Source organism: Rhipicephalus microplus, chromosome 2, assembly GCF_043290135.1.
Source record: "Rhipicephalus microplus isolate Deutch F79 chromosome 2, USDA_Rmic, whole genome shotgun sequence".
Classification (NCBI taxonomy): domain Eukaryota; kingdom Metazoa; phylum Arthropoda; class Arachnida; order Ixodida; family Ixodidae; genus Rhipicephalus; species Rhipicephalus microplus.
The window spans coordinates 24509597-24778966 of NC_134701.1; the positions used below are offsets into that span (position 1 = coordinate 24509597).

General features: G+C 46.8%; 2 protein-coding genes, 2 long non-coding RNA genes and 1 pseudogene across 8 annotated transcripts; 3 read left to right on the forward strand and 2 right to left on the reverse strand.

Moving 5' to 3' along the window:
* Positions 1–13147: 13147 nt before the first annotated feature.
* LOC119169928 (signal peptide peptidase pseudogene) lies at positions 13148–14291 on the forward strand (annotated as a pseudogene).
* Positions 14292–20964: 6673 nt separating this feature from the next.
* Positions 20965–36205, forward strand: LOC142761739 (uncharacterized). Its single transcript, XR_012893600.1, has 3 exons — positions 20965–21471; positions 29845–30014; positions 36063–36205. It is a non-coding gene; the product is annotated as an uncharacterized LOC142761739 (long non-coding RNA).
* RASSF8 (ras association domain-containing protein 8) lies at positions 30901–170310 on the reverse strand. 5 transcript variants are annotated; one of them, XM_037420280.2, is made up of 6 exons: positions 170007–170310; positions 149410–149683; positions 128476–128753; positions 99222–99400; positions 42253–42427; positions 30901–33279 (listed from the first exon to the last, which is right to left on the reverse strand). In XM_037420280.2, exons 1-6 carry the CDS (start codon positions 170026–170028, stop codon positions 33173–33175), a joined length of 1035 nt encoding a protein of 344 aa, XP_037276177.1. In that variant the 5' UTR covers positions 170029–170310; the 3' UTR covers positions 30901–33172. The 5 variants fall into 5 exon arrangements, with proteins under 5 accessions (XP_037276177.1, XP_075742425.1, XP_075742426.1 ...); XM_075886310.1 differs by lacking the exon at positions 170007–170310 and adding an exon at positions 150979–151125; XM_075886311.1 differs by lacking the exon at positions 170007–170310 and adding an exon at positions 150979–151118 and having other exon boundaries at positions 99222–99385.
* On the forward strand, positions 140971–143544 carry LOC142796186 (uncharacterized). Its single transcript, XM_075886309.1, is given in 1 exon segment — positions 140971–143544. A coding segment is annotated over 1 exon segment (948 nt). The 5' UTR covers positions 140971–142596.
* A 74022-nt stretch (positions 170311–244332) lies between the features above and the next one.
* On the reverse strand, positions 244333–245896 carry LOC119162246 (uncharacterized). The gene is made up of 4 exons (XR_012888732.1): positions 245682–245896; positions 244909–245021; positions 244713–244778; positions 244333–244395 (listed from the first exon to the last, which is right to left on the reverse strand). It is a non-coding gene; the product is annotated as an uncharacterized LOC119162246 (long non-coding RNA).
* Positions 245897–269370: the final 23474 nt, after the last annotated feature.

The following is a 269370-nucleotide window of genomic DNA, read 5'->3' on the forward strand; positions in this document are numbered from 1 at the left end:
AGCAAAGTATGCCATCAAACTCGCCCAAAGTGACCTGAAGACATCACAAACTGACGTGCCTGCGTTGGCATGCATTGCAGGCTATTGTGCGCATGTTGCAATTAAACGTGAGCCATGTGAGGATTGTCAGTCACAGCTCATGATCACTGACCGATAACTGCAGCAAAGTGAGCACGTACTCATTGACAGCATGAGCAGAGGCGGCTTGAAGTTTCCGCAGCCTTTTGTTGTTAATGTTGTTCTTGGCACTAAGATAGTATTAGAGCACCTTGTCAGAAAGGAACAGGAGCAGCGGTTTCATGCAGAAGCCAACCAAAGGATGGTCCTCTTGAGCATCATGCAGTTCCTACTAAGCGACGGCGAGGAGTTGGACATGTGTGCAAGTGGCCACCATCCAGATACCGTACTCAAGAACATTCTAAAACCAGCTGTCAACACGCTTCTAAAAAACTATGTCGCTTGCAGGAATGACAGTGTCATGAAAGAAAAAGCCTGTACAAAGCAAAGAAAGTTGCTAACGCTACAGTAAACTTTGCTGGTGGCCCCTTCGCTAAAATATGAAACAAGCTTTACTAATGGCTAGTTTTTTTTAAGCTGGCCGGTTCGTATTTTCTTTTTGTCATACAATGTGAATATGGCTTTGAATATGACTGTTCCAAATGCTAAATGTTTGTTCCTTGTGATACACTTTATACATTGTAATAAATACTCCAGTAGCTAGTTTCTTTCGTTCTAAAAGCAGTTGTGTTTTTCTGTTTGCCCCATAATGTGATTATGGCTGTGAATATGGCTGTACCAGATGCTAAAAGTTTTTTCACTGTGATAAATTTTGAAACATTATAACGAATAATCTAGCGCCTTGTTTTTTTTTTTGCTTAATCTTGTCAGTTTCGGTTTTTTGTGTTGCACAATGTAGTCATAGATGTCAATATGACTGCTAAAAGCTGGAAGTTCGTATGTTCCTTGTGATACATGGTACTTACATTGTAATAAATATTTTGCCAGGTGCCCGGGACTTGGGTACATTTCTTTTAAGTGCAATCTGAAGCAGTTACGTCCGCCAAGATGGAGCGGAACAGCACTATTTCATCTTGATGTGAAATAACGTTCGTTCAGAAATTTTATATTCTATGCCTATATCGCGGCAATGCAGAAATTAATGTTTTACTCATCTGTAGTGGCCGCCGCGCGAAAAGCGTCCGCGCCGCAGCGGCTTGCGCGCGCGCGCGTCGACGGTACAGTGCCTACCACTGTATCGACGGGCCAGGTGCGTGACGTCACGGCGGCAGTGAAGAGGCCTGCCTGAACTTATCTAGGTGGTGTTGGTTCATGTTGCCCGTCGCGATAATTTTCACAAAATGAACCAAGCCGCTCGCTGTCCACATCACGTTCCGCAGCAGAATCGCAACTGTTCAACTGCGCCTGCTCTACAAGTGAAGCGGACTTAATCGTTTGTGGCTTCCTTGCTCAGCCGTCCTGTTTCTCCACTGTGCGCTCCATGGCGTTAGTGCTAAGGCTAAAACCTCGAGGCACATGCTCTGGCTCCCTCATCGGTGAATACTGCTTCGGTGTAATGCCCTGTCTTGAACAGCTGATTTCTCCCTTATTACCCTCATTTAGGCCGCGCACTGCTTTTGCCGGTGATGATGAAGGCACTCATAATCAGCAGGACTGAGCAATACCAACACACTCGTATTCAACTGATCGGTCACTGCGCATCGCAATTTTACAGGCTGAGCAGCGCTTCCCGACGAGGTTGGGAGAGCTAGAGGTACGTACAGCAGACGTGCAGTAACATCATCACCAAAAACGCATGTTAGCCTTATTGTGTCCCTACTCTGGTCCAAAACTTCAGCGGACGCTTCATTCTCTCGTACCACTGTAACATCCGCACCTGTGTCAACGCGTGCAAAACAGGACTTGCTTCCTACGAGAATGTCAAGACGCGAGTTTCTCATGAGTGAGTTTTTCATGACGGCAGAGTGTCGCAACGATGTAGCTGGGCTCTCAAATGACCGCTCATTCTGGGCAGCTACGCAAGAAACTTCTGCTTTATTAGCAGCTGTGTCACATGAGAGCTCACAATTTCTTTGGAAGTGACCCTGCCTTCCGCATCGAAAACATACTCCTGAACTAGGGCTGAAATTAGCACTAGACGATGGTTTGGCTGGCGACCTATAATTAGAATTTCCTGGCCCATCATTGCGGTAGCTGCCCTGCCTGCCCCTGTCGAGGCTTTCTTCCAAATTGGCGGCTACTTCCGCAATATCCCTGGGGCTCAACCAACCCTTTACTTCCTGCTGAGTTACCAGAGAGCGGAGATCATCAGGCATTATCTGTTTTACCCTGTCAGCTATCAGCAGCTCCTGAAGACCTTCAGATGTCTCCACTTCTCTACTTCTAACGTAATAAGTGAACATGGTCTCCAGGCACGCACTCACTTGGTTCCAAGACTCGCCTTCCTCTCTTTTGATTTCCACAAACAGACGGCGGTACTCGCTGGGAGTCATACGCAGCTCCTTTAACACTCTAGACTTCAAATCCGTGTACGGCATCACCCCAGCCTCTGCCTGATTGGCGACGAACGTGCGCATGTTGTCACATAAAATTGGCTGTATAATCGTACCCTGTATTCACTCGGGTATGCTCAATGCCGCAAAGAGAGCGTCCACATGTTTGAACCAAGCAGGAATCATAGGCTCATTAGTGGGCATAGATGCTAAGACTGCTTTCAGCTCTTTCGCGTACCGTATGATACTAGAATGCTGGTTCTGGTTTTCCGGCTCCTCTGACAAGGTACGGGATGATCTCATCTTTTCTAGCTGAAGTTTGAGCTTCAGCGCTTCAATTTCAAGCTTCACTTTTCGGGTGCGATCCGATTCACTAACGGCATACCCTTCTATCACACCTCTATTTGAGTCCGCCATCTCCCAGAGAGTGCCTGAACGCAAGTGCATTCAGTAAAAACAAATTTCGGGGGCCCTGAGAGTACACAAAGCAGGCCTCACCTTGCAGCGATGCGTCGCCCGATGAACTTGACAGTAGGAACTGCGTCGATCTCGTCACCAACGCTATGTGCGACGACCACTTCCAAAGCAGAAAGTCTCCGCCCGGTCTCCCCTGCCGCTGCTCTGCTCTCTGCTCCTGAAGCAGCGCCCTGCAGCGCCTCTCCGGTAAGTCCGTCGCTCAACGACGACCTTTGGCTCTGCTCTCGTTCAGTGATGCGCAGTGCTCTTGAACTGCCCAATTCCAGGCTCCAATGTTGACCGGCAGGCTCGTACCGGGTGACAATGCTGCTTTTCGCAGCGCACCAGCAGGTCCCGAAACAGCGTGCGTCTTGTCAGCTTCCCTGACTTTAGCACCTTCCTCGCTGCGGGCTCTCCACTCCACGTCGACTGCGCCAGTTAATTTCCTCCTTCTTGGCTAGCTTCTACACTAGCCAAGGAGGAAAGATGTTTGTGGTTCGGGATGGGTGCCCTCGATGATACGAGTGCACGGTGGCAGCGCGAAGGAAAAGCCGTAGTCCGGTGAAGAGACGCTTTATTGCAGCCTCAGGCTACTGCCCGAGCCCTTCCGCTCTCTTATTTCAGATTCAAACATCCTTTTTTAACGCTCGGTTGAACAAAGAGTCTTCACAGAAGCCAATCACACGTGTGGGCTCACATTGCCACAACCAATTGCAGAAACACTTCCATAATGAACACTGCATTGGTAAAAACCACGTTACCAAATAATACACACAAAGGGATAGGTTCCCCGCGTGTGTCACTCTCACCTATTCCAGGCCGTGCTGCCTCCGTCGGCCGACGGAGGTCGGCCGACTTTCGTCGGCAGCGGTTCTCACGCTCGAGCCCCGTCAGCTCTCTCATTAAATGTTGCTTCGTAGAAGCCTCCTTCAGAGCGGTGAGTACACCGTTGGGCTCCGTGCGCTTACCAGGTGTGCATGCGACAGCGAGGCGCCCCGACAGCCTAACAGCACTCGGCAATGACGTACAGCGGGGTGGTTATGCTCATCTCCCTGCCCCCTCTATGTCTCGGTCAGCCAAGTGGTCGCGTCCCTGCGTCATTCTCAATGGCACGCGTGCATGCCAACAATGGCTTAAACTGAGACGGTGGCGCCGGACCTGCCTCTTGCCACACGCTATTCCGAGTAAGCCTTCCCCTTCTAGTCCCGAACGGGGGTGACCTTAACTGCTCAGCTCGTGAAACGTGCGAACGAAGGAGTCTCCTTTATTTCTCGTGCGCAGTTCTCCGGCGTTTGCCGTCGCGGAACCGATAGGCTTTGCTAGTTGACGGGTCGGGAATTGGTTCTGCGCTCTGCATCAGCCGGAATTAGTTGTGCTACACACAACACGCCCAGAATTGTTGACTCAAACTCACTAGGCATTACCAGCATTAATGTGCGCAGATGATATAGTGCTAATGGCCGACAACAAAGAAGATTTGCATAGATTGATGGACATCTGTGGTAATGAGGGAGATAGGTTAGATTTTAGATTCAGTAAGGAAAAATCAGCAGTCATAATTTTTAATGATAACGAAGGTAGTGAGCTTAGAATACAGGAGGTCACGCTAGAGATAACAGATAAATACAAATATCTGGGCATATGGATAAGCAATGGGACCGAGTACCTAAGGGAACACGAAATATACGCGACGGCTAAAGGTAACAGGAATGCAGCAGTGATGAAAAATAGGGCACTGTGGAATTACAATAGGTATGATGTTGTGAGAGGAATATGGAAAGGGGTCATGGTTCCTGGGCTGATGTTCGGCAATGCAGTCTCGTGCATCAGATCAGAAGTTCAAGCAAAATTGGAAATTAAGCAACGTGAAATAGGTAGGCTTGCTTTAGGAGCTCACGGGAATACACCAAATCAGGGAGTACAAGGCTTGAGGGCAGGGAAGCTAGAAGCAAGATAAAATTTGAGAAACGATTGAGAGAAATTAGGGAGGAGCGTTGGGCTAGGAAGGTTTTTAGCTACTTGTACATGAAGAATGTTGATACAAAATAGAGGAAGCAAACCAAGAAATTGACTGGTAAATACTGAGAAAACAGCAGGTGGCAAAACCAAGAAGAACTATCGGTTAAGAAGAAAGTGAAGGAAACGGAGACTGACATGGGGAGAATTGGCATGATTGAGAAGTCCGCACTAGAGATCTATCGAACTTTTAAGCAAGAAATTGCCAAAGAAAGAATCTATGATAATACTCGGGGTAGTTCTCTACTGTTTGATACCAGAACGGAAGTATTGCGAACCAAAACATATCGTGTCAAATACGAAGGGATAGACACAGTATGCAGTGCGTGTGGAGAGGAAGAATAAACTGCCAAACACTTGATAATGTTCTGTAAAGGGCTTCACCCTATAGTTCAGGATGATGGCGTAGAGTTTTTCAAAGCACTGGGGTTCAGGGACAGGGAGGGCAAAATGGACTTTAAGCGGGTAGAATTAACTAGGAGGAGGTTATCTGATTCGTGGCTAAAGTCAAGGCACGAGTGAAAATTAAACCCTTCACTGCAAAGTACCCGTCCAACGTTACAATTTAAAGGAAAAAAAAGATAAATCTAGTAGTTAGTTCACTAAGTATTACGGCTAGGCAGCGTTAGCCGCCGCCCGATCTAAAGGGTACACCCACATCCATTCATCCATTATCACGGCGGCGGGCGGTACCAGCTAGGCGTTTTCAATCTGCGGCCCATAGGGGCGCGTCAGTCGAGAGTTGTACGAGACCTGCAACTGTGCACCACTGTTTCGGAGGCTATGCAAAGTGTTGCGTTGTTGCACCGTCCGCCACAGGTGACGCTAGCGACCGGAAACATGAATGCGCACATAGAAGATATAGATGGGTATACTAACTCAACAGGCAAAATGATCATGGATATGTGTGAAAAGCATGATTTGATCATTTGCAGCAGGACCGAGAAGTGTGAAGGGCAAATAACATGGGAGGTAGGAAGGCTGCAGTCAACGATAGATTATGCACTGATGTCACATAAGATGTATGATAAGCTCAGGGGAATGCACATAGATGAAGGTGGCTCCAGAAGTCTGGGTTGTGATCACAAACTTATCAAGCTAAGTTTTGGAAGAGCAGCGAACGTGGGAAGGATACAAGATGAGGAACTACAGAAAAATTTTCATTCAGAAAGAAATAGAAATTCCTACTAAAGAAATTGAGAAAGTAATCACTCTGGATAATAAAACTGTGTGGACATACACAAATCTAGTTAGACTGTTTGGGCTAGAGCTTGCTAAGGCACGTGACAAGTCACCTTGGACAAGAAGACACAAGCCCAAGAGTTGGTGAGATGAGAAGTTAAGAGAGCCATAGAAAAACGTCAGGAAGCCTCTAGGGAACACAGACATGCTAAGCAGCGGGGTGAACCGACAGATGAAGTTGAAAGAAAATGGGACATCTTTCTAAGCTCTAGAAGGGAAGCATCCCTCTTAATCAATGAAAAGATTTGAAGAAAGGGTGCTCAGTGGCTGGCAGAAGAACATAAAAAGGACAGAAAGGCAGCTGCAAAATTTTGGAGCCATCTAAACTCCCTAAGATATGAAACAAACCTAGAGCAGATGTTTATAACTACTGCTAGAGGTGCTAGGCTAGAAGGGGATGAAGCTATTAATTATATAAGAACAAAGTTGACAGAAAAATTTCCACAAAGAAGTGCCTTATGCACCACAATAGACAAGGATGGATGAAGTGGCGCAATGGCTCCATTTTCACAACGAGAGTGGGAAAGGGCTGAGAAGAGGGTTCAGTAGTACATCAACAGGCCCAGATGACATTCCAATTAGGCTGATAAAGACATTAGGTCCGAAGTCTAAGTAGGCTTTGAGAGAGGCAGTGTGCAAAATAATAATCGATGGTGAAGTTCCCGATAGATGGAAACTTAGCAGGATGAGCATGATCTATAAAGGAAAGGGGACAAAGATGACATAAACAACTACCGTACTATAACAGTGACATCAGTGGTCTACAGGCTGGCGATTCAGATTATAAAGGAAAGATTGCAGGCATGGATAGATGATGAGGGGTTGCTGGGGGAACTGCAGAATGGGTTTCGGAAACACAGGAGGTTGGAAGACAATCTGTTGTCACTGACGCAATGCATCGAAATAGCAGAAAAGGAACTCAGGCCCCTGTGGCTAGCATTTTTGGATATCAAGGGAGCGTACATTGCGCGGTTCAAGAGGACTTGTGGGGAATACTAGACACACTGGATGTGGAAGATGGAGTCACTAATCTCTTAAAGGAAATCTATAAAAGTAACAAGGTAGTTATAAAGTGGGAAAACCAGTTATCCAAGCCCACAGAGGTTAAACGGGGACTTAGGCAGGGGTGTCCTCTATCACCCTTGTTATTCATGATGTACCTACAATGGTTAGAGGCCAAATTAGAGGGAAGTGGACTGGGCTTCAACCTCTTTTTCGTCAAACAAGGAAAATTCATTGAACAGGCACTACCAGCATTGATGTACGCAGATGATATTGTCACGTGCGTCGTCGTCACTGGAATCCACAGAAGACGAGGGTGCGGCAGACAAGGTTAATTAGTAAGGAGACGTACTTGTGCCTCTCGCTTAGGAAACAAAAGAAACACTAACAGGATCGGAGCGGCGTGCCCATGCACAGCTGCCGTTCCACCAAAGAACAACCCACAGCTTTCGCGCTGCCAGTTATTTAAGCGCTGAGAAGAAAACACAGAACATGCGCACACCTATCATCAGATACTGCACTGTCTGATACGATGGGCCCATCGGAAGTTAATCGCAGTCCGCTCTAGCCTATCTAAATGACGCGACGGCTGTCGCTCTATAGTGGCAGCTGCACAGAACGGCATGGCACGTGGCATTGCTCCCCCCTTCAAAAACATCGCCTCGCACTGAAGTCATAAGGCACTGAAGTTTTCACAAAAAAAAAAGATAGAGGAACAAGCGCACATAATGTCTGCTAGCGCGCATAATAGCGTTTCAAACGCACGACGTGAACAATTTCAGACCGCACACGTCGACGCTGGGAGTCTGTCACACCATCCGGGACGATTTCATAGATCAGTGGCTCTACGCGACGAACAATTTTGTAGGAGCTAAAATAACGCCGCAGAAGCTTTTCCCTGAGGCCTCGTCGGCGAACTGGTGCCCATAGCCAAACTTGTTCGCCGGGTGTGTATACCTGATGGCGGTGTCACAGGTTGTAGTGTCGGGCATCCGTCGCTTGCTTGGTTGCCGTTCGCAGTCGAGCCAGCTGCCTGGCCTCTTCAGCGCATTGTTGAAATATCGCTACGTCCGGGTCGCCTTGGTTTACATGCGGCAACATTGCGTCCAGAGTCGTTGTCGCTTCCTGTCCGTAAACAAGAGCGAATGGTGTCAGCCCGGTTGTCTTCTGGGCGGCCGTATTATATGCGAAGGTGACATATGGGAGCACTTCATCCCATGTTTTATGTTTAACATCGACATCATGTCCGCCAGGGTCTTTCTGAGCCGTTCTGTGAGACCGTTAGTTTGCGGGTGGTATGCGGTAGTTTGGCGATGGGTGGTGTGGCTGTACCGCAAAATGGCTTGCATCAGTTCGCAACAGAAGGCTGTCCCTCTGTCAGTGATAACGACCTGAGGTGCACCGTGGCGCAGGACAATTCGGTGAACGAAGAATCTGGCGGCTTCTTCAGCAGTGGCTCGAGCAAGGGCGTGGGCTTCCGTGTAGCGAGTCAGGTAATCTTTCGCCACAATGATCCACTTATTTCCTGCGGTAGACGTCGAGAAGGGTCCCAGAAAGTCCATTCCGATTTGTTCGAAGGGCCTTGTTGAGGGTTGAAGTGGCTGGAGTAATCCAGCGGGTTTTGTTGGCGGTCTCTTGCGGCGTTGACACTCTCGGCACGTTCGTACGTAATGCTTGACGTCTTCTAGAATGTGCGGCCAGTAGTAATGCTCACGGATCCGCGAAAGCGTTCGTGTACACCCAAGATGCCCGGAGGTTGGTTCGTCATGTGACGCCTACAAGATTTCCTGACGCAATGACGACGGCACGACGAGAAGGTAGGTGCTCTTCCTAGAGTCGAAGTTCTTTTTCACAAGGTCTTTTAAGCAGAATGTGTGAAGAGCACGCCTGAAAGTTTTGGGTATCTCCGTACGTTTTTCTTCAAGATGTTCAATGAGACAGTTCAGAGTCGGCCCGTTGTTGGGCGGCTAAGTCGGAAGCACAGAAACTGGCTTCGTCGTCTGCACATGGTGGTGGTTGCTCAACCGGGGCTCGAGACAGACAATCTGCGTAGGAATGCTTTCTTCCGTTCTTGTGCACTACCGATATCTCGAACTCCTGGAGCCGCAAGCTCCACCTTGCGAGACATCCGGATGGATCCTTTAGGTTCGCAAGCCAGCATAAAGCATGGTGGTCGGTAATGACGGTAAAAGGCCTGCCGTACAAATATGGGCATAATTTGGAAGTTGCCCACACAATTGCCAAGCATTCCTTTTCAGTCGCGGAATAATTGTACTCTGCCTTAGACAAAGATCGACTAGCGTAGGCGATGACATGTTCTCGTCCGTCCCGCCTTTGAACAAGAACGGCACCGAGGCTGACACTGCTGGCGTCGGTGTGGATTTCTGTTGTCGCGTTCTCGTCAAAGTGAGCCAAAATAGGGGGCTCTTGAAGACGTCTTTTGAGCTCCCGAAATGCTTCTTCTTGGGGTGCTTCCCACACAAACGAGCTGTCTTCTTTCATTAGACGTGTCAGGGGCTCGGAGACCTGCGAGAAGTCCTTGACAAAGCGCCTATAGTACGTGAAAAGTCCGAGGAAGCTTCGGAGGCTCTTCTTTTTGCGGGGCTGCGGGAAGTCTCGAACTGCAGCTGTCTTCTCTGGGTCTGGTAGAACGCCGACAGAACTGACGACATAACCAAGGAACTTCAGCTGCTCGTAGGCAAAACGGCATTTTTCGGGCTTTAGCGTAAGTCCTGAAGCCTTAAGTGCATCAAGTACCACTTTTAAAATGCTGATGTGTTCCTCGAAAGATGGAGCGAAGACTATGACGTCGTCCAAATACACCAAACAAGTTTGCCATTTCAGGCCAGCCAATACAGTGTCCATTACCCTTTGGAAAATTGCAGGGGCAGTGCAAAGTCCAAATGGCATGACTTGAAACTGCTATAGTCCATCTGGTGTAATAAACGCCGTCTTTTCGCGATCCCTTTCGTCAACTTCCACCTGCCAGTAGCCAGTCCTTAGATCCATAGATGAAAAGTATCTGGCATTGCAGAGACGATCGAGGGCGTCATCAATTTGAGGGAGCGGATAAACGTCCTTTCTCGTTACCTTATTGAGTCAGCGATAGTCGACGCAAAATCTTGGAGTGCCGTCTCGTTTTTTCACGATCACTACAGTGGAAGCCCACGGGCTTCGGGAGGGCTCAATGATGTTGTCATGAAGCATTTTTTGTACCTGTTTCCGGACTGCCTCGCGCTCTTTCATGGACAAATGGTACGGCGATTGGTGACTTGGTTGCACATTTTCATCAGTTATGATGCGATGTTTCACAAGCGTTGTCTGGCGGATCTTGGGTGACGTGGCGAAACAATCCTGGTAGCTATAGAGCAGTTTCCCCAGCCTTTCGTGTCTTTCCGGGGGCAACGCTGGATTCACGTTAAAGAACACGTCATGTGTACGAGGATGAAGTGCGTCGTCGATCGTGATTACATCGCTTATGTCCGGGATGGTTTCGAATAGTGCCACAGTGGTGCCCTTTGCAAGGTGACGATATTCCGAGCAGGAATTAGTTATTAGTACACTGACGGTTCCTTCAACGATGTGAACGATTCCTCTGGCGATAGCCAAACCTTTTTCAAAGAGCAAACTCTCGTTGGTCTCGACCAAGCCTTCCGCGCAGATGCAGCTGTCAGAGCCCACGGGGATGACAGCACTCGAGCGTGGTGGCAATGTGACATGCTCGTCGAGAATCATTAGCGCCGCTGATAATGCAGGACTTGGATTTCGCGTGACGCCCGTATCTGGTGACAGGGTGATTGTTTGCACTCGAAGATCTACGATTGCTTTGCTTGCCAAAAGGAAGTCCGCAGCAAGAATGACGTTCCTAGAGCACTGGCCCAGGACGACGAAAACAGTAGGGTACGTATGCCCTTCCACAACCACACGAGCTGTGCATCTTCTCTTTGGTGTTATGACGTGACCGCCTGCTGTTCGTACCTGCGGGCCTTCCCACGAAGTCAGCACCTTCTTCAACTGATCGGCGAACACCGCACTCATGACGGAGAAGTCAGCACCGGTATCAACCAATGCAATTACGTCCCGGTTGTCGCTTTTCACTCCCAGATCGGTCGATTTTATTTTGGCGTTGCAGGTCTGTCGTGGTGTACTGTTGCGGCTTGGACGGAACTTAGTGCGGATATGTCGCTCGTGTCTCTCACACGCTGCAGGTAGTGTTGCTCCACTGGGACTTTCGGGCTGGGGAGGGTCTTCAGGGGTGCGCCAGGCAGCAACCACACCTCCATTGGTTGCCGTCTTTAGTTTCCCAAATGAGGGCTAGGGGACCTTCCCCGTGATGCTCCTGTGTTGGCAGGGTGTGGCGATGGGTAACGGCGAGACGAAGGTGATGGTGACCTGCAGCGGCCCGCTGGCAAACTTTGTCGCTGCAAATAGTCTTCAATCTCAGCTGGTCTTTGAACAGGTTGCGGACGTGAAACGCCGACGTGAAATCCACGTATTCCGAGGTTACTATATAAACAGTTACGGTACAAGTGGCCAGGTTCACTGCAGTGGAAGCACAGCGGGCGATGGTCGTCAGTCCTCCACACGTCGGACTTTCTAGGGACGGCTCTTTCGGCAGGAGGTCGGTAGACATTTGGTTGTGGGCGTGGCGGTGGAAAGTACGTCGGTTGGGCAGGGCGCACCGGGTTGCGCAAGGCCGCGGCGTACGACATGATTTGCGGTCCTCGTGGAGCCCACTCAGGCTCCTGGCTGGGTGGAAGTAATGGTCCGGTCCCCAGCGCCTGCTGAACTTCTTGTCTGACGACATCGCTCAATGTCGCGACTTGAGGACAAGAACTCGGGAACATCTTCCGTAGTTCTTCTTGCACAACAGCCTTTATGGTGTCTTGAAGGTTGCTGACGGTTAGGCATTAAGCTCGGCCGGCGACGTACCGCCTACCAGAGCAGGGCGTCTATACTGTCTCCGCCGCACATCGAGAATCTTTTCCATGGCGGCTGCTTCCGTTACAAATCGGGAGACAGTTTGCGGTGGATTGCGCATTAATCCAGCAGAAAGTTCTTCTTTCACTCCTCTGATAAGGAATCCGAGTTTTTTTTCCTCCGGCATTTCCTGATCTGCTCGACCAAATAGATGCTTCATTTCTTCGACCAAGACAGCGACGCTCTCGTAAGGGAGCTGGAAGCGTGAATGTAGCTGCCTCTCCGCCCGTTCCTTGCGAGCGACGCTTGAAAACGTCCGAAGAACGCTACCTTTGAAATCCTCCCACGCCCTAAGCACGAATTCGTGGTTAAGAAACCAGGTACGCGCAGACTCTTCCAGTGTAAAGTAGACACACAGCAACTTCGCTTCGTCATTCCACTTCTTGATGGCCGCCACGCGCTCGAACTGTTCCAGTCAGTCCTCGGGGTCGTCGCACGGCGTTCCGCGGAATTTAGGGGGTTCACGGGGTTTCTGCAATACGACGGCTGTTGGCAACTGGGCTTCACTCATCTTGACAGGCCTGGCTTCTTTCGTGGCGGGTGGTTTTTCTGGAAGGAGGCCGTGCTCCGGGGGAAGTCCTAGCTGTCGGCGGCTTCTTCTCTGGTCGTCTTCTTTTGCTTGGTGAGGACTGGTGTCACGGCTGTACAAGGGGTTACTGAACATACCCAGCACCTCCACCAGATGTCACGTGCGTCGTCGTCACTGGAATCCACAGAAGACGAGGGTGCGGCAGACAAAGTTTATTAGTAAGGAGGCGTACTTGTGCCTCTCGCTTAGGACACAAAAAGAACACTAACAGGATCAAAGCGGCGCGCCCATGCACAGCTGCCGTTCTACAAAAGAACAACCCACAGCTTACGCACTGCCAGTTATTTAAGCGCTGAGAAGAAAACACAGAACATGCGCACACCTATCATCAGATACTGCACTGTCTGATATGATGGGCCCATCGGAAGTTAATTGCAGTTCGCTCTAGCCTATCTAAATGATGCGACGGCTGTCGCTCTATAGTGGCAGCTGCGCAGAACGGCATGGCACGTGGCATTGACCCCCGCTGGTCAGGCAGTTGCCTACACCAGCATCATGCTTATGGCTTTCTTCCCCATCGTTCTGGGCACCTTCAAATCTGTAACACACGAACAGAAACAAGAGGAGTCGTGCAAAAAGCCCGAAACCATGACGAGGAAAGATGCCGCCATGTTTCAAGTCATAGCCAGTGGAGCGCTGTTTGGGTTGTACATTTTCTTCAAGCTCTTCTCAAAAGAGTACATCAACCTCCTCCTCACGGGGTACCTCTTTTTACTCGGAGTATTAGCCATGGCTCACATACTGAGCCCCGCGTTCAGCTGTGTCTTGCGAAAATTGCTGCCCAGCCACTTTTATCGGTGGGAGTATAGGATCTCCTTCCAGCGATGGTCTACCACGCAGACCGATGAGTGCGGAGAGCACTTCGATTACCGCTTCAGCTATGATGACATAGCCTGCTGGATCTTCTGCTGTCTCATCGGAGTCTGGTATCTTTGAAAAAAGCACTGGGTGGCCAACAACTTGTTTGGGCTTGCCTTTGCTGTTAATGGCGTCAAGCTGCTGCACATAAACACCGTGGCAACGGGTTGCATCCTCCTCGGTGGCCTCTTTGTCTACGACATCTTTTGGGTCTTTGGCACAAACGTCATGTTCATCGTCGCCAAGTCTTTCGAAGCACCATCAAATTGGTTTTCCCCCAAGATTTCCTTGAGAGCGGCTTTGCGGGCGAGCACTTTGCCATGCTCGGCCTGGGAGACATCGTCATTCCTGGCATCTTCATCGCCCTCCTGCTGCGGTTCGACTCCAGCCTAAACAAGCAAAGGAATCTCTACTTCGTGAGCAGCTTTGTTGCCTACGTGCTCGGTCTGGCGCTAACCATCTTCATCATGGTCTATTTCAACCATGCGCAGAACGGCATGGCACGTGGCAATATAGTGCTAATGGCCAACAACAAGGAAGATTTGCAGAGATTGGTGGACATCTGTGGCAATGAGGGAGATAGGTTAGACTTCAGATTCAGTAGGAAAAATCAGCAGTCATGATTTTTAGTGACAATGAAGGTAGTGGGCTTAGAATACAGGACGTCACGCTAGAGATAACAGCTAAATACAAATATCTATCTGGGCGTATAGATAAACAATAGGGCAGAGTATCTAAGGGAACACGAAATGTACGTGTCGACTAAAGGTAACAGGAATGCAGCAGTAATGAAAAACAGGGCACTGTGGAATTTGTGGGAATCGAGGCTGGCCCGCTGCCTTTGCGCGGGCTTTGCCGCCTTTTCTGCCATTCTCATGTCCCGACATGTCTGCCCTCCTTTGCTGTCTGCCGCGCTGGGAAGGGCGGAGTGACGTTTAACTCCCTCACCCGGTAGCGGATGTTGACTGTGGCGCCGCGCGGGGAGCCTCCCGAGAGGTTTTCGCGCGCTGCGTCGGGAGCAGTGAGATACTCTCTGGGACAGCAAACGGTGAGCCGCGCTATGTTTTCCGTCTGTCGACTCCCGTCAGTCGGGGGCTCGTCGGACTTCGCCGACGGCGCCTCGCGCCCGAGGCGAACGCTCACCTTTTGTTGCCCCGCTGCGTACTCACGGCCGAAGGGCGGTACGGTGTCCTAGTGCGTGGCCTCGCTACGCCGACCCGTCTCCCTCCGAAGTCAACGCGAGCGCCTTTGCCCTCGCTCGAGCAACCGGGCCCTTTGTTCCGGTGTCTCCGTGGATCACTTTTACCGCGGAGACGTGCTCGTGGCACCCTGTGTAGTACTTTGTGCCCGTGGCGTGGATAAGCCTACTTTCTCTCCCGCCGCGCCTTTTTGCAACGGGCTGTACTGCGTTTGGTGTTGCCACAATAAAGTGTTGCGACTTGAGCAGTATCGTGTTTCCCGCCAAGGCGACGGTTAACGCGTGCCCTGCGGCTCGCTAAGACCGGACCCACGCTGGTGGCCGTACTCCTTCGGGATACGTGTACACCACACTGGCGCCCAACGCGGTATCAAAAGCTCTAGCTTTTGACTGCTCTTAGCGAGTCAGTTCGCCTGCGCGATTCGGGCTCGTCGCAACATGTCTGCTCCGTGGCATGCCGCGTTGCACAAAGAGGCCACCGCCTCTATCGACGGGCGCCCTTCGGCGCTCGCCTGTGTCGTCACCCCTTTTTGTGGTGAATACACTCCTACGTGGTAGCTGACGCGCTATCTCGTGCCCCCTGTTGTCCGCCGAGAACCTGGATTTTGGTGCGACGGCCGCTCGCTGTGTCTTAGCACATGCAAGTGTCGGGGGCGCAACAGCAGCTTCGCCGCCATTCGGCGAGAAGGGTGAGTCCCCATGCGGACAAACCTTGGCTGCTAACCAGGTAAGCGGCGCACCGCGAAGCGGCTGAGCGGGGGAGCTTTCCGAAGGCCACGAGGCCGAGAGTGAACCCGTAACGCCGACTCACGCGGCGGTTGCTGCGGTCCTGAGTGGGCGCGATACCAGACTCCCCCATTTGGGAGAATGGGAATTGCTTTCGGCAGCGAAGAGCTACTGAAGGCTCAGCAGAGTGATCCGTTTCGAGTCTCGGAGGGACGGAGTGCCGTATACGCTGCTTGCTTTGCGGCGGGCGCCGTTAAGCCGTCTTGACGAGGCGCGGAGCGCCGTTACGCTGCTTGTTCTGCGGCGGCCGCGATTAGGGGGCTGAAACAGCGTGTGTCGCTGAGTCCCCGGCGGATTAATTTTGCTGGACCATGACGGGCTTCTGCTGAACTATATAGCCACTGACGACGAGTCCAGCGACCCGTTTAAGGTGGTTATGCCCAAAAGTCTGAGAGCCGCACTGTTGCGATCCTCTCACGACGAATCCATGGCCGGTCACCTGAGTGGCTCGAAAGTTTTTGCAAACTGAGCAATGTTGTGACCTGGCCCGGCACGAAGCGTGGCTTTTATCGCTATTCCGTGCCTGCCACGTCTGACAAACGGTTGAGCCAAGGGTTGGAAAGCCGCCCGGTCTTATAAACCGATTGTCAGTGAGCGTCCGTGGCGCGTACTAGCTGAAATATCCCCTTTGGGAAAACTCAGCCGTGCCCACATCGCAGACCTGAAGCCCTTTGTCACGGCCTGACGAGCTCGCGCCAGTGCCCTGCGGCACTTCACGCCAGCAACGGGGCGCACCCGGAGCGGCGGACCACATTCGGACCCCACGCCGGTATAATCTGAGAAAGCGGTCACCTTTGTGATTTCGCGCCGGACGGCGGACTTCTCCGCAAACGAAGGCCCTCAGTTTACTGTCTAGCCTCAGTATAGGTTAGCTTCTTTGCGGCCTTTTCCCGTAAAGAAGTTGACCCCCCCGTGTCTGTTGCCAGTTTTTTTTAAGTGTTCATGTGTATTTTATTTTTTTGTCTAATATTAGGTGTTATTTGTGTTTTATGTTTTTGCCAGATGTTGAGTGTCGTTTTTGCTCTGTTTTTACTTTTTTTTTCGTGTTCGTTTCGTCTACCGCGAAGGGAGCTGTGTGTGACCTTGCGTGTCGGTGCTAGCCGGGAGAGAGAGAGACGAAGGACGCTTTGCGCCTACGCTCGCGCAGCCGTCGGCGGTGTGTGTGCGTGCGTGTGTAAGTACTTGACGCTTCAGTGCGAGCCCGAAGAGTGCGTCATGGCTTCCCCCCATCGATGCGGACGCTGGAGGTGCTGGGGGTCATTGACCCACTGACGTCAGACCGTCTGGCTGTGCTCTGCTCTCGGCCGTCGCCGAAGAAGCCACGCTGCCTTTCCCACCATGGCTCCTGCGCGAGGCCAGCTGAAAGCAGCTATATGCTGCCGGCCAACGCCAGGGCGCCTCGCAGTCAATTCGGGTTCGGCCTCCCTGACCAGTGGAGAGGCCCGGCTTCCCGCAACGACCAGCTCCGTCATCGAGCCAGAAATGCGGGGCGGCCCCGAACAACCGAAGCGGCTTTCGTCGGACTCGCGGCTTATCAAGAGCAGGAACAAGCCATCAGTCAGCCCCCTATAAACAATAGGGCAGAGTATCTAAGGGAACACGAAATGTACGTGTCGACTAAAGGTAACAGGAATGCAGCGGTAATGAAAAACAGGGCACTGTGGAATTTGTGGGAATCGAGGCTGGCCCGCTGCCTTTGCGCGGGCTTTGCCACCTTTTCTGCCATTCTCATGTCCCGACATGTCTGCCCTCCTTTGCTGTCTGCCGCGCTGGGAAGGGCGGAGTGACGTTTAACTCCCTCACCCGGTAGCGGATGTTGACTGTGGCGCCGCGCGGGGAGCCTCCCGAGAGGTTTTCGCGCGCTGCGTCGGGAGCAGTGAGATACTCTCTGGGACAGCAAACGGTGAGCCGCGCTATCTTTTCCGTCCGTCGACTCCCGTCAGTCGGGGGCTCGTCGGACTTCGCCGACGGCGCCTCGCGCCCGAGGCGAACGCTCACCTTTTGTTGCCCCGCGGCGTACTCACGGCCGAAGGGCGGTACGGTGTCCTAGTGCGTGGCCTCGCTACGCCGACCCGTCTCCCTCCGAAGCCAACGCGAGCGCCTTTGCCCTCGCTCGAGCAACCGGGCCCTTTGTTCCGGTGTCTCCGTGGATCACTTTTACCGCGGAGACGTGCTCGTGGCACCCTGTGTAGTACTTTGTGCCCGTGGCGTGGATAAGCCTACTTGCTTTCCCGCCGCGCCTTTTTGCAACGGGCTGTACTGCGTTTGGTGTTGCCACAATAAAGTGTTGCGTCTTGAGCAGTATCGTGTTTCCCGCCACGGCGACGGTTAACGCGTGCCCTGCGGCTCGCTAAGACCGGACCCACGCTGGTGGCCGTACTCCTTCGGGATACGTGTACACCACAAATTACAATAGGTATGATGTTGTAAGAGGAATATGGAACGGGGTCATGGTTCCTGGGCTGATGTTTAGCAATGCGGTCTTGTGCATGAGATCGGAAGTTCAAGCAAGATTAGAAATTAAGCAACGTGGAATAGATAGGTTTGCTTTAGGAGCTCACAGGAATACACCAAATGAGGGAGTACAAGGTGATATGGGATGAACATCATTTGAGGGCAGGGAAGCTAGTAGCAAGATAAAATTTGAGAAGCGATTGAGAGAAATGGGGGAAGAGCGTCGGGCTAGGAAGGTTTTCAGCTACTTGTACACGAAGAATGTCGATACAAAATAGAGGAAGTGAACCAGGAAATTGACTGGTAAATACTTAGAAAACAGCAGCTGGCCAAACCAAAAAGAATTATAGGTTAAGAAGAAAGTGAAGGAAACGGAGACCGATATGCAGAGAATTGACATGCTTAAAAAGTCCGCACTAGAGATCTATCGAACTTTTAAGCAGGAAATTGCCAAGAAAAGGATCTATGATAATACTCGGGGTAGTTCTCTACTGTTCGAGGCCAGGACGGGAGTATTGCGAACCAAGACATATCGGGCCGAATTCGGAGGGGTAGACACGGTATGCAGTACATGTGGAGAGGAGGAGGAAACTGCCGAACACTTGATAATGTTCTGTAAAGTAGAATGCCTCTATGCGCTCGCCCCCGCTTAGAGTGGTGTCAGCCTTTGTAAGGGCAGGTGCCGCCTCCTCGGCCTTAGCGGCGGCATGGCCGCCATTTTGACTCCACTCAGTCACTTCTGCGTGTTCGCTGCGCCCGAATATTTGTGCTGGCGCTCACTTTTCTCCGGTTTAATGCGCTCGCTACCGTCACCGTAGCGGGTATTGCGTGCCGCAGGGCACTAATCATTGCAGAAACTCTGGAAGCTGTATCGTTTCTTAAGAGACCCGAAATGAAGGCCTTTTCAACAGTGAAAATCAAACATGACAAGTGGCATCCGACAAACAGATCATCCATTCACAGCGTAAGTTTCCAGCCGGTATTCCGCATGCATAATTTGTACCGGCACCAATTTCGTGTAAGCAACAGACACGCTGATGGCTGTATGCTTGATTCTCGTGTGCATGAATCGCGCATTTCACTTCTTAAACATTGCTTGCTGCTCTTGGTTGGTACTGTATCTGCCCTTCATTCTTGGTTTCACTATGTGCGATGAGAACTTTATCATTAAATATATATTACACGTGTTTTTTTGCAGATGATATCCTTGTTTTTTTTCGTAATATTCATTTGTGGGAATAAAGCTTTGCGCAGCAGTGTTGTCGTACCAAATGAAGTTTGAAGAGTGTGTGTACGTTCCGGAATCACCATATGATCACGAGAGACGCGGTATACATTGGAGGACTTCGGAAATTTTGAACAGGTGTTTTTATGTAATTTGCACCTAAGTTTAAGAACTCCGACATTTCATTTCAATCGAAGTGGGGCCACTGCGGCCGGAATTCGATTACCGACCGTTCGAGTGCCCGATCTATTACAAAGCCACGCAGGTTCTTTCTTTCTACGATCTTTTCCTCGGTTTAGGTACGCCTTCTATGCTGGTGTGATGACCCTTGTAAGAATGTGTGCTGTTCAATTTTTTTTCATTGTTCCTGTACTTTAGGTTTTCTTTTCGTCCTGTCTAGAATCATTACGCAATTGATATTGTTTTTTAATCATTTACGACCACTGCGAAGCAACTAGTGACAGGACTCAGTGAATTCTGCCATGGGGCGTATAATTTGAATTGCTTCTGGCAGCGCTGCATTAATGCGCAAAAATAAATTATTTCTACACTGGATGATAATAGGGGAAACGGCAAGCGTGTACACACGCACACACACACACCGCCAGTATTTAAACTCTTTCAGCATGCATTATTATTTAGGTAAATACTTTATTTATTAATACTGTGATCCATCAGAATCATACAGAAGTGCTTATGCAAATTGTACTCGCGAAGCGTCCATACAAAGACAATGCATGAAGACAAGACCGGGCACCGCTGTGTAGAATGAACACGCTATGTCGCAAAAAAAACAAGTCAAGTTGTGCGATGAGAAGATCGTGGAGAAATAGTTAATGCAATAAGAAAGGCGTCCGCCTCAGTGGTACCACGGTCACGGTGCTCGGTTTCTGACGCGAGGCTCGCGGTTTCGATCCAGGCCACGGTGGTCTCATTTTGAAGAACGTAAAACACCAGAAGCCCATGTACTGTGTCAGTGCAGGCAAAAAAAAAAAGATTGTCGAAATTGCCGCAGTACTGCAATGAGGCGTGGTTTTAGAATGTAAAAACCTCAGATAATAATTAACACTAACATGAATGGATGGATGGATAGATATGGCTGTACCCTTTAGATCAGGCGGTGGCTAGCGCCACCAAGACGTAATACTTAATGAATCAAAAACTAGATTTATTATTTTCCCTTAAATAGTGAGGTTGAGGATTTGTACTTTGCAGTGAAGGGTATAACTTTCACTAGTGTCTTGACTTTAGTCACCATTCAGATAACCTCCTTCTAGTTAATTCTACCCGCTTAAAGTCTATTTTGTCCTCACTGTCTCTGTTCCTCATTGCCCTCACTGTTCCTAACAAAGAAGGCATATATACGACACCACCGATATAGAATTAGGATCCCCACTGTGGTGTCCGGCGTAGGGATTTGTTTTCAACATAAAGAGTCAGCATCTGCCACTAACGCGTAACTCATGCGCAAGCCGTCAGCTTACATGAAATATGTGCTCCCTGCATGCATTCAGGCAAAACTAACTCTAAAAGATGTCCATGCTTCAATAAGAAGAAAAGCTCGCTAGCTTTCACTTGTTTCCGGGCGTATCAGGGCACCACACGCGCGTTGCGGAGCGCGCTTCGCATACCATCGAGTTGTGGTGGGGAGGCGCAATGGCGGAGGTCGTAGCAGACGACGCGGCTGTCCTCACTCTCAGCGGAGCGCGCGGGCATTAAGGCACCCTACTGTAAAGGGCTTCACCCTATAGTTCAGCATGATGGCACAGAGTTTTTCAAAGCACTGGGGTTTAGGGACAGGAAGGGCAAAATCGACTTTAAGCGCGTAGAATTAACTAGAAGAAGGTTATCTGATTGGTGGCTAAAGTCAAGGCACGAGTGAAAATTAAACCCTTCGCTGCAAAGTACCAGTCGTCAACTTCACTATTTAAAGGGGAAAAAAAAGATAAATATAGTGGTTAGTTCACCAAGTATTGCGGCTAGATGGCGTTAGCCGCCACCCGATCTAAAGGGTACAGCCACATCCATCCATCCATCTTTAGTGCCGACCACTAGAAGCGCTTTCATCTTGCACACCGACCATGGATACATGTCACTCGTCATGAAGCTACACAAGGCTCAACAGCCAACATTAAAGGTGCCCTTCTTGAGCAAGGTCGGAAAACGCTGCCGATCGGTAGCAGAGGCTCCCGACAACACGCGAGCCAAATATTATAGCACAGCACGCAGCCTGGAACTCACAATGAATTACCAAAGTCAGCTAAAGATTGCTTTCTCTTTTCTAGACAAATGGCAGAATTTGCACGAAAATCCCATGTGAATTACCCATCTATCAGCCATTGGCTGATTTGAACATGGCATGCTCGCTTGTTACAGAGATCGCCACGGCCCAATCACACCGAAAAAGCGGCACATTCGAAGAAAAAAAATTCGGCAGAACCCACATACGAGGGAATCGACGTTATGCGAAGCATGCGGAGGGAAGGTGACCTAGCTGCAGTTTTCTTATTGAGCGACGCATCATGAAATGACGCTGAGTATATGTACAAATGCTAAACGCACAGACATATGTTGAAGAGTTGCAAATGTTTATATAACCGGTTGTTTGCACTTGTGCAACGATGTCAACTGGAACATGCGTATTAGCAACACTAGAAGCTGATACGAAGCACTGATGCTCGCGAAGATGCTGGCCCTGAACACTGCTATGTGAAGAAGAAGATGTGCCTGCAGCGAGCACCATCGCCAACGCCCGGCTCTCTCGGCTCGTGCTTTGGTTCGTTGCTGTGCCGATCGCTGGACGGTTCTTCACGCTGTCTCGTCGCTGTCTTTAACGGCTAATAAACCTCCTCACATTTGGTGGAGGTGCTGTTAATCCCCGTCGCTACACCCTGGAGCTGCGAAGCCGCACGCTACCACCTGTCATGACTGCCAACGCCACTACATCGACGCCTTCGCTCCAGTTCAACTGCCCTGGCCATCCTACGCTACGGGAGCCGAAGGTCTTCAGCGGTGCAGATGGGACCGACGTCGAAGACTGGCTCGAGCACTATGAACTGGTGAGTTCATAGTGAGAATAAATGGGATGAAGCCGACAAGCTAGGCCACGTGATATTTTATCTCACTGGCGTCGCCGAATTGTGGTTTAATAACCACAAACACAACATACCCACATGGAGCGTCTTCAAGACGTCATGTGCTGAAGTGTTCGGTCGGCCGGCTGTCCGCAAGCAGAGGGCAGAACAGCGCCTGCGCGTCAGCTCTCAGCAGACTGGCGAGACCTTTACAAGCTATATTGAGGACGTCGTCGACCTGTGTCGACGTGTGAATGACACCATGCCCGAATCTGACAAGGTCAAAAACATCCTGAAGGGCATCGATGACGGCGCATTTCAAATGCTCTTGGCAAGGAATCCAAGCACAGTTTCTGAAGTCGTCAGCTTGTGTCAGAGCTACGACGAGTTGAAAAAGCAACGCACTCTGACTAGGCAGCTTCAGCCTGGTGGTGAGTCGCTGTCCAGTTTCGACTCCATGCCGGACAATTCACCATTACTTCAGCAAGTCCGAGCCTTCGTCCGTGAGGAAGTCGCCCGCCAACTTTCCCTAGTGCCCTTTACTCACGAGACCACCACCCGTCTACCTGCCCCGCTTCGCACTGCTATATCTGAAGAGGTTGCACAAGTTGTTCCTCTTGCGCACTACGAGCCACCTCTACCTAGCCGTGGTCACTTCCCGGGTGGCGCACAGCCGGTAGGCGCTCCTGTCGCCTATCCGCCAGCCGTTCAGCCTGTGGCTCCTGTCGCCTTTATGCAAGAGATGCAGCCCGTAGCCGCGCCGCTCACATATGCAGACGCTGTACGTAGGCTCCCGCAACCACCCTACACCACGCGCTCACAGCCCGCACACCCGGCTGCTTATACTGAACCTTGGGCGGCAGCACCAGTCGCCAATCTCTGGAGGACGCCCGATAACCGACCGATTTGCTACGCTTGCTTCACTCCCGGACACGTTGCTCGCTACTGCCGCCGTCGACCTCAGACGTTCGGCAACTATGCCCGGTCGTCGCATCCCGGCAGCCAACCCTCCGTCCAATACGGGACCGTCTCGCCACCTCGCTATGCGCCTACTGACCACCTTGACTTCCAGCCGCAACGCGCACCCTCTCCTCGTCGGCGATCGCCCTCCCCCATGCGTCGCCGGCCCGGACCCTCCGACCAGGAAAACTAAGTAACGCAGTTCAAGAGGCAAGAACTGCGCCGTTTTCGAACTGTCTAAGCCCTCGCTCCTCTCCTGCTAACGTGGTCGCAGTAACTGTTGAAGGTTATTGTACTTTCGCCCTTGTGGACACTGGCGCCGCTGTTTCTGTTATTGCCGCTAATCTCTGCCGTTTATTACGCAAAGTAACGACGCCGCTTTCCGGACTGTCGCTTCACACCGCAAGCGCACAGCAAGTAACGCCTCTCACAGCCTGCACTGCAAGAATCTCCATCGAAGGCATTCTTTACATCGTGGAGTTTATTGTTCTTCCTGTCTGTTCGCATGACGTCATCCTCGGGTGGGACTTCCTATCCCGCCACAATGCCGTCATAGACTGCGCACGCGCCGAAGTTGAGTTTTCACCCTTGTGTGATGTCCCATTACTGGACGCTCCTCATCAGCCGCCGAAGTTGCTCGTTCATGAAGATACCGATATTCCGCCTGGAAATTTCGCCCTTGTTCCCGTTTCATGCAACGCCTACACTGACGCTACAGTTCTTTTTATGCCTTCCGATATCTTCAAATGTCGTCGAGCTTTGCCGCTGCCTTTCGCAACAATTGACCTTGCCGCCGGAAGAAGCAACATGTTCGTAAGCAATCCGCTTTCCACACCTGTCACATTGCTTGCGGGCGAATGTCTCGGCCGCGTGCAGGATCTCGACCTTTCGTTTTTGTTTGATGTCCCGGACGACTACTGCGACCACCCAAAAGCACTGTCGGCACTCGGGGAGTCGTCCAATGATACGTTTTCCAGCGCCATCGCCGACACTCTCACTCCCACCGAACATGCCGACCTGCTGGATCTTCTGCATGAGTTCAGGAGTTCGTTCGATGTGTCGCAACCTCAACTGGGCCGCACATCACAAGTCAAACATCATGTTGTCACCGGCCTACACCAGCCACTGCTTCAAAGACCATACCGTGTCTCCGCTGAAGAGCGCCGCGTCATCAACGATCAAGTCGAAGATATGCTTCGTAGAGACGTCATTCGACCATCCCACAGTCCCTGGGCGTCTCCCGTCGTCCTGGTGCGTAAGAAAGACGGATCTATCCGATTTTGCGTGGACTATCGTCGTTTGAATAAGATAACCCGCAAGGACGTCTATCCTTTGCCGCGCATTGATGACGCCATTGACACCCTTCACGGAGCGGAATTTTTCTCGTCGCTAGATTTGCGGTCTGGCTACTGGCAGGTCCCAATGGCAGAAGCCGATCGCCAAAAAACGGCATTTATTACACCAGACGGACTATATGAATTTAACGTCATGCCCTTTGGGCTTTGTAACGCGCCTGCCACGTTTGAACGTCTTATGGATAATACGCTACGTGGCCTCAAATGGAATATGTGCCTCTGTTACCTCGACGATGTCGTGGTTTTCTCCCATGACTTTCCTACGCACCTCCTTCGCCTTAGGCACGTTTTGAGTTGTCTGACCAACGCTGGCCTGCAGCTTAATCTGAAAAAATGCCGCTTCGCTGCACGCGAGCTCGTCATCCTAGGCCACATCGTGTCCAAGCACGGCGTATTACCAGACCCAGCAAAACTTCGAGCAGTCGCAGAATTTCCCAGGCCGACGACCATGAAAGAACTTCGCAGTTTTGTAGGCCTATGCTCCTATTTCCGGCGCTTTGTTCGCAATTTTGCATCTATCATGTCACCGTTAACCCAGCTTCTTCGCGGTGATGTGAACCGCACCTCCTGGTCCCCTGCATGTGACGTTGCCTTCACTACTCTGCGCCGTCTGCTCACTTCCCCACCTATTCTTCGCCACTTCGACCCGATGGCTCCTACCGAAGTGCACACCGACGCCAGCGGCGTCGGGCTAGGCGCGGTCCTCGCTCAACGAAAGCCCGGCTATCCAGAATACGTTGTAGCCTACGCTAGCCGCACTCTGACGAAAGCCGAAACTAATTACAGCCTGACAGAAAAAGAGTGTTTGGCTCTGGTGTGGGCGCTTGGAAAGTTCCGGCCGTACTTATACGGCCGCCCGTTCGATCTAGTAACTGATCACCACGCGCTTTGCGGGCTCTCCACGTTGAAAGACCCTTCTGGCCGCCTTGCGCGATGGGCACTCCGCATCCAGGAGTACGACATTCGCGTCGTATACCGCTGCGGACGCAAACACTCTGACGCTGATGCTCTGTCCCGCTCACCTTTACCACCAGATCAGACGTGCGGAAACACTTGCCTCCAGACCTTGTCATCACTAAATCTCGACTCGATTGCCACCGAACAACGTCGTGACCCGTGGATCACCTCTCTTATCGAATATTTATCTGGCACGCCCAACCTTCCAGTATCTCGATCCCTCCGACGTCAAGCTTTCCATTTCGCCATCCGCGATCAACTTCTTCATCGACGCAACTACGCTCCCGATGGCCGCCGGTGGTTGCTGGTCATTCCACGCACTTTACGATCGCAAGTATGTGCCTCCCTTCACGACGATCCGCAATGTGGCCACGCCGGAGGGTTCAAAACATATGAACGCCTCCGCCATCGCTACTACTGGCGCGGCATGTACAATTTTGTACGTAAATTCGTGCAGTGCTGTCCTGACTGCCAGCGACGTAAATCAACACTGCCACGTGCGACTGGCGCATTGCAACCACTTCCATGCCCTGCCAAGCCATTTGATCGCGTCTGCGTTGACCTCTACGGTCCCCTTCCACTGACACCAGATGGTAATCGGTGGATTATAGTTGCGGTTGACCACCTGACAAGCCGAGCGCTACAGCTCAGGATGTCGCCTCTTTCATTTTGCAACACTTTATCCTTCGACATGGTGCACCTCGAGAGCTCCTTAGTGACAGAGGCCGCGCTTTCCTTTCCGAGGTCGTCGAAACTCTGCTTTCGGAATGCCACGTCATTCATCGGAAAACAACAGCATACCACCGGCAGACTAACGGACTAACGGAACGGTTCAACCGCACGCTAGGTGATATGCTCTCAATGTACGTGGCATCTGATCATAGCAACTGGGACCGTGTTCTCCCATACGTCACGTTCGCGTATAACACCGCAATACAAACCACCACGGGATTCTTACCTTTCTTTCTTCTTTACGGACGCGAGCCTTCCCATACAATTGATACCCTACTTCCTTACCGTCCTGATGCTTCCGAGTGTCCACCTATCTCCGATGCTGCTAGACAAGCCGAAGAGTGCCGCCAGCTCGCCCGTGCGTTCACCTCGGAAGAGCAACAACGCCAGAAAGAAACCCGTAGCACCTCTCTTCCGGATCCCAGCTATGGCCCAGGGTCTCTTGTGTGGCTTGCCATCCCACACCAAACACCGGGACTCTCCTCGAAACTTGTCCCCCGGTACGAGGGGCCTTACACCGTTTTGGAGAAAACATCTCCGGTTAATTTTCTAATTGAACCAGTTTCCCGATCAGACGACATGCGCCGGCGTGCACGTGACATCGTCCATGTTTCCCGACTGAAACCGTACCATGAGCCTTTGCCTGAAACTTGTTAAGTCGCCAGGATGGCTCCTTTTTCAGCGGGGGCGATTGTGAAGAAGAAGATGTGCCTGCAGCGAGCAGCATCGCCAACGCCCGGCTCTCTCGGCTCGTGCTTCGGTTCGTTGCTGTGCCGATCGCTGGACGGTTCTTCACGCTGTCTTTAACGGCTAATAAACCTCCTCACAGCTACATAAATAAACTTCAGCGCATGGCACCTAACCACAACTGACGTTAACACGACATGAAGTCTGTATCAAATTAGTGCACATGTCATTTTTATAAAATTAGATGGCAGCACTGCAACCACTAGTGACGTTTCACAAAGATTAGCGTCTATTTGAAAAGTAGTTCCAAGACCTGGCGTAGCTCTGTGGTAAACTGCCAAGCGAAATGCTTGGGTTGGATGCCAGCTGGGACCCTGAAATTCATTATTTGCATTCATTGGGGGGGTCAACGCTGCCTATGTCAGGTTTTTCTTAACACTGATATTTATTCTATGCCAACGTTGGGTCGATGCTACTGATGTCAGGTATTTCTTAACGCTTATGCGTTGAAATTGCCCACGTGTGTTCTCACGTTCCCAGGCAGATACTCAGTGCCAATCACCTGTGGCACATACCCGCATACCAGTGGCACATACCAGCGCGTGAGTGTGTGCGGCTGTCTGACGGGAAGTGTTTGAGGACGTGCGGGACTGGATTGTCAGATTTTTCATGTCTTGACCAGCCCATCATGTTCGTCAAACCATTTTACCCTCCCATGCTAATTTTGGTTCACGTCACGTTAAGGGGGTGACCACGAGGGCACCCAAACGTAAGCGGCTAGATATAGATAGATAGGTGAGTAGGTGGGTAGGTAGGTAGGTAGGTAGATAGAGGTAGGTAGGTAGGTAGGTCGCTGAAGTTCGCTGAGAAATGCTTCGCATTTAAAATTTAAAAAAAGTGTTCGAGGCAACGAGGTGCGCGACGTTCTTGTGCTTCTAGCTTCTAGTGCTTTCGTCGAGACGAGAGAATGCAATTGCAGTACGAGACAAACTTTTGTAACTCCACTCGCACTGAACGGATTCTTAAACATTTTGCGGCGTTGAATTCGTGAGGCAATAAGCTTTTCCAGTGAATTCATTTTGGTTTACTTGAAAAAGCGTTTCAGAGCCTCTTTAAGGGCTCCATAAGCGCTCACTTGCGCACACTCCCTCTCGCACTCTGACCATGGATACACGTCACTTGCCATAAACGTCACTTGCCATAAACGAACACGAGGCTCGACAACAAGCATTGAGGGCTCGCAATTGGAAAGCAGAGCAAAGGCGTCTGCCAGCTGACCCAGAGGGGTGAGCTCGCGAAGCTGTGGCGCAACAGCAACGAAGGCAAGTGGAACCAGAGGTGGTGAGAAAGCAGCAAGCAGCGGTGAAACGACAACAAAAATGCAAGCGTATCCAGAGTTGAGAGCTCGAGAAGCTAAGCTGAAACACTAGAATCGCTGACACCTGCTTCAGGCGCAAATTCCTAAACCAAAGCTTTGGACACAATTTCAGGGTGTGTGATCGTTTGTTGTATGTTAATATCACCAAGACCACAAACATTCTGACTCATTATATGATGTAGAGTGGGCAATGTATGGGCACTCACGGTTATTCGATGATCCCCAGTGCCCACTCGTCATCAATCACTCCGAGGATATGGAGTGATTTTTTTTGTACACACTACCGCAATATGAGTGATGAAATTATTCATAAAGGGTGATTGTTTGCCAATTGCAGATTCTGTCTGCAGTGCTGAAGGCGCAATATTTTGCTTTGAGATGGGGTTTCGTGTAAGCCCTAGTTAATTTGCATCGACATTCAAGGTGCCGCTGAGTGGGTCAAATGACCTACACTGGAGTAGCAAGTGATTCTATTGCTACTATTTCTAATTATTAAATTGACCTATGCTCTAGTTTAATGCGAGCACTGTTAAAAATATATAAATTTTAATTTTGAGCAAGGATATTTTATGGCTGCTGTGGTTAGTCATCACAAAAATAAAGACTTCAATTGTAGCAGTATTTCCATAAAAGCCATCCGAATAACTCACTGCAGAGTAAAATAAGAAGCACGAGAAGATTATCCATGGCTTGAAAATAAGCAGGTTCACTTACAAACATCCATGTGAGTACAGCCAACTAAATAATGCGACTGCAATGCACATTGTATCATATGCTGCAAAAGACACTGCACAAATCGGCAAGAAGTTTCCATATTTATTTCCCCAACTCAATACTCCTCCTGCCACTGCAAGTTGTCAGGGTCGCATATGGAACAATTCTGGAATCATTCTAATTCCAGAGTGGCAACTCCGCTACACTGATCTAGACGCATGGCAAACACCTGCACCTCTTCCATGTATCCTGCTTCTGCGGCTTTGCAGGAGGATTCTCGAAACAGCGTTTCAATGAAAAGCAGTGCTACTTCCAATAAAGGGAAGAAAAAGCAACCCTTTTAATCGAGTGTAAGCTGTGAGCGTAGAACGTGGCACTTTTCTGACTTTGCTTGTTGATCAGGCTGTCATTTTTTTTCTTTGCGAGAGCCCTCCATACCATACAGCCTGCCAACTTCTACGTATAATAAGTTTCCAGCACATGCAGATCTCTAGCAGAGGAATCGCAATTGTAAGTGCTCTAATATAAAGCACAAATCTACAGCAAAAAAAAGTCCGTTTGAGAGTATATACGCCCAAGATTGACTTAGCATCTTGTACACCTTGGCCCGACATTCCCAAATGAGTGCGAAGTAATATAAAAGCGCAAAACCATTTTTTTTTTCTCCCCAGATGCAAGCTTCGCCAACAGTGCGGCAGCCTTTTTGACCATACGAAGCAGCGCCGTGGTGCAGATAAAAAGGGCGGGCCCCGCCCACCTCTGGAAACGTGCTCTTTAGGGCGATTGGGATGGCCGGAGAGAAACACACCACGCACGCGCCATCTCGGAGGCCATGGTTGTGGTGAGTGAATTTGAGTGAGTCAGTCCCTTAAAGTGCTGACATATGTAAAAAAAAAAAACAATGGTTTCATTTGGAAGATATGCAGAGTTTACACACTGTAGCTTTGGCTGCATAGCCCAAGACTTGTACTGATGCACTATGCTCGGAACAACTAGTGGATATATCTTGCAGTGCCCAATCACTGCACATTACTTAAGACATCAACAATCCTCTTCATAGCCCAGCAGTTAATGAACTTCAGCGTGCTGGCATGGATCAAGATAGCCAGGCCTGTGTGGTAAAGGAGCACTGACACAAAATTTTGAAGGAGAGGTAATGAGAGAGAAAGATTTAACACACACATCAACGAAATATCAAGGGCAAACATAGTCTCGAACATATTGAAAATCAAATGCTTCCTGTGCAACTGAGGGAGGTGTGAAGCTGACATCAATGCGACCAGAGAGTAGACAAACTACATCACGGGTTTGTGTTGGCCGTTTGCTTGCACGTGCCTTTCAGTTGAGCTACCTGCGATTTGTTCCTCCATGCATGCGGCTTTGCATAAGCTGGTGTGCTGGCTATCAGAACAGCGTTCTCTTGAGGATGCCACCACGTCACAGTTTTTTCTGGTCCCATTGCCAGCAGTGTTTACACTGGAACTGCTCTGCCAGTCCTTCTTGAAATCGAATCAGCTACTGGGTGCTCAAAAAAAGTATCTAAATTTGAAGTAACCATTGCCAGCACTCGTGCAAACAAGGTTTCCAGCCATGGTAAGTTGGAAAAAAAACACAAAGTGCGAACCTTTTGGGTCAATGTTCCTTTAATGTGAAAGCTACCGTGGGGGATGCATAGCGATTGCAAGAGATATATTACCAGCCAGGCAAAAATACCGATGGCTTCGAAATAAGTGCTTCCAACATCACGGGTCTTTATTGATTCGCTTGCATGCCAGCACAACTACAATACACCTCTAAACATATGAGCCAAAATGTGCGGCAAACTGAGCTGCCAAGCGAGAAGCCAACATAATGTCTTGACTTGCATATTGATCGCACTTTTCTTCTAAAAAAACAGTCTCGAGGTTCCTGGGTGCAAGCATTATGCCGTGTAAAAGTTTATGAGAAAAATATGGTAGCAAGTTGGAATTCTCGGCATGGCTATGGAATGGCAAATTTTTAGGATTTGTAACCAAAACAATCAGGCAAAAACATTAGCATAAAAGCACACCTTCACTACGCTTTGTATAAATTGCTTCAAGGCCAAATTGCACAAGTGGCCAACTGTAAAAAACAGAAAAGAAAAGGAGGAAGGGTGAGGGGCTGACAAACTGCTCTCTTGATCTGTCTTTTATCTGCACTACAACAAGGTGATATTAGCTAAAATCCACAATGTCAAAAAAAGGTAATTTCATTAGCGGGGAGGATGTAAAGGCAGCTCAGCATCGCATTAATATCATAATTCACAAAGGCATCATGTCTTTCCGACACCCGTTTTCCAACACATACTCGGAGAGTTTTCAACAGAAGACCAATGCAATGTTGGTACCAGCGCACTTTATGGTGCAGCGCCTGCCTCATGAAACAATGATCAGTAATGTTGCAAAGACAATAAGGTCAGGGTACAATCATTCAGTGAATGAAAAAAAAAAGAAAATTTCTGCTGACAGAATCTATGAGTGCGATCATTATTCAAGAAGAAAGACAAATTTTCACGACAGAATTCAGGTGTAAAATCATTAACGAAAAAAAAATTCTGCAGACAGGATCTAGAGGTGTCAATATGTGGGAAGAAAAACAAACAAAATTATTCTGGAGTGTGATAATTACACAGAAGGAAACCAAAAAAATCACATTTTGTTGATAGAATTACCACATTTACTTACGTAATAAACTCACTTTCTTTCCAAAAAATTGCAGCAAAGTTAGGGGGTGCGTTTATTACGCGGGGAAATTTTTTTTTTTAACATCTAGTAATTTTGTTGACGAAATTTGAGGGTGAAGTTACTATGTGGGAAGGAAAAAAAAATTGCTGATGGAATTGAGGGGTGCGAACATTATGTGAATGCAATCAATATATGAGTAAATACGGTACTAACAACAGACGTCACTGTAGTAACGAAGTGCCTGCACTGTTTCAGCAAAGCAACAAGTACTGAGATTTGTTAGTGAGCGTCACTGTCATGAGAAACTACTCAAAGATGTTGCCTTAATGTAAACGCCTCCTCTGGGATTTCAAACACCGATTAGCAAATGGTAAATAATAATATCTGATACCAACTCTTTCCAAAAAACAAACACAGTTTTGCTCACTCTGCCCGAATTGCCGTGGAATTGCAGGTAGCTGCGATAAGTGCATTAGAAAGCAAGACTGAGCAAGATGAAGCCGTTGAGATTGGAAACGAACTTTTAAGTACAATTGGGCTTAAGTGTGGACTTCCTTGCTTGGCTTTGCTACCCTTATTTCTGTGGTTAAAAATAGTGACTGGCTAATCGAGCACTTTTGGCTGCAATACACCACATGGCCAAAAATGATAAAAGCATACGGAACATACAGGGGACAGCAACAACAACAAAAAAAGGCAAATGAAAACACTAGATTTTTGAGCATTAGTCTGCAATGACATCTTGGCTGTATAACCTACTGCCTTGCACTATGTGTTTATTCTGGTTGTGATCAACATCAGCAAAACCTGGAAGACCTTAGGAATCCACATGTGTGTGGATATGACCAGATTTGCACTGCCACTGCATTCAGGACTGTCATTCCGAGGAACTGAGTACAATGGCTGAATGCAGCAGCGACGGGTTGAAATCTGTTACCCAGTCCCATCCACCACTCACTGTTTCAGCACCATGCAAAGTTTGGCAGCTCCCACTACACTTTTTGCAAACAATATGGACAAGGCCACCCATGTGAGCTGGGCATGTCAACCCGAGGTGAACTCAGTGTAATCAGAATTACAAAACTTGGTCCCGCCATGCATAATTAGTCCACAGCACACCACGTGATCACAGCAGCCTCCACAAAACGAAGCCTAAAAGGCACAGTTAGAACCATTTTCACTGGAACAGAGCCTTCAAGGTTGGCCTGCAGCACACCCGAAAGCAATCACACAATTTGTCCTAGCAGAGTGCAGCAGTGCTCTTGGTTGCAGCGGGCACTGCTGCAGGCTTCAGTCATACCCAGACACCATTTGGATTCTTGCTAGTAGGCACTGCACTTTCTAGCTGTCGTGGAGATCCAATGATCTTCCGTGTGCTTCCTGGACGATTGAAAAACCCTCCTGGGGGGGAAAAACAAGATACGCGTTAAGGCATTAAAATGGGATGTCGCCAGAGCAAACTTGTGTCAATGCACGCAGTCAACCTTTTCCGAAAGTCGCCACCAGTCACAGTGCCAGCGGGCGATTTTGCTTGTTTGTTATCCCACGCTCCCGCTGTGTACTTCAATGACCATCATGCCCTTTTCTTGCTTTTCTATCCTATTTGCTCAAGTGTAGCGAGCACGCCATCCTTGCGGGCTTAAAATAAAAGTGCACCTCAGTATACTGGTACAAGATTTTAACAATAAAACAGTGACATGCCCCCATGTTACATAACAAGAAAACGTAGAAGTGGCATCCATAAAATGAAAGATTTCTTGTATCTCCTTCATATATGTGATTCAGTTTTGCTCGTTCTAAGATCACTTCTCAGGAAGTCTCCATCGCAGGCCAATTGGTGGGCCGTTAGCCTAACAGGCTTGGTCTATGTGGAGCTGAGAGCTTGAAACAGCTGAACATCTTTGGAAGAATTTGGGACAAACAAAGAGCTGTTTCTTTCCATCTCAATCCTTCGTTTGGCATGCACCGACCAACCCAAGTTTGCATTTAGGATACTCGGAGCTTAGGTCTGCAAACTCACTTATGAGCCAACTCACTCTAATTCAGATTGAGTTGTGAGTGAGTCCGAGAAAGTTGAGCCAGTTCAGTTGAAAAAGAACTGGCCTGAGTTGGAGTGATCCACATCAGGCAAATTCAGTTGACTGTGAGTCTGACTGAGTTGCACGACTAGTGATGCACAGTTCCCACAGGAGGCTTCATTCAGGACAAATTGAATAAAGAATGAATTAGCAGCGATGCCTGAGGTGAAGCCACATCCCAGTTCTTACAGTACTTTCGATTTCACAACTCGACATGGACACTCATCCAGGCACTTTTCGAACTCCTGGTTTTCGTCGCTCTCATAAAAAACAGCAGATGCTGTCGGGTTTCCGTGACGAACGACACCGGGTTGAACACGAATGGGAAAACGCCCCCGTACTCTTTATTTACTCTGAATATATACATGTGCCTGTACGGTACACATGCGCAGGGCATTGCCCCGGTAGGGGCGGCATGACACAACGTAAACATGATATCAGCCGAACGATTACGCCACATCTCCCCTTTTAAACAGAAGAACATTAAAAACACCGTAAAAAGCATTTCTTATTGCATTCAGACTAACCGAACAGAACGAAAAGAGCCACACACCAGTCAAAACTTACCTACACACACAAGTCCAAAAGTTACCTACAGCACTACATTCAGAAATACCGTAACGGTCTGTTTTTTTTACAATTCTACCGAATTGGGTGACATATTCGCCTGGAATTCGTGGAAGTCGAACATTACTGCAATTGTCTGTGCGATCGCAGGGGGGGAGCTTGGGAGTTGGGCTGGCTGCTAGCAATTGAACTTGGCCAGGGGGAAAGTCGTACGACGTGTAGTAGGATTCTGGAACTCTGCTTGGCGCTTGCTTGAGTAGCAATTTCCTGTTGCGTTCGATCTAGAGGCCGCTTTCCAAACCAACAACATACGACCGTGGCCGTTTATCGCGCCGACAGATGACGCCTTCCCGTCTGCAGTCCTTGACCCAGTGTCCCCGGGTGCCAATGGGACAAGGTGGCGGACAGCGTGGCGGCGATCGTAATATTGTGCCTGCTTGTCCCTGACAGCCGCATCCTTTTCCCCGCACCTCTTTCAGGTTGGGCGTCTTTGGAATCAACTTGTCTGGATGGAGAGGTAGGGTGGTACGAAGCCGCCGTCCCATGAGCAGCTCCGCTGGTGTTCTGCCTAGTAGTCCCAAGGTGTCCCTGTAGGCTAAGAGAGCCAAATAGGGATCATGATACTTAGTAGCCCTTTTACTGTTTTCACCATTCGTTCTACCTCCCCATTTGCCTGAGGGTACCTCGGGCTACACGTCAGACCCTGGAATCCATAAGCCCTCGCGAATGCCTTAAATGCCTCACTAACAAATTGAGCACTGCTGTCTGTTACCAGCACTTCCGGAATACCGTACCTTGCAAATACATCTTTGATGTGAGTAACAACGCTGGTGCTGGTAAGAGACGTCAGCAAACACAACTCAGGAAAGCGCGATAGATAGTCCACTAAAAGCAAGTAGTTCCGGCCATGGAGGTGGAAGATATCTGCTGCGACCCTTTGCCATGGGCGATTAGGTGTCTGGGTTGGGATCATAGGTTCACTCAGCTGGTCTCGAAACTGTGAACGAATGCGGCAATCGCCAACCACGGCAGCAAGCCGAGAGCTTAAACCAGGCCATCAAATGGATTCTCTTGCTCTCGCCCTGCACCTCACGAAACCCTGATGGCCTTCGTGAAGCAGACTTAACATTCTATTCTGGAGGGAGTGCGGCACAACAAGGCGCGTGCCACGCATGAACCCTCCTTTGCAGACACTCAGAGCTGCACGATCCTGCCAATGGCCTCAATACGCTTGGCATCGAAGCTGGTCTCGGCCATCCTTCACGAAGATAACGGCACAACATACGGCAGGTCTCGTCCTTTGCCTGTTCTTCAGCTACCAGTCGAAAGCTGAATGCGCAGCGGCAACAAATCAAACGGGGTCCTTCCTAGCGATGTGACTAGCGGTTTGTGATCTGTTTCCAGCGTTATGTAAAGCCCACGCACGTAACTTTCAAGACGTTCGGCCTCCCAGGTTAGAGCTTCAATTTGCGCATAGCGCATGAGCTCGGTGGCTGTGCCACAACACACACCAGTAACCCACTTCTGCTCATCATGCAGGTTTTCCTTTCTGCTGTCACACGCGTGCTACTGCCTGCAGTAGTAATGTCAGCGATTGCCGTGAAGGAACCGCCAGACCTGCGCACCGGGATTGACGTGACAAGTTGGCGCATCCGCGTTGACAGTCATTCCGCCTGTCCAACTGTGCCACCTCCTGGAAACTGGATGCTTGACCAAGTACCGGGAGCTCTGCTGTCATCGACAACCATCGCAGAGCCAGCTATAAAGGAACCACGATCACCGCCCGCGCTCTGTGGGCTCGGTGGCTGTGCCACAAAACACACCAGTAACCCACTTTTGCTCATCATGCAGCTTTGTGAACCAGATTGCCTTTACACTAAGAGAACTAGCAATTACTTTTTGGTGCAGCTCCCGAGCCCGCAGTGCTGCTTTGATATTGCCTGTGAGTGTCTTAATGTGATTACGTCTATTTTGCTACAGCCAGAAGATATTAAAACGAACCTTGGTCCTGATACCGCTGCTGTACTTGCTGAACTGAAAAAACTGTTTGCTGGCCAAAGCACAATAATAGCCGACATGCAGGACCTTAAAAGCCAATGCGCGGCTACAAGTGCTGCACTTGTCAACTTAAGCAAAAGGTTAGCGGATCTAGAGGGTCATTATCAGAAACTACTACCACTTCAAACAGAGATACAGACTATACAGGCGGATACTGAGCAAACAGCAAGGCTCGTTCACGCCCTCAATGCGCGAGTTGACGATGCAGAGAATCGCTCAAGACGAATCAATCTTGTGTTTTACGGCCTTCCTGACACAGCAGCATCAGAAACATCGGCCACGTCTGAAGAAAAATTATACGTCTGTGCTCAGACTACCTGGACGTGCCACTTGAACCTCAAGATATAGAGCGAGCACATTGTGTTGGTCGCTATTTGGCTAATCGTCGGCGCCCATTAATTGTTAGGCTTAATCATTATAAGAAAAAGAAATGATACCCTCAAATGGGCGCAAACTTAAGGGCACCGACCTCAGCATCGGTGAAAATTTTTTCCCAGCAGTTAGAAACGCCCGCAGGCAACTTGTTTCTTTTGCGAAAGCTAAATCTGTGCCATTTTCCTTGCGCTTTAAAAAACTCTCTTTATTGGTTCTAAGCGGTACCTGTTCGATAACGCATCGCAAACAGTGAAAGAAATATAGCAGTCATCACGTCATCAAAAAAACAAGCCACTCCCCTCGAACGAAACCTATACCTCATGTTTCCCTTTCAATAAATTACACTAACATACGAAGCTTCCTTCCCAAACGAGAGCACGTGTCTAACCTCGTGCTGTCGTCGAACAGCAATGTTCTTGTAATCACGGAAACGTGGCTTTGTAGCGACGTCTATGACTCTGAAGTATTGGCTGATCTGCCAAACTTCAGCGTTTTTCGAAAAGATTGTGACGGAACTAGAGGAGGAGGTGTGCTCATTGCAGTTAGTAAACTGCTGTCGTGTTCCGCTATCAACATCACATCAGAATTAGAAATAATGCTTATTCTATGCCATGCCACCCCGCAGTCTGTCATTTTATGTGTTTGTTACAGGCCTCCGTGCAATAGCACCGACTTCGCTCGTAAATCGTAAACTAAACAATGCACTAAATGTCGTTTGCTATCGGAACCCAAATGCCAACGTTCTTCTTTTCGGAGACTTTAACCTTCCAGACATTGATTGGCGGAGCACCGTACCCTCTTTAGTAAGCCAAACCGAAGCGAGTGATTTTCTGTACGTTTGCCTCAACTTTAATCTAACACAACTTGTATCAGAGCCGACCCGTGTTACCCAAGACACTGCAAACACTTTAGACCTAGTACTGGTCAACTGTCCAGACAGTTTGTCGTCCATTACCTTTCTTAGAGAAATAAGCGACCACAAGGTCATCCATGCTTCTTTTCGCTTTGCTTCAGCTTTGCGGAATAAGCGCGAAAAAACTATACACTTATACAGCCGGCGTGGATAACATTAATTCTAAACTGTTAAAGAATACTAAACATGTCACCGCGGTTTTCCTGTGTTAGCGGTTCTCGCAGTCACTTTCAACTGGTGAAATGCCATATGACTGGAAGGTGGGAATGGTTGTTCCAATTCACAAAGAAGGTGACAGGAATTGCCCGCTTAATTATTGCCCCATTTCATTAAGGAGTGTGCCCTGTAAGCTCATGGAACACGTCATGTACACAGAAATTATGAAATTTCTCGACTCGAACAAATACCTTCATTCTTCACAGCATGGGTTCCGCAAAGGCTTTTCCTGCGAAACCCAACTGGCCATTTTCCTGCATGTTATTCATACCAACTTAGATTCTAACCTCCAGACAGATGCGATATTTCTTGATTTCGCAAAAGCATTCGACAAGGTGCCACACTAACGTCTATTATTAAAACTTTCTCTTGCGAACATTAACCGGGACATTTTGCGATGGATTGAAGCGTTCTTGACAAACCGATCTCAGTTCGTTACAGTTAACAACCGTGCATCTAGCCCCCTACCAGTGACCTCCGGCGTACTGCAAGGATCTGTTCTTGGACCTTTACTCTTCCTATTATACGTCAATGACCTGCCTTTGCACGTGTCTTGCAAAGTTAGTTTGTTTGCAGACGACTGCATCACTTATCGAACAATTACTAACACATCGAATCAAGACTTACTTCAGGAGGACATCAATCGTCTACACCAATGGTGCGACCGTTGGTTAATGGAACTTAATCCTAAGAAATGCAAACTGATGGTATTTTATCGTCGGCACGACCCATTTCCTTACACATACACAGTCAGGAACATTCCCATGTGTTCTGCGCAGTCTTATAAGTACCTAGGTGTTACTATATCAAACGACTTGTCCTTGCGCACACACGTCACTAACATCATTTCTTCTGCTAACAAATCACTTGGTTTTCTCAAGCGTTATCTGAAATGCACCCCCAAACCGGTTAAACTACTGGCCTACCAGTCAATAGTCCGTCCGAAACTGGAATATGCATCTGCCATATGGTATCCTCACCAAAAATATCTCTTCAACGCACTCGAAGCCGTTCAAAATCGTGCCGCAAGGTTCATTCATTCTAATTATTCATATGACACGAGCATATCTTACTTAACGAAAGAATTGAATTTGCTTCCCCTTAGTACGCGCCGGCGCACTGCAGCCCTCTCACTTTTCGACAAGTTTTATCACACCTCGCTTCATCAGCCACCCTATATCCTCCCCGCAGGCCGAGCGTCTCATCGTACATGGCACACTTTTCAAGTAGGCCGCCCTCGCATGCGCACTGTTACCTTTTCCGCCACATTCTTTTGCCATGCCGCTACAGATTGGAACAACCTTCTCCACCAGATCGCCGCCATCACTTGTCCATGTTCATTTGCAGAGAGTAGCACTGCGCACTTTTCGCAATAAAAAGTGAAATTATAGTTTGTATTATTTACTGTACTAGTCCTAACCTATTATTTATTGTACTTGTGCTGACGTATGTAACACCTTAGCCCATGTATGCTTCTGTATTTTTCTCGTGATCAGTTACATGTTATGCAAATTATGTACATTAGCGCATGTATTTTTCTTTTTGTGTTTAGTTATGCATTAAGCAAGTTATGTACTAATGTATTCCCACCCCCTATGTAATACTCCTTTTAAGGGGTCTTTAAGGTAATAAAATGAAATGAAATGAAATTTCTGTTGGTGTCAATGATCTGGAAACAATCACAACTGGCCGTCTTTCTTTGTTTGGTTGTACCTGAAGCAGAACTGCCCCTAAACTGTACGAAGATGCGTCTGCAGAAAGAATAGTTGAATTATGCAGATCAAACTTTACCATACATCTATCGGAACAGATGGCCTGCTTTACGCTGTCAAAGGCCATCTGCTGAGGAGCAGCCCAACTCCACTCCTTGTTCCTTTGCAGCAACTGACCTAACGGTCTTATCTGCTAAGTCTGGGATAACCGCAAACAATGATTTGCGAGACCAAGAAATCGGTGCATGTCGCTTACATTTCCCGGTGGCTTCATATCACTGATCGTCCTAACTTTAGCTGGATTCGGTTGTATGCCATGTTTGCTCGCTCGGCATCCCAAAAAAACAAAGCTCTTTTACACTGAACTGACTCCTGATTCAGGGTTACGCCGGCTTCTGCCAATCGGTTTAAAATCTGGAACAGTCGCTCATCATGCTCTTTCTGAGACGAACCAAAGACCAGTACCTCGTCCGTTAGGTTTACAAGCCCCGGCACTCCGTCAAGGATTTCACACATCTGCCTTTGAGAATACTCAGGAGCAGATGTTATTTCGAACGGCCGACGCTCAAAGCAATAACGTCCAAAAGGAGTAATAAACCTTGTCAATTGCTGACAGCCCTTGCTTAGCTTTACTTGATGGAATCCAGAGTTCGCGTAAAGTTTAGAAAACACCATTGCTCCACTAAGCAGCCCAAGTGTCCCATCAACAGCAAGGAGCACAAACTGCTCATGTTTCACACTCTTATTCAACTGCATAAGCTCAACACAGATCCGAACTTGCCCAGAAGGCTTCAAGACGGGCACTATGCCAGCACGCGATTCGGTCGGCCCTTCAACTTTACGAATGACTCCGTCTCTTTCCATTTCCTGTAGCTCGCATTTCACACCATCCCTCAGCGGGATGGGTATACGACAAGCGGTGTGAATAGCATAGGGCACTGTGTTTGCACAGTTTGATGAACTGAGGCTTTGTCTACAAATTTCACAATTCCTAAAGCTTCTATTGCTGGCAAGCCTAGAATGACCTTACTCGCCGAGTTGACGACAAAAACGTCCTGCCTAACCTGACATCGTCTTCACAGAATATTGGCAGTAATTTTTCCTTTTAGGTCTAACACTTCACTGCCTGGCCCCTTCAAACTTACGTTAGACTGCTGTAGATCTTCCGGTACACCAGGGAAGGATGCTGGAACAACGTTTACCTCTGCTCCTGTGTTGACTTTAGAGATACGGTCACTCCGTGAATAGCGATTTGAACAAAGCAAGCTCTTGCAAACGTATCAGCTAAAATCCCAACAAAGTACGTTACCCCTTTTCGATCTAATAGCTCACTCGAAGCATGACTCCGGCGAATACTGTACAGGCCTACCTCGGATACACTTGCTTCGGCATTCGTGAAGTCCTGCCTTTGTGGGCACACCGCAGCGAAGTGTCCCTGTCATTGGCACCCGTAGCAGACTGTTCTTTTTGCATGACACGATGACTTCCAATGACGGGCTCTGCCACACGCCGCACACTTTCGGACGTCTTTGTTGACCGGTTGGTGCTCTGCCTACCCGCAAGCTTCTCGATAAACTGCGTCGACCTCAAGGCCAGTTGCTTGGTGGTACGCACTGCTGTGAAGCTTATGTTGTTGTACCGCTTCTTTTGTTCTTGCCCTGGACAGTGCAGTTTTTAGATTCAGTGTTTCGTCCATTTGGAGGGCCTCGGACAGCTTGGAGTATCGTAGTCCAACGACGAAACGGTCGAGGATCATCCTCTCTTTCATCACGCCATAGTCACACCTATCTGCCAGCGTATGTAACGCCGTCACATAATGGTCCACCGATTCACCTGCAGCTTGGTGGTGACGATGAAAGCACGCACTTTCGTAGACTGAATTCCGTGTGGCAACGAAGTATGCATCGAAGCGTTTCTTCACCACTTCATAGTCCTTTGACTGTTCTTCCGATAATTCAAAGGTCCGGAATATGTTGCGAGCATGTCACCCCATCGTATACATGAGCGTACATACCTGGGCCTCCCCAGTTCGCTCGCCGGAAGCAAATCGATAATCATCGAAGTCTTGCACCCACACCGGCCACTTTAACACCTTGTCAAAGTTGAAGTTCGTTGGCGGTTGTACCGGGAAGGGCTGGCAGAAACCTGTATTTTCTGCACTCGCCATAGCTCAAAAAGCAGCGCGCTACACTTCTGACACCATGTCCAGTTTCCGTGACGAACGACACCGTGTTGAACACGAACGAAAAAACGCCCCCGTACTCTTTATTTACTCTGAATATATACATGTGCCTATATGGAACGCATTCACAGGGCATTGCCCCAGTACGGGCGGCACGACACAACGTAAACACGATAATAGCCGAACGATTACGCCACAGATACCTGAACGAATGGCTCAATTAGTTGCACTGTCACCTGCTGGGCAGACAAACACAAGCATGAATGAACTGACCAGAGGCCTCCAGCCAATGCTTGTGGTCAGCATCAGCCAAAGCCAGGGCCTCCAGGTTGGCCTCGCGCAACTCTTCACTCAGTTGAGCCACCACGCGCCGACGCTCGGACAGCTGCTTGGACAGGTCTTCTTCGTCACACGCCCCTGCTGGACACCGCTTCTTCTCTGATGAAAGCTGCGCAAATCAGGATTTAGTGACTTGTAAAGCACTCCATGGTCTCCACAGTACAGAACATTAGAATGGAGACTTTTTGGCAACAATTATAGATGGTGTACAAGATGAAAGTGGCTGTACAAAATAAAAACCATTGCAAATTTATTCATTGGATTTAATATTTTCAAGTTTAGAATAAGTTTAATAAATCAAGCTTATTCACCTTTTACATCAGCTAGTAGGGTGCAACCAGTGAGCAAAATGGTATGGGCTTCTGGGCATGCTCATGTTCCTTACAATCATATTGCACGGTAGTCACCCTAATGACTGATCCTAATACATAAATATGAGCCACTCAATGTGCAATGTTTCTTGCCTGCTGTATGCCAGACGAGTAGCGGGGAACAAAAGCGGTTTATTCAGTAATGCAGCCGAGTATATAAGGAGCCTTGAGATAAGCAGATCGAGTGTTGCACGTGCACGTTGGTTGCCGTGCAAGCGTGACTTGCTGGCACTCTACTACATCTTTTCTTCTTTGGGGCAAAAAAAAAGGAGACATAACACACACACATAAAAAAAAACAAGCGTTGAGGAAATTTTTCGTTTGCAAACATGGATAGCCTTGCTATTTGTGACGTTTTGGCCATGGATAACGTTGCGTCTCTCGGCGAATGCGCTCACTTCTTCGAAGGACCTGAGTTGAGTCTGATGGTGCTGCTTGGTTTTCTGCCGGGAACTCGCGGGCAGGCGACGAGACTTCTGTGGCCCTAAGATGTTCTCTTGTGCGGCGTAGCTGCTGCCCATTGTTTGTAGTCACCACGTAGGATCGCGTGGGCCCTGCAGGACCGACCACTATGGCTGGAGCCCACGTTCTGCTGCGTGTGTCACATACGGACACTCGGTTTCCGCTATGAAGGTCTGGCTGACTCTTTGTAGTTCTGTTGTAGTAGAAGCGCTGTTTATGTCGTATTTCTTGCAGTCGCTGATGAACAGTTTCTGTGGGAACCGTCTTCGGTTCCAAGTGACAGTTGAGGACCAGGAGTTGGCTTCGGGTGTGACGTCCCATGAGCCTTTGAACTGGCGATTGCAGCCATTCGTCCCTCGGAGTGTTCTGCCATTCCAGCAACACACTGTAATATTCAAGGGTGGAAAACGGGCACTTGTTTAACAGATGCTTAGCTTTCTGAACAGCGCGTTCTGCTAAGCCGTTGCCGCGCGGATAGTACGGGCTAGACGTGATGTGGTTGATATTAAATTTGCTCGTTAAAGCGTGGAAGTTCGTGCTGTTGAAAGGCGGGCCGTTGTCACTGCACAGCTTCGCTGGAATGCCATGCGTCGCAAAGATTTCTGCACTTGCTTTGATTACTGCAGCCGCGGTGGCATGACTAAGCTTGCGAATCTCAAAGAAAAATGAGTAAGGGTCAACGATTATGAAGTATTCATTGCCTTCGTGGTGAAAAAGATCCACCCCGACAACTTGCCTTGGCAGAGTTGGTAACTCGTGGCTGATCATGGGAAGCCTTGCATTTCTTTTTTTGTATTTGTCGCAAATAGCACATGTCTTCGCTACATCTGAAATATTAGCATTCATGCTTGGCCAGTACATTATCTGTCGTGCCCTTGCCTTCATTTTATTTTTGCCACAATGTGCAGCGTGGAGCAGGCCGAACTCTGCGCTTTGCTGGCGGAATGACAAGCTTGTTACTTCTGAAAAGCAGCCCGTCCTTCACGTGGAGCTCATCCCGGAAACTCCAATATGACTTTCAAGTCATCCGGCAGCTGCTGCTTGCTTTGGGGCCACTCTGTACTTGCGTAGCGGCAGAGCTCGGTCATGAGTGTGTCCTCGGTCTCTGCTTTCACGCTGAGTAGCTGCTGATCTCAAACAGGTAACGAAGAAACAGCGTTGAGTTCCGTTTCATCCACCAGCTCTGTTTTGCGAGAAAAACGCGAAAGTGCGTCGGCCAAAGACAGTTCTTTTCCCGGTTTGTATGTCATGGCGACAGGAAATCTTTGCAGCACGAGGCGCATACGCTGAAGACAAAGAGGGCAATCGCAGAGTGGTTTCTTGAAAATTGATTCAAGTGGGCGATGGTTGGATTCAACTGTGAATAATTGTTGTCTGAGTATGTAGTCCTTGAACTTCATACAGCCATAAACTATGGCTAGGGTTTCTTTTTCAATCTGTGCATATTTCTGCTGCGTGGCCGTTAAAGAGCGGGAAGAATAGGCTATGGGGTGGTCATCTTGTAGGATGACTCCGCTGACGCCGTACTGACTCGCGTCAACGGACAATTTCACTGCTTTGGACTGGTCAAAGTAGGCTAGTACTGGCGCTGTAGCAAGACTAGCTCGTAACTTTTGGAAACTGTTTTCCTTCGCTTCTGTCCACATCCATGCCACATCCTTCTTAAGCAGCTTTCGCATATGCTCGGATGCAACAGACAGGTTTGGGATGAAACGCGATACAAAGTTGACCATTCCAAGGAATATTTGAAGCTCCTTACGGTTTTTCGGTGCAGGTACTTGAATGATGTCTTGTACTCTTTCTGGATCCAACGAGAGTCCTTCTGCAGTGAGGAGGTGGCCCATGTAAAGTACACTGGACTGCAAAAATTGGCACTTCTTTCTGTTGAGCCTTAAATTGCATTCTCTGCAGCGTTCAAGCAAAGCGGTGAGGTTTCTGTCATGCTCCTGCCTCGTCTTTTCCCAGACTAATATATCATCCATCACGACCGCTACACCAGCCAAATTTCCAACCACTTCATGCATGGCATGTTGAAAAACCTCTGGTGCCGATGCGATGCCGAATGGCATGCGTAGAAACCTGTACCTTCCAAACGGTGTGCTCATAGTCCACACACGCGAACTTTGTTCGTCAAGGATTATTTGCCAAAAGCCTGAAGCAGCATCGAGTGTGGAAAAATATTTGGCTCCTTGAAGCCGCAGCAGTACGTCGTCCCAAGTCGGCGTATGGCAATGCTCTCGCAAAAACGCCTTGTTTCAATCTCAAGGATCCAAACATATGCGTACCTTCTCATTCTTTATTACTACGACCATGTGGCTGGACCACACACACGGCTTTTTCACCTTTGTGATGACGCCGTCGCGTTCCATCTCGTCTAGCTTTGCTTTCACTGGTTCTTCAAGGGCGACGGTAATTCTCCTTGCGGGTTCGATGGTTGGTGGTACATCGGGTTTAAGCTGCAGGTGATAGGTGAAGCCTTCAAGTTGTCCTAGGCCCTGGAAAATATTGCCACGTTTTACTTCTCAAGTTTTGTTATCGCCCTAAAACACTACACAATTCTCAGCGCAAAACGCGCGTGAAGTTTTCGAGAAGCTTCCGGACTTTAGTAGATAATTTCGATAAGATCACGCCCACTCTGCGAACTGTACAGATTATTCTGGAACCTACACCACTGCCAGTGATAACGCTAGAACATTCGATGGCAAGAGTATAAATGCCGACGCACTTCGCCGCTTGTCAGTGGTTGATCGACGGCCGACGCTCCGTTCGCCGCTATCAGTCCAAGACTGCTACTGTAATCGGACTTTCCGTTTACCGGGCACAGGTTCACCCAAATCAACAATTAAATTCCAACACAAAGTCTCCTGTCTTCGGCCACATCACGACCTCGTGACTTCTGGTGGAGGTGCTGTTTCTTCCATGTACCGGACGCCTCCTTCAAGCCGCGACCCCAACCCTAGCGTCAAAGAAGACACGGACGCTAACCCTGAACAGCGACCAAGCCGCAGGCAGAGGGGACTACAACCAGAGTACGGGCCTTTTCCTGAAGCAGCCAGGCAGTCTCGGATCCCGACATCCACTACTGCAACCATGACCGCCCCCGTGCAGCCTGCACCACTCCTGCTCCGGCAACCCAAAGAGCCGCCACCTTTCCGCGGTTCGCCATGGGAAGACCCGGAAAGCTGCATCAAAAGGTTCGACCGCGTCGCCGCCTTCAATGACTGGACAGACAATGACAAGCTCCGGCATGTGTATTTCGCTTTAGAAGATGCTGCTCGGACCTGGTTCGAGAATCAAGAGCGAAGCCTTACAACGTGGGACGTCTGTCGCGCCAGGTTCCTCATCACTTTCGCAAGTGTGTTGCGCAAGGAGAAGGCTGCAGCTCTTCTTGAAACCCGCATGCAGACGCCAAACGAAAACGTGGCGCTATTCACTGAAGATATGATTAAACTTTTCCTCCACGCTGACTCCGACATGTCAGAAGAGAAGAAGGTCTGTCTGCTCATGCGAGGAGCAAAGCAGGAACTCTTTGCCGGGCTGATCAGAAACCTGCCAAAGACGATTGCCGAATTCATTTCAGAAGCATCTACGATAGAGAAGACGCTCGAGATGCGCACGCGGCAATATAACCGTAGCTACTCGTCTACCAGCTACGCCGGCATTCAAGCGCTTGGAACCACTGACTTGCGTGAGACTATCCGAGCGATCGTGCAAGAAGAGCAGCGAAAATTACTTGCTTCAGCACAGCCTCACGTGGAATCCATCGCGGACGTCATACGCCAGAAGATCCAGCAATCACTGGGCGTTCCTCAGCCTCAAGAGCCTCAGCTGCAAGCCATGAGCTATGCTGCTGCAGCCCGCCGCCACGCCCCCTCCTCCACGCGCTCGCCAAAACGCTGCCCCATCGCTCTTCAGTTGCCAGACGCCACCGCCGCCACCACCCCCACCGACGTCCTACCGTTCGTCAGCGGCCCAGCGCGGTGCGCCGAGGAAGACTGATGTCTGGCGCACCCTTGACCACCCCCCGCTCTGCTACCATTGCGGCGAGGCCGGAAACAAATACCGCCGTTGCCAGTACCGACAGATGGGCCTGCGTGGCTTCGCCGTCAATGCACCGCGTCCGCAGCCATAAGAACGGCCACGTGACATCGCAGACTACCTGACAGGAACTCAGTGTACACCACGAAGTCCTTCCCGTTCGCTGTCGCCCAGCCGCCGCATGTCACCGCACTACCGGCAGTACTCTGGCCCAACGCGGGGCCGGTCTCCTAGCCCGTATCCGGGAAACTAAGGGCAGCAACCGATGGATGTGCGGTAGCTATGCGAGGAACTACCGAAGATCCTCCGACGAAGACGCCGCCGCGACGGAGCTTTCCGAACACAACGCCAACCAGGCAAAACCCTGACGGCGAAACCTCACTTGCCGAAAGTGACCCGACGACACAACATGGAAGCAGCAAACGCCACACCACGCCCTAACTGTAATGTGAGACGGCTAACTAGCGACCTGGACGTTCTTATCGACGGCCACAGTGTGACCGCTCTCGTCGATACTGGAGCCGACTACTCCGTTATCAGTGGGTCGTTCGCCGTGAAGTTAAAGAAAGTTAGGAGAGCTTGGGAAGGCCCTGAAATCCGCACAGCCGGAGGTCACCTCGTAACGCCTGCAGGAATCTGCACAGCGAGAGTCACTATTAACGGCCGTATTTATCCTACAGACTTTGTAGTCCTACAGCGTTGCTCGAGAGACGTCATCCTCGGCATGAACTTCTTATGCCTCCATGGTGCTGTCATCAACCTAAAAACAAAGTCGATAACGTTATCCACAGAAGAAGCTCTACTGCCGCGCACCCCGTCAAGAAACCATGCCTTGAATGTGCTGGACGAACAAGTCACCATTCCGCCTCGCTCAAGCGTCATTATTTTAGTCGGCGCTCCTAAATCACCTGACTTGGAAGGCGTCGTTGAAGGCAGTCAGCATCTGTTGGTCACCCGAAATATTTGCGTCGCAAGAGGAATTGCAGAGCTGCGGGGAGGCAAAGCAACGGTTATGCTGACGAATTTCAGCAATGAGTACAAACATGTGAACAAAGGAACAATGGTCGCATTCATCGAAGAAATTGTCGAAGCCACCAGTGCTTGCGCCCTCATCGATTCTGCGGAACCTGCTCAGAGGAACCAAGCCCTTCCCATAGCTTTCGATGTCAATCCCAGACTTCCAAACCATAAGCAAGAACAGCTTAAGGCGCTGCTCCTGCAATACGAAGATTGCTTTTCGTCGTCATCAAAAATTCGGCAGACCCCAATCACGAAACATCGCAGCATAACCGAAGAAAATGCCAGACCACTCCGTCAGAGTCCGTACTGGGTTTCGACGCGAGAACGTGAGGCCATGAAGAGACAAGTTGATGAAATACTGCGGGATGACATTATCCAGCCGTCCAAGAGTCCATGGGCATCCCCCGTGGTGTTAGTGAACAAAAAGGATGGGACCCTACGTTTCTGCGTCGATTATCGCCGCCTGAACAAAATCACAAGAAAGGACGTGTTTCCTCTCCCAAGAATAGACGACGCACTTGATCGGCTTCATAACACCAAGTACTTTTCGTCAATGAACCTCAAGACTGGCTATTGGCAAATCGAAGTCGACGAAAGAGACCGAGAGAATACAACGTTTATAACACCGGACGGCCTCTTCGAGTTTAAAGTGATGCCCTTTTGTCTTTGCTCAGCGCCTGCAACTTTTCAACGCATTATGGATACAGTACTAGCAGGATTGAAGTGGCAGACTTGCCTTGTGTACTTGGACGACGTCGTCGTGTTTTCCTGGAGTTTCGATGAGCATCTTCGGCGCCTTGAAGCTGTACTTCAAGCCATCAAGACGTCCAGACTCACACCGAAGCCAGAAAAGTGCAGATTTGCGTACGAGGAGCTCTTGTTTCTGGGGCACGTTATTAGCAAGTCTGTAGTTCGTCCCGATTCACGGAAAACAGCCGCCATCGCGGACTTCCCGCCGCTCACTGACAAAAAGGCGGTGCACCGATTTCCGGGCCTGTGCGCCTATTATAGGCGGTTCGTGAAAAACTTTGCCCGCATCGCCAATCCTCTCACTAACCTTACCAAAGCCGACATGGAGTTCAAGTGGGAAACGCCGCAGGAACACGCTTTCCAGGAGCTTAAACATAGCCTCCAGACGCCTCCGTTACTTGCCCATTTCGACGAATTCGCCAAGACAGAAATACACACTGACGCAAGCAGCGTAGGCCTTGGCGCCGTTTTTGTGCAGAGGGCTCACGGACTTGAAAGGGTTATTAGTTACGCCAGCCGATCGCTATCAAAGCGGAAGCCAATTATTCCACAACAGAAAAGGAGTGCCTCGCCATCATCTGGGCTACGTCGAAATTTCGCCCCCACCTCTACGGCAGGCCCTTCAAAGTTGTGAGCGACCACCACGCCTTGTGTTGGATAGCCACCTTCAAGGACCCTTCAGGTCGCCTCGCACGATGGAGCCTGAGACTTCAAGAATATCACATTACTGTCATTTACAAGTCCGGTAAGAAACACTCCGACGCCGATTGTCTCTCTCGTGCGCCTGTCGACCAACCACCACCCGACGACCCGGATGACGACTACTTCTTGGGAACGATAACTACCGACGACTTCCCTGAACGACAGCGGGCCGACCCGGAACTTAAGGCCCTAATAGAATACCTCGAAGGCAGAACCACGGAAGTCTCGAGGGTATTCAAGCACGCACTTGCGTCGTTCTTCCTGCGAAACGGTCTTCTACAAAAGAAAAACTTTTCACCGCTGCGAGCTAAGTACCTTATTGTGGTGCCTTCACCTTTGCGACCAGAGCTCCTGCAGACCCTGCACAACGATCCGACGGCAGGGCACCTCGGTGTTTTTCGCACGCTCGCGAGGATACAAGAAAGGTACTACTGGCGACGTCTTACCACCGACGTCACTCGTTATGTGAGGACATGCCGGGACTGTCAGCGACGCAAGGCACCGCCGACAAGGCCAGCGGGACTTCTGCAGCCAATGGAACCACCTTGCCGACCTTTCCAGCAGATTGGTATGGACCTACTGGGGCCGTTACCGACGTCGGCTTTCGTAAACAAGTGGATCGTGGTAGCTACCGACTACCTCACTCGCTACGCCAAGACAAAAAGCCCTTCCCAAAGGGAGTGCATCCGAGGTAGCGAAGTTCTTCGTCGAAAATATCGTTCTATGTCACGGCGCCTCGAAGGTCCTTATCACCGACAGAGGAACGGCATTTTTACTGCCGACTTAACTCAAGCGATCTTGGCATACAGCCAGACAAACCACCGCCGGACGACAGCGTACCACCCACAGACCAACAGCTTCAACGAGCGGCTTAATAAGACGATTGCCGACATGCTGGCAATGTACGTCGATGTCGAACACAAGACGTGGGACGCCATTCTTCCATCTGTGACCTTCGCATACAAGACGGTGGTGCAGGAGACGACGCAGATATCTCCATACAAATTGGTCTACGGAAGGAGCCCGGCAACGACGCTCGATGCCATGTTACACAACGTCACCGACGAAGAAAACCTCGATGTGAGTGAGTACCTTCAACGCGCCGAAGAAACCCGACAACTCGCTCGTCTCCGTATCAAGAATCAACAGACGACTGACAGCCGCCATTACAATCTTCGACGACGCTTCGTGGAATACCAGCCCGGTGAACATGTTTGAGTGTGGACGCCGATACGCCGACGTGGACTAAGTGAAAAGCTTCTGCGACGGTACTTCGGATCGTACAGAGTGGTTCGACGTCTCGGCCCACTTGATTACGAGATTGTCCCCGACGGCATCACGAACTCTCAACGACGCCGATTGCGACCTGAAGTCGTCCATGTCGCGCGCCTCAAGCCGTTTCATGCGCGTTGACAAATTGAAACAGTGTTTTTTTTTATTATTATTGTATCGTAATTTATTCATTGTACTTTCTTGCATTATTGTTGTACCTTTATCTTTAGTTAAAGCATCGGGACGATGCCTTTTTCAGAGGGGGCAATACCACGTTCCATTTCCCAAGTTTTGTTATCGTCTCAAAACACAACACAATTCTCAGCGCAAACCGTGCCTGCAGTTTTCGAGAAACTTCCGGACTGTAGTAGATCATTTCGATAAGATCCCGCCTACTCTGCGAACTGTACAGATTATTCTGGAACCTACGCCAGCGCCAGCGATAACGCTAGAACATTCGACGGCAAGAGTATAAAGGCCGACACACTTCGCCGCTTGTCAGTAGTTGATCGACGGCTGACGCTCCGTTCACTGCTGTCTATGCAAGACTGCTACTGTAAGCGACCTTTCTGTTTACCGGCCACAGGCTCGCCTAAATAAACAGTTAAATTCCAACATAAAGTCTCCTGTCTTCGGCCACGTCACGACCCCGTGACAATATTTACCAATTTTTACCCCGTGACACGACCCCGTGACAATATTTACCAATGCGAGCATGTGTCAATTGTGACAAAGAAGAACACTGGTTGTTTTGCTCGAAGAGAAGAAGGTGCGCCTACTGATGCGGGGAGTTAAAAAGCAGTTGTTCACTGGACTAGTGCGCAACCCTCCCAGCACTGTAGCGGATTTCCTCCATGAAGCCACAACGATGGAGAGAATGCTTAGGCAGCATTCGTCTCAGTATGAGCGTCCTGGCAGTCATCAGTGCCATCGGCCCTGCCAACACCTGACGTCACCACTATATAAGACACTTGACGGCGCTTGTGCGCAGTATTGTGCATGAGGAGCTGCAAAAGCAGCAGGCGGTTTCTTCTCAGCCCCATGTTGCTGCACTAATGAATGTCGTCCGCGAAGACGTTCGGCAGCTGGTGCAACCCATTATGACTCTGCGTCCAACCGAGGTCCAACCCATGATGGCCCCGCATCTAGCCGAAGCTCCACTATTAACGTACGCGGAAGCATTACGTACTCCTGCACCAACTATTGGCTATCCGTCCCATCCGTCCATTCTGCAGACGGTGCCATCATTCTACTTGGGACCACTGCAGTATGGCAACCCACCATTTAGACGGAAATCCAGTGTGTGGCGTGCTCCTGACAACCGGCATCTCTGTTATCACTGTGGTGAACCAGGTCACATCTATCGTGAGTGCTCATACAGGCATATGGGTCTTCCTGGCTCTCGTCCAGACGCTCATCGACCCAGAGATGGTGAGTGGCCCCGTGCTATCGCCGAATACTTGGCAAGCCAGCAGTCCCCAACCCTTCTGCGTCGCCAATCCTACTCACAATCTCCACGGAGACCTTTGCAAACGTCCTTGCAGGACAATTGATTGCCTAGATCCGTGAGCCCGTGCCAGGGAAACTAAGAACAGCGACCTCTCAGGGTGCGGCTGCTCTTGATCGACCGTTACAAGACCCTCCCCTGAACTGCCTTCTCACATCCGATGACCTTCTTTCACCGACGTGTGCCATCGACAACGAACATGTTTCTGCTCGCATCTCCGTTCTTGTCGTCGACCACCCGCTAACCGCTCTGGTAGATACGGGTTTCAATTATTCCGTGATAAGCACTGACCTCGTTGCACAGCTGCGAAAGATAACGACACCTTGGGGACATGGACCCAACCTCCGGACTGCAGGAGGTCAACTATTGACACCGCTGGAAATATGCACTGCCAGGCTCCAAATTCGTGAGTCGACATACATTGCTTCCTTCGTCGTGTTGCGCGAATGCTCCCAAAACCTAATTCTCGGAATTGTTATGCCAGCGAGTCCGCCTGACGCGAACATCTCAACGACGTGAACACGCGCGGCGCCTCTCTCGCCCACGTGCATTGAGTCAGCGGCGCACGTGACAGCGAGCCGGCGTCCTCGTGTCTGGTGGTCTGACGCATGGCGCGGCAACCCCATTGGAGGAATCTGCCCTGACGACCAGCGGCGCTTCTGATTGGACATTTTGGTTGGACCCGGTGTAAATAAAAGAAGCCTTGCGGCGCGTCCCGATCGGCAGTCCTACGAGAGAGGAGTCCCCATGTCGGAGAGCCGACATGTGTGTAAGTCAGCGGTCTTAGGCGAAAAGTTGACCTATGTATTAGAGAGGAGAGCTCGGCTCTTCGAGTCTCTGTCGGCCCCAGTGCCGAAATTGTAACGCCTCTGTATATATGCTGTACATAAACCTTGTTTAACTCACCGTCGTCTCGTCCGCTCGTCTTATCAGCTCTGCGCAGAAGCAGTCGCGAGCTGATAAACATACGCTACCAAACGGCTGGTGACCTTCCCGGCGGAGTTGAAAGCAGTGGCGCCTTCGGTGCCGTGTCGGCGTCGCCGTCTTTCGCAACAGTGGTGGCTTCGGCGGGATCGGTCCGTCGTTCGCAACAGTGGTTGGCAGCTGCGGGATCGACCGGCGTCAGCGACATCGATGCGGTGAGTGCCTGATGTTTTCCCCTCAGTTCACCAGACTACTCTAGCTCAGGTTGTAGTAGTTTAGAGAAGGGCTGTGTGAAGCATTGAAGGGAGCTTTGATCGTTTCAAGCCAAGTCGAAGCGCTTTGAAACCAAAGTTAATGCGGAGGGGGTAAACAAGGGAGAGTGAAAAATTGCTTGCGCGTCTTGCTAGTTGACTTATAGGGGGTACGGCAAGTAGATTCTTAACAGGGGCAAACAGCAAGAGGCTAGTGTGAACGATGGAGAACCTTAAAGTGAAGGAACTCATCGAAATTTGTGAAGAACTCGGCATTACTTTGGGCCGTGCGAAACGAAAGCAAGCGATCCTTGAGATCATGAAGGATGAGGGAGTGTCGGCTGAGGAAGTCGATGAGGCCTGGGTGGATATCAAAGCACGCCGCGAGGAGGCTGAAAAGCGAGAAGCTCGCGAACGTGAAGAAGCTGAAAAGTGAGAAGCTCGCGAACGTGAAGAAGCTGAAAGGCGAGAAGCTCGCGAACGTGAAGAAAGGCGAGAAGCTCGCGAACGTGAAGAGGCTGAAAGGCGAGAAGCTCGCGAATGTGAAGAGGCTGAAAGGCGAAAAGCTCGCGAACGTGAAGAAGCTGAAAAGCGAGAACGTCGCGAGCGCGAGGAGGCCGAGAGACAGGAGCGCCTCGAGATGAAACGAATAGAATTGGCAATCCTACAGTGTTCGCAGGCGCCTAGCGCAGCTTCTCCGACGATTCAGGTCAGCGGTATTAGAATTTGGGATCAACTGCCACCGTTCGTAGTAGGCGAGGACATGGCGAAGTATCTCGTCAAGTTTGAACACGTCTGTGAGCGAAATGCTTTGGAGCAGTCTCTTTGGGCGCGGAACCTGCTAGCTCTTCTTCCCGGCGAAGTGTCCGACGCGATAACTTGCTTGTCGAGGGAAGCGTTTGAGAGCTATGACGACGTTAAGGAAGTGCTCTTGAGACGTTATAAGTTGTCACCCGAGGCTTTCAGGCAAAGGTTCCGGTATGCTAAAAGGGGGAATGAGTCCCACGTTGACTTCGCGTTTCGTCTTAAAGCCGATTTGATTGAATGGCTCAAGGGCGAAGGTGTTTATGACGACCGCGATAAAGTGGTGGAATGCGTTGCATTGGAGCAATTCTACCGCTGCATCGAGGAGGATGTCAAACTTTGGCTGCAGGACAAACTTGGTGAAGTACAGCTAAACAAGGCAGCAGAGTTAGCTGAGGAGTATTATACTCGCCGAAAGTTGCACAGCAGGGCAGTGCGCGTTGAAAAGGATGAGAGAAAAGAGGGCTTTTCAAGGAAACCTGATCAACGGAAACCCGTTCCGCACCGTAATTTCAAAAAGGACCTGTCTCTTACGAAGGACAGTGTAGGCGAAGGGCAAACAGAAGCGGAGAAATCGAGTGAGGTTTCTACCACACAGGCATTTGAATCGGAAAACAAACGGAAGCCGCTAATCTGCTACAACTGTAAAAAGGAAGGGCACATCGCTAGAAACTGTCAGGAAAAGTTTGCCTTCGCAACGATCCGAGAATCAGAAAAAAACATTCGGTTGTTGGAGCCGTATCTCCAAGAAATTAGAGTCAATGAGAAAACGTGCCGAGCACTTAGAGACTCAGCGGCAACCATGGACGTTGTCCATCCTTCATTGGTGTCTCCGGATGACTTTACAGGAGAATGCGCGTGGATCAGGCAAGTCGCCGAGGTGCAGAGTGTTCGCTTACCAATCGCCACGGTTGTCATTGAAGGCCCGTTCGGTATGCTTCGCACCGAAGCAGCTGTGTCTGCCGCGCTAAATGATCGTTTTCCTTATCTTTTCTCCAACAACTCGGAGCAGCTTCTCAAAGAGCAGGGCAAATCGTTCTTCCCCAACTTAGCGTGCATGGCTCTCACGCGATCGCAAGCGCGGAAGCTATCGCGGCAGCTTGACCTGGTTCCATGCGGTGAACTCTCAAGTGACCTTGTCGGCGGGTCGACGGAACCCCAGAAAGGAAAGTTTCCGCATGAGTCATGTGAGCAGTCACGCGAGCGGCCCGTCGCCGACCCGACCGGCGCGGTTTCCGGGGAAAGGGGAGACGACATGGCGCCATTGAGTCAGAGCGAGAGGGCTGCAACGCTCTCGCCTGTAGCGGAAAGTTGGAGCGAGCTGCCGAGAGTTGATCGAGAGAGGCTCATTCGAGAGCAGCGTGAGGATCTCTCGATTGAAGCGCTAGTGGAAAGCCAAATTGAAGCGCTAGTGGAAAGCCAAATTGAAGCGCTAGTGGAAAGCCAGGTTGAAACGCTAGTGGAAAGCAAGATTGAAGCGCTAGTGGAAAGCCAAATTGAAGCGCTAGTGGAAAGCCAGAAAAACGCGGCAAAAGTGCTGTCGAAGGAGCACTACGAGGAATCGGTGAAGAAGCGTGCTTTTGAAGTTGGTAGTCAAGTAATGCTGCTGCAGCCGTTCAAAAGGAACAAGCTTGAGGTTGATTGGGAAGGGCCCGCCAAAGTATTATCGAAGCCTTGCGATACAAATTATGAAGTGAAATTAGGAAGGCGGCCGGACAAAATTTACAACTTGAGGAAACCATACGTTCAACATCAAGCGGTCGTAAATCTGTTGTTGAATGCTTCAGAGAAAGAGGAAGCAGAGATTTTGAGTTCTAGTGAGGTAATTGAAGGGGGATCGAAAGTAATCCGGGAGCAGATAAACCTAGAGCCTAGCTTCAATGAAGGAGGACCTGAGAAAGAGGACCTGAGAAAGATTGGTTCCGAGTTTGAAGACGTGTTTTCGGACCGCCCCGGAAACACGAGGGTGATCGAACACGATATCGAGCTAAGCGGTGAGGAGTCAATCCGTAGCAAGCCGTATCGTTGTTCCCCTGTGCAACGTCGAAAGTGTGAGCCGCTCTTGGTGCCGCATAGGTATCGTCGCCTAAAAGTGGCCGGTTACTGAGGTGGAGCATGTTGCTCCACAGCGCAACTTTGACGTTCGCTAAAGAAAAAAAAAGGGAAAGGTAAACGTTAATGCAGGTGCATTGAGCAGTGCGCTCTAGCTAGTACCTTCTCAACCTTTCGGTGTCTGGCTGGCGATTCGGGGCAAAATTTTGACCTCATCACGACCTGGGCTGAGCGCTCTCGTTCAGAGTGATCTCAAGGGGCCAACTTTATGTGGTATTCTAATCCGTTACGTTGTTGTACGTGGGAAAAAAATTGAGTTGTCATTTTAAGGGTCTTTTGTCCCACATGTGCCTCTTGATGTAGAGGGAACAAAATTCCGATAGACACGTAGATAGGTATATGTTGTACTATACTTTGTCTGGTGTTCTGTCGGGTGACCGAAGGCACTTGCGTGTGTCGTGTGTTGTCTGTTGTCGAACCGTTCTTAGCAAGTTGCAGAACCATCGACAAGTGCTGAAACCGAAGATGGTCAGAAGAGACGAGGGAAGCTGGTCGACAAGTTGTGGCGACAAGCCAGTGGAGCTGGGATCTGTCGTCAAAAATGGGACGTGTTCCCGGAACAGTCTGGAGCTGTATTCTCCCCATGGCCCTGGAGGCGAACCTGGAGGGACCTGGCGAACGAGCGCACCTGACATCCGAGCCCCGTGGAAGCAGCTCGTCTTTCCGGTGCATTGTCTGGCGGCGGGGGTGCTGTTATGCCAGCGAGTCCTCGTCAAACGTCCGTGCCTCGGAAAAAGGCAATCTGGGTCAAGGCCAGCCCGCAGTCCGCCTGACGCGAACATCTCAACGGCGTGAACACGCGCGGCGCCTCTCTCGCCCACGTGCATTGAGTCAGCGGCGCACGTGACAGCGAGCTGGCGTCCTCGTGTCTGGTGGTCTGACGCATGGCGCGGCAACCCCATTGGAGGAATCTGCCCTGACGACCAGCGGCGCTTCTGATTGGACATTTTGGTTGGACCCGGTGTAAATAAAAGAAGCCCTGCGGCGCGTCGCGATCGGCAGTCCTACGAGAGAGGAGTCCCCATGTCGGAGAGCCGACATGTGTGTGAGTCAGCGGTCTTAGGCGAAAAGTTGACCTATGTATTAGAGAGGAGAGCTCGGCTCTACGAGTCTCTGTCGGCCCCAGTGCGGAAATTGTAACGCCTCTGTATATATGCTGTACATAAACCTTGTTTAACTCACCGTCGTCTCGTCCGCTCGTCTTATCAGCTCTGCGCAGAAGCAGTCGCGAGCTGATAAACATACGCTACCAAACGGCTGGTGACCTTCCCGGCGGAGTTGAAAGCAGTGGCGCCTTCGGGGCCGTGTCGACGTCGCTGTCTTTCGCAACAGTGGTGGCTTCGGCGGGATCGGTCCGTCGTTCGCAACAGAATGGATTTCCTCTGAGGGCATGAAGCCGTTATTAATCTTCGCGACCCGCTCATAATGTTCTCTGACGACCATACAGCCAGACAAAAGAATGCAGCTGCGCAGACCAGAACACTTCGAATTGCTGACTGCACTATTGCACTTCTGCCACGAGCCAGTATATTGGTAACTGTGGAGAGCGACTGTGACAACAAGAGTAGTGGTATTGCCAAAACTAACCTCTCGGTGCTCTTGGCTCCGCAGATTTGTGTCGCCCGCGCTATCGTTCAACTGAATCATCGAAGGACTCAGCTTCTGATCACGAATTTCAGCGGCGAGTACCAACACTTGGCAAAGCGAACAGCGATTGCGAACTTTTAAGCCATTGATGACGAAGAATGTTCCACTATTACCCTGCTCGCCACTGCTGCCGAATGTGACACTGCATTAACCAGTACAGTTGACGTGAATTGCCAGCTATCCTCTGCGCAGCAGCAGCAGATACGCATGATTTCACATACGTATGGTGACTGCTTTGCGTCCACCTCTAAAATCAAGCAGGCCCCAACCGTGAAGCACCCCGTTATAACGAACCCTACCGAACGGTCGGTACGACAGCACACCTACCGCATGTCGTAAAAACAACAAGAGGCAATACGTTTTCAGGTGAAACGGATGCTCGACGACGACTTCATCCAACCCTCGAACAATCCATGGGCGTCGCCCGTCGTACTTGTTAATAAGAAAGACGGCACTCTTCGATTTTGCGTGGATTACTGGAAGCTCAGCAGAGTGACGAAGAAAGACATCTACCCTCTCTCACGCATAGATGACTCGCTGGATCGACTTGGACATGCCCGACATTTTTCATCAATGGATTTGTGCAGCGGCTACTGGTAGATCGAGGTCGATGAACGCGACAGGCAAAAAACAGCGTTCACAATTCCCGATGGCCTCTTTGAATTCAAAGTGCTACGTTTGAATTGTGCTTTGCACCTGCAACGTTGCAAAGAATGATGGCCACTGTGCTGTCCAGTCCGAAGTGAAAATCCTGCCTTGTCTATTTAGACGACGTTGTTGTCTTTTCCAAAACATTCAAGCAACATTTACATCGACTTCAGTCCGTCTTCGTCGCTATTTGATCCGCAGGCCTATCACTAAAACCGGAGAAAAATCGTTTCGGCTCTGAGGAACTAAACTTCCTCGGCAACCTTGATAGTCACGATGGCATTCGACCAGATGCAGAAAAGACCATGGCCGTTGCTGCATTTCCTCCATTTTCGAACAAACGGAATCGCCAATTTTTGGGTCTCTGCGCATACTACAGGCGCTTTGTGCAGAACTTTGCTAACATCGCTGAACCCCTTACCCGCTTAACGAAAAAGGATACTCCTTTTGTATGGGGCCCAGAACAAAGAGCCGCTTTTTCCAAGCTTCAACAGCGCCTTCAGAATGAGCCCTTACTAGGGCACTTTGATGAAGATGCCGCCACCGAACTGCGAACTGACGCAACCAACATCAGTCTTCGTGCAGTGCTCGTCTAGTGGCAAGACGGCGCCGAGCGTCCATCGCTTATGCTAGTCGCATTATGTCATCTGCGTAAACTAACTACTCGACCACGGAGAAGGAATGCCTTGCTGTTATTTGAAAAATATCCAAGTTTCGACCATATCTGTATGGCCGTCCATTCAGAGTAGTTACGGACTATCATGCGCCTCTGTTGGCTGGCCAATCTCAAGGACCCTTCAAGGCGCCTCGCGAGGTGGAGCTTGCGCCTTCAAGAATTTGAGGTTACAGTCGTCTACAAGTCTGGCCGCAGGCACATTGACGCTGATTGCCTTTCGCACGCTCTCCTCGCTTGGCCATCGAGCGATGATGATACCAATGGCAATTTCCTTGCGCAGTCAGTGAATATGACTTGGCCCAACAACAGCGGAATGATTAAGAGCTTCGACAACTAATCAAATATCTTGAATGCCACAGCTCGAGTCCACCATAGGCATTCGCACGTTCAGGGCTATTTTGTCTCCGCAACGACATCCTCTACAAAAACAACTTCGAACCTTATGTAACTGCTTGGGATGTAAAAACAGCACAAAAATTATAGACACGGATGATTGAAGAGGCGACACCGCGCTGAACTCGCAATTAAACTTTATTGGACGACACACGCACATATAACATGCAGTCGACCCGGTCACGTCGCCAACCAAAGGGGTCTGCGCAGAATAGCTAACGACGTACGGAACATACCTAATCTTCATAGTGAACATACCTAATCATAGTGAACAGCAACACGTGTGTAACAACCGCAAAAAAGCAAAAAAACACACCTTCATACTTGCCAAAAACATATGCAGCAGTCCCTAACAAACTAATAATCACTTTAACATGGCAGCGCTGAACTCAGGTACCGAACCTCCTTTTCACCAAGGGCCACAGACGGCTTACTTACACACCTTTCCCCCTCCTTTTCAATTAAAAAAGCCTCCATCACTTCCCTAGTGCACTTGTCTCAATGTCCAAACAAAGAAGTGGCTTTATCTGCCAAAGGTTGACAGCCACACTCCCTACAATGAGCTGGTAAGTGCAACTCACCAGCAGCCGTTAAAGAGGTTAAGTGTTCCCTTAGTCTCACGTTAATGCACCGCCCGGTTTGTCCTATATAACCCCCCCTTCCCCCCCCCCCCCCCCCCCGCATGACAATGGCAACATATATACAACACAAGATTTACACTGAACATATCTATTTTTTCTTTTTTCCGGACAGAACGAGCAGGTCTTTCGTAAACCCAAACTTCTTTTATGCACCCGGGAGCAAATAGAGGACAACTTCTTGGGAGCCGACATCACTACGCATAGCACATACCTACTGGCCACATTTTTCAAGCGATGTGAAAACTTGTGCACGTAGGGTACTACAACCGGTTCCTTTTCATTGGGCACGTGCTCTGTTCTCTTGTGGGTATCACTTACGCCTTTGACCCACTTGATTAGCTTTTGACAACTGCTCAAGATTTCCATATCAGGGTAGCCCGCCAACTTCAGCCTCTCAACCTGGCTCATGAAACTTTCTTTCAACGCATGCATGTTTTCAGGAGCGCAGTCCACAGCGCAGCATAAATAATGCCAGACTTAACTATCTTAGAATGGCCTGAGGTGAACGGCAAGATACCCTTTACGGATCAGGGCTTGTACCGCCAACACAAATGTTCCTCATGAAACCGCAGTCTAATATCTAAAAACTGAAGCTCTCCTTTTTCAGGCAGCTCGTATGTGAACTTTAGCCCATGGCCAGAATCCTTAAAACTGTTTAATATGTCAGCTCTCATGCTAAGCTGACTGTCGGTTTTAATTACAATAAAGAAATCATCAGCATAGCGAAAAATGTGGCAGGACATATTGATCAATTTATTGGCAACGAACCTATCGACTTGTTTCAGAAAAATATTACTCAAAACTGGTGCCACCCTAGATCCGATGCAAACACCAGATTTTTGGACATAAAAGCCCCCTTTCCACTCCACCCATATAGACGGCAAGTAAAACGTCAGCAACGTCAGAAAACTTTCCAAGAAAATGCCACAACAGTTAACGAACTTAACTTCGTTATTGTCCTCAACCACACATGATTTAACACTCTGAAGAAGTTCTACATGCGGTAAGAAGTAAAACGTGTCCTCAATGTCGATGCTGAAAGCCGAACAAGAACCCGGGTTATTAATTTTGAGAAAATCTACTACACCTCTAGAGTTCTTTACTACAAAAGGGTCGACTACGGAAGTTGTCCTCTATTTGCTCCCGCATGCATAAAAGAAGTTCGGGTTTACAAAATACCTGCTCGTTCTGTCTGGAGAAGAGAAAAAATAGATACATTCAGAGTGAATCTTGTGTTGTATATATGTTGCCATTGTCATGCGGGGGGTTTATATAAGACAAACTGGGCAGTGAATTAACGTGAGACTAAGGGAACACTTGACCTCTTTAACGGCTGCTGGCGGGCTTAACTTAACAGCTCATTGTAGGGAGTGTGGCTGTCAACCTTTGGCAGATAAAGCCATTTCTTTGTTTGGACATTGAGACAAGTGCACTAGGAAAGTGATGGAGGCTTTTTTCATTGAAAAGGAGGGGAAAAGGTGTGTAAGTAAGCCATCTGTGGCCCTGGGTGAAAAGGAGGTTCGGTACCTGGGTTCAGCGTTGCCATGTTAAAGTGATTACTAGTTTGTTATGAACTGTTACATATGTTTTTGGCAAGTATAAAGGTGTGTGTTTTTGCTTTTTCACGGTTGTTGCACACGTATAGCTATTCACTATGATTAAGCATGTTCCGTACCTCGTTTGCTATGCTGCGCAGACGCATTTGGTTGGTCACGTGACCGGGTCGACTGCATGATATATATGCGTGTGTCTTCCAATAAAGTTTAGTTGCTAGTTCAGGGCGATGTCGTCTCTTCTATCGTCCTTGTCTATGATTTTTGAGCAGTTTTTACATCCCAAGCAACTAGCCCAACTTTCGCTCTTATGCAACTGAATACCTCCTCGTCGTTCCACCAGAGCTACGAGCTGACATTTTATCTACCTGCCACGACGAGCCTTCCTCTGGCCACCCAGGATTCACACGTACCCATGGCCGGATTCAAACTCACTACTACTCGCCAAAGCTCACCCAGGATGTCAAGCATTACATTAAAACGTTTAATCATTGGCAGCGCCGTAAAGCCGCATCTGTGTGCCCTGCTGGTTTATTGCAGCCCGTGGCACCACCGTAACAACTGTTTGAACGAATCGGCATGGACTTGCTTGGGCCCTTCCCGAAGTCACATGATGGCAACCACTGGATCGTAGTCGCTACCAAAAATTTCGTGCCCCACTAACCCCCAATTTGAGTGAGCGGTGAGAGTCAGCATAAAGCCTCTTTTCGGGGTGCGCCCTACATGATCAGCGTCAACCCGAAACAAGGTACTGCGACACCAAAGCCCTACAACGAGGCAACGCCAATGAGATTGTGTATTTTTTCACGAACATCGTCCTCTGTCATGGAGCGCCAACAGTTCTTATCACTGGCCGTGGAATAGCCTTTACAGCCGAACTGATGCAAGATGTCATGAGACTTGGTGGAACAGCTCATCGCAAAATGACCCATCCACAAACCAATGGTCTCATGGAGAGATTAAACAAGACGCTCGCTGACATGCTATCCATGTACGTCGACCGCGATCACAAAAACTGGGATGAAATTTTGCCATATGTAACGATCACTTACAACACTGCTGTTTAAGAGACTACAGGTATCACTCCTTTCCAGTTGCTTTAAGGCCGATAAGCAATTACTATGCTGGATGCTATTCTTGCCTGACATGACCGATATTCTTACTGATGCGAACAACTTCATCCGGCTCGCCGATGCGGCCCGCCAGCTTGCACTAGAGCGGATCTGAAAACAACAACGCATAGACTCGCAGAAGTACAACTCCCATCATTGCCATGCTATTTATCAACCCGGTGATCTGGTGTTGCTGTGGATTCCTATTCGCCAAAGAAGCCGCTCGGAAAAGTTACTTCACCCCTACTTCGGTCCTTTAGAATACTACGATGCCTCACAGATGTCAACTTCGAAGTCCTGCTTGAAGACACAGCTCGTTGATATTGAGGTTCCCAGCAGGCGGACATTGTTCATGTGTCACAGATGAAGCCACACTACCCCCGAGCCCCCTGACTATGTTTCATCATGCGTCTTTGTTCGTGTACCCGATTACTTTAACTTCTAATCGGCAATGAGCATCAGGGCGGTACTTTTTTTTTTGAAGGGGGTAATGCCACAGGCATGGAATGAGATTGAGCCATGCCAATGCGAGTATGTGCCATTTGTGACAGAGAAGAAGACTGGTTGTTGTGCTCGTGGTCTAATGCTCGGTTTGGCTCGACATCCAGTGCTGCTGCTCCTGTGAACAGACGTTGTGATCTATCGGTAATCATGTGACTATATATATATATATATATATATATATATATATTATGAGGGGGTTTATTGAATAAAACAAACAGCCTGGTTCAAGAGGCGCCAGTCACTGTCGCAAGCTCAGCTCTTCGTCGTAGTCGTCTTTCAGGTGCTCCAACTAGATACTGTCTCTCTCCCTCTTCCCCACTACATTTGCCCCGGTGGTGAAGAGGAGCCATCCTGGCGACCCACGGCGAAGCAAGCACAAGGGGATCATAGTAAAGTTTTAGGCGGCTGATGTGGACTGTCTCACGACCACGGCATCGTCTGTCCTCGGCAGGTGTCACTGGTTCGACGACGTAGTTGACCGGTGACGTGCAATGAACGATGCGGTACGGACCATTGTACTTGGGTGCAAACTTTCGGGAGAGGCCGGGGGACTAGAATAAAACCGTAAGCCATACAGATGAGCCTACGGGGAAGCTGTGAGCAGGCTTATCTTGGTCAAGTCGTTCTTTTTGAAGACCTTGTGTGACGGACGTAAATGAACGCGCCAATTGGCGGCACTCTTCGTCACACTGAACAAGTTCGGAGGCTGGGCAGTATTCTGAAGCATCTGGGCGGTAAGTAAGTATCGTGTCAAGCGTAGAAGAGGGCTCACGTCCGTACAGTAGAAAAAAATGTGAAAACCCAGTAGTTGCTAGCGTGGCCGTATTATACGCACACGTCACGAAAGGGAGCACCAAGTCCCAATTAGAATGGTCGGAAAATATGTACATAGAAAGCATATCACCGAGCGTGCGGTTAAAGCGCTCTGTCAAACCGTTTGTCTGTGGGTGATAGCTTGTAGTGGTGCGATGAATAATATTGCACTCACTGAGAAGCTCCTGGACGACTTGCGATAGAAATGCACGCCCACGGTCACTAAGCAGCTCACATGGCGCGTCATGGCGAAGGACAAAGCTACGCAAGATGAACAAGGCGACATCACGATCAGCAGCGGCTGGCAAAGCGGCGGTTTCAGCGTAACAGGTTAGGTGGTCGACGGCCACAATAATCCAGCGATTTCCCGCAGGAGTACAGGGTAGTGGGCCGTAGAGGTCGATGCCGATTCTATCAAACGGCCGAGCTGGACACGGCAATGGTTGTAATTCGCCAGAGGCATGACAAGTTGTTTTCCGTCGCTGACACTCAGTGCAGGAGCGTATGTACTTGCAGACGTACGAATACATTCCACGCCAGAAAAATCGCTGACGAAGCTGGTCGTATGTTTTCAAAACGCCAGCGTGCGCGTTTTGAGGGTCTGCGTGGAAGTACGCGCACATGTTGGAGCGCAAATGGCGAGGTATAACAAGAAGCCATTTCCTACCGTCCGGCTGATAGTTGCGACGGTACAACATGGCATCCCGTATTTGGCATCCAACATGGCATCCCGTATCATTGGGCACGGCGGACCCGGCAATGCCATGACGCTAAGCAGGAAACTGTTTTTCGTACTGCAGGGTTTGCTGGGAATCGCCGCCGGTTTACCAACGACTTGTCAGGTGTGCCACGAGGTGCGCCAAGCCAACGATGCATACCAGCTTTTCAATTCGGTCTCGTCATCAAATCAACTAGCGCCATCGCATGATAGCGCGGAACTTCTGGCTACACCTATCGACCAACGAGGCGTGACGTCATCAACAGCCGGGGATATAAAACAGATGCCTCACGACTACCACTTCATTGGGCACGGCGGACCCGGCAATGCCATGACGCTAAGCAGGAAACTGTTTTTCGTGCTGCAGGTTAGTTCTCATTACTGTACATTTCGAAGTGACTGTCCTGGCCTAGTGGTCCTGCCGTGCCCCATACGGTGCTATAGCATTGCTTATGAATGTGTGTTTATGCTAAAGTTGCTATTGTGCGGTGACGTGGAAGTGAACCCTGGACCTAGAAAAAAAGAAATTTTTGAAGAGCTGCTTCAGGACCAGGCCTTGCAATGTGGCTTAAATGAATTAAAAACAGAAATAGCAGACATAAAAAAGACGATAGAAAGACTTACCGATAAAGTGTTCGAAAGTAGCCCTGAACCCTTCCTTCCTTCAGGACAAGCTGATAAAGTACAGGCACTGCTACAGTCAGTGGAGCATGTCATAAACTTTCAAGCCAAAAAACTTACAGATCTGGAGGACCGAAGCAGACGATCTAATTTGATAGTTCATGGAATACCCGAATCATCCGATGAAACCGAAACGTCGCTTAAGGATAAGGTTGTGAAAGACGTGTTCGAAGTTAAACTTGGCGTGAAATGTAGATCTATTGGTCGCATTCATCGACTTGGACATCACAAAGGCAAGCGCCCAGTGATCATATACCTCCAAGATTTCAACGAAAAACAGGAAATCTTCGCTAATGTAAAGAAGCTAAAAGGCAGCTCAATATTTGTCCAGAATGACTACTCCGCATTAACATTAAGAAAACGAAGACTACTGTGGGAAAGTGCTAAAAGTGAAAAGCAACTCGGGAAGAAGGTCTCGCTTATCCACGACAGACTAAGAATAGATAAAGAATACCTTTATTGGGACGAAACACTGAACAAACGTATTAAAGCAACAAAAACCGCACAGTCCACGCACGAAAAAGGTCAGCGCGATAATACATCGACATTATCTTGCGACTGACATGATGCCTTTAAAAGCCCTAAACAAGTCCGAATATTGAATGTAAACGCCCGCAGTGTGAAAAACAAAACTGAATCCTTAGACATTTTGTTGCTACAGTATGATCCTCATGTAGCTGTCTTAACAGAAACTTGGCTGAATGAGGAGATATGTGACAATGACATATTCCCCTCTTCTTACACAGTATTACGTAAAGATCGGCAGGCTAGGGGCGGAGGCGTGGCTATCTTAGTTAAATATAGTGTTCAGGCGGTTTTATTAGATGACGTAGTAGGTATCGAAAGCCTGCGGGTTAAAATCTCTATCTGGGGTCAGAGTTTCATGTTGTACGCACATTATAGACCTCCAAATGCCACAACGGATGTATTAGAGACGATGTATAATGAAATGTCAATGCACGAAAATAAGAAAATTGTTCTTCTCGGTGATTTTAACCTGCCGGGAATAGATTGCCAAGGCATTGCTGCCAGTAGCTCATATAATAAACATGTTAGCATTATGTTCGATATTATGTTAAGGTATAATTTATTGCAGGTAGTCCATGAACCAACTCGTGTACAGATTTCATCTAGCTGTGTGTTAGACCTTTTTCTGATTGCACTGTAGAAGTGGAGCCAGGGCTCTCCGATCACCATCTCGTAAACATATTATTACCGCTTCAACCACTTAAAAAGTATAAACACGTCCCTGCACATTCTTTTAAAGACTTTTCTCATGCCAATGACCCAAGCATTATCGATTACTTGCAAAACTGTTTGATTTCGAGGGCAACAACGCTCAATTACTTTGGAACAAGTTCAAAGACATGTGTCACTATTGCCTGGATAATTTCGTCCCTAATAAACTGAAGAAAGTTAAAAAGCAAACGCTTTGGATGAATAGGAAAATCCTTCAACTAAAACGCAGGATAAAGATATATAAAAAGAAACATGTACAGAATGACAAAATAAAGCAGATGCAAGATGACCTCGGTAGTGCACTTCGCACAGCAAAATATTATTATTTCGAAATATTGCTTCCTAACTTCATAAAAAATGAGCCTGATAAGTTTTGGCACTACATAAAAGATAGCAAGAAACCAGTTACTCAAATATCAGTTGACGGGAAGCCGGTGACAGATAAGTGTGAGATTGCTCAACACTTCAACAACTATTTTCAAAGTGTATTCCCTAGCGCAACTGTATGGGCGTGTGACGGCACATTCTCCAAACAATTAGATACGAGTTTTGTATCGTATGCTGGGGTATTTAATACGCTTCTTGACTTGAAAACAGAGTTCTTCTGGTCCCAACGAAATCTCTAACATATTTCTCAAGCGATATGCCGATCTTCTTGCAAACTTTCTTGTAATTTTGTCTCGTGTCTCAGTCATCACTGCGCAACTGCCTATTGACTGGAAAACAGCCCGGGTTGTTCCTGGGTTCAAGAAAGGTGACAGGACACTTATACAAAATTATCGTCCTATTTCACTAACATCCCAATGCTACAAACTTGTGGAACACATTGTAGCCAACTGTGTTCGTGAATTTCTAGAAAATAATGCAGCACTAACAGAACATCAGCCTGGCTTTCGAAAAGGGTATTCAACGATAACCCAACTAATAACAGTAGTTCACTCGTTCGCTTCATCTCTTGATTCTAATGGCCAAGTAGATGTAATATTTCTTGATTTTAGCAAAGCTTTTGACAAGGTTCCACACGATAAACTAATCATAAAGCTTAGAATTCTTGGCCTCCCTGAACATTTCATCAGATGGATTTCTGCTTACCTGACTAACAGGAAGCAATATATTGACATTGGAGGTGAACGTTCTGAAAGTTTGGCAGTCACTTCAGGGGTGCCACAAGGCAGTGTCCTAGGCCTTCTGCTCTTCTTGGTTTATATTAATGATATTGTTAGCGTAGTAAGCCTTGGTGTTCAAATTCGATTATTTGCAGAGGACTGCGTATTATTCAAAAAAATTTTTCATCTTGATGATCAGGCTGAGTCAAATAGCGATTTAAATAACGTATTGCAGTGGTGCGAAAAATGGGGCATGGTTCTGAACGCCGATAAAACTGTACTGCTCCCTATAACGCGTAAAAAAGCACCCGTCTTTTACTTACCAGCTTGATTCTTCGCCACTTAGGCAAGTCGATAGCTATAAATACTTAGGTGTTACAATAACAACTACCTTATCGTGGAATAAACATATAAATATTATTTCCTCCTCTGCATTCAGAAAACTTTGCTTTGTAAAACATAAGCTTCATAATGCCCCAAGCAATGTTAAATTACTGGCCTATTATTCTTTAATAAGACCTAAATTAGAATATGCGAGTGCAGTATGGGACCCATACACTCAAACTAACATCAATTGCCTGGAAAGAATACAAAGGAAAGCCGTCCGGTTCATTTTTAACAAGTTCTCACGAGTCGACTCTCCTTCTGAAATAATGAAGGCCAATGGCATTTCCCTTCTTGGCACACGTCGAAAACACATAAGAATTGACCTTCTTTCTCTTCTTCTGAACCACAAACTTGCGATTGACCCATCGCCGTACCTGAGATCGTTATCAACCAGACCCACAAGGCATCATCACGCCTAATCTCTAACACCCTATTTCTGCAGGACAGACGCTTATATGTTCTCATATTTTTACGCACGGTTTCAGATTGGAACGGAACAACTTGGGCATCCTCAGAGAATCTATTTCACCTTCCCTCTAAATAGCATTGTCCTGAAAATTCAGGTTTTTGATCTTTTATTACAGCAATTTTCTTTTCTTTTCGTTTTCTTTTTCATCTTGTATGTGCTGTACTTATTGTATACTTATGTATTCATTAGTTTCTTGGCTTGAACGGTGAAAAAATTTGTGTTTTGTATTTATTTTTACTTTAATCGCACGGCATATGAAGTATGAATTTGTGGTGTTTTTTTTTCTCTTTTGTCTGGTACATGCGTTATTAGAAAGTAATTTGCTATGTCGCTCCTTGTGTTCACTATGAGTGTATGAAACACTCACCCCAAACAATCTTTATGCCACTTTTTGTTTCGATTATGCCCCCATGTAACTGCCCACTTGCTTGGACCTAAAGGTCAGCAGTATGTAATAAATAAATAAATAAATAAATAAATAAATAAATAAATAAAATTGCATAATGGAGAATTTGCCGACGTAGTGCACGAGGTAGACGCTGGCATGGTGTCACCGAAGACAAGGAGAGAACGTCGATGAGCGAGACTATCCAAGGGTCCTTGCGTTGTTCCGAAGGTATGTCAGCGGTATCGATGCTGCCGATGGTAGCTTCGGCGAAGGAAACAGGTGCAACGGCTGAAGGAAGGGGCGAACGAGAAAGAGCATCTGCGTCGGTGTGCTTGCGGCCTGAGTGGTAAATAACGTGAATATCAAATTCCTGTAAACGTAGCGCCCAACGTTCAAGCCGCCATGAAGGATCCTTCAATGAAGCGAGCCAACAGAGTGAATGGTGATCTGTAACTACATCGAATGGGCGTCCATATAAGTAAGGACGAAATTTTTGTAATGCCCAAACAATGGCTAAACATTCTTTTTCGGAAACCGAGTATTTGTGCTCTGCCTTGGTTAGGGTGCGACTGGCATACGCAACTACATACTCCAAGAAGCCAGGTTTGCGTTGAGCAAGGACAGTGCCAAGTCCTATGCCACTGGCATCCGTGTGCACCTCGGTTGGAGCAGTAGGGTCGAAGTGGCGTAAGATAGGTGGTGAAGTAAGGAGATGGCGTAATGTTGCAAAAGCATCATCGCATGCTGGCGACCAATCAGAGAGGTGTCCATCGCCAGAGATCAGCTGTGTCAGTGGTGCGATTATCGAAGCAAAGTTCTTCACAAAGCGGCGAAAGTAAGAGCATAGTCCGACAAAGCTGCGAAGCGCTTTCACAGATGTAGGCTTCGGGAACTCAGCGACAGCACGAAGCTTCTCCGGGTCTGGAAGGACGCCCTGTTTTGAGATGTGACCAAGTATTGTGAGCTTCCGAGCTCCAAAGTGGCACTTCTTGATGTTTAGTTGAAGGCCTGTGCTCGTGAGGCAGCTCAAGACTTCGCTGAGACGTTGGAGATGGCTGTCGAAATCAAAGGAGAAAACAACGACATCATCCAAGTAGCATAGGCATGTCTTCCATTTTAGCCCACGCAAGACGCTATCCATCATCCTTTCGAATGTGGCTGGCGCATTACAAAGGCTGAAGGGCATTACATTAAATTCGTACAGCCCATCGGGCGTCACAAAAGCAGTTTTTGGACGATCTGATGGTGCTATGAGGACCTGCCAATAACCGGACTGTAGGTCTAGTGATGAGAAGAATTCAGCGCCCTGCAAGCAGTCCAGGGCATCATCGATGCGCGGCAAAGGGTATACGTCTTTAATCGTGACTTTGTTTAAAGGGCGGTAATCGACGCAAAAGCGAATCGAGCCGTCTTTTTTCCTCACAAGTACCACAGGTGAAGACCAGGGATTGCTGGACAGCCGAATGACGCCACGTTAAAGCATGTCGGCCACCTGCTCGGTGATTACACGACGCTCCACGGGAGATACACGGTAGGGACGCTGTCGCAGAGGCGCTTGGGAGCCGGTGTTAATGTGATGCACAATGGTGTGCTTTCGGCCTAAGAACGTCTGCTGGCAATTGAACGAGCCGCGAAACTGGTGAAGAAGTTCTAGAAGCTTTTCGTGGTGTGGTTCTTCAAGTTTGCCGTCAATCGAGGGGCCAAACAAATTATTATTTTCGTGGACAATTGAATGGGCAGATGGCGTCAATGCATTAAGCTGCAAATCACTTTCACTGTCAAGGTCGAAAATGGAGGAAACGTCTAAGTCTTGGAATGTTCCAATACATTCTCCACGACGCAAGGTATGGGAGACGGCAAGGGATTTGTGACAAACAAATTGGTAGCGCCCGGCGAAATTTCTAGAACTGCAAACGGCAACGTGAGGCTCTTGCGACTTTGGAATGTTTGGGAAGGCATAAACAACACTGCAGGCTTAGACACATCGGCACAAGATACGGGAACAAAGGCTGCGCTAGTCGGTGGTATGTCGATGTCGTCAGCAACAAACGCCTTGTTCAACAGAAATTCCAGAGACGAGGCCCACAACACAGAGAAGGCCACTTCAGCTCGAGCACAGTCAATAACCGCATGATTACAAGACAGAAAATCTCAGCCGAGGATCACATCATGAGAACATGCCTGTAGCACAAGAAATTCAACGGTATACAAAACATCTTGGATGAGAACGCGGGCGGTACAGGCAGCTGATGGTCGAATATGGTGAGCACTGGCAGTACGGAGAGACAACCCCTTTGGCGTCGTGGTAACCTTCCGAAGCAGGCGGCAAAATTTGAAATCAATTACTGAAACGGCAGCACCAGTGTCCACAAGCGCAAGGGTACGGTAACCATCCACAAAAACGTCGATGAGGTTTGTCGGAGAAATGCGAGAACTTGATTCTTTCGGACGCAGTTCGTGCCTCCGCAACTGCGGCATCTAGTTTTCCGCGTCTGAAGGGCAGGGTCGACGGCGCATAGGCGGCAGGGAGCGACGTCGGGGAGATGGAGATTGGTGACTGACTGAGGGAGGGCGGTCGGGTGAAGAGGATCCTTGTTGACGTGCCGTCTTGTTAAAGCGCCGAGAGTGGTGCGACGATCTTTGCATGGTGTCGCTCTGAACGAGAGGGCGGCGGTGGCACAAGCGAGCCACATGTCCTGCGTAACTGCAAGAACAGCAAATTGGGCGGTTGTCTGCAGTGCGCCACGGAATCGGAAACGCTGCAATCGGCCGGCTGAACGGAACTGGTGATGGCCGAACAGGGATCGGTGAGGTAGCATAAGTGGGCTGTCGAGGTGCTCTGGCTGCAACGACTTGCGCATACGTCAAGGATGCGGCCTCCAGAGGTGGTGAACGAGCGAAAGGCAAAGCGTCCGCTTCCTCATCTTGTATGACGTGCCTTATGGCCGGGGCCAGATGATCTGGGGCCAAAGGACGCGTTTGTGCTGGCTCGGGCGCGCTCGATAAAATGGAGAGCTGCCGAGCGAACTCCTCACGCACGAACTGCTTTATGCGAGCCAACATGTCGTTCTGGTCTCCGAGAGTCAAGGCCGCGATCGAATCACGTTGTTCGAGAGAGCGCCATGTTTGGGCGCGTTGCTTGCGCAATTCGTCAAAGCTCTGGCACAAGCTGACGGCAATGGTTTGTGGGTCCTTGGATAACAACATTTGAAATGCGTGATCGCATATGCCCTTGAGGATTTGTTTGATTTTGTCGGCTTCGAGCATCGCTGGGTTTACCCGCTTGCACAAGTCAACAACGTCTTCAATGTAGCTGGTAAAGGTCTCTCCTGGCTGTTGAGCGCGTTCACGAAGTCGTTGTTCTGCGCGGAGTTTTCACACAGCAGGGCGGTCGAAGACTTGCGAAAAGGAGGCCTTGAATGAATCCCAGCTGACAATGTCGGCTTCGTGATTGCACAACCAGAGATTAGCGACGCCGGACAAGTAAAAGCTTACATAGGTAAGCTAAGCCGCATTGTCCCACTTGTTCGCTGCGCTCACCTTGTGGTAAGTAGCCAGCCCCTCCTCAACGTCTTGGCCGTCAGGGCCGCTGAAGATCGGTGGGTGACGCAGTGGCCACACGCCGGGACATGTAGAGGCGGGAACTTGCGAGGTACCTTGGGTGGAGGGTTCTTCCGGCATTGCTGGCACTGCAGGTAAGGTGCGACTTCGTAGTTCCAGCTTTGAAGACTACCCAGCACCTCCACCAGATTATAAGGGGGTTTATTGAATAAAACCAACTGCCTGGTTCAAGTGCTCTTTGTCGTAGTCGTCTTTCAGGTGCTCCAACTAGATACTCTCTCTCCCTCTTCCTCACTACAATATGTGTGTGTGTGTGTGTGTGTGTGTGTATATATATATATATATATATATATATATATATATATATATATATATATATATATATATATATATATATATACATAGTCACATGATTACCGATAGATCACAACGTCTAATATATATATATATATATATATATATATATATATATATATATATATATATATATATATATATATATATATATATATTGTTACGCACAAGGAGGACCAGGACGTATACGGCCGAGGGGGGCCGTTTATTTTGGTCGGTTTAGTTCGATTCCTGCTCACGGCTGGTTATTTTTTCACCCCCTTTTCTTTCTTCTTATTTACATTCCATTGGTTCTAATAACTTCCCCTGTACATTCCTTGGCATTACTGTCTGTTAGATCTCATATATATATATATATTGAAAGACGCAGGCAGACTAGGTACGGCGAGCAGGCAGGGCGAGCAGAAGCGTTTATTCTGCGATGTCTGGCTCGGCTCAGAACCACACCAAGAGAGAGGACGATGATGATGGGTATGAGCAAGTGAGAACGATGATGATGGGTATGTGCAAGTGAGAACGATCAAATGCTTGGAATGTGCTTACAATTTCCCCCCCCCTCTGCGAAGCGGCCAACCTGGCCGCCAGTCAGAGATCGGCCGAACGAGTAACAAAAGGCTTCATGCGTGAGACGTGAACTATTTCCGTGCTGCGCAGACGGCGGTCAGTGACAGACTGAAGCGGGGTGACGAGGTAGTTAACTGGAGAAGTCTGTCGTACAACGGTGTATGGGCCAACATACCGGTGAAGAAATTTCTCGCAAAGGCCCGACGCTCGAACCGGGGTCCATAGTAAAACCTTATCGCCAGCATTAAAGGCCACGTCGCGTCGTTTTTTATCACAGCGATGTTTTCTCTCCTTTTGGGTTGCTTCCGTGTTTTTGCGAGCAATTTCACGGCATTGTGTGACTCGGGCTGCGAACTCTTCTGGGAGCGAGGTACTGCTTGGAGCCGGTGCAAAGAAAAATGCCGTGTCGAAGACCGAGGAGGCAGATCGGCCGTACACGAGAAAAAACGGGCTGTAGCCAGTTGATCGTTGTACCGCAGTATTGTATGCGAAGGTGACAAACGGTAAAATGTTATCCCAATTTTTGTGGTCAGGATGCAAGTACATCGATATCATGTCAGAGAGTGTTCGGTGGAAGCGCTCGGTAAGGCCATTCGTTTGCGGATGGTATGTAGAAGTGGTTTTATGCACTGTATTGCACGCCTGCAGGACTTCATCCAGGACCTTGGAAAGGAAGGCTTTGCCACGGTCACTCAAAAGGACGCGAGGGGCTCCGTGGCGCAAGACGATGGAGTTCAAGAAAAAATTGGCGATTTCTGTGGCGGTAGCAGAATGAAGAGGGGAAGTCTCGGCGTATCTTGTTTGATGGTCGACTGCAGTGACGATCCAACGGTGACCGGAAGGTGTCAACGGCAAAGGACCATACAAGTCTATTCCGACAAATTCGAATGGTGTGGTGGGACAGGGAAGAGGCTGAAGGAAACCAGCAGGCGGGGATGTGGATCGCTTGCGGTGCTGACACAACGCGCACGAGCCCACGTATTTGGCCACCGTTGTGGACAAGCCAGGCCAGAAGCAGCGCGTCTTGATGCGATCGTAGGTCTTGTGGAAGCCTAGATGACCGGCAGCAATATCATCGTGGAATGCTTCCAAAACTCGAAGACGAAGGCAGCGGGGAAGAACTGGCACCCACTTGTTACCGGTGGGATGGTAAATGTAGCGCTTAAGCACACCGTCCTGAAGGCGAAATTGTCGAAGCTGGCGTCGCAAGCGGCTGTTGGGTGGTTTAGTGACACCGCGAAGGCGATCAATGAAAGACCGACAGTAGGAATCTGCCAGCTGAAGTGAACGTAAATCGGAGTTCGAAGATAGCTGCATTGGATCCAGCGATGCGAGCGATACGTGTTGTGAGGCAAGCTGGGTGTCAGAGTCATTCGAACGCGATGCGGTGGACGTATTGTCACGAGAGAGCGAAAGTGGGCACCGGGACAGCGCGTCGGCATCATGATGACATTTGCCAGACTTGTACGTAACTGTAAAGTCGTACTCTTGTAAGCGCAGTATCCAGCGCGCAAGACGTCCTGACATATTCTTCATTGATGAAAGCCAACAGAGTGCGTGGTGGTCGGTGATGATGGTGAAGTGCCGACCGTAGAGATACGGGCGGAATTTCTGTATCGACCATACGATAGCCAAGCACTCCTGCTCCGTGATGGTGTAATTCCGCTCAGCTGTTGACAGAGTCCGGCTAGCGTAGGCCACAACCTGCTCTTTAGAGGTGGAATCACGCTGCAGAAGGACTGCTCCAATGCCTTGTGCGCTTGCGTCAGTATGGAGTATGGTAGGCGCTCTCTCATCGAAGTGGCGCAGCACTGGTCCGGAAGTCAGGCGTTCTTTCAAAATTTCAAATGCAGATTCGCAGTCGTTGGACCATGAGAAAGGAGCACCAGTGGCCAATAACTTATTTAGCGGAGCCGCTAAGGTAGCAAAGTTGCGTATAAAGCGACGAAAATAGGACGCGAGACCAAGAAAGCTGCGCAACGTCTTTTGGTTGGACGGTCGAGGGAACTGTAGCACAGCTGCGATCTTCTCGGGATCTGGTTGGATTCCGTCTTTGGAAACGACGTGACCGAGGACTTTGATGCTTTTGCTGGCAAATGTACACTTCTTTGTATTTATCTGAAGGCCAGCCTTGGAGAGACATTGTAGCACCTCGTCTAATCGTTGAAGATGTTGGGCAAAGGTACTTGAAAAAACAACGATATCATCTAAGTAACAGAGGCAGGTCTTCCATTTTAGGCCACGAAGAACAGTATCAATCATTCGCTCAAACGTGGCTGGAGCGTTGCACAAGCCGAATGGCATTACATTAAATTCATAAAGGCCGTCCGGTGTGGCAAATGCAGTTTTTTCTTTGTCAGCCTCGTTCATGGGGATTTGCCAGTAACCTGATCGTAAGTCAAGGCTCGAAAAATAGTTCGCCCCTTGCAGTGTGTCTAAAGCGTCATCAATTCTAGGCATAGGATATACGTCCTTGCGTGTGATCTTATTTAACGCGCGGTAGTCAATGCAAAAACGAACAGAGCCATCCTTCTTTTTAACTAAAACGACTGGAGATGCCCAGGAACTCGAAGAAGGTCGTATTATATTTCGCGATAGCATCTCGTTCACTTCTTTTTCAATTATTTCTCTCTCTGATTGCGAAACCCGATATGGGCGACGGCGTATCACACGAGAACCGTCGGTTTCAATGCGATGTACAGCCGCGGAAGTCTGACTCAGTGTTGTGGTACAGCTATCAAAGCAGGCTTTGTGCTTAGCCAAAAGGGCCAATAGTGCTTCAGACTGTTTTGGTGTGAGGTCTGAACCAATGACAGGTCGAAAAGGGAAAGAACGTGAACCTGGAGCTGGTACTGGTGACGAAGACGGGCAGAGTGTCGCGATGGAGGTCAATGGAGAGAAGTCAATCTTTGCCACTGTCATTCCCTTGGGCAGCAGCACAGATTCTGCAGTTGTGTTAGAAACGGGCAGAAAAGCGCAGCCAGAGGAAAACCGGAGGAGGCAAGAGGCGACGAGAATTCCACGGGAGGTGCAGCGAAACGAAGGAGCCACAAGTGCATCACCGTCGGTTACTTGGGTAGATGCGACAGCTATCACGTGTTCGTGACCAGGGTGCAGGACGCAGTCTTCAACAATGACCAAGTTGGAGATCGAGGGTGATGAAACTGGAATGGGCGCATCCGTTGTATCCGTTATGTGAATGACGTTCTCTTTAAAGGATATAACAGCGGAAGCGGAATGCAGAAAGTCCCAACCAAGGATAAGTTCATGAATGCACGTGGGCAACACAATCATCTCGATGTGGTGACGTATACCATCAATAGAAACACGAGCCGTACACTGTCCGTCAGGTTGAATCAGCACGTTATTTGCCCCACGCAACACAGGTCCCACATAGGGCGTTCTGACTTTACGGAGGCGCGAGCACAAGTCACTACGCAAAACAGAAGTGGTTGCACCGGTGTCAACGAGAGCTTGCACAGGAATACCTTCAATAGTCACTGACAACATATTAGCTGGGCGAACAGGAGGTATTTTTGTTGGTCGACGGGACGCAGTTTTCCCTCCAAAAACTGCAATCCTTAGTTTTCCGAAGATTGGTCAACAGGACGGGAGATGATTGGACGAAGTGGCGATGCGGAGCGGCGATAGGGCGATGGAGAGCGTCGTCTGGAGGAGCGGTATTCCTGATGTTGACGAGGGGACACTGGAGGAGACGGAGACCGGTACTGCGCGGACGGGTAGGTGTCTGGAGCATAAAGATCTGGTCTTCGGAACCGGTCTCGTTCGAACTCAGCATAGCCTCGTCGTTCCTCTTGCTGGCGGCGACGGCAGTAACGAGAAATGTGGCCTCGTATACCGCAGTAAAAGCAAACAGGACGGGATTGACGCCACTGAGGATACAAGGGTGCAGCAGTCATTCCACCTCGCATAGCAGCCAAATGGCTACTAGCAGTATCCGTAGAGCTAGATGCCCCGGGAGCAGGCGGAATCGCAGCGATCTCCGCATATGTGGGCATTACCGTTTGAACAACCGGTGCTGCCGGTGTCGACCTGGGCGTCACATCGGCGTATGTGGGCATCGGGCGTGCTGGCGGAGCGACCGGGGATGTCGGTGTCGCCATTGCCGCTAACTCCTGCTTAACAAGATTCCGCAGGTCGAATGGTGGAGACGGAGCGGAGGCGACAGTGGACCGCTGCTGTTCAAGGTCTCGAAGTTCTTCCCGGATAATTGTGCGGATAAGGGTTTTTAATTCAGAGGGAGGCATCAGGCGTGGATCACTGTCTTGTTGAAGCCGAAGGGACTGCAACTGGTCAAGGCGTTGGCATGTCGAAATGACGTCGTTAACCGTAGCGGGATTGCCAACAGCCAAGGCGTTGAATGCGATTGGGCCGATTCCTTTAAGGATGTGGCGAACGCGCTCATCTTCCGTCATGTCTTTATTCGCACGGCGACAGAGGGCCAAAACATCCTCGATATACGAAGTGTACGACTCATGTGCCAGTTGTAGACGCACAGCCAGCTTCTGTTTCGCGGCTTCGGAACGACCCGATGAGCATCCGAATATTTGTCGCAGTTTGTTGGCAAAGGTCGACCAATCAACGAAGTCAGTTTCGTGATTAAAATACCAGGTTTTGGCTACGCTGGTCAAATAGAAAGGAAGGTAGCTCAGTTTCTCTGCTTCGGTCCATCGATTGGCTGAACCCACACGGTTGTAAAGGTCAAGCCATTCCTCGACGTCGTCACCGCGAAGACCCGCGAACACGGGCGGTTCGCGCTGAGGGCTGGTGACAGTAGATGAAGAGCGGGCAGCCGCCGGCGTAGGGGCTGTAGCGTTAGGGCTAGGCGTTAGGTCCGATGTCTGCATACCTGTGTGGGTGGCTGGGTGCAATCGGCGACCAGATCGGAGCTCCAGGTGGGAAATGAACGTAGGAGGACGTCGGGATCTTACCCCGGCACTTCCACCACTCTGAAAGACGCAGGCAGACTAGGTACGGCGAGCAGGCAGGGCGAGCAGAAGCGTTTATTCTGCGATGTCTGGCTCGGCTCAGAACCACACCAAGAGAGAGGACGATGATGATGGGTATGAGCAAGTGAGAACGATGATGATGGGTATGTGCAAGTGAGAACGATCAAATGCTTGGAATGTGCTTACAATATATATATATATATATATACATATACATACACCAAAAACAAAAGTGATGCTGGATCCGGGAAAGATTATTCGTATAGGGAAGAAGACGCACGTACGAAGTGATTTTACTGACGTTTCGGCCGTGGGTCCGGCCTTCATGAGAATGATGAAGGCCGGACCCACGGCCGAAACGTGAATAAAATCACTTCGTACGTGCGTCTTCTACCCTATACGAATATATATATATATATATAAAGTGAGTGAGATAAGTGAGCTCTGCACATATCTACCTCTAACTTTAGCAATTTTGGTTCTAGGAGGGTCAGAGTGGTGTCTATTTGTTCGTGAAGATACAAGGAGTTCAACCGCTACAAATACTGCTATTACAAACGAAAATTTTAAATTTTAGGAGCGGAAAACAGTGTCAATCTGTGAAAAAAACAACAGTCGGACCACGTGTTTTTTACGATCGCTTGTAGCTTCGTTAATATTCTACCGGGAAACTTTTTTACTTAAAAAGTTGAAAGTCCTTAGGGTAGACCTGAGGCTACTGAAGTTCGATCAGGCTAGGTTTAATAGTTCCAGAGTTATTCCGCAATCAAAATTAAGCCTAATCACTAAAAAGATTAAATTGGTAATATCACCTCGCAAACGCATTTAAACTTTGTCCGCTTAATATAATAATAAACCGCACCCCATAGGCTATCAGGAGGCTCGATTACGTACACTCTAGGCCCTTAATTAAGGTGGTAATCAGCAAAAAGCTCATTTCATTAAAGCAATTTTTAAAAGGAGCTACAAACGCCACCGAAATATAGCTAATATCTTCTTTTAGAACACAACAGTCCGGTTTTTTTCATGTAAAAATAATTTTGATAGCTTAAGGTAACCGGAAGATACAGAGTTAGAAAGAATATAACGAGAACCGCTAATAAACGTGTGGCACCCGCGTCTTCCCTCGCTCAGAGAAGGAGGGTGGCTCACTGCTCGGGAGAAAGGTACGCCCGTCAGATCAAAGTCTTGAACCACGTGTTTTTTTTTTTTCCTTATGATCGCTTTTAACTTTGCTAATAACCTACCGGGAAACTTCTAACTCATACAGTGCAAAGCCCTAGTTGTAGACCTGTCGCCGCTCAGGTTTCATCAGGACAGGAGTAATAGTACCGGAACTATTTCGTGACCAAAATTAAGCCTAATCACTAAAAAGATTAATTTGGTAACATCACCTCACAAACGAACTTAAATTTTGTCCGCTTAATATATTAATAAACAGCACCCCATAGGTTAATCGGAGGCCCAACTCCGTACTCTCTAGACCCTTAATTAAGGGGATAATCAGCAGAAATCTAATTTCATTAGAACATTTTTATAGAAATAACCAAAAACTTGACTGATACACCGCTGAAACCTACATTTAGAACGTAACAATCCGGGTGCGGCGATGGCGTAGAGGTTAGAGCATCCGCCTCGCATGCAAGAGGTCCGTGGTTCAAATCCCTGTGCCGCGCAGTTCCCAACCGGAAAAAAAAATTCGCGTGTTGATGGAACTGCATTAAGAGGCCTGGGGTGCGGCCTCACCGGTAACCACCGCCGGGAACGCACTCCCTCACCAGAGAAGGATTGGCCACCCTGGTGCAGTATATGGCCACTACCTCCCACATGCATACGTCAAATAACTCACGGCCCTCAGTCCCCAGCAGCTGCGAAGCAACTGACCATGGCGGCGATCAGATCTGCAATGCAGCAGAAGGTGCTAAGAATCTCTGGATCCGGACAGGCCGCCATTGGAACCTGAACTTGGCAACGTTTAACGCTAGAACCTTATCTAGTGAGGGAAGTCTAGCTGTACTATTCGAGGAGCTAGAGGGTGTTAAATGGGATATAATAGGACTCAGAGAGGTTAGGAGGACAGATGAGGCCTATACTGTGCTACAGAATGGGCACATCCTTTGCAATCGGGGCTTGGCAGACAGAAGAGAACTGGGAGTGGGGCTCCTAATGCACAGAAACAGAAGAAGAGAACTGGGAGTGGGGCTCCTAATGCACAGAAACATAGCTGGCAACATAGAGGAATACGATAGCATTAATGAAAGGGTGGTAGGTATTGTAATTAAACTGAATAAAAGATACAAGATGAAGGTAGTACAGGCTTACGCGCCTATATCCAGCCATGATGACGCTACAGTTGAAAGCTTCTATGAAGACGTGGAATCTGCAATGAGTAAGGTAAAAACACAGTATACTATAGTGATGGGTGACTTTAATGCAAAAGTAGGGAAGAAGCAGGCTGGAGACCAGGCAGTAGGAGATTATGGCATCGGCACTAGAAACGCCAGAGGAGAGCTACTAGTAGAATTCGCAGAACGCAATAATTTGGGGATTTTGAATACCTTCTACTGAAAACGAGAAAACCGCAAGTGGACATAGAGGAGCCCTAATGGCGAAAATAAGAACGAAATAGACTTTATAATGACTGCACACCCAGGAATCGTGCAGGATGTGGAAGTGGTTGGCAAGGTACGATGCAGTGACCATAGAATGGTACGTTCTCGAATTCGCCTAGACTTGAAGAAGGAACGACAGAAACTGATACGCAAGAAGCCAATCAATGAGCTAGCACTGAGAGGGAAAGTACAGGAATTCAGAGTCTCGCTTCAGAACAGGTACTCGGCTCTTAGTGAGGAAACCAACCTTAGCATAGATACAATGAATGATAATCTGACGAGTATCATTACAGAGTGTGCAGTGGAAGTTGGAGGCAGGGTAGTTAGACAGGACAATGGCAAGCTTTCCCAGGAAACGAAGAACCTAATTAAGAAGCGTCAAATCATGAAAGTCAAGTACCACAGACAAAATAGAACTGGCAGAGCTTTCGAAGTTGATTAATAGACGTAAAGTATGCGATGTAAGAAGGTATAACATGGAGAGAATTGAACAGGCTCTGAAAAACGGAGGAAGCGTCAAAGCAGTGAAGAGGAAACTTGGGATAGGCAAAAGTCGGATGTATGCATTAAGGGACAACGAAGGCAAAATAACTACCAATATGGATAGGATAGTTAAAATAGCGGAGAAGTTTTACAGAGATCTGTACAGTAGCCGAAACAACCACGACCTTAATACTATGAGAACTAGCAGTAACCCAGATGACACCCCACCAGTAATGATAGAAGAAGTCAGAAAAGCTTTGGAGAGCATGCAAAGAGGCAAAGCTGCTGGTGAGGATCAGGTAACATCAGACCTGCTGAAAGATGGAGGACAGATTGTGTTAGAAAAACTAGCCACCCTGTTTACGAGGTGTCTCCTGACGGGAAGGGTACCAGAGTCTTGGAAGAACGCTAACATCATCTTAATACATAAGAAAAGAGATGACAAGGACTTGAAGAATTACAGGCCGATCAGCTTGCTCTCTGTAGTATACAAGCTATTTACAAAGGTAATTGCTAACAGAGTAAAGAAAACATTAGAATTCAATCAACCAAAGGAACAAGCAGGATTTCGAACAGGCTACTCAACAATCGACCACATTCATACTATCAATCAGGCAATAGAGAAATGCTCAGAGTATAACCAACCATTATACATAGCCTTCATAGATTACGAGAAGGCGTTTGATTCATTAGAAATATCAGCCATCATGCAGACACGGCGGAATCAGGGCGTAGATGAAGTATATATAAACATTCTGGAAGAAATCTACAGGGGATCAACTGCTACCATAGAGCTTCATAAAGAAAGCAACAGAATACCAATCAAGAAGGGTGTAAGGCAGGGGGACACAATCTCCCCAATGCTATTTACCGCGTGCTTACAGGAGGTTTTCAGAAGCCTAGAATGGGAACAGTTAGGGATAAGAGTTAATGGAGAGTACCTTAGTAACCTGCGCTTCGCCGATGACATTGCATTGCTGAGTAACTCAGGGGACGAATTGCAACTCATGATTACGGAGTTAGACAAGGCGAGCAGAAAGGTGGGTCTTAAAATGAATCTGCAGAAAACGAAAGTAATGTACAACAACCGTGGAAAAGAGCAGCGCTTCGAGATAGGTAATAGTGCACTTGAAGTTGTAAAAGACTATGTCTACTTAGGGCAGGTAATAACCGCGGAGCCGAATAACGAGATTGAAGTAACTAGAAGAATAAGATTGGAGTGGAGCACATTTGGCAAGCACTCTCAAGTTATGACAGGTAGATTGCCACTATCCCTCAAGAGGAAGGTATATAACAGCTGTATCTTGCCGGTACTTAGCTACGGAGCAGAAACCTGCAGACTTACAAAGAGGGTTCAGCTTAAATTGAGTACGACGCAGCGAGCAATGAAAAGAAAATGGTAGGTGTAACCTTAAGAGACAAGAAGAGAGCAGAGTGGATTAGGGAACAAACGGGGGTTAAGGATATCATAGCTGAAATCAAGAAGAATAAATGGAATTAGGCTGGGCATGTAGCGCGTAGACAGGATAACCACTGGTCGTTAAGGGTAACTAACTGGATTCCCAGAGAAGGAAAGCGGGTAAGGGGGAGTCAGAAGGTTAGGTGGGCAGATGAGATTAAGAAGTTTGCGGGTATAAATTGGCAGCAGCAAGCACAGGACCGGGTTAACTGGTGGAACATCGGAGAGGCCTTTGTCCTGCAGTGGACGTAGTCAGGCTGATGATGATGATGGTGATGATATATATATATATATATGTATATACGGTGAAGGAAGAGGGCGGTGGCGACGGCAAAAAAAAAAAATAACCTAGACTGTCTATATAATTGCTAGCGCAACAAAAAGGGGCAAGACGCGTTTTGGCATTCTTGTAAAAAGAATATAGTAGTGAGGAGAGCTTTGACCCGTGCTTTCGCGGCAGCTACCTGCGCCGTCCCGTCCGTTCACGTGTCCCGGGAGCACAAGCGAGGTGTTTTGACTGAAATAGATTCTGCAAGTTGTGTTGATTACTTGAGAATCTCGCCTTAATGAAAAACTCTACAGTCGTGTGTTCGGCCACTCCTAGCTACGATAAGACCGCAATGCTAGTGTTGGCACTTGCGATTGAGCCCCCCTCCCACCCTCTTTTGTTTTCTGCGATGTTTTTTTTGTTTGTTTGTCCTTGTCCTTCTCCCCCCATCGCGGAAATCTCCCAGATTCAGAATCCTTGAACTTGGTAGGTATGTATGTATCTCCCTCCCTCTCTCTCTCAATATATATATATATATATATATATATATATATATATATATATATATATATATATATATATATATGTATATATATATATTTATTTTCCAAATACTTTTAGCCTTTCGGCTGTTACAGGGGTGGGACATACTAAGAATGTCAAACATCAATACATTCAAATCATACAGCATATATATGTTTACATAATGTATAGTAGACTTGAAGGGACCACGATCCGTTGTTCGTCTTATCAGGAGTTCATCTTCTTATCCGAAGTGCCCCCAAAAACCAAATGCTAACATGCAAAATACGTTGTTTGAAAACAATGAATAGAGTATACTTATAATGAAAAAGAAAAAAACAAGAAAACGCATTTGGCTCACTTTGATAAAAACTATGCTTTCAAGTAGAGTATTTAGACTAATCTAACTAGTTCTCGATTTCACGGGTTCCTAATTTATATGCTCATAAATAAATTCCTACCACATTTTAACAATAAAATTGTAGCACACACTAATTAGACAATTAGAAAAAGATGAAAGGAAGAGACAAGCACAATTTTCCTTCGGAGAATGAAAAATTTATTTTTATGACTGCTTACTTTCTGAAAGGCTGTTTTACTGGCTTTACTGTCACTTTTGGATACGCTTCCATTGCATACTGCTACCTTGACAAAGCCAATATATGCCAAGTTGCTTATGAAAGTCTGCAAGCTTTTCTTTGAGCCTCAGTTATTTTCTTATTTTCAGCGTGCAGTAACTTTTCCTGAATGACATGCAGCTGAACATCTTCACTTACACTACTCCACGATCACAAGCCTCGGGAACACAAAAAAAAAGACCAAAACAGCTATATTTAGTGTGCAAAATGACCTTCCTTTCACGTGCACTTTTATAATGAAAACGGCGCATCACAATTTGCTGCATTTCATTGGGAACACATATGACGCACACAGGCCCTGTGCAAAACATTGCAAACTGACCGCAACATGTGCTCAGGTGCTATTGTGCGACGGCAATAACAACGCATCTGACTACTGTGATGGGTGCGCTAATGCCACATATGTGGTTTCCGTTTTATGTGATGATACTGTACCGACTGTTTCCGTTTCATGTGATTATAATGTGCACACTATCTTTGTTCCTGTTTTCACTTTTATTAGGCTTTTCTTTTTGCCCCCCTTCCCTTCCATTTTCTCCACCAGCCAAGCTCTTGTGTTCTTCTGTTCTCTACTGCACTCCTACTGGGGAACTGAAGAACCCGAAAAGAACATGAAAGGACAAATGCTTTTTGTTTCTTTCTTTGCTAATAAAGCCGACCCTTTCTTTACCTACAGGCTATAGGGTGCTGGAGAGACCGGCTTTATGCGCTGACCTTTTTTTTCCCACTTATCTTGCTTCCTCCCTCCACGTCGCAAGTTCTTTCGATTGCTTTGACTCACTGCGCCAGGAAATTTTTTTTCCCTCTTCTCTTGATTACTTGAATCGCCCCACCAAGACTAAAATGTTCGTTGTGTGGAAAGATTTTTCGCTGTTGGTCGCTGTGAGAGTTCGTCTTAACAGAAGAAGCCTGTTACGAGGTTGGTCTTAAGCAGCTTTTTTTTTTTTTTTTTGGCATAGGGTCTATGGGAAACCAAACAAACACTCCCATGTTGGTCTTAACCGAGTTTGTCTTAAAGGGAGTTCACTGTATAATGATGCCACTGTGTTGTGTCTGTATAATATTATGTACTGTAACTGCAATTGGTATTCACTAGTGTGCAATGTTTTCTGTTATGACGGAAAACTTTTCACTGTTATTTTTCTTCTGACAGCTGCATTGTTCGTTAACTAGTACATTTTGTTTACACTGTAAGATACTAATACGCATATTTCAGGCATTGTATTCTACTGCATGCCCCCCTCACCTCATGCCTCTTCGGGCTCTGTGAGGTATTATAAATAAAAATAAAAAACCTTGCTTGGTACAGCCGAACACCTTTATAAGAGACACTGATATAAGAGACAACTGTGCATCTACAGTAAAATACAGGTTGATTAAAAAATGCATACAAAGTACCATGCTTATAAGAGACCTCTCATGAAAGAGACAAGAATCGCTCACAAGAGTATGCCTCTTATACACTGTATAACCAATATTTCGTAATATTAAGGTCTGACTGAATTGTCATGTGGTCCTATTTCTATAAAACTTTGTAAGTAGCTTGTAAACAATAGACAGTAAGCTCACTGACGTGTAATTTTTCAAGTCCTTTACATCCTCTTTCTTATAAACGGAGATGATGTCAGTATTTTTCCGAGAATTCATCTCAATCCATCAGATGATGCCAGGCAGCTGACCATTGAGTGTTTGTATTTTGATATAGCTTACACCACTTAGTATATACTCGTGTAAGGGCCGCAGCCCAACTTTAACATAGCGCTCTGTCCTCTTGTGTCGGTCTGCTCGGCCGTTTCTTCTTCCCCGTAATGCGCTATACCAGTTCAAGTACGACGAACCAACTCGCCCGATCTTCAACACTCGTAGCCCAACTTTGAAAACGCAAATTTCGAAAAAAAAATAATAATAATAGAGTTCGAAAAGTCCCGCCAAAAAAGTGTAGTTAGTTCATTTACAGCCAGATGGCGCTGCAAGCTCTTCCGCTTTTACTCTACTTTTATCGACGCGTCGACCACGCAGTTGACAGCGAGCCACCATATTTGCCTTGTGCAGCCTCTTTGTTGGCATCATTCCTGGCAGCGCGAGTTCAGATCCGTGTCGTCGTTGTCACTTTGTTGGTAGTAGTGAGCCCTGCAGAAGCCAGCACACATAACGGACGATGGGCCGGAATTTGAGATCATTCACTGCAGCATTTATACTGCAAGTGATTGACTATGCCGAGAAGCAGGGGAAGCTGGACGGAAGTACGACGCCGATGAGAAACGCGTGCATTACTAGATGAAGCAAAAAGATGCCCTCGTCGCTACTAACAAAAGTCGAAAAGCGTTTCGCGGGAAAAAGTGCAAGTACCCGCAACTCGAAAGCGAGCTCCTCAACTACATCATTGACACATGAAGGGACGGCTACGCCGTATCGACTGACGTGACACGCGTCAAAGCCCTCAACATCGCTCGCTACATGAAAATACCCCAGGCACAATTCAAGGGAAGTCGGGGCGGGGCTACCCTGTTTATAAACCGTAACCAGCTTTCTATTCAGCGCCGAACGACAATTTGCCAAAAACTGCCGCACAAGTACGAAGACCATATCATAAAGTTTTAGCGTTTCGTGAATGCTCTCAGGAGGTAGCATGAATACGACCTGTCCTAAATTGGGAATGCGAACCAGACACCTGTGTGGTTGGATGAATTGGAAAGCACTACAGTGGATTTGAAAGGTGCGAAAAGTGTGTCTGTGCGGTTGACTGGTGCAGAATGTCAAAAGTGCACTGTGATGTGCGTCACGGCAGACGGCAGGAAGCTTCCGCCGTACGTCGTATTAAAAAGGAAGACTCTCTAAAAAGAGAAGTTCCCTCAGGAAATCATCGTACGTGCTCAAAAGGAGAGCTGGATTTCAAGAAACTGGTCGTTGAATGGATTAAGACCGTCTGGGCAAACAGTCCTAGAGGGCTGTTACAACGGAAAGCCCTCTTCGTTTTGGACAATTTCAGAGGCCACTTGACCGACCGTGTCATGAACCGACTTGCCACAACTCGTACGGACTTGGCCATTATTCCCGGAGGCCTGACGAGTGTGCTGCAGCCGCTCGACGTATGCGTTAACCGTCCATTCAAAGTGGAATTTCCCTGATGCTACTCTGAATGGATTGCTGGAGGCATCCATGAGAAGACCCCTACAGGACGACTGAAGCGGGCGTCGCTCCAACAGGTGTGTGAATGGATTTTGAATGCGTGGTGCGCCATGTCAGTAGAAGTAGTTACAAAAAGCTTCAAGGCAACAGGAATTTCGAACTGCATGAACGGCACCGAAGATGACCGTCTCTGGCAGGACGCGGACATTGAGGCGAGCTCCTCCGAAAACAAGGACAGCGACAGCAAAATGGAATTCGAATAAAAACATTCCTGGCATGTAATTCGTGACTCTCCTGCACTCTGCTACTGTTGCATAAGCAGTACAGACTGTCATCGGCCTGATTCGTGTAAGGGCCACACCTAGCAAAATTTTCGAAAAAAAAAGTGTGGCCCTTCGTTCTTTTGCTGTTTTAAAATGCTAAAATGACACAGTGGGGCTCGAACCCAGTGGACTTGGGTTCGAGCCCCAGTGTGTCATTGATACTAGGCTTTTTCCCTGATTTCGCGCGATGTGGTTACGAACCCCGCCAGTGGCTGCGGCGGACAACTACAGCGCTGTGCGAGACGCAAGCTGTGATCTCATAACAGCTTTCGCTGTAAAAAATAAAATCACTTCTAGACAGTGTGGTAAAAGATGTAAGTGTATAAAAAAAATAAAAAAAAGATTTTAGACTAAGATGTGTGCTTTAAACTTTAGAGCTCATTTTCCCAATGAGAGTAGCAAAGAGGGCTAGTAGGTAGATCATTAGGGCACTTGATTATACACTTAAACCTCGTTATAACATAACGGGATGTAATGAAATAATGGATATAACGAAGTAAATGAAATTCCTCTTGAAAGCTCCATTGAGAACCATGCATTTTAAACCTCGTTGTAACGAAGTAAAATTTACCGGTAAATGAATATAGTGAACTAAATTAATCTATCAAATAGTCTGAAAAAATACCGTAGTGTGTTAAGTACGTAAAGGGGGTTTATTGAAGGACTGAGCAAGCGGGTGGTAGCTCTAAAGGAATGCAGGCGGACCCAGATGACGGTGCTTGATCGCCGATCTCGTGCCTTTTTCTTGTGTTGATGATAGCTGACCTGATGGTATCAATGTCTTTCTTATTCACTACAATTACCCCCGGCGAAAAAGTTGAAGCCATCCTGGCAATCTAACACGTGGGGACAAGCGGGTCAAAGTAGGGCTTCAGACGGTTTACGTGAACGATATCACGTTCACGCCGACGACAGTCGCTCGGTGGCGTGAGGGGTTCAATGGCGTAGTTCACGGGTGAAGTACGCTCGACCACGCAGTAGGGACCATGATAAATAGAGAGTAGCTTGGGTGATGCACCAGGGGCGCAGGGCGGTACATGAAGCCATACAAGTGCTCCAGGAACGAACGTTGGTGCAGAAAGATGGTCGTCGTCACGGGTCTCCTTCTGGCGCTGTTGGTCGGATGTAGTAAGCCGCTTGGCTAGCTTGCAGCACTCTTCTGCGTAACGAGCGGCTGCCGAGACAGGCTTGCATTCGGAGGGATCTGGCGAGTATGGCAGTAAAGTGTCAATGGTGTGCGATGGTTGGCGACCGTACAGGAGAAAAAATGGGGAAAACCCGGTAGCGACATGCGTAGCGGTGTTATACGCGTATGTCACAAATGGGAGAACGAGGTCCCAGTTTGTTTGATCAGAAGCGACATGCGTAGCGAGCATGTCCCCCAGAGTATGATTAAACCGCTTAGTCAAGCCGTTCGTGGTTGGGTGGTAGGCTGTACTCTTCCGGTGTACAATATGGCACTGTTGAAGAAGTGCTTGGATTACATCGGAGAGGAAAACATGCCCTCGGTCACTGAGGAGTTCTCAAGGAGGACCATGACGAAGCACAAAACGATTGAATATGAAAGTTGCGACGTCTTGTGCTGCAGCTATGGGGAGAGCAGCAGTTTCAGCGTACCGTGCTAGATGATCCACTGCCACGATAGCCCATCAGTTGCCTGCCGTTGTTAATGGTAGTGGTCCGTAGAGGTCAATTCCTACACGGTCGAATGGGCGGTCTGGGCATGGAAGTGGCTGCAATGAACCTGTTGCAGGATGTGGCGGGCTTTTCCGCCGCTGACATTCGTGGCAGCCGCGAATGAACTGGCGGACGAAGGTAAACATTCCGTGCCAGTAATACCTTTTTCGAAGGCGCTTGTAGGTCTTGAAAACACCGGCGTGAGCACATTGCGGGTCGGAATGAAACGACGCGCAGATGGTAGAGCGCAGCGTTCGGGGAATGACTAGTAGCCATTTCCTACCATTTGCTGAATAGTTGCGCCAGTACAAAAGGCCATCGCGAATACTGAAGTGCGGAGCCCGGCGGCGCAGGGTTCGAGTGGTTGGAAGTGTCGGTGCCTCAAATAAAGCGTCAAGAAGCGAAGCGATCCAAGGGTCATTGCGTTGTGCAGAAGAGATGGTGTCCTCGTCAAGAGCTGACAACGTGTTGTCCGAGGAAACAGATGCAATGTCCGGGGATAGGGGAGATCATGACAGTGCATCAGCATCGGTATGCTTGTGGCCGGAACGATATACAACGCAAATGTCTTATTCTTGAAGCCGAAGAGCCTAACGGGCAAGACGACCCGATGGGTCCTTAAGCGAAGATAAGCAGCATGATGCGTGGTGGTCCTTTACTACATCAAAAGCACGGCCATAAAGGTATGGGCGGAACTTGACAAGCGCCCAAACGATCGCCAAGCATTTCTTCTCGGTGACACTGTAGTTTGATTCAGCCTTGGTGAGAGTTCTGCTGGCGTAGGCGACGACATACTCGGCGAATCCAGGCTCGCGTTGCGCGAGAACCGCACAGAGGCTGACACCACTGGCGTCGGTGTCGACCTCAGTTGCTGCCGTAGGATCGTAGTGACGCAGTATTGGTGGAAAAGTGAGGAGACGACAAAGAGTACAGAAGGCTTGGTCACACTCAGAAGACCATGACGAAATATCAGTGGTGTTGCCTATAAGTTCGGTCAAAGGCGCAATGATAGAGGCGAAGTTGCGCACGAACCGGAGAAAGTAGGAGCATAACCCCACGAAGCTCCGTAACTGCTTCATAGTCGTTGGTTTGGAGAAGTCGGCGACAGCACGTAACTTAGCCGGGTCTGGAAGTGTACCGTCCTTTGATTCGACGTGCCCGAGAATCGTAAGTTGCCGAGCAGCGAAGTGACACTTCTTGAAGTTGAGTTGGAGCTGAGCATTCTTCAGGCACGTGAGGACGTGTTTGAGGCACTCGAGATGTGTTCCAAAGTCTGGCGCAAAGACGACAATATCGTCGAGATAGCAGAGACAGATTTGCCATTTTAAACCCCGAAGAACCGAGTACATCATGCGCTCGGACGTGGCAGGCGCATTGCAGAGGCCGAAGGGCATCATATTAAACTTATATAGACCGTCCGGTGTCACGAAGGCTGTTTTTGGTCGATCGGCATCTGCAAGGGGGACCTGCCAGTACCCTGAGCGCAAATCTAATGATGAAAAAAACTCGGCACCTTGTAAAGTATCAAGGGCATCGTCAATCCTGGGTAAAGAATACACGTCTTTTCGAGTGATCTTATTTAGGCGCCGGTAATCCAGGCAGAAGCGAATGGAACCATACTTTTTTTTAACGAGCACTACAGGTGAGGCCCATGGACTTTGTGAAGGTTGAATAACGCTGCGTTGCAGCATATCGTTCACCTGTTCAGTAATAACTTGGCGTTCCGCCGCAGAAACACGATATGGTCGCTGTCGTAGTGGCGCATGGGAGCCGGTATCGATGTAATGTAGAGTGGTAGAAGTGCGGCCAAGTGAAGGTTGAACAACATCGAAAGATTCGCGGTACTGGTACAGCAGTTGGAGGAGTTCAGATCGTTCAGATGGTGACAGTCCGTCTGCGATCGCCGAATCGAAAACTTTCGAAGCCTGTAGATCAGAGTGGTTAAGAGCACTGATGGCGGCGAGGTCACTTTGGGATGATTCTTGCGACACGGTAAAAATTTGTCCGTTATCAATGAGCTGTACGCATCCAAGAGACTCGCCTTTAAACAGTTTGATGGTATGCGGAAAGGAATTGGTAAGGCAGAGAGCACTGGCTCCATTAGAAATTGAGAGGGCTCAATAAGGGAGCAGAAGTGGTTTCCGACTTGGAAATAGGCTTGATGGCTCAAAAAATGCTACTTCATCACGCATGCCGTCGGAGACCACAGGGAGCAAAACAGCTGTTGTCGGTGGAATGTCAGTGTCCTCTTTGACAACTAGCTTGTGCGCGGCTTGATTAGTGTGGTCGTAGGGCTGGTCGAACAACGGAAGCAGTTCAAGTTCGGAACGGGCACAATCTATAACGGCACGATTACGCGATGGGAAATCCCAGCCAAATATGATGTCATGAGAGCACGAGGAAAGGATGATAAACTCAACAATGTAGTGGTCCTCCGCAATTGTGAGTCAGGCAGTGCAGGCGGCTATAGGTCGAACAGGTTCTCCATTTGCTGCACGTAAGGACATCATATCAAGCGGCGTGGTTACCTTTCGGTGCTTGCGGCAAAGGTTGGCGTCTATAACAGACACAGCGGCACCGGTATCCACAAGAACGTATGCATGGGCGCTGTCTTCAAAAACTGCGATGATATTTGACGGCAAGGTGCGAGGACTTGAACATTTCGTTAGCGCAGTTCTTGCCCCTTGAACTGCGACGGCTAGTTTCCCTCATTTTGAGGGGCTGGTCGTGGACGCATGGGTGACAAGGAGCGTCCATTGGGTGAAGGTGAGTGACGAGACGAAGTTGCCAAATAGTCACGGGAAGACTTTCATAACCAAAAGGGGGTCGGTCCATGTAGTTGCTTCGTGGATGGACGTCTGTGTAGGCGGGCACGCGACGACGGCAGTATCGGGAGATATGGCCAGGGCCGCCGCACGCAAAACAGATCGGCCGGTTATCGCGCGTTCGCCAGGCATTTGCAGCGAGGGGCGCCGCCCACGTGGCATACGGCTGAGTCGAGGCTGTGGTAGCGAGGGGAGGAGCCCATGACACGGAAGACTGAGTAGGAGCGGTGACATGCGGCAGTCCATTGAACGGCGAGGGCTGGTGTGGCTGCTGCCTCTTTACTGCGTCAGCATAAATAAGAGGCGCGGCGACAACTTGCTGCTGAAAGGGCACTGGCATAGCCTCGGCAATCTGGTCCTGAAGTGCATGTTGGAGCATGGGAGCTAACGGTGTCGGTGGTTGCTCTTGCTGCTGCTGCGGGAGCTCTTAGCGCTGACAAAACGGCAGGAGGAAAAGCTGACGTGCGACCTCCTCACCCACAAAGTCTTTCGTTTGTGCTAGAAGGCGGGAGTGGTCAGGTACGACGTCCAGTGCAGCGAGTGGTTGGTTAGGCTGAAATGGATGACGGGTGAGAGCTCGTGGCCGTCACAATTCGTCGTAGTTCTGGCACAGAGTTACCACTTCAGACACCGTGCCAGGAGACTTTGCAAGGAGCATTTGAAATACGTCGTCATCAACAGCTTTCATAATGTGCTGGATCTTGGTACTTTCGCTCATTGCGGCATCGACGCGCCTGCAGAGATCGAGTATGTCTTCGATATAGGCGGTAAACGTTTCGCCAGGTTCTTGTGCCCGTGAGCACAGGCGTTGTTTGGCGCCCAACTTCCGCACGACAGGGCGACCCAAAACCGAGGATATTGCCTGCTTGAAAGTGGCCCAGTTTACGAACTCGGATTCGTAGTTTGTGTACCACAGTTTCGCCACATTAGCCAAGTAAAAGTTGACGGTGCTCAACTTAGCAGCGCCATCCCACCTGTTTGGTCCACTGACTTATTCGTAGGACGACAGCCAGTCCTCGACGTCCTGGTCTTCGGCGCCCGAAAAGATCAAGGGGGTCTCGCTGATGAACCGGGCCGGGGCAAGTAGCGGCCGCGAGAGGTGCTGTCTGTTGGGCAGCGTCAACTTGCATGGTCGACGACAGGGTGCGGGATCGGAGTTCCAGGGTGTAGGTGATGTAGTTACCCAGCACGATCCACCAAATGTAAAGGGGGTTTATTGAAGGACTGAGCAAGCGGGTGGTAGCTCTAAAGGAACGCAGGCGGACCCAGATGACGGTGCTTGATCGCCGATCTCGTGCCTTTTTCTTGTGTTGATGATAGCTGACCTGATGATATCAACGTCTTTCTTATTCACTACAAGTATATTGTTTTCTGCGAAGTATGACGCTCGTTCGGCGTGGCTCTTTGAAAACAACCGCGCTGACCTTACAGCCACGACCCGCGCGGCGGAGAGAGCCGTCCTCCTCACACAGCCAGCAGAGAGGATCGAGGAAGCGCTCAGCGGGTCACATGACCGAGAAGCGGCGCCCCGTTGCAAAGTGATTTTTTTCTCACTTGGCAAGGACTGCGTCTCCGCTGATACCCTCTGCACCGAGAAAGGACTCCTCTCTGCGACAGCTTTCTTTTTTTCTCACTCTCTCCGTGCACGGCCTAAAAAGAAGAAAGGTCTCTACGTGCAGAGATAGAAAAGGGAGAAGTGTGGCACAGGTGTGTCACAGATCGGCATTTGAGAGAGAGCAAACAGTCCGCCACAGTCTTTTCTTCCCTTTTCTTTTGCTTCTTTGCACGCAGCGTTGAGAGGTGCCACCGCGGCATCGGGCACAGTGCTGAGAGCATTTTCAGAGTGCCGTATGTTCGAATTAACCGTAGCAAGAGCTTGCGCGTTCGAATTACCGGGCGTTTTCATCCATTAGAGATGACGGGACTTCAGCGTGAGCTCGATTATTCGAAAGTTCGAAATAAGCGTGTTCAAATTAATAAGATTCAACGGTGTTAATTTTCTATCGTACCCATGGTCCCGTAGCGGTACATCAGGCCGCGATCGGGCCGCGAGGCGTTTCGTTCTTTGCATGCTTATAGGTGTGCACCCATATGAGCATACACTGCCACAAACTGTTATAATCAATATAATGAAATAATGGATATAACGAAATAAATGTGGCTTCCCTTAAGCTTTGTTATAACGAGGTTTGAGTATAGTAGTTCAAATTTACTTGACTTCGACTTTTAACAATGGAACAATTCTGAGTCATTGCAAAAAAGATGTGTCTGTATATGCTCATGTATTGCCCCTGTTTCAGTAACCTATATATAGCAGAGCTTCACAGACACTTGGCTAATCGTCTCGAGGGCACTAATCAGCGAGGGAAAGTTAGAAATTATCTACACTTTTGTCATAACTTCTGCCCACGCATATTTTATCTTTATACTGTTTGTGGTAATGCTGTGAAAGCTCGACCTTCTTCCATTTTTCTTCCTCCTGCTTCTGATACTTCATTAGAAGTGTGCACCCAAGAGGAAGAACGAGCAGTGATCCACTTATTATGGTCAATGGGTGTCAAAGGTTGAGACAGTCATCACAGCTATACTCGCAATATGAAAAAAGTGCAACGTTACATAGAAATGCATTTTTCGGGAATCGAGAATTTACAATTCGTCACAAACCTGAGGTGATACTTCATTAGAAGTGTGCACCCAAGAGGAAGAACGAGCAGTGATCCACTTATTATGGTCAATGGGTGTCAAAGGTTGAGACAGTCATCACAGCTATACTCGCAATATGAAAAAAGTGCAACGTTACATAGAAATGCATTTTTCGGGAATCGAGAATTTACAATTCGTCACAAACCTGAGGTTTGTTGCCAAAAAAAATTTTTTTGCCGTTGCGTGACAAAGCACTGCTATGCACGGCTCATCACACTATTGAAACCATTAACAGGACCAAATTTGAGTTAATGCAACACCCTCCCTACCGCCAGACCTAGCTCCTGGTGACTTTCGCTTGCTTAAGCCACTAAAGGCTTTGCGTGGTCACCAGTCTGCCTCAGATTTAGACGTGCAGAATTCCCTGCAAAAGTGGCTTCACAAATAACCAAAAACATTTTATTTGGAAGCTTCTTGACGGTTGGGACAAATTTATTGATAAGGAGGAAGGTTACGTAGAAAGACGCTGTGCATAGTATAACCCCAGCTTCACATAATTGTTAGATTATTTCTGCTTTTCACTTGTGCAAAAAAAAAAAAAGGTTTTTGATATGTGGAAGATTTTATGATCTACACTGGCACCTCACCTGAATGCTTTTCTAAAAGAGAGCTCCAAAATACTGAATTTGTGTCGCGATAGCTTTAACCCTGTCGAAGTCACGGTTCAATGGTTGGTTGACGAACGCATCAGACTTCTGGACCTCATGCTAACCTGCTCCGACTGATGCTCAGGGTTGTCAGATTTGGCTACTTTGCATCCATTTGGCCATTTTTTGAAGTAGGCGGCGGCACCAAAAGTGTTTGGCTAGTTTTGGACTACTTTCTTGTAACCTCGATTTGAACCAAGCTATCATCTTATGGCATTACAGCCGCTGATGATTGAATATACAGGGTCAAAACCTGCTCAAGGCGGGTTTCAACTTTCCAAATTGAATTTGGCCCTTTTATTGTTACAAATTGAAGTAAAAGAGAATCTATAAAGTATATGCTGTAAATGAAGTGTGATCGTACAGGCAAACCAGATAGCTGAATTAAACTGACCAGACGAATTTCGAATGAATGCACATGACTTTGTGGCATTTTATTTTCTACTTTACCAATACATCTCGAAATGGTTTTTATCTGGCAGATTCAGAAAAACTGGACACCACATCAAAAGCATCCCTAGACAATAACCCAGAATCAAAGGACCATAATTTAATATAATTTCTCAGGTTAAATCTTGTTCTGTAGAACATAATAGCAAGAAGTCTTACCCTTATTGACAAATATTGACGTCATAATTAAAAAATATAAGTTAAATGGTTTGCATTTCTTCACAGGAATCATGCAAGCACGATGTTTCCAGAAGAGGGTTGACAGCTCAGACATCCGTCATCACACGATGAACGATATCAAAGTTACTGCAATTTATGCTTCAACCACAGCAACTGTTATTTCAGCATACTCGAGCATTATTAATTTTTATTGCTACCATGCAATAGGTATTTAAGAAAAGCAACGCAAGACACGTGAAGAGAGTGCCATTTCTGCATAAGTGTAAAAAAAATAAGTCATACTGCACAAAATGATTGCTTAAGTCAACAATTTATAATTTACTCTCAGAAATTTTGATTTGGAAGGACTCTTTTGGTACAAACAGGCATTTCCATCGAAAAGGCCCTTCTATTTAGCCATTTTAACATAAGCATGGCTACTTATGGCTTAAGTGTGTTGGAAAATACAGCATTTGTAATTAGTAATAGTTCAAATTACAATGAAGAAAGCCTATTCAGAAACAATTAATTCAGCGACTTGCCAATATTCTTCAACATGAAAATTTAGAAAAAATTCTCAAGCATTTCCCTGAGGGTGAACATGGTTAAGTGCGAATGCACGGGGTGATGCTATGAGGGGTATTTATTATTTTGCACTATTATATTTATTAATCACACTATGGTGCCTTTATGGTGTAATGGTTCCTGGGAATCGCAATTTGATCACACGGGGGAGTTTACGTTAACTCACTGGCGAATGCCAACGGATTTTAACTTTACTCCCCCTCATAGCATCACCCACCCTCGGGGAAATGCATGGGAGTTTCATTACTGATGATGATGATTAAAGTGTAATTAATAAATTTAAGTGTTGTTTGTCATGAAGCATTTGTACACAGATACATTATATACGAAGTATTATTTATTTACACTTCACGACGCGTCCGGACGAGCAAAATCCAGGGCTCGCACCCTCTCCCGCGCGGCACGTTCACTGGCTGGAACGGCTTCGGGAACGTCCACTCGCCGTTGACGATTGCGAGCGACGTCTCGACGCCGGCCTTCATCGCCCTTCTCCGCCTGACGCTTGCGTTGTCGTTCCGCTTCTTGGGCCGCGTTCGCGGCTCGATGCTGACGCCTCATCTCGGCCTCGCGAGCGCGCAGATCACCATCCGCTGCTCGCTTCGCCCGCTTGTCCTCGGCCTCGCGAGCGCGAAGTTCGGCATCCTCTGCACGCTTCGCCCACTTGTCCTCGGCCTCGCGAGCGCGCAGTTCGGCATCCGCTGCACGCTTCCCCCGCTTGCACTCGGCCTCGCGAGCACGCAGTTCGGCATCCGCTGCACGCTTCGCCCGCTTACGTTCGGTCTCACGAGCCCTTCGCAGCGCCGCCTTGTCTTCCAACGTCGGCGAAACCACCGCGGTACCGTCACCTCCAATGACGGGTGCAGTGCTGGCATACGGTTGTACTGCATTCGTTGTTGATGGTAGCGTTGCCTCCAGGACATCCATCGCACGACCCGCTCTCGACGGGAGACTGAGAGAGAAGGCGGGCGCGCGAGAGAGAGGGGTGTGTGCGCAGCTGTAGCGAGCGAAGGGGGAGGGGGTATAAGGCGCGTTACTGACACCGATATCAGCGTCGCGTCCGTGGCTTATTCGGTAGAGCGTCGCGCTGCGGCCCGCCAAGTCCTCTTTCTTTTAAAGATAGAGAGAAGACTGCGGACGCCGCCGACGGCGGTGGATGGTTTGGGGTCGCCTATAAAGTGTATTCACACTTAAAAAACGTTTTGTTTAAGATGGCGATCCCGGAAGCATCATACTGTATTTCACAGTGCTAGCATATTTACCGAATACTCCAGACACAAGTCTGTAACTTGAAGCTTAGCAAAAGCATGAAACTTCACTATCTTACGAATACTCCATACACAAGTCTGTAACTTGAAGCTTAGCAAAAGCATGAAACTTCACTATGAGTCCATCCAGGAAATTTCATATTTCAACAAGCAAAGAAGTCTATGAGACGGTTTCCCTTGCATGCTTGCACTTGCACAGACAACATCAAATGAGATGTGAAGGCTCCTTCGCAACCCAGGCGGCAACCGCGCATACCTGTTCAGACTCTCTTGCTGGTTGCCCGCCTGGCCAAGGAAAGATGTGCTTTTGAGCACTTTGCTATCACGTGGGGCCCAAGATACGCCAGCGCCGCCCCCCCCCCCTCCCACTGCATGACATTCTGATTGGCTGCACCAAAATGGAAAGCTTCAGCGGGGAAACGGTCACCAGAGCAATCCAGCTCACTGCCTTTTTTACTGCCCACTTTTATATCCCGCCTCAGCCTTCTTTCTGAATGAGCCTTTCTGGTGAAAACACTGACCTCGTGTCCTAGCTGGCACAGACGCTGACGGCACTGCAGCAGGCGTGCCTCACAGGTGGCCAGCTGGGAGCGGGCCAGTGTCAACTCGGAGTGCAGCGTGCGCTCTTCCTGCCGCGAAAGGTGCAGCTGCTCTTCCAGGGGAGCCTCCTCCCACGTGGACAGCTCTGCAGGACAGAAAACTTCTTGAATTAGAATCAGCAATGCAATTATTGGGAGGCACAACTTGTGTTGACCGCACAACTGCATCAACACGGGTGGGAAGTGTTTCATAAAACTCTGCAGTTGCAGCACCAAGACCACAGACTTGCACCTCAACACAGTTCATGCACACCAACCGCGACAAGAGAGCATGAGCAGCCCAAGAAATTCACCTTAAAGTGGTTCTTTGGCTCTACGTTCATGTTGCATTTTCCCCTAGCGATGTAGACCTTTTTAATGTGGGAGTCACGATGTTGCCTAGCGAAGAGCGCCATTCCTGGTCTGGCAACACACTGGCACATGCGAAGTTCCACGTTTCAATGGTATGGTTGCTGTTGCACTCTGGTTTCTTCGTTCTGGCGCACTGAATTTCATCTCAAATGATGTCATATAGGTAGGAAATGAGTCTGTGAGATGTCCTGAAATGTTTCAATCCATTCGGGGTCAAATATGATATGCCACGACGTGGACCTGTCGTATGTTTTCAGCACTCTTTCTGTTGGAAAAACGCAAGAATATCTCGACCTTCTAGCAGGGCAAGCAAGTGCAGGCCCCCTTTGAGAACAGGCACCCTCCCAGTTTGGTTATGCTGTCGCAGCAACTACATCCGTACATGCGATCGTGCGTGAGTGCGCAGTTGCAACATTTGGAGATGTCGCCAGCCTTTGTTTATGGCTCACGAACTGTTGTCTTTATTTTGCTCGACCTTTAATTACGCCTTATTACTCAATCGTTTATTGTCCCTCGAGTGCGGACAAAATTAGAATCGTTCATAGGGAGCCGCTGGCACGCACAAAACGATGCTACTGTTTACATGCAAGCAAGCTTTCTTTTCTTTTTCTCTTTTTAGTCGTGGCACTTCATTGGATCGATGTGGAAGTGAAGGCACCAAGCGCGCCCGGGCTCGAGCCTATGATCGGTGTAAGAGCCATTCTTGCGTTTATAATTTTTTTTTTGAAGATTTTGTCTTCCAGTAGTACGGCTTTTGCAAAATCTTGGCCATCGTTCACAAAGCTAAGCACTAAAATCGACAGTGATAAAAACTATAGATTACTGCAACAATGCAGTTTAATTTTGTTTTACTTAACAGGATTAACTGTGTTATATTTCATTCCGCAACTTCTTAGACACAGTTCTTGATCACGCAAGACATTGTCTTCCTGAGGTATCGCACATCGGGCACGCACAATACTTCTCACTGTGTTACGTAAGTTGTACACTCATGACAAGGATTCCGCCATGCCATTTTCATGTGGAATACCCCGCTGCAAAGTGAGGCGTTTTTCGTCAGTGTTGAGCCGAGCTACGAGGCTAATTGTTTTGATCAAACTCATCATACTAAAATATAGTAATAAAGCGAAGCGATGATGATATATGGTGTTTTTTGGTGCAAGGGCCATTTGATGGCCAAAGAGCGCCAGTTCATGGGACAAAGAATGTGGACAATGATCGTGATTAGCGGCTGTATAAGGGCCATAAAATTCCTCGCAACAAGGCGGGTAAAAACATACAAGTAATAAAATCATGACCATGCCGTGAAAGGTGTGTGTGATGTGAATAGGTGACAAAAGTTGGTGATAATGAAAAACGATGGTGGACATGTCTGGCATTAGCACAAGTGCCTCACTCGTTCGTACCCTTGCGTCCAAGGGCCGTGAGGCAAGTGCTTTCTTGGGTAGCCACGGCAGCAAAAACCTCTCTGGAGAGGTTGTGCTACGGAATGCCCGGGTATATGATATGAAACCTATGAAGTGCTTTTAAAAACGCTAACAAGGATTTATGACTAAAAAGCGGTTCCCTACCGACGAACATTGCAGGGTGTAAAGGTATATGTTGTCGGTAGGGTAATGGAAAATGTTGTTTTCTTAGAGTTTCTAAGTGTTTGCACTGGATTAACGTGTGAAGGACTGTTAATGCTTCACCACATCTGTCGCACAATGGTGGATCGCCCCCGGACAAAAGATATGTGTGTGTCGTGTATGTGCGTCCTATCCTAAGTCTCGTTAGTATTACCTCTGTATGACGCGATTTCGATACGGGCAGCCAATGACCAAGGTATGGTTTAATAACGTGTAGTTTGTTTTGTGTATGTGTATCCCACTTGCTCTGCCAGTATACCCTGAGGTTTAGTTTGAGAGACGGCTTAAGATCAAGGGCCGGGATTGATATAAGTGTAGTGGCAGTGCTTTTGTGAACGGATGCAGCGAGCTGATCCGCCCTCACGTTGCCCTGGCACCCAGCACACTACAACATGTTGTTTGAGTGTGTAGAGTGTGCACAAAATGAAGTAAAGTGAGACAAGGACCGGGTTTTTTGTTTTTTAAGACTGTGCAGAGCCGTTACCACACTAAGGGAGTCTGTATAAATTACTGCTTTTTGTATTTGTAATTGTTTGATGTGTTTAGCCGCCACAAGTATCGCATAGGCGTCCGCTGTGAAGATACTTGTGCCTGGATGTAGAGGGCCAGCATCCGAAAAGGATGGGCCGACAGCAGCGTAGGACACAGAGGAGTTAGACTTGGAGGCATCTGTAAAAAACTCAGGACGTGTGTATTTGTGTTGAAGTTCGAGGAAGTATGTTCGAATATGGGCAATAGGCGCATGCTTTGTAACTTCTAGAAAAGACACATCTCAGTGTATAGTATGCCATTGCCACGGTGGCGGGTATGCTACAGGAGCCATTAAACTGTGTTCAAGCGAGACTCCAGTTTCCTCAGCTAGACCCTTCAGGCGAACTGAGAAGGGCTGCCTCATCGAAGGCCTGTTTTGAAACAGAATTGAGCTCGACAAATCATTAATAGTAGAGTATGAGGGGTGCTTCTTGTCTGCTTTCACCTTAAGGAAATAAACAAAGGACATGTTAGTTCTCTGCAGATGAAGCGACCACTCATTTGACTCAACGTAAAGGCTTTCTACGGGGCTGGTGCGAAAAGCACTCGTAGAAAGGAGGATGCCCAAATGGTGCACGGGGTCCAGCATCTTCAAAGCACTTTGAGTTGCAGACTGATAAACAACGGCCCCATAATCTAAGCGGGTGCGAATGAGGCTTCGATACAGATTCATGAGGCATCGCCTATCACTACACCAAGTAGTACGTGACAATACTTTTTTAACATTCATGGCTTTTAAACATTTTGTTTTTAAATACTTGATGTGCGGTACGAAGGTCAACTTGTTGTCCAAGATTAATCCTAAGAATTTATGCTCCGTATTAACAGACAGACGTTGACTGTTCAGTTCAATGTCGGGTTCTGAGTGCATGCCTCTCTTTCGAGAGAACAAGACACACGTGCTTTTTTGTGGGTTAAGTCGAAATCCGTTTTCATCTGCCCATTTGGAGACCTTGTTTAAACCCAGCTGAACCTGCCGCTCACACATTGCCAAGTTGCATGACTTGAAGCCAAGCTGAACGTCGTCGACATATGTACAATAGAACATATTGCTGGGGATAGACAAGTGCAAGGAATTCATTTTGATAATAAAAAGTGTGCAACTAAGTACACCACCTTGTGGCACGCCTGTTTCCTGGACAAATGTTTGGGAGAGAATACTGCCCACACGGACACGGAATGTCCGGTTTGACAGGTAACTTTCGATTATGTGAAACATTCTTCCGCGCACACCAAGGTGAGACAGGTCTCTTAGAATTCCAAAATGCCATGTTGTATCATAAGCCTTTTCGATATCGAGGAACACAGAAAATATTGTTTATGGACGAAGGCGTCTCTGATCTGTGCCTCGATACGAACAAGGTGGTGTGTGGTGGATCTACTTTCCCGAAACCCGCACTAAATTGGGTCGAGCAAATTGTTTGTTTCAAGGATATGTACAAGTCGGCAGTTTATCATTTTTTCGAAGACTTTGCACAAGCAGCTTGTAAGTGCAATAGGCCTATAACTTGAAGCTAAAGAAGGGTCCTTGCCCTCTTTCAAAATGGGAATAATAATAGCCTCTTTCCAGGAGATAGGGATAGTGCCAGAAAACCAGATAGCATTGTACAAACAGAGTAGGGTTTTTCGTGTTTCTGCTGGTAGGTTTTTTAACATTTCGTACACCACACGGTCAGAACCTGGGGCAGAAGTACTGCAGGAGTTTAGAGATGTTCGGAGCTCAGCTAGACTGAAAGCTTGGTTATATGCCTCGTATTTAGTGGTTTTGTGTTCGAGTTTCTGCTTTTCTATTCTTGTTCTGTATTCTTGGAAAGTGTCAGTATAGTGGGACGAGCTGGATACCCGTTCAAAGTGTGCACCGAGGAAGTTTGCCTGATCTTCCAAGGTATCAGTCTGAGTGTTTACGAGTGGGAGTGAGTGTACTTTTCTTCCTGCTACCCTACGAGCCATGTTCCAGACTTTGGCCTCTTGTGGATATGAATTTATCCCTGATAAAAACTTGTGCCAACTTTCTCTTCTGGCCTGCCGACGCGTTCTCCTGCCTCGAGATTTTATTTTCTTAAAGCTCTCAAGGTTTTCCGCAGTCGGCGAGTTCCGCAGCAACCTCCAGGCCCTGTTCTGTTCCTTTCGCGCTTTCTGACACTCAGTGTTCCACCACGGGACATGTCGTTTGCCGGGCAGTCCAGACGTTTGTGGAATGCACTTGGCTGCTGCGTCAGTAAGAAAGGCCGTGAAGTACTGCACAGCTTCATCTATGCCTAATCCGCATATATCAGTCCAATTTAAGTGAGTAAGCTTTTGAAATTATTCCCAGTCGGCTTTGTTTACCAGCCATTTGGGAACATGTGGAGGACATTCATATATTTTTGGTGTATTCAAAACTAAAGGAAAATGGTCACTTCCGTATGGATTTTTTTATGACTTTCCACTGAAGCAATGGTACAAGTGAAGGAGATGCGATACTCAGGTCTATGGAAGAGTAAGTTTTGTTGGCAAGGTTATAGTATGTTGTCTCTTTCCTATTCAACAGACAAGCACCTGATGAAATGAGGAATTGTTCAATGAGACGACCTCGTGCATCACAGTGAGAGTCACCCCACAGACCATTATGTGCGTTCAGGTCCCCAAGGACCAGATAAGGTTCAGGTAGTTCGTCTATTAAAGACTGGAATTGAAGTTTTTCAAGACGGTGGTGCGGAGGTATGTACAAAGAGCAGACAGTGACAAGTTTGTTTAGAATAACTGCTCGGACAGCCACCGCCTCGAGGGAGGTTTTAAGGGGTAATTGTGTGCATGCTATCCCTTGACTGACTATAACCGCTACACCACCGGATTGTGGCATGGCATCATCTCTATCCTTTCGGAAGATTACGTACTTACGTAAAAAGTTTGTGTTTGTTCGTTTTAAGTGTGTTTCTTGTACACACAGCACTTTTGGATTGTATTCATGGAGGAGTTCTTGTAAGTCATCAAGGTTTCGAAGAAGGCCTCGGATGTTCCACTGTAATATTTCTGTCTGCATATTAAAAGAAGAGATGCTGCTGTGTGTACATAGAGTGTCCTGTGTTAGAGTGAGCTTGTTATTTTAGGTGGCAGGACGGTCGTCCGGCCCCGTTATTGGTTTCTTATTTTTCTTGGCGCGCTCTAAGGAGGCGCGCCGCTCTTTCGATACCAAGGGTACCGTTCTATCCATTGCCTCCTCAGAGGCACTGGATGCCCGCACATGCGAGCTGGTGGTTCGGATTTTAGGCCTCGCCTGGTGAGGTGAGGCCTTGAGACCAGAGGACCCTGGAGTCTCCGGCCTCAATTTGCTTGAAGGCGGAGTAGGTTGAACTACTGCCGCCTTAGGGGCAGGCGCCACAGCCGACGGCTCGCTCTGCGCTGGCCGAAGGGGTGGCGAGGGCTGGTGCGGCTTTGCCCCCTGACACGCCGCATCAGCATATGTTGCGCCGTAAAATGGCGACACTCTTCTTCTTGCTTCTTTGAAAGTGATGTTTTCTTTGACTTTAAGAGTGATTATTTCTTTTTCTTTCTTCCAGTTAGGACACGAACGCGAATACGTGTTCCCCGTCACAATTCACGCAGTGAGGCGTAGTAACACAGTCATCAGATGTGTGGCCGTGGCTACCACATCTTGCACAAGTTTCCTGACCCCGGCAGTTCTGCGAGCCATGACCAAATCGTTGACATTTATAACACCGTCTTGGATTGGGAATGTAGGGACGGACAGAGAGTTTGATGTAGCCTGTGTCTATAGATGAAGGCAGTGTGCTAGATGCAAAAGTGAGTATTAAATGTTTGGTAAGTATTTCTTTGTTGTCGCATCTGATGACGATTCGTTTCACATCCGTGACATTTTGCTCTTTCCACCCTTCAAGCAGTTCCTGTTCAGACATTTCAAGAAGGTCTGCTTCTGAAACAACTCCGCGTGAGGTGTTCATTGATCTATGAGGTGAAACAGATACTGGGATATTACCAAATGCTACGAGACTGCCAAGTTTTTCATAGCGGTGTTTTTCAGGCAGCTCAAGGAGAAGGTCTCCGCTAGCCATCTTTGTAACCTTGTATCCTGGGCCAAAGAGCTCAGTCAGAGATTTAGCAACAAGAAATGGAGATATGGCTCTGGCTTGTTTTGCTGGCTTTTCACTGTGCACTACATGGAATTTTGGAAAGCATTGTCTGGGTTGGCTGAAAATTGATATTTCATCAGTGCACCCCCTCTTAAGCGGAAGACGATCTAGGAGATGGGGAAATGCAGGTGTTCCCATAGTAGTGTACTATTTTTTCGGCAGCAATGGCGACCACCCACCATGGAGTCCAACCAGGGGACGCTGAAGCACTTAATAGCATAAGGCTGCAGACGCCAGCCGTACATTGCCACTATAACCAAATATAACTACTCAAGGTTGAGTAATTACACAAGGTTAACCCTTGCCGCCAGGAAAAATCGGAAGTAAATGGAAGAGAGAAGAAGACAGGATAGATTTAAAGACGAGAAAAGACTAAGATGTAGGAAGAGAGAGATAGGAAAAGGCGACTGCCGATTTCCCCTGGGTGGGTCAGCCCAGGGGTGCCGTCTATGTGAAGCCGGGGCCAAAGGGGTGTGTTGCCTCTGCCGGGGGGCCTTAAAGGTCCAATCACCCAGCATTGGCTCAACCTCCAGGATCCCCTTTTCCCCGGACACAGCGCAGCCACGCACGGCTAGGCGTGGGAGGGAGCTGAAACTCCCCCGTTAGCTCGGGTCCGTGGTGTCGCTACACACCAAACGCCTACTTGCGCAGGCGCCCCTGTGGGGATAAAGCGAAGCGAAAACAACACAAGTGGCTACTCGAGTGGTGCTTAGATGTTTTGCCCTTTGATGGTCAAGGCCATACTTGACTGCTTATTTCGGTCATCAATCTAACCATATTGGTCACGAGATTGAGCAGTCGCCGCCTGGCGGCAACTGGCCGGAATAGCAAAGTGTGGATTGCTCTGTGCGTCATCTCCTAACCACGTCATGTTTCTAAGTGTGTATACGTCATGCACGTTCTCAAAGTGTGGTTTGTGCGGTAATGTCAGCACGAGAGTAACTGTTTCTACGTATGCCTGAAACGATGTATGAAAGCACTTTGTCTTGCTCGGCTGCTAATGCGTTGTAATAAGATCGGCAAGAGCAACTTTCCAGGGTGCTGTTTATTGTCATCCTAACCTCCATTCACCACAATAATTTCAGAGTAAGTGCCGCTTTCTGTTTCAAGCACATCGTAAAATGCTCTTAGCATCCTCCCAAAACATGAGGACTATTAAATGGTGTGTGAATGCAGCGTTTTACAGCGACTCAATTGTAAAAAAAAAAATAGGTTCTAGGACATGCACGCTGTTGGTAGGTGTACAACTATGGCACTGTACTTTATCGATCATGTCAGGAGCGTTAGTTGTGTTTATCTGGCCGTGGTACCACTATATAAAACTATTACTATCACATGAAAAAGTAACACATCGGTACTTAAACTCTACTTAAAACAGAGCAACCCTACGCAACTGTGTGCATAGATTTAAGAATGCTTTAAAGAGCCAAGACGTTGAAAATCAATTTAGACGGCATGTATTATATATGTCGTATAATTTCACTGAAAACTTCATCATTTTTACACCGTCCTTAACGTTTATAAGGCATTGTTACTGACCGACAGAAGGCAGTGATAATTTTTTGTCTGAAAAAATATATGCTTGTCCCATTAACAATGTCTTTGTTGCAACACTATCATGCATGTATTCCATCGATGAAAGCTTTCTACTGAACTCTTGTATTTGAAAATCAATTTAGACGGCATGGATTATATATGTCGTATAATTTCACTGAAAACTTCATCATTTTTACACTGTCCTTAACGTTTATAAGGCATTGTTAGTGACCGACAGAAGGCAGTGATCATTTTTTGTCTGAAAAAATATATGCTTGTCCCATTAACAATGTCTTTGTTGCAACACTATTATGCATGTATTCCATCGATGAAAGCTTTCTACTGAACTCTTGTATAAGATGTTTATATTTTTACTGGTGTAAGAACATGTGCATACATGTGGTAAACGCAGTGTAGTGCAAAGCGCCGTCAGCCACCAAGCTTTCCTGACTAGACTTATTGAGTGTCCCATGTTTTATGGTGAGCAGAATAAGAAAAAAAAAATCATAAGTGTATAAGGTGCAAATGGTGGTACTGAACTAATCGTAGTGATATGCGGGCTTTCCAATTTTTCTTTCCCTCTTTTTTTGAAGTATGTAGATGACAAAAATGGAAATAAGTAGTTCAGTTACTCTACAGCAGTGCATAGCAGGCGGAACATAAGCTAACCACATAAAAACATTGCACCAAAAGTGTGGTTTAGTGCGATAGCGTTAAGAGAGTCACCCAGGGCGAGCATCCCTATGAAAGGCAGAATGCCCTTTACTCGTGGGTAACATCAAAGTTGCATAGGCGTTGTGCATAGATTCAGTAGAAAAAAGCATAGATATTAAGAGTAACCTGTAGTAAATGCATCTTATCCGCAGACGACCGGCTCAGACCGCACGCAACGAAGCTCCGCTGCGTGTATGTGTATACGCGCCACCGACCACCTATCCACACTTGTGCGGGGACGGTGCTGCCACCTATAACCTGATCTCGCCGTCAATACGATTGTCATTTGACCGAGTGGAACACTGAGCATTCCGGGTATATTGCGGCACTAGCCGATATAGAACTTGCCACATGACATAATGATGTACCATGAAGCAACGGCAAACGCTGCATGCTTGATGATGCATGCCACATACTTATTTAGACGGCAGTTTCTGTTTTTTTCTGTAGTTCTTAGAACAATAAAAGATGGCACACTGGCTTCGCGTTGATCTTTCACTGACCGATATCACGATAAAAGCGAAAAAATTTGCAGTTCGACCTCAAACATGCTGAAATTGTTTAGAAACGCCACACAATCAAGCATCAACCTGTACACTCCGCATAGAACGAAAGCGCTGGTTGCCAGTCTGGTCCTCCTCACCCACTGAAATGGTCTCTAGCATACCTAGTCAGACAATGTTTAAAGCATGGCCACGTTATGGAAAGGGCAACAAGCATTACTAAAGCTTACTAACACTGGTGAATATTCCTTCTTGATACAAAAAAGTGCAGTCCATGACGCAGAAAAAAAGTAAAGCATGTAAATACGGACAGCTCGGCTATCACCTGAAAGGCTGGAACTTTGCGCAAATGCAGGTGCCACTGCATGCTCAGCACTACCCATCATTGTGTTTAACATGATATTTCTTACACACATATTTGGGTTGTGCGAACAAAACATGGACGAAGAAGAGAGAACAGAATGAAAGCAAACTTTCAACTGTGAAAACAGAAGACCAAAGCGTCTCCCCGCTTTGGTCTTCCGTTTTCCCAGTTGAAAGTTTGCGCTCGTCCTGTTCACTCTCCTTCGTCCATGTTTTGTTCGCGCAACCCACATATGTGTTAAAGAATGCACCAACTTGCCAAAACAAAAGCTTTACTGCAATGATACTTCTTCTTCATGCTAGCTATTCAAATGGCTGAATCATGCATGCACTTCGACAGCACGCTAACCATAAAATGCATTCTTTTGTTTTTAAGGCTTGTATAAACCTGAATGCACGAGCATGAACCACCAAGTCGATAAGCACCGTATAATGGAGCACAGCGGTCAAATGAACGAGAATACATGCATACGCTCGATGAAAAGCCCTGTGCACCTATCTTTACTAGGCTGGTCTGGGAACCAGGCACTACCCCCGCCTCTTTTGAGCCCAATCACTGTGATCCTTTTTTTTTCTTTTTCCAAACTACCAGACTTACTCGCATAATGAAACCACTTTTTTTTTTTTTTCAGAAAAGTTGACGCCAATTTAGGGGGAGAGTTCATTAGGAAAGAGAAAAGTCACGGATGGGAGTTATAACAGTGAAAATTTCGTGTGACGGCTTTGCTTTTTTTGGCCTGTGAAATGCGTGACAAATCTTTTTTGTAGCCAAAGCTTTCTTTGTTTCCTCCCATGACGAAAGCGCAAGCATTGACGATGAAGTGTCGTCCAACAGCTCTCCAGCGCATGCTCATAGTAACTAGCCATGTAGCTAATGTACCGACCGACCGCGCCCTGCGCAGCAGGTGTCCCGACCGACCGTGCCCTGCGCAGCAGGTGTCCCAACTAAGTTCATAATGACAAACCCAACAACAAAAACACAGCGTTAGATGGGGGCGCGCAAACGTTGCGGTAGATGTTGTGGTAGACAAAGCGGGTGCACAAGGCGCTGTCCGCGTGGTGGGTGCGGTTGTGCTATAGATAGGTTGCACCATTTGGGGTGCCACAGGCTTTCTTTTTGTGCCGCTGTGCTTGCCTGGCGCTATCAGCAAAGAGGTTTTTCCTGCATTCGACAGAGGGCGCTTTGCCGTTCAAGGCGCGACTTTAAAATTTTGATTGACGTCATCCGCGCACGCGCTGCTCGCAACTGTTTAGCATGGTTGCAAAACTATGGTGTGACTTTTATTGTGTTGTTATATTGTGGGCCGACCCGGAACATAAGGCCCTAATAGAATGCCTCGAAGGCAGGACCGCCGAAGTCCCGAAGGTATTTAAGCGCGCACTTGCGTCGTTCTTCCTGCGAAACGGTCTTCTCCAAAAAAAAACCTTTCACCGCTCCGAGCCAAGTACTTCCTTGTGGTGCCTTCAGCTCTACGGCCAGAACTCCTGCAGGCCCTGCACGACGATCCGACGGCAGGGCACCTCGGTGTTTCCTGCACGCTCACGAGGATACAAGAAAGGTACTACTAGCCACGTCTTACCACCGACATCACTCGTTATGTGAGGACATGCCGGGACTGTCAGCGACACAAGACACCACCGACAAGGTCAGCGGGACTTCTGCAGCCAATGGAACTACCTCGCCGACCATTCCAGCAGATTGGTATGGACCTACGGGGGCCGTTCCCGACGTCGGCTTTCGGAAACAAGTGAATCGTGGTAGCTACCGACTACCTCACCCGCTATGCCGAAACAAAAGCCCTGCCGAAAGGCAGTGCATCCGAGGTAGCTAAGTTCTTCGTCGAAAATATCGTCCTACGTCACGGCGACCCGGAGGTCCTCATCACCGACAGAGGAATGGCATTTACTGCTGACCGAACTCAAGCGATCTTGGCATACAGCCAAACCGCCGCCGGACGACAGCGTACCACCCGCCCACCAATGGCCTCACCAAACAGCTAAACAAGACGATCGCCGACATGCTGGCAATGTACGTCGATGTCGAACACAAGACGTGGGATGCCATTCTTCTGTACGTGACCTTCGCATACAACACGGCGGTGCAGGAGACGACGCAGATATCTCCATACAAACTGGTCTATGGAAGGAGCCCGGCAACGACGCTCGATGCCATGATACCAAACGTCACCAACGAAGAAAACCTCGATGTGAGTGGGTACTTTCAACACGCCGAAGAAGCCCGACAACTCGGGCGTCTCCGTATCAAGAATCAACAGACGACCGACAGCCGCCGTTACAATCTTCGACGACGCTTCGTGAAATACCAGCCCGGTGAACATGTTTGGGTGTGGATGCTGATACGCCAACGTGGACTCAGTGAAAAGCTTCTGCGACAGTACTTTGGACCGTACAGGGTGGTTCAACATCTCGGCCCACTTGATTACGAGGTTGTCTACGATGGCATCACAAACTCTCAACGATGCCGATCGCGACCTGAAGTCGTCTATGTCGTGCACCTCAAGCCGTTTCATGCGCATTAACAAACTGAGACAGTGTTTTTTGCATTGTTGCTGTATCGTAATTTATTCATTGTACTTTCTTGCATTATTGTTATACCTTCATCTTTAGTTAAAGCATCGGGACGATGCCTTTTTCAGAGGGGGGCAATGCTACGTTCCATCCCTCAAGTTTTGTTATCGCCCCAATACACTGCACAATTCTCAGCGCAAGCCGTGCCTGCAGTTTTCGAGAAGCTTCAGGACTGTAGTAGATAATTTCGATAAGATCTTGCCTACTCCTCGTACTCTACAGATTATTCTGGAACCTACGTCACCACCAGCGATAACGCTAGAACATTCGATGGCAAGAGCATAAATGCCGACGCACTTCGCCGCTTGCCAGTAGTTGATCGACGGCCGACGCTTCATTCATTACTATCTGTGCAAGACTGCTCCTGTAATCAGACTCTCCGTTTACCGGGCACAGGTTCGCCCAAATAAAACAGTTGAATTCCAACATAAAGTCTCCTGTCTTCGGCCACACCACGACCCTGTGACAATATAATGGCTTGTTTTACGTTGTTTCGATCGTTAACAGCATAGGCTGTCGCACCAAAATGAAATGAACAGATACAAAAAGAAGTTTTTTTCTTTCAAGAACCAAGGTGGGGGTAGGTTCATTACACGAGTAAATACGGTAAATAAAAAAAGAGTAACCAGAAGGGCAAGACAATGAATACGACAACAACAAATTGTAAGGCTGGCAGCCAACTCTTTAAGATCCAATATCGCGCAACACTACAAGACGTTGGTGTAAGAGCATATGGCCATGCCAAGCAGAGATAATATTTTTGCAGTCTCTACACATTCAGACAACAGCACGTAGAAGTGTTTACGAGCCAAGTGCCTGTCATGATGATGCGCGCACATAGCGATTGCGACCACGCTCTTAGAATCAAAGTTCACGGCTGAGACTGGAGCGATCTGAAACTGAAACTATAACCATTTTAGTTAAACCGAAACGACGACGTTTCGTAAACACGCTTCCGGGCACGGGGCTTAATGGCTTTCGCACCTGGCGGCTAACTATGGGTGCCACGGCTTGGTAAGCGGCTGATAAGTGATAGTGGCACAGCAGGGGTTTATCGGCAAAGAATGGCACAGGTCGGCACACAATGACGCAAATGGCACAACTGTTCCACCCCTGCAAAAGCAGCAGGGCTCTTCGATTTTCGGATGCCTGGGTTGGTTCTGGAGACCCGCGGGCTCCCCGAAAGCTACAGCTGCATCCAGTTCTGATAGGAAATGACGTAAGCTGGCTACGCGCCCGCCCGGGGACAACCCGAAGGTCGCAAAATCGAATGCAAGACAGCCAGCGTAAACGTAAACAAACTCTACTGTCATGGCAGCAAACAAAACAATGCGCCGCGTATATGTTGGTTATTTTCTGCATTGTCCATTTGGAAATACATAGCTAAGCTCGCCAAAAAGCTGAAATAATATCCTCGAGCGTACGCATTTGGGGTACCACTTCGTACGCTCGCACGATCACTCGCCGCATCCGCGAATGGAACAGCCAGCTGGTGCACGCTGCCTTGAGAACGATGCAAGGTGAGCTGCCGCGACGGTGACGGCTTGACAAGCTCACGTCTTTTAGTACATGTATCAGTCACTGCACAACACGATGCGAAGTCACACGAAAGTGATCGTGTCCCGAAAAGAGCTTGAAGATATATACCTGCTCAGCTATCGCGTATCATACGTCGCAAACACACGTTGACCAACTTACGTTTTTGTCTAAAGTTTATGATATGCGCAGGTATCGGTACCACGAATGCGCGTTGTACATAAAATAAACTGCATGACACGTTCTCGACCAATTTTTAAAACTTGCCTTGGCCTGATTTTCAGTCCTAAGTGGCACTTAACGAATGCCATGTATATCAGCTTTGATTTGACCTACTAGGTCATAGTATGTACTGCACGGCATTATTACGAAGAGGTGAAAACAGACAAAGCCAACGATGAAATGGGCCACAAAACAATGTATACATTTCTAATTCCATTCTCCGTTTTTTTTTTTCTCGCGTCGTATCATATAATATCATACCACATATGCTGGCTCATAGATGGAAATGGGTTCGCTTGCTGTTCGCAACCAGCGAGCATCACCAACAGTCGCGATCTAAGGCCTTCTATCACCACCAAAGATCAATCGTGTAGTCAGGACAGAGGTTTTAAGAGGTTCATGTACGCAAACATACGACGGAGCGAGCTAGTTCGATCACAATCGTCTTCGATAAGTGCACAGAAAGCAGGCACAGCTTCACGAATGACTACTACAAAAAAAGAATAACTCCAAAGTTGTCTCCATGCGTGCGTACAAACGTGTACAACGTACATAACTTTTAAGGCTTGTGCACGACGCAGTCAATAGGCAACAGTTCACCGCGTTGTTCACAGGAGGAAGCTTCACGGGAAACATAACAAATGCAATGAACAGTAGCTTCAAACACTCGCCGCCACTCGTAATCGCCTCATCTCGCAAGGCGGAACAGGCTTTAGAAGATAATGCCACGCGTAATGACAAGCGAAGGCGCAGTCCTCAAGCGCCCACATTACAATCCATCGAGTCCTCACAAAGACGGCACCGAGCGCGCATCGTACCTTTTCGGCGTCTGCTAGCCCGAAACCTGTCCAAAACCTTCCAGAAAGCTTCCACGACCCTCGGGCTCCCCGAGGGTCGCCAGAACGTACAACCCGAGAAAAACAAACGCCAACCGGAAGTGCGCCGCGGGGGGGGGGACGGGGGGACGGAGCAGCTTGAGAAAAACGAGCGCGCTCTGTCCAGCTCTGGCAGCTCGGGGATACCCAGAAGTCAAAAATCGAAGAGCCCCAGTCTCGGAGAAACTGTAACATCCATTGAGCCTCATGCCACCAAAGTAAAGCAGATATGTAGGAGCATAAGTCACACTTAGATTCTACGGAAAGCAAAATAGCACACTTTCCAAACTTAAAAGAAGCTATGACAGCATGTAGAAAGAAAACTGAAGATATGCGTACCGTGGTGGAAGATTTGTCCACTAAAGTTGACTTAGAAAACTGCAACAGGCAATGTAACTTGACATTTTATGGTGTCACTAACAGTGATAGTCATGAACTGCCCACTGCCTCTGAGAAAAAAGTACAAGAAATCTAGGCTTTCGCGAATAGTGAATTTGAGGTTTGAAAAAAATTTGAAGCAAATGGTGATATTGATTGAATAATTTCTACTCAAATTTGAATGGTACACATAAGATATTATAAAGAAAGTTGGGCATATATGTCATAATCAAACTGATCTTGTAGTGTATACGTATCCAGAAGGAGTACCGCCCCTAGCGTGGGTCCGGTCTTAGCGAGCTGCAGGGCGCACGTTAACAGTCGCCGTGGTGAGAACACGGTACTGCTCAAGGTCGGAACACTTTATTGTCTGCGGCAACACCAAACCCAGTACAGAGCCTGTTGCCAAAGGCGCGGCAGGAAAGCAAATGGACTTATCCACGCTACGGGCGAGAAGTACTACACAGGGGTGCCGCGAGCACGTCTTCGTGGGCAAAAGTGATTCCTCGTGACACTGGCACAAAGCGCCCGGTTGCTTAAGCGAGGGCAAAAAGGTGCTCGCGTTGCCTTTGGAGAGATATGGGTCGGCGTAGCCTGGCCACGCACTAGGACACCGCACTGCTCTTCGACCTAGCATTTGCAGAGGCAACAAAAGGTGAGCGTTCGCCGCGGGCATGAGGCAAAATCCGACGAGCCCCAAACAATAGAAGTCGACGGACGGAAAAGAAAATGCGTGCTCACACTAAGCTGCCCCAGAGAAATTCTGATTCATTCCCGAAGCGCACGTGCAAAACGTCCCGAGAGGCTTTGCGCGCGGCGCCACAGTCGACATCCGCTACCGGGTGAGAGGGGTTAAACGTCACTCTTCGCTCCCCCAGAGCGGCAGACAGCGGAGGAGGGGTGTCATGTCGGGACATGAGAACGTCAGAAAATAAGCAGCAAAGCGCGGGCAAAGGCAGCGGGCTTGCCTCAATTCCCACATCCTCCTCTTTCAAGTTTGCCCTTTATCGGTCTGCAAAGGCAGCCGGACATCACTCATACAGTTAAAATGACACTCCTATGAGCAACAGCTAACCTCAGTCCAGCCCTGTAACTGCTGCTAAAAAAATGATGAAGGAGAAAACATTAAAGCAAAATAAACACATTACACCATAACATGTTTGCGAAAGGGAGTAAGGGAAGTAAGGCTAGAGTTCGTGGTGCTGGAGCAGGATAGCATGCACAGCGTGGAGGAACGGTGCGTGACAATAGGTCCGTTTGATTCGCCTGCCCTATATGAACCAGTTCACGAGGAGCTGCACCTTGCCATTTGTTTCAGCGGTGCTATCTATATTCCCGACCTCTGAACCCTGCCATTCGTTTCAAAAGGTGCAGAATAGGTGCAGCACCGTTTCACGATTTTTCTGCTTCTCCTGCCCTGACGGTGCCGGCTTGGTGCAGCCGAGCGTGCAGCTGAGCAGACGATGCAGCGCTTAGGTGCAGGCGCCGTACCAGCCACTACTAACGCGGTGTGTTTTGCCAAGATGTTTGTGCCTCATAAACTGTCTGCATGTGCGGTTTACCAGCGGTCAGTGTTAGTTGAACGGTGTAAGTTAAGCAAACAGAAATAAGGCCTACACCTTGTCGGCACATAGTCATTCGTTTTGAGTGTCGTGTTGTGCCTGTACCGCTGAACTCGCGCTGCACAATTTTCGAACATTGTGAGCACAGCCGCGAACCGGTTCCGAATGGTGCAGGTGAATCGAACGGACCTGATGTCCGCTGGATGCCTGTGTGCGAGGTCAAAGGCACGGAAGCGGCTCACTGATGGCTCATGGCTGCTCTTGATTTTTGGTCAGAGTGTCCGACGAACGTCGCTTCGGTGGTGGTTCGTAGGCCCCGCATTTTTCAATAGATGACGAGGGAACCTCGCAGGATAGCCGGGCCTCTCCAGGGATCAGGGAGGCCGAACCGAAATTGGCTGCCGGCATACTGGCGTTGGCCGGCAGCATATAGCTGCTGTCAGCTGGCCTCACGCAGGAGCCATGGTGAAAAAGGCAGCAGGGCTTCTCAGCGATGGCCGAGAACGGGGCACAGCGTCAGTATGTCGGTGCCCGAAGCACCTCTAGTGTCCACATCGACGGGACAAAGCCATGATGCGCACTCTTTCCCGGCACGCACAGAAGCGGCACGCGTGTAAACAAGCACAGAAGCACGAACGCACACAATGCCGACAGCTGCACGAGCAAAGGCGCAAAGCAGCCTTCGTCCCTTTTTCCACGTACAAGCACCAACGCTCAAATCAACAACTCCCTTTGCTGGTATACGAAATAAACACGGAAGAAAAAGTTAAACACAGCAAAATGACACTTAATATTTGGCCAAAAGAAAATAAAAACATAAAATACAAATGAACGCTTCATATGAGACATAAGAAAACAACATAAAATAGACATAAACACTTCATATGAGACAGAAGAAAAAAAAAAACAAGATGCACATGAACACTTAAAAAAAACAAAAAAACACGAAACACTGGTAGCAAACCGGGCGGGGTCGACTTCTTTACGAGAACAGGCTGTAAAGAAGCCAGCCATTAGCCCCGACAAGTTGGAGTGGCGCCACCTGGTGGGAGGCTTGCATGACGTCACGGCACGAACTCTTCGAAGGCCGTTGCGCTGCCAGCGCTCACTTTTTTGCTTGCCTCACATTTAAAATTAATGACTAAAGCAGCATCAATGATGTTTCTCGTAAATCAATGAAAAACAAAAAGTTTTTTTTTTTATTCAGTAGAATGGTAAACAGTGCCTAGAGCTCCAGCGTACACACTTTGATGTGGTTTACTATGGTGTCCCGCTGCTTACCTCGAAGATGGGTTTGATTATCGGCCACTGCAGCCGCACTGCGACTGAGGTGAACAGCAAGACGATTCATGTGCAGCAGATTAAAAAAAATACAAGGTGACCACAATTACTGAGCAGCGTGCCTCGCAATATTGTCACGCTTCTGAAACATATACGACAGCGTACTTGCACTTCAGGTTGAATTTTTCAGAGGTGATTCTTTTAAAAAGATGTTATTGTTTTGCTACCACAGTTGGTTTCTGTATTCGATGCATCAAAAAACTATTGGCCGCATTTTTTTTTTCTTTTTTTACACTTGCTCGATTATATCGCCGCGCGTTAGATCTTCCTGTGGGTAGTTGCTCATATTTATTCACCTTATTTAGCTCCATGTTTTTTTGGAAATAATTTCAGTACTCCGTTTCACTAGGAAACCAAGTTGAGGTTAGTTGCAGAAAATGCTACTGAATTCAGGTAGTGTCAACATGCAACATCCTAGCAACTATGCTGTCACACTTGTAAGTACCAGTTTAGACAGCCACCTGATGAATAAATTTTTTTCACGGCTGATTACCCCAAAACAGCATCAATCTGTATATGAACATGATGTGCGAGACTAATTGTTATGACATTTAGGCAAATGACATTTCATTATCACGTGAGCCATAAAGAGGAGTGCGCCTTCGAAACAGTTCATTTTGACTTTCTGGCATTTTTTTTTTCTGCAAGCGATTGCTATCAGCAGTTCTCCTACCTGAAGTGACGTTTATGACGTGGTGGTAGATTGAGTCAACTGTTCGCGTAAATCAGGGTGTGCGACTACATAATCCTGATGACTGATGGGAAGAAATCTGTACATAAGATCCAAGTATACCGACGTCTCAGAGTTCCGGAAACCATTCTGTGGTTTGCAGCATTACTTTTTTTTTCGAACTACGATAAGTGATTGTGTATCAAAGACAGATCCATCTTAAGTATCATGCATCCCAAAGCGGATTTCTGCCTAATGAGCTACTATATTTGCAGAGCCAGACATAACTTGCACGTTAAATCGCAATGCTGCGAGTACACTGAAAACATCCTAATTTCATTTCTACACAATGTTTATTCGACACAAATGTTTATTCATGTAGTATATGCCGAGTTGTAATGAATTCAGACCCATTTAGCACGAATATTTTCTTAGCATTGATTTTTTCGAGTATGTGCATGGTGAAAACAACTAATGTCTCACTGTCCTGCACTTTCGATTTCAAAGTGAATCCATACTTTCTGCAGCCTAGTTAACTTTAAACCGCAATAAAAACCTTTACTTTGTAGCTTTAGTTATTTACTACTCGAAATCTAGAATAAATGACCACCGTATTGCTGACGGGCGGGTACACGGAGGACTTGGAAGAAAGCATCTATTGGCATGTGTCGGCGGCGGAGCAGGCGAGTCCTTGCCATGATGTTTAAACGCTACAGTGGCGATTCCAGTGTTCATTCTCAGGGCTAATACTGAGACTAGACAGTAAACTGAGGGCCTTCGGTTGCGGAGAAGTCCGCCATCCAGCGCGAAATCACAAAGGTGACCACTTCCTCAGATTATACCGGTGCGGGGTCCGAATGCAATCCGCCGCTCTGGGTGTGCCCTGTTGCTTGTTTCAAGTGCCACAGGGTGCTGGCGCGAGCTCGTCAGATCATGATGGAAAGGGTTTCAGATCTGCGATATGGGCACGGCTGAGTTTTCCCGAATGGGGATCTTTCAGCAAGTACACGAGTGAAGTCCAAGCTTTCTCCACTTGGTATGAACCAAGCCACTTAGGAGCAAGCGGGGTTGAGAACCCCTTACTGGCGTCGCTAAGAGCCTGGTTACGCATCAGGCCAAGATCACTCACCAAAAAAAGTAGGTCGCGATGCTTGCGGTCATATTTGGCCTTCTGCTGAGCCCTGACTGACGCCAAACTTTGCCTTGCTTTGCAGAAAGCTCAACAAAGCCCATCTTGAAGAGTCGACGCGTAAGCGAAGCAGTCTGCCAGCGTCTCTTCGTCCTTGAACTGGCATTGAATGACGCTGGTCACCGGATTTGCTAACTCTCTTCCAAAACTTAAGAAGGCGGGCAAGAAACTAGTTGAGCAACTTTCAATGTTCGATTGGTCAAATGGTCTGCCCAGTCACTCCGACTTTTGGCAAAGGCCGCCAACATCGGTCTGATCGTACGATTGACATGCTCCGTAAAATTGGACTGGAGATGATAGGGTGAAGTGGTGCAGTGATCAATTCCGAGGAAACGGCATGTGACACCAAACACCCGAGCGGTGAGATACAAAGCATCGTCCGTGATAAGCCTTTCCGAGAAGCCGAACCGGCAAAAAACTTACAGCAGCCTCTCAAGCACTGCTCGCGTTGTCACCTTCCGAAGAAGAAACAATTCCACCCACTTCAACGACTACTATAAGGTGAATGAGCCCCTGCTTACTTCTAGGAAATGGTCCCATTAGATCACAGGTGGCCACTTGCCACGGATGCTCCCTAACAATTGGTTTCATCAGACCGGGCAATTTGCCATCCCTTGATTTCACCGCTTGACAAACGCGGCAAAAACGACAATAGCGAAAGATGTCACGCTTCACGCCGGGCCAGGTCACAACGCGACTCAGTTTTGCGAAAACTTTCAAGCCACTCAGGTGACCGGCCACGATTCGTTGTGAGAGGATCGCAACAGTGCGGCTCTCAGACTTTTGGGCATAACCACCCTAAACAAGTCGATGGACTAGTCGTCAGTGGATATATATGTCAGCAGGCGCCCGTCATGGTCCAGCAAATATGAATCCGCCGGGGACTCGGCGACACACGCTGTTTCAGCTACCTATTCGCGCCCGCTGCAGAGCAAGCAGCGTAACGGCGCTCCACCTTTTCGAGACGGTTGTTATCGGCGCCTGCCACAGAGAAAGCTATGTATAAGGCGCTCCGCCTCTCGGAGACTCGAAACGGATCACTTTGCTGAGCCTTCAGTAGCTCTTCGCTGCCGAAAGCAATTCCCATTCTCCCAAAGGTGGGGAGTCTGGTATCGCGCCCACTCAGGACCGCAGCGATCGCCATGTGCACAGTAGCACGGGTTCGCTCTCGGCACCGTGGCCTTCACAAAGCTCCCACGCTCGGCCGCTACATCGTGAGCCGCTTACCTGGATAGTAGCCAAGGTCGTCCGCATGAGGACTTCCCCCTTCCCCTTTTCGCCGCTGTTTCGCCCCCGGCGCTTGCATGTGCTAAGGCACCGCGAGTGGCTGTATCACCGGGATCAAGGTCCTCAGCAGACGATGGGGCACGAGATAGCGTGTCAGCTACCATGTTGATTCTCCCCTTTCTATACTGCACTTCAAAGTCATAGTGCTGTGTCAGGAGAGCCCAGCACGCCAGCCTGCCGGCAGGCTCACGGAGCCGCATCAGCCAGCTGAGCGCACTATGATCCCTTTGCATCATGAACTTCGTCCCGTCAAGGTAGACGTCAAACTTCCATAGTGCAAGCACGATGGTGAGGCACTTCTTTTCGGTCACAGAATAATTTTTCTTCGCAGGAACCAAGGAGCAGCTGGCAAAGGCCAACGACTGCAACACGCTATCGCATTCCTGTAGCAGGATGGCTCCTAAACCCAGAACGGCTATTTGGGCTAGTTGGTTAGAATCCATGGGTGTTGTCCTCGTGTTGTCCTCTTTGCTTTCCTTGCCTCACCTTTCGTTTCATGTTTCTTCTAGCACCTTCGTGCTCGCGCTGCAGCCCTTATCACCATGGATCCTAAACCCAGAATGCTCGCACCAGTTTGTACAACGAACGGTCTAGTCAGGTCAGGGAGCTTGAGCTGCGCTGTCTCCGCTATGGCGTTAGACAGTCGGCGAAATGCCTCCTGCTGCTCAGGTCCCCATTACCACTCAGCAGACTTACCCAAGAGCTTATCAAGGGCGCCTACAGTCGGGCACAGGACGGAATGAAGGAACGGTAAAAGTTGGCCATTCTTAAAAAGCGGCGAAAGCCGAGAGCAGAGCACATCCGGACTGTCCGACGTCGTCAGGTCAGTGCCCCGAGCACTTAGTGCCCACAGCAGCGTCACGCACGTACACACACATGCACACACCGCCGACGGCTGCGCGAGCAAAGGCGAAAAACGTCCTTCGCCCCTCCCGTTCGGAAGGGGAGACAAAACGTGAGAGTTCGCCGTAGGCGCGAGGTGCCGTTAGCGAAGTACAACGAGCCCCTAAACAATAAAAGTCGATGGACAGAAAAGAAAGTGCGTGCTCACCCTCAGCTGTCCCGGAGAAATTTGACTCACTCCCGACACGTGCCCTCAAAGCGTCCAGAGAGACTCCGCGCACGGCGCCACAGTTGTCATCCGCTACCGGGTGAGAGGGGTTAAATGTCACTTCTCGCTTTCCCAGCGCGGCAGACAGCGGAGGTGGGGAGTTTTGTCGGGACATGAGAACGGCAGAAAATGGGCAGGAAAGCCTGTGCAAAGGCGGCGGGCTAGCCTCCATTTCCACAAACTACACATTATTTTTTTTTATTAAATTAAAATACGGCCAGCGCAAATGCCATTCTTGTTGGTTCAAATAAAGTGGAAACCACTTTGAATTGTAGTAGGACTTAACTTTCAGTAGAATGCAAGTGATAATTTGTAAAATATGTTGGTTTAAAATTTACTGTATGTAGAGCATAAGACCCAGTATAACAATCTTCAAAACTTGAAAAATAATGACCCTATATGAGGGTAATGTGTTCATTTAACCTTGAAGTATCACAGAAAAAAAAAACCTTGAAGTGGGGCTTCGTGGCAGTGAGACTTTCTCCTGGTTAAGTACTTCACTGCTTCCCACCCCTTCACTGCAGTGAAACTCCCTTTACAAGGGGTTACAAGAGGACCAATATTTCCTTCAGATGCGAATTATAATCCACTCTCTGCAAATGTGTCAAACTTGCATGGCACTAATCCAAAGCACTCAGTATTACATTCCAAGAAAAAAAAGATATAGGAATGCTCTGTTATGTGTGAATTTCAGTAATAATTGTTAATTAACATGTAATCAGGTATCTGGTTATCGTGTGTTAGCATGAATTTTTGCATAAAAGAAGACAATAATAAATCTAAGTGCAAGCATAGTTTGTTTTTTGGTTGCATTCATTCAAAGAAAAGAAAAAAGTAATCTTGAAGTGGGTCCTGGAACACGGCACATTAACTTGTCTTTGAACATGGCATGGTTATCGTGTGTTAGCATGAATTTTTGCATAAAAGAAGACAATAATAATTGGTTATCGTGTGTTAGCATGAATTTTTGCATAAAGAAGACAATAATAAATCTAAGTGCAAGCATAGTTTGTTTTTTGGTTGCATTCATTCAAAGAAAAGAAAAAAGTAATCTTGAAGTGGGTCCTGGAACACGGCACATTAACTTGTCTTTGAACATGGCATGGCACTGTCCCCAGCCAAGTGATCTTCTGTAGCATGACGTAGCATATAGAAGCTTAACGACTGGTATTTGTCCACTCAAAAGGCCTCTACAAATGTACACACCTCGTTTCAAGCCCTTTGAATGAACAAACGGTGTGTGATGTGCCTCTAGATTTGATGTGTAGATTTGTACACACAACCGCTGAAAGGGATATACATGTACCTATTCGTTCATTTAGAATACTTCGATGCAACAACTTAAATTCGAATCGAACTGAATTCAAATACAGCGATATTAGTTTGAATATTACAGACATTCAAATATTTGCACAAACCTAAAGGAATCGTGGATTGGGAATATAGTCGGTGAACATTGAGTGGGCACACAGGATTAGGCGGTACCAGAATATTGAACGTCGGCCACTTATTGCAGTGTTTTCAACATATAAATATAAACAGTCTATTTTAGATGATGCTAAGAAGCTAAAAGGCTCCAATATTTGCATACAAGAAGATTTCTCAGTGGCAGTGAGCAGGAAAAGAAAATTTCTTTGGGAATTCGGAAAAAAAAAACGGTTGTGATGTTACTAGCGTAAATATGAAATATGATAAGCTATTCTTAAAGAGACTGTCTACCGCTCGGAAAAATTTGTCTGACTGTGGCGCAAATGAAAAGATCGTTCATCACATCGATGGCAATGAGCATGCTTTCGTGCCAGAAAAAGGAATTATAATTTTAACTTGATGTTGAAAATAGATAAAAAGTGACCACTAGCGTCACCCAACAGCGAATGTGGTCAATCTTGACAATCTATAGGTAGAACAAGAAATCCTCACAGGTAGACGTATTTTGCTTAAAAACAAACACGTTCAACTTGAAATTGTATTTTATGCACATGAGGCAGCTTTAGGTTGCACCAGAGACAAATTTTCGTTTTTGTTTTTTCTCACACGTTCGAATAGGCGCATGGTGGCGCTGCCGGCGGTGTGTTCGCTTGCCTGCATGCCTGCTTGCAAACGGCAGAGAAACGCGACCACGGCATCCGCCGGCACTCAAGAAAACAACAAAAAAGCATGTGTGTGCCTAAAACGACCACTAAGGTATTTGTTTTATTAATAACCAAACTTCATAAGCCTGCGAAAACTGCCTGCGGTTCCAGTTTTCGACTATCACCAGCACCAACCAGTGATGTGGGCATTCATCCCACCGATGAAAGGAGACATAACCGGGACAGGAAAGTTCTGTTTTAAAAATTTCTACGCACTTTCCAGAGAAACCGTTGCAAGGTTAGACACTTCACATGGTATGCTTTTTATTGCGACACAAAACAGTAGAGCAAAGAAAGACGATAGACAGTCCCTTTAAATAGGGAACATAAGTATATGATAGGAGCAGTGGCCAGGTTGGCTGACAACCCCTTCTGTGAAAACAGTAGTGGCGAGGAGACACTTCAGCATATCTTCTGCGACTGTCCTCACTGCAATGCACAGAGAAAATCACTTGCAGTTGCGCTAGCTCGCATAGATCGCAGACCGATGATGGCAGAAATCATTCTAGAATGTTGTCCAGAGAGATCATTGCGGGTGAAGACGACGAAAGCAGCCCTCAGCTTTTTGAAGGCAAAAGACATGAACCACTCGTTATAGACTAATAGTGTTATATGATGACTGAGCGACTTTGAGTGCTCCTTTCTCCTCTCCATCTTTGAAGCTCGCTCATCCCTGTCCCCCAGTGTAGGGAAGCATACCAGTCCTCCTAGACTGGTAACATTTCTGCCTTTTTTTTCCCGCCTGTTCTTTAGTGGCAAGGTTGTTCAACATCTGCATAGTAGATGTAACTTTTATTGCCGTCAATTGCAAAAGAATTAAAAACAAAGCGAAAGCCTGGTATGCATGATAAAACCTGTCATCACGCTTGGAATGGAATAATAGCTAAATGATGACGTAACAAACATTTTTCAAAGCTGCTTTAAAAATGATAGAAACTGTCGGGGTGGTGGGCTCTTCATGCATGCTCACAGGTAACTTTCTTCTTCTGCACGTGATACTGGTGGCAACCCTCGCCAACATGTATTGTGCAAAATCAGATTGTAAAATGGAAAAATATTGTTCATTTTCTAGACCTCCTCTAAGTTCTACAACTGTCACAACCAATTATCTTGTGATAGCTGCGGACTTCAATACTTCTGAATTTTCTTGGAATGAGCAGTCTTCTAACGCGACAGCTATGTCTCTAGTGGAGATAAAAATGTTGAACTTATTTAATGATAGCAAAGGAAGACGAAACACTGACCCCAATAAAAATAATTTAAATAAAAACAAGACGTTCCGGCTACCCAAGGAGCCTTTTTCACACTGAACGTATTTAGCTAGTCACACTTTTGAACTTCATTGTGAATAAGGTTTCCACATGGGAGCAGAAACGTCTTGTTGTTGTTTTAAAGTGTTTTAATTGTGGTCAGCATTTCATCTTCTTTTGCATTGCCTCCTTCCGACCAGATGGGATCCCGTCAGACCCTGGACTTCATCATGATTTAAAAAATTTTTCATTAGCTCAGATGGTAACTCAGTGCACGAGAAAAAATATCGTAATTACTCAAATCATCGCGCACCTTTTTTCCGGTTAAGCGAGTTCATAAGTCGCATGCGCGTTAGAATCGAGTACGAACAAAAACATTACGGTCAATCTATTGTCATCGGCAAATCCAAAATGGCCGCCCCCTACGTGCGTCGCCCATTTCTGCCTATGTGTTTCCCATGTGCGGCACTTCGTACGTGTGCTGAGGAGTTCGTCATCTAGTAGTGCATTAGCATCGACGGCGTGGAAGGGCCGACTCCAAAAACTCGAGTGCGCCACGATGCCGCTTTTAAAAGAAAAGTCATCGCGTGTGCAGAAACGGACGGAAACCGGGCCGCATCGCGGTCGTTCGGAGTTCCCGAAACGTGCGTGCGGGACCGGCGGAAACAAAAGCAGAAGATTGTCGACAGCAAAGCTTCACGCAAAGGCTTCAGTGGACCACAGCAGGGTCGGTTTCCGTAAATAAAGAGCTGCTCGGCGAGTATGTGCTTGAGCAGCGAGCGGCACAGCGGCCCGTGACGACAGAACTGCTCCAAGTACGGGCTATGCAATTAGTCTTAGAAAAAGGTCTAATGCAGAGCCAGTTTAAAGCGAGCAGGTGCTAGCTAACTAACTTTATGAAGAGGAAAGGCTTTTCCCTCCGAAAGGGAACATGCATATGCGAAAAGTTTTGCGGTGGAGTACGATGAAAAGCTTCTCAGTTTTCAGAGGTTCGTCCTAAACTTGCGGTGCAACAACGGCTACCTGCTTGGGCAAATCGGGAATGCCGATCAGACGCCTCTTTACTTCGACATGCCTGGCACCACAACCGTCGAGAAGAAGGGGGCGAAGCAAGTTCGCGTGCTGACATCGGTCCACGGTAAAACCACAGTGACGGCAATGCTCTGTTACACGTCAGATGGACACAAACTTCGGCCGTACCTTATATTTAAATGGAAGATGCTCCCGAAAGGAGTCGTTTTTTTCGAGTGGTGTGATCGTGCGGGCCAGCGAGAAAAATGGGTGCGTGTTGCAATCGATGTCTTACATTTTTTTTTTTTTTTCGCGGTGGAAATCGGGTGCGCGTTACAATCGAGGGCGCGCTAGAATCAAGTAAATACGGTATCTTAATTATTTTTTTAAACTTATCAACAAAATTGGATAAAGACAATTCAGGGGGTGGGTCCCTGGCATCAGCAATCATAAAGCTGTGTTGTGTAAAATGAAGCGAAGATATGCAAAGACGCAAACATCGGTATTAAGCACGATGTATAATTACAGCCAAGGGAACGTAAATGAAGCAGGCCTTGCTTTCAAACAATTTCAAATAAGAATTCAAACAATTTTTCGCAGCACGTAGCACTTTTGAAAAATTATGGCTGCTCTTTAGAACGAAGATACTTGACCTGCAAGAAAATTATGTGCCTTCATGGTTACAAAGCCCACGTGGTATTAAATCTAAGCTATTGTTTAATAGTAAGCTGAAGTGCCCTGCTAGCAAACGGAACAGGTTACATACAAGATTTAAAAGAAAGCTAAGTTCTGAGACTTGTGAGCAACTTGAAACATACAAAATTGCGTCAGGTGAAAGAAGACTGTGATTTGAATTCTCGATTCATAACGAGAAAGTTTTTCTGGAATCGTGTCAAATGTGATAAAAAAACAACAGTATGTATTCCCTCACTACAGCATAACGGAAAAGAAATAGAAAATAGCCTTGATATGGAAAACTGCTTCAATACATTTTTTGCCTCCATTTTCTCATCGTGTTCCTAAAAGAGGATTCTCCCTTAATCTACTGACAGAAGCATGGCCAACATGGATGACTTGGTTATTAAGGAAAACAGTATTTCAGACTCTCCTCGAACGCTTAGATGCCAGCAGAGAGAGAGGACCGGATGGACTGACAGGCAGTTTCCGCAAATAGACCACACCATTCATCCTACCGTTTCTGAAGGCACTATCTTTGAAATCATTGAGCACAACTGGACGATGGCATGTGCTGTGCCTGTGTATTAAGTTTGCCCCTGATGAACTGATCACCAACTATAGACCAATATCTCTAACGAGTACAGTAATAACATGTTAACTCGGAACAATCGCTGGGAAAAATTGAGCGCTATTTAATAAGATTGGTACTACTTCCCAGCTCTTCAGCAGCAGCAGCTTCTAATCTTTCTTTTCGTGAAGGTTCGAAAGTGAAAAAGAAAATAACTTAATAAATATTTGTGGCACAACTGATGCAAGGGCAAAAGAAGCGGACAGTATAGGGTGCCAGACTTTTAACACACTTTACAATTTTCCACACATTACCCAAATAGATATGCTTCCAGAAAGTGCAAAAAGGGGGGGCGCAGCACAAGCGACTATCACATTGCACACACAAAACAAAAGAAAGCTATCGCACAGGGCTATACAAAGTGATCGACGGACTCTGACGCATTTGTTCCCCTTCCTTTGTTTGCGATATGCCTCAAGTACTTCACGTACTAACGTTTCCCTGCTTTGTCCTATCACACGAGTTTTTCGGAACAGTGGTGTGCAGCCGCATGAAGCACAACGAAACGGCGAGGTTGAGCCCACGCCAATCTTAATCAATAATATATGCTCCCTGTATGGCCTACGAACAACTTACCACAGCTCAACGAAATTTCATAAACAATGCCCACCATGCAACGCACAACTGGCTGCCTGACCAGTTCTGCTTTTTCACTGCTTTTGCTTAGCGCTCTTTAATGTGTTCTTTTTTTGTAGTTGCTGCTGATGATGTTCATATATAACAAATTTAGTTCGTATGTATGGCATATTTTTCATGCCTTTTGCTGCAATGCCTTCCTTGTTATGGACTACTATCGGTTGTCCAAACTGCGCTGTATACCCCCTCTCCCTCCCTCACTGTAATGCCTGAATGGTGCTGTGGGTACGAGAGTAAATCAATAAATAGTGCACTTATTTGCAACTTTTCGTTCCTCGACAAGCCGAAGGACTGGTGAATACATGAATAAAACCGTGTGGCTCACCAGCATCCTTCTGGGCCAGTTCCTCATGCACCTTGTGCAGGTGCTCTCTCTGAAGGCTGACCACCCGAAGCAGTTCCGAGTAGTCGTCGGGTGGCTGCTGCTTGCTGGGCGAGTCCCCCAGGCCCTGAAGAGGTGGGTCCCCCCCTCGAGAAGGCAACAAGTGGTGCGTACCAGCCGCGAGCCGTGTGACTGCCTCATCGTATGGCGGTGGCCGCCGTGGCCGATGCGACACCCTTTCCAATGGGAGGGATGCCTGCACAGCCACACCGCTGTGTGGCCTATGGGGAAAAAAACAACCTTGTAGACCGATGCGGGCTGCAACTTTTAAACAAGACAAGAACAAGTTCAAGAGCAATACTATATTGAAACGGAAGTTCGAGAGGCCATACATGTCTACTTAGGAGCCCCGCAAATAGAAAAACTCTTTATATACCATATTTTTTTACATATAATTGGCGCCAAAAAACAGAAAGATTCACATAAAAAAAGAGGCTGTGCGTTATATGCATGCTAAATTTTTTTTCTTTGTATACAATTAAAGTTAGGGATGCTAGTTATATGTGAAAAGATATAGTGCATATATGTGTGTATTATAGAGACAAATATACACAGGGTGTTAAAGCTAAAAAGCAACATGCATTAAAAATTTTAAACATATGCACTACATGTCTCGAATTAGCACGATATTCATCTAAGCCATACAGAGTACATTAGAAAATTTTGTCAGAATGCCAAGCTTGGAAATAAAATAAGATTGCTGAATATACTTTTTATATTGCAACTAGAAAAAATATTCCATATAAATGTTGTTGCACCTGTTCAGGAACAACTAATTTGCAAATATACAGAAAGATAACTCCCCTGCTCAATTTTTTACTGGCTTTTCCTTAACCCTTTAAGGGTGAATTTTTTTTTTTAGCCAAATGCAACCTGTCAAGGTCCGTTATTTTTATTGCTGATTTAAATTCTTCACATGAATCTAAAAAAGGTGTGACTTTCTAAGGGTGACAATAGAGCGACTAACTGAATCGGCTGTGTTGTTACATACACATTGTGTATTCCTGATTTACAGCAACATTTAAAAAAGCTCTAGAACTAACAAAAAATCGCAGGATATCCATAGATTGAATGATAATGAGAGGGATGAAGTGCTGGAGGGCTTCATCGCTAAACCGTTCACCATCCCCGATATCGCCCACTACATCATCAAAGAAGTGACAAACACTGTATATATTTACCCAAGAAATTTTATTATAAGTGGTAGCTAAACGTCGCTTCTGTTCCCCCTTTATTATAACGGCTTTATGGTCGGTGAAGTGGTGGATCGGTGATAGGGCATTGTGGGACGTTTGCAAGGACGAAATAGTGGGCAGTTGGCAAAGGTGGAACTATTGGCAGTCACGTACAAACAAGGAATCAACACAGTGAGACAATCTATAAGCTATGTTCAGATAAACGTTGGTGCATGTCTGGCGACCCCCTCCGATTTCGCCAGAAAAAATATATTTTGTTTTCAGAGTTCCCAGGACCACAAAACCACTTTTGGCTTCACAAAAAATCTTACCTTAAAAAAACTTTACTAGTATCCATTGAGCTGTTACCCCTTCTTTCAAATTTTGCAAAAAAAGGATTTCGATGAGATCCCGCAAAAAAACTTTTGTAGCTGTAGGTCTAAAACGTTTAGGCCACATACTAAGAATAGTTTTCATTGAAAAACCATTACTACTTTGCCGTTCTGGCAGTGTTACTTTAAGCAAAAGAAACTTGTAAAATCGGCACACAATTTAACATCACTCAATTTTTGGATTTTTTTTCTCCGCGCGTATAAAAGTCAGACTTCCCAAAAATTTGGAGAGCATTGGCACATGTAATTTGTCGAACATAAGTGTTGAGAGCGACGTCAAACGTTAAGCAGAAACATTTGGCTGAGGACATATCTCTGAAAATGCAATATCTTGAAGACCATTAAAAAAAAGCCATCTTCGATCTTTTTTCCAGCTCTTCGGAATTAAACCCAAGCACGTACTCTACCTTAAGCTGCAAAAACATGTTGCATTATTCTTGTGAAAACGAAGTTACAAAGCACGAAAAGTGGTAAAAATGGCATAAACTGATTACCTGCGGCATCGAGTGAACAGGAAGCAATAGTTGCCATAATCAATATCTTTAGGCCATGAATGTGTTTTGTGGATGTTAATAAATGACGGATTGAAAAAACAGAAACAGATGGTTTCGAAAAGAAGAGAGAGAGAGAAATAATTAAAAGGAAGAGACAGGGAGGTTAACCTAGACGAACTTGTTTGCTACCCTGTACGGGGGTGGAGAAAAGGGTCGGAAAGAGGATAGCTATAGAGAGATATAAAATAAATTAGAAAAAAAAACACATGTGCACACATTCAGGGAGTTCCGATCACAGTCGTTTGGACAGGCCGGTTGAACGCAAGAAGTGCATGAGCGCCTTCATAGCCTTCTTCTGCGACATAAAGTCCTGTCAGCAGCGCAGGAGTCTTTCTTCCGAAAGAGGCTGGTTGTCCAGTTCATCTAGTTCATTACAGAGTGACTGTCTCTGCGAGCAGTATTGTGGGCATTCACACAGAATGTGCCAAGTTGTTTCATCACTGCCACAATGGTCGCATGCAGCAGTGTCAGCCATTCCTACGCGGAACGCGTACGCATTGGTAAATGCGACGCCCAACCATAATCTGCACAGCATAGTAGCGTCTCGTCGGCGTAATTCCACAGGAATTCGAAGACTGAGAGTTGGGTCTAAAGTACCTAACCGTGCATGGAAGAAATGTGACTCGTTCCATTGCGACGTGATGCGCTTGCGAGCAAGCATGCGGAGTTTCCGTGCAGCGTCAGTTCTGGAAAGCGGAATTGATATTTCATCGCTTTCAGTATGGGCAGAACGGGCAGCTCGATCGGCCCGTTCATTGCCAGTTATTCCACAATGACTTGGCAGCCATTGAAAGGCTATTTCATGTCCTTCCTCAATGAATTGGTGAGTCTTTTCTGCAATCTCAAATACCAGCTGTTCGTACGGGCCGTGGCGTAAAGGGGATAGAAGGGATTGCAGTGCCGCCTTTGAGTCACTGAAAATTGTCCATTTTTGTGGCTGTTGATCGCTGATAAATTGCAATGCGGCACGAAGGGCTGTGAGCTCTGCTCCCGTTGATGTCGTAAGGTGGTAGGCCTTGAATTTTCTTGTCGTGTCATTTATCGGTATAACAAATGATGCCGTTGAACTCTTCTGTAAAACAGAGCCGTTGGTGTATACGTGTATACAGCCTTGATACGTCTCGTATAACAAGAGCAGAGCAAGCTGTCTAAGAGCAGGCGACGACATATCTGCTTTTTTCTTGATGCCAGGTATAGTTAGCCTGATATTAGCCTGAGTCAGGCACCAGGGAGTAGAAAAGAAAATTACAACTATATTTTTCTACGCGTTTCACAAAAACTTGTACATGAATCCCAGCCACTGAGCATGCCATAATGCGGAGCCACATTCTTCGCAAGAATAGCTTTCAAGGTCTTTTGCGAATGCAAGCCTACGTTCACCTCAGGGAGAGTGTGGTTTTAGAGAATCCACTGCTAGATGTTTATCGTTTCGCATGGCATGGCGGTAATTTGATAACGCAAAAGGTCTGAAGGTGCGTAGCAGCACAAGCGGTGCGCCTGCTACCCGACCACCTGTGCCAGCTTTCTAAAAAAGAAAGAACACAAAAAGGAAACGGCTGAACTCGCTTCAAAAAGGTCACAGTCATTTGAGAACGTTGACTTTCACTAACATTCGTCATCCATAACCCGGCAGTCATCTGCTATTCAACGAATGTGAGAACACTTGCGCATATAGCACTCCTCTGAGATTCACGGCTACATTGTGGAGCTCAAAGCGAGTGTTTTGTGCTGACTACTTAAAGAGGCATAAGAAGATTGCCTACAAGCGGAACTTTCGATGTGTGAAAGATTTAAATGTCGCCTTATTGAAGGGGCCCCTGAGACGCTTATTTAAGTAACCCAAAATGAATTCACTGGAAAAGCTTATTGCCTCACGAATTCAACGCCGCAAAAATTTTAAGAATCCGTTTAGTGCAAGTGAAATTACAAAGGTTTGTCTCATGCTGCAATTGCATTCTCTCTTCTCTCGTCCCGACGAAAGTGCTGGAAGCTAAGCAGGGAGGGATGGCAGAGCCACAGAAAAACGTGACACGCGCCTAGTGGCCTTGAGCACTTCTTTTCTTTTTTTTTCTTTGAATGCCCTGCTTTTTCAGTGTGATCGCGTGCGCACCCGTGGACAAGTCGCGGCCTTCCTCAGCGATCTCTGTAACGAGCGAGCGCACCATGTTCAAATCAGCCAATGACTGATACATGGGTAATTCACGCGTGATTTTTGGGCATATTCCGCCATTTTTCGAGAGAATAGAAAGCAATTTTTAGCTGACTTTGGTAATTTATTGTGAATTCCAGGCTGCGTGCTGTGTTATAATATTTGGCTCCCGTGTTGTCGGGAGCTTCTACTACCGATTGACAGCGTTTTCTGGCCATGCTCAAAAAGTGTTGCTAAAGGGGCCCTGCAAGTGCATGCCAGAAGAAGCCTCATCCATCAGAGAAACCAATAATTTCTGCCAGAACTGCTTCAACTACTTCAAAGAGGTCGTCGCAGAGTCTCCGGAAGGATCTCAGTCTGAACAAAATTTTTTGAGGAGCTAAACGTGTTCGTTCATTCGTTCAGACAACCGATGTGACACCCCTGAAAATTCCGGCAAACGTGAAAACACATTGCCGAGCATCCTACTCCAAGCGTAAGAAAGTTGAGATCGAGGGTGCTCTCTCCAGGAAAATTTCTGCTGGCCTTACAGCAGCGTACGGTCCACGTTCATAGCGAGCATATCGGCAAGAGTCTTGTTGAAACATTCCGTGAGGCCGTTTGTCTGGGGGTGGTAAGCTGTCGTACGACGACGATAGGTGTGGCTGAAATGCAATAGCTGAGGGTGGTGCGGCGCAAAGAAATGCGCACCAACATAAACGCATGTGGCAGTGCTCTCCCCCATGAAAGAGCATCATTTCGATGCTACAAAGTAATCAATACAAATGAAACTGGAAGCTTTCTTAAAAAGTGGTGTAGGAAAAAAACAAATATACACATCGCAAAATATTTTTCGTGAGTTCGCTAACGCTGGAAAAACTTTTTCATGTGCACAACATGCTCGACTTTAGGGCGCGCCCGGCATCGTTGAGATTGCGTAACCCTATCACGAACAACTTTATACGTGAGTGGCTCCGGACGCCGTGTGATCTTGTAACGTCCAAAGCAGCGACGGAAGAGCTTCTCGCTAAGACCACAACGGCGAATTTGTGTCCATACCATTACACAATCACCAGGTGCAAAATCCTGCCCACGGCGTCGCAAGTTGTAGTGTCGGGCATCGGCGTGTTGCTGTTTCTTTATGAGGGTTCAGGCAAACTGGGGGGCTTCCTCTGCACGTTGTAGAAATCTGGCAACATCTTTGTCGATGGTCTCATCACCGATGTGTGGTAGCATGGCGTCCAGCGTAGTTGTAGCGTGTCCGCCATGAACAAGTTTGAAAGGCGCCATATGCTTTGTCTCCTGCTGCGCTGTATTACACGCGAACGTAACATGGGGAGAACTTCGTCCCACGTCTTGTGCTCGACGTCCATGTACATAGCGAGCATATCGGCAAGCGTCTTGTTGGAACATTCCGTGAGGCCGTTTGTCTGGGGGTGCTAGGCTTTCGTACGACGATGACAGGTGTGGCTGAATTGCAATATCTGTTGTGTGAGATCTGCAGTGAACGCTGTTCCCTGTCGGTAATAAGAACTTCAGGTGCGCCATGATAAAGGAAGATGTTCCTCACAAAGAATCTTGAGACCTCTAGTGCACCCCTTGACAATAACGCTCTTGTTTCTACGTAGCGCGTCAGGTAATTCGTAGCCACTACTACACATTTGTTCGCGTTGGACGACGTCAGAAACGGACCAGGCAGGTCCATAACAATTTCCTGAAAGGGCTTCATGAAGGGTCAATTGGCTGCAGGAGTCCAGCCGGCCTAACAGGTGGGGTCTTGCGCCGTAGAAAGTCGCTGCAGGTTCTTACATAGAGAGCAACGTCGGCGTTGAGACGCGCCTAGTGATATTTTTCCCGCATTCTTGATAAAGTACGAGCGAATCCAAGATGTCTGGCAGTCGGCTCATCGTGAGACACCTGCAAAATCTCTGGCCGCAGATTGTGTGGCACGACTAAATTGTATTTCGACCCATTTGGCACAGAGTTCTTCCAGAGTACGCCATTGTGGAGGCACAGTGACGAAATGACCCACCTGTACATCCTGACTGGTGAATCGGTGTTGCTCTCCAAGAAGTCAACGACGCTGCGTAGGTCAAGATCTGTGCGCTAGTTGTCTGCGAAATCACTAGCACTGCGAAATCATTAGCCCGAGAAAACAGTCGTCATCTTTGTTAGGTGGAGCTGGTTCAACGGGTGCTCTTAACAGGCAGTCTGCGTCTGAATGTTTTTTTTCCCGATTTGTAGACCACTGTTATGTCAAACTCCTGTAGCCCTAAGCTCCAACGAGCTAAGCGACCGGACAGGTCTTTCAAGGTTGTAGAGCCAGCACTTGACAGGCAGTGTGCGGCTGAATGTTTTCTTCCCGACTTGTAGACTTCTGTTATGTCAAACTCTTGTAGCCGTAAGCTCTGACGAGCTAAGCGACCGGACGGCTCCTTCGGGTTGGCGAGCCAGCACAAGGCATGGTGGTCGCTGACCACTTTGAACGGCCTGCCCTACAAGTACGGTCGAAATTTTGTGACTGCCCAGATAATGGCCAGACATTCCTTTTCGGTTGTCGGGTAATTTCATTCAGCCTTCGAAAGAGACCTGCTGGCGTACGCGATGACCTGTTCCTGTCCCTCCTTTGTTTGGACCAATACAGCGCCAAGCCCTAAGCCATTTATGTCTGTGTGAACCTCAGTGTAGGCGTCCTCATCGAAATGATCAAGTAGTGGTGGCGACCGTACCCGTCTTCCGGCCGTATGAGTGTCAAGCCCTAAGCCCTTTATGTCTGTGTGAACCTCAGTGTAGGCGTCCTCATCGAAATGATCAAGTAGTGGTGGCGACCGTACCCGTCTTTCGGCCGTATGAGTGGCTTCTGCCACTCATACTTCACGTTAGATTTTGTGAGGCAAGTAAGGGGCTCAGCGATTTGTGAGAAGTTCCGGACGAAATGCCAATAATAGGCGCAAAGTCCCAGAAAACTCTGCATTATCTTTTTGTCAACTGGTGGTGGAAAGTTTCCGATGGTGGCTGTTTTCTGGAGGTCAGGCCGTACGCCATCACGACAAACTACGTGCCGTAAAAACAGAAGCTTTTCACAGAGAAGTGGCACTTCTCTGACTAACGTTAGACCTGACGATTTGATTGCCTCGAGTACTGCCTGTAGCCTTTCGAGGTGTTCTTCAAAGTTTGCTGCAAAAAACAACGTCGTCGAGATAAATGAGGCAGGTTTGCCACTCGGGTCCTGCCAAAAAGTTTGTCCATAACTCGTTGAATTGTGGCAGGGGAAGAACAAAGTCCAAATGACATGACTTGAATTTCAAATAGGTTGTCCGGTGTAATGAATGCGGTCTTCTCCCAGTCTCTTTCATCGACTTGAATCTGCAAATAGCCGCTGTTCAAGTCCATCAAGGAAAAGTACTTGGCACTGCAGAGTCGATCAAGAGCGTCATCAATTCCCGGTAGTGAGTACACATCTTTTCTCGTGATGCTGTTGAGTCAGCGGTAATCGATGCAAAACCTCAGTGTACCATCTTTCTTCTTCAAAGAAAGATGGCCTCAGCCTGTTCTCTTTCGTGGGCATGTGGGAATGTAGATGCCAGTCGTCTTTTAAAAATGTCCCAAGTCGCCAGAGGAGTCTCCTGCTTTTCATACCAAGTTCAGGCACAGTCTTCAAGAAAGAAAAAAACTTTGTGCAGCTTGTCTTTTTCTAACAACTTGTTATACAACGCGACTCTCTCGAACCTGTCCAGCCACTCTTGCGAGTCCTCACAGGCGCAGCCATGAAATTCGGTGGTTCCTTCGGTTATTGGAACGTAAACGTAGCGGGAGCAGCGGCATTTGTCATCATTGTTGAAGGATGAGCTTTCACGTGTCATTCAGTGTCTTGCAACAGTCCGTGCTCCGGAGGCAGTCTCTGGCGCCTTCGACTGGTTCGGATTTTTCCTGGGTTCTCTACCTTTACGGCTTCTGTATTTACGGCGGTTGTATTTGCTTAAGGGGCTTCACGGCTTGAAGGGGGTGTTCCAACCATAAGCATCTCCACCAAATGTCACACTTACGTGGTGGTCTTGGCCCGTAAGCACGAAGACGAGGCGACTTGAAAAAAAAAAAAAAAACACTTTATTTGAGCGAACTTTTGACCATAAAATAATTGCGTGAAAAAACTGTCGGTGGCTTCAAAACAACCTGTGCGGTTCAGCGTCAGCGGAAGGAATGCCCAAGCTCTCTTCACTGATACGCATCAGTTTCTCACGTGGTCCCACTGGTTATTAAAAGCATGCCCAGCGCGTGAGCCATGGAACGACGTGGTACCAACACCACACTGTAGATAAGCTGAGGGCGGTGCTGTGCAAAGAAGTGGGCACGAACATGAACGCACATGGCAGTATTCATCGCTTTGTTCTGGCAGTGAAACTGACTTTTTGTTTCTTCGTGTTCTCAGCACGGGACCCAGAAAAGGTGTGAAGACTATTTTCATTTCATTTCATTTGTTGCATCCTTAAAGGCCCGAGGGCATTACATAAGGGGGGGGGGGGGCAATAAATACGCTGTGAGGGTGTACAATTCAATGTGATCAACTTATCATAAACAATACAGTTCTAAATACGCATATGGAAGTTTGGTCCAGAATGACAACACAAACTAATCAAACAATGAAAAAAAGAAACTTTTGACTGGGAAAAAAAATGAACGTAAACAATACGACAAAAAAAAAGTACATACAGTACACTGGTGGGATATATCTACAGCCATGGATTATTGGGTGAAATCAAACTGGGATTCCAATTTTGCGCAGAATGATGTGCAGTCAGGTGTGGCAACTATGGAGTCGTGGAGACAATTCGAAAGTGTAATTGCTTGGGGGAAAAAGGAGTCGTTCATTGCAGATGTACGGCCGTTGATTGGTGCAATGGGGATAGAAGGGTTGATACGAGAAGAATTTCTGTTAGGAGGATGTAAAAGTTCGTGTCTTGATTTCGGGCAGAAAAAGAAACTGTGCAAGAGACATAGGCGTGAAATCAGGCGGCGTGACGCGAGAGATGGCATTTGTATTGATTGTTTTAGGGCGGTGACGCTGATTTCTCTGGAGAACTGTGAGGTTATAAAGCGGACAGCGCAGTTTTGGACTGATTCTAGTTCGTTAGCGAGATATGCCTGAGATTTTGTCGCGCCAATGCGGCAGCAGCGAGTTGCCTTCGTTTCCATGAGCAATACGCACTTGTGGTCCGCACACAAGGGCGCCGCAGCGAATGGTGTACGCTATACTGCTAAGCCACACCTAGTGCCGTGCGGGCAGTACATGATTTAGATTGATGGAGATGCTTATGATTGGTAGGTTTGTCGCGATGACTTGCGGCCGCATACGTTTGTAGCCGTCATCACGCTCGCGTGAATTCCTATCCAGCCTGATATCACCGCACATGCGCCGACCTTAGTCGTAGTAACCCGTGCATGATCTACTGGGGCTCTAATCGCAAATGTGAAAAATCGTAAGTTCTTCACAGTGACATATGCGAACGAATATTCGAGTTAGTTTTAATATTCGAAGTTTTTGAATATGTGGTCATCGAATCGAATATTACAAATGCAATATTCAACGAATATTTGAAACTTTCGAATATTCACACACCCCTAGTTAGGCATCGCAACCTATGTTTTGAAAGCAAGAAGTTCCGGTGCTCAGAGCAGGAGAGTTCTGCTGTCAAATTATAATATTAATGCGCGAGGTGCCTTGGTGCTGCTCAGTTTAGAATTATCAGACGAACTTAGCCGTCCGGCAATCCTTGGAACGGGGAGGGGATGTAATCTTGGCAGTAGGCAGCCCCACTTTAGCAGATATGCCTTCCCGTCCTTACAAGTAGCAACTTATTCAAAGTTTATCAACAGGAGCGTAGGAAAAAGCCTACTAGAAATATTTTATCGGGCTAAGCTTTGTTGCTGTGCAGAAGCCACATGGTGTCCCTGTACCTACTGTAACGTCACTGAGCTACCATTTTGTTAACAACCATTGCTAGTTATCAAGTTTTTAAAAAACATGCCGGCACCCCCAGCAAAACAAGCCTGCCCAATAGCGCTGAGCAAAATCAAAATGAGTGCCACACGGCAATGCAATCTCTCCCACAAAATTTGGATATTATGGACTTCGGATAAAATGGACTCATTTAGATGGACTATGACGGCCAATTGTAACGAGAGTAGACTGTAATAGAACTCACTCATGATATCAGCAGTGTTTTGACAAGCGACTAATTATCAACTGTTCCTTTCTGGATTTTAAGACGGCGTTTGACAATGTGTTTCATTCTCTGTTAATGGAGAAAATGCATTCCTACAACATAAATACACAAGTTATTTCATGAATTGTCAAATACCTTAAAATGTGCAAACAATATGTAGTTATGAATGATTTTGAGTCATCAAAAAGAGACGTCACCTGTGGTGTCGCTCAGGGCTCAGTTTTGGGACTACCTGTATCTTTTATTTATAAATAACATTGGGGAAGGAGTTAGGTCAAATTTTAGATAATATGCTGATGACTGTGTTTTATATATGCCTATTACAATCGAAGACCATTTTCACATTTAGCAATATGACCTGAACCTCATGTGCCGCAAGTGGAACATGAGCTTAAATTTAGGTAAGACTACTATCATGTAATTTACCTAGAAAAAGAATCCACGTTCAAAACAGTATACTTGAGATAATGTTTACTTATCTGAAGTGTATGAATACAAATATCTTGGAGCATATTGCCACTTTCCTTTCCTAAGTTTTGTTTTCGCCCCGTAACACTACATTCAGTGCAAACCACGCCTACGGTGTTAGAGAAGCTTCGAGGCTGTAGTAGATAGTTTTGTTAATTAAGCCTAATTTGTGAACCTTTCAGATTATTCTGGAACCTGCATCGCTGCTAGCGATGACGCTAGAATGTTCGACGGCAAGTGTATATATTCCGACACGCTTCGCCCCTTGTCAGTTGATCAATGGACGATGCTCTCTTCACCGCTATCAGTGCCAGCATTTTATTTGTTTTTTGTTTTTTTTTTTTTTGCGTGGCTACAAGTTCGGGCCATTAACAGTTCCTTCTTGTACGTGGACGTTAGGCAGGGTTGGAGGGAGACGAAGAGAAAAAAAGTGTTAGAAATAAAGAAGATGGCTGACACCCCAGCCTAGTACTGTCTATTATTACAAATTGGCGCAGTCGACAGGATATTTTCTGTGCGGACATTCAAGATGTGAGTGGACTTCACCATTGGAGCAAATCAACGCGGTGGCATCCGGATGTTGACTGCAATGCCTCAAGATAAAGACTAACTAGCTCTTCCGGAAGTAGTGAGCACTGACATATTTGTTTCCTATATAAGCACTAAAATGAAGCTCACTCCAGACCATTTACTTGCTAAAAGAACGGTGAGGATCAACATAAAACTTCAGGACTATGAGAACTTCGTGCTGACTCCAGTAAGAAACGGCGCAAAGCCTGCTACCGCTGCTTCGCTTGACAGTTCCGCCGAGCTGATCAACAAGTTTCTTGAACTGCACCAAGAACAGAATAGGCAGCAAAATGATTTAATGCGCTTGTTTGTAAACGCGACGGAAAGATTAAGCAGACGAGTCGCGAACACGTGAAGCCAGACATATCTGACGGAGAGTCTAATAGTTCCGAGTTGTGGCTCACGTTTTACGAGTATACATGCAATGAAAACTACTGGCACAGCGACGAAGATAAAGTGAAAAACATGAGACTATTTCTATCGGGCATAGCCAAGATTTGGTACAAATGGCGTGTTAACGCTCACAGCAACAACACCATATATAGAGTGGAAAGCAAGCTTTCTGAGCTCCTTGATCGAGAACAAGGTGTTGCTATGAGACAAAGCAATCACGTTCAAATACAGGTCTGGATCTGCACTCAGCTATTTTTATTAGAAAAAGCGCTTGCTACAGCTGGCGGACTCATCTTTGCCTGAGACGTCTGTGGTTCCACTTATCATCCATGGTTTAAGTCCTGACCTACAGAAGCAAATACAAATGCGAGGACCCAAGACGGTCGAAGAACTTCTGCAGGGAATGCGAATCCTCTATCTCCAGGATCTAGGGAACCCAGCGTCAACCCATGACACCTGCTGCAAGAAACACCGGGGCCACACGAGCTGAGAAACAACGCCCGCTTGCAAGCTGGAGACCTAGTGCAACACCCGTATCCTTTTTGACCGACCAGGGAGGCTCAGACCATGGCGAAGAGCTAGATGACGTAACAAAAAACTAATAGAGAGGGTTTCGGCTTCCACCCGATGACATCAAGAGAAGCTGTTTATTTGTCTCATACAAGTCTATTGTACATATCTGTTTTCGTGGATGGAAAAAAACGGGGTGCGTTATTTGACAGCGAAGCAAGCGTCATTGTTATTAAGGGGAGATGCGGGTAAAAAAATCGCGTTTTTTGCGAAAATTTCCACTTTTGAGATATTGTTTCTAATATCACTTTTGATCATTGAACTATCATTTCCCCAAAGGTCATAACTGAATTCAAACAAGAAAGTGGTAAAAAGTCGATCTGCGCTAGTGAAGGTAGCTCCCGAAGTCACGAATTCACGCATCCGACGGCTATTTTTGAAAATCCGTCACTCGGCAAAACGATGACGTCCTTCATCGGGGTTTGTTCGATGATGTAGATCAAGGCTCCTTCTAGTGTACAGGCGTCCCCCTAGTTTCGTACTTTAGTGAGGAATTTCACAAAACAGTCGTTTCCAAGTCGGTTTACAGCCAAGCTGCAGCCGCTTCGCGCATCTCTACCAGTCACATGGTATGCTACCAAGGCCGCCATCGGCTACATCTGATCGGCCTCGCTTGCTGAGCGTTTGCAACGATCGGCACTTGCCGTGCGTATCTACGTTTTTCCGAGTTCACCATGGATAACTCGAAGAAGCGAGACTTCCGAGCACGAAAGTTTGCAAGCAAGAACAAGTAGCGAGGGCGTCGACGTAAACCGAAGCCCAAAGCAGCGATAGAAGAATGCGAGCCACGGGCCACTAGGCCTAATCAAGGCAGCGGGGATACGGCGGCTTGCGGGAACTTTGACGAAATCGACTCCACGATCAAGTTCATCAGCGCATCAGAAAAAAAGATTGAACAGTTCGAAAGCGAGAGAACGAACAGTGTTTGTGGCTCTGTGAGCGGAGTATTTGTGACATCGGCGCACTGACATCGATGGTAAGCCGTGCCGTTTGTCCAACATGCCACACCGCTGGACTCATCGTTCGCGACACCGCAAGTAAACGTAAGGGCCTCTCTTCGTTCCTCGAGCTGCACTGTGATAACAGTGAGTGTCCTGAGTCAGTGGTTTCTGCCGCGCATAGTTCGCGGCGTGTTCTGCCGGAAAGACAGCCCACCGATGCCGGTGATGACTGGAGCTACCGAAGCGGCAGCTCGCGCGACAGCTTCGCTGTCAATGTGAAGGTAGTTGTGGCTGCGCGTGCAATAGGCATCGGGCATGAACAGCTGTCGAGTTTTTGTGCTATTCTTGGACTGCCAATACCTATGCATCATAAGACTTTTATTGCAATTGGCAAAAAAGTTCATGCTGCAGCTACCAAAGCTGTGCAAGAAAACCTGGCGAAAGCGCGGATGATAACTAAAGAGAAAGTGGATGGGGCTGATGTTGCTGTCATGTATGATGGCACATGGCAAAAAAGAGGGCACAAGAGCCACAATGGCATCGGCACTGCTGTGTCTGTGGACACTAGTTTGTGCCTAGATTTCGAAGTGCTATCGAATTACTGCCTTGCCTGTAGCCAACACCAGGACTTGGGTGATGAGGAAGAAATATGGCAAGCATTCCACACACCTTCTGCGAAAAAAATACAGAGTGCTCCTCTCATGCCATGGAGACTGAGGCAGCTTTGCGCATATGGGGCAGGACATCCTCATACACAACACCATTGCGCTTCACCAAGTTCCTCAGTGATGGAGACAGCAAAGCTTATACCGCTGTCGCTGAGGCCAAGGTATATGGTGAAGTTGTTGTGGACAAGGAGGAGTGCACAAACCATGTGGCCAAGCGTCTAGGCACTGCACTTCAGAAACTGCCAACACGACTTCCACGAGGGGAAAAGCTGACAGATGGCACAATTCAGAAGCTGCAGAACTATTACCGTATTGCAATCACAAACAACAGAGGCGATATTCTGAAAATGCATCGTGCCATCTGGGCCTCGTATTTCCATTCATCATCGAGCAACACAGCAGGCAGCCACCGATACTGTCCAGAAGGGGCGACTTCCTGGTGCAAGCATAGGCGAGCCAAAGCGCTTGGGGAGGCCCCACCCGACCACACACCAATCTTGACCAAGGCTCAAGGATTGGCTGTGCTTTCCATTTACAAGCGGCTCACAGATGAAAAGTTGCTGGTGCGTTGTATCCAAGGGAGGACGCAAAACGCTGCAGAATCTTTGAACAGCAAAATCTGGTTGTTGTGTCCGAAGACTAAGTTTGCCTCCCGGACAACAGTGGAAACTGCAGCTGCTACGGCCGTGCTGTGGTTCAATAAAGGACATTCAAGCTTTGAACACGTGCTAGAGGAGCTTGGTGTAGTCCCACCAGATCAACTGATCACCCTGGGCTAATCCCGCGACTAGAGGAGAATCGAAAGAATGTCTGCGTGTGAAACAGCCGAGGCAAGGGCTCATCGGCGGAACGTGGCAAAGAAAGCACGCCTTGATGAATCCCTTCTTAAGCGGCGAGAAGGATCCACATATGGAGCAGGACAATTTTAGGTGCTATAGCTGTATCCCTTCTATGATATCACCAAGTTTTATGCAAATCGCACTGTGTAATCATGAGTAAACATATTTACAACTTTCAAATGCATTTTTCTCGATTTCCATTTTGAGATAATTCTCTCATCTTGTGCACAATCTTTTTTAGGCATAAAATAGTCCTATCTTAATAAAATTTTGCACAGAGCTTAATCAGCCACTCTAGAATACAAGTATCTACTTTAGGTTGCATTATACATCACAGATCTTTTGTTACACAACTTGATACACAGATAGAGAGATGTAAAATATGCATTTAGTACTTTAAATTTTTTTTTAAAAATGTAGCAAATAAATTTTCTATTTGAGGTACTTTTCTGTATTGTACTGCTCAAGTGCAGCAGAATGAGCCATTTTGCAATTCTGTGTGAAAATTTTTAGTAAGCTTCATTATGTGCACAAAAAACCTTATATTTTGATATCAGTTGTAGCAACTCCAGAACTACTATAGCTATCAAAAAAATAATTGCAGTTATGAAGTCAGCACTGCAAGCTTTTTTAACCCCTAAAATTTCAAGGAGCTGGGTTAATAAAAAAAAACCTTTTTCGAGTAGCATCTCCCCTTAATGCAAATATTGTTGAGAGGGCGAAAGTAAAACAGGGAAGACTAGTAGAAGCCCACGAATGCTATGAAAGATGAGATGTTCACAATAATGGACTTGTATAACCATATCCTGTTTCAGCAACACTGTCACTGCACAAGCACTGGTACTCAATGGAGTGCCGTATGAATTCCTGCTTTCCCGTCCAGTCATCAGTGCACTTTGCCTTAATATCTATTGGACAGAAGAAATTACCACAGAAGAAAAGCGCCGCACTATCAACGCTGCAGTTTCGCCTTCAAGGACTCCGCAGAAGCCATCGTCAGGTGAAGATGTTAGGAGGCTTTACCCGGAATCGCTGTGCTAGAAAGGATATCCTACGGCAACAACAAATTTTGAGGTACCATTCCAGCTCAGTGATACGACGGTGGTGAAAAAAAGCCCTATGTCACGAGAGAAGAGAGTGTGGCTTCAGAACGAGATTCAAAAGATGTTGGATGCGCAGATCATCCGTCCATCCACGTCTACGTTTGCTTTACCCATCACCATTGAACGAAAGGAAGATGGAAGTCTTCAACTCTGCACTGACTACAGACAAATAAGCAGACTCAGCTTTTTTCTGTTTCCTATGCCATGTATAGACTGTCATAGATGACATGGGTGGATGCAGAGTTTTCTCGCGCATTGACCTATGTAAAGGATTTGGGCAAGTTTCGATTTCTGAAAAGTGCAATATACTGCCTTCATCACACCCTTTGACATCTATGAGTATAACCGACTTCCATTTGGATGAAAGAACTCACCCGCTTGGTTCCAGAAAATGATGAACGACGTCTTGCGACCGTTTCTCAGGAAGTTTTGCAACGTCTACATAGACAATATAATAGTATACTCCCGCAACCAGGAAGAACACTCAAACCACCTGGCTAGTGTACTTCAAGCACTTTATGACACCGAGCTCAAAATTAATGACAAGAAGAGTGAGTTTTTCCGAAGTAAAGTGGTGTTTCTTGGAAGAGTATTTGACGGCCAAACCAAGACAACAAAACAGGAATCAGTCGAACAAATCGTAAAAATGCAGAAGCCATATGACTTGCACTCTCTGCGAATATTTCTGGGTCTTGCAGGACATTTCCCGCCATTCATTACAGATTATGCAATGAAAACCAAATGCCTCACAGAAATGACTAAGAAGAATGAGCAATTTCATTGGACTGCAGAGTGTGAATCTGTTTATCACGGCCTGGTGACCATTATTTCATCGGATCCGGTCCTTACTCTTCAAGACTTCAAGTTGCCTTTTGAACTGAACACCGATGTTTCTTATTATGACACAGGCACAGTGCTTTACCAGAAAGATATCGACTCTCCACGGAGCCGCCAACAGAGGGTCGTCGGGTACTATTTGTACACCTTTTCGAAAACGCAACTGAACTACACGACTACAGAGAAGGAAGCCTTGGCAGTCTTAATGGCCCTACGCTATTTTAAACTTTACCTGGAAAGCAGGAGCTTCACGCTCTTTACGGATCACCAAGCCTTAACATATATCCTTAACCTCGCCGAACCTCGAGGAAAAATTGCCAGGTGGGTGAGTGAACTCCAGCAGTTCACTTTCGTGGTCCACCACGGGCCTGGAGAACGCAGAAGGACGCAGATGCGCTTTCAAGACTTGCGGTAATTCCTGATCAGGAAAATGTCAACGCAACATTGTTGTGGGAGGGAACTGAAAAACTTAAGTTCCACAACAGAAAGTTCACAGTCCCAGAAACAATGGTGCCTTGAATTTTGGAACTCTACCACGACTCCCCGCACTCAGGTGGACATGACGGCTTTTGGAGGACGCATCACAAGATTCGTCAGCGTTTCCAGTGGAAACACATGAAAGAGGACATTCAACGGTATGCTCAGTCTTGTCATCAATGTCAAGTTCACAAAGCCAAGTACCTTCAGAGAACAGATGAGAAGGTTTTGCCTCGACATTCCAACGTACCATTTGAACTCATCCATCTGGGTTTCGCAGAGCTCAAGAAGAAGGCTGCTGGAGTAAGAAGAACACAGTCTTTCCTAGTGGCAATAGACCAGTGCACAAGAATAATGGCTGCACGGCCGGGAAGGGAAGACACAAATAGTGTGATCGATCTTTTGAGTCTAGAGATGTTCAAGAATACGAAAATAGTAGTACCAGATAATGAACCAGCGTTTCTCAGTCAGCATTTGCAAGATTGGACGAAGGAATGAGGAGTGGTATTGTGACGCTGTGCTCCGTACCATCCTGCAGGAAATGGCATGGCTGAAAGAATAATTCGGGATTTGAAGCAGTTCATTTCAATGTATCCAGATTTTCAGGGTGGATGGAAGTGCAGCTTGGAGGCAACTGTTGCTCATCACAATTGGTCGCACACTGCAAGCATCGGCTGTAGCCCATATTTTGCAGCTTTCGGAAAGGTACCAGTGCTTCCTGCTGATCAAGAACTTTGCATTGCAGACCGGCTGCAATTGTGCGAAAAACGAAAAACTTCGGAAGCCTACCAGCGACACCGGGAAAGTATTAAAAGAAACTTTGACCGCCGCCACAACACGCGGATACCTCAGATACAACTGAACGATCTGGTGCTCGTCAGAAAAGGCCTTCCCGGCACAAAGCAGGTGTACATGGGACCTTATCGTGTGGTGCAGATCGCAGTGTAACATGGCGTTCTCAAAAGAGCTGGTTACACCAATGATGACTGTGTGCTAGCGTTTGCGACCATTGGAATCGTCTTCATGTGTCACTTCAGGAGGGATGAGTCTTCAAAGGAGTATACATGGATGTTAGGGAAGGTTAGAGGGAGACGAAGAGGAAGAAGGTGTTAGAAATAAAGAAGAGAATAAGAAGAGAATAAAGAAGCAGGGGAAAGAGGATGGCAATAGTCCGCTGATAGGCAGACTTTTTGACCGTGCAGCTTTTAGCCACTTCACCAGTGCCTCCTCCACATCCGAAAACGCCAAACCGCGTAGCCGGCACCATTTCGCAGTTGCAGCAGCACTGCCGAGCAACTTCTCTCTGGAATTCCAAATTCCACACACCGTAGTTAACGGCAGGTCCTTTTCACGTGCCAGCGCCGTCTTTTTCGTGCCACTTTCAATAGCACGAATTATGTCCAATTTCTTCTCTATTTTCACCACTCAATGCTTTTGTCCCAGCTTCAGCATGACACAAGTATGAAGCAGCACAAGCACTCACATACACAACACGTGAAAAACGACGCGAGAGCTGTCCGGCACGGATCAACCAGAGAACACCTATGCGCGGCGCCAAAGGAACAAAAAAAGCGCACACCGTGTTTGCGTGTTTGTGCAAAGCGCCATTGCGTGGACAACACCAGAAGCCTAGCCGGCCAATGCTTCTTGTTGCAGAAAAATCCAAGAGACGGCGCTCACCAACACAGCCGCCATCATCATCAACACAAACAAGCGAGGCGTGTTTCGATATTTGGGGCTTGCTGTTCTGTTGGGACGCCCAGTGGGGGACGACATGCCGCGGCGAGTGCGCAACGAAAATTGGAAAAACTACTTATTAACCGATACATACACGATAAGCTGGTACGGCTTATGCGGATACAAAATGCATTATGTTCAATGGCCGCCGAGTCAGGGATTCAACTTCACTACATTTAAAATGAAACTACTGTTTACGCGGGTACGGTTTAACGAGGTTTCACTGTACCCTATTATTGACATGCAGCCTGCGAAAGAAGATGGCAATAGTTTCGTGCCGCATACTACAAGCATACTGCACGCAAATCGCTGCTGTAAAGTAGAACAGCTGTAGTCGCGCTTGAATAAACGCATTAAGTATACTTACTCGTACACTTCACTGAGCTGGTAGTTTTTCTTACTGATGGCGATTATATCCTATAGGGCGGCCGAGCTCAGCATTTTTTGTTCTGCACATAAATCTGTGCAATCGCAAAACGCCATACCAGCACGATTGCTGCGATGCGCTGTGAACTTCACAGTTAGTGCTCAGCAATCTCATCGTCTTGCGCTGGTTGTTGTCGCATCAGCTGACAGCGCAGCGGTACCCAGATGACATTTTATAAGCAGGTGCAGCGTAAAAAGGCGCTTTTTCGCATATTAAACTCCCAGAGCCACTGCATGCCATGCCAGTGAGGCACGCCTTGGCAGTTCCAAATAAATTATGGCGTCTCTGGGAGCGAGGGTATACCACCAAAGGCGCCTGGGTGGGAGATAGGCGTGCTCTTGTCTATGGGCCTATCATTCACTTAAGGTGAGTGAAATGTTTTGTAATACAGAATCCTTCGGAACGTCCTTTCTTTCCAGAACAATAAGGGAGTGGTATAGATTACCAGTAGCTGTAGTGAATGAAATATTACATGATACATTTTATGCTTTGTGAACTTAGTGCTTTATGACTTCTCGCTATATGTTTTTCGATTTGTGGGGTTTAATGTCCCAAAACCACCATATGATTATGAGAGACGCCGTAGTGGAGGGCTCCGGAAATTTCGACCACCTGGGGTTCTTTAACGTGCACCCAAATCTGAGTACACGGGCCTACAACATTTCCGCCTCCGTCGGAAATGCAGCTGCCACAGCCGGGATTTGATGCCATGACCTGCGGGTCAGCAGCCGAGTACCTTAGCCACTAGACCACTGTGGCGGGGCTTGCTATATGTTTCTCTGCATACTGTCAATGTATGTACTAATTTATTATTCTGCCTGCTTTTACATCTACTGTTTTTATGTTCATTCGTGCTCCTGATGTTTTCACTGACTTTTATAAATAAAGATTTTTCGCAAGAGCTATCAAGCAATGGAATTCCTTGACCGATGATGCCGTTTCATGCTTATCCGTAGATTTATTCTTGAAACCTATTGCTCATATTCTCAATTGTAGCTAAGCTTTATTTTGTCTGTAAAGGATCTTGTGCATTTACTTTTACCTGGTCGTTTCGTGAATTCTACTTTATATTGATTCTTCCGAGTTTATGTTTATTTATGTTTTTATTTTCCGCTCCTGTAATAGCCTCGAGAAAGGGCTGACCATATCTGTAAATAAATAAATAAATAATTGTGCAGTGTAAAACTGCTTATATTGTGTTTCCCCTTTCTGTAATGCCTCATGTGGTGCTGTACGTATTGTGTAAATAAATAAATGAGGGTGAAATGGTACGAATGACAGCCAAATAATAAGCTCAACCAGCTCTTCACACAAGTTCACTGTTTTGCAATATTGGTATTCACTGGCGCGCATCAGAGAGGAGCAGCAACTCACGGGGTGGCAGCCTTTGCGGGACCGCAACGCCTTAGCAGGAAGTGGACATCGGATGCACAGCGTCCCCAGCGGGCAAGCAGCCGCAGCGGCCGATCGGAAGGTGCTAAAGGGCGCTCCGAGCGACGGCTGCGCTCCACAAGAGCAAATCGGCCGGTTTGTGCAGTTGCCTGTGCCAGCGCATACACCACATCCTGACATGTGGTGGCTTCAGTTACACCACACACCACCCGCTGTGGCCCACCTTCCAGCCACACCCGCAGCTCCATTGATCCATCTGCAAGGTAACATCCGCAAGCACTCGTTGAAATTTCAATGCTTTCATTAAAGTCATTGCGGGGCATTTATGCACTAAAATAACATTGGCATCATTCTATGCGGAAAGTCCACCGCCCTACGCTAGACCCTCTCAGACTTTCTCCTAGAAAGTCGGGGACAGTCAAGTTAATACACTTTTCACCCTCTCTCGGTACTTTCGCAAGAAATCTTTTTTGTGCTTATTGCAAAATTGCCGAGGTGGTTGAAACGACGGTTGCTGAAAAATTCACTAAAAGTTACATTCCTACATGTAGCACTGGAAATCTCAGCTGGTTGATAGAAAGAGAATCGCACTTTTTCACTCACTGCCATTGGTTTCCATTACTTTGACCTGTAACATCCTCTATAGTAAAGCAACATGGTAAGTCTATGCCCGTTTTGGCATAAAAAATGTATTTTACGAAGTCTATAAAAGTAACAATCGAGCGTTTAATTCAGACCTTGACAGTTTGTAGAGATGGAGCGGGCACAAAGAAAAAGCAATCATCAAAAGACACCACAAGCACGCCCCTCAGAACAGCCACCACCAACAAGCGCTATCAAAGCAAACCGTGGGTCTTGAAGCATCACAAAGGGAAGCATGATGCAATGCCAGGTAACATCACCATGAATGGAACTAATGAAAAAAGATCTCACCGTTTTCCTAGCTGAATTCCTACGAATATTCACGAATCCAGTGGCAAGCCTATACATAAGCAGGTGTCCACGGAAAGACAGGCAGTGAGTGAGGGAGTAAGTCATAGAGTTTCCGAAATACATACTAGGGGGTGTATACATACTCTGGCGCTAGTATCTATGGGAGCTGCAACGCACGGCGCTTCAGCGAGCATGAGAATCATGGATAGTAAGCAGACTTTCCTAGTTTTCGTACTTTACATTCCTTTTGTGTTCACGTGGCTTGAAGCTGCTTTGTCACGAAACAACCATGAGCAAATGTTCAGCCCTTACACTTCACCCCCTTCTCTTTTTAGGCTTACCATTTGATTTGAAATTGGGTCACCAAGTTCAAAATGGCTCGTTCTTTCCTTCAAAACAAAACCGAAACACAGCAATAAACGAAGCCACAGGTGTGATTCGCCATCCACAAGTAAGAAGACTAGGCGAATCCATGCAGTACTACCCATCATTCCCATGGTCGCTGAATTATCGCAGTGCCAGAGTCCCTTTTAGGAAACTATAGGTAATAAGTAACTATGGTGAAGTGGGCAAAGAAGCTTTGTTGATCAAGTGAGTTGTGTAGCGCGGTGAGCTGACCTGGAAGAGTTGAGTGATGGAAGAGTTGATGCGGTGGGAGCACCGACAGTTTTGACTGCAAGAGAAACATTTGGAGCCAACGACGGAAAGAAACAACCATCCACGCTGGAGTTTGTGCGAGTGTTCCCTGGAATAGAAACATTCCAGATACTTTTTTGAGAATTATGGGCTAAATACAGTTCGTGAATATTGAAAACTTGAAGGGTTTTTGAATAGTTTGTCATGCATGAGAGTGCATTTGTAGCACAAGTAATATGTTCTGCTAATTTAGCCATCATTTTAATTATATTAAGATTTGTATTGTCATTGATAATGCCAAATGTGCATGTTTGTGAGTTGCTGGTACTGCCTTTACTAAGAATATATTTCCCTTGTGTTCATCTCGCCCAAAGGAAACTGCCGTACTTAATAAAGTTTAATCATTCATTCATTGTGGTACCGAATTTCAGTTCCAACTCGGTGTTTGGCCAACAAATGGCGTTTGGTAGCGCACTAAAAGAACCAACGCTTAACTGTTCTTGCTTTTGTGGTGCTTTTGTGGGAGCCGATACGTCAGCACTTGGAACTTCCCCATTAATGGGATCATTGATAATAAAGTAAATATAACATTGCATGGCTGGATTGTTGTCAGCAAGAATATAAGAAAAGTATTCAACTCAATAACGAAGTAGTTTCAAAACCGAAGACCTGCAAGGCTAGAAAAATGTGCGAAATGACTCATGTTCAGGCCCATTTAGATGGAGGCAAGGAGTATTTCACAACCAAAAATGGCGAACAGGATGAATGAAGACATCAAAGCCTGTGCTTTCTCTATTTGAAGCTTCTACCATTGAAGGTAGATAACATTGATAATGTTAAGTGCTTTCATTTCTTCATTTAAAAATTGACTAGAAAGTTATTGATTGATTGATATGTGGGGTTCAACGTCCCAAAGCCACCATATGATTATGAGAGACGGCGTAGTGGAGGGCTCCGGAAATTTCGACTACCTGGGGTTCTTTAACGTGCTCCCAAATCTGAACACACGGGCCTACAACATTTCCGCCTCCATCGGGAATGCAGCCGCCGCAGCCGGGATTCGATCCCGCGACCTGCGGGTCAGCAGCTTAGTACCTTAGCCACTAGACCACCGTGGCGGGGCTAGAAATGTATTTAAAACTGTGCAGCATGACGAGGTTTACTTGAATTAGGCTTGTACTCAAGTTTTCTGACAAGAAAAAAAGAGCATATCCCTTGAAGAAGAAGGCATTAAACGCAACTTTTTGATCAAGTTGTAAACAAACAAACCAAAGTTCTGAAACATTATCAGTAGTGGTCCAACCAATTTAAAATATTTATTTATTCACTGTGCCGAAACTCATTACAGAAGGAGCTGGGTAATACAAAAGCAATAAAAATAGAACATAGGAATACAAAAAATTAAGAAAATACCTAATCGAACCACACTAAACTACTATTGGCTCAAGATGTAATCGGCTAGAGCAGCCTTGAACGATGACGCGTCCTCAATGCACGCGATGGGGGGGTTGGCCGTTCCGCTCGGCACTAGTTTTTGGCAAAAAAGAGAGTCTGAAGAAACATTAGTGCGGTAAAAAGGAAGAAAAACTTTATAGAACTAATTATCAAGACCCGATATGTATGAAGTTGCCCAGATGAGTTCCATGTTTAATTAAGTGGATTCTTTTGGTATACTACATAGACAAGAAATTTTTCTTTCAAGTTTCGAATCTATTAGTTCAAGGTCCTCTTTCATTAGTGAAATGCTAGCTGTGTGAGAATCGTTAAAATTAATTAAATGAGCTGAATGATTTTAAACTGATTCCATAAAAGTTGCTCATGTTTTTTGACCAGAGTCCCAACAGAAGAAAGATACTAAAGCTTGGGTCTGATTAGTGTTTTGTAGAGCAGTAATTTTAAATAATATGAAGCTCTGGAAAAATTTTTGCGTATGTACACGAGAGATCTGTTGGCATTGCCGGCGATGTATTCGATGTGCGCACGCCAGCAAAGGCTGATGGGCTGAATTTCAAGATATTTATATTACTCGAGGTTTATGTTATAGATATCATAACCGAAAGAAGTTGATCAGTCAGAGCAATGTGAGAAATGCATGATTTTGCATTTAGCGGGATTGAAAAACATTAGCCATTGTGAGCACCAGTTTTATATGTTTGATCTGATTGAAGAATAAAATTATCATGCTCATTAGTTATTTCACAGTATGAAATGAAACACAATCGACAGCAATAGTTTGACGGAACTATTAATAGTAGGTAAGTCATTATTACAAATTAGAAAACGATGGGCAGCCTTCAAGGCCGCCGAACTTTACTTCACAACATGGGGATGCAGCATCATCAGCAGTTACAAATTGAGTATGGTTAGTAAGAAAACATTATATTGCCACCCTGTGTTGGTGGCAGAGGGAGAGAGCGTAAAAGTGGGTAGCTGCTGTGGCCGAGAAAACAGTCAGTTGCTTCGAGTTCCTGTATGTTGTTTCCTCTCGCGACAGACTGGTGGAGATGCTGGGTACTGCAACGTCTTATGCCTGCTGGTCCCGAACCAGAAGCAACTAACGCCAGTGCACTAGGGTCTGCTGATATCTATTGAAGCCGCCAGGCACTTTCTTCGTGGTTTCAAACACCGAACAAGAGCGTGGCCATGTTTGTCGAACAGATGTTGCAATTGTTTCAACCACGACTCCTCTATAAACTTATGACCTGCTCATCGGCGCCACCCCTACGAAGGCGTGTGGGCCCAAAATTGGCGCGTTGGGACCGGAGATTCCGCGAGGTGCCGCCATAACTTACCCTCATAGCAGACGACGTGCTGCCATAGTGGTGCAGTCAAGCGTGCGCGTTTCTGCAATTTTTATCTTATCCATAACGTGCCGATCGAGCAACCCACAGATTTAATGAATCGAAGCAAGATTCTAGCTGTGAGAAGCACCATAGTGGTTGGCTCCGGGATGTTCATTACAGGAACTCAATCTGCGTGAGCGCTTTGTGTCCTGGTCTAAGTGCAGGTGAATGCGAGCGATATGCGACACACCACGAGTTTGTTTTGCGCAGCGCACCCCACCTAACCGCTATTTAGAAGGTGCTGAAATAATTTGTCCGTGGCCAAACAGCAATCTTGTAACGAGTTGCAACTGAAATCAGTGTGTTTCTGCGATGCAATACAGACACCTATACGGTACTAAAAACGCGTGCGATGACCCGTGTAAGTTTTCATGCCCTGCATATCGTCCTTCAATGATGCTGTTCACGGATAACAATGGAAGGGAGTAGTTGTGCTATCGTCTGGCGAATGTCTAACGATTCATGGAAGCGCGCGATGAAACCGGTAGATTACCGCAATGTTGTTACAGTGATTTCTCGCACCTGCAGCAGCTCGTTGCAGCACTGTTCGAGCGCCACTGGCGTTTTCGTGTGGACTCACCGGCGATGTCACCAAGCTTTTATCTCTGGAGCAGGAAACTACAGCGCATTAAGTGACAACAGCTTTTGTCGCGCTCCATTTCTGTAAAGGCAATAATGTTTTCTAGAAACGCGAGTATCAGTTTATACCATACGTTTTAACTGGCTAAACCACTTTGAACTGTCCCTGTTCTATTCCACGAGCTTTTAGCATTGGCGCTGTCGAATCTAAGTGACGGGAAATTTGTGAAACGATATCCCAGTTGATTGCCGGCTGCTCCATTTGCAGAATGGAAAGCAGCAGTACACCATTATGTGAATGGTGCTGTACCTGTCGTGCTCTAATGCTCTCGAGTCTTGAACAAATATCCTGATGAACGCTAACCTTTATATGGCACAAAAACGAGTCAACGCACGCACGCACCACGCAGGAAAGTGCTTTGGCGGCTGCAGCGATGAGGGTTAGTTGTAGCGCCATGACCTGCTGCGGCACTGTCAAGAACTAAAAAAGTTAAACAAGCAAAAGCAAACCTGGCGAAATGGGGAGCCGTGGCATGAGCAGGTCGTAAGTTTATAAAGCAGGTAGTGGTTTCGACAGGCTGACCCCCACATGCCGGAAGAAAAGAAGGTGCACCTGTTAATGTGAGGCGTAAAGGAGCAGCTTTTTGTGGGCCTTGTGCGCAACCCTCCTACGACTGTGTTGGATTTCATATGTGAGACTACAATTAAGGGGCATGTGCTTCGGCAACGGTTGTCGCAGTATGAATGTCAGATGGTCATTTCCACAGTGTGCTCACTTGTGCCAGGAGGTGATGGCAGGGAGGTTCTTAGAGAACTCATACGGCAGGTTGTATGCAAAGAACTCAAAAAATCTCATGCAGCATCCCCTCCGATAATCGCTGCTCTTACAATGTCGTTCTAAACAAAATCAGGCAGTTCATTCATTCCTCAACACTATCCCAAGCTGAACTTCCTACGCTTTCCTATGCGTATGCCCTGCACGTCTCCATGCCGTCAACGGCGCTTTTTGTTCATCCACCTGCTGGGCCCCTCGACATTTTCCAAGCACAGCCCATCGCCCAGCTTTGCAGGCCGATTTTTGTCCTGGTCAACGAAAGTCCGCTGTTTAGTGCCCACCTGACAATCGTCTTTTGTGCTACCATTATGGTGAAGTTGGACACATGTAATGTGACTGTTACTACCAACAAATAGGCCTACACGCATTCTATTCAGATGCCCGTTGTCCACACTGTAGTGAGTGCCCACAAGAAATTGAGAAATACTTGAAAGGTAGTCATCACGCTCCTGCCCTGCTGCAACAACAGTCATGGTGGCCATCACCCCGGCTGCCCGCATCAACACACCGCGCCCAATCAGCCTTTAGGTCCCCTGGTGTCAGTGGCACAAGCCAACACAGGGGAAACTGAAAACGACGACCTCCGGAGGTGAGGCTGCTGTCGCGTGAACCGACCAATTCCCTCAGCCGATGCCTCACAATGTACCAGGAACATGCTGAAGTGGAACTTTCTGCCGGACCAGACACAGCCAAGGAGCCACTGACTACCAAAGGGAAGGGTCACAGCAGCTTGCTGAGGAAAAATTCTTCAAGAAATGCGATCTTGGCGGAGACAGTCGGAAACGAGCAAGTCATTTTGCCAATAATCTTTGCGGCTCTTAAAGCTATTCTACGATCCCTGCCACAAGCAGGTTCTTTACCAGAAGTGAAATTGCTGCTAGATGTTGAGCATCTTATCTTGTCATAATCATGACTACCCGACTATCTAACTGGTACAAAAGGAGTGCAATATTCCAGTGGAACTGCAACGGTTTGCAGAATAAGAGTGGAGATTTTCGCAATTTCGTCGCTCAGCATGGGTTTCGGATTTTGTGTATTTCTGAAACAAGAGTATCCACTAACTTTCGCTTGTCCAATTATGTGGTGTACCAAGCAGAACGTCCTGCTGCAAAAAGCAGAGTGATGTTGTGTGTGAGACACGATATTCCATCGACACTTGTGGCTACTTCAAAAACAGATGCGCCGAAATTTGTTAGATGCAAGGTGAAGTTTGCTAACATTACTGTAACTGTAGTTAGTTTTTACGTGCACCCTCAAGCAAACGTTTCATATGCAGAGTTGGCTGCAGTGTATAGATCTGATTATGATCCCATAATTATATGTGGTGATTTTAATGCGCACCATGAATTGTGGGATAGTGAGCGTTGTAATGTAAGGGGATCTGCTATAGTAAAAATATGTGAAGACCATGGTTACACTATACTAAATGATGGTTCTCCGACGTTTTTACGGGGGCATAACTACTGCAGCGTACTAGACATCACTGTGTGCTCCTCTGAATTAGTGGCTGGAGCAGACTGGACTGCAGACGCTGATACAAGAGGAAGTGACCACTTGACAGTATTCATATATCACCCAAAGTTGAAGAAAACGAGAAATAACCGCACAACAAGAATTACAAATCAGGCAATCTTCCGAGAACTACAGAGACAAAATCTTGAACCTTGTTCTGTCACAGAAACGTATGCATCGAAGATAAAAAATTTTCTAACAAAAGCAACTAGTGCAGTACCCATTCCAGATGGGTATTCGGGTGTTGACGCTAAGTATGAGAGGCTTCGGGCAATACGACGACGATCTGAAAGAAGATATCGCAGGTCGGGTAATTTAAAAGCTTTCAAGGTTGCACAGAGAGTACAATCTGCAATGCATAACCAACTGCAGAAGCTTTCAACCAAAAGGTGGCAAGATTTATGTGCCTCACTTTCTCCATTTACCTCGGCACCTCAACTGTGGAACATGGTATGCGCCCTCCAACAGCTAGTAGTCCACTCGAGACCACTACAGGCTCTAGCGCTGTCTCGAGGAGTTAGCGAACGTGTGATTGCCGAAGAATTCTGCGATCTTATACTGAGAAATGGAGAGACTGCCCAAACTAGCGAATATAAATATTCAGCAGAATCAGCTTCGGCGATTGTAACAAAGTTCTCTGCGATCAGTTCATCAGATCTGGATGACAGCTTCACACCAGAGGAGCTCAATATGTGCTGTCTTCAGTAAAACGAACTAGTTCACCAGGAACAGATGGAGTTACATACGCTGCTCTTGCTAATTTGTGCAAGAAAGGAAAATTACACCTGTTGGACATCTATAATACAAGTTGGCAAGAAGAAAAAGTTCCGGAAAGTTGGAAGATATCAAAAGTAGTACCGTTGCTAAAGCCAGGGAAGAGCCCTATGCAGTTGGACTCGTTTAGGCCGGTTAGTTTGACAAGTTGTTTTTCAAAAGTGATGGAAAAAATGATCAATGAACGAATTTTATGGTGGCAAGACCTGAAAAAACTACTACCAGAAAGCATAGCCGGCTTCAGAAGAGGTAGATGCACAATAGACTGCATTCTGGATTTGGTCACATGTGGAAAAACCAACGAACGCAAGGAAAAATCACTGTCGCTTTATTCCTTGATGGCCACCGAGCATACGACACAGTGAGTCACATTCACGTTCTGGAAGGCCTGGCGTTACAGGAATTCAAGGGAAAGATACTGCGTTGGATCCCTGACTTCCTGAATCACCGGAAAATTTTTGTAGTTACGCAGGAGGGCCCAACGTCAGAACATGTCGTCAACCAAGGAGTGCCACAGGGCAGCGTACTAAGCCCTACTTTCTTTAATGCAGTCATGGCGCAGCTCCCGTATAATCTTCCACCTAACATCAGATGTTCAGTATATGCTGATGATATTAGTATATGGACATCTGGTCCATCGTTTTTGGATGTACAACAAACTCTACAAGAAGGATTGAATTATGTAGACCGTTTTCTAAAAAAAAAAGGAGGTATGGCACTGAGTCTGGCTAAAACAGCCATACTTCCGTTTACATTAAAAAGACCTGGAAATTTCCAGATTATTCTGCAAGATCAGCCTCTTAAAATGGTTAAAACTCAAATTCTTGGGAGTAATTTTAGACCGGAGACTAATATGGTCGCCTCATGTCCAGCCCCTTGAACAAAAAGTGAATCAGGCCATTCGAATCCTCCGGCATCTCTGTGGGGCCAAATGGGGTGGTACTACAGAGTCGTTATTAGCCCCACATGTTGCCTGGATACGCCCCATCGTAACTTACTCACTTCCTCTGCTGCACGGACTTCCAGCCTCCACCGAAAGGAGACTTCACTTCTTATTGGCAAGGAGCTTGAGGGTATGTCTGGGTTTACCACGGTCAACTTCCAGTGCTTTATTGTATGGGGAGGCTCGAGAGCCACCTTTGACAGTGCTCCGAACTAAAGAAACATCTCGAAATTTATTTAGAATTTTCACGCAACATGAAAGTCATTTTTTATTTGGTGCACTAACACAAAGGATGGCAACGAGACTACAGGATACTATATCATCATTTCAAGCAGTAGTACCAGAATTTAAACAATGGAAACCTTCAAAACCATCTTGGACGCTGCCACTTCTCAACGTTATCCGTGAAATAGGCGGCATAGAGAATAAAGCAGACATGGCACCTCTAGTAGCGGCACAGTTGGTACTTCATCAGCTTCATGTAATGCATAATGAAAAAATGAAGATATATACAGACGGATCATGCACTGAAGAAGCGTCAGCCTGTGCGGTCTTTATACCTGAAATTCAGAAAAAGAAGATGTACAAATTATCGCACAAATCTTCATCGAGGACAGCAGAATTGGTGGCTATCTTTGAAGCAGTTAAGCTTATCTGCGAGAATCCCGAGCCACGAAAATGGGTGATATGCACTGATAGCAAACCTGCTCTCCAGCTAATCAGAAATGTGAAATCACCTTACAAAAATGGTGAAATAGCTCAATGTATTGCAGAAACTGTGGAATATGCCTGATTGCAGGGTCACAACATTGTATTTCAATGGATACCCAGCCACACTGGAATAAAGGGAAATTAAGAGGCTGATAGCCTCGCAAAGAAAGCATTGAAGGAAGGACAGGATTGCACAATCCCTATGTCTGGGGCGGATATTCGACATTTTATATCACAAGGAGCTAACCATTGTTGGATAGAGAAGTGGTTTGAGAGCCCTAAATCAAACGAAACAGTACGTTATGAAGTTGATCCACACAGAAAATTTTCCATAACTACAGAGCTCCCATGACACCTAGAGACATTAATCCACCAACTTCGATTGGAAGTAGCATACACAAACAGCTTCCTGCACAAGATACATCGATCCAACTCACCGGAATGGCATTGTGGTCATGCAGAAGAAACTGTTTGCCTTGCCATATTTTTTTGGAGTGCGTTAAATATGCGAATGAAAGAGAAAAATTAAAGAACAAATTAGCAAGTTTGGACAGACGGCCCCTCACAATAAAGAAACTACTTGGACCACGGCCTGACATGCATCTCCAGAAAAAGGCAATAATCTTCTTGACAGACTTTTTAGTGGAGACCAGACTGGACAAGCGCCTATGAGAGAAAGCCAGAGATGGGTGTATATGAAATGTGGCCATGTATACACTGACAGTAGAATAGTAAGGTGTGCGTGTAAATAGTTTATGACTGTGTGAACTGCGCTAAGAAAACTGTGTATTGGCATGATATTTGAACTGGTTTCAGTGTGCTATTATGTTTTTTTTTTCTTCTCCGTACTGTTAATTTTTGGGTACCGTTCTGTATTATTATTTTATTTTTCGCTGCAGAACTTTGTGATATGGAGTAGCCGAGGCAATAGGCACCTCAACCTCTCCACAGCAAAACAGTTAAAACAGAACAGAACAAAACGTACCATTAAGCCTGCTTCTGAAACTACCAACAGAAGGTCCGCTGCCATTACCGTTTCCGTCTACTTTTATTCGGTGACTGCACTGGTTAATACGGGAGCTGAATACTCAGTGATGAGTGCTACATTGGCCACCCTTTCACACAATGTGCTGACAATGGGGGATGACCCACGACTAATCACTGCTGGAGGACACCTCGTATCACCTATAGGAAGGTGCACCACCAGGCTTCACATCTGGGTATTGGTTTTTGTGGAATCATTCTTGGTAGTGGCCAACTGTACTCGGCCAGCCATTTTCAGTATAGTAAAATATAGGTTCTTAACAATGTTGAAATTCAACTCTCACCACTCGGCACCCGAGCCACACCACCCAAAGTCGTATAGCAAAGGGAGAGAAAAAAACCTGTTGCCGCTATCCAAACAGCGGCGAATGACTTGCTGGTCGTTTGAAGATGAAGCAGAAATGCTGGAAAAGTTCTAGTAGGTTGAGTAAAACTTGTATTTGCAGCAGACTGCCCAAAAGTTACACAAGTATGATCATCCACGTTACAAAAAAAAAAGAAGAAAGAAAACACTTTGAAAATGAACCGTCTTTTGTAGGGCGACCCTACGCGATTCGACAGAGCCGATGGTGCCTAACACCTCAAGCCCGGGTCAAAACACTTGGGGGAACTTCAGGGCCACTTCTTATTCCCTCAGTACTCTGCCCTTACAGAACTCTTGGCGAATCGTCCTCTGCATGTCCTTTGATATGACAGTACATTTGGTCAATCAACACCCCGCCACAAGGACGCTACATTCGTGCGGGTGCGGGCTCATGCCCTCTCCCCAAATAACACAACAACCAATATGTAAATAACGCAAAACTAGAAAATGTCATAGCGGCGTGAGCAAGCTCCGCAGCGCACACTTATCTAGACTTAGAGCTACAAGTACTAGGCTTTGGTGGCCATAGAACGGCTTCCCTGTAATACGTCAACTTCTTGACGACGGGGCGACAATCCGCCTGTCCGCTGCGCGCTCTTAAGAGGAACCACTTGCTGGCTACACATGGCTCCGCTTACGAGCTCATTTGTAAAAATTAACGCGGTAGAAGTCAAAGACATGTCGATGCAGCAATACGCACCAAATCGCCTACCGTGCACCCGATCATCCTGACATCAGTCGCGCTCTCACATGTCGCCAGCCCACCCACTTCCGAGAGCTACTGGAGCTAAGCCGGACCGAGACAAAAGGCTGTCGGTGACCTTAAAGTTTTCGCAACGCGTTCTGCCTTGAAATGGCGTGCGTGAACACTGCATGCGGCTGGCCTTCAACTGAACTGAAGTAAGGAGTCACCGCGCTGCTTAGGGTCTCTGAAGAGGCCTATTGATGCGCCGACTGCTAGTGTCATGAGGCAATTAAGGCGCCGTCACAATGACGTTTCTAATTCCTATTGTCCACGTGTGGGTCGGTTTCTTTTTCGAAAGGTTAACGGGAACTCGAAACGCTCAGCAGTCTCTAGCACTGCTGAACTACGCAGGGTACCATGCTGGCGCTGTACTGTCTGTGTTCACGGCTAATATGGTCGGACACGCTTCGACCAAGAGCAACTAAGTGCAGGCAATGCTGCCTGTCAGCGGCTGATGTGCCTTTCCAAGCTTACGACACAAAGTAAATAAATTCAAACTAAAACTGCCACGCAACCAATTCAAACAATTCAAACCTATTATGCAATTCTTAGCGTGGCCCTACACCCCCCATTCAAGACTTCGCAACAACTTGTTTACAGTGTTGCCAAAATAAACAACAAAAAGCGGACGGCACTGAACCAGTGGTTGTAAGGTGAGTTAACAGCTGTAGTTAAACTGCCCGGCAGAAGTGTCCCCACCCCTACGCAGTGGTCGCACTGCACCTGGCCGGCAACAGCATGCACAAATGCTATCCTGCAAAGGAAGCGCACAAAGTGCCCCAGTTCTTCTTTTTCGGTGCTCAAAAAAAAAAAAAAAAGGAAGACAAGGAACTAAGCCAAACTACAGTGCCAACTGACATGATCAAGCTAATAAGTGAGCTGCCCCACTCTCTAAATACAGAAAGCCCATGCGAAACAAAATGCAGCTGTTACTAGACATCTAGCCGTCCTGAACAAACACGTCAGAGCTGCTCGCTCCGCACGCCTGCTCGCCAAACTCTTACAATGTATGCGGCATCTGACATTTCATGCCGCAGGCACATCCTTGAACACAATGTAACAGCTCTCAAGAACATGACACACATTCCTATACGTGTCACAGTATAATCGGGTACTGTTACCTATTCAGACATAAATAAAAATGCAAAAAAAATGGCACGTAAAACCAAATGAGGTCAACTCGCATTTTGCATGACTACACTCACAATTATCACACACAGTTGTCTGATGTCCAATAGTTTGATCATCATTCGTGAGTGTTCTTGCTCACTTTTCACACTATATCAAGCAAAGGCGGCCACGTGGCACAAGACACTTGTTTCTTCATAAGTGTCCAACGTAGTCGTTTCCGTCACAGCATGAACTGCACATAACACATACACAGGGTGACCACTTCGGCCCCCTTTCTCTCCTCCTGGTCGCGATCGAGCCGTAACATGCAAAGCTGCTCACTAACGCAGTAAGGGTGAAATGACAAGAAGTCTGACACAGCAGCTCTCGTGCCATTATCTATTTTACGCCATCCAAATGACCACTGGTGCTGAATAATCTCATTGCCCTCCAGGGTTAAATGTGGGAATGTAAAATTGAACCGAAACAATGTGACCACGGGTCACATTCGCGTGTGCTACCATCAACCCAATAAGGCAATCTTTTGGAGCCTAGACAGCCGTAACTGGCTGTCTATATACGGCAAAGCCACCGCTGCCATCACCGCCATAAGACAGGTTAGTCGGTATAACACAATCCTCGAGTCCTACAACTGCCATGGCGGCGATGCACAGCGAGTTTTTGCGTTCAGCTCACCTGCACTCTACAGGATTCGAACCCGGCTGGTCGCCTCGAAAAGCCTCACCTTTGCAGAAAAAATCATCCCTACAGTAGCGCAGTAGCGCCCCCCTACACGAAGATGCCACGGAAATTTCCCTGCTAACAACTGTCGCCTCTGCGAAAGATTCCTTGCTACTACTGCATGGGCGCCATTCCTCTCCACGCAGTAATCGCTCCTTCTCTGAGCCAAACGAGCCATGTCTGACAGGTTCCGGTACGGCGATATCCTCGCTGAACGACTCAACCGCCCGAGCCCCGGCATCACTGCCGAACACGTGCGTACCCTGACCAGTATTGCATGACTGCACCGCGGTACTTAATTTGACTACCTCAGAGCCCTGCGATGATGCGGCTGTCGTCATTCCGCCGCCGCCAAAGTTATCGTGTGGCGGACAGACGAATGGCCCTACACCCTGCAATTTGGTCCCCGAGTCAGCCTCCTAAGGTTGCCTGTGAGAGTATCGCACTGCAATCTGTTATCCGATCAGAGATCATCCTCGGCAACGTCGTCAACCGCCACGACCTGCGTTCCGCTTATAGGCGAATTCCAATGCATGAGGATGACAAAGAAAAAACTGTCTTTGCCACACCCGACGGACTTCACGAATTTAACGTCATGCCTTTCGGCCTCTGCAATGCGCCAGCAACATTTGAACGAATGGTAGACACTGTATTGCAGAGCCTTAAGTGGAAAACATGCTTATGTTACCTTGATGACATCGTCATATTTTTTTCAACATTTGAACAGCATTTGCAGCACCTACATGAAGTTCTGACATGTCTAGCAGCTCCTGGTCTTTAGCTCAACACCAAAAAGTGCCACTTTGCAAGCAAAAGTATTAAAGTACTAGAACAACTCGTCAGCTATGATGGCATACGGCCTGATCCCGATGAGATTACCACCGTTCCTCGCTTCCCGATGCCTCATCGCTCTAAAGAGCTCCGAAGCTTCTTTTGGCCTTGCATAACTTCCAGCGCTTTATACGAAACTTCGCCACCATTTCTGTACCACTCCACACACTCCTTTCGCCGGGAACGTCGTACGTAAGGTCGGACGAGTGCCAAATGGCTTTTGACACCTTGAAACGTGCCCTCACATCTAAGCCATTGGTTTGTCATTTTGATAACACCCCACCCCCTCTCCTACATACTAATACAGATCTTTAGTTTGACGTTCTTGTGGTCCGCCCCCCTCCGGGAGCACCCGCGAAGCTGCAGAGGAGCGGCGGCTGATTTTCCTCTTTTAGTTATTCATTGCTGGCAGCGAAGCGGACCTTTCTAGGGAGCCTACATGAACGGCCATTTTTAGGGTGGAGACATCTTAATAAGTGCCTTCAAGAAACTCAGCCAAAACCAGCGGGCAACGGGGCACGCTGTTGCCAGCTTCCACCAAATTCAGCATAGTTTTCTGTGCGCCGCCATTTTGGAGCCAGCCGCCGCTCCCTCCAGCTACGCGAAGTACGGCGCATCAAAAAAGGAGCCGACCGAGTGACAGCGGCGGTTCTCAGGGTCGTGTAAGCGACCCAGTTCTCAAAGTGAGCGCACGGAGAAATTTGCAGCCCACACACAAACACTTGCGACATAATAGTGAGGTTACGCTGACACAAACACAAGCGTGGCAACAGCTCAGACTAGCGAGCGCGTCTCCGTACAATGCGTCCCGTTTGTGGGCTTCCTACTCGCAATGCGTGGACGCAGCAACGACAACTTCGGTTATCTACTCATTCGCGGACACAGCGAAACACATATACGTGTGCCGCAGAAAAAAACAGTGAACGAAATACGCAGTGCTCACAGAGCAAATACCAGACGCACTGGTGGGCTCCCAGCCGTCTCGCTTCACTTGAGCCAGCCATAGTTGTCGTCGGCCAGGGCTCGCTGGGAAGCGGAACATTCGCACCCCCTTTCTGTTGTGGTTAGTGCAGAGCGGTACGCAGCATCCAGGCATTCTAAGGCTTCACCGGCAGCGTTTAACACGCTACCGCAACGTTCGACGCCGTATTATTGAGAACTAAACGCAACCGGGCGTAGACGCAGTGCGGGCACCAAGATAGGGCGACAGCGCGGCGTTGCTGTCTGGCACCATTGTGTTTTGGCGGGCGGCGGTGCGTTGGCGGCATGTAGTGGGTCAAAGGCTGACATCACCCTAAAAACGGCCGTTCATGTAGGCTCCCTAGACCTTTCGCAGTTGCAGCGCCCTTTGGTCGTTTTCGTCGGTAAACAAAATAAAAAACATTTTTTTCACGTATACAAAGCAAAACAATAACGTATAAATTATCTTTTCACGAATTATTTAGAAATCCACTTTCAATGTATTAACCGTCTATTTTTTTGACAAAGGAGCAAGCGCTGACTTGATAGTAGCCGCTCAAAAGCCAGCAAGGTTCCGTTCCAGATCCATTGCAAGCATTCACTGTGTGTTGTTTGCGCTTCTGACGCGTGTGTGATGGCGGCATTTTTATTTTTCACCGTTGAAACTGTGTTTTCGCGGCTTGCGCTGGGCAGGTGACGGTGAAGCTGCAGCACTCGCAAGAAAGCGTGCCATCTCCGGAGGCAGCCATCTTGAAATGAGCAAAGTTGCTGCACGTACGAGAGAGGGCACGCGCGTTGTCCCCCTTCCGCTTGCAAAAACGGCAGCGACGCACCGCGCTCCGCTTAGGCTGCTCGTAAGAGGACCGTATCCCCCGCTCCGATAACCCGCTTAAGGCCTTAGCGGAGGGCGCATGCGCACTCGCGTTCCCGCTCCGCTTAGCTGCTAAGCGGAGCATAAAAACGTCAAACTAAAAACCTCTAATACCAGTGGACACGGACTCTGCACTGTACTTTTGTAACAAACAGTCTCTTTTGGCGAATGCGTTATCGCATACGCAAGTCGCACCCTCACAGCAGCTGAGAAAAACTACACCATCACCGAGCAGGCGTGTCTCGCTGTTGTCTGGGCCATTCAGAAGTTTTGACCTTATATCCACGGCCGCCACCTAACGATCATCACTGACCGCCACGCTTTGTGCTGGTTGTCGACGTTAAAAGAATTTGTCTGGACGTCTGAGTCACTGGATCCTTCCTCTTCAAGAATACGACTTCGATGTTGCCTATGAATCCGGCAAAAAACACAATGGCGCATATGTCGTTAGCAGCTGTCTTTTAGCATCCTTGTGTGACATAACTGGCTTGTGACCACCGGTGAGCGACCCCCGTTCACGCATCTTCATCAGTTCATTCACTCGGCGCTGTATATTTTCCTCCTGCCTTCATAAACGAGACGTTTGCATCCCACCAACGCAGCGACGCTTACTGCCACTCTATGTTGCAGTGCCTTCGTCTTGTCATTCCAACGCCCACGCCCGTCAATAGCTGCGGAATTTCAAGACTGAAAGCTGAATCTTTTATCACTTTATCTTCCACTCTGAATGACATTGCTGGGTTCCCGTCGCTCCTCGTTCCCTAAGGGAGCAGATTGTGGAAGCGTTTCTTGATGGCCACAAGGCTGGTCATCTCGGTTTTCACAAAACCTATGAACGCATCCGCAGTCATTTTTTCTGGCCTGGACTTTCCACCTGCGTAGCCCGATATGTTGCATCATGCTCGCTCTGCCAGTGATTTCCTTCATCTCTAGCCAGACTCCTGCAACCTCTCCCGTGTCCTGATGCTCCCTTTGAAGTCACTGGGATTACACTCTACAGATCACTACCAATATCTGCTAGCAGTAAGCACTGGATTGTCACAGCAGTTGACCACTTGACAAGGGATGCTAAAACAGCTGCACTCTCTTCCAGATCGGCAGAGGACATTGCCACTTTCTTTCCAGTGTCAATCATTCCAAGAAATGACGTGCCACGCATTCTTTCGAGCAACCGCGACAAGGTGTTTCTTTTGAAACTACTAGAACACATTTTCCACGCATGTAAGACCATTCATAAGATGACTTCCAGCTACCATCCCCAGACTAACGGCCTTACAGAGCGCTTAAATCGAACTCAGTCCAATATGATACCTATGTACATCAACGCCGACAACACCAACTGGGTACCATCTTGCCATTCCTGACCTTTGCATACAATACCGCTATGCAGCGCACCCATGGGCTATTCCCCATTCTTTCTCACCTATGGCCGTCAACCAACATCTTCGTTCGACGTATCCTTTTTAGACGTCTGTGTGAACTCGTCGGCTACATCAAGTGTGCACTTAATCTCTTGCCTGGCCGCATGACGCCGACGCACCCGCCTCAGTACAGAGGCAAGCCAACAAGAGCGGATTACTCGGTTACGATGATGTGCACTGCGTCGTTCACTTCAATACTGGAGACGATGTATTGTTGTGGACCCCAACACGAGTTCCTGGCCTGTGTTTCTGACCATGACAGCATAGCATCTTTCCTTCACGCTAAAACTGAGCTGACCTAAAGCAATATCACTTTATCCGTGTGATAAGTTTCATTCACATTTCAACAGCCCCTTTGCTATAGTCGAGCTGACGTCTCCTGTTAACTATCGAGTAACGCTCATTGTCACGCCTTCCGGCGGCCGTTTTCGTGACACGGAGGTTGCTCATGTGTCGCCCTTAAAACCATTCGTGCAATGTACACCACGGTCATAAACAATGGCCAGGTTGACCACTTCCGCGTGAGGGGGAAATTAGTGTAAGCGCAATATTCACAGCATTTGACCATCTTCTTCATCTTTGTTTATCATCGTCATCACAATGAACGTCTTCTTCGTTCGAAGCGTTGATCGGGTGATTCTGCCTAATAAATTCCGTCGCGACCACAACGCAGCTACTGTATTGCAAGACAACGACAAGTAGCATCACACCACTTCATTAAAATCGTCATACATAGTGAGTAGTGGTGTGTGCATGCAGTAAGGCTTTACCCCAATCCTTTCTGCAATACCTCGCCAATCATGAATAATGCTGATGAACATGCCCAACAGAAGTATTGTTGTTGAAGTGTGTCACCACAAAGAAAGCTTTCTAGTTTTAAGGAATTGGGCACATGCTTGTGCAAGACGATATATTTGCTGCGATTTGCCGATACAAAATTGGGTTGGGTGGCCCTTAAGCTTTGCCCTTAAGAGTTGAACGCGATATCTTGTCCCTATCATACTTCAACCCCTTAGTGTATGGTTTCTATTGCATGATATTACTCGAGAAATTTAAACTATGGATTACCACGAAGTAATCCATTACATTAAAGGTAGCTTGTGTCAGTGAATCTCCAGCACTGTTTGCAATGGGTAGCGTGCTTTAAACCACAGGAAACTATGTGCATGAAATCTTTTCTAACTTCCTATGCAACCCCTACGTGGCCTTATAGGTCAAGCCACAGTAACATCTGTGCCTTTTGTGGTGGGTGGCCGGCTTCAAACCGTTAAGTCATTACGAAAATCACGTGTTCTGGTTCCCAAAGTAGGCTTGTACCACGCATTATTACATGTTTTATTGCGATGCACATATACAGGACGCATGTCTAAGGCATGAAGGTTACTTTCACTGAATTTCTAAGCAGCGAAAGTTATTTTCACAGTGTTTCCAAATAGACTTGGGGCTGTGTGGCTAGAACGCCTGCTTGCTACCCAAACAACCCGGCACGATCCTCACTTAAGACCCGGCATTTTTTATTGTTATTTTATTTCTATCTTTCCCGACTTTTCAGTCACGTGCAAGATCATGATTTTTCGTTCGCAACCAATGACACCGACACCAATGCAAAGTTTCTGTGAATAATTTCGTTGAGATCAGTTGGAAGCAGACACTATGTCCTTTATATTGGCAGGCTCGGTTGTTTCATCTTCTCGTAATGTGCTGAAGCAGCTCACATTGAAAGGTCCCTTCCGAAACTGACGAGATTTCTTTTCCCGAAAATAATATTTGCTGACTGCTTAGGAAAGCGCATGAATATCAATACTTTTGCCTTCATCACACGAGTCATTTCGTTCAGTAACGACGCAAAACAAGGATCATTGTATTTTAATTTAAAATGGTATATCCGAATAAAACTGCAAATATGAATGGCGCTCTTTTTTTTTTCTTTGAGTACATTTTCTCGGTCTCTTGACAGACCCCCCAGTGCACCGCTGCAGGTATGGTCAGATAAAGTTGATTTTGTCGGACCAGAGCTATCCCGACACGGTCATCACTCGTCCAATGATTACAACCCTTGCTTCTAAACGTAATAAACTGAACGGACGACGATGCGCTACAATATGCAAACGTGTAGTAGAAGCCATTCACAGCTGCGAGTGTCCTAGTCGCGTGGCAGCCGTGTTCACAGACAGTCGCTTTTGGCCAATCCCCCAGCGTGGGTGTGTGCCACAGTTTTCAGGCACTCCCTTCCTTTCTTCCAGTCGCTTTTGTCTTCTCTACAGGATGTCTACTTCATCTAGTGTCGCTCGACCTGCCATTATGTACACCGCGAAATCTAGCAGCGAGACAAAGCAGTCGCTTTTCGAACGTTTCCAATAACATCGGACGTGCTAAAGGTGAAGGAGCAAAACGAGCCCAAGGCTAAGGGCAACTTTTTTAGGACACAAGTCGAGATAAGTGTCTAGACTAGTGCCCGAAAAGGGTGTTCAATATACAGACTTCGGCGACACGTGTGATGCAAAATGCCGCGCAGGGCACTAAGCGAAACTGACGATAACGTCAGTACGCGGCCAGCGAACGCGCACCGCGGACGAGTCGGCAGTAATTTTTTAGTTCGTCGGATATGCCTAGGCCTAATCTGTGGCTCCTCCTAGGCAAGATGCCGATGGCGTGTGCCAATCGAGCGCATCCAAGCTGGCCTACCACCACAGCATCGGCAAGCGCAGAATTATTCGTCCACTCACCCAGAGGTGCGGTGTCACACATCCATCGACTGTGTTGCAAACTAATTCCTTGCCATTATAGCTTGGAGAGCAGTATGAGGAGGAGGAGGCCGCCGTCGACGAGCTTTGTGTTTTCTTCGTGTATTTAATAACGAAAGTCATCTGTTGAGCACTGCGCCACTTTATACCTTCATTTGTTTTATTTTCTCTTACTTACAAAAAAAATCTGATTTTTGGCAAGCGGCGGTTCGGCGAAATTGTGTGGTTGCTAGGAGCTAGGACACTATGGTCGCAGTTATGGTGGCTATCATAGTCGCAATCAACGCCTCCTAGATTTCTTGTGCCTGCCGGATTATCCGCAATTGCTTAGGAAGCAGCGGTCGTCCGAACTATGGTAGTGGCGCTACTCAAGTAGGAATGTCTTCAAATAGGTTTTCACCTTTTGGTAGCTTATATGCAACAAAATCAACGTTAAAAAGTTGTAAAAACGCTTAAACGTAATTATAATTAACCCTACTTAAGTGACGCTGTCAATCAACAAGCAACTTTTTTATTACAAGGCATATTTTGAAATTAGTAGCAAACGCCAAAATTGCCACTCTCAAAAGGTGAGTACAAAGACCCTCACCCCTACGTAGGCAGCGCTGCCACAGTAGACCGGCGTTTCGCACTAATCCGGCAGGCAAAGGAAATCTAGGAGGCGTTATCGCAGTATAGTTACAGTCAACGGTCCTCTAGGAATATGCCTGCCGCATGAGAAAAAAAAAACTGAAAAGACCCTTTCTTTCCTTTATTTTGAAAATGGTCTCGGTCGCTAGCGTCACCTGTGGCGGACGGTGCAACAACGCAACACTTTGCATAGCCTCTGAAACAGTTGTGCACAGTTGCAGATCTCAAACAACTCTCGACTGACGCGCCTCTATAGGCCGCAGATGAAGAACGCTTAGCTGGTACCGCCCAAGGAGGATTAAAGAAGAATTGCTGGAGTGGAAGCTCCCGAATATGCCTTGCCAGCAGAAGTGAAGCCACCTTTTGCCATTGCCAAGATGGCGGAAACATGCTCTTTTCTGATAGTCCGCACTTAAAGATCAATGGTGCAATTATATACAAATTCCAAATCCGGACGGAGGCGGTCTGTCGGTGACGTCAAAAAATGGGCGGTCCGCAGCGGTCGCGAAGACGAAGGGAAGTGAACAGCCAATGAGCGAAATGAAGCCTCGCGTCATCATTTTGACGTGGACTTGGGGACCGTATAGCAAAGTGAAAAGTGTTTGTAACGTGTTGAAAAATGTTTAACTACTATTAATCAATATCAAATTGCGTTCGCACAAGTTTTCAAACGTTTATTAAGGAATACGGCACAATATAAACGTATTTTTCTTGTTATTGTTATGAAATAACGCTAAATTTAGCGAGACGGTACGTGGTGACGCTAAGTACAACCTCGTTTCAAGCAGTTACTGTTTTCATATCTCCTCCACTATACAAACCTAAACGGCGCAACTTTCGAAGTTGTTGGCTCAGTCGAGCGCAATCGTGGCGGAGGTCAACTGTACCAGTAGTCAACAGCAGCAGCGGCTCATCGGCGTTATCCGAGGCTCAGCGCGCGCTGGTGCTCGCCTTTATGGACGAACATCCCCAGCTCGTGGCGAATGCCATCGAGCTGCGGCACGGCGTCATTTGAATTTGAATTTGAAGAGGCGCAGAGGCAGCAGCATTCAGCAGCATTCAGCTCGCGAGAAGCGAGCGTCCTGTCGGCTTCCTGAGCTCCTGTTCCTGGTTCCTGTTCCTGTTCGCGTTGATCCTGTTCTGCGCTGCTGCTCACGGGTTGGAACGGCTTGAACGACGGGCGGCGGGATTGCACTTGAGTGTAACGTTTGCTTCTTTGTTGTTTTAGTGATTTTTCGGCAGTTGTTTGTGGTTTGTGCCATATGATTTTCTGAGTTCAAGCGACTCAGGCTATCTAGATGTCGGTTTCTTCGCCTGGCCAAGGGCCTTCTCCTTGGCTAGCATCTATACCGGTCAAGGATTGGCCAATTGATTCTTTTCTTTGCAGTGGGGTTATTAACGTCCCCGTGGCTTTGGTACCGACCAATGGAGGTACGATACCTATGAAGAACCCGAAGATGATTCAAATGGAGCTTCGGAAAGCCACAGCACACTTTCAAAAGATCACTGAGGTCCGGCATTTCGGTCGTGGTGGTATTTTGTGCTGCTCTGCCGATCAGGAGTGCGTCCGAGAGCTTCTCAACTGTTCCGAATTTGCAGCACAGCCGGTGAGCCCGTTTATTCCAGCGCATCTGGCATGTTCGAAAGGCATAGTCCGCGGTGTAGATACGAGCCTGACCCCTGCAGAAATTCTTGAGTTATTTTCAGTAGCAGGTGCAGTGTCAGTATACAGGTGCACGCGTCTGGTTGACAATAAAAAATCACCTACCGAATCGGTCATAGTAACCTTTGCGGGAACGATAAGACCATCTGAAATTAAAGCTTGGCCTCTTATCTATAAGGTAGAGCCTCTATCCCCTAAGCCACTGTAGTGCTTGAATTGTTGGAGATATGGCCACAGCGTGAAAGGGTGCAGATCAACTGCCAGATGTCGACTATGCGGAGAAAATCACGACAGCCGTAAGTGCACCTCGACGGAAAAGAAGTGCTGTTTATGTCATGAGGCGCATCCTGCAGACTCTTCAGATTGTGAGACGAAAGAACGAGAAGTTAAGCTGTTGGAAATTGTGGAACGCAGGCGTTGCTCCCGGAGGGAAGCTGTGACTGAATTACAAGAACGCTCGAAAGGTTACGCAAGCGTAACAGCACGACACACCACTGCTACGGATGCATCGTTAGCAAAATATATAGCAGAGGCTGTAGAGAAGGCAACGGAAAAGGCGATGGAGCGTCTTGCCAGCAGTATTATTGGAGTCGTGGCTGAATTGTTAACATCTCAGTTGACCCAAATCATTGCTTCAGTGTCTATGAAAAATCAGACTTCACAGGATTTGGAGGTTTCAAATTGTGCCGGGACAGAAAGTCCGATAGCTCCTACACGATGCGCATCTCCTAAAGCAGGACCCTCCAATAAGATACTGCGGACAGATCTAGAAACCGTATCAGATGACACTGATGAATTCACAGATATGGATGCGGAATCTCATAATTTCTTGAAGCGCGCCAGATCTCCCCTATCGAAAAAGTCTTCACAGAAATCAAAATCTAAAAAGTTCCTGTCAAAGAAAGACGTTTTGGAGAACCTCTCCAAAAAAGACTTTTTGAAGAAAGATCTTTTGGATCAAGCAGTCTCTGCGGCGGGTTTATAGAATCAAAATAGGCTCCTTAAAAGTATTACAGTGGAATTGTCGATCAATAGGGTCGGCTACCACAGATTTATTGTGTATTTCTTCGCAAATTTCCCCAGATATTATTACTTTACAAGAAACTTGGCTTACAAACAGACAAAAATTTTACCTAAAAAATTATCGCTTATTTCGTTTAGACAGACCTAGCAGAGGTGGTGGACTTGCCATTTTTATATCAACTAAATTTAGTCATAGAGCGAAGATTAACTACCTGTGCATGGATTCTAACTATGAAATTATGGTATTAGACATCACTCTGCCAGGCTGTTCCCCTTTTTCTTTTGTTAACGCATACTTTCCGGTAGGAGTACAGGACACAAGATGCTTAGATGCAATGTTAGCTTCCTGCAGGAAGGATGTAATATTAACTGGTGACTTTAATTCACACCACGTGTCTTGGGGTTTCAAGACTGATGTAAATGGAAGACGCTTGTGGGAATGGACTGTTGATAATAACTTATCTTGTGCAAATTTCCCCACTGTTACGTTTATTAGGAGACAATCAAAGTCGGCGATAGATCTGACCTTTTGCAGCTCCTCACTAAACATTTCGTCGTGGAAAACATTAGATTGCGCAACAAACAGTGACCACCTTCCTATTAGCTTTGATATTAACTTTCCCGGAATATTTTTAACTGGTAAAATTGGCTCGTTTGTAAATTATGAGCGTTTACAAAAAGACTTGAAGCCCACTTTGGTTCTTCGCAATGACATGCAGGAAGACATTCGGGCTATGAGTCTGTGTGCGGTACTGAAAAGAGCAATAAAAAAGTCAACTTTTTCAATAACTTCAGGCACAGGCGGGTCGTTTAGCCCATGGTGGAACGCTGATTGTACAAGGGGGTATAGAAAACGAAAAGCGGCGTGGAAGCAACTTATCCACAACCAATGCCCAAAAAACTGGTGTGACTATAAATACGTGGCAGCAGATTTTAAACGCACAGTACGCAAAGCAAAAGATGACTATGACACTAACAAATTTAGCTATCTTTCAAAACCATACAACAGAAAGGCGCTTTTTAGATTTTTGCGTTCCAGAAAAATGATACCACCATCAGACAATACTGATTCTTCAATTCTATCGCCTAGCGAACTCACTGAAATCTTAGAAAATGTTGCTAAAGGATTAGAAGAAAGATTCAGATCAACAATGCCAAGACACATAGTAAAGCCAATTGCAGGGGAGGAGTTCAACGAGGTGACATTAGCGGAACTAGCGGGTGTAGTGAGGCACTTACCTCCTACAGCACCTGGACCAGATGGAGTAACTTCAGCAATGATAAAAGTACTATATGACATTTCCCCACATGAACTCTGTAATATGGTTAATTACTCTTTGAAAACTTCTTGGATACTGGCGGATTGGAAACTTTCCAAAATAATTCCGATACTTAAAAAACAGGGGCTTGGGTATACACTTGACAATGTGAGGCCAATTTCTCTTACATCTAATTTGGTTAAACTAACTGAAAGAGTTTTGAATGCACGTGTGATAAAATACATTGAGGAGAAATCAATATTGAACCCCAGTCAAATTGGTTTTAAATCGGGATGCTCCATATGGTGTGCGCACGCGGATTTGGAGAGTCGTATACAGTTGGCTAGGCGTAGAAGAGAGTATTGTGCATTAGTTACTCTGGATTTGGCCAAGGCGTATGACAAAGTGGAGCATAAAATACTAATAGAGCAGATGGAAAGGTCACACTTACCAAAATACATGACATCATGGGTAGCAGAGTTTTTAAGGGAGAGAGAGTTTTATTGCTTTCAAAGGGGTTGTTTTTCTAACAGATATCGACAATACCGTGGCGTACCACAAGGTGCAGTGCTCTCACCGGTGTTGTTTAACATCTTCCTCAGTTCGATTCCAACACATAGCGATATTCATTTATATGTTTACGCAGATGACATTGCTTTCTTTGCGACAAACAGTGATCTGCAATTACTTTATCAGACATTACAGAATTACCTAAACATGATAGAGGAATGGCTTCAAAAAATTGGAATGTCTCTAAATGTAAACAAAAGCGCGCTTCTAGCGTTCTCGTTCAGGGATCCTGTTAACATCTCCTTGATGTATGGCACAGAGCAGATTCCCCAGGTGGATTCACTTAAATACTTAGGCATCATATATAACAGCTCGTTAAATTGGAAAAGCCACATCGATCACATTGCGTCCAAAGCAACACGAGCCATGGGGTGGTTACGCAAGCTCAGCAACATAAAAAGGGGGTTGCGAAGAAATACATTGGTAATGGTTTATAAAATGTACATTCGTCCTATCATGGAATTCGGCTGCGTCTTATTTTCGGGCAGTGCGACATATAAAATGAGACCGCTAATACTATTAGAAAGGGAGGCCTTACGACTGTGCCTTGGACTGCCCAAGTTTGTTGCTAACAACGTGCTATACATGGAAGCGCGTCTACCGTCATTGTTAAATAGATTCAAAATGCTTACTATCCAAACATTTTTAAAACTATACACTGTGCCCCAGAGAGCATCCTTTTATGCTTTTATTAAAGAACCAAGTTTATTTTTTGAAACTTGGTGGTCACGATTCCACTGCCCACAGATCTTGTTCGTTCAAGCGCTGCTAGAACCACTGAACGTCAAAATAAAACATATTTTCACAACAAGAGACGTTAACTTAGATCTTATGATAGAATTTGAGAATATTTATCCCTCTAACGCAAAGCAAATGCCATTTCAATATTTAAATGATCGGCTGCAGGATTACTTGGCGCATTTGAACTTGAACAACATAATTGCGACCGATGCATCCGTATCAAATGAAAAGGCTGGGGCAGGTATCTTCTCACGTTCCCTTGACTGGTCCTTTTCGGTTAGACTCCCAGATTACACACCAATATTCATGGCAGAATTATTTGCTATTGTACTGGCACTACGGAAACTTCCTTTGGGCGAATCGGAAGCAGTCGTAATTACAGATTCTTTTTCAGTATGTGCTGCTCTGTCTTCAGGAGCCAACTTAACACTTATGCACATGTTTCGACAACTCATACCGACAAACTTGAAAAAACTGCAGCTCTTATGGGTACCAGGTCATCGTGGCATATATCTCAATGAGATGGCGGATGCACTAGCCACAGTATCTCTTAGCGGTCCCATTATCCAGATTTTGCCTGATACGGCTTACGCGACAGCAATAAGGTTTAGAAACCTCTGTTTGCGTGAATACGACTGCTACTCATTGGATAAATATCGAGATTTCGCACATCTAAGATGCCGCTGGAATAGACAGTGGTGTGCAACACGGCACTTGGAAGTTACTTTTACAAGATTGCGTTGCAGAATTCCTCAACTGAATTATTATTTGCATAAAGTTGGTCTAAAGGCGTCACCTTTATGTCGGACTTGCCAAAAAATGGAAACGATAGATCACTTCTTTTCTTTCTGTCGCCGGTATTCTCATCAGCGGAAAAGATACCTGGTAGCTCCACTTGAAAAATTGGGATTAGAATTAAATGTGGCAGTAATTTTGTCGTTTGGCAGCATTAAATTCGGTTATAGCCACAGGGACGTCTGCTCTGCGGTATTTGAATACATAATTGAAACAAAGCGATTGCCATGTTAATCTGCCTATATATATATATATATATATATATATATATATATATATATATATATATATATATATATATATATATATATATATATATATATATATATATATATATATATATATATATATATATATATATATATATACATATATATATATATATATATATATATATATATATATATATATAGACCCACCATTACCTCTGTCTCAAATCGCATCTGATGGCCTGCATCGCTCCCTGCTCAGATATACTCCTTTTTCGATTTTCGGCTTTCCTTTCTATATTTTTTAGCCCAAAATTACGTTTTCTTTGAAAAACCATTAGCCTTTTAGTTAAGATCCTGCCGCCCGGTTCTTGGCCGATCCCCCTTTGTGGGTGTGTGCCAGAGTGTCAAGGATCATCATCATCATCATCATCACGGCGTCGCTATCACCGACCGGTGGCAAGAGCTCAGCGACGCGCTGAACCATGAAGTGCCTGCACAGGAATGGCAGGCTTGGTGGCGCAGGCCGGTGCACGAGGCCCGCCGTGACACCGCCGTCATCAGAGACGCACAAACGTGAGTGACCGTCGAATGGCACGGGCAATTTGTTCTGTGACATTAGTGTATATTTCCATGGGCACTGTAGGGGGTTGGCTGCCTGGCTTCCGCGGCCGAGTTCTACAGTTGACTGGAATGACACGCTTCAGTGGCGTTTTTGGTCTCACCTATCAACAGGTAAGCACTCTGCCGCCGCAGTATCACGGGTTCCTGAGCGGTACCATGACAGAGTTTGATATCTGAAGGGGTGCCTTTAGCAGAACCTTGTTAAACGGGAATAAAGCACACGAGAAAGTAATCAAAAGTGGGTAGGTTTATCTGAAATATCAGTTTGCAGCCCTTGCAGTACAAGGGGTATTAATTTATCATAAAACACGCAATGACTGCGGGCAAGTGCATGCACTAAAATTTTAATACATGACATCAATGACCACTGAATAGCTGCAGAACATTTTCGCAGATGTTTAGTACTTAAGGTTGCAAAATAGCCAGAGTAACGAATACCCACTTTCTGAAAGATCATGCTTACTACACTTTCCAGCAGGCGAATCTTCCCACTGCTGCAGTGGAAATGGATGCGGAGGCCACTGAAGCGGCTGTAGATGGCAGTGACACAGTAACACGCAAGCATCTGAGAACTTAGTGCTTTATTGAGTGCAGGACTGGAACCTTGAGCAGGGCGACAAGGTGCTCAAGGTGAGTAGACCCTTTGTTTACATTTTACATAAGGGGCATAAGCATTCTCCATGTTCTATTATGATGACTGAAACCAACTTGGGTTGTAAACAAGAACCATGCATTGTATTGAGGGCATGGTATCGGGTATCTGCAATGATAAACTGCAGGGCAAAAGGTTGGTTAGCCCTGGGGCTCTTTCATGGTGAGAGATGCATTTGAGGACATTAATAAAGAGCAGTTTCAACAAATGTTTGTAGGTCCGCACGAGGAGGGCATAGCTTGTACACAAAGCTTCCCACTTTCAAAGGATGCCATCAGGCCAGTTGATCTTCAACTGAGGGGAAGTTGTTGTGTCCGTTGCAATTCTTGGCAGCAGGAGCAGCTTCCAGCCACGAGATGGTTAAGGGTTTACCGGCAGCTCACTTAAACATCTACACCATGACGATTCATCGCAGGTGCTGTGGGAGATGAAAATTCAACCACCCGCATCGCTTCTGCAGCACGGCGTGTGGCAGCGGCACAGGAGAAGGCGGCAGCGGTGCAGGAGGGCACTGGCCATGGCTGAGGGCTTTCTGCGAGAAAGGGATGCGTAGTTTAGTTTAATTTTTCGTCATGTGTTCAATGATTTTTCTTGTCATCATTCATTATAGATTTGTCGGTTTCAATGTGTTTAGGTGCTGCTGTTCATGTTCAATTTTATACGCTTCGGGAGACATACACATAGTTTAGTTTGTTTTTCGCCATGTTTTCAACTTTTTATCATTCATAATTGGTTTAGTGTTTTGATATGTTTACGTGTTGCTGTTCATGTTCTATTTTATTCGTTTTTTTGTTTGCATTTAGTACATATTACTAGATTTAGATTAGCATTTACTTTGTATAAGGAGTGCAGCATTTTTTATGTTCGATATATGCATTTCTTCATGTATGTTCGAGCTGTTCTAGTGGCAGTGTTTTTTACCCACATTTCAAAGGTGTCTAGTCATTCACACGGAGACCACAAGTGTATAGTTGACATTTTCTGTTAATGTTTCTTTGATATTTGTATTGTCCCACTGTGTTTTCTAGCTCACTGTGATTTTTATTCAGAATTACCACATAGTGTAGTAATGTGATATCTTTTCGCATTTTTTTTTTCACTGTGATATTTTCATTTCAGCACAATGAGGCTAAGATGCAACAACTACATTCCGAATCTTGTTTGGGAGCGCTAAGCTAGTAAGCGGTCATCTCGCACAGTTTCACAAAGGAAAATGGTCATCACGGCAACATGCCAGCGATTGATTTCATCTAGTTTTCATTGTAAACGACTCTTTGCGGGAATAAATTTCGAACGTGGTATGGTTTGGGAGCCGCGAGATAACTGAGCGAATTATTCATGCTGTATGTTATCAAAACAACTCGCCTGTTGTTTGCCATCTTGATTTGCATGTTTTTTAGCATTGCAGCATGACTGCAGTCGTGAATTCAAATTAAATGTTATTTTAACATTCACACAATGTTTAGGACAATGAGCAAAAAAACAGCACAACTTGACAAGCACAATTGCTCGTCAAGCCTGGCGGGCACAATTGAATGCTTGTAGTCAGTCACTATGACAAGATATGGACTTATGTATCATGTGTTCATACAACATGTTACTAATAGAATCTCGATTTTTATGCGTTCTGGTGAAAAGAATTTTGAGACGTTGCTGCATTGTTCGCACAATTTTGTGATAGCAACATTCAGCACAGAGTGCCGCTCATATATGCTTGCTCCAATCTAGTCTGTTGTGACTGTGATCGCTAATATGGAAAAGGGTGTTTCTGTTGCATATTTCATGTGCCATTTAAAGAAAATGCAGCATTTTGACATTGCCACCTTGCTTCATATTGAAGCACAAGTAAGTACTTTGTGTATTCAAATGTGGCAAACACAGCCCTTTCATGTCTAGATGCACTAGAATCAGTGTAAATAAATTATGTGTGGGATATGAAAACATGAAAACTCACCGTTCCTATGTACTTCAAAAAAGGTCCAAGACAGCGCTGCTGCCGTCTCTGAGCAGCACGTTGCGTGGTGTGAGCATATGGCTCCCCCTTGGCTCTCTATCGTCATCCTCAGCTGGTGGCATGTCCACGACATACTCATCCAAGGTCCAGTCGCCTGCATGCAACGCAATGTTGCGGAGAGCAAAGCAAGCATAGATGATTTGCGCTGCCCGATCGGGGTTGTAGAGCATCGTTCGAAAGTGCTGCAAGCAGCGGAACTTGCTTTTCAACACGGCGATACACCTTTACACAACATTGTGCATGGATGCGTGCTCCTTGTTGTATCGGCCTTCGGAAGTGTTGCACGGTTGACTGCCAAGGACAGGAATTAGGAGCCATGGCTTGAGGGGATAGCCTGCGTCTCCTGCAATGTAAGCATAAAAGCCGAGTGCTCTGCCCAGATAGTACACATTAATACTTACCAAGCAGATATTCGCAAGGCTGTAGATGTGCAGCTAGGCGTGCACGCAGTGGGTTGTGTTCCCACACCCAGGAGTCGTGGCACGAATCTGGGAATCATGGGTCTATGACAATTATGCGCAGCCACGCTTTGCACATCTGCGATGAGGAGCGATATAAAATAGTACTGCATTTATACTCGGAATAAATCCCTTTTTTCTACGCATATGTAGGAAACAATGCGTACTAGTACAGTCATTGGTACAAGGAGCTTCACTTAGAAGGAAACACAGGGTGTAGCACACTGAGGAGGGGGGAGTGTGGGGGCAACGACCCCACCTCTGCTGTACACATGGCTACGACTTCCACTGAATGATCGATAAGTGAAAAGCTACGCGTTGCTCTTGGGAAAGAACACTCGTAAATACCAGAGCCAGCTCGTGCAATTGCGATTGTAAGCACTTTCGTGTTGGAAATACTTCCCTGTCGTGTATATACTTCTGCTACGTCTGCTGCCCATATTACCGATTACCTCTAAAATGCACAATTCAATTGCGTATGCATGCCAGTGCAAAAACGGCAACTGGCTCACGCACAAAACACTTGCCACTTATTATTACCGAGGCCTTGCGAGCCACCATCTAGCTCGCACCCAATTCCCTGCAGGTTCTTTTTCATTCGTTGCATTATTACTTTTTCCAGCTTTGGCGTCACAACTGAACAATTGCTCCGAAGGGCGAGTAATAAACGATCCTAACAGTACTTACGATCATGACGTTCAGGACATAATAGCCCCTTCTGGACATGAAGCTCGCCGTGTCGGCCAGTCTGAATCCCTCTGGCTTGCGAATGGTGACCAACGTGCCATCGGCACACGCCAGCACCCCTGGGATGCAACCGCGTAGCACAAACTCCACCTTTGCCTCATCCTTAGCAGCTGTTGTCAGTAGGAAGTCCGCCACCCTTTTTCTAGCAGCCACGGTAATGATCGCCTCCGTCACCTCGTGGATGGTGTTGCTCACCGCCGGCTGAGACATGCCGATGTGTTCCTCGCGACCAATGCTCTTTTGGAAGCTACCGGTGGCGAAAAATCGCAGCGCGCACAACACCTTTCTCTCTGTGGAAAGGCCACTGGCTCGCTGGCATCCGATGATAGGGTCAAGTTCGTCGCACAAGCTACGCACTGTTCGTTTGGACAGACGAAAACATTGCCGGAACTCTTCTTCGCTGAACTCTTCAAATGCATCTTTTACCTCGCGTCGTCGCCTCTGCTCGGTTAAAGCTACCGCACAGCCAAGGCGAAGTACCGTGTCAGTGGAAAACGCCATGTTGTCCAAGTGCCCCGGGGCCGAAAAGTCGCGCATTTTTTTCATTTCAGTCCAATCGAGGCCACCTTGCAGCCATTTCAATCCATCCGGTTGCTTTCGGACAGTCTCTCCGACCGTTCCATCGCCTTTCTCCAAAAACCGAAAAAAAAAGTCACGTGACACCCCAATCCACGTCACTCATAACGTCACAGCATTCGTCACAGTTTGTATGGGCCAATCGCGTGCGACTCAATGGAAGAGACCGCTTTTGTCCGGATTTGGAACTTTTACATAATTGCGCCACAAGTGACTTTGATACGTTATGTAAATGCTACGTTAGTTCTATATTAAAGAATAGTCGTTCCCGACGAAATAACACACAGAAACAAGTGTGGATGACTGAATCTTCAAAGATCTTTGACTCCATTTAGAGGCTCACTACGAAAAACTAGTAACTTTAAGACACACTTGGAGCACTATGTGACCCGAAAAAGTTCCCACAATAAACTCGTTGGGCGTGCGAGGGAAAATCTCCATTTTTAATCGCTGAACGGTGATACTTTAGCATGCTCCTAGTAAGATGGCCGCCATAGCCGCCATCTTACCAGAAGAACGGCTTCATTTCTGCGCAATCAATTCTACTCCAGCAATTTTTTTTAAACCTTCTTGGTACCGCCCAACGCCGTGATAATGGATGGATGGAAAATTAGATACGGCTGTACTCTTTAGATTGGGCGGTGGCTAGCGCCACCAAGCCGTAATACCTAATGAACCAAAAACTATATTTAGTTTTTTTTCCTTAAAAGTGAGTTTGAGGATTCGTACTTTGCAGTGAAGAGTTTAATTTTCACTCGTGCCTTGACTTTAGCCACCAATCAGATAACCTCCTTCTAGTTAAGTCTACCCGCTTAAAGTTTATTTTGCCCTCCTGGTCCCTAAACCCCAATGCTTTGAAAAACTCTGCGCCATCATCCTGAACTATAGGGTGAAGCCTTTTACAGAACATTATCAAGTGTTCGGCAGTTTCTTCTTCCTCTCCACACGCACTGCATACTGTGTCGACCCCTTCGTACTTGGCCCGATATGTCTTGGTTCGCAGTACTCCCGTCCTGGCCTCAAACAGTAGAGAACTACCCCGAGTATTATCATAGATCCTTTCCTTGGCAATTTCCTGCTTAAAAGTCCGATAGATCTCTAGTGCGGACTTCTTAATCATGCCCATTCTCCACATGTCAGTCTCCGTTTCCTTCACTTTTTTCTTAACCGATAGTTCTTTTTGGTTTGGCCACCTGCTGTTTTCTAAGTATTTACCAGTCAACTTCCTGGTTCGCTTCCTCCATTTTGTATCGACATTCTTCATGTACAAGTAGCTGAAAACCTTCCTAGCCCAACGCTCTTCCCCCATTTCTCTCAATCGCTTCTCAAATTTTATCTTGCTGCTAGCTTCCCTGCCCTCAAATTATGTCCATCCCATATCACCTTGTACTCCCTGATTTGGTGTACTCCCGTGAGCTCCTAAACCAAGCCTACCTATTCCACGTTGCTTAATTTCTAATCTTGCTTGAACTTCTGATCTCATGCACAAGACCGCATTGCTGAACGTCAGCCCAGGAACCATGACCCCTTTCCATATTCCTCTCACAACATCATACCTATTGTAATTCCACAGTGCCCTATTTTTCATGACTGCTGCATTCCTGTTACCTTTAGTCGTCACGTATATTTCGTGTTCCCTTAGGTACTCGGTCCCATTGCTTATCCATACGCCCAGATATTTGTATTTATCTGTTATCTCTAGCGTGACTTCCTGTATTCTAAGCTCACTACCTTCGTTGTCATTGAAAATCATGACTGCTGATTTTTCCCTACCGAATCTAAAATCTAACCTATCTCTCTCATTACCGCAGATGTCCATCAATCTCTGCAAATCTTCCTTGTTGTTGGCCATTAGCACTATATCATCTGCGTACATTAATGCTGGTAGTGCCTGATCAATAAGTTTTCCTTGTTTGACTAAAGAGAGGTTGAAGCCCAGTCCACTTCCCTCTAATTTTGCCTCTAATCCTTGTAGGTACATCATGAATAATAAGGGTGACAGGGGGCACCCCTGCCTAAGCCCCCGTTTTACCTCTGCAGGCTTGGATACCTGTTTTTCCCACTTTATAACTACCTTGTTACCTTTATAGACACCCTTTAAAAGATTAGTGACTACATGTTCCACGCCTAGTGTGTCCAGTATTCCCCACAATTCCTCTTGAACCACGCTATCGTACGCTCCCTTGATATCCAAAAATGCTAGCCACAGGGGCCTGTGTTCTTTTTCTGCTATTTCGATGCACTGCGTCAGTGAGAACAGATTGTCTTCCAACCTCCTGCGTTTCCGAAACCCATTCTGCAGTTCCCCCAGCACCCCCTAATCCTCTATCCACGCCTGCAGTCTTTCCTTTATAATCTGCATCGCCAGCCTGTAGACCACTGATGTCACTGTTATAGGACGGTAGTTGTTTATGTCAGCTTTGTTCCCTTTCCTTTATAGATCATGGTCATCCTGCTAAGTTTCCATTAATCGTAAACTTCTCAGTCGATTATTATTTTGTTCACTGCCTCTCTCAAAGTCAGCTTAGACTTCGGACCTAATGTCTTTATCAGCATAATTGGAATGCCATCTGGGCCTGTTGATGTACTACTAGGAACCCTTTTCTCAGCCCTTTCCCACTCTTGTTGTGAAAATGGAGCCATTGCGCCACTTGATTTATCCTTGTCTATTGTGGTGCATAAAGCACTTCTATGCTGAAATTATTCTGTGGCCCTTGTTCTTATATATACCCTAGCTTCGTCCCCTTCTAGCCTAGCACCTTGAGCTGTAGTTATGAACTCTGCTCTAGGCTCGTCTCATTTCTTAGGGAGTTTAGATGGTTCCAAAATTTCGCAGCTGCCTTTCTATCTTTTTTATGTACTTCGGCCAGCCACTGAGCTCCCTTCCTTCCAATCTTTTCATTGATCAGAAGGGATGCATCCCTTCTACAGCTTAGAAAGGTTGCCCACTTTCTTTCACATCATCTGTCGGTTCACCCCGCTGCTTAGCATGTCTGTGTTCCCTAGAGGCTTCCTGACGTTTTGCTATGGCTCCCTTAACTTCCTCATCCCACCAACTTTTGGGTTTGTGTCTTCTTTTCCGGGGTGACTTGTCACGCGTCTTAGCAAGCTCTATCTCAAAGAGTCTAATTAGATTCGTGTATGTCCACACTGTCTTATTGTCCTCCGTGATTACTTTCTCAATTTGTTTAGTGGCTATTTCAATTTGCCTTTCTGGATAAAAATTTTCCTGTAGTGGCTCATCTTGTCTCCTTCCCACTTTCACTGCTCTTCCAAAACTTAGCTTGATACGTTTGTGATCGCTACCCAGACTTCTGGAGCCACCTTCATCTATGTGCATTTTCCTGAGCTTATCATACATCCCATGTGACATTAGTGCATAATCTATCGTCGACTGAAGCCTTCCTACCTCCCATGTTATTTGCCCTTCACACTTCTCGGTACTGTTGCAAATGATCAAATCAAGCCTTTCACACATATCCATGATCATTTTGCCTGTCGGGTCGGTATACCCATCTATATCTTCTATGTGCGCATTCATGTCTCCTAGTATAATTATCTCGCACTCTCTTCCTAACTCCTGAATGTCCTTTGATATACACTCTACCATTGCCTGGTTTTCCTCTCTGGCCTTTGCTCCCGTCCACAAGTACACGAAACCAAGGAGTGTCATTTGACCTGCCACTTTCCCTTTTAGCCATAAATGTCCCTTGCACTCCTGCTTGACCCTTTGCCAGTCTGTACTGTTATGAATGAATGCCCCAATACCACCCCCCTTTCTGCTGCCTTCTGTTCTATTACAATACTCCCACGCGTAGTCCGGATTGTTCGGAGGTTGTTCCATGTCCCTGAGATGTGTTTCTACAAAGCCGTATACCATCGGCCTCTCTTCCCTTAGCTGTTCTTCTATCTCTTCCCACTTCAGCCAGTTTCTACCACCCTGCATGTTAATATACCCTATGTCTGAATTGGCTCGGCGCTCGTGGCTACGTCTATTTATGCCCCGGACTCTACGTATCTTAGATATTGGTGCCACTTTGGAATCGTATCTGTCCATACCACCTGTCGAAGAGTCTCCCTGGTTGTTTTTCTCGTTACTAGCTATCCTGCACCCCGAAGGGCTCGCTTGCCCCCCAAAAAAGCTACTGCGCGTCCTGCAAGTCGCCAACCCACCTCATGACCTAGCCGCCCATCGAAGTGAATTCTGTCTCGTTGAAAACCCCCCAACCTATGCACCTCTCTGTTTATTTCCACCACCTCAAAGCCTTTCTCTCGACTCATCCGCCATATCTCTTGGTTTGCGATGGATGGATGGATGGATGTGGCCGTACCCTTTAGATCGGGCGGCGGCTAACGTCACCTAGCCGTGATACTTTGTGATCTAACCATTACATCTATCTTTTTTTTTCCTTTAAATAATGAAGTTGAGGATTCGTACTTCGCAGTGAAGGGTTTAATTTTCACTCGTGCCTTGACTTTAGCCACCAATCAGATAACCTCCTTCTAGTTAAGTCTACCCGCTTAAAGTCTATTTTGCCCTCGCTGTCCCTAAATCCCAGTGCTTTGAAAAACTCTGCGCCATCATCCTGAACTATAGGGTGAAGCCTTTTACAGAACATTATCAAGTGTTCGGCAGTTTCTTCTTCCTCGAGTGTTGGTCGCGAGCGCCACCGCGCGGAGCTCATTTACAACTGAAGGCAGGCCAACTCCGCTGGGAGCGCGAGCTATTCCTCAAGCATCTTTCTAGAGGAGGCGTTGTTACAGTGTACGTAGAGTATATAGAACTTTCTAGTACACTCTAGTGTACGAGAAGGGGGCAGTGCACGGAGAAAGGATGGGGCAGTGGATAGAGGTGTGCGCCGGCTGGTCGGCGCGCTGCCGCCGAGAGTTTTCGCCACGCTGCCGACGTGAACTGATCGGCGCGCCGCCGCCGCCGCCGACGACGTTTTTCATTGGCGCAATCGGCGCGCCATTTATGCGCCAGTACAGACTTTTCACAGATTTGTCTTCTTTTTCATTTTGATTCATACCTTCGTTTCACATTATATGTAGCCAGTAAAAATCAGGCTTCTTAGTTATCTTCATCCAGCTTCAGAGACCGAAAGTACCACTATAAACAGCGGCACAAGTTCGGCGGCCGCTGGATGAAATGACATATTGGACAAATTGACAAAAAATAAATGTAACAGTTACAGTAAAGTATCTTAGGCTTAAAAGCAATTTTTGCTCTTTTTTGTGTCGCAATTAGCTATGATTATGGTCATGCGACGTTGAATGTAATGGCCCAGCGTTTTGATGCATGCGAGTTCACCATAGCACTATTCGAATATTCATACGGATGCAAAACGGCATCATTGTCAGTCCAAGATGGCAGCCTATATTTGTGCCCGAAACAATTCGTATATACAGAAGAAATGAAGTGGTAGCAGTGCAGCACGAATGCAGCGCGTTAGATGAAGAACTACATAAAGCCCCGACGGATGAAATCGAAAGGGAGAAGTTTAATGAAGATTAAAAGCGTCGAGGCATAATACATGCTCGAACCTACTCAGGGTACATCAGCACCTGTCCGCGGTGTTAAAGTTGATAATTTTCGAGGATGACCACTTATATGCAGCGTCTAAAAATGCCGCAGAAAATATTCACCATCTGTTTTATTCTTTAACTTATCCATTTTACCGGCCTTTTAAGACATTGGATATCCGGGATGAAGATGCCAAGGCAGTAAGATGGCAAGAGAGAGAAATGATGGCTGGGGGATTAACCATAACTTGGCATCCGGTTTGCTGCCCTGCACTGGGGGTGGAGAAATAGGGGCAAGAAAGGGCGTGTAGAAAGACAGAAAGGAAAACGCAAGTGCACTCAGGAGTAAGATGGCAAACTTGACAGAGGATTTATTACATTCTGTACAGACAGTGCGAGAGATCTCTTGCGAATGAGCTGGGTGTGCATTTTGACTAAATCTGGGAATGGGGTCCAGAATGCGCTGTTGAATTATGAGATACACACACCATTTCTGACGGTGCCGCTCACACTCACTCAAATCAAGATATTTGATTGGGGCGTGGCCACCACACTGCACCTGTGACACCAAGAAACCATTGTGATCGTCTCGTCGAATGTATTATGTTGTCGGAATGCCACCTCACTTCCCGGTTAAGATGGACGATACACGGCGGACAGTAGGCTGGCAGCCCTTCGGAGACTTGTTTGATGAACAAAGATCGCGGCCCTCCCCCGTCGGCCCAGGCGCCGCGCGTAACAAAGACTATCCAGTGGTGAGAAGCAGCGTAATAAGCTTGTCTGAGGCTACCAGTTTTTAAAATAACAAAACAAAATTAAAAAAAACTTGCCAGTAGAGACTATACAAAAGACGGCTGGATTCATCAAAAATGCAGAGACCGAAATATGAGCGACATGTCATATATGAAATAGTCCAGCAAACTGCTTTTCATCACGTAACTTGAACGGACCTACTGGCACTGGGAGAGGTTAAGAATGATTGTCGCTGATAGATGTACTTCTGTTGCGAAGGTAATGCTCAAAATCAACCAAATAAAACTTACATTATATTCAAGTCTTGATAAAAAAGCAAGTCAAGTTAGAAAGCTCCTTAGGAGGCCAAATCATAAATTACTTCATCATACTTTATGAAGAAGTAATTTGCAAATAAATAATGCAACCGCTGTTTATTTGACATTCAATGACGTGACCGCAATCAACGATGTGTCGTCGCTATAAAAACAGGAAAGTTATATGTGGACACGATCGGGCGAATGCGGCGGAGAACGAATATGTCACGTAATAAAAGCGATGTGATGTTGCACAATTTCATCTTAACAACTCCGTGCCCTTTTGCTTGCTCGTGATGTATTCGAAGGAGCTAGCCAAGTGTCAGGTAGAAGTCAAGCAGAGTAGCTGGTGCTCATAAGAGCAACGTTTATATACACTATTTACACACTGAAGGTAGCCTAATACTATATGTTGATGGCAGCATCATGGAAGCTTGATGAGAGCTTCTCAGAGCTGGTTCAGAGCGTCTCGGTGCTCGCGTTTTAAGCCGTGGCCTTCCTAAAATTCTCTGCAGGAGAAAACAATGGACAGTTTGCAATAATCTGCAAGGCAGCTTTTCTGCAAGGTTAGTTTTCCAACCAAAAACTTTCGTTCACAGACTGCTTTTCTCGCTTATTTTGTTTTCGCCATTCACCTTTTTGAGATCTTGTGCTCGCGCGCCTTCGCTGGAATTTGGAGAGGTGACATTTTGTTGTACTCGCGTGCTCACGTGCTATCGCTGGAATTCAAAAAAGTAAAAGCACAATGAGAAAGAAAAGCAGTCTGTGAACGAGAGTTTTTGGTTGGAAAATAAACCTTACAGGAAAGCCGGGCAGACTGCATGTCCATTCATTCCAGGGCAGTCAAAAGAAATATCCGTCTTCATCTCCGTTCCCCACATGGTGGGGGTAGTGGTTAGAAGAAGGCGCCTAATTTCTGCAGCCCAGCAGGGAGCACGGCGCCGCGAATAAGGATAAAAAAACGAGAGGAAGAAAGAGAGAGAAAGTCAAAGACTGCCTTATTTTCTACCCAGAAAATAGAAAGGGTGCACGTTCAGTTCGTCCCACAGCGAGAGAGAAACACAACGTAGGTCATAAAGCAATAATACGCACAACACAGCACAGTTCAATAACGTTGCATCGCAAGTGCAGAATAGGGTCTGCAGCCCTATGCAGGCTAGGGCCTTGGGGAGTGGAAGACTTGAAAGCACCACAGAGTGTGGGAAACATACCAGACGACGCATCCCAAGCTCTCGGCTAATTGTTCAGTGCATCTCGTGGCACGTCGAAAAAATCAAGCTGCCTATATTTCCGCAGCTCTTCCTAGGCCATCAGTCAGTCAGGTATGTCCAAAGAGTTTTTGACGAGGGGAGGCAACAGCCCTAAAGAATTCGAAGTATGACTTTCGTGTTGTCTCCTCTTTTGGCACACCTCGAGAGCGTTGACCCGGAACAAATCAGGGTAGGCTTAGCTGCAATCGTCCTTCGCGTCCAAGCGGCGCCGAGCCAGAGAGGCCGATCTTAACATTTTCTACAGACACACGCACAAAGAACGCACAGTTTCACTCCGATAGGAAATTGGTTGTGGTCGAAGTGACGTACGCAACGTGCATCTGCTATAAAAAGGCGTGCAGTGTATGCCATAGCTTCTTGTCTTAGAAAGCCTTGGAATTCTAGTATATTTTCATTAGGTAGCTGAAGTATGATGCGGTTGTTAGTCGCATATATTTGGGTTAAAGTACTACAAATATTTATTCGCCGCGCATGATTTCTCGAAACGATACTCCTGAATGATGCGCCAAGAAAAAGGAAATCGCTCCAACATTTTTTTTTTAAAGTAAGCTCGCACGTGGGAGTACTTGTTCTCTGTCTGTGCTTTTCCATGGTTCCTGAATGTTAAGCCCCGCGACCGCTTCTATAGAATGGTGTACAATAAGCCGTATCAACGCTGTGACAGGATTTCCTACAGACAACCAAGCATTCGATCACCAGACATTTTCCCTTCGGCATATTTTGATTAAAAGAAGCGACATATTTTCGCTGAAAACCCGGTTTATGCACTGGGGCCCGGTGCACAGATGTTGCACACTGCAACTCTTGACCATCGCGAACACGAAGATGGCAAGTAAAAGCCGTTATGGTATTGTCTGTATCGCCGGTGTAACGAAACCCTCTAGTCTTGAGGTTGGTGGGTTAAACCATGCACTTTGCTCATTGCTATTTTTCATCATGGCGTTTGTCTATTCACTGAGTGGTGCTATGTGGAGCACGCGGCAGTAGTGCCGATGTGCTTTTTGGTGCTGGTACAAAAAGAAAACTAGCTAGCTTGTATCTCTTCTTCAATGAGTCCTTCAATTAAACCTATTCTAGGGGGCTGCACAGAAGACTATGCGCATGACGCAGTTGGAAAAGGAAAGCACGTTGTGAGAGACCACTTCTGGTAATTGAAGGACTTGTAGATCATCAGCATCTAGACTGTGGTGTTCTGCAGAAAGATGTTGAGCCAATGACGCGCCGCATTAGGTTCTGAATTTAACATTGATGTGTCCAGAGCGCATTTGCTAGCAGCCTGCCCTGTGTACCGACTGTAAGTTTTTTTCTTCAAAAAAGCTTTTTTTGTTTTTAGTCAGCTAGATAACGAGCTAGATAATTTTATATTATCTAGCTGACTGAAACACATGCGAAACACATGCGAGGACTGATCTCAGTCCTCGCATGTGTTTATATTAAGGTGGTTGGTTGTGGTCGTTCCTAGCATTAAGTCCAATCCTAGCATTAAGTACAAGCTGAGAGGACACGAGAAACATCTAGACAGCATATCCAGCTCTCTAAGTACTTATTCAAATTATTTCCGCGCAAGTATTAGCTTTGGTCATCGAGGAATTCGAATACTTTTAGAGTGCACCACGTGGATCTCTTTTGACAATGTGAAGGAATACTGACGTGTAAAGCACCTGGTTAATTACATCCGAAGAATAATAAATTGATAGAGAACAACGAGCAAAGAATCCGCGAAAATAAAAAAAGTATGTTTCGCGGCAGATGAGTTGCAATTATAAACCAACGCATGATTACTGGTTAATTAAACATGGTCCCTCAAATACTATTCAGTTAGTTCATAACTGTGACTTCTTTGCCATGCAACATTTTTTTTTCATGGATTCTTTGCTTTTGTCGCACAGGTTGGTATCACTTCCCGGTAAGCGGAGCGCTGCACGTGGTTTAAATGCACCTGGGTAGAGTTCGCATTTTTTCTTGACTAAAGCAATAATAATGTGGCACTCGAAACGCTGAAAATCGAAATGACGAACTATTGGAATGCCGAAAGTTAGTACACCGAAAAATCAAAAAGCCGATTAGACAAGATACCGGAAGTGTAAAATGTCAATGGCGCTGTTCTTTCTTCTCTTCTGCTTTTCCTGCTTCACGATATGTTTTTTGCGCCTCAGTCTTCTGCACCAAGTCAAAAAATCAAAACACCTAACTATAGAAACGCCGAAATATCAAAATGTCTGTTCCACCTAGCTATACTAGAAGATGAGGTACTTAGCTAAATTAGAGGTTACGCCAGCACACTCTTTCACCCTCATTTTCAGTTGTCCCTTTACATTTATCTCAAGCCTCCATACAAATAGCAAACTATATATTTTCCACCTCCAATCACACATCAGAGTGATTTCTTGCTTATCGCAAACAGCTTGTGTGCAATTCATTGTCGAAAAATTGAAACGTCGTCATCGTCCGGGTTGCCCAGAGCAGCATCAATCGATTTTGCAAACAGAGCATTTCGGCAAGATTTCTGGATGCTTGTATGACAGAAAAATAGCAGCAATATTGTTCAGCTTTTAACACCCGGAACAAACCATTTTGCTTAACATGAAAACCAAATTCGCCATTCAAACGAGCAAGGTTATAGTAAATTTCGCAAACTACACTCAGACTACACCCTCCGGAATACGGAAAGATCCCACGTACGGCATAGGTTGGCAAAATAAATGGAACTCACTCAGACTAACTCAATAACCATATATAAAAATATTTTGCTTTGGACTCACTCGGACTAAAAATGAGCGATATTCGACGTGGTCCGGCTCATACAATAAACGTCGAAGGAGCACCATTAAAAAACACATGTGAAAGAATAGCAATTGCCAAGCAACCTATATATATATATATATAGAGCATCGAACGCGTAATTCGAAGGTCGTAGGTTCGATTCCTGCTTACAGTTGGTAATTTTTTCATCCACTTTTCTTTCTTCTTATTTACATTCCATTAATGTTAATAACTTCCCCTGTACATTCCTTGGCATTACTGTCTGTTATATCTCATTAATATTGTGTTAAAAACACGGAAAAACGAGCCCTTAGGTATACACTTCTTTCCCTTATATATATATATATATATATATATATATATATATATATATATATATATATATATATATATATATATATAGCTTTCAGCATACAAAAACAAGTTATTTCTCGTGCCTCTACGTATTAATATTAAAGAGAAACCTAACATAACATGCAATTTCCGCGACAGGCACATGTGCGCTGATAGCACTATATACAATGAGTACCACATGAATTGGCTGCTGTAAATACCTGTGCTATTTTGAAATTTGGTGATACTATGCTGGTCAATACATCCGCCTACGCTCTTAATTTGGTCATTGTGCGGAATGGTGTAATATAAAATTTTTGCAGCATAAAATCTGAGAACCATGACTTGACAGGGTAGCGTTCTTTAAAAAGTCTGTTACCTGTCCCGAGTTTCGAATCAGGTAAGGTACATTCATGGTTCATCATTCATCAAGTCTTCCTGCAAAACATTGCAAGAAAAACTTGTCTTCATTGTATGCTCTGGTGCTAGTGCACATGTACGTGTTATCCTGCATGAGTTGAGTCTTCGACAATACCTCATCAGTTGCAATACAGCGACTGTGTTTGCGTCTTTTTAGGTGGGCATGATTGTGTTGTATTGTATGCTGCTTCCTCAAAAGTAAAATAATGACTAGGTCGTGAGCTACCTGGTGCAAGAAAAAACCAAGATGCAACATTGTTTTCGTCAGTACTCCTCTCTCTACCCCCCCCCCCCCCCCGCACACACACGCACACGAGAGCTATAAGCGTCCAAGAAGGAAAAGGGGCTGCTTACGGTTGCGCACCTGTCACTCCTTCTCTAAATGTCTCGGTGTGAGGGGGTTTGTAGGAGCAGCGAAGATATAATGTACGACTGGAATCAAAGGTGAACATTCGATATAAGTCTGCCTGTTTTGCATCGAAACTGAAGAAATGAGAACTCGAACCAATATATATTTAAGGGGAAAAAACCCGACGTTTCGAAGCTGGTCCGGCTTCTTCCTCAGGGGTGAGAGATTGGCTTAAAAACGTCGCTTCTTTTAAATTTGTTTTGGTCGGAGTTTTCTCGTTACTTCACTGTACGACTAGAAGTGGGGATGGTCTCAAAAAAAAAAGGGGGTTGCCCCACTGGCTTTCGCAATAATTCATTAGGCAAAGTATCTTCTCTTTTCATCTTGCTGTGGTAATCTCCTTGCCTTCTCATGACCCTCGGCTAAGCTTTGTTTTGTGCTCGGCAGCTCAGGGCGAGGTGACTTTCCACGAACCTTACCTACTTTCCAAACCAGTTACTGCATGCAAGCTTCCCCTGAATGGATGAATGTGTGGTTTAAGAAAAGGAAAAAAAAGACACTATCTTTCCTTGCGAGACCACGGCTCAGTCGCTTGAAGGGAGAGGGGAGAGTGGCGAAAAGAGTTTAGAAGTAGGTAGGAGGAGAAGGTTTGGAAGAACGTGACGGCCATGGCTGCTAGAGCAGAAGGAGAATAGGGGCTGTCCGGAAATGTGGAGCTGCAACATCATACGCACTTACCTATGGTCATTCCCACGAGAAAAAGATGTTCTGAATCACCTTTCTTGGGCAAAAATACAGAAAACTAGCTAAACGAGAAAACTAAAATAAATAAAGAAATAACCGACAAGCTAACCACCAATTGTCACCACAGCTGCGGAAGGAAAGAAGGAAAAACGTAATCCGTGACTTTGGCACCAGCGGCTAAACAGAGGCATTTATTCGCAGAACACTGTGTATCAGAAAATACACGGGAAACACGACACCAATACCGCCGCAACGACGGCGCGTGTCGACCCAACTTGAGCTCTGGGAACAGCGAACGGAGTGCAATGGCAGAACACTGCGAGACCACTCGCAACATGTTTGCGCCATGCATACCAGTCCCGACGACAAGGTGTAGAGCTCGTTGCGTTGTTTTGTAGTCTTTCTGCATTCCTTGAAGTGCACAAAGAGCGCGAAAGGATGGGTACGAGGAACTTGAACATGGAAAACGACTTTGCCATCAAGCCTTTTGCAGTGTGTACTGAACGAACGCAACGACGGGTGACGAACGACAGGAAGTTCTTACGCGCTTCAAAAATGACTATGAATGAAATCGTTTTTGAATGGGAATGAAAATAAATATTCAAAAACTTGGGCGTTTCTATGTCGGTACAACAAAACTGCAGGCCTGTTGGAAAAAGATGGCAGTAATATCTCATAAAGAGACTTGAGAATTAAAAGCATCTCTGATTGCCGAGAAGTAACAGAATTATTCAACCATGTTACAGCTTGAATAAATTTATTTCCGCGTGTGATGAAGGATCACGTATGGCATGAACGGTGCGTTTCTGCCTTCTTCCTTCTTGAAATATGACCGCGACAATTTTCATGGTACCCTAAATTACGCCGCCGCTGATTAAATGGTAGTAAATGACATGACAAAAGCCCATGTGCCATCACCACATTTTAACAAAACTTGAAATCCAGCCAGATGGCGCACTGCTATCGGGAAATTTCGAGCGCAAACTAATGATTCCACACGACGTTCACAAGCATCCGTCCTGTCTCTATCGTTCTTGTTAACGTCTTGTTTGGCACTCACAACTTTCCCAATCGCCACAATTATTCACGAAAAAAAAATGGCAGCATATCCACGGAGTGAGTGATGGAGAGTGGGGCGAAGCATTCGTTCATCCATGCGTTCGTCTGTGTGACCGTCCTTGCGTCTGTTTGTGCGCCCGTCCCAGCGTTCGTTCATGCATCCGCCCCTGCGTCCGTTCATGCGTCCATCCATGCATCTGTCTGTGTGTCCGTTCGTCCATCTATTCAACACTCCAAGTCCCACCATCTCGCATCTTTTTATCGTATATTCCCCATATAGAAGCACCGCCATTCAGTGGACATTCTAAGGACTAAACGAGAGGTGGCACACGCACACTTTCTTACGGCTTGCGCTTCGGGTCTACTTCCCACCTTCAACCACATTGAGTTCATGGTATATACTAGTTCACTGTATTCATGGCACTGCGGCCCAATGCTCGCTAAACCTTTCTACAACCAAAGAGGTTACGCCCAGCGAGTATAACGTAGCAACCTTTTCCTGTCAGATAGTGTTCAATGTACATGCCAGTGGCTGCTAATGTGAAATGAGAGACAGGAGGATTCAGCTTTTAATTTCTTACGGCTTGCGCTTCGTATCTGCCTCCCCCCTTTAACCACCTCGAATTCATTCATGGTATATACTAGTTACTTGTATTCATGGCCCTGCGGCTCAACGCTCGCTAAACCTTTCTAAAACTAAGGAGGTTACACCCAGCGAGTATAACGTAGCAACCCTTTCTTGTCTGATAGTGCTCAATGTACATGCCAATGGCTGCTAATGGGGATCGCAGCGTGCGCGTTGACTAAAAGCCGAATGCTCCTGTCTCTCATTCCCCATTAGCAGCCATTGGCATGTACATTGAGCACTATTTTTTATTGTTAAACAACGCACAGAAGAAATCTCTCACCGGCACCACCTTGGAGGTCAAATGTTATACCTATTTCGGGTATGTGCCACTGGTGGTTACGCACTACGAGAAATGCACAAAGCCACGCCATAAGGAGCTTCGCCCCTAAAAACTGAAGTGGCATCTGAGGGCACAAGCAGTTCAACGCAATAGAAAAACAGAACGGGTGATCGATTGCTCGCGAATCGTGCTGCTTTCTCTTCTTTGAAGCAACATTAATAATGAAACCGGAGCTTAGCACTCATTCTCCGTTGATTAGGTACATAATCATAGATCAAGCTCAGTGTGGATTCCAATGTCACGTAATAAAGGTGACCTGAAGTGGCACATGCGTCACAACATGCTGCAGAACCCAATTCTATGCCTTCGTACCGTCATGCTCGTTTAATACGAACGTTTGTAGATTAGACTACAGAAACAACATTAAAGACCGAGAATTATTTAATTCTTCCGTTCGTTAGTAACGCCCTTCGTTATGCATTCTTCTGTTCTCTGGGAGCAGGTCACGTGAGTTTTGTAGCATGAATTAACATAAATTGCTTTTTCTATTTTACCACACTCACCGAACGGTGTACTCTATAGACACATCACCTGCATTAAACTTCGTGCCAGCACAATGTATACAATCCTCAATTACGTCGCAAATAATACGGGTTTCACGCAAAGAATTTCCTAATGCTTCGTTAGATATTCAACCGTTAAATTAAAAATAGCACCACCGTGAACGGGATGAACTCCGTGACCAAATTTCACTGCAAAAAGCGCTCAAATAACTGCACCTTGCAGGTATGCAATATACATTGCATGAGGTTTTAGATGTGTGGTGACATCATTAGTTCAGGTTACATCGTTTTTGTAGAATTAGCTTTTTAGTCACGTTTACTATGCTTTTTAATGTTAATATTTCACCTCATCAGTCATTTAGTGATGGCCATTTCATTTCCACATATTTAATGAGAGTTAATAATAGTTGATATCAAAGCATTTTTTAAGGTATAAGACTGATTTTTATCAAAGGACCAACCCTAGAACGTGTTCCAGAGATGAGAGATATGAACAGTCTTATAATTTGAAAAATAAAATTTTCGGTTTTAGAAGCTGGAACGTCAATACAACAACATGGGAGGTTTTAAATATCCGGAACCATAGGTCGGCAAAAGAAATGGAGCCCACATAGACTCTCTCAGTAAACGTTCTTTTATCTTAGGACTCAATATAGGGCCCAGCCTATTGCCGGAATTTCGGTCACATATAGGTGATCAAAAACATTTTTCTCTGCAAAACATTTTCGCAATATACTGCTTTCAATACAGTAAATCTGCCCGACATTTTTCGAATACACCTGAGATAGTCACCCAAACGCCTTGGACGTTTGACGTGGAATGACCGATCAAAGTTTACGTCAATACCTATCACTTTTCGTCTCCACTGTCTCTTTCCAAGTTCGTGATCTTCCTTTCTTGACATTCAACTTCACAGTAATTTAACAAATCCGCATCATATTGGTTCTATAGAAGAAAATAGCTTGTGGTATACGCATCTCAAATCAAACTTGGGCGTGCACTTACGCCTCATCTCACTGTTTTGTATCGATCATTTCAGCGTTCTCATTTCACTTACGGTATTGCCACGTGGTTGCGACGTCAAAGAAGATGGTACGTGCGTTGCTCAAGATGACCCTTTTTGTGTAGTGAACATGTGCATGGGAAAGTGCAAAGTACTAGAATTTTGTGCCTTACACAGATAGCGGTAATCAGAGCATTGGTCGTTGGTAATATAATCTGCGCGTAGGTACGTCACCATTTATACACGTAGCATCCATATCGTAGGTGTCTCAAGCTTATAAGAAGATTCTAAAATAATCTAGAGTTTTCGCAGACAGCCAAGCGTCCTTTGCGTAAGGCAATTGATTAATATATGGTGTTTAACGTTTCAAAACCACCACATGATTATGAGAGATGCCGTATAGTAAAAGACTCCAGAAATTTTGACAACCTGGGGTTCTTTAACATGCACCCAAATCGCAGCACATGGTGTCACAAAACGAGCGCTCAAAGAGGGCGCGCCGCCAAATTTTCGCGTCGAAGCGCCGTGGAGATGCCTCGAAGTCAACGATGCAAAAAAGAAAACAAGCATCCAAAGACTCCCCGGGCGCGCGTCCCTCTCCCCTCGGAAGCGTAGGTTCACCGACGAACCTCCTCGCATCGGCAGCCGAGCAAGCCCTAGAGAGTTCTCGATGGAAAGGGGCGTGGTGATGCAGGGTTGCGTCATCTTTCGCGGACGGCCCTCGTACCATCTCGCCCTTCCCAAAGCCTTCGCTGCGCAGCGCGCCGAAGAAATGATGAGAATTTTCGGGAATCTCGCGCGGAAGGTATTTAACCGAGCAGCAGAGATGGGAGATCGGGAGAAGAAGGAAGTTAGCGCCAGAGTGCGTAGGGTATACCGCAGCGCCTGTCGGTGAAGGTTTTGTCCTTAGTGACAAAGCAGGAGAAGAAGAAAGTATGCGCCAGAGTGCGTAGGGTGTTCCGCCTTGTGGGCGAAGCCTTTTGTATTCAGTGACAAAGAAGGAGAAAAGGAGGATTTCCACCTGAGGGGTGAAGACTCCAGCTACAGGCAAGAGTGTGTCTACCGCTATCGAGCGAAGACGCGTGGACACAGCTGCGTGTGTGAAGCCGACGTGTTTCCGGCGAAGAAGTTTGAAGCTTGGAGAGCGGCCAATTGAAGACGCAAGGTCCCCTGGGAGAGAAACTTCGGGGGCAGCAGAACGACAACAACGCTGGACTTTGAGTGAGTGATTCTCGGAAGAGTATCATTCAGACTTTTGTTCCAAGAACTTTGGACTGAATAAGTTTTCTAACTCTTTAGTCTTTAAGTGTCTTGGTTGTACGATCCATGCGACTGCATTGCATTGCGTATTGTTGTCTGTGTCCGTTGTTTCGAGTGTGGCTGATTGTACTGTGTAGTACATTGTTCGATTCGTGACATATTGTATTCAACTATTGTCGAGTGTGCATACTTGTGTATCATTTTGAGCTGCCATAACTGAGAATATAATTTTGTTTTGTTTATCAACTCTCGGCTCTGACTTGTTCTTTGGCCCACAGCCGGCGTCCGCTGGCACGCCAAAAAGTACTACTTCTAAATTGTCCACGCTTTTGTGGTGCGGTTTGGGGGGCCGATACTTCGGCCCTTGGAATTAGCCGGGTGATCGCCTCCCGAATTAACGGGACCTGTGACACATGGACTTACAGCATTTTCGCCTCTATCTAAAGTAAAGCAGCCGCAAGTGGGACTTGATCTCGTGACCTGCGGGTCAGCAGCCGAGTATCTTAGCTACTGAACCACTACGGCAGTGCCTTTGCGCAAGACAGTGACGTAAAAATACAAGCGAGCGTGGCGGTATAATAATGTTGCGATTAAATTTCAGCAGATGCAACATGTCCCATTGTGGATGCCATTTTCATACAAAACCGTCAGCGGGTGGCCACGCGTTGCAAGGTGGATCGACGTCTTTGGGTATTTTGAGTAGGCTAAATTTCTACCTAAAACATACGGCGTGACGACAGCACTCACGTTGGCTGTAAATTTTAGCGAAACGAAGTGCACGCTTTGGTTGGATGATATGCATATTATTAAGAAGCTGTTGTGTATTCCTCAAAAGTTGAGAACATCAATGGTCGAGCGAACCTTCACTATCACGCGCTGGATGAAAGGAATATATCTATGTAATGTTTACAGCCAGCCTATAGACCGCAACAACATCTGACGGTGTGGGCCGACATCACTGCTATAAGTCTAATTAGTGATGTATCCGTTACAGTAAAAAGTAACTAAATACCTCACTCGTTACTCTAATAAGAAAAAGGGGAACGTTTCACGGCTCCACGTTATATAAATACATAAAAAAGGTAACGCATTACTGTTACCGTAACCGAAAAAAACATAACGAATGTTACCTCTGCCGTAGCTCCGAAGTCATCAGTTTGAATCAATGTGTCTTTGCTGCAGAAACCCACAAGGAGAATTTTTAAAACTCAAATTTTTGTTTCACACATACTAATTCAAGCAAGGATTATACTCAAAATGTTCAATTAACGAGAATGATTTGTACAAATTTACTGAATCTTAGCAATGTTATATAGAAGCTTAATGATGCCTGCACATGTGATGGCTTCTGACTCTGCATGCAGTGACACAGAATGAAACCATTTTTTTTCATTGCAAGATTACACTCAACGTGAGGTTCAATAATCCACGGTGTTCACAAAGAAACTATCACTGAACTCTCAAGAAATTTACAAATATCGGCCTTTTCTTGATCCTTCAGCACCTCCAATAAAGCAAGTCGAAATCGGCACTGTTGGTCCTAGCCACCGGAGTGGCCCGCCACGCACCAGTAGGCAATCACGGAGGCCTACATTGGTGCTTTTTTATTAGAGAGGGGGGGGATCGGGAAATGTCGTGGAGAAAATGGCGGACACTTGCAAGTTTGTGACACCAGATGAGCCTTGCAGAGACGTAAGTCTAGAAAAAATCACGTCTTGCAACCCACATCTTGCAATAGCAGCCTTTCTTTAATATGTTGCAGGTTTTATTTTTGTTTATATAAGAATTCAAATCATGCCTAGAAATCAAATATACAAAAGAACATAGGTTCCCAGTACTCGTAATTGCATTCTTCTATTGAGTCTATTCCGGAACAAGTCAAGAGTGGCAGTTGCTATTTCGATTGTCTCACACATCTGATGGGTATTGAGCACGTGTACACGCTAGAAAAAAACATTGAAAAGTTGAATGTGTTATACATACTTCTCAAGCATTCTTATTTGTGACGTTTTTTAAGAGAAATTTTAATGGGGCCCACTTGCAAGGGGTGTCCCCCTCCCCTGACCAAACACCAAGTGGTCGGGGAGTCAACGTTCTCTGCAGGCGTGGTCAACGGACGCCCAGCTCGTGACCAGTATGGGCTGTGTATCTTAGCAAATATTGCATTTGCTCTCATCTGCACATATGACCATCGACAGGTTTTTGTCTTGGGGGGATGCAAACCCTTCTTTCAACTTGCATCACGACTGAGGGAGCGGGTCGTGTTGGTGTGGCTAGAGTGGGTAGCAAGTGCTGGTGGAGCTTGAAGTGTTCAAGTGTCCGTGTTGCACCACCCGCATTGCCCACGCCCATGTCTACACTTCATTCATTGGACACCATGCTGAGAACTAGTGTAATAAATGCGCAGATTTGTTTCCTTCCGCATCCCATACCGCTGCATAAAAGATTCTCACATTGTGAAAAGTAGGTATTTTGATTCGTTTGAAGGAAATTTACATTCAAAGCATGACAGATACTCAAAAAAGCGGTTTCATGCAATCGCAATAAGAAAACTCGAAGCGGAGGTGCTTTTTTTTTGTGCAGCGTACAATGTAAAAGTAAGATCGGATTCGGAAAAAGTGAAATGAGTGACGTGCGTCACCGCTTGCTCATTGTTCAATGAAAGAAGGTTTCATAAAGTATGACGTAGCCAACAACAGCAACAAACTGATGCATCTTAAATTAAAAAAAAGCAAAGTGCTGCACATTTACCGTAGACATGTACATAGATTGAAATACGCGTTATTTTTTCATGAAAGCGAAATAAAACTCTTTTACAAAACACTTCGCATTCATCGGGATGTCGACACATCTGTGTAGTGTCATTTATGCTGTTTGAATGAAAATCCCTGAATTTCAACTAATTCAGTGACCTGTGGCAGAAGAGCCTTTTGAATTTTCAGTTTCGGTTTCTGCCCTGCTGACGCCGTCACCGCCGACGAAAATTGGCCGCACGCCGCCGCCGATGAAAAAACCGGCGTGCGCCGACAACGCCGCCGCCGCCGACTCTAGACACCCCCAATGCCGCCGCCTGTCGAAATCGCCTCGGCGCACACCTCTAGCAGTGGATGGATAGATGGATAGATGGATGGATGGATGGATGGATGGATGGATGGATGGATGGATGGATGGATGGATGGATGGATGGATGGATGGATGGATGGATGGATGGATGGATGGATGGATGGATGGATGGATATATGAATGGATGGATGGATGGATGGATGTATGGATGAACGGACGGATGGATGGATGGATGGATGGATGGATGGATGGATGGATGGATGGATGGATGGATGGATGGATGGATGGATGGATGGATGGATGAATGGATGGATGGATGGATGGATGGATGGATGGATGGATGGATGGATGGATGGATGGATGGATGGATGGATGGATGGATATAGCTGGTCCCTTTAGATTGGACGGTGGCTAGCGCCACTAAGCCATAATACTTAATGAACCAAAAACCAGATTCATTTTTTCTTTAAATAGTTAAGTTGAGGATTCGTACTTTGCAGCAAAGGGTATATTTTCACTCGTGCCTTGACTTTAGCTACCAATCAGATAACCTCCTTCTAGTAAGTTCTACCCGCCTAAAGCCTATTTTGCCCTCCCTGTACCTAAGCCCCAATGCTTTGAAAAACTCAGCGCCATCATCCTGAATTATAGGGTGAAGCCCTTTACAGAACATTATCAAGTGTTTGGCAGTTTCTTCTTCCTCTCCACACTCACTGCATACCGTGTCTACCCCTTCGTATTTGGCCCGATATGTCTTGGTTCGCAATACTCTCCTCCTGGCCTCAAACAGTAGAGAACTATCCTGAGTATTATCATAGATCCTTTCCTTGGATATTCCCTGCTTAAAATTTCGACAGATCTCTAGTGCGGACTTCTTAATCATGCCAATTCTCCACATATCAGTCTCAGCTTCCTTCACCTTCTTCTTAACCGGTAATTCTTTTAGTTTGGCCCCCTGCTATTTTTCAAGTATTTACCAGTCAATTTTCTGGTTCGCTTCCTCCATTTTGTATCGACATTCTTCATGTACAAGTAGATGAATGCCTTCCTAGTCCAACTCTCCTCCCCCATTTCTCTCAATCGCTTCTCAAATTTTATCTTGCTGCTAGCTTCCCTGCCCTCAAATGATGTCCATCCCACATCACCTTGTACTCCCTGATTTGGTATATTACCGTGAGCTCCTAAGGCAAGCCTACCTATGTCACATTGCTTAATTTCTAATCTTGCTTGAACTTCTGATCTCATGCACAAGACCCCATTGCCGAACGTCAGACCACGTACCATGACCCCTTGCCATATTCCTCTCACAACATGATACCTATTGTTATTCCACAGTGCCCTGTTTTCCATTACCGCTGCATTCCTGTTACCTTAAGTCGACACGTGTATTTCATGTTCCCTTAGGTACTCGGCCCCATTGCTTATCCAAACGCCTTCATATTTTTATTTATCTGTTATCTCTAGCGTGACCTCCTGGATTCTAAGCTCACTACCTTCATTTTCATTAAAAATCATGACTGCTGATTTTCCCTTACTGAATCTGAAATCTAACCTTCCTCCCTCATTACCGCAGATGTCCAGCAATCTCTGCAAATCTTCCTTGTTGTCGGCCATTAACACTATATCATCTGCGTACATCAATGCTGGTAGTGCCTGTTCAGTGAGTTTTCCTTGTTTGACGAAAGAGAGGTTGAAGACCAGTCCACTTCCCTCCAATTTGGCCTCTAATCCTTGTAGGTACATCATGAATAATAAGGGTGATAGGGGACACCCCTGCCTAAGCCCCCGTTTACCTCTGCAGGCTTGGATATCTGTTTTTTCCACTTTATAATTACCTTGTTACCTTTATAGATATCCTTTAAAAGATTACTGACTCCATCTTCCACACCCAGTGTGTCTGGTATTCAGCACAAGTCACCTTGAACGACGCTATCGTAGGCTCCCTTGATATCCAAAAATGCTAGCCACAGGGGCCTGAGTTCCTTTTCTGCTATTTCGATGCACTGCGTCAGTGACAACAGATTGTCTTCCAACCTCCTGTGTTTCTGAAACCCATTCTGCAGTTCCCCGAGCACCCCCTCATCCTCTATCCATGCTTGCAGTCTTTCCTTTATAATCTGCATCGCCAGCCTGTAGACCACTGATGTCATTTTTATAGGACGGTAGCTGTTTATGTCAGCTTTCCCCCCTTTCCTTTATAGATCATGCTCATCCTACTAAGTTTACATCCATCTGGAACTTCTCCAGTGATTATTATTTTGCTCATTGCCTCTCTCAAAGCCTGCTTAGACTTTGGACCTAATGTCTTTATCAGTATAATTGGAATGCCATCTGGGCCTGCTGATGTACTACTAGGAACCCTTTTCTCAGCCCTTTCCCACTCTCGTTGTGAAAATGGAGCCATTTCATCACTTGATTCGTCCTTGTCTTTTCTGGTGCATAAAGCACTTCTTTGTTGAAACATTTCTGGCACCCTTGTTCTTATATATTCCATAGCTTTGTCCCCTTCTAGCCTAGCACCTTGAGCTGTAGTTATAAACCTCTGCTCTAGGCTCGTCTCATTTCTTAGGGAGTTTAGATGGTTCCAAAATTTCGCAGCTGCCTTTCTGTCCTTTTTATGTACTTCTGCCAGCCACGGAGCGCCCTTTCTTCTAATTTTTTATTGATCAGGAGGGATGCTTCCCTTCTACAGCTTAGAAAGATTTCCCATTTTCTTTCAGCATCATCTTTCGGTTCACCCCTTTGCTTAGCATATCTGTATTCCCTAGAGGCTTCCTAACGTTTTGCTATGGCTCTCTTAACTTCCTCATCCCACCAACTCTTGGGCTTGTGTCTTTTTTTCCGGGGTGACTTGTCACGTGCCTTATCAAGCTCTAGCCCAAACAGTCTAATTAGATTGGTGTATGTCCACACAGTTTTATTATCCTCAGTGATTACTTTCTCAATTCGTTTAGTAGAAATTTCTATTTGCCTTTTTGAATGAAAGTTTTCCTGTAGTTGCAATTGCTCATCTTGTCTCCTTCCCACTTTCGCTGCTCTTCCAAAACTTAGCTTGATACGTTTGGGATCACTACCCAGACTTCTGGAGTCACCTTCATCTATGTGACATCAGTGCGTAATCTATCGTTGACTTCCTAACTCCCATGTTATTTGCCCTTCACACTTCTCGGTTTGTTGAAAATGATCAAATCATGCCTTTCACACATATCCATGATCATTTTGCCTGTTGAGTCAGTATACCCATCTATATCTTTTATGTGTACATTGATATCTCCTAGTATAATTATCTCGCACTCTCCTCCTAATTCCTCAATGTCCTTTGATATACACTCCACCATTGCCTGGTTTTCCTCTCTGGCCTTTGCCCCCGTCCACAACTACACCAAACCAAGGAGTGTCATGTGCCCAGCTACTTTCCCTCTTAACCATAAACGTTCCATGCATTTCTGCTTGACTCTTTGCCAACCCATGCTCTTATGTATAAATGCACCAATTCCACCCCCCTTTTTGCTCCCTTCTGTTCTATTGCAATAATCCCATACGTAGTCCGGATAGCAGGGTGGTTGCTCCATGTCCCGAAGATGTGTCTCCACAACCCCATACACCATCAGCTCCTCCTGCCTCAACTGCTCTTCTATCTCTTCCCACTTTAACCTATTCCTGCCACCCTGCATGTTAACATAGACTACGTCTGACTTTGCTCGGCCCTTGTGCTTACGCCGATTTCTTCTCCCACGGACTTCGTGCGGCTTGAATATTTGTGCCCCTTTAGTTCCATCTTCGGCAACACTGTCGGCCTGAGGGCTCTGGGTCCGCCTAAAAAATCTATGGCTTGGCGACCCATTCTGTTACCGACCCTCCTGCCCGTCACACCACTGTAGTGAATGCCATCCTGTGCAAAGGGGCGAGCACCGGGCTCGTACACGTGTTGGTTAACTTCCATTACGCTGTATCCGAGTTGCCGGCTCAGCGTTGTTTCACTTGCGATAGAATTGAAAGCGTTTTAACTTTTTGCACTGCTGCCAAACTATTGTGTTTAGTGTTTTCTGACATGACGAAGGATATTAACAAAGCGCTTGAGGATTTTAAGAGAGAAATTCGGGCCGAGCTCCGTGGTTTCAAACAGAGCATTGATCACTGTAGTGAGACTTGTGACAATGTCAATTTGCTCTCGCAAGAACTTAAGGCTTTGCGCGAGGAACTAGTAATAACACGGAAAGCTTACGACAAACTAGTGACAGAAAATCGACAGCTACAAATAAAAGTGGAAGAGCTCGAGCAATATACCCGTGCTAACAACCCTGAAATTAAAGGTGCGCCAAATGAAGGAGAGCCATTTGAGATTGTGAAAAAGTTGTGTGCCGCAGTCCAGGAACCGGTCACGGAATCTGATACTGACACCCGTCATAGGATAGGCATATCTAAGGAAGGAAGTAGGAGCATTGCTGTACGTTTTGTGCGATGCGACAAGCGGAATGCCGTTCTCATGAAAGCTAGAAAAGTGAGGCCCTCGGCTAGAGAAATCGGTCTCAAGAGCTCAGCACCAATCTTTGTAAATGAAAACTTAACCCGTCAGGGTAAACAGTTGCTTGGTGCTGCAGTGGCAAAGAAACGGGAAGTTGGTTGGCGATTCGTCTGGACGCAAAGAGGGAAAACCTTCGCGCGAAAATCAGAGACATCGGAGAGACTCGGAATTTGTTGTCGGGAAGATATAGATAAGATGCATTAGTGAATAAGCTCCGAGTACTTGGGCTGTTTTTAATTACCCCGGGATGGCCAATGTTTCAGATTGTCAATATTATGACCAAGATAATCTCTTGTGCATCTTCAAAGTGTTTTTGAACAGTTTGCTGCATTTCAACTAAATGCTCGCAGCATTAGAAACAGAACGCATGACAGCAGCCTGTTCCTCAACCGTTTTGAGAGTAAATTTCATGTTTTGTGTTTTATGGAATCTTGGCAGACTCCGAAAAATAGCCCACCACAGTTCACGAGTTATGTTCATAATGGCATTGTTCGTTCTTCGAATCGGGGTGGTGGGATCAGTATGTATGTTAAAGATACCCTCATGCATGACGTTATCGACGACTTGACCTGTATCACGCCTCATATAGAGTGTCTTACGATGTGTGTGCAAAATGTAATAGTTGCAGCTGTTTACCGACCTCCCACTGGGTATAAGTCTGAATTTTTTTATTTTTATAGAAAATCTTCTGCGCAAACTCCATGTGATGCGTAGTCCATTCCTTATCATGGGTGATGTAAATGTTGACATGCTCAGTGGGGATGCATCATGTGAGCAGCTGAAAGCTATTCTAGACTCGTTTGCCTGTTCCAATGCCATCACACAACCTACACGTCTTACCACCCACAAGGCCACTTTGCTTGATGTAAGTATCACAAACGCCCCCAGTCAAACTTGCACCAGTGGTATATTATCACTTGATGTAAGCTATCGCCTGCCTATCTTCACATTTTTTCCGCTTGATAGTGACAGGCGCGACTCAAGCGAAAAGCCGTGTTATCGTAGAATGAACTCGGATCAGCTTAATGAATTCTATCATGCGCAGGAAACCGCACAGTGGAACTTCGTTCAGGCAGAAAAAGACCCTGATAAAGCATACAGTCTTTTCAATGCGGCAATTAAAGTTATCTATGACCGACACTCCCCACTTGTTCTATTCCACAGGAAGAAAAAAAATTCGCAAGCCTTGGGTTAGTCGATGTTTGTACAAAAGAATAAAACATAAAAACAGAATGTATCATGCATTTGTACAGACACGTGACGCTGCTCTTCTTAGCGAATTTAAAAGATACCGTAATAAGTTAAACGCCGATTTGAAAAAGGCTAAGACCTGCTACTATCAAACGCTTTTTGATACTATACTTAATGAACCCAGAAAGCTGTGGAACGAAGTAAATAATTTATCAAGCAACTTGAAAGTAAAACGTCGTATTAATATTGCAGCTTTTGCCCATGGCAAAACAGAATTGGAAGCACTCACAGAAATGAATGAATACTTTATGAATGTGGGTGAATTTCAAAGAAATCTCAGTTCTGAAAGTTGTCATGTTACTACACATAAACGCAAAAGGTTGCTACACTCAATTAGTTTATTCCCTACAAGTCCACAAGAGGTAGAAAAATTAGTGAGAAACATTAGAAACAATGTTTCGGCAGGAATTGATGAGCTAAGTGCCTTACCCATTAAATACGTTGAGGCTCTTATATCTTCACCATTAACACATATCATTAACAAAATGCTTTAAACTGGAATCTTCCCCTCAGATCTGAAGCTTGCTCGCATATGCCCGATACATAAGGGAGGTGCTGTTGGTGATATAAGTAATTACAGACCCATTTCGGTGCTACCTGTATTATCTAAAGTATTTGAAAATGTCATCAACACGCGTCTTGTTAATTCCATAAATAATCACCAAATCATAAACAATGCAAAATACGGTTTCCAGAAAAAGAATAGCACTGAGCTAGCTTTGTTACATCTAAAGGATAAAATACTACATGACATTGAAAACAAACTCTACAGTGTAGGTCTTTTCATTGATCTAAAGAAAGCGTTCGATTGCGTTCATAACGACATTCTGCTACTGAAACTTAATGACTATGGCATTCGCGGCATAGCCCTAGATCACCCCTCCACGCTGGTCTAGTGGCTAAGGTACTCGGCTGCTGACCCGCAGGTCACGGGATCAAATCCCGGCTGTGGCGGCTGCATTTCCGATGGAGGCGGAAATGTTGTAGGCCCGTGTACTCAGATTTGAGTGCACGTTAAAGAACCCCAGGTGGTCGAAATTTTCAGAGCCCTCCACTACGGCGTCTCTCATAATCATATGGTGGTTTTGGGACGTTAAACCCCACAAATCGCCCTAGATCTTTTAAAGAATTATCTTTCTTGCAGAAAGCAGTGTGTCAAAATTGGAGATGTTACCTCCCCTACAACCACGATAAAACAAGGAGTGCCCCAGGGGTCGATTCTGGGACCCTTGTTATTTATATTGTACGTTAATGACCCATTTAATATTCCTAATTCTCCCAAGTTAATAATGAACGCTGACGACACCAACGTCTTTTTTTCAGCGCACACACCTACTCAGCTTCAGAAAGTGATAAACGAATATCTTGTTCAGTTGGATGGTTGGCTTCACGCTAATAAACTATCCCTAAATAAAAAGAAATCTAATTACGTCCTTTTTAAGCCCGTTAATAAGCCCTATGACACAGAGCTTACGCTAACGTATTAGGGCACCGTCTTATAGCGCGTAAAATGTCAGAAATTTTTAGGCGTATTGTTTGAAGAAAACATGTCGTGGAATACACACATCAATAAACTCACTTCAGAGCTAAGCAGAGCCACTGGTATAATATTTAAACTATCCCATTTAATTCCTTTACATCTAAAAAAGGCGATATATTACGCGCGTTTCTATTCCCGCTTATCTTATTGCACACTTGTTTGGGGTACCACAACAACTACTAATTACTACAAACTGGAAACAATGCAAAAGAAAGTGCTCAGACTTTTCGAGAACTATTTTGGTGAGCCAAAAGACTTATCCACAAATCCTTTATTTGTTAAATATAATTTGCTTAAAGCAACCAAATTATACGATTATAAACTCCTCCTGCACATACAGAAATATGATCTGATAGACATGGCACATGCAACATCAAGACGTCATCCACTACGTGATACACAGACACCAATACCAAGAACACGTACGAACTACGGAAGGTGAGCCCTCACTTATCAGATACCTGCACTAATAAATCGTGTATCTTCACAAATAAATTTTGATATCCCATTGCATAGACTTAAAAAACAAATAAAACTTTTTCTATTAAATGACTGTGCAGCCGTTACAGCATAACCTCATTAACTGTCACTGCACCACTGTTCTTGCATTGCATTTTTTATACGTTCAAACGTTTGCATTTTTGGTATGTGCAGTTATCCTAGTTATATGGGTGCAGTTTAATTTCAGATGCATTTCCCTGTTACATTCATTTCGCTGTATCTGTGAACTTTTGTTGTACCTTCTTATATTTACTTTGCTATGTACCGATGCTACTATATCTTGTCAAGTTGTGTAAGTTGTATCATGTCATGTTAGTTATACTTTTTATTCGCTGCTGCCTGTACGGTACCCCAGGTCCCTTCAAGCTGTTTTTCAACAGCTTTTTTGCCTGGGGAACCCCCAACTTTTTGTGTAGGAAATAAACCCAAACCCAAACCCTTGATCACACAATTGGCCTCCACTACCCTCCTTTCAATCCCACGAGGCTGTCCCCAGACCTCTGGGACTGTGCATATAGTCACATGCACACTCCCAGAGGCTTTTCGGAGCTTACGCATCCCATCCTCTAACTTTCTCTGAAGGTTCTGATCCTTGCCCTTCAACACATCATTGAGCCCAGCATGAATAATGATCAGATTTTCGCCCTCCATGCTGTTTTCTACAACCTCCTGAGCTTTGGCTAGTGCATCCACCATGCTCTTCCCTGACTGTGCCTCCACCCTGACTCTCCCATCTTCCTTCACTGTCTTGAAGACGCCATCCCTAATCCTGGCCACGTTAGAGTCTCCCACCACTAGGACCCTTCTACGCTCCAATCGCTGGCTTCCTATTTGTGATGGCCCCTGTTTGCTTCACCTCTTTCTCTCTCTGCCGCCTGTCTTGTGTTTCTGCTCTGCTTGAAGACTGCTGCGCCACCGAGCTGTATGTTCTCGGAGCCTCCGTGCTGTGGCCAGACACTGCGGCCCTCTGACCTCCCTTCTCGCCTGTTCCTTCCTGCCTGTCGCCTTCTCCGCTACCCACGCCTTCCGTCACACACCGCTCGGGGCCGTGGCAAAACGCCATTAGCTCCTTCACCCACTGCTCTAGCTCGGTCCGCCCTTCCCTTTCTTTTCGAAGGTCGCCCTTCATTTGGTCTAATAGGCTGGCGGTAGCCTCCTCCCGCTCACGCGACGCCCCGAGCTGTTTTTGGAGTTCTATCGTCTGCTCCAGTTCCATCCTAAGCTCCCCCTGATGCCCCTTGATGCTAGCCTCCATGTGCTGCACGGCCGCCTTCAGTGCCTCGCACAGCCGGCACACAAAACTCGCCTTCTGCGCGTCGGCCAAACTTGTGAATGCTGTCTCATCTAAGAAGCACCAGCGCTTGCGTTCTTCGCACTGCACCAGCTCACTCTCGCTCGTGGTTTTCCTAGCCTCCTTAGCCATCGCCCGCCCGACCATCGGACCGAGGGCCCGACAGGCCTGCGTTCCACCCTAATCCCGCTATCCAGCCACCTCCGTTAACTCTCTTACCTCAACAACTGTTTGAAGCTGCCGCCTACACCGCACACATGCGTGTTCAATTTCGCTAGTAGCCTCTCACTAGGTCCCCTTCGTGTTCGGCTCTAGCTCTTTAACAACTAACCGGGCTCCCCAACCTTCTTCAAAACAGCCGCCTAGCCCGTTCACGTGGTCAACGTAACTACAACGATAGTTATAGCGCGCGAACAAAACGATGACACAGAGACAAGAAGGACACGAAAGGCACCTTCCTTCTTGTCTCTGTGTCGTCGTTTTGTTCTCGCGCTATAACTATCGTCATTCCATACCAACTAGCCCAAGCTGCCACACTTCTAAGTCACTACAACGTTGCCCGTGCCCCACACCTACAGTACTCGCAAGGCTAATTATTGATTAGGAGCAAAAAAATAATAATGTTGCTCACAACCACAAAGAAATGAAGAGAAAGTTATCTCTCGTTGTGCGCTGCTTCTGCGCCAACCAACCTTGCCCAATCTTGCACGACCTTGAGTCCGCCGAACAGATTGAGCGCGTGAAAACACGCCCGCCGAGGTGTAAGAATAGTTTAGGTTAGAGAACGGCGCATAGGGGAGGTTTTGTGGGGAGATGCGCATGCTGTTCTGGTTAGGAAACCTCGCCAGAGAGGGCGCGCTAAACTAGCCACCCACCATTGCAATAGGTATGATGCTGTGAATTACAATAGGTATGATGTTGTGAGAGGAATATGGAAAGGGGTCATGGTTCCTGGGCTGACGTTCGGCAATGCGGTCTTGTGCATGAGACCAGAAGTTCAAGCAAGATTAGAAATTAAGCAACGTGGAATAGGTAGGCTTGCTTTAGGAGCTTACGGGAATACACCAAATCAGGGAGTACAAAGTGATATGGGATGGACATCATTTGAGGGCAGGGAAGCTAGCAGCAAGATAAAAGTTGAGAAGTGATTGAGAGAAATGAAGGAGGAACGTTAGGCTAGGAAGGTTTTCAGCTACTTGTACATGAAGAATGTCGATACAAAATGGAGGAAGCGAACCAGGAAGTTGACTGGTAAATACTTAGAAAACAGCAGGTGGCCAAAGCAAAAAGAACTATCGGTTAAAAAGAAAGTAAAGGAAACGGAGACTGACATGTGGAAAATGGGCATGATTAAGAAGTCCGCACTAGAGATCTGCATGCAAAGAGGCAAAGCTGCTGGTGAGGATCAGGTAACATCAGATCTGCTGAAAGATGGAGGACAGATTGTGTTAGAAAAACTAGCCACTCTGTTTACGAAGTGTCTCCTGACGGGAAGAGTACCAGAGTCTTGGAAGAACGCTAACATCATCTTAATACATAAGAAAGGAGATGACAAGGACTTGAAGAATTACAGGTCGATTAGCTTGCTCTCTGTAGTATACAAGCTATTTACAAAGGTAATTGCTAACAGAGTAAAGAAAACATTAGAATTCAATCAACCAAAGGAACAAGCAGGATTTCGAACAGGCTACTCAACAATTGACCACATTCATACTATCAATCAGGTAATAGAGAAATGCTCAGAGTATAACAAACCACTATACATAGCCTTCATAGATTACGAGAAGGCGTTTGATTCAGTAGAAATATCAGCCGTCATGCAGACACATCGGAATCAGGGCGTCGATAAAGCATATATAAACATCCTGGAAGAAATCTACACGGGATCAACTGCTACCATAGTGCTTCATAAAGAAAGCAACAGAATACCAATCAAGAAGGGTGTAAGGCAGAGGGACACAATCTCCCCAGTGCTATTTACCGCGTGCTTACAGGAGGTTTTCAGAAGCCTAGAATGGGAACAGTTAGGGATAAGAGTTAATGGAGAGTACCTTAGTAACCTGCGCTTCGCCGATGACATTGCATTGCTGAGTAACTCAGGGGACGAATTGCAACTCATGATTACGGAGTTAGACAAGGAGAGCAGAAAGGTGGGTCTTAAAATGAATCTGCAGAAAACGAAAGTAATGTACAACCTCGGAAAAGAGCAGCGCTTCGAGATAGGTAATAGTGCACTTCAAGTTGTAAAAGACTATGTCTACTTAGGGCAGGTAATAACTGCGGAGCCGAACCACGAGATTGAAGTGACTAGAAGAATAAGAATGGGGTGGAGCACATTTGGCAAGCACACTCAAATAATGACAGGTAGATTGCCACTATCCCTCAAGAGGAAGGTATATAACAGCTGTATCTTGCCGGTACTTAGCTACGGAGCAGAAACCTGGAGACTTACAAAGAAGGTTCAGCTTAAATTGAGGACGACGCAGCGAGCAATTGAAAGAAAAATGGTAGGTGTAACCTTAAGAGACAAGAAGAGAGCAGAGTGCATTAGGGAACAAACGGGGGTTAAGGATATCATAGCTGAAATCAAGAAGAAGAAATGGACATGGGCCGGGCATGTAGCGTGTCGACAGGATAACCGCTGGTCGTTAACGATAACTGACTGGATTCCCAGAGAAGGCAAGCGGGTTAGGGGGAGACAGAGGGTTAGGTGGGCAGATGAGATTAAGAAGTTTGCGGGTATAAATTGGCACCAGCAGGCACAGGACCGGGTTAACTGGCGGAACATCGGAGAGGCCTTTGTCCTGCAGTGGACGTAGTCAGGCTGGTGATGATGATGATGATGACTAGAGATCTATCGAACTTTTAAGCAGGAAATTGCCAAGGAAAGGATCTATGATAATACTCGGGGTAGTTCTCTACTGTTTGAGGCAAGGACGGGAGTACTGCGAACCAAGACATATCGGGCCAAATACGAAGGGGTAGACACAGTATGCAGTGCGTGTGGAGAGGAAGAAGAAACTGCCGAACACTTGATAATGTTTTGTAAAAGGCTTCACCCTATAGTTCAGGATGATGGCGCAGAGTTTTTCAAAGCACTGGGGTTTAGGGACCGAGAGGGCAAAATAGACTTCAAGCAAGTAGACTTAACTAGAAGGAGGTTATCTGATTGGTGGCTAAAGTCAAGGCACGAGTGAAAATTAAACTCTTCACTGCAAAGTACGAATCCTCAAACACACTTTTTAAGAAAAAAAATAAATATAGTTCTGGGTTCATTAAGTATTACGGCTTGGTGGCGCTAGCCACCACCCGATCTTAAGGGTACAGCCATATCCATCCATCCATCCATCCATCCATCCATCCATCCATCCATCCACCGCCGCCATAGAGTTTTCCAAAATTAACTAGAGGGCACTCTGGCGCTGCGATCGTTCGTTTCGGCGATCGTTCGAGGGTTAATTTCGGACTGTCACGGTGGATGAACGTGTTTTTTGAGCGCTCCCGATCGACTGCGCAGATAAGTTGTTCTGCAAGTTTTGAGCTTGTCTTTATAATTATAGGGCAGCAGTTAAAATCCCTGTAGCACTTATTTTATTGTACGGCTTTTTCGGGGGTCAGTCCCAAGGTATTTATTATTAGTTTGCGTATGTGTGTTTGATTTTTCTTTTTTTGTTGTTGTTTTCCTTTTCCTTTTGCCACCCCGTGGGGGAGGTGCACGTACATTGAACACGCAATTTTTTGTAGTAGAGCCTATACTTTCTCTTTTTCGTAGGGCAGGGCTCGAGTTTTGTAATTATCGAGTGAGACAAGTCATAGAACAATTGGTGTCGAAAAGACGTGGTTAGAAAGACTTTGAAGTGTTCAGGATGTGGGGATGGTTTGAAAGCGGACCCAAGTGTTGAAACGGAAGGAGAAGAGGCTGACGCGAAGTGTAGGCAATGTGAGGTCGAGGAAAAAATGGAGAAAATAATGGTTACCCAAAGTGACATGCTGATGAGAATCACCGAGCTCGAGAGTGCGTTGGCAACACAACAAGAGAAAACGAGGGCTGTGGGAGAAAAGCTGAAGTCCACCGAGGGAGCACTAGCCAAGGTAAACAGACGAGCGGCCTACGGAGAGAACAGTAGGGAACCGGCAACCAGAACTGCGGAGAAGAAAGAGCAAGCGTGTTTGAAAAAAACAGATTCAGCCGGTTTATTTGTCGCAAGGGCCAGCTTCAGCGAAGTAGTGGTGGGGCTGGGAGGTGACAAAGCAGCCGGCGTCATTGGTGTAACACCCTGGTGCAGGATGCTCCAGCGGAAAAGTCACAGCATGTGATAATCGCCGGGGCATTGAATTTAAATCGACGCACAGAAGCCATCAAGGAGAAGTAAGAGGTGACAAGAGGGTCGCAGTAGGGGCGTTCCCGGGACGCAAGCTGGAAGCAGTCATTAGGCAAGCGAGCGCAAAACTCAAAACTACAGCTGAGAAACGAAACCTCGTAATAATTTCAGGCTGTTTAAACGATTTCTTAAATGAAGATACCGCAGGACTAGCAACTACGCTGGCGAAAGGCTCTGATGACATGCGCGCCACTTCTGTGGTACAGGTAGCGATATGCACAATACCGGAGGTACCGGTGCGTGATAGCAACCTGCAAAGAGCGGTTGTCAACGCAAACCAAGAGATATGGAGGATGAGTCGAGAGAAAGGCTTTGAGGTGGTGGAAATAAACAGAGAGGTGCATAGGTGGTGTGGTTTTCAACGAGACAGAATCCACTTCGATGGGCGACTGGGTCATGAGGTGGGTTGGCGACTTGCAGGACGCGCAGTAGCTTTTTGGGGGGCAAGTGGGCCCTTCGGGGTGCAGGATAGCTAGTAACGAGGAAAACAACTAGGGAGACTCTTTGAGAGGTGGTATGGACAGATACAATTCCAAAGTGGCACCAGTATCTAAGATAGGTTGAATCCGGGGCAGAAATAAACGAAGCCATGAGCGCCGAGCTAATTCAGACATAGGGTAAATTAACATGCAGGGCGGTAGGAACAGGCTGAAGTTTCATTTCATTTCATTTCATTTTATTACCTTAGGGGTCCCCAGGGGGACATTACATAAGGGGCGGGGTTACAAAAAACGTACAAAAAAGCCATGAATTAGCTTGAAAAATGGCTTGTGACGCTATGAATAAATGTTGATGGACAGGTTATTGCTGCAATATGGTGGGGTCATTCCAGTCTTTTGCTGCACGAAGAAAAAATGAGGCAGCAAAAGTAACGGTGCGGGAACGTTGACGGGCAACTTGAAAGACATGGCCAATGCAATTGACCTGCGAAATGGGGGGGGGGGGAATGTAAGGTTCGATTGCAAGTGGACTGTGAAAAAGTTTATGAAACAATCAAAGGGTGGCAATGCGGCGGCGGGAAAATAGAGGGAACAGGCCAATTTCTTCTTTTAAAGATGACACGCTAATGTGATAGGCATATGAGGAATGAATGAATCTAGTAGCACGGTTTTGAAGTGATTCGAGTGCAGTAAAGAGATACGCGTGTTGTGGGCTCCAAATTGACGATGCATATTCGAGCTTGCTGCTTACGAGGGACTGATATGCTAATAATTTTACATGGCGGGGTGCGTTGCGCAGATGACGTTTTAGGAAGCCGAGAGTACGATTAGCAGCTGCGACGATAGTCCGGATGTGCTCAGCCCAAGTTAGGTCACAGCACAAAGTTAGGCCAAAGTATTTGTAGGATTGCACAAGTTGAACAGGTGTGTTAGAGATTACGTAGGAAGTGGTGAGCGGGTTATGGCGACGCTGAAACGACACAAGTTTACATTTGTTAGGATTAAGTTCCATTTGCCACCGTTCACACCAACGCTGCACTTGGTTAATGTCCCTTTGGAGGCTAATTTGATCACATACATTCGTTACTGTGCGGTACAAAACACAGTCATCAGCAAACATGCGTATGTTACAAGTTCATTGGTAGGTCGTTAATATATATTAGAAATAACAAGGGGCCAAGGATGGAACCCTGAGGGACACCTGATGTAACTGAAATAAAGTTGGAGAGCTGATCATTTACAAGGACAGATTCGGAACGGTTATGTAAGAATTCTTGCATCTAGACTAAGACTGCGGGGTGTAAGTTTAAGTGGGAAAGTTTCAGTAAAAGGCGTTTATGAGGTACCTTATCAAGTGCTTTGGTGAAATCTAGAAATATGGCGTCGGTTTGAAGGTTATTATCGAGATTGGAATGAAGGTCATGAACAAAAAGTGCTAGTTGAGTTTCGCATGAAAACCCTTTTCAGGAGTCATGTTGTGCAGGATGAAAAAAATTAACTTTGTCAAGAAAACTGATAATGTGAGTGAATATGACGTGTTCTATGATTTTGCAAGGTATTGAAGTTAATGAGATGGGACGATAATTTAGAGGCGAGTTTTTGTTACCAGCTTTGAAGACTGGAATGACCTTCCCTTTTTTCCAATCGTCAGACAGTTGGCCTGTGGCAAGTGACTGCGAAAACAATAAACATAAATATTCGGCACAGACATCTACAGTGTTTTTAAGGAACTTGAAGTTATTATTGTCTACACCAACGGAGGACGACAGCTTTAGGTTGTTAATTATAAATATTAAAGTCGGCATGTGAAATGAAAGGTCTGTTTCTTTTGTGAACACTGATCCAAATGCGCTATTAAAGATGTTTGCGCAATCAACGTCACTTACAGGTCTGCCGGCATCGTCGGTGAAGTTAGTAGACTGCGTGGGGTGAGGGTTGATTATTTCAAAAAACTTGCGTGGATCACTTTTTAGAATGGTCGGCAAGTTATAGTTATAGAAAAGAGTGTTTTGCTTCGCATATCTTCCCTAGGTAGTCATGTTCGGCTACATAGTATTTTCCCATGCGCTTTGGCTTCCCTTCTGTTTGGCTGAACAAAAGAGGCGTTTCTTTTTGTTTTCTAGACGTTTTAATGTTTTGGTGAACCAGGGCTTTTGAGTGTCGGTCTGGAAATTGAATGTGGGTATATGTTTGCTCACAAGATAATCCACTTTGTCCGCAAATAATTTCCAGCTATCTTGCACTGATCTATTTTGGAAAAATGATTTGAAAGATGGAAAGAAAGAGCGGAGTTCATCAATGATAGCTGTGTAATTTTCTTTGTCATAAAGACGTATAGTTTTTTTTTACTTTTCTGACGAGACACCGGTTTGAACGTAAACTCAGCATGAATTACCTTGTGATCGCTAATTTCTGGAAGATATGAAATGGACGAAAAGCTGTCAGGGTGATCTGTTAGTATTAAGTCAAGGATATTGGCGCACGTTTGAGTTACGCGAGTTGGTTCAGTTACAAGTTGGGTTAAGTTAAAGTTAAGGCACATATCAAGAAAGTCGTGCGCTTCGGGTTCTCTTGACGTCAAAGTAATTTGGTTTACCCAGTCAATGAGAGGATGATTGAAATCCCCAAAAAGAAGAATGCGGGCGTTAGGGTATGCAGTAGTTAATTGAACAATTTAACGTGTCGTTAAGTTTATTAGCAAAGTCGGGAGTGCTGTGGGGGAACTATAACAGGCACCAATTAAAACAATTTCAGGAGTGGCATGGCAAAGAAGCCATATAATTTCGAGGTCAGTCTGAATGTTAAGCACATTACAAGTGGGAAGAGATAGAAGAACAGCTAGGGAAGGAGAGGCCGGTGGTATACGGTTTTGTAGAAACACTTCTCAGGGACATGGAACAACCTCCTAACAATGCGGACTACGCGTGGGAATATTGTAATAGAACAGAAGGCAGCAGAAAGAAAGGTGGTATTGGGGCATTCCTTCATAAAAGTACAGACTGGGAAAGGGTCAAAAAGGAGTGCAAGGAACATTTATGGCTAAAAGGGAAAGTGGCCGGGCAAATGACACTCCTTGGTTTCGTGTACTTGTGGACGGGAGCAAAGACCAGAGAGGAAAACCAGGCAATGGTAGAGTGTATATCAAAGGACATTCAGGACTTAGTAGGAGAGTGCGAGATAATTATACTAGGATATATGAATGCACACATAGAAGATATAGATGGGTATTCCAACCCGACAGGCAAAATGATCATGGATATGTGTGAAATGCTGGATATGATCATTTACAACAGTACCGAAAAGTGTGAAGGGCAAATAACATGGGAGGTAGGAAGGCTGCAGTCAATGATAGATTACGCACTGTTGTCACATAGGATGTATGATAAGCTCAGGGGAATGCACTTAGACGAAGGTGGCTCCAGAAGTCTGGGTAGTGATCACAAACGTATCAAGCTACGTTTTGGAAGAGCAGTGAAAGTGGGAAGGAGACAAGATGAGCAACTACAGAAAAATTTTTATTCAGAAAGGCAAATTGAAATAGCCACTAAACAAATTGACAAAGTAATCACAGAGGATAATAAAACAGTGTGGACATACACGAATCTGATTAGACTGCTTGAGCTAGAGCTTGCTAAAGCACGTGACAAGTCACCCCGGAAAAGAAGACACAAACCCGAAAGTTGGTGGAATGAGGAAGTTAAGAGAGCCATAGCAAAACGTCAGGAAGCCTCTAGGGATCACAAACATGCTAAGCAGCGGGGTGAACCGACAGATGATGTTGAAAGAAAATGGGATATCTTTTTAAGCTGTAGAAGGGATGCATCCCTTCTGATCAATGAAAAGATTAGAGGAAAGGGAGCCCAGTGGCTGGCAGAAGTACATAAAAATATAGAAAGGCAGCTGCGAAATTTTGGAACCATCTAAACTCCCTAAGAAATGAGACGAGCCTAGAGCAGAGTTCATAACTACAGCTCAAGGTGCTAGGCTAGAAGGGGACGAAGCTAGGGTATATATAAGAACAAGGGCCACAGAATAATTTCAGCATAGAAGTGCTTTATGCACCACAATAGACAAGGATAAATCAAGTGGCGCAATGGCTCCATTTTCACAACAAGAGTGGGAAAGGGCTGAGAAAAGGGTTCCTAGTAGTACATCAACAGGCCCAGATGGCATTCCAATTATGCTGATAAAGACATTAGGTCCGAAGTCTAAGCTGACTTTGAGAGAGGCAGTGAACAAAATAATAATCGACTGAGAAGTTTACGATTAATGGAAACTTAGCAGGATGAGCATGATCTATAAAGGAAAGGGGGACAAAGCTGACATAAACAACTACCGTTCTATAACAGTGACATCAGTGGTCTACAGGCTGGTGATGCAGATTATAAAGGAAAGACTACAGGCATGGATAGAGGATGAGGGGGTGCTGGGGGAACTGCAAAATGGGTTTCGGAAACACAGGAGGTTGTAAGACAATCTGTTCTCACTGACGCAGTGCATCGAAATACCAGAAAAGGAACACAGGCCCCTGTGGCTAGCATTTTTGGATATGAAGGGAGCATACGATAGCGTGGTTCAAGAGGAATTGTGGGGAATACTGGACATACTAGGCGTGGAATATGTAGTCACAAATTTTTTTAAAGGAGATTTATAAAAGTAAGAAGGAAGTTATAAAGTAGGAAAAACAGGTATCTAAGCCCACAGAGGTGAAACAGTGGCTTAGGCAGGGGTGTCCCCTGTCACTCTTGTTATTCATGATGTACCTACAAGAATTAGAGGCGAAATTAGAGGAAAGTGGACTGGGCTTCAAATGTTTCTTTCGTTAAACAAGGAAAACTAATTGAACAGGCACTACCAGCATTGATGTGCGCAGATGATATAGTGCTAATGGCCAACAAGGAAGATTTGCAGAGATGGCTGGACATCTGCGGTGATGAGGGAGATAGGTTAGATTTCAGATTCAGTAAGGAAAAATCAGCAGTCATGATTTTTAATAACAATGAAGGTAGTGACCTTAGAATGCAGGAGGTCACGCTAGAGATAACTGATAAATACAAATATCTGGGTGTATGGATAAGCAATGGGGCCGAGTACCTAAGGAAACATGAAATATACGTGTCGACTAAACTTAACAGGAATGCAGCGGTAATGAAAAACAGGGCACTATGGAATTACAATAGGTATGATGTTGTGAGAGGAATATGGAAAGAAGTCATGGTTTCTTGTATTACGTTCGGCAATGTGGTCTTGTGCATGAGATAAGAAGTTCAAGCAAGATTAGAAATTAAGCAACGTGGAATAGGTAGGCTTGCCATAGGAGCTCACGGGAATACACCAAATCAGGGAGTACAAGGTGATATGGGATGGACATCATTTGAGGGCAGGGAAGCTAGCAGCAAGATAAAATTTGAAAAGCGATTGAGAGAAATGGGGGAGGAGCACTGGGCTAGGAAGGTATTCAGTACATGAAGGATGTTGATACAAAATGGCGGAAGCGAACCAGAAAATTGACTGGTAAATACTTGAAAAACAGCAGGGGGCCAAACCAAAAATCATTATTGATTAGGAAGAAGGTGAAGTAAGCTGAGACCGATATGTGGAGAATGGGCATGATTAAGAAGTCCGCACTCGAGATCTATCGAACTTTTAAGCAGGAAATAGCCATGAAAGGATCTATAATAATATTCGGGGTAGTTATCTACTGTTAGAGGCCAGGACGGGAGTATTGCGAAGAAAGACTAATCGGGCCAAATACAAAGGGGTAGACACGGTATGCAGTGCGTGTGGAGAGGAAGTAGAGACTGCCGAACACTTGATAATGTTCTGTAAAGGGCTTCACCCTGTAGTTCAGGTTGATGGCGCAGTTTTTCAAAGCACTGGTGTTTAGGGGCAGTGAGGGCAAAATCAACTTTAGGCGGGCAGAAGTAACTAGAAGTAGGTTATCTGATTGGTGACTAAAGTCAAGGCACCAGTGAAGATTGAACCCTTCGCTGCAAAGTACGAACCCTTAACCTCACTATTTAAGGGAAAAAAATAGATCTAGCTTTGGTTTGTTATTTTAGGTGGCGGCTAGATGGTGCTAATCACTACCCGATCTAAAGGGTACAGCCATATCCATCCATCTATTCATCGTTCAGCGACCTTTGGAATGATGGGTAGTACTAAGAGGTGTGCGCCGAGGCAATTTCGACGGGCGGCGGTGTGGGGGTCGTCCAGAGTCGACGGCGGCGGCGTCGGCGGCGCAGAAACCGAAACTGAAAATTCAAAAGGCTCTTCTGCCACAGGTCACTGAATTAGTTGAAATTCAGGGATTTTCATTCAAACAGCATAAATGACACTACACAGATGTGTCGACATCCCGATGAATGCGAAGTGTTTTGTAAAAGAGTTTTATTTCGCTTTCATGAAAAAATAACGCGTATTTCAATCTATGTACATGTCTACGGTAAATGTGCAGCACTTTGCTTTTTTTTAATTTAAGATGCATCAGTTTGTTGCTGTTGTTGGCTACGTCATACTTTATGAAACCTTCTTTCATTGAACAATGAGCAAGCGGTGACGCACGTCACTCATTTCACTTTTTCCGAATCCGATCTTACTTTTACATTGTACGCTGCACAAAAAAAAAAGCACCTCCGCTTCGAGTTTTCTTATTGCGATTGCATGAAACCGCTTTTTTGAGTATCTGTCATGCTTTGAATGTAAATTTCCATCAAACGAATCAAAATACCTACTTTTCACAATGTGAGAATCTTTTATGCAGCGGTATGGGATGCGGAAGGAAACAAATCTGCGCATTTATTACACTAGTTCTCAGCATGGTGTTCAATGAATGAAGTGTAGACATGGGCGTGGGCAATGCGGGTGGTGCAACACGGACACTTGAACCCTTCAAGCTCCACCAGCACTTGCTACCCACTCTAGCCACACCAACACGACCCGCTCCCTCAGTCGTGATGCAAGTTGAAAGAAGGGTTTGCATCCCCCCAAGACAAAAACCTGTCGATGGTCATATGTGCAGATGAGAGCAAATGCAATATTTGCTAAGATACACAGCCCATACTGGTCACGAGCTGGGCGTCCGTTGACCACGCCTGCAGAGAACGTTGACTCCCCGACCACTTGGTGTTTGGTCAGGGGAGGGGGACACCCCTTGCAAGTGGGCCCCATTAAAATTTCTCTTAAAACCACGTTCCCGCCCCGACTCGGGCGTCGCCTACGGTAGCGGCTGCTAGGATGTCCCACGTGGGCACCCTGGTGGCTTAAACTCCTCAGGACCATATATTAAAGTTCTTGACTGACTGACTGAAAAAACGTCACGATTAAGAATGCTTGAGAAGTATGTATAACACATTCAACTTTTCAATGTTTTTTTCTAGCGTGTACACGTGCTCAATACCCATCAGATGTGTGAGACAATCGAAATAGCAACTGCCACTCTTGACTTGTTCCGGAATAGACTCAATAGAAGAATGCAATTACGAGTACTGGGAACCTATGTTCTTTTGTATATTTGATTTCTAGGCATGATTTGAATTCTTATATAAACAAAAATAAAACCTGCAACATATTAAAGAAAGGCTGCTATTGCAAGATGTGGGTTGCAAGACGTGATTTTTTCTAGACTTACGTCTCTGCAAGGCTCATCTGGTGTCACAAACTTGCAAGTGTCCCCCCGTTTCCCCATGACATCTCCCGATCCCCCCCCCCTTCTCTCTAGTAAAAAGGGACCAATGTAGGCCTCCGTGATTGCCTACTGGCGCTCGGCGGGCCATTCTGGTGGCTAGGACCAACAGTGCCTATTTCGACTTGCTTTATTGGATGTGCTGAAAGATCAAGAAAAGGCCAATATTCGTAAATTTCTTGAGAGTTCAGTGATAGTTTCTTCGTGAATACCGTGGATTCTTGGACCTCACTTTTTGTATAATGCTCCAATAAAAAAATGGTTTCATCCTGTGTCACTGCAGAGTCAGAAGCCATCACATGTGCAGGCATCATTAATCTTCTATATAACATTGCTAAGGTTAAGTGCATTTGTACAATTCAGTCTCGTTAATTGAACATTTTGAGTATAATCCTTGCTTGGGTTAGTATGTGTGAAACATGTATTTGAGATTTAAAAATTATCATTGTGGGTATCTGTAGCAAAGACACATTGATTATTACTGATGACTCCGGAGCTACGGCAGAGGTAACATTCGTTATGTTTTTTCGGTTACGGTAATGCGTTACCTTTTTTATGTATCTATATAACGTGGAGTTGTGAAACATTCCCCTTTTTTTATTTGAGCAACGAGTGAGGTATTTAGTTACCTTATACTGTAATGGATACATCACTAATTAGACTTACAGGAGTGATGTCGGCCCACACCGTCAGTTGTTGCTGCAGTCTATAGGCTGGCTGAAAACATTACATGGATATATTCATTTCACCCAGCACGTGATAGGGAAGGGTCGCTCGACCATTGAGGATCTCGACCTTTGAGAAATACACAACAGCTTCTTAATGATATGCATATCATCCAACCAAAGCGTGCACTTCGTTTCGTTAAAGTTTACAGTCAACGTGAGTGCTGTCGTCACGCCGTATGTTTTAGGTAGAAATTTAGCCTACTCAAAATACCCAAAGACGTCGATCCAACTTGCAACGCGTGGCCACCCGCTGACGGCTCTGAATGAAAATGGCATCCACAGTGAAACATGTTGCATCTGCTCAAATTTTATCGCAACATTATTACACTGCCACGCTCGCTTGTATTTTTATGTCACTGTCTTGCGCAAAGGCACTGCCGTAGTGGTTCAGTAGCTAAGGTACTCGGCGGCTGACCCACAGGTCGCGCGATCAAACCCCGCCTGCGGCTGCTTTATTTTCGATAGAGGCGAAAATGCTGTAGGCCCATGTGCTGAGATTTGGGTGCATGTTAAAGAACCCCTGGTTGTCAAAATTTCTGGAGTCCTCCACTACGGCATCTCTCATAATCATGTGGTGGTTTTGAAACGTTAAACACCACATATTAAACAAATACTTTGCGCAAAGCACGCTTGCCTGTCTGCGAAAACTCTAGATTATTTTAGAATCTTATGATAAGCTCGACGCACCTACGCTATGGATGATGTTCGATGCCACGTGTATATATGGCGACTTACTTTCGCGCAGATCATATTACCGACGACCAATGCTCTGATTACCGCTATCTGTGTAAAGCACGCATTCCTAGTACTTTGCACTTTCCTATCCACATGTACACTCAATAAAAAGTGTCGTCTTGAGCAACCCACGCACCATCTTTTTTGACGTCGCAACCACGTGGCAATACCGTAAGTGAAATGAGAACGCTGAAATGATCGATACAAAACAGAGAGATGGGGCGTAAGTGCACGCCCAAGTTTGATTTGAGATGCGTATACCACAAGCTACTTTCTTCTATAGAACCAATATGGTGCGGATTTGTTAAGATACTGTGAAATTGAATGTCAAGAAAGAAAGAACACGAACTTGGAAAGAGACAGTGTAGACGAAGACTGATAGGTATTGACGTAAAGTTTGATCGGACATTCTACGCCAAACGTCCAAGGCGTTTTGGCGACTATCTCAGGGGTATTCGAAAAATGTCGGGCTGATTTACTCCATTGAAAGCAGTCGATAGCGAAAATGTTTTGCAGAGAAAAATATTTTTATATGTGACCGAAATTCCGGCTATAGGACGGGCCCTACATCGAGTACTAAGATAAAAGCACATTTACTGAGTGAGTTTATGTGGGCTCCATTGATTTTGCTGTCCTATGGTTCCGAATATTTAAAACCTCCCGCGAGCGATGGCGTGCCTTGTTGTCGTATTGACGTTCCGGCTTGTATACCCGAAAATTTTATTTCTCAAATTTTAAGACTGTTACTATCTCCCCCCTCCCCGGAACTCGTTCTAGGGTTGGTCCTTTGATAAAAACCAGTCATATATCTTTAAAAAATGCTTGGATATTAACTATTCATAACTCTCATTTAAGGATGTGGAAATGAAATGAGCATCACTAAATGACTGATGAGGTGAAATATTAACATTAGGAAGCATAATAAACGTGACTAAAAAGCTAATTCTACAAAAACAAAGTAACCTGAACTAATGATGTCACCACACATCTAAAACCTCATGCAATGTATATTGCATATCTGCAAGGTGCAGTTATTCAAGCGCTTTTTGCAGTGAAATTTGGTCACGGAGTTAATCCCGTTCATGGTGGTGCTATCTTTAAGTTTAACGTTTGAATCTCTAATGAATCATTAGAAAATTCTTTCCGTGAAACCCGTATTTTTTTGCGATGTAATGGAGCATTGTATGCGTTGCGCTGGCACAAAGTTGAATGTAGGTGATGTGTTTATAGAGTACACCGTTCGGTGACTGTAGTGAAATAGAAACAGCAATTTGTGTTAATTCATTCTACAAAACTCACGTGACCTGCTTCCAGAGAACAGAAGAATGCATAACGAAGCGCGTTACTAACGAACGGAAGAATGAAATATTTCTCAGTTTTCTATTTGTTGCTTTTTAGTCCGATCTACAAAAGTTCGTATTAAACGAGCATGACGGTTCGAAGGCATGGAATTGGGTTTTGCAGCATGTTGTGACGCATGTGCCACTTCAGGTCACCTTTATTACGTGACATCGGAATCTACACTGAGCTTGATCTATGATTATGTACCTAATCAAGGGAGAAAAAGTGCTAAGCTCCGGATTCATTATTATTGTGGCTTCGAAGACGAGAAAGCAGCACGATTTTCGAGAAATCGAGCACCCGTTCTCTCTCTCTCTATTGCGTTGAACTGCTTGTGCCCTCAGGTACCTCTTCAGTTTTTTTTTTGAATAATTGAGGTGATTGGGAGAGTTGTGAGCGCCAAACAATACGTTAACAAGAACGAGAGAGACAGGACGGGTGCTTGTGAACGTCGTGTGGAAGCATTATTTTGCGCTCAACATTTTCCGATAGCAATGCGCCGTCTGGCTGGATTTCAAGTTTTGTTAGAATGTAGCGATGACACAGACCATGGGCTTTTGTCATGTCATTTGCTACCAATTAAACAGCGGCTGCGTAATTTAGGGTACAATGAAAACTGTCGCGACCATATTTCAAGTTCGTGCCGTACGTGGTCCTTCATCACTCGTGGAAATAAATTTATTCAAGCTGTAACGTGGTCGAAGAATTCTGTTACCTCTCTGCGATCAAAGAGGCTTTTAATTCTCAAGTCTCTTTATGAGATATTACTGCCATCTTTTTCCAACAGGCCTGCAGTTTTGTTGTACCGACATAGAAACGCCCAAGTTTTTGAATATTTTTTTTCATTCCCATTCAAAAACGATTTCATTCATAGACATCTTTGAAGTGCGTGAGAACTTCCTGTCGTCCCTCACCCGTCCTTGCGTTCGTCCAGTCCACATTGCAAAAGGCTTGATGGTGTCACAGAACGAGCGCTAAAAACGGGCGCGCCGCCAAATTCTTGCGATAACGGGCGGGAGAAACGCCGCGAGGTCAAAAGAAAAAAAAAAAGAAAGCAAACATCCAAGGCTCCCCGGGTGCGCGCTCTCGCCGCGGAAGCGTGGCTTCACAGACGAACCTCCTCACCCCACATCGGCGGCCCAGCAAGCCCGCGATTTTTCTAGAAGGAACGGGGCGTGGTCAAACCGAGTTGAATCATCCTCCGGGGAGGGCATTCCAACCGTTTCGCTCTCCCCCCAGCCTTCGCTGCGTATCGCGCCGACGAAATGACGAGAAATTTCTGGAAGGTGGCGCGGAAGGTATTTAATCGAGCGGCCGAGACGAGAAGGCAGGAGGAGACGGAAGTTAACGCCAGAGCGCGTAGGGATTCCGCCGTGTAGTCGGCGAAGGTTTTGGTCCGTAGGGACGAAGCCGGAGATGAAGAGGATTTCCACCTGAGGGGTGAAGGCTAGGGCTACAGGCAAGAGCGTGTGTTTACCGCTATTGAGCGAGGACGCGTGGCAACAGCTGCGGGTGTGAAGCCGACGTGTTCCGGCGAGGAAGTTGAAGTTTGAAGAGTGGCCAATTGAAGACGGGAGGTTTCCTGGAAGAGAAACTTCGAGGGCTGTGGAACGACAACAACGCTGGACTTTGAGTGAGTGATTCTCGGAAGAGTATCATCTCGACTTTGGTTCCAAGAACTTTGGACTGAATAGGTTTTCTAGCTCTTTAGTCCTTAAGTGTCTTGGTTGTTCAATGCATGCGACTGCATTGTAGTGCGTATTGTTGCCCGTGTCCGTTGTTTCAAGTGTGGCTGATTGTATTGTGTAGTACGTTGATTGATTGGTTTGATTGGTGACATATTGTATGCAACTATTGTGGAGTGTGCATTTTTGTGTATTGTTTCTGATCTGCCATTATTGAGAATATAATTTTGTTTGTTTATCAACTCTCGGCTCTGACTTGTTCTTTGGGCCACAGCCGGCGTCCGCTGGCGCGCCAAAAAGGACCACTTCTAAATTGTCCACGCTTTCGTGGTGCGGTTCGGAGGGCCAATACTTCGGCCCTTGGAATTAGCCCGGCGATCGCCTCCCTAATAAACGGGACATGTGTGACAATTAATCTGGCGTCCGCGAATCAGGACCTTTTGGTGCACAGTGTGTCCAAAGTAGTGAGAAAGAGCCTCGAGTTGTTGATAGTGCTATCGGAACGATTTTGTGTGTTGTTCAGTGTTCTCGTTAACGAGTGCAGGGGAGTGTTCCGATAGACTGATTTAGGCAGATACTTTTTGCACGCGGCAAGGTTTTAGTTGCGAGTTGCGAGACACAATGGATCTCGAAAAGTTAGTTGCTCTTGGTGAAAAGATGGGTCTTTCTGGCGCCGAACTACGGAAGTGGGTCACCCAGAAGGAAAAAGAAGAAAAAGAGAGAGCCAAAGAAGAAAAAGCAGCCGAGCTGGAAAAAGAGAGGTTGGCGGTCGAAAGAGCCAAAGCAGAAAAAGAAGCTGAGGTGGAGAGAGAGAGGTTGGCAGCTCAGAGGGCCAAGGAAGAAAAAGCAGCTGAGTTGGAGAGAGAGAGGTTGGCAGCTGCGAGAGAGAAAGAAGAAAGAGAGGCAAAGGAGCGACAGCTGAAAGAAGAAAGAGAGCAACAATTGAAGTTAGAGCTGGAGAAAGAAAAGCTGGCCGCTGAGAGGGCGAGAGAAGAAAGAGAAGCAAAGGAGCGACAGCTGAAAGAAGAAAGAGAGCAGCAATTGAAGTTGGAGCTGGAGAGAGAGAAGTTGGCAGCCGAAAGGGCGAAAGAAGAAAGAGAAGCGAGGGAGCGCCAGCTGAAAGAAGAAAGAGAAGCGGAGATGGCTGAAAGGGAACGGCAGCGGCAGCACGAAATTGAACTCGAGCGGCTCCGTTTGCAACAGCGAAACGAAACTCCCGTCCAAGCTAGAGTTGAGAGCAGCGAACGGGAAGATCACGGCTTCCGCTTGAACCCAAGCAAGCTGCTCGTAGCGTTTGATGAAAGGAAGGACGACCTAGACGCGTACCTTCACCGATTTGAGACGATTGCGAAGAGCCAGAATTGGCCGGAACATCAATGGGCAACTGCTTTGAGTACTTGCTTGAGTGGTGAAGCGCTCAGTGTGTACGGTAGGCTGACGCCGACCGATGCAGCCAACTACGCAAAGGTGAAAGCTGCTTTGCTGAAGCGATTTGATTTACCGTGGAAGGATTCCGGGACAGATTTCGGACAGGAAAACCACCTGATGGGGAGACGGCTACGCAGTATGCCGCCCGACTTTGCCATTATTTCGACAGATGGATTGAACTTTCAGGGACAGCGCAGGAGTACGATGAGCTTAGAGAGCTGCTAATTAGAGAACAATTTCTTACTAGTTGCCACCCAAGCCTGTCACTGTACTTGAAAGAGAGGAGTGCTAAGTCACTTGAAGACATGCTTGAATTGGCTGATCAATTCTTGGAAGCGCAAGGTGGAACTAATTTGGCCAAGGTCAAGAAAGATTGTCCTGATGATTCGAAGAAATTGGCTCCCGAAGAAAAGAAGCGTGCACCAGAGAGCATTCCGCGATGTTTTCTGTGCAACCGAGTGGGTCATCGCGCGAAAAACTGTCGAATGATCTTTACGAGCCCTACGGTTGTAAAATGTTTTAAGTGTGGTCAGACTGGGCACAAAGCAGACGCTTGTCGAAACGGAGCGAGTCAAACTCACCAGGTATCCTGTGTGCAAGCGGCACCGAAATCTGATAATAATGCCGTCACTGATGGATTCGTAGAGTTGAAGAATGGGGAGAAAATTCCTATTGTGGGTGCTGTAATGTCAAAACAGCCAACCGGTGTTACGAAAGGAATGCCAACGCTGCCTGGAAAAGTTGCGGGCAAAAAGATTACGGTGTTAAGAGATACCGGCAGTTCCACTGTTATCGTGCGGAGAAATTTGGTACAGGAAAGTGAGTTGACAGGCAGAACGAAGCCGGTTTGCCTAATTGACCGTACGGTTCGGATGCTTCCCGAAGCAGAAATTGAGGTTGAAACCCCGTACTTCAGCGGGAAGGTTACGGCTTTATGCATGACGACCCCCCTGTATGACCTTGTCATCGGAAACATCGACGGGGCGCGAGGGCCAAGTGATCCAGAATGTTTGGGAGAAGACCCGAAGATAGAGCCCTCGCCAACACAGCGGCCGCGAGATACAGTGGAGGAACATCCCGTGACGGATCTCACTAGAGCCCAAGGTGAAGCTGCGGCGCAAGAGACAGCGAAGGAGAAGACGATCGTGTCGAATAAGTTCGCGGGCCGAGCAACCGGACTTACGTCGGCACGACCTCAACCGACCGACAGTGTAAACGAGACGGAGTTGGCCAGCCGGGCAAAATGTAGAGGCATGATCAAGCGGGTAAATAAACAGACAGGACCCGTCGAATGTAATGACGCGTTAACGGTGTCGGAAGAGACAACGATGGCTGAGACAACGCCTCAGATATCGTCGTTGGAAAGGGCTCGCCGAAAAAGAACGTGGAAGCACAAGAAGAGATCGAGCGAGCACCGCAAAAGGGGGCGCAAGCGCTGCTCGAAGTACGCAGGATAAGTGCTGAGGTCAAAGCAGAATGTGGTTGGCAGTGTTGAGTGCCATATGTTGTGTTAATGTTGTGGTATCTTGTGTCACAAGTGTCGAAGTGTTGTGCTGTGATGTGATGTATAGTATTGTACCATTGTTGTAGTGAGAGACTTTGTACATTTGTATTATTGGGAATGTGTGGTGGAGTGTTGTACTCATGTGCTTGTGGTTGTGTTTTCACGTGTTGTGTAATTGAATTACAATGTACAATTGTATTAAGTGATCTATTGTGAATGTGAAGTGTCATGAGCGACTGATGGTGTTACAGTCTGTGAGAGTGTGTGGTGACTGTTCGCGCTCGTTTGTGTGGTTTTGAATATTATGAGATAATATTCTTAAAGTGGGGGGCAGTGTCACAGAACGAGCGCTAAAAACGGGCGCGCCGCCAAATTCTTGCGATAACGGGCGGGAGAAACGCCGCGAGGACAAAAGAAAAAAAAGAAAGCAAACATCCAAGGCTCCCCGGGCGCGCGCTCTCCCTGCGGAAGCGTGGCTTCACAGACGAACCTCCTCACCCCACATCGGCGGCCCAGCAAGCCCGCGATTTTTCTAGAAGGAACGGGGCGTGGTCAAACCGAGTTGAATCATCCTCCGGGGAGGGCATTCCAACCGTCTCGCTCTCCCCCCAGCCTTCGCTGCGTATCGCGCCGACGAAATGACGAGAAATTTCTGGAAGGTGGCGCGGAAGGTATTTAATCGAGCGGCCGAGACGAGAAGGCAGGAGGAGACGGAAGTTAACGCCAGAGCGCGTAGGGATTCCGCCGTGTAGTCGGCGAAGGTTTTGGTCCGTAGGGACGAAGCCGGAGATGAAGAGGATTTCCACCTGAGGGGTGAAGGCTCGGGCTACAGGCAAGAGCGTGTGTTTACCGCTATTGAGCGAGGACGCGTGGCAACAGCTGCGGGTGTGAAGCCGACGTGTTCCGGCGAGGAAGTTGAAGTTTGAAGAGTGGCCAATTGAAGACGGGAGGTTTCCTGGAAGAGAAACTTCGAGGGCTGTGGAACGACAACAACGCTGGACTTTGAGTGAGGGATTCTTGGAAGAGTATCATCTCGACTTTGGTTCCAAGAACTTTGGACTGAATAGGTTTTCTAGCTCTTTAGTCCTTAAGTGTCTTGGTTGTTCAATGCATGCGACTGCATTGTAGTGCGTATTGTTGCCCGTGTCCGTTGTTTCAAGTGTGGCTGATTGTATTGTGTAGTACGTTGATTGATTGCTTTGATTGGTGACATATTGTATGCAACTATTGTGGAGTGTGCATTTTTGTGTATTGTTTCTGATCTGCCATTATTGAGAATATAATTTTGTTTGTTTATCAACTCTCGGCTCTGACTTGTTCTTTGGGCCACAGCCGGCGTCCGCTGGCGCGCCAAAAAGGACCTTTTCTAAATTGTCCACGCTTTAGTGGTGCGGTTCGGAGGGCCAATACTTCGGCCCTTGGAATTAGCCAGGCGATCGCCTCCCTAATAAACGGGACATGTGTGACAGATGGCAAAGTCGTTTTCCACGCTTAGGTTTCTCGTACCGAAGTTTTCGCGCTCTTTGTGCACTTCAAGGAATGCAGGAAGACTACAACACAACGCAATGAGCTCTACACCGTGCCGTCGGGACTGGTGTGGGGCAAACATGTTGCGAGTGGTCTCGCAGTGTTCTGCCATTGCGCTCCGTTCGCTGTTCCCAGAGCTCAAGTTGGGTCGACACGCGGCGTCGTTGCTGCGCCATTGGTGTCGTGTTTCCCGTGTATTTTCTGATACACAGTGTTCTGCGAATAAATGCCTCTGTGTAGCCGCTGGTGTCGAGGTCACTGATTACGTTTTTTCTTCCTTCCCTTCGCAGCTGTGGTGACAATTGGTGGTTAGATTATCGGTTATTTATTTATTTGTTTTAGTTTTTTGTATACTTGCCCAAGAAAGGTGATCTAGAACATTTTTTTCTCGTGGTAATAGAGACTTTTAGTGCTGGGTACACAAGCTCTTGGGGCACTGCAGGCTTGGGGGCACGCAGCATTGCGTACCCAACTCATGCCTCACTGGAATGCCTTATAGAGGCGCGCACGCAAACGCAAGCCGTACGAAGGTCACACGCGCTCGCAGCGCCATAGCGTCTTGTCACGTAAGTATTATTTAATTATTTTTATGATTTAAAATGGTAAATTAAACATACATAGTGATCAGGACACTTTTTATTGTGTACAGTCTCCTGGTATACGCAAAAAAGTGAATAATACAAGGTTACTGTAATGACAGTGTCGACATCTTGTGACACCTATTGCTACCACAGTCATGAACATGTTAGCTTACGCGTAATGTTTTTGAGGTGAAAATGAATAAAAAGTTTACTCATTTATAATATTGACACGTTCTATTTCTCAAGTTTTTGTTATCGTCCCAAACACCACACGATTCTCAGCGCAAACCGCGCCTGCAGTTTTCGAGAAGGTTCCGGACTGTAGTAGATGATTTCGATAAGATCACGCCCACTGTGCAAACGGTACAGATTGTTCTAGAACCTACGCCACCGCCAGCGATAACGCTAGAACAATCGACGGCAAGAGTATAAATGCCAACGCGCTTCGCCGCTTGTCAGTTGCTGATCGAAGGCCGACGCTCCGTTCGCCGCTATCAGTCCGAGACTGCTATCTGTGCGAGACTGCTTCTGTAATTGGACTTTCCTTTTACCGGGCACAGGTTCGCCCAAATAAACAGTTAAATCCCAACACGAAGTCTCCTGTCTTCGGCCACGTCACGACTCCGTGACATCTGGTGGAGGTGCTGCTTCGTTCATGTACCGGACGCCCCCGTCAAGCCGTGAACCCAGCCCACGTCACGGAGAAGGCACCGACGCCAACCAGGAGCAGCGAACAAGCCGCCGAGTACGGGCTTCTAGAAGACAAGGCGCGGAAGACCAAGGCCATGACCGCGACTGCAGTGACAATGATAACCGCAGCGTCCCAGCCCACGATGGTCATGCATCAACCCAGGGAACCACCAATTTTCCATGGGTCATCGTTCGAAGACCCGGAGTCCTGGCTAGAAACATACGACCGTGTGGCCGCCCTCAACCACTGGGACCATGACGAAAAGCTGCGTCGTGTGTTCTTCTATTTGGAAGACACCGCAAGGACCTGGCTTGAAAATCGGGAGTCCACGCTCCGAACGTGGGATGTTTTCTGTGGCGCATTCCTACAAACGTTCGCGAGCGTTGCTCGCAAAGAGAAGGCCGCTGCTTTATTAGAGACCCGGGTTCAGCTACCAAATGAAAATGTCGCCATTTTCACAGAAGAAATGACCCGACTATTCCGTCACGCTGACCCAGACATGCCTGAGGAGAAAAAGTTCGTTTCCTCATGCGAGGGGTCAAACAGGAGCTCTTCGCGGGACATTTGTAGCCGAAGCGACCACTATCGAAAAGACACTGGACATGCGCACCAGACAGTATAATCGTCGCCTGACTGCAGACTGCGCTGCTGCTCAAGCAAGTAACTCCGGAGACCTGCGTGAAACGATCCGAGCGATCGTGCGGGAAGAGCTGCGCAAGCTGTTGCCTTCGGCGCAGCCTCAAGTGGATTCAATCGCCGACATTGTGCGAGAAGAAGTTCGGCAATCGCTTCGAATTCCCCAAGCACCGCTGCCCGAGCCGGAAGCTATGAGCTACGCCGCTGCACTGCGCCACAACGCTCCTCCCCGTCCACGCCAAAACGCCGCCCCATCGCACTTCCGTCGACAGACGCCACCGCCGCCACCACCCCCACCGACGTCATATCGTTCGCCAGCGGCCCAGCGCAGTGCACCGAGGAAGACTGACGTCTGGCGCACCCCTGACCATCGCCCACTCTGCTACCACTGCGGTGAGGCCGGACACACATACCGCCGTTGCCAGTACCGACAGATGGGACTGCGTGGCTTCGCCGTCAATGCACCGCGTCCACAGCCAGGAGAACGACCACGTGACATCGCCGACTACCTGACAGGAACTCGGTGGACACCACGAAGCCCTTCGCGTTCGCCGTCACCCAGCCGCCGCATGTGACCACACCACCGGCAGTACTCTGGCCCAACGCGGGGCCGGTCTCCTAGCCCGTATCCGGGAAACTAAGGGCAGCAACCGGTAGAGGTGCGGTTGCTGTGCGACGAACTACCGAAGATCCTCCGACGACGACGACGCCGCGACGGAGCTTTCCGAACACAACGTCAAACAGGGAAAGCCCTGACGGCGAAAGCTCACTTACCGAAGGTGGCCTGACGACGCAACAAGGAAGCAGCGGAACAAGCCGACGCAGCCGTGACCCGACGCCACGCCCTAACTGTAATGCGAGACGGCGAACTAGCGACCTTGACGTTCTTATTGACGGCCACAGTGTGACCGCTCTCGTCGATACTGGAGCCGACTATTCTGTCATCAGTGGGTCGTTCGCCGCGAAGTTAAAGAAAGTTAGGACAGCTTGGAAAGGTCCTGAAATCCGCACAGTCGGAGGTCATCTCATAACGCCTGCAGGAATCTGCACAGCGAGAGTCACCATTAACAGCCGTATTTATCCTACAGACTTCGTAGCCCTACAGCGTTGCTCGAGAGATGTCATCCTTGGCATGGACTTCTTATGCCTCCATGGTGCTGTCATCAACCTAAAAACAAAGTCGATAACGTTATCCACAGAAGAAGCACTACCGCCGCGCACGCCGTCAGGACACCATGCCTTGAATGTTCTGGAAGAACAAGTCACCATTCCGCCTCGCTCAAGCGTCATTATTTCGGTCGGCGCCCCTAAATCACCTGACTTGGAAGGCGTCGTTGAAGGCAGTGAGCATCTGTTGGTCACCCGAAATATTTGCGTCGCAAGAGGAATCGCAGAGCTACAGCAACGGTTATGCTCACGAATTTCAGCAATGAGTACAAACATGTGAACAAAGGAACAACGGTCGCACACATCGAAGAAATTGTCGAAGCCACCAGTGCTTGCACCCTCGCCGATTCTGCGCAACCTGCTCAGAGGAACCAAGCCCCTCCCATAGCTTTCGACGTCAATCCCCGACTTCCGAACGATAAGCAAGAACAGCTCAAGGCCCTGCTCCTGCAATACGAAGATTGCTTTTCGTCGTCATCGAAAATTCGGCAGACCCCAATCACGAAACATCGCATCATAACCGAAGAAAATGCCAGACCACTCCGTCAGAGTCCGTACAGGGTTTCGACGCGAGAACGGGAGGCCATGAAGAGACAAGTTGATGAAATGCTGCGGGATGACATTATCCAGCCGTCCATGGGCATCCCCCGTGGTGTTAGTGAAGAAAAAGGATGGGACCCTACGTTTCTGCGTCGATTATCGCCGCCTGAACAGAATCACAAGAAAGGACGTGTATCCTCTCCCACGAATAGATGACGCACTTGATCGGCTCCATAACGCCAAGTACTTTTCGTCAATGGACCTCAAGACTGGCTATTGGCAAATCGAAGTCGACGAAAGAGACCGAGAGAAAACGGCGTTTATAACACCGGACGGCCTCTTCGAGTTTAAGGTGATGCCTTTCGGCCTTTGCTCAGCGCCTGCAACTTTTCAACGCGTTATGGATACAGTACTGGCAGGATTGAAGTGGCAGACTTGCCTTGTGTACCTGGACGACGTCGTCGTGTTCTCCTCAAGTTTCGACGAGCATCTTCGGCGCCTTGAAGCTGTACTTCAAGCCATGAAGACTTCCGGACTCACACTGAAGCCAGAAAATGCAGATTTGCGTATGAGGAGCTCTTATTTCTGGGGCACGTTATCAGCAAGTCTGGAGTTCGTCCCGATCCACGGAAAACAGCCGCCATCGCCGACTTCCCGCCGCCCACTGACAAGAAAGCCGTGCGCCGATTTCTGGGCCTGTGCGCCTATTATAGGCGGTTCGTGAAAAACTTCGCCCGCATTGCCGATCCCCTCACTAACCTTACCAAGGGCGACGTGGAGTTCAAGTGGGAAACGCCACAGAAACACGCTTTCCAGGAGCTTAAACATCGCCTCCAGACGCCTCCGTTACTTGCCCATTTCGACGAATTCGCCGAGACAGAAATACATACTGACGCAAGCAGCGTAGGTCTTGGCGCCGTTCTTGTGCAGAGGACTGACGGACTTGAAAGGGTTATTAGTTACGCCAGCCGATCGCTATCCAAAGCAGAAGCAAATTATTCCACAACAGAAAAGGAGTGCCTCGCCATCATCTGGGCTACGTCGAAATTTCGCCCCTACCTCTACGGCAGGCCCTTCAAAGTTGTGAGCGACCACCACGCCTTGTGTTGGCTAGTCACCTTGAAGGACCCTTCAGGTCGCCTCGCACGATGGAGCCTGAGACTTCACGAATATGACATTACTGTCATTTACAAGTCCGCCAAAAAACACTCCGACGCCGACTGTCTCTCTCGTGCGCCTGTCGACCAACCGCTACCCGACGACCCGGATGACGACTACTTCTTGGGAACATTAACTACCGACGACTTCGCTGAACGACAGCGGGCCGACCCGGAACTTAAGGCCCTAATAGAATACCTCGAAGGCAGGACCGCCGAAGTTCCGAAGGTATTCAAGCGCGCACTTGCGTCGTTCTTTCTACGAAACGGTCTTCTACAAAAGAAAAACTTTTCACCGCTTCGAGCTAAGTACCTCCTTGTGGTGCCTTCAGCTCTGCGACCAGAACTCTTGCAGGCCCTGCACGACGATCCAACGGCAGGGCACCTCGGTGTTTCTCGCACGCTCGCGAGGATACAAGAAAGGTACTACTGACCACGTCTTACCACCGACGTCACTCGTTATGTGAGGACATGTCGGGACTGTCAGCGACGCAAGACACCGCCGACAAGGCCAGCGGGACCTCTGCAGCCAATTGATCCACCTTGCCGACCTTTCCAGGAGATTGGTATGGACCTACTGGGGCCGTTCCCGACGTCGGCTTTCGGAAACAAGTGGATCGTGGTAGCTACTGACTACCTCACCCGCTACGCCGAGACAAAAGCCCTGCCAAAAGGCAGTGCCTCCGAGGTAGCTAAGTTCTTCGTCGAAAATATCGTCCTACGTCACGGCACCCCGGAGGTCCTTATCACCGACAGAGGAACGGCATTCACTGCCGACTTAACTCAAGCGATCTTGGCATACAGCCAAACCGCCGCCGGACGACAGCGTACCACCCACAGACCAACGGCCTCACCGAGCGGCTTAACAAGACGATCGCCGACATGCTGTCAATGTACGTCGATGTCGAACACAAGACGTGGGATGCCATTCTTCCGTATGTGACCTTCGCATACAACACGGCGGTGCAGGAGACGACGCAGATATCTCCATACAAACTGGTCTATGGAAGGAGCCCGGCAACGACGCTCGATGCCATGTTACCCAACGTCACCGACAAAGAAAACCTCGATGTGAGTGAGTACCTTCAACGTGCCGAAGAAGCCCGACAACTCGCGCGTCTTCGTATCAGGAATCAACAAACGACCGACAGCCGCCGTTACGATCTTCGACGACGCTTCGTGGAATATCAGCCCGGTGAACGTGTTTGGGTGTGGACGCCGATACGCCGACGTGGACTAAGTGAAAAGCTTCTGCGACGGTACTTCGGACCGTACAGGGTGGTTTGACGTCTCGGCCCACTTGATTACGAGGTTGTCCCCGACGGCATCACGAACTCCCAACGACGCCGATCGCGACCTGAAGTCGTCCATGTCGCGCGCCTCAAGCCGTTTCATGCGCGTTAACAAACTGAAACAGTGTTTTTTGTATTATTGTTGTATCGTAATTTATTCATTGTACTTTCTTGCATTATTATTGTACCTTCATCTTTAGTTAAAGCATCGGGACGATGCCTTTTTTCAGAGGGGGGCAATGACACGTTCTATTTCCCAAGTTTTTGTTATCGTCCCAAAACACCACACGATTCTTAGCGCAAACCGCGCCTGCAGTTTTCGAGAAGGTTCCGGACTGTAGTAGATGATTTCGATAAGATCACGTCCACTGTGCGAACGGTACAGATTGTTCTGGAACCTACGCCACCGCCAGCGATAACGCTAGAACATTCGACGGCAAGAGTATAAATGCCAACGCGCTTCGCCGCTTGTCAGTTGCTGATCGAAGGCCGACGCTCCATTCGCCGCTATCAGTCCGAGACTGCTATCTGTGCGAGACTGCTGCTGTAATTGGACTTTCCTTTTACCGGGCACAGGTTCGCCCAAATAAACAGTTAAATCCCAACACGAAGTCTCCTGTCTTCGGCCACGTCACGACTCCGTGACAATATTGTCACTGCGCAGTTTCTGCACCCGATATACAATGCACAATGTTTCTGCAATAAGAATGTTGTTGTTGTCTGTTTTATTATGGCCGCGCTAGATGGGCCACGTACTCAGCTGGTCGGGGGCTGCTATATTTTTAGTTTCTATGTTCCAGGCCATTCTAGCTTTGGTAATCTGGCTGAAACCGTGTAATCGCTATAAGTGCTCGCACTTTTGCTTACTTTAACTCGATGACTAGAGTATCCGCAGTGCGGATACCATGAGTTCTTGCGAAGGTGGACCTTACAAGGCGGCTGATCCATTCTGTCCGAGATTTCGCGCCTTTGTGCCATGCTATTTGTATAGTGGCTAGCTACTATAATATTTTCGCTTAAAACTTAAAAGTCAAAGTGGTGGCTCTGGCCAGCCTTGACTTTGCTCACCGTGAAGGTAACGCGATCCTCGCTGAAAGTAAACATCCTGCGCACGTGTGTGGAAACTAAAATTTGGTGGAAACGCTTGCGCTAACAGTCTTCTTCTCACATCGTGCGGCGTTTGCCCGACCTCTTGAGTGTCTTTTGCTATTCTGTGCTACGAGTCAACGCAAGCGTCACGACATTCCAAAGCGGCGTGTCATCGCCGATCCTCGAATTTGTTCGTGTTGCAAACGCTACCTAACCGCGCAAAACACCATGGTGTAGTTAAATTTCTTCGACAAGGCTTTTTGTGTGCGCGTGTGTGAATGCGGTTGTATTCCTGATATGAGCAACGTCGGTACGTACATTTGAATCACCGCGTTGATTTTTAATAGTGTGTTCATGCTTTTTCGATTTGCCTTTATGCCTCGCTGAAGCGCACAAGCTTCTCAAGAATTAAAGATCTGTAAGTGAAATGCCCGCGAATTGGTCTAGTTATTGTTGCACTTTATTTTGCTGGCGATTTTATAACGCTTCTGATGTTTTTCCTACGTTAGTTCGCAGCTTGGTGCTTTTCATCAGTGAAATAGTATTGCTGCTTACCGAGACATTTCGTTTAGTATCCGAGTGTGAGGGTAACCTAAGAGTAACAGAGTAGACAATAATGTACTTTAATATAGTTTTATTATTTGGTGGCCAGTAGCTTTGGATATGGAGTATTTATTTAGATTTGGTTTGCTTTATTTATTTAAGAAGATAGTGCCTGTCAGAATGCCATACTTTAGGCAGCGGTGAGCGATACATATAGGATATATACAGGGATGGTCAGTGGCTATATGGTATTTATTTATTTATTTAAGAACATACAGTTAGTCCGAATGCCATACTTTAGACAAGAGTCAGCAATACAGTGGGAACAACACAATTCAGGAAATACAGTGATGGCCAGTAGTAATGGGTATGTGGTATTTCTTTATTTATTTTAGAACATACAGCCAGTCCGAATGCCATACTTTAGGCAGGATCAGGAATACAATGGGAATAACAATACAAGAAATAGACAATGCGTACAGAACAATATGAAATATAGAACAGATCATAATGTAGGAACACGAGTATTATTTGTTTAAAACGAAAGCCTGAACGATACACAAACCCAAACAAATTTTCATAATACCACACAATTATCACTACACGAGCAGTACAGTAACAGCAACTACCACTTATTTACCATAACGGCTTGACATATACACATGCCGCCTTGCAGGAGCTGAACAAAGTTTTTCATCCATCCATTCATATACACATACAGCACAAAAATATGATGACACTAAGTTGTACAACTACGTAAGGTTATGCTTGCAGACAAAATCTGTGGCACATGCCACCCACAATGCAAAGTACAGAGTAACGCAGGTACTTACTAGTGTATTTAATTACACATTCAATGCACAAAATACGCTTAGGATGTGCTTCTAAGAGAACAAAAGGACATGACATGAAGCTGGCACTGAACAGTAAGGGTAGCTTAAATAACTATTAAAATGCAAAAACAAAGAACAGCCACACTTACAGTAGTACAAGAGACATCATACATTTTACACAAACTTTTCTACCAGTACTACCAAATGCTACCTGCAGCAACATGCATTCCAATGCTTTGGCTACCACACTTCTGTGAGCTTTGAATTTTTGTCATAAGGAGATGGTTGTTCTTTTTCACGAGAAAGGAGATTCCAGTTCTTAAAAACGTGGCAAGGAGTTTGTCCGATATGCAGTGGCATGTAGGGAAGCATTGCCCAAATACAGGGAACCTTGAATGGTACTCTGAAGTTTAGATGCAGAAACTGTTTGCAATCAATGCATCTTCATTTAAGCGCACATAATTTTCAGCAGCCTCTATTAACTGCAAGACAGCTGGTGATGGGACTGTCAATTCCGGCTTCTCTTTGTTGTCGCACTCCAGCATTGTGAGCTTGTTTCCCTCGGCTGAGCTTGTGATCGCTTCAACACAGGCTTGACAGGAGTTTACCTTCTTGACTTGTGCAACAACATAACCAGCAAGGTACTCCAAGGATTCATGTTCTAAGTCTTGAATATCACGGAGGTCAGACGGACGAACAACATACATTTTGCTTTCATTTGGTTTGTTGTCATCAGCCATGCCAGTCAAGAGAAAGCAGTCTTCTTCAGTGTGGCTGCCGTCCTTACTTGGCCCCAGAAACTGGGCCATCGTAGCAGCTCGAAGCGAAAACTTGAATTCAAGTACACGAGGGTTCTTACACCTTATTGTAGAGAAAAGATTCTCTGGGCATCTTGGCCGAACCTGCTCAGGAGCAGAAACTTAAAGTTGTACTTTTCAAGAAACAGTGCCTGCAGTAGCAACACTGATGTTGTCGCTAGGATAACGCCAGTCTGCACTGGTTTCCAGGTGGCTTTTTTTTCATCCCCAACACATATTTTTTCAAAAAGCGCAATTGTGTCTTCAAGAAACTGAAGGGCCTTTCCATACCCAACATCATCAAAATGGCTCAAAGCCAGTTTTGTTGTTCTGGAAGTCATGAGTCTGAACCACCGAAACATCATCTCAAGAAACCATGCAGTTGTCAAGGCTGGTTTATCTAATGTTCTATTATCTACAGCAGCAGTGTCACTGTTGATAAGGCTGAATGCTGGGTCCAACTTCATTTTATCATAATGGCTGGGGTCAAGTGAAGAAGGCTTCGGGTGGGGAGCTAGCTTTAGCTCTGCATTGCTGTCTATCTCGACAAGCTTCTTTATAGGCTCGATGGATATTTCATTTCCTGGCAGAAATTTTTTTTTTTTCACTACTTCTTCGGGCAAGTGTATTTTCTGGCCTTTAGTTAAGTGGCTCCCCAGGTTCCTAAGGAGATAAGGAACGTCAGCCACGAAAAAAAGTTGCCCAGATGCATCACATGGGTGGGGACATGAGGTTTCAGGCTTGCTGTGCTTGCCTACAATTATACCGAACAGTTTCCAGACGGCTTGGTTTCCCCCTCCCATGTCTGTCACCACAACATCTACTTTCAGGGAAATCGCCTCACATGCTTTTATGATGACAATGATTATATCCTTAACTGTTTTGGCATGGAATGAATTTCCTGTCAAATGGTAAGCAACTGTTTGCTTCCAGCGGGTTGTTATCCCACCGGGCATAAATACCAGCCCATGATTGGCCAAACAGTCGGGTGGCAGTGTTCCGTCTGCAAGAGGTATAGTTGGGGCTCCAAGCACTGTTCCCGAGGATGGGTTGTACACTAAGCCTGGTGCAAGCTGCATCTCATCGAGCATTAAAGTGGCGTGCCGCTCCTCTGGTGACATGAGGCTAACCTATGGAGTGGAAAGATTTAGTTAGGCGATGCAAAGAGCGGTGCTATGGTAACAAGACAGGTCACGGGTCATGGGCACCTGTCTGTGCACTTACCTTTAGTGCGAGAGACGCCATGATGTCCTCCAGCAAACCTGGTGTGAACTTGTACCCTTCCAAGTGACGATGTAGGGTGCGTTCTGTTGGCAGAGGTTGTCCAAGCTCCCTGACTGAGTCATAGCCACGTGCTCCACAGGAAAGTCTCATTTTCAATGCCCTTATAACAGTCTTCTTAGTCCATCGAGTCCCCTGCATTGTTGCCATCTTCAGACATTTAACTTGGTCTTCAATCAAGTATTTGTTTAGTCCTGCGACAAGGCGCTTATTTGCAGTTAGTGCCTGGAAACGCTGGCTCTGAGCTAGTTGAAGCTTCCGTCGCGTCGCCTGAAGTTCAATTTCAAGCTGAGCCACCTTCTTCTGTAGAGCTGCTTGTATCAAGTGGCCTGAAATAGTGCACCGAAATTAGGTCTAAAGCAGTTGTCAATGCTAAACAGGCAAGAGCGGGGGGCTAGGTGGTGCTTCATATTGAAGAAGTCACGCTGATACAGAAAGCGCATGCACGGAACAGCCTGTTTGCTGTTCTCTGTATGTGTATTCTTTATCAGTACGATATCTTCCCTAGTTTTAAATAGCATTGTTAAGAATGCATTGCTGACAGCAAATGAGCTGCATGAGAGCAGGGAAGCGCAACACAAAAACATCAGATAAGTGCAGGAATATCTAACATTCCCGCATGTTTCTTTTCCCTTGTTCCCTTCATGCGGTTCATTTTCTCTCACTCTGCACGAGTTGCACACAAATCGGTACTGTTACGGGTATAATGTATTGCTATTTAAGAAACAAAGGGCCTCGACCTCCTAGTAGCATGGAAACTTGCATTGAAAGAAAGGTTGTGTCAGCTTCCGTAAGTATGTCGCAATGCGCAAAAGAGGCATTGAATGATGGCACACAAAAGAATTCAAACAAAACTGTTTAACTCACCAACCTGTGTACTTTCTGGCTGGAATGGAGCAGGGATCTGTAGGTCTAGTTGCATATCAGGAACATCTGCGTAGAGCACAAAGCAAGTTGACAACCAGCAATGTAGAGAGGCATTGGTATCTCGCATGGGGAATACACATGCTTTGGGCCACACAAAATATCTGCCTGTTTGCTTGGATCAGCTGTAGACACAGCTTTATTAGACGTGAAGGTAAGTTTGAACCATATTTTGCAACATAAAGAAAGATTGTAAATTACAAAATATAAAATATCTCTGTGCTGTCTGCACGGCATATATCGTCAGTATGTGAACGGATGAAGAGCATAAGCACGCAATTTACCAGCTGATGGAAAGGTAGGAGCTCACAGACTGGAAAACTTACCATTCTCAGTGTCGACTGGCTGGGGTTTGACATCGACCTGTGCGTTTTGCTTGACTTTGGGGTCATCTGGGTAGGATACATGAACATAATGACAAATGATAACTCAAGGATTGTTTTCATTGCAATAATCAAATTTGACTTGAACGCTGTGAATAGCATTCAAGATCATTTGTCCTAATGAACACCGTGAACATACCAGTACTTTCCACTCTTGTTCTTTTAGGGGGTGGCTTGCGTGGCTTTGGAACTGGTCGATGCGAAAAGATGCTTGGCGTCGCAAATGGCCTTAGCTTCTTTTCACCGGTATTCCTGAGAATAATCGGTTCAAACAGGTCTTCTATGAAATGATCCTGTAGCAGAGTGTGAAACTACTTTCTGAACATGTTGTAAAGCGAAGTTAACAACGCGCGCAGAGATAGAGAACTAGAGATAGTAGAACTCACTGCTGAAATTTATGAATCTTTATCACTATAACAATAATAGTAATTGCGGGGGGTTTACGTGCCAAAACCACGATATGAGTAAGAGGCATGTCGTAGTGGACTGCTCCGGTAATGTCACGCTACTTGGGATTCTATTACGTGCACTGAATTTGCGCCGTACACGAGCCTCTAGCATTTCACCTCCATCGAAAATGCGACCGCCGAGGACGGGATCGAAGCACGTCTTTCCGGTTAGCAGCCGAGCACCGTAACCACAGTAACTGCCATACCACGACGGCGGACAAATTTAGGTCGCGTGCAACACAACGCGGATATCTGTCAGCGAGTTAGTGCGCTTCCCTCGCTTTATTTACTTGCATGCTAGGCTCGTAGTGCATGACCTACGTCAGTGGGTTCATAAAGCACTAAAATGAATAATCTCGACAAATGTGGGCCATCAAAACCAGCGCGCACGAATGAAATGCTATTGCAGCTCGGCACATGCACGCGTATGCTTTTTCTTGCGCCTTTGTGTCGCGTTACTTACCTCGCATAGTCGTGCAGTGGCCGACGGTTCGAAGTCTTTCCGTCCAATTCTGTGCAACCACACCTTTCTTCTGGTTAGATTCTGCTTGCCCCGCGGGATGCAAAATAACTTCTTGCCGTCTTCTGTCCGGTTTCGGCACCCAAACGCACAGCAACATGGCATATTGGACCTTCCAGAACGAAATCAGCGCACAACGTGCATAGCGGAACAGGCGAAGCGAGCGCTCTCCTCCCGAACCGCGGAAACCTTCATAGCGTAGCAAGGTCACTTGTCACAGATCAGCCAATCGCGGGCTTCATGAAAGCTTTTCGATACTTTTGAATTTATTGAGGGACTTTAGGTCACACGCGCTCGCAGCGCCATAGCGTCTTGTCACGTAGGTATTATTTAATATTTTTATGATTTAAAATGTTAAATTAAACTTAGATAGTGATCAGGACACTTTTTTATCGTGTACAGTATCCTGGTATACGCAAAAAAGTGAAAAATACAAGGTTACTGTAACGACAGTGTCGACATCTTGTGACACTTCTTGCAACCAGTCATGAACATGTTAGCTTACGCGTAATGTTTTTGAGGTGAAAATGAATAAAAAGTTTTCTCATTTGTAATATTGTCGCTGCGCAGTTTCTGCACCAGATATACAATGCACAATGTTTCTGCAATAACGATGTTGTGGTTGTCTGTTTCGTTATGGTCGCACTAGATGGCGCCACATATTCAGCTGGTCGGGGGCTGGCATATTTTTAGTTTCTATGTTCCAGGCCATTCTAGCTTTGTTAATCTGGCTGAAACCGTGTAATCGCTATAAGTGCTCGCACTTTTGCTTACTTTAACTCGATGACTAGAGTATCCGCAGAGCGGATACCATGAGTTCTTGCGAAGGTGGACCTTGCAAGGTGGCTGATCCATGCTGTCCGAGATTTCGCGCCTTTGTGCCATGCTATTTGTATAGTGGCTAGCTACTACAATATTTGCGCTTAAAACTTAAAAGTCAGAGTGGTGGCTTTGGCCAGCCTTGGCTTTGCTCGCTGTGAAGGTAACATGATGCGCCAGCATGAGCGCCGGGGCAGCTTATCTCCGCTAGGAGGCCAGTGGTGGCAGCGTTGTTTATGGCCGCGCGGACGCATGGCCCCATCGCCCCAGCGATCTTGCGACGCATCTGTTTGTGGTTTCGCGCATGCGCAATACCGCCGCCCCAACGTCCTGGGTACGCAAGCCGCTTGGGTACCCAGCACTAAAGCTCCCCAGTGACCATAGGTATCTGCCTACGTGGTTGCAGCTCCACATTTCCAAGTCGTACGATTCGGACTGCCCTGCCAATGGCCCCTATTTTCTTTTTGCTCTAGCAGCCATGGCCGTCACGTTCTTCCAAACCTTTTCCTCCTACCTTATTTGAAACTCTTTTCTCCACTCTCCCACTCCCCGCCCCCTCCCTTCAAGCGACTGAGCCGTGGTCACGCAAGGAAAGATAGTGTCTTTTTTCCTTTTCTTCAACCACAGATTCATCCATTCAGGGGAAGCTAGCATGCAGTAATTGGTTTGGAAAACAGGTAAGGTTCGCGAAAACTCACCAAAACTGAGCTGCCAAGAACAAAACAAAGCTTAGCCGAGGGTCATGAGAAGGCAAGGAGATTACCACAGCAAGATGAAAAGAGAAGATACTTTGCCTAATGAATTATTGCGAAAGCCAGTGGGGCAACCCTTTTCTTTGAGACCATCCCCACTTCTAGTCGTACAGTGAAGTAACGAGAAAACTCCGACCAAAACAAATTTAAAAGAAGCGACGTTTTTAAGCCAATCTCTCACCCCTGAGGAAGAAGCCGGACCAGCTTCGAAACGTCGGGTTTTTTCCCCTTAAATATATATTGGTTCGAGTTCTCATTCCATCAGTTTCCATCAAAAACAGGTGGACTTATGTCGAATGTTCATCTTTTATTCCAGTCGTACATTATATCCTCGCTGCTCCTACAAACCCCCTCACACCGAGACATTTAGAGAAGGAGTGACAGGTGCGCAAACGTAAGCAGCCCCTCTTCCTTCTTGGACGCTTATAGCTCTCGTGTGCGTGTGTGTGCGGGGGGGGGGGGGGTAGAGAGAGGAGTACTGACGAAAACAATGTTGCATCTTGGTTTTTTTTTGCACCAGGTAGCTAACGACCTAGTCATTATTTTATTTTTGAGGAAGCAGCATACAACACAATCATGCCCACCTAAAAAGACGCAAACACAGGCGCTGTATTGCAACTGATGAGTTTTGTCGAAAGACTCAGCTTATGTAGGATAACACGTACATGTGCACTAACACTAGAGCATACAATGAAGACAAGTTTTTCTTGCAGTGTTTTGCAGGAAGACGATGAATGATGAACCATGAATGCACCTTACCTGATTCGAAACTCGGGACAGGTAACAGACTTTTTAAAGAACGCTACCCTGTCAAGTCATGGTTCTCAGATTTTATGCTGCAAAAATTTTATATTACACCATTCCGCACAATGACCAAATTAAGAGCGTAGGCGGATGTATTGACCAGCATAGTATCACCAAATTTCAAAATAGCACAGGTATTTACAGCAGCCAATTCATGTGGTACTCATTGTATATAGTGCTATCAGCGCGCATGTGCCTGTCGCGGAAATTGCATGTTATGTTAGGTTTCTCTTTAATATTAATACGTAGAGGCACGAGAAATAACTTGTTTTGTATGCTGAAAGCTATATATATATATATATATATATATATATATATATATATATATATATATATATATATATATATATATATATATATATATATATATATATATATATATATATATTTATATATATATATATATATATATATATATATGTATATATATATATATATATATATATATATATATATATATATATATATATATATATATATATATATATATATATATATATATATATATATATATATATATATATTTAACACGGCTGGGTATTTTTTCACCCACATTTCTTTCTTCTTATTGATATTCCATTTGTTCTATTAACTTCCCCTTTACATTCCTTGGCATTACTGTCTGTTAGATCTCATTAATATTGTGTCAAAACACGAAAAAACGAGCCCTTAAGTATACACTTATTTCTTTCCCTTATATATATATATATATATATATATATATATATATATATATATATATATATATATATATATATATATATATATATATATATATATATATATGAAAGTAGATGCGCTTTCACATAACTGTTTATTGTGCCGACGTTTCGACGAGAACCCCGTCTTTTTCAAGGCATAATACTATTTACACATGTTCCGTGTCCTCTTATAGCCTGTCGAGACAGGAGGAATGGGGTCAAAAGAGAGAGAGAGGGAAAAAAGCGAAACGGGAGGACAAACATTAAAATAATGTTTGTCCTCCCGGGTACTTGCCAGTACGCCGAGCGCAGATCGAGAGAAGAAAAAAAATTGGGCTCCGTGAAGGCTGTCAATTGCGCCGTCGATGCGCGGGAGTGGGTAGACATCCTTGCGAGCGATCTTATTGAGCCGTCTGTAGTCCACACAGAACCATCTTTCTTCGCAACAAAAACAACAGGAGACGCCCATGGACTCTCCGAGGGCCGAATGACGTCGCGTCGGAGCATATCGTCTACCTGCTCGTTAATTTCCCGGCGTTCAGCAGGTGACATGCGGTATGGACGTTGCTGTAATGGTGGATGGGCACCAGGGTCAATACGATGCGTAACAGTGGGCGCGCGACCGAGAGCACTTCGCCCGACATCGAAAGAAGAACGGTATTCTTGCAACAGGTCTAGAAGCTGAGAACGCTGTGCTGACGTAATGTTGTCCTCAATGTATGGGCCAAATACATCAGGAGATGATGGGTCAGAAGTAGAAACAGCACTGATGGTACATGAATCGGCAAAACGCGAGTCTTCGTGTACGTCCAGGACTTGTGCGTCGTTGACTGGTTCCACTCTGCCGAGACATTCTCCTCGAACCAAGGTAGCAGCGTATGGGGACGGGTTGGTCACGAAAATAGTGGCGTTTCCCTGGGTGATTTGCACGGTCGCGAAACGTACCAGCAACCCTTTCCTTCAGGAAGCACGGTCGGATGGCGAAACGAGTGCAATTGTGTCGGAGAGACCGGTGCAGTAGACCGATACACCCATCTTCGAGCTTGGAGGCACTATAGTATCGTCTTTCACGAGAATCTTGCTCAGTGTCGAGGGACCGTCTTCTGGCGTCAAATGCGAGAAGGGCGAGAGTTCAATTTCGGCGGCGGCACAATGAATGACGGCGTCGTTGTGGGAGAGAAAATCCCATCCCAGGATGACGTCATGAGAGCATGCAGGAATGATGATGAATTGGGCAACATACAGAACGTCCTGAACGACAACGCGAGCTGTACAGCCTGCTGTAGGATGAATACGATGGGAGCTAGCGGTACGAAAAGACAACCCAGAAATCGGCGTCGTCACTTTTCGAAGCAAGCGGCAAAGGTTTTCGCTAATAACTGATACTGCAGCTCCAGTGTCAATAGGAGCAGATGCATGAACACCGTCCACAAGCACGTCAATGACATTAGATGCGCGGCTCTGAGGACTTTCACAATGCGATAGCGTCGTAGTCCTTGCCTCTGGGACTGCGACGACTAGTTTTCCCGCTCATGAGCAGCCGAACTTGGCCGCATGGGGGACAAAGACCGACGTCATGGAGACGGCGACCTTCGAGCAGATGGACATGGGCGAGACGACAGTGGCACAAACGGCAGTTGGTCATTATACGAACGGCTAAGGTGACCAGCAACAGGAGAAGAAATGGGAGCCGGCTGTAGTCGAGAGCAATAACAGGCTACGTGACCGGCGTAACCGCAAGCAAAACAGATGGGCCGGTTGTCGGGTGTGCGCCATTGGTTTGCCGGGGTGGGTCTCGCCCGGAACGGTGGCTGCAAAGGTTGCATGGTGGGCTGAAAATGAGGCTGAGGGGTTGGGCCAACATACGCAGCCGGCGTACCCGCTGCAAAGGACGGAGGTCGTGTGGCAGCTTCGGCGTAAGTCAGTGGTGCAGGCGCTTGAACGACTGGAGGCAGCCTTGCGACCACTTGGGCGTAACTTGGGGGCACAGGGGCCGGAAGTTGTTGTGGGTGGTACGCAGGCATGACCTCCGCTATTTCCTGCTCAATCGCTCGGTGGATGGGTGGAAGAATGGTAGTTGCCGATTGTTGAACAGCCGGTGGGTGGGCAAAGGGAAGGAGAGAAAACTGGCGCGCGATTTCCGCACGTATGAAGGAGTTGAGATCTGCCAGCAGCGCCACCTGATCACATCTCACCTCCAAGCCAGAGCTCTGCATCTCGTGGTGTGGAGCGACGGGTCATCGAACGCTGCCGGCGGAGCTCCTCGTAGCTCTGGCACAGCGTGATGCCCTCAGCCACTATGCCTGGGTTTTTGGCAAGCAGCATCGTGAAGGCATCATCGTCAATGCCCTTCATGACGTTTCGGATCTTGTCTGATTCGGACATGTTGTCGTTGGATTTCTTGCACAGGTCCAGGACATCAATGTAACTGGTGAATGATTCACCGGCCTGCTGAGCGCGTTCGCGTAAGCGCTGCTCGGCTTGCAGCTTACGAACGGCAAGGCGGCCAAAAACATTGGTGATAGCGGTCTTGAAATCGGACCAGGTTGCGAACTCAGACGTGTGGTTGGTGTACCACAAACTTGCAACGCCCGCAAGGTAGAACACCAAGTTTGTCAACTTACCGTCCTCGTCCCATTTCATGGGGACGCTCACGCGCTCGTAAATGGCGAGCCAGTCCTCCACAACAGTGCCATCGGTGCCCGTGAAGATGGGTGGATCACGGATCCTGGGGACACCGGGACAAGGGGGTAGCATGGAAGGCGGCGTTTGCTGAGAGGCGTCGTGGGACATGGTAGATTGCAGGGTACGTGAGCGTAGTTCCAAGGGCATCGAAGGGGATCGTAGCACTCTCCACCAATTTGTTATGGCGTTTATTAGCCGGCACAGAGCGAGTATACACAATGGCGACAGTAACGACCAAGCACGGACTCCCCGCCCGAGCGGCGTTCTTTTTTGGGTAGACCCACTAGAAAGCACTTGAGAGTTCGACCCATTTCAGTGTTCGGCGGCTTCTCTAATATATATATATATATATATATATATATATATATATATATATATATATATATATATATATATATATATATATATATATATATGTATATATATATATATATATATATATATATATATATATATATATATATATATATATATATATATATATATATATATATATATGCACGTATGCCCTGACGAAGGCCGGTTGGCAATAAAGCATCGTTTTTCGTTTGCTTGTTCGCTTCTTCTGGTGACTTATAACTCGATCGGAATCCAGGAAGACTTTCAAAATATATATATATATATATATATATATATATATATATATATATATATATATATATATATATATATATATATATATATATATATATATATATATATATATATATATATATATATATATATATATATATATATATATATATATATTGATAAGAAGTATCACTACCAGGAAAAACAAGGGAAGCGCGGGAAGAGAATGAAGACAACGTTGCCTTCACTGCGATCCCTCTGAGTGGGTACGAGCCATGGCGGTGGAGATCGTCATCATCAAACAGTGATCACGGACTCAGCGCCCATTAAAAAACCCCACTAAGTTACCTTGCCTTGTGTAACAATTTTGTGGAAAGTGCTGGGTAGGACGAACCCAAAGACGGAAGCTTCACTACTAGGACTTCGTCGCAGCCACCGCCTCGCCGGACTTCCACCTTCGCCGATCGTAATGGCCCAAGAGCAGCCATCCAACGCTTCGAGGCCAACTCCGATGGGTTCTGTGCCGTATTACAGAGTGCCGCCAAACTTCGGCGGAACCTGAAGAGAAGACGTCGACGTGTGGCTCAAAAACTACAAGCGGGTGAGCAGAAGCAATGGCTGGGACTTGAACGAACAGCTCAATCATGTCGTATTCTCGTTAACTGACACCGCCCTCATTTGGTACGAGAACCAAGAGGACATGTTAACGACTTGGGAACATTTTGCTGATGAAGTGCAGAAGTGTTTCGGTGATTCGGATGCAAAGAAGAAACGCGCGGAGCAGACATTGTCTTAGAGGGCACAGCTTCCAGGAGAAACATGTACGACATACATTGAAGAAATATTGAAGCTGTGCAAGATCGTGAATGGAAGGATGTCTGAAGAAGACAAAGTTGGACACGTTTTCAAGGGTATAGCCAAAGATATGTACAATTTCTTGATTCGGAAAGACTGCTTGAATTCTGTGTCCGACGTGATGAATCACTGTCGTACCTTTGAATCCCTCAAGATGCGACGAATTTCTCCGAAATTCGGCCGCCTGTCCAACGTCCCCACTGTGGCTAGTGTTGAAACAGTGCTGCCTAACGACCTTGCTTTGAAAATATGGCAGATCGTCAGAGAAGAGCTGCTTCGATGTCAGCAGACCTATCATCGCCCCAGCGATTTTCAGGATGTGTACGTAAACGAACCAGAACGTGTGCGGACTCCTGTTTCTCTTCCACCATGGCAACCATCGATCAACGCAGCAGACGCTTATGAATATCAAGGCACACGGCAAGCTGCATTCCCACGTCAACCACCTCCAAACTATGAACGAAGTTTTCGCCCGCCTGTTTACTCAACATCGACTGCCTACAGTGCCCCTGAAGGGCGGCGCCACTATCCCAAGTCTTCCGAAAGAAGTCGTTACTCTGAGCAGCCACGCGCCCCTCGACCAATTCCGGTATGCTACAACTGTGGCGTCCCGGGTCATAATGCACGTTTTTGTGACCACCACCCATATCAGCGACAGTCTTGGCAGATGCATCACCAACATTTCGACCTGCCGTACTCCATGTCACGGAAACCACGCGCACCTACCGGGTCACGCTACCCCTCGCCGGCCTCTGATCGAAGTTGGACGCCTCCACCAGCTCCTCGTGCTCCACGATCGCCGTCGCCACGGCGACGCGCACGTACACCGCCGCCAGAAAACTAGTCGGTGCGGCCAGTGGGGGTGAAGCCGCAAGATCACAGGTGCTATCTACAGATATACCCCCGTCAGCGTTCATGTTGAAGAACAAAGTTCGTGTAGTTGTCGATGGTGTGGCTAGTATGGCCCTTGTAGATACAGGCGCGACAGTCTCGGTGATGAGTGTCAATTTTAAGAACCTGCTAGGACCAAAAGTGATGTTTCGCCTGAACCGTGGGGTGACATTTCGTAGTGTAAGCGGTGACGTGTTGTGTCCGGTGGGATATTGTACTGTGGACGTCTCACTGTGTGGCAAGGTGTTTTGCACAGAGTTTGCGGTTATTCCACGGTCAACACATGACGTTATCTTGGGTATTGACTTCTTGTGTGAGTGTGGGGCAACTGTAGACTGCAGAAGTGGGCGTCTTTCTATACATGGTACTTTCCCAACGGCGCTCTTGGAAAATTCCTGTCCGGAGGAATGCATCTTTGTCGTCTCCGTGGATACAGTCGTTCCTGCATTTTCCGCTGTGTGTGTTCCCGTGACATGTTCCAGTAACAACTGTGGCACGTTTGACGCTACGCTCGAACCGATTCCTTCGGCATGCCTGAAAAAGAACATTCTAATTCCCCATTGTATAGTGTCAGTCGTTGATGGACGGGCAGGTGTGTGGACAATGAACAGTTCCATGGAGCCTGCAATTCTGCCAGGCGGCATGAAACTTGCAGTATTTAGACCCGAATCATGTACGACACTGGTTGCGCTTGTTGATGCTACAAGCCAAAATGAACATCTAGGCTTTGAAGGTTCAGAAGATGCCCAATTGCTACAAATGGTCAGCAAGTCACTTGACCAAAGCGAACGTCATACACTGCTCGACGTTCTGTCTAAGCACTCGAAAGTGTTCGATTTTTCTAAATACAGCCAAAGACCCTTAATCCCAGCATCCCGGATACGTCATCAGATCCACACCGAGTCGGCGCATCCCATTAGGCAGAAACCTTACCGAGTGGCACCATCGGAGCGCAAGATGATCAACGAGCAAGTCCAAGAGATGCTGGAAAAGAGAATAATACAGGAATCGGCAAGTCCGTGGGCTGCTCCCGTCATCCTAGTAAGAAAGAAAGATGGTACGTGGAGATTTTACGTTGACTACCGCCGACTGAATTCTGTTACCAAGAAAGACGTCTATCCACTGCCGCGCATCGATGACGCTCTAGACTGCCTGCATTGCGCGTCCTACTTTTCATCTGTCGACCTGAGATCAGGTTACTGGCAAATTCCGATGCACGCAGCTGACAAAGAAAAGACGGCATTCGTTACGACCGACGGACTTTACGAGTTCAACGTTATGCCATTCGGATTATGTAATGCTCCTGCGACATTCGAAAGATTTATGAACTCTATATTGCGTGGTTTAAAATGGCATATATGCATGTGTTACCTTGACGATGTCGTAATTTTTGGACGTACGTTTGAGGAGCACAACACTCGCCTAGACATCGTGCTCAGCTGCATTGAAAAAGCTGGTCTTGTATTGAGTTCAAAAAAATGCCACTTTGGCGAGCGACAGACCTTGGTGTTAGGACATCTCGTCGACAAAGATGGCATTAGACCTAACCCACAAAAGACAGCGGCCGTTGAATCGTTCGAGCGTCCTAAATCTGTGAAACAACTGCGTAGCTTCATCGGGCTCTGCTCGTACTTCCGCCGGTTCGTACCGAAGTTTGCGGATGTCGTTCACCCCCTGACGAGCCTTCTACCCAAGAACAGCCCGTTTCAGTGGACCTCCGAGTGCGATGCCACTTTTCACAAGCTGAAGCGTTTGTTAACTTCGCAGCCAATACTTCGGCACTTCGATCCTTCGTCGCCTACGGAAATTCACACAGACGCAAGTGGCATTGGTATCGGTGCCGTTCTCGTTCAGCGTTCTGGCAAGAAGGAACACGTTGTGGCGTACGCAAGTCGTTCTTTAAGCAAGCCTGAACGCAACTACACAGTGACCGAACAGGAATGCCTAGCGGTAGTCTTTGCCGTGCAACGGTTTCGCTCATACATCTATGGTCACCCGTTCACTATCGTCACAGATCACCATTCCCTGTGTTGGCTGGTCAACCTTAGTGACCCATCCGGCCACCTCGCACGATGGGCCATTCGTTTGCAAGAACATGTATTCACCTTTTCATACAAGACTGGCCGTCTACACGCTGATGCGGATTGCCTCTCGAGAATGCCGCGACCATCGACAGGTTGTGAAGGCGATAACTTTGACCACCTTATCGCTTCTCGGTCGTCTGGCTTTCTCGATTCCGTGACTTTCGCCGCTGAGCAGCGTAATGACCCAAGCTTGAAAGCTCTCTTCCCTGGAGCGAGAAATTCATTAAGCGAAGGCCGATTCTGCGTCCGAAATGGTCTTCTTTACCAGAGAAACTTGTCCACGACGGGCGCCCGCTTTCTGCTAGTTGTTCCTGCGTCCCTCCAAACGTCTGTTCTGCGTCTCACGCATGATGACCTCACCTCTGGCCATCTAGGCACCGCACGAACACTAAGTCGCACGAAAGAGCGGTTATATTGGCCGAAAATGAGCAAGACAATTCAGAACTACGTGGCCAGCTGTACGCAGTGCCAGAGCCACAAGCGGCCCTCCTCGGGTCCAGTTGCTCACCTGCAAGCTGTAAAGCCTCCCGGTTCTCCTTTTGAAAAGGTCGTCATTGATCTGATGGGACCATTTCCACGCTCCTCGAAAGGTAACCGGTGGATAATTGTATGCGCCGACTACCTGACGCGGCACTGCAAGACGGCTGCCTTATGCTCCGCCACGGCAGACTAGGTTTCGGAGTTCCTGTTGCATTCAGTCATCCTCTGACACTGACCTCCTCGCGTGATAATAAGTGACCGTGGACGACAATTTACCGCTGATATTGTCAAATCATTACTTCGTTTGTGTGCCTCCAAGTTTCGACACCCAACTGCGTATCATCTACAAACTAACGGCCTCATCGAGCGCACAAATCGAACGTTGATCAACATGTTGTCAATGTACGTCGCCTCCGACCACAAAAACTGGGATGAAGTTTTACCATTCGTCACGTACGCCTTCAACACGTCGAAACACGAAACGACAAGCTACAGCCCTTCCTATCTGCTCTACGCTCGCTCACCTCGACATACGCTGGACACTATCTTTCCTTTTGTCGTCCATGACAACTTAACAATTGCGGAAACTTTGTGTCGTGCGGAAGAGACACGTCGACTTGCCTGCCTACGTACACTGGCAGCGCAAGAGTCCTCTAAAACTCGCTACGACAGTCAACATAGGCATGTAACCTATGCCCCCGGTGATCTAGTGTGGGTGTGGACCCCAATAAGCAGACGTGGCTTGAGCTAAAAGCTACTGGCACACTACGCCGGTCTTTTCGTGATACTCCATCGTCTCAGCGAGATCAACTATGAAATCGCACGTGTCACCATTAGTGGCCGACGTTCATGCAAGACAGAGGTGACGCATGTTGCCCTCCTGATGCCGTTTACACGAAGGATGCAAGAATGACTCGCCCAGAGGGCTTCGTCTGAGACCGGACGAATGATAAGAAGTATCACTACCAGGAAAAACAAGGGAAGCGCGGGTAGAGAATGAAGACGACGTTGCCTTCACTGCGATCCCTCTGAGTGGGTACGAGCCATGGCGGTGGAGATCGTCATCATCAGACGGTGATTGCGGACTCAGAACCCATTAAACCCCCCCCCCCCCCCCATCATTAAGTTACCTTAATTTGTGTAACAATATTACTAGAAGCGTCCTTGCAACTGACTCGGGTCATTGCGGACCATAGTGAGCGTAAGGCCGCCGAATTCAGTGTCACGGAGGCCACACAGAAATTGGTATGTAATCTCGGAGAGCATGAGGCAAGAGAACTGGAAAGATATGAACTAAAAAGCGAGGCGAAATTTCAGTAGTAAAAGATAAAAAATTCAATCGGGACTGAAGAAGCTCCACTGCTCTGCAACAGGAAAATAGGAATGAGGCCATACAAGAACGCCAGGGACCACCCGTACCACAACTGAAATTTGAGGAGAAAAATGGGAACTCGAAACTACAGTGCAATCCTAATCAAAACACCTTTACTCTCGAATATGACGCTGACACTCCCGTGCCACGTGATAGCCAGGAGCAGTCAAAAACTTATGAGAAAAATGTCCTCAATCTGTCCAACACAACGCTCACACCCGCTCAGCTTCAACTTTTGTCGAGAGGCTTAACCTTAAAACCTTTTGTCCTTAACCTTAACCTTTTGTCGAGAGGCTTAACCATTAAAAACCCCCACTAAGTTACCTTGCCTTGTGTAACAATATATATATATATATATATATATATATATATATATATATATATATATATATATATATATATATATATATATATATATATATATATATATATATATATAGGTTGCTTGGCAATTGCTATTCTTTCACATGTGTTTTTTAATGGTGCTCTTTCGACGTTTATTGTATGAGCCGGACCACGTCGAATATCGCTCATTTTTAGTCCGAGTAAGCCCAAAGCAAAATATTTTTATATATGGTTATTGAGTTAGTCTGAGTGAGTTCCATTTATTTTTGCCAACCTATGCCGTACGTGGGATCTTTCCGTATTCCGCAGGGTGTAGTCTGAGTGCTGCTTGCGAAATTTACTCTAACCTTGCTCGTTTGAATGACGAATTTGGTTTTCATATTAAGAAAAATTGTTTGTTCCAGGTGTTAAAAGCTGAACAATATTGCTGCCAATTTTCTATCATACAAGCATCCAGAAATCTTGCCGAAATGCTCTGTTTGCGTTCTGTTTGCAAAATCGATTGACGCTGCTCTGGGCAACTCGGACAATAACGACGTTTCAATTTTTCGACAACGAATTGCACACAAGCTCTTTGCGATAAGCAAGAAATTACTCTGATGTGCGATTGGAGGTGGAAAATATATAGTTTGCTATTTGTATGAAGGCTTGAGATAAATGTAAAGGGACAACTGTAAATGAGGGTGAAAGAGTGTGCTGGCGTAACCTATAATTTAGGCAGGTACCTCATCTTCCAGTATGGCTAGGTGGAGCACACATTTTGATATTTTGGCGTTTCGGTAGTTAGGTGTTTTGATTTTTTGACTTGGTGCAGAAGACTGAGGCGCAAAAAACATATCGTGAAGCAGGAAGAGCAGGAGAGAAGAAAGAACAGCGCCATTGACATTTTAAACTTCCGGTATCTTGTATAATCGGCTTTTTGATTTTTCGGTGTTCTAACTTTCGGTATTCCAAACGTTCGTCATTTCGATTTTCAGCGTTTCAAGTGCCACATTATTATTGCTTCAGTCAACAAAAAATGCGAACTCTACCCAGGTGCATTTGTCTACAGTAACCGTCTACAGTAAAAGCCTGTAGACGGTTACGGGTGACTTGGCGCGCGTGGTCGGCGCGGGCAATGGCTTCCCCAGCATATTCAGTGGCCGCAGGTAGTAACGTGATTAAAGGTAGAGTTGGGTCCCGGCCATATAGTAGATAGAAGGGCGAATATCCGGCAGTGTTGTGACGAGATGAGTTAGGCGAACGTCACATACGGCAAATGAATGTCCCAATCGCGGTGGTCTGGCGCAACGTATTTGGCAAGCATATCGGTTAGGGTCCTGTTAAGGCGCTCCGTGAGGCCATTTGACTGGGGATGGTACGACGTAGTAAATTTGTGCTTGGTATGACAAGACCTCAGGATTTCATGAACGACAGCTGATAAGAACGTGCGACCACGGTCGGTGAGAAGTTGACGGGAAGCACCGCGCACTAATATTATGTCGTACAGCAGAAAGTCCGCAACGTCGGTAGCGCAGCTGGTCGGGAGTGCTCGTGTGATTGCGTACCGCGTAGCGTAGTCCGTGGCAACAGCAATCCATTTATTTCCGGCTGTGGAGAGTGGACAAGGGCCCAACAGGTCGAGACCAACTCGGAAGAAAGGCTCGTTGGGAACATCGATTGGCTTAAGGTAGCCGGCTGGGAGGGCAGACGGCGTTTTGCGACGCTGACAAGGCTCACAAGCGGCGACATAGCGTCGAACAGAGCGGGCAAGTCCAAGCCAAAAAAAAACGACGTCGTACTCAATCGTACGTGCGAGAAACGCCCAAATGGCCCGTTATGGGAGCGTCATGGAGTTGATGCAGGACAGAGGAACGCAGGTGCGCTGGGATGACAGGAAGTTAGTCTGATCCGAAGGAATCAAGGTTTCGGCGATATAGGATCCCGTCTTTCACCAAAAACATTCGTAGGGACGGGTCGCGTGGCGTTGACTCCAGTTTGTCAATGATGGCTCGTAAAAAAAGCATCCCGACGTTGCTCTTCGCCAATGTTTAACAGCTGCGACACGGAAAAAACGTCCGTGATAGCGTCGGTATCGGTTGCTTCGTCAACAGGGTAGCGGGATAAACAATCCGCATCCTGATGTAATCGCCCTGTTTTGTACATTACAGAGAACGTGTACTCTTGAAGGCATAGAGCCCAACGAGCGAGACGTCCCGTGGGGTCCTTCAGGGAGGCTAGCCAGCAGAGCGCGTGATGATCCGTGACAACACGGAATGAGCGCCCGTACAGGTATGGGCGAAACTTGGTGACTGCCCATACAAGGGCGAGGCACTCGCGCTCCGTGATGGAATAGTTGCGCTCGGCTGGAGATAGTAGTCGACTTGCGTAGGCTATAACACGGTCGTGTCCGCGTTGTTGCTGCAATAGCACAGCTCCTATGCTGTGTTTACTGGCGTCCGTGTGAACCTCGGTTGGGGCTAATGGATCAAAGTGAGCCAAGATTGGTGGCGTTGTAATCAGTGTCGTAAGTTGCGAAAACGATGACGCTTGATCATGGCCCCAGGTAAACCAGGCGTCTTTTTTCAAGAGGTCTGTGAGTGGGCGTGAAATGGTCGCAAAGTCCTTAACAAAGCGTCTGAAATACGAGCACAACCCCACAAAACTGCGGACATCCTTTGTGGTCCTCGGAACGGGAAAGTTCGTGACTGCACGAATTTTCTCTGGATCTGGACGCACGCCTTGGGCATCGACAAGGTGACCAAGCACGGAAATTTGGCGACGAGCGAAGTGGCACTTGGAGGCGTTAAGCTGGAGTCCGGCTCGACGAAAAACGTCCAAAATAGCTGACAAACGATCAAGATGCGAGTCGAATGTGGGCGAAAAGATAATAACATCGTCAAGGTAACACAAGCAGGTGGACCATTTCAACCCTTGAAGCAATGAGTCCATCATTCTTTCAAATGTGGCTGGTGCATTGCAGAGTCCAAAGGGCATCACCTTAAACTGATAAAGGCCATCAGGAGTGATGAATGCGGTCTTCTCGCGGTCCATCTCGTCGACGGCTATCTGCCAGTACCCTGACCGAAGGTCAATAGTTGAAAAATAGGTGGCACCGTACAGGCAGTCGAGGGCGTCGTCGATGCGAGGTAAAGGATAAACGTCTTTTTTGGTAATTTTGTTAAGATGACGGTAATCGACACAAAAGCGCCATGTTCCATCTTTCTTTTTAACAAGGACGACTGGAGAAGCCCAGGGGCTGCATGAAGGCTTGATAATGTTTTTCGCAAGCATTTTGCCGACTTCATGTTGTAATATTGCACGCTCCGACGCCGACACACGGTAGGGGCGTCGGTTAATGGGGGTTGCATGGCCAGTATTTATGCGATGGGTGACAATGGTCGTTTGGCCTAAATAGTTGCTGGCAAAGTCGAAAATGCTACGATAGCCCTCAAGAACGTGGCAAAGCGCTGAAGCTTGCTCAGACGTGAGGTCCGATGACACCATTCGCTCAATGTCGGCACCCCAAGAACGTGATGGAGTGGAACCACTGACTGAGCTGCAGCAATCGTCAATTCTGAAGGGCTCGACATGGCCATCTTGGAGAGCAGTAATTTTGGCCAGGGAGATACCCTGTGGCAGAACATTGGTGGTGAGTGAAAAGTTTACCAGTGGAAGGAAGGTGCGGTTTCTCTTAATCGTCAGAATCATATGCGGCACAGCAACCCCATGCGTAAGCATCACTGCAGGAATCGGGGCCACCATGTAATCACCATCAGGTACTGGCGGCGTGGAGGATAAGTCGACATGTGTAACGGAGTTAGGAGGGAGACGCGTGAAATCAATGCAGCAGAGGCTGGTTTGCGGTGGGCTAGGCGGGTCGGAAAAGAGGGGTAAATCGAGATGGAGAGAGCCAGCTGAACAGTCTATGAGGGCAGAGTGCGTGGCTAGAAAATCCATACCGAGAATGAGTTCATGAGGGCAATGTTCGATAACGGCGAAAAGAACGACAGTGCTTCTCTCCCCAATAGACACTCGCGCAGAGCACATACCAAGAATTGCGGCAGTTCCTCCATCAGCGACTCGTACAGCTCGGTTGAGGGCAGGCGTGACAACTTTTCTAAGTCGGCGGCGAAGGTTAGCACTCATAATGGACACATGCGCGCCAGTATCTATCAACGCACTGACACGAACATTGTCGACAGTAACGTCCAAAAGGTTCCGGTTCGTTGTTAACGTTAATCGAGGATTTCTTACGAAGGTCGTCAACGCAGCTCCACCTCCAGAAGCTGCACGGCCTAGTTTTCCGGTTGGAGATGCTGCGAATAGGTCGGGGAGGCAGCACGGCGTTGTGGGGGCGACCGGGACTGACGACGAGCAGGGGACGGTGACCGGTCGTAGCGAGGTCTGCTGAGAGGTGCTGTAGGAGCGGAAAATGTGATCGGCGTTGATGAAGAAAGTGACGGGGACGATTGGCGAGCAGAAGTGGTGTGATACTGAGGTGCATAATGGGACGGTGGAGCCCAGCGGCTGCGGCATTGACGTGCGATATGACCAACGCGTCGACAGTTGAAACATATGGGCCTGTCATCAAGGGTACGCCATTCGGACGGATATCGTTATATGCGAGGAGCAGAAGGGGGACGAAAAGAAGGTGCAGCAGAGTATACGGCAGGTACAGGATGTAGGCCGACATTCGATAGCTCTTGACGAACGACGGCTTGTATCAAAGAAATCGTGGTCGGGGAAGGTGTAGGCGTCGGTAGTGGCGTGGCTACCGGTTGTGCTGCCTCGACCTCTCGACGAATGATGCGTGTGAGGTTGTCACATGGAGGGGCCTGGTGGAAGACGTCGTCACACGAGGAGGTGGCCGCTGTGTTCGGAAGGCGCCCGATGTTTTGGCCTACACGGCGGGCTTTAGCTTGTTCGAGACGTCGGCATTCTTTAAGGATGTTGTCGATGCTCGAGATGTTAAAAACCAGCAGGTTGAAAGCATCGTCGGCAATGCCTTTCAAGACGTGGTTAACTCTTTCGTCTTAGGACATGGACTGGTCGGCCTTGGAACAAAGGGCCAAAACGTGAAGAATGTAGGAGACGTACGATTCGGTAGAAGACTGGGCCCGTGTGGCAAGAGTCATCTTCGTAGCGAGCTGACGACCAGATGAATCGCCAAACAGGTCACGTATCTTTCCTTTGAAGAGATCCCAGCTCGTTACGTCGGCTTTGTGGCTTTCAAACCATGGTCGGGGAGTGCCGTCCAGGTAGAAAAGTACGTTGGCGAGCATGAGCGTGGGATCCCAGCGGTGAGTTGCACTGACGCGCTCGTACCGCTTCAGCCAAGTGTCGAGGTCGATCGTACCATCACCGGAGAAAGTGCCGGGGTCCCGGAGGTGCGGGAGTGTGACGTAGGTGGTGGCTTGGACTGACGAGGGCGGCGTAGAGGAAGTACCAATAGTCGAAGCAGTCGAAAGCTCGCCGATGGTGCGACCGCTGCGCGTCTCCATCGAGGTACAGGGGTCGTCCACCTCCACCAATAATGTTACGAGTAACTTGTTTAATGATCTATTTACAGCGCACAGAACTCGACGAGTAAGATGGCGCCAGACCAGCATCCAACGGAAAAAACCCATTTCGTCCTCCTCTTTCATGCAGCCGTGTTTAGCGGCTGTTTTGTATCAATATTAACTATTCATATCTTTCATTAAAGATGTAGAAATGAAATGGCCACCACTAAATGACTGATGAGGGGAAATATTAACATTAAAAAGCACAGTAAACGTGACTAAAAAGCTAATTCTACAAAAACAATTTAACCTGAATTAATGATGTCACCACACATCTAAAACCTCATGCAATGTATATTGCATACCTGCAAGGTGCAGTTATTCGAGCGCTTTTTGCAGTGAAATTTGGTCACAGAGTTAAACCCGTTCACGGTGGTGCTATTTTTAAATTTAAAGGTTGAATATCTAACAAAGCATTAGGAAATTCTTTCCGTGAAACCCGTATTTTTTTGCGACGTAATTGAGGATTGTATGCATTGTGTTGGCACGAAGTTTAATGTAGGTGATGTGTTTGTAGAGTACACCGTTCGCTGACTGTGGTGAAATAGAAACAGCACTTTATGTTAATTCATCACGTGATCTGCTCCCGAAGACTAGAATACATTACGAAGTGCGTCACTAACGAACGGAGGAATGAAATATTTCTCGGTCTTTTAATGTTGTTTCTGTAATCCAATCTACAAACGTTTGTATTAAACGAGCATGACGGTACGAAGGGAAAGAATTGGGTTCTGCATCTTGTTGTGACACATGTGCCACTCCAGGTCACCTTTATTACGTGACATCGGAATCTACACTCAGCTTGATTTATGATTATGTACCTAATCAACGAAGAAGAAGTGCTTAGCTCCAGATTCATTATTAATGTGGCTTCAAAGACGAGAAAGCAGCACGATTCGTGAGCAATCGAGCACCCGTTATCTCTCTCTATAGCGTTGAACTGCTTGTGCCCTCAGGTGCCACTTCAGTTTTTTCTTGAATAAATGTGGCAATTGGGAAAGTTGTGAGCGCTAAACAAGACGTTAAGAAGAACGAGAGAGACAGGATTGGGACTGTTAAACGTCACGAAGAAGCATAAGTTTGCGCTAAAAATTTCCCGATGGCAATGCGCCATCTGGCTGGATTTCAAGTTTTGTTAAAATGTACGATGACACAGACCATGGGCTTTTGTCATGTCATTTGCTACCAATTGAACAGCGGCTGTGTAATTTAGGGTACCATGAAAATTCTCGCGGCCATATTTCAAGAAGGAAGGAGGCAGAAACGCAATGTTCATGCTGTACGTGATCCTTCATCACTCGCGGAAATAACTTTATTCAAGCTGAAACGTGGTCGAAGAATTCTTTTACCTCTCGGCAATCAGAGAGGCTTTTAATTCTCGAGTCTCTTTATGGAATATTGCTGCCATCTTTTTCCAACAGTCCTGCAGTTCTGTTGTACCGACACAACATAGCAACGCCCGTGTTTTTGTAGATTTTTTTTCATTCCCATTTAAAGACTTTTCCATTCATAGTCATCTTTGAAGCGCGTAAGAGCTTCCTGTCGTCCCTCACCCATCATTGCGTTTTTCCAGTCCACACTGCAAAAGGCTTGATGGCAAGGTCGTTTTCCACGCTCAAGTTTCTCGTACCCAATCTTTCGCGCTCTTTGTGCTCTTCAAGAAATGCAGAAAGACTACAAATCGCAACGAGCTCTACACCGTGCCTTCGGGACTGGTATGGGGCAAACATGTTGCGAGTGGTGTCGCAGTGTTCTGCCATTGTGCTCCATTCACTGTTCCCTGCGCTCAAGTTGGGTCGACATGGGGCGTCGTTGCAGTGCCATTGGTGTCGTGTTTCCCGTGTCTTTTTTTATACACAGTGTTCTGCGAATAAATGCCTCTGTGTAGCCGCTGGTGCCGAGGTCACGGATTACGTTTTTCCTTCCTTCCGCAGCTGTGGTGACAATCGGTGGTTGGATTATCGGTTCTTTATTTATTTTAGTTTTCTTTTTTAGCTAGCTTTCTGTATTCTTGCCCAAAAAAGGTGATCTAGGACATTTTTTTTGTGGGAATGGCCATAGGTATGTGCGTACGTGGTTGCAGCTCAACATTTCCAAGTCGTACGACTCGGACTGCCCTGCCAACGGCCCCTATTTTCTTTCTGCTCTGGCAGCCATGGTCGTCACGTTCATCCAAACCTTCTCCTCCTTCCTACTTCTAAACTCTTTTCTCCACTCCCCCCCCCCCCCTCTCTTCAAGCCACTGAGCCCTGCTCTCGCAAAGAAACATGGCGTCTTTTTCCTGTTCTTCAACCACAGATTCATCCATTCAGGGGAAGCTTGCATGCAGTAACTGGTTTGGAAGGCAGGTAAGGTTCGCGGAAACTCACCTCACCCTGAGCTACCGAGCACAAAACAAAGCTTAGCCGAAAGTCATGAGAAGGCTATAGGAGATTACACAGCAAGATAAAAAGAGAAGATATTTTGCCTAATGAAGTATTGCGAAAGCCACTGGGGCCATCCTTTCCTTTACCACCATCCCCACTTCTATTCGTACATTGAAGTAATGAGAAAAGTCCAACCAAAACATATTTAAAAAAACGACATATTGAAGCCAATCTCTCACCCATGAGGAAGAAGCCGGACCAGCTTCAAAACATCTGGTTTTTTTTTTCCTTAAATATATTTTGGTTGGAGTTCTCATTCCTTCAGTTACTATCCGAAACAGACAGGCTTATGTCGAATGTTCACCTTTGATTCCTGTCGTACATTATATCCTCGCTGCTCCGATAAACCCCCTCACATCGAAACATTTAGAGAAGCAATGACATGTGCGCAACCGTAAACAGCCCCTCTTCCTTCTTGGGCGCTTATAGCTCTGGTTGCATGTGTGTGCGGGGGGTGGGGGGAGAAAGAGAAGTACTGAAGGAAAAAAATGTTGCATCTTGTTTTTTTTATTTGTTGCAACAGGTAGCTAACGACCTAGTCATTATTTCCCTTTTGAGGAAGCAGCATACAATACAACCCAATCATGCCCACCTAAAAAGACGCAAACACAGGCGCTGTATTGCAACTGATGAGTTATTGTCGAAAGACTCAGCTTATGTAGGATAACACGTACATGTGCACTAACCACAGGTCCTTCCAATGAAGATAAGTTTTCTTGCAGTGTTTTGCAGGAAGACTTGATGAATAATGAACCATAAGTACACCTTACCTGATACGAAACTCGGGACAGGTAACAGACTTTTTAAAGAACACGACTGTGTCAAGTCATGGTTCTCAGATTTTCTGCTGAGAAACATTTTATATTACAGCATTCCGCACAATCACTAAATTACAAGCGTGGGCGAATGTATATAGCAGCATAGTATCACCAAATTTCAAAATAGCACAGGTATTTACAGCAGCCAATTCATATGGTACTTATTGTTTTAGTGCTATCAGCGCGCATGTGCCTATCGTGGAAATTGCATGTAATGTTAAGTTTCTCTTTAATATTATTATTTAGAGGCAGTAGAAATAACTTGTTATTGTATGTTGAAAGCTAATATATATATATATATATATATATATATATATGTATGTATGTTGCTTGGCAATTGCAATTCTTTCACGTGTGTTTTTCAATGGTGCTCCTTCGACGTTTATTGTATGAGCCGGACCAAGTCGAATATCGCTCATTTTTAGTCCAAGTGCGTCTGTTTTAGAAACATTTGGCGAGTCTATTAGTCCGAGTGAGTCCGCTGGAGGAACGTTTTGATCAGTCTCAGTATGAGTGGGTATATTTGAGGAAAGTATTAGTGGATCCGGCTGACAAAAACATCGGTGAGTCTGAGTCTGAGTGAGTATAAATAGAGAGAAATTTCGTTAGTCTCAGTCCGAGTGAGTCCAAAGCAAAATATTTTTATATATGGTTTCGTTACACCGGCCGTACAGACATCAGCATAGAGGCTTTCACTGGCCGTCTTCGCGCTCGCGATGATCAAGAGTTGCAATTTGGAACATCTGTGCACCGAGCCCCAGTGAATCAACCGGGTTTTCTGCAGAACACCAAAGTCTATATGGTGATGGTTTATAAGTCCTTCAATTAGCAGAATTGGTCTCTTACAATGTGCTTTACTTTTTCAAGTGTGTCAGGCGTATAGTCTTCTATGCAGCCCCGTAGCATAGGTTTAATTGAAGCACTCATTGAAGAAGCGATCCAAACTAGTTTTCTCTTTGTACCAGCTCCAAATAGCACATCGGCACTACTGCCGCGTGCTCCACATAGCACAAGTCAGTTAATAGACAAACGCCATGATGAAAAATAGCAATGGGCAAAGTGCATGGTTTAACCCAACACCCTCAAGACTGTAAAGTTTCGTTACACCAGCCATGCAGACAACAGCATAGTGGCTTTCACTTGCCATCTTCGCGCTCGCGATGATCAAGAGTTGCAATTTGGAACATCTGTGCACCGGGCTCCAGTGCATAAACCGGGTTTTCAGCAAAAATATGTCGCTTCTTTCAATCAAAATATGCCGGAGGGAAAATTCCTGGTGATGAAATGCTTGGTAGTCTGTAGTAAATCCTGTCACTGCGTTGATATGGCTTATCGTACACCATTCTATAGAAGCAGCAGCGGGACTTAACACTCATGAACCATGCAAAAGCGCAGACAGAGAACAAGTACTCCCACGTGCGAACTTAGTTTAAAAAATATTGGAGTGATTTCCTTTTTTTTTTGCAGTATTATTTCCAAAAGTCATGCGCGGCGAATAAATATTTGCAGTACTTTAACTCAAATATATGCGAGTAACAACCGCCTCATACCTCGGCTGTATAATGAAAATATACTAGAACTTCAAGACTTTCAAAAAAAAAAAGGTATCGCATACACTGCACGCCTTTTTATAGTAGATGCACGTTAGGTACGTCATTGCTACCACTACCAATTCCCTCTCGGAGTGAAACTGTGCGTGCTTATGTGCGTGTGTCTTTAGAAGATGTTAAGATCGGCCTCCCTGGCTGGGCGCCGCTTGGACGCTCGTCGGATCTCCTAGACCTGCAGTTGCTCGTGCACACCGGTCTACCAGTGCCTGGAACGCCACGTCGCATTTCGACTGTCAGGCTCAACTGTGAAGAAGCTGCCCGGGCTCAGGATCGGGCGGCAGTATCCTTATTGTTCTTTGAGAGTTCTTTATTTTCCGGTAACTGCATTGGTCTTTCTCCGCTGAAGCGAGTCATTCCATTTTGATGTCATTTTCTTCCCCCGGCCAAGGGCACTACCCTTGGTTAGCTTCCACTCGCGCCAAGGATTGGCCGATAGACTATTTGTTACGCAGTGGAGCGAGAAGTGTCCCTGTGGCGCTGGTACCTACAGATGGGGGCAGTAATCCGATGAAGAACCCAAAGGCGATTCAAGTGGAGCTTCGAAAAGCCACTTCGCATCCCCAGGAGATCACTGAGGTCCGCCAGTTTGGTCGCGGAGGCATCCTGTGCTGTTCCGCAGATCAGGAATGCATTCGTGAGCTCCTGCAATATTCCGAATTCGCAGCGCATCCGGTAAGGCCATTTATTCCGGCACACCTCGCATGCTCGAAAAGATTAGCCCGCGGTGTAGACACAAGCCTGACACCTGCAGATGGGCTCGATTTGTTTTCGGTGGCGGGTGTAATTTCAGTGTACAGGTGCACCCGTACAATTGACAACATAAAATCACCAACGGAATCGGTGATAGTGACCTTTTTAGGAACAGTCCGACCTT

Coding starts and splice junctions, on each gene's coding strand:
- RASSF8 (XM_075886310.1), bottom strand. CDS start 151,120: ATGTTTCTATTCCAGGGAACACTCGCACAAACTCCAGCGTGGATGGTT. Junction 128,754..149,409: donor CCCGCAAAGGCTGCCACCCC/GTGAGTTGCTGC, acceptor TTTTCCCCATAG/GCCACACAGCGGTGTGGCTG. Junction 33,280..42,252: donor GCATTGGCTGGAGGCCTCTG/GTCAGTTCATTC, acceptor TTTCCCCCCCAG/GAGGGTTTTTCAATCGTCCA.